The sequence below is a fragment of the Aulonocara sp. 'chitande type north' Nkhata Bay genome, linkage group LG14, assembly GCF_057382095.1.
Source record: "Aulonocara sp. 'chitande type north' Nkhata Bay isolate Kocher_YH1m ecotype deep benthic linkage group LG14, A_spYH_male_GT1.1, whole genome shotgun sequence".
Classification (NCBI taxonomy): Eukaryota; Metazoa; Chordata; class Actinopteri; order Cichliformes; family Cichlidae; genus Aulonocara; species Aulonocara sp. 'chitande type north' Nkhata Bay.
Window position 1 is genome coordinate 12,612,666 of NC_141357.1, and position 229,917 is coordinate 12,842,582.

General features: G+C 42.4%; 8 protein-coding genes and 1 pseudogene across 14 annotated transcripts; 5 read left to right on the forward strand and 4 right to left on the reverse strand.

Moving 5' to 3' along the window:
• Positions 1–252: 252 nt before the first annotated feature.
• Positions 253–23,338, reverse strand: porb (P450 (cytochrome) oxidoreductase b). Of its 2 annotated transcripts, XM_086261004.1 has the most exons (16): positions 23,218–23,338; positions 19,662–19,846; positions 9,243–9,291; positions 8,547–8,675; positions 8,146–8,298; positions 7,250–7,374; positions 7,003–7,092; positions 6,656–6,754; positions 6,337–6,453; positions 6,078–6,196; positions 5,430–5,611; positions 4,144–4,293; positions 3,744–4,011; positions 3,340–3,485; positions 2,571–2,656; positions 253–1,793 (listed from the first exon to the last, which is right to left on the reverse strand). In XM_086261004.1, the coding sequence occupies exons 2-16, from the start codon at positions 19,835–19,837 to the stop codon at positions 1,649–1,651; spliced, it is 2,034 nt and encodes a 677-aa protein (XP_086117130.1). In that variant the 5' UTR covers positions 19,838–19,846; positions 23,218–23,338; the 3' UTR covers positions 253–1,648. The 2 variants fall into 2 exon arrangements, with proteins under 2 accessions (XP_086117130.1, XP_086117131.1); XM_086261005.1 differs by lacking the exons at positions 19,662–19,846; positions 23,218–23,338 and adding an exon at positions 15,811–16,277.
• Positions 23,339–23,950: 612 nt separating this feature from the next.
• LOC147314236 (transmembrane protein 120A-A-like) lies at positions 23,951–42,460 on the reverse strand. Of its 2 annotated transcripts, XM_086261007.1 has the most exons (12): positions 36,206–42,460; positions 35,928–36,046; positions 30,760–30,876; positions 30,603–30,662; positions 30,306–30,401; positions 30,127–30,216; positions 29,986–30,051; positions 29,823–29,884; positions 29,147–29,239; positions 28,397–28,461; positions 27,585–27,653; positions 23,951–27,435 (listed from the first exon to the last, which is right to left on the reverse strand). In XM_086261007.1, the coding sequence occupies exons 1-12, from the start codon at positions 36,272–36,274 to the stop codon at positions 27,322–27,324; spliced, it is 1,020 nt and encodes a 339-aa protein (XP_086117133.1). In that variant the 5' UTR covers positions 36,275–42,460; the 3' UTR covers positions 23,951–27,321. The 2 variants fall into 2 exon arrangements, with proteins under 2 accessions (XP_086117133.1, XP_086117132.1); XM_086261006.1 differs by having other exon boundaries at positions 29,986–30,216.
• On the forward strand, positions 40,007–58,170 carry gdpd1 (glycerophosphodiester phosphodiesterase domain containing 1). Of its 2 annotated transcripts, none has more exons than XM_086261008.1 (11): positions 40,007–40,190; positions 45,590–45,739; positions 46,142–46,184; positions 46,524–46,659; positions 48,222–48,267; positions 48,464–48,585; positions 50,346–50,435; positions 50,777–50,910; positions 55,068–55,127; positions 55,342–55,393; positions 56,375–58,170. In XM_086261008.1, exons 2-11 carry the CDS (start codon positions 45,604–45,606, stop codon positions 56,507–56,509), a joined length of 954 nt encoding a protein of 317 aa, XP_086117134.1. In that variant the 5' UTR covers positions 40,007–40,190; positions 45,590–45,603; the 3' UTR covers positions 56,510–58,170. The 2 variants fall into 2 exon arrangements, with proteins under 2 accessions (XP_086117134.1, XP_086117135.1); XM_086261009.1 differs by lacking the exon at positions 40,007–40,190 and adding an exon at positions 41,502–41,589.
• Positions 58,171–58,901: 731 nt separating this feature from the next.
• ypel2b (yippee-like 2b) lies at positions 58,902–75,528 on the forward strand. Its single transcript, XM_086261010.1, has 5 exons — positions 58,902–59,157; positions 66,703–66,934; positions 67,585–67,628; positions 67,990–68,098; positions 72,954–75,528. Exons 2-5 carry the CDS (start codon positions 66,818–66,820, stop codon positions 73,041–73,043), a joined length of 360 nt encoding a protein of 119 aa, XP_086117136.1. The 5' UTR covers positions 58,902–59,157; positions 66,703–66,817; the 3' UTR covers positions 73,044–75,528.
• Positions 75,529–89,570: 14,042 nt separating this feature from the next.
• On the reverse strand, positions 89,571–140,766 carry hip1 (huntingtin interacting protein 1). Of its 2 annotated transcripts, none has more exons than XM_086261011.1 (31): positions 140,432–140,766; positions 120,525–120,588; positions 119,886–120,028; positions 119,725–119,781; positions 115,625–115,705; positions 114,877–114,953; positions 112,907–112,968; positions 111,680–111,820; positions 109,955–110,012; positions 109,637–109,712; positions 109,275–109,418; positions 108,034–108,131; positions 107,679–107,751; positions 107,405–107,588; positions 107,179–107,267; positions 106,942–107,058; positions 106,668–106,769; positions 104,575–104,769; positions 104,292–104,439; positions 104,094–104,180; positions 103,838–103,945; positions 96,402–96,538; positions 96,192–96,302; positions 95,973–96,031; positions 94,272–94,365; positions 94,070–94,170; positions 93,153–93,258; positions 92,911–93,034; positions 92,759–92,820; positions 91,902–92,019; positions 89,571–91,811 (listed from the first exon to the last, which is right to left on the reverse strand). In XM_086261011.1, the coding sequence occupies exons 1-31, from the start codon at positions 140,546–140,548 to the stop codon at positions 91,801–91,803; spliced, it is 3,144 nt and encodes a 1,047-aa protein (XP_086117137.1). In that variant the 5' UTR covers positions 140,549–140,766; the 3' UTR covers positions 89,571–91,800. The 2 variants fall into 2 exon arrangements, with proteins under 2 accessions (XP_086117137.1, XP_086117138.1); XM_086261012.1 differs by lacking the exon at positions 140,432–140,766 and adding an exon at positions 132,267–132,756.
• Positions 100,123–102,095, forward strand: LOC147314240 (homeodomain-interacting protein kinase 1-like; annotated as a pseudogene).
• A 3,307-nt stretch (positions 140,767–144,073) lies between the features above and the next one.
• Positions 144,074–146,319, forward strand: bcl7bb (BAF chromatin remodeling complex subunit BCL7B b). The gene is made up of 6 exons (XM_086261013.1): positions 144,074–144,245; positions 144,747–144,822; positions 144,915–145,002; positions 145,310–145,468; positions 145,563–145,666; positions 145,777–146,319. The coding sequence occupies exons 1-6, from the start codon at positions 144,133–144,135 to the stop codon at positions 145,846–145,848; spliced, it is 612 nt and encodes a 203-aa protein (XP_086117139.1). The 5' UTR covers positions 144,074–144,132; the 3' UTR covers positions 145,849–146,319.
• A 981-nt stretch (positions 146,320–147,300) lies between these two features.
• baz1b (bromodomain adjacent to zinc finger domain, 1B) lies at positions 147,301–163,925 on the forward strand. 3 transcript variants are annotated; one of them, XM_086261014.1, is made up of 22 exons: positions 147,301–148,088; positions 149,263–149,379; positions 150,381–150,525; positions 150,695–150,884; positions 151,029–151,150; positions 151,312–151,509; positions 151,603–151,791; positions 151,891–153,211; positions 153,420–153,575; positions 153,668–153,806; positions 154,851–155,014; positions 155,252–155,366; positions 155,471–155,569; positions 155,718–155,895; positions 156,733–156,918; positions 157,107–157,254; positions 157,504–157,641; positions 157,834–157,981; positions 158,497–158,612; positions 159,280–159,419; positions 159,506–159,612; positions 160,808–163,925. In XM_086261014.1, the coding sequence occupies exons 1-22, from the start codon at positions 147,970–147,972 to the stop codon at positions 161,514–161,516; spliced, it is 4,944 nt and encodes a 1,647-aa protein (XP_086117140.1). In that variant the 5' UTR covers positions 147,301–147,969; the 3' UTR covers positions 161,517–163,925. The 3 variants fall into 3 exon arrangements, with proteins under 3 accessions (XP_086117140.1, XP_086117141.1, XP_086117142.1); XM_086261015.1 differs by having other exon boundaries at positions 151,921–153,211; XM_086261016.1 differs by lacking the exon at positions 157,504–157,641.
• Positions 163,926–192,479: 28,554 nt separating this feature from the next.
• On the reverse strand, positions 192,480–195,734 carry fzd9b (frizzled class receptor 9b). The gene has a single exon (XM_086261017.1). It carries the CDS (start codon positions 195,174–195,176, stop codon positions 193,419–193,421), a length of 1,758 nt encoding a protein of 585 aa, XP_086117143.1. The 5' UTR covers positions 195,177–195,734; the 3' UTR covers positions 192,480–193,418.
• Positions 195,735–229,917: the final 34,183 nt, after the last annotated feature.

A 229,917-nucleotide genomic window follows, 5' to 3' on the forward strand; every position in this document is an offset into this window, starting at 1 on the left:
CCGCAAGACGAGCTGCCCGAGATTCACAGAAAATGTTACATTTTTGTGATTTATATCGTTATCAGGATGATAGAATTCTTATATCGGGATATGAGATTTTGGTCATATCGCACAGCCCTACCTGAATTTGGTTTAAACAGAGTGAATCACACCTGCTAAAAGGTGTGCAAGGCGCCTCAGGAATCCTTACATACCTCTAATGACCCCCACTGAAAAAAAAAAAAAAAAGAGAAAGAAAAACAAAACTCCAAAAATTATTCAGTCTTTTTATTAATTAAAAAAAGCAAGCCTCCATATAATCAAATGATTACATTGTAAAGAGGAATGATAAAAGTGACAGCACTGGGTAAAGTGTCTCAGATGAACTTTTCTTTCTATCAAAATATAAGCAAGAAAGAAGGAATAAACATACAATGAAGTATCCCGACTTTACTGCCAACTCCATACATAAGGCATCACAAAAAAAGAAAAAGAAAAAAGGCACTGCACTTCCACTGCCTGACTGACCTCAAACTCCCCCACACCTCCGTGACGAGCTCTGACGGACTGAAACGGGAGAACACGTTTAATGTTCGGATACGTCTGGCCACCTTCTGCGTGCAGCGGCGCACGTGTGGTCAAACAAAAAGGGGGAGAGGCGCAGAAGAGTATAAGAAAGTCAAACAGAGGTGGTTATCGTGTTACAGTTGCCAATGCCACCCAATGAACCCACAATCCTCTGCTTTTAGGTGAATATCGCAGAAAACAACAGTCCCATGGGAGGCAGGCTCTAACATACAAAATGCTTTAAAATATCACTGGTTAAAAATATTTATTTTCTCTATGTAAAAGAAAAGAAAAGCACATAATCTCATGGTTTTTATATATGATAGTCTCCTTTTTTTCGGTGCCTCTCGAAATGTTACCATTCTTCTTTCAAATGAACAGCAACGTCTGCATAAAAGGCTAACCCCCTTGTCAAAACACAAAGGTAAACACACAATTGTACCTGCGATGCCAGTTTGTTACAACAAATAAAAACTTTAAAAACATTTTAGATATTTATTGTTGCTAGGAAACGGCTACTGAATCAGCTCAGAGAGAAAAGTCAGCGTCCATTTATGTCTCAGCCTACTCTGAGTGTTTGCACTGCAACACACACACGCACATGCACGCACGCACACACACACGCACACACAAAACTGCTGTGGTGTGACACCTTAAATCTGAGGCTAATAAAAAAAAACCAAAACATTTAAACAAAATCAAATGACACTCTTGTGCATCTAATACTCATGATTTAAGAATTTAGAGCGGGTGGGATTCTAGACCAATTCGTTCATTTATAAATGGGAGGCTCTTTACATTCCCCGGAAAGCACAGGGCTGAAACAATTAGGATCGTGTGAGGATCTCAAAAAACACAAGCTGTCTTTCCACAAACCAAAGTAAGGAGGTGGCTCTATTGGTTTAGTAAGATCTACTGAGGTAGAGTTTGCCTCATTTTCTTCAGTTAGCTGTCGCTGTCAAGGTGAACCAGGTTGAGTACGAACACAAGGTTTAAAATTGATTCATTTGTTTCTTTAAGTCAGTCTAGACCAAGGCAGACGATAAAAAAACGTTAAAACTACTACTGTATGTGCACAAAGTGAGGCCAGGTTTGAGGCTCTTTAACTCCAGACATCCTGTGAGTAGCGTCCCTTGGTCATCAGTTTCTTCACGTAATCTACAGCCTGGGTGCGCGTCATGACTCCCACCTGCTCCGCAATCTCGTAGAAAGCCGTCTGCACGTCTTTAGCCATGTTTCTTGCATCTCTATAACAGGAAAGAAATGACAGTGAGCAATGCATATAAGACAAATAAGACAGAAGTTCTTTACTGTACTTTCACAACTATTTCACTAGGAGGCGCCACATTGCTAAAGAGAATCCAGGCTTGCATCACTTCCATGTAGTGCAGAATTCCTGACTGGCTCCACAGTGTGAAAGTTCACCTAACGAGCTAACATAGTGTTTGTTAACAGTCTGAATGGCCCAGGGGAAAAAGCTGAAGGTTTGGGACCTGATTGACCTGAAGGCAGCAGGTCAATCAGGTGGTGGGCGGGGTCACCTGTGATGGCCATGGTTTTTCTGAAACAGGAGGATTTGGTGATGGCCACCTGAGTTGGCTGAGGGCAGGTTTAATTACCCTCTGCGCAGCCTTTCTGTTCTGAGCAGTAGAAGGTCAGCTTATTCTCTGGACACTGAGGAAGTGCAACTGCTGCTGGGGCTTTTTAACCAGGGAGTTTGTGTTGTGGATCCAGGTGAGATCAGCAGAGATGTGGGTGCCCAGAAACCTAAAGGTGGACACAGATTCCACCTGTCGCTTCGGTTTTAAGGACGTTCAGCATTAGGTTATTTTCTGAGCACCAGCAAGACAGTTCTCCACCGCCGCCCTCTACGCCATCTCATGTCCATCAGAGATGAGCCCAACCACAGTGGCATCTTCTGCATACTTTAATATCACACTCACGCTCTCACACACACACACACACACACACACACACACACACACACACACACACACACGTAACAACTGAAATCTGGTAATTACCCGCAGATGTAGATATGAGCGTTGTCCGTGTGAATCAACTTCCAGACATGCTCCTTATTTTTGGTCAGCAGATGCTGCACGTACACCTTTATTTTGGAAAAACAGAAAAACAATGTTTATATGTGCGCGTCAAAAACCTGCACAGAAAACAGTGTATTTATCTACAAACAGCTAAACAACCAGACAGAACTGAATGCAAACAATTTTCTTGGTAATCTGGGCTGATCTGAGTAAGACTGTGCTGTGATGAGTTTAATCGGGAAGGTACTCAAGTCTAGAATCCTATTTGTATACGTTTGTAAATTGGATATGGCGAAAGGGACATTACACTGGAAGAGAGGAAACGTTCACAAAAATCATTACTGTACTGTATCAATGTGTAACGCTTCTTTCTGTGTCCTGTTATAGTTTTATGTTCTCTCCATGAAAGTAAGTGACATCTGTATATTTAGAAGCAGCTAGTATTATGTTAAGGTGTTGTGGATGTTGGCTTGTGTGTAATGGAGCCATTGTGCTCGCCGATCTGATGCCATGTCACGTGTTGCGTGGGTACACTAGGGTACTGAGACTGATGCTAACGGGGATCCCGATTAAACTGATAAATCAAATGATTTTCTGCTATCTTAATTTTTCATTTTACCAAAGAAGCAGTTCACATCAACTACTAACAGACAATCCAGGTACATTTCCCGATTTTGATGTAACAAGACATTGTCAACAGAGGAAATCTGATATAATGCACCACTCCGAGTCTCGTAGGCAGCTGTACCTTATGGTCCTGGTCTCTGGAGAAGGCAACATTCAGCTTTGTTAAGACTCCGTTCTTCTCTGAGCCTTCGAGCTCCTCCTGGTAGATGTAGTCCTCGTTCTTATGTCTGCAGCCGAAATACAGCACGGTCTCTCCAACCTCTTTTCCTATAATCAGATGACAGCCACAGAGCAAAGCAAATGTTAATTAAAAATGTTCCTCTTCCTAGCTCACTGCGTGCGTATGAGGCATTTAGGGGACATCCGTACATAGATACTGACAGAAAGTAACCTTGGATACACTCTCCAGGTTTGCACTAGTGATAGATGATAGCGCAACATGCTAATATAGATAGAAATTCCTTACTATAACTAGTTCATTCATCAGTTTCTTGTCAAGGTTAGACGACATTAGTCCATAAATACCTTGCTGTTTGAGCCAGCCTCTCTCCTGGATGAAGCCCATGAAAGGAGCAATTCCAGTCCCAGGGCCGACCATGATCACCGGGTTGGTGGATTTGAACGGCAGGCGGAACTGAGACTTGCGGATGTACATGGGGACGGTGGACTTGTGCCCATTGTCCGTGACCAGTTTGTTTTTCAGCCAATTGGTCGCAACTCCCTTGTTGGTGCGGCCAGTCTTGGTCTCGTACTCGACCACGACGGCGCAGATGTGGATGCTGTTGGGATGAACCTGCATAAAAGAGAAGAGTTAATAACAGCTCGCTCCTAAAAATCAGACGGCTTATTCAATTCCTTAATAAACGTTAAAACAGAAGTATATGACTTTAACTCCTTCTATTGACTGCAGAGGAAATGGATTTACTTTTGAAGAGGAGGCGATGGAGTAATAGCGAGCCTGGAGACGGGGCAACAGCTCACACAAGTGGTCGACAGGAGGCCTCAGTGACGGCATATCCTCCAGTATGGCGAGGATGTTTCTGCTGGCATCCAACACCCAGCTCTGGTAGAGGGCCTGCAAATAAGCAGAGAACAATTCATATGAGCTTTGTGATCCAGCTTCTGTTACATTAACTTGATAACAGCTACTCTAACACCACCACTAGACCTGGGGGGAATTTTGCCATGTGACAATCAGCATGAGAACGGATTCTTAGCTAGTGACAAACTCAGACACTAAAAACGCGGACTGAACAGAAGACGAACACTGCCGTCTGTGAGAAGACGTTGGGGAGGGCTTAATCATGAAAATGAGATGGCCAAGGAAGATTGGGACACTTTCACAAGTGAAAATATAACTTCGTTTGAACCAGACGACTTGCAAATCATTACCACCCAAGAAGCTATTATACAAACAGCCTTATATACCTCTCTCTGTCAGTGTCTTTGAACTGCTTTGTTCCGTTTTGACGTTTTTATGCAGAATTCAATAAAATTTGAATTATTTAAAACAAAACAAGAGTGGGGTCAAATTGGCCATCACATGCAATACGTTTCCTCGAGTTACGCTGACATAGACTCTTTCAGACTGAAGGCAATCTGTCTGCATTTATAAATTAGGCAGCAATCATTTGCAAACCTTCGATAATCTGAGAGTGACTGCAGTCACACCAATGCAGGAAAACAAACAAACTACGCTATTGTCCAAGTGGCTACAACTGCTCGAGTCTTTTGTACTTCTCTGTTAAGTGCTTTAAGTCCCGTAAAACTGTGGTGGTCCACAACCTTTCAGTACGAGGACTCTGACACAGCAGACACGGAAAACAAAAGGCACTGCTCACCCCGCGCCCCGTTAACCAACTGCGCTTGTCATATAGCGTGCTGGAGAACGTCCATGTATACCGTCTCCCAAGATCCGTGGACTGCTGCTGAATATTTAACTCTGGACGGTCAGGTCCAAGCTCTTTAATTCTTTTCTTCGACCGACCAGGCTTCAATTAAAACTCAGCCTCAGGCCCTCATGACTGAAAAACCTTTGGTCTGTCCCTGGACTCCCGCTTGTCCGGCGTCCGCACAAGGAAGTCAATAAATAATTATATCTGCAAGAACTTAACGCAACGATCAAAATGGATTCTGGGAGGCACGTGCAGGCAACCACACATGCTGTATGCCGCCACTGCCCCGAACCACCAACTACCACCCATTACTGACCTTGCCCTCGGGTGAGGAGGAGGCCATCTTGCGCATATTCTCCTGGTCTTTGGGATCAGAGGCGTACTGCGCCAGCTCGTAGAGGACGTTGGTGCGAGGCGGGTGAGTGATGTCCAGGTAGTGAGTGAGGGCCGTGCGGTAGGTGGTAGGGCAGGGGAACGGATGCTTCTTGTTGGACTCCTCTGAAACACAAAACAGCAAAGACACTACTCTGAAAACACTTTAATGGTCAACAGCTAACAGAAAAAGATTTAAAATGTATCTGGGCATCTTCAGTGGATTTATGGGTTCATCTTTCTACCACACTAGTGGTAAAATAGCTTTAAAGTGTGGTTATAGGCCAGTTTTTGTTGTATTAATAAACTGCACGTGGTCTGAATGAGCAAGTTTCACATTTGTAGCCTTATTACTCAACTTTCAGTGATAACGAGCAGTCTTATTCACCACAACTGACCTTTATAACAACAGCTAACTTAAGTATTTATACTACCGCTAAATTACTGCTATTACATAATATAACAGTACTCCTGTCACTCAGACATTAAGTGAGCTGATACAGCAAGTTTGAATATCAAGGGTAGATTTCACTAGACTGTGGGAGGGACGAGCTGGTAAGGTCAAGGTGCTTTGGGTCTGTCAATGCCATACCATCAAGGTTATTAAGAGAGATAACCACATCAAGGTCAACCCCAAGTATCTGTCCCAGCTTGTTCACCAGCGCAGAGTCGTTTGTGGGAAAAACTGCAACGTGGTCTCCGGACTCGTATCTGAAATGAGAATGAGAAAAAAAAAAAATTCAGACTTTGAGCTGAATTCATAAAGCTAAAAATACATCAGGGCTGTGCACATCGTTGCATGAAATCAGGGAGATAAAGGTTTACTAAGCAATGATCCCATCCAGCCTCACCTGATCTTGGAGCCTGTGATGTCCAACTCCAAATGCATCAGATGTCTGTCACCAGCTTTATTTAGTTTGCGGTTGACAGTCACTAGAGCCAGGAAGGGGTTTTTGGAGTCAAAAGGCCTATGAATAAAAGAGCAGCACTTAAGTATTAAAAAGATTTATTTCTAAGAGAGTAAAAAGTTTAGGGTTGGGGTTTTTTAACCACTAGAGGGCAGAAAGGGTCACTTGTACCCAGTCTGGAGTTTGTCATAAATGCAGGTGAAATGCTAGCAGTGAATGATCGGTCTCCATTGCAGTGATTAGTTTCTGCTACGATACTCACGGCTTCTGGACCTCAAAGCTCTTCAGGCGGCCGATCTCTCCAGTGTACACTTTGTTCATGTTGATGTCAGTGTGCTCCTTCAGCTCGTACTGCCGAATGCTGAGAGACAAAACAAACTACAGTTTGCAAGCTGTGCACACGCGGAGACATAATTCAATATGGAGTGAATCACAGCAAGTCATCCTGTGTTTTGTCTTTGTAGTTTCTTTTTAGAGATGCAGCAGGACAACAGCAGGCAGGACGAGAGAAAGGTAAAAATGTCTCAAGGCAACTGTTGCACAATTGCAAAATCAAAAGTCTGAAATAATGAAATGATGATGCATGGCACAAACTGTCCCTGAACTCACCTTGATTCATCTCCTGAGGCTTCCACTCCAAAGTGCTCGCAGACAGCCGGCCAGAACTGCTCTCTCCATGAAACAAAGTCCTCTTCCAAACTAAGAGCCGAAAAAAGCATTATTATTTTAAAAAGGTTGATAAAGTCTTCAAATGTGCATCTTAAATGGTCTAATCTCAACCCCCAATAAGTGCTGCACCACCCAAAAATGTGGAGCTCACTTCTTTTAAGGCACGGAGGATCCATCAGTCACTTACTTGCCATCGTCATCTCCCATACCAAGATCAAAGATGCGTGTTGCTCCCAGCTGCTCCAGCCTTTTGTCCACATACTTCCCCATTGCATTGTAGTGTTCATACGTCTTGTTGCCCAAACCAAAAACCTGAAAACAGACCGGGACACAATGAAGAGTGGCCAGTACCCGGCTTTGGTTCAGTGCCACAAAAATAACACGCTCGAAATAATCCCGTGCAACTGTGAGATCACTGCAGATGTCCGACCGGTTTTCTACTGATGAAAACCAAAACACAGGAATGTGCAAAAGTCTTGAGTCACACCTCACTTCTTCGTATTTTGCAAAGAAAATGGGAAACAAGTGCAGGAAGTGATCATCAAAAGTCATGACTTCCAGATACTGTTCATCTGCTGTGGATAGTTTTTAGGCATGCCACTTCCTATTTTGTCCTCCACTTGACCTGCTCCCTCAAATTGCACACATGGCAAAATATACACAACAGTGAAAACAAGAAGTTCGTTACAAAAAAAAAAAGTTTTTCAAATTTTTCACTCAAATGAGGACATCGAGTCCCAACAATAACACAATGTCACACATGAACGGCGTGACGCAAATCCAGGCTGTGTAGCTGGTGACTCAAATTCCAAGTATCATCATCGTCGTCATCATCTCCACTTATTATTCTTTACTTTACAAAGGTCAGTTTATAACCTGACTGGGCTTTCCATCTTGACAGTGTAGCACGACTGGTAGGAAGTAACAGTCCAACATACGACAAACTTCACTGATCTTGCCCAGCGTCCATTTCACTCTCTGCGTTGTACTTTTTAAAACTTTACTTTCAACAAAGAAGTTCTCCTGAAGTCGCTTTTAATTTGACAGAATTTACACGCACCAAAGTTGAGCATAAAAACTCACAGTGTAGTTTAATCCGGAGAGATCCTCATCATCGTTTTCCTGCAGCCAGTCATAAAAGTCCTGTGCATTATCAGTTGGGTCTCCTTCTCCGTAGGTGGCCATGCAAAAAATGGCGAGTGAGTTTGTAATCTCAGACAGACGGGACAGTTCCCCCTGCAACGAGAGAGAATCGGAGACGCTGAAGTTTAAAATGGATGCAAACACTGATTCTCAATAAGCAGAGATTACATCCAACTGTGACTGGAACAACTGATGTGATGAGGTGTGTACATGTTTTATTTATCTAGGAAAGAGAAGGTTCACTACAAATCGTTAAAATCAAACATTTCATGTTTGAACAACGCAGAATAACTGCATTTATCCTCACTGTGCTGTGCATTTCATTCACTGGCAATACTTACCATGCTATACTCCTCTGGATCAGCAACCATTCCCTTCATGCCGTAACGCTGAGCGTCTTTGGACAGCCTGTTAGCAAATTCCTCTGCTGTACCCGTCTGAGACCCGTAGAACACAATGATGTTCTTTCCCTGCACAAAGATATGTACTCATCATTTACATTACATAATGTAAATGCATTACATCACGAAGTATGTAATCTATTTAAATCTACATAAAATGCATCCTTAGACCTGCGTTTGAACTATAGGACTTCTGCATGAACATCCCCATGTGTAAATCTGTGCCATAAAATAAACTGCCACCTTCAGGACTGCTGAGACAAAAACAGGGGCAAAGTTAAACCTCAGTGGGGGCCAAAGATCCTTCCTGCCACCACGGTGGTATCTGAACTATTCTCTTCAAAAACCACATCAGCTAAACCCCAGCCTTTGCTCAGCTCTGGCTACAAAACAGTTCCACAAAAGTCAAAACATTGTTTGGAAATCAAGAGCTTAATGTGGTCACATCAGCGGGGATACCATTACAGTTATTGTACGCTTCATCCACTCCGCAAGAAGGCAACAAAACTACTCTGCAGGGCCCATAAAGATAATTATTAGCTGGTGAATAACCACAACATTAACTCTGCAAGTCTGGAGCTCACGCGTCTATACAGTGTTATTTTAAAATATATCTGATAAAGTAGCATTACTTACGGTTTTCTTCATTTTCTCAATGAAACTGGTCTCTCTTGTGGTGGGTGTCCTGGAAGAGATAATGAAATATTACAATTACAAATAAGCAGAGACGACAATCCTTTTACAAAGGTTGAAGACCATTTAGCAGTAACAACCATTGCAAAGAAGTTGATGGAGGAATTACAGCAAGTTTTCTGTCCTCCAAATGGCTGACAGCTGGAGAGGTCAAAGTACTTTTTGTTTTTTTTAAGCCTTAGTTAAATCATCAGCTGCCCACGTACTCTAAACCTGAACTGAATCAACATTCACGAGCATGACCTCATACATCTAATAGGTGGGTACAAAGATTTGTGTAGCAGCCAGAAGCTTTGGATGTTTGGGACATGAGTGCAAAACCTGCTGGAGACAGGACATTCATACAGTCAGTGGCCCCTTTGTTAGGTACACCTTGCCAGTAGCTAGACCTGTTTTTGACTTTAGAACAGCCTCAATTCTTAATGACATGGTTTAAAAAAAAAAACAAAAAAAAAAACAAACTGGAAACTTGCGCACAAGTGAACTCACTGTTATGTTCAAGAAACAGAAGAGCAGCTGAACAGGTGTACCTAATAAAGTGGCAGATGAATGTAGGTTTGCACATTGAAAGATTTCCGATGTACCATGTTCTGCCTTAACCCTTGGATGCACAACCTACCAGTACCTACACTCTTCCACGAGTCAAAAATGACCCCAAATAGAAACAATGCATTTTTCTATAAACTCGGTTGTTATTCTTCAAAAGCTTTAAAACGAAGAGTTGTGATATTTTCATATTTGAGGTATTCCTCATAAAACATGATTGTGACATGAGGCCCTTTGCATTTTTATTTATTTTTTCATTAATTTTAAGAAATTGCAGTTTTTGTATCACTTTTGTATGCTTGCTCGGCATATACTGCAGAAGCTGGGTCTTCTCTCTGAAAGGCACAAGTTGTTCAGCCACTGTAACACAATCACCGAGCATGAATTTCTGCCTGCAGTTGACCAAGAACAGGTCCCATATGTAGCAGAAAGCTGCCATGTGGTTTGTTTTCAGTCCATAGGCTCTGGTCCTCTTGTCATCAAAGTGCAAGAAACTGCAAATATCTTTAAATCTTTGAATTGACATAGTGGCCTTGTACAATGGGTTATGCAGAGGACTCCCAAAAAGCACACCGACTGGTATATCCCAGTTCGTCTCATTTCCTGCAAGGATGGTCAATCAAATGAAGGCCAGGAGCTTATGTTTGATTACATTTTTCCGCTCTTTTCCCCTGTCTGTGGCTACTCTTCGTGCCTCCATGTTTGTGCATGTCAGCACCTCTTCTATTATGTTATCAGACATGAACATCTTCCATGCATCTATTGGGGAGACAGTACTAGACCCAAGTGCAAGCCCTGGCCGACTAATTCAGAATATTGTGGCTAGAGCAGTAAGAGGGGCTCATTCTGTTAGACTAAATATTCATTTCCTCATCAGAGGACTCCTCTGTATCTGACTGGCCTTGTTCAGTGGGGGGGACAATAGTCTTTGTCCTCTATATCTGAGATGTCAGATTCTGAGTCAGTGCCTCCGATGGGCTCTTCATCCCATCCGTCCTGGATCATTTGTAGGCCAAGGTCCACAGCTTGCCTCATAGCAGCCATGTTACTTTAAATATTAAAAATAAATAAATAAATAAATCAGAAAGGACAATGTTTGAAATGCACAGGAAACTATAAACAGGGCTGCACATAAATGGTCCGCAGGTGCGCATTTGCTGTCAAAATAAAAGACGCGTACCAGATAAGAAGTTAGGATGCTCGTTTGTGTACATTAGATGTTCTGGAGGAGGACAGACATTTGTTCAGAACTCTTAAAGATGTCAAAAAAAGCAAGCTCCGTAAGCAATTACTTTGGTGTTCCTCCACCACAAAAGAGGCACATATTCTCTGAATTTCCGGGAATACTTTTATTTTGACAGCGAATGCGCACCTGCGGACCACTTATGTGCAGCCCTGACTATAAATCATGTATGTTACTGTGTAAAAATTAATTCCTGATCCATCAGAAGTGTAAGTGGGACAGTCAGAGTTGCTAAGAATGAAAGTGCTTGGGGTCATTTTTGACCCCACTTGTGGAAGAGTGGGGTAGTGATACAAAAACTGCATTTTTTTATAAATTAATGAAAAAATAAATAAAATGCAAATGGCCTCATGTTACAAACATATTTTATGAGGAATACCTGGAATATGAATAAATTACAACTTTGCATTTTAAAGATTTTGAAGAAAAACAACCCATGGGGTAGGGCTGCCACGATTTGTCGACTAGTCACGATTACGTCGACTATCAAAATCGTCGATGACTGATTTAATAGTCGACGCGTCGTTTGAAACTTTGTACGATCACAAAAGACGCAGGAATAAGTGGCAGGATTTAAGAGTGTAATAACGGACTGAAACAGAAGATGGCAGCATTGCATGTACAAGGATGTCAGCTACCGTTAAACCCCGAAGAAGAAGAAGAAGCAGCTGTGTCCCAGAATTCATAGCGCGGCCCAGCGCAGTTTCCAACAATGGCGGCAGCTAGTTAGTTTTAATGTTACTCTTATTATTCTTTCTGGGTCACAAAATAAACGTTTAACATATTTTCAGGCGAGAATGTAGCTGTGTAAACCTCAAATATCTGCTCAGTTTATCAGGACACCACATATTTTCAAAAGCGCTCCGACGTTTTCGGAGACATCTGTTACCCACTAGCTCGTTAGCGAGCCGGGGGCTAGGCTCACTAGCGCCGTGAGAACACCGGACTCCCCGCAAATCGTTTTCAAACCCACCGCCGTCTTTCGCTACTCAGGTTAAATATATATGAGTCACTTAGATAACTTAAAATGTTATTGTTTGGCTTTTTTTTTTTAGTATTTTATTTGTTCCTGAGTAAATCAGTTTGTCTGAGATTAAAGTTATAGTTTTTACAAAGCTGAATAAACATCAAGCAGACAGCTGATTATCAGAAGTGTGAGATGCTCCAGAATATACTCCAGTGTCCTGTTATATTTTAGATAGCAAGGAGTTTATTAATCTTTGCCGAAACAATCTGCAAATTTCATTAAAATTCAATAAACTATCATCTTGTCTTTATTTTTAGTTAGCACAGACCTTAAACACTTAAAGCTGTAAGCTAATGATAGTTATATAAGAGCAGATGCTGCTGGTGCAATAAGCTGTAGTTTTACGTCTAATGGATGATGATCTGATTAGTCGACTAATCGCAAAAATAATCGGTGACTAGTCGACTATCAAAATAATCGTTTGTGGCAGCCCTACCATGGGGTCATTTTTGACCCCACGTGTGCATCTAATGGTTAAAGGATGACTCTCGGAAGAGGATTGGTCCAGCATGATACACAAACATACGAAAACGAATCTGTAAGTATGCTGCCCTGCCCCGAGTCAAAAATAACATCAACGCAACACAAAAACAGGCGGAGAAAAAAACAAAACAAAAACAAAACTAAAAATATAGGATCCCACATGCTAAGGAGAATTTGGTTTATCATCACAAATGAGTCGAACATAATGTATTAAAATGACTTATTACAGCAACAGAATTTGAATTTAGTTTGAATTTAATTGTATTTGCATCGCATATTTAACAACAACAACAACAACAGGTGCCTCGAAGTGCTTTCTATTGTAAGACTCTACAATAATGCAAAGAAAACAGAAAACCCCAAAAATCACTTGACCCCCTTTGAGATTTGGCAACCGTGGGAAGGAAAAACCCCCCTTTAAGAAAAGCCTCTGGGAGGCGCGGCCGGCCGGCATCTAGACTGAGCTCGTCACTGAGCAAATATTACCTACGGAAATAGGGAACGATTATACACTTAGAGCCTACAGGTGGATACTGGGGTAGTGGAGGTGTTGGTAAAACACCCAACAACGCAGGGTGGCAGAACCACTTAAATACTTTGAGGAGAATTAAGTGTGTATGACACTCAGTGCAGCGTCACTTCACTCGATTACTTAAAGGCTTCTCATTTCTGTTTCATACTGACTATTTTTAAAGATGGGGATTTTTGTTTTACTTAAGGACACATTTTTTAGCTTAGTAATGCATTTACTGTAAGCTGACACAGTTTAAAAAGAAATGTTTCGCAAGTCTTCACCAGTCTCAGTTGATGCAATCCTTACATCAGTGAGAAGGCAATTACACAAGCATTGCTCAGACCAATCATCTGTAGACCCACAGATGCATTCATTACACAGTGCTCAATATATAATGTGTTACAGCAGATGATTTAAACTCTGGGTTCATATTCACCAAGTCAGTCACTAATGGACTGAAACATTTAAAAAAAACAGCAGCACGCAGCAAAATGAAAGGCAGCACAGCTTCATTCAGCATCAAAGCCCTGAGTGGACATCTGCACTGATAAAGGAATACGCAGGCCACACATGACTACGAGCATAAATACTAATGCAAGATGAACACACTGTTCGATTTCCATGATTCAGGAGGACAAGACCTACAGCAAAGCCATTAACGCTGAGCAGCAACATATTGATTTGACAAACTCTATGACGTAAGACAGGTTTCCAAAGTACACTGTACTCCCAACAAAGGGCACAAAAAACCCAATACAACCTCAGTGAACCTAACCCCTGCAGTGTGTGTGGGATTAACGTTGAACGTGTAATTATATATTAAAGGAGAAAAAAAAAGTTTTTCCTCTGAACCAAATTGCTGATCAAAATTAAAAACAAGCCTTTGCACTGAAGCGAAACCCTTCCTGACAGCTTCAGCAGGATCCGTTAGACGTGTTATCAGTTCTGAACCACCCGCCAAAAGGAAGGATTTCTGTGTGAAATTGCAAAACAGCAAGGTTACGGGAGTTCAAAGTCAATGCAGCGCCCGGTTACATTATAATACATCAGATATACACACGCAGCAAAGGCTGTGACTATGAATCAATCTCCCCACCCTTGTAGCCTAAAACACAAATGATATCAGATAAAATGAGACGATCAGGATCAATCACCAACTGGTGTGGTGGATTTACTAGCCAGCTGAGGCGTAGCCTCAGAGCCTCGACCATATTTTAAGGATGGCCGTAGACACTCACTGCATCACTTTCAACCTCTTCCTTAACACAATGACGATGACTTGATCCAAAGACCTGCCACCGATTTTCACTCTTCAGTGAACATCTCTCAGGTTCGGTGTCAGGTCTTTGCTGGATTTGCTCCATAAGAGATGCTGTACATCTGTGTAGATAGGTATTGTTTAGACACACGTCTTTTGTTTTCCCACTTACCCAGTACTCTCAGATTTTTAACACAATGCAGAGCACATGTGCCAATTTTTAGCTCTTTGAGAATCTGTCAAACTGTTATTGGCATTTTGTGCAGAGTCAACTAAAGAAATGGGAACAAAACTGGTTCTTTGTGAAGATGTCTACCACGTGTAGACAACACTGGCTCATCCCTTATTATGCTTACAAACAAAAAACATTCCTCTGAAAATGGTCAGAAACAGACACTGGATTGAAAATGACCGAAACCCCCCCAAAAAATCTTGAAAAACCTGGACAACTATCGCCTGAGACGACAACAAAATAAAATGCAAGGAAGTCTGGCTTCTTGAGCCACGGGGCGATTGTGGCTCAACAGTTGGGAGTTCGCCTTGTAATCGGAAGGTTGCCGGTTTGAGCCCTGGCTTGGACAGTCTCGGTCGTTGTGTCCTTGGGCAAGACACTTCACCCGTTGCCTACTGGTGGTGGTCAGAGGGCCCGGTGGCGCCTGTGTCCGGCAGCCTCGCCTCTGTCAGTGCGCCCCAGGGCAGCTGTGGCTACAATGTAGCTTGCCATCACCAGTGTGTAAATGTGTGTGTGAATGGGTGGATGACTGGATATGTAAAGCGCTTTGGGGTCCTTAGGGACTAGTAAAGCGCTATATAAATACAGGCCATTTTTTTTTTTTTTTTAAACCATTTCTTGTGTCAAAACAAACCTCCAACCTGCTGCTCAGTAATTAGCTGCACAAATAGAAATTAAGATAAAGAACCAATCCAGGAAGTTTTCCCCTGATCTTGATCTTATGACGCCACAACCAATGAATGACATGCATTTCCATTCCTTTCTATTTAAATGTGCCAGTAACATGGAAACCGAGCCGTATGCAAAGTTGATATAAAGAACTAAAGCAAACAAGACTGTAAATGTGCAAGTGACCTGTGCGGTAAAGGGAAAACAAGAAACAGAGCAGCCAATAATCAAATTGGACTCGCAGTCAAATAGATATTATCTCCGTCTTACATAACCTCCAGAAACAACGTATAGCTTCTTATAGCACTCGCTTTAACGTCTTGAAACAGACAGCTAAGCTTTGTGTGCAGAGATTTAACTGAAAACAAGCTACTACTCAGTGCTTACAAATTACTTCCAAATGTGGTCGGTGCTATCAGCCTAATCAGCAGGCAGCCAGTGGCAAATGTTACAAAAAATGTTACATCATCCTTCAAGTAAGCAGTATTAAAAACACACTGCATCATGCTTTGAAGCAGTAAATCAAACATGTCACTGACCTCTCAGCAGCATCTCTCCTGTCCTCTGGCAGGGAGAAGACGCAGCCCATGGCATGCAGCCCTGTAGCTCACCACTGCCACTAGCACTGCTGGCTAGGTAACACCGGGAGCCGCCACGCTCGAAAAAAATAAAAAAAATAAAAAAAATAAAAAGGGCAGGACGGTCCAGAGGTGCGAGATGGAAAAGTAACACCAGCCCAAAAAGTCAGAGAGATATTTACAGGTTTGTAGAGCGGCCCGACTTCCCCTTAGACGCTTCAAACACAATCTGAACTCAGCTTCTTCCTGTACTGCTCTGTGAAACCAGCAGCTCTACACAACTCCACAGACACACACATGCACGAGCACAGCAGCTTACAAGCCCTTAGAGTGTCTGGCAACCGCTGAGAACACAATGGTGGGAAACTGACTTTCCCATAAAATCCAGCCGAGCTGCAGACCCACACGTTTGACTCACACACAAACACACTGAAGCGATCTCGGGCTGAAAATGCCTTCCTGCTCATCCCCGCCCCTCTTCCTCTCCAGCCTCAGAGGTGTTCGGAGCAAAAAAGTCCAATCTGAGAATTTGGCTGGTTATCAGAGCAACTCTTCAGTGGACCACTAAAGGAGAAAAGAGAAGGAGGAGGGGGGGGGGGCAATGAATGGTATGTTTTTCCCCTGAAGTATCCCCTACCCCCACCTAACAGGAGGAGAGAGGAAGGGGGGGGGGGGGGGATGTCATTTCCATGGCAACCTCATTTATCATAAAAGGATTTCATTTGTGACATGGCCCTCCAATGGTGGAACAAGCTCAGAGCGCACCCACACACAAACACGCACCCACGACGAGGGGAGGGTAAGAAGCAGCGGTGGGGATGATTTAAAAGAAAGAAAAAAAACTAACTGTGGACAAAGAATGGATTGCTTGTCTTCAGCCTCAACTTTCCACCTTTGGAGAGGGCTCACAAAAGGGAACTTGGCGCGCCTGCCTAGTTCGTTCTCCAGGGAACTTTCAAAATGGGTTCAGGGCCAAAAACAAAAGCACAGGAAAGAGACAAAACTACGCCCCCTTCATAGCAGTTAAGCAATCGCTGCCCCTTTAAGGGGAGGAGAGACCAGCTTTGAGGGTTTTAGGCCCGCCCTCAACAAAAACATGTTCTCCAGGGGTCATTACCTCCTTTCCAACCAAATTCCTGCTTTAACACAAATGGTCAGGATTTCCTTTTGCTTCATTTTCTTATTTTTTTTCCCCTTCACCAAAAAATAAAGTAAAGAAAAATAAAGCTTATGCCTGGAAGTGGACGAAAAAATAAGAATAAAAATAAAAAAATGTGGCCAGTGCAAGGCAAGTCCAAGCCTCCATTACGCCATCATGGGGGAGAGCAGAGTGAGTAGTCTCTACAGAAAATGAATGAGCCTTCCCCAACAGCTGTGGTCGGATGGAATCACTTTAACTGTGACCCTAACTCAACTGGATGTAACTTGAGAGGAACGCCCACTCGTGGTCTGCACAGGCTTGTACCTGGAGTGAACAGAGTGGGGTGGGGAGGGAGGGCTCAGAAGAGAAGCCAGACAGAACGCCTGGGTGAGTTTATGGGAGGACAGAAACTGTGTGAAAGGAGAGGGTGAGAGAAAACAAAGGTCACGAGTAGCGAAACATTTACTAGAGAGTCCTCGGCTGCTCTACAATACATTTTTTCTAGGGGTGGGTTTTTATAATCGATTCATCGATTAAAATCGATTCATTAAAATCCTGAATCGATTTTTTTTAATATAAATTTCTCTCTCTCTCTCTCTCTATGTGCAGATACAGAGTACACAGCTAATATCAGCTAATGTAGCTTGCCATCACCTGTGTGTGAATGGGTGGATGACTGGATATGTAAAGCGCTTTGGGGTCCTTAGGGACTAGAAAAGCGCTATATAAATACAGGCCATTTACCATTTTACCATTTATCAGATTAAAGTATGTGAGGAAGTGGCTGGAAATCATCCTGTGAGAGGAAACAGACACCTGAACTACAAACCAGGATAATAGCTTATCCAGACTTAATCCTGGGTTTCCTGTACTAGGAAGGTGGTTCCCTTCTTAGCAGAGTATATCGCTATAGAGCCCTCCCGCTCTGGAGTAGATTATGTTGCAGATTAGAGAGCAACAGGTATGAAAATCCCACCTGAAGACCAATCAATTCTCTAGAAAACAGAGTCACTATTCGTAGAAGACCCCTCAGAAGCCTGCAAAGAGAACGTGTCAAGTTTTTCAGCTGCATCTAAGGTTTGTGTTTTTTCTGTTGGCAGCAAACATTTGATCATTTTATTTTACTATAAGTATATGATCCTACAACAGGACATCCAAACTGTACTTGCTGACATGTCAAATTTGTATGTAGAGTAAGCCCATTTGATATATTTACTTCCAAGCCCTTAAAAACAGCAGCGAGTCTGCAATTAAGAGAATAAAACTAAAACTGTCAGGAGGTTATGTCCTAAGTTTCGGTTTATAATCATCTGGAAGCACCACGTTTTCACTTATTCTTTTATTTAAAATATCTGTTAGCCCTTTCATGCATGAATTATAACAACCTCAATCAGGATTTTTTTTCTTAAGCAAAGTTAAAAGATTTTTTTTTTTTTTTACTTTTAAGATGGGACAGTAAGCTTCAACGTTTAAATGTATGCAGTTTAAAGTTTGAGACATCTAATGCGCAGCCGTCACCTTAGAAATCAAAAGCAGCACAGACAACGCACTCTGCCATAAAATAATTAAACAGAATTAAAATGCTTATTTTATTGCTCTGTACACTAGCAATTCATCTCTTGTTCTTTTTACAACAGTGTTGCAGTTTTTTTATACTCTTTATAGATTTTTAATCACCATCTAATAACATCTCTGGAGCAGGTGGCGCTCATAGGGATCGTTTTCTGCAGAAAATGAGTCATATGTGAAACACCCCTTAAAAGTGATTACTTGGTGCAACACCACCCCGGTCATGTGAACGTGTAAAGGTAACCCTGGGTTAACTTAGTGATCTGATAACTGGCTTCGTTCTACCTTAATTGACCAGGCCTTATTTGGATCAAACTGAGAGTCAGTGAATGGATCGTGTATCGACCCATTGTAATTGACAACCAATCAAGCTTTCTGGGTCAGCATCATACCCACTTAAAATATACCTGAAGAGATGTAATAAAAAAACTAACTAAAAAAGAAGCCTATGTTTAATCTTCATTTTCACTGTGCATTTGTAAATTCATATCAATCTTTAAATGTTTAGAATTAGGTCTAAAAAACAATAAGTTACTAGATAAAGATTAAAAAAAACAAAACAAAAAACAGATGGCATATAACACAGATAACTTATGCAATATAGTCCAACACATTTTTTGCCAGGTTAAGGTGATAAGAAGCTGAAGTCTGCCAACACAAGACACATGATTAGTTTAAAGACCAAAGGTTTATCCACCAGCACAAATCATCTGTGTGTCCCAGTAAATGTCCTCGTTAATGAGCTCATTCAGCAAACAGCATCAGACCCAGTCCCTGGATACATAAATGCAACTGCAGCTAGAAAGAGCAGCAGCTCTTGATGAGGACCTGCCTACATATGACGCAGCTTGGCTTCTGAAAGCAAACTTTGACTCACGAGTGTCCAGCTGTACAGTTTAAATGTGCATCTACGCATGAAGATAATTTACAATACAGCACCATTACCTCTACAACAATTTAAAACTGTGACTGAAGATAAAAATAAGCTATTGAGCAGATCTACTAAAGTACCCCGACTACTCCCGTTTATGAGCTTCAACTCGTTAACCTCATGTCATGTGTTCGCGTCCCAGATGGAACCTGAAAGCTGATGGATACTCACGGTGTGTCGAGCTTTTTGAATTCGGGAATGGGCTCAGGCTTCTTACGGGACATGAACCAGTAAACTACAAAGCCGACAATGACGGAGAACAGCAAGAGGTCCATGGTGCTGAAGAGAGATGCCTCTTCATCCACTGCGGGCTCGGTGTGGGTGGTCTCGGGGTCCATGTCTGGCATGTGGGTCCTCTGCGTGAGGAAACACAGAACACAGCTAAAGTGAGAAAAAAAAAAACAATACAAAAAACAAATAATTGACTATTTTTCCTGGTCATAAATTTATTTTTTATGTATTTGGGGTGGGACATCATTCAGTTACTGTTCAACACACCACAGATTTCACAGATTTAGATCCAAAACAGCCCATTAACTACAGGCCCATGGTTTACAGTGAACATGTCACTGACATGAAGATGCTGCTATCGATCTGTGAAAGTCACATTTTAAAACAGGCTGCATGTTAAACTCCAAATAAACAAAGCTTATGAAGGCTAATGCACACAGACAACACCCTTGCTAACATATGTAAGCAACCTGCTATGCATTATAGCACACAATGACACCTTGTGTTCACACAATAGTAGACAACTACGATTTGCATTTGGCTCAGGATACTCTGGCACTGTAAACCACCGCCTTCGGTGCATGAGGAATTTCTTGTCGTGCAGCAACAGCACCGGCTCTTTTCATACCGAGGTCGAGAGGACCCAATGCTCTGAGCGTTCAGGTTTCAGTTTGGTTCACAGACCGAAAACAATGACACTAAGCTTCTTTGATCCTCTAAGAAGGCTAATGAACAGCTAGCCCTGCAGACATTCACTCAGTGCTACCATGCACACTAAACTACACCAAGTCACTGGTTTATTAAGCAAACTATTTCATAGGTAGCTCAGCCCTATCACAGTGTGTACAGGAGTCACGGTGATAAAAGTCACATGACAGCCCAACATAATAAAAAACATTATCAACCAATTCCTAAAAAGGATTTTTTACAAATCTTTAAAGTATTGTAGTGTGATTGCATCTAATTTAATCTCAGATAAGTTCATGTGAAGTTAGGAAACTTCCAGTGAGATGAAAACATCAATTACATAGATAAATTAATCAAAAACTGATGAAAATTCATCAAAGACTAATGAAGATAAAATGCTCCAAATGATCCACACCCTTTAAAAACACTTGAAAATATAAACAATCCACATATATGGATGTTTTCCAAGATATAAAAATATATAAATCTTTGATTGTTTAAGTAGAACTAGCTAAAGGTCTTATTTTAAATAAACTCTTTCAAACCCTTTTAGTGAACAGGTTATTCAAACAGGTAGCGTTATCAGAAGCCAAATGTCACTGAGACTATACAGAAAAAAACAAACTCCACAAGCAGTATCCAAGTTAAACACCCCAGAGGCACCCCTCCAACAACATAGTGACTTCCTGGGAGGATCAGAGAACTCAACCTGAGAGCAAAACCCACGCCTTCTCTCAACGTCACAGTGAGTTACATAAAGGTCGATTTATCACAAAGAAAACGGTTACCTAAAAAGCTACTTTCAGCAGCGCACTTAGTGACAAAGTGTTGCAACGGCAGGTAGCTACGCATGTTTGGCAACTTTTTTTACTTTAACTCCAGCTTCCCTTCCTGATGCAAGCGAGGAGAAATTTATGTCTCCTCCCCAGCTTAAACTTATGCTCTTTCACTTGTTAGGTGTGTAAATCCCTACATAATGGAGCCACATAGAAAACTCATGCCAATTTGCTTCAGGCTAAAGACACGAGAAAACAGTGACAATTCACCAAATATGACTAATAACTCATAAAATCTCTAAACATCCACGCTTACTTGTTCCTTGCTCATTTCTACAACTGCTGAGTAAGCGCAATGTGGAAAATGAAGTTACACATTTGGATGAACCTATTCTCATATTTAGTCTAAAAGCTTTACCTTTACTCCCAAAAAGTGGCTGCTGCCCACTCCACTCAGTGTGTAAGGGGAAGGGCCACATATGCTGACCCAACACTCTTACCCTCAAGTTACAACACAAACTGGTGCCAAGCCCGGTTGAAGGTTAATACCATGTATTAACCTTCAACCTGGTAAAAAGCCAGACAAAAAGTAATTTTAAAACCAGGGATGTCAAACTAATTTTACATCATGGGCTACATACAGCGACTTCAAATCAGCCGGACCTGTGAAAATCCCCTTTCTGTCAGTGTAAAGAAGTTTAATCCATCATATAGGAAAAGTTCAACAGTACATATCAGTTTTTCTACGTGATAAAGAAATACTGCTGTCTCTTTGGGCTCAATTCACAATACATAAATAAAATTAACAGAAAAAGTTCTGTAGCTAATCTCTCAGAATGTTTTATTATCAAACAAGGTTTTTCTAAATCTCAAGTTTGTAACTGTGGATCTACTGTGAAAAACAGATAGTAGGAAGGACTGAAAACGGAAAAGTTAAAAAACTGAACCTCCACATTTTGTGTCCTCCTTCACACTAGTGGGCCAGATTGGAGATTTGCGGGGCCGATTCTGGACCCCTGGACCTTTTATTTGACACATCTGTTTTTATAAAAGAATGACGACCTAATCTTGGTATTTATTGTTAGCTTTACTTTCCTGTGACAGAAAGAAGACATCTACAACTCACAAGGAGCCAGTTCAGTTATTGCGTCATCATAGGTGATCTTTTTACACAGTAACTTTCTAATGACCTGCATGTGACTCCTTCAGAGATACCTGTAATGTAGTCATAAAAGAAAACCTTGGGTAAAACTATATGAATAACGCTTTTTATTTTCCTATATCCTCACCCATATCAAACACATGTGCCCTAAAAGATCATTGACTTAGATGATTTATGTGGTTGTTTAAAAGTACAACCACATAAAGTGAGTTGTTAATTTGGGGCAAAAATGTCCAACAACACCAGAAATCTGATAAAAGCGAAGCAGTTCAATGTGGACATCACTACGGTCCAGCTCTTTCACCTAAAATAAATATGCGTTTCAGTCACGAAAGCGTTATCGGCTGTGGGACAGTCCAGATTGACCCACGAGTGTGTGTGTAGTACCACACGTAATGTCACGCTACACACCGGTTATACTAGTTATGAGTGTCAGTTAGCTCTGTTATAGCAGACTTAATCCCATTTTACACATTACAAATTAATAAATAACGATAGAAATAGTAGCCAGCGGAACCGGGCTCTGACTATGTTCTGGAGAGTGACAAAGGTGGCTGTAAACACATTACAGAAAATACCGGTGAACGCAGACACGCAATAGTTTTATAAATTGCACGTTTAAAGATGATCAGATTCTACTTTAAATTGTTCGTGGCTTAAAGATTATACAAGTTGACCTCAGTTTGCGTAACACTGTAGTCGGCTGTAGTCTACAGCTAATATCTGATGTAAAAGCGTAATATTGGCTCTGTCTTACAGGTTTCTAGTGATGGTGTAAGTCCGATATCGCTTAGGTTTGAGTCTCCGCACACTGCCACAGAGCGCTAGTCGACGTAAACCAAATAAAAGGCAAGTTTTCTCAGCATCTTACCTTAACTGCCTCTCTCCTCTTTGTGCAAGCCTCTCGCACAGCTCTCTTCTTCTTTTCCTGGATTTACGGCAGACTCTTGGCGTGCTCGACGCGGAAGGAAACTTTACGCCGTGCAGGATCAAACCAACTCCGTCCTGGAAGCAGGGGGGTGTCAGGGGGTGGGGTTTGAACTGTGAAGGCCAGTTTAGCCTCGTCATCTTATTTTTTTGGAGAAGTTGAGTGTCTGTGTTTTTTGAAGACGTGATTCAGCTTAAAAATGAATGATGTAAAAAAAAAAAAGAAAGAAAGAAAGAAAAAGAAAAAACCCCCACTTAATTTTATTTATTGTATGGGTGTTTTTTAATTTAGACTCGCCCGTGCATATCTAGTCTGGCTCAGTAAATAGCAGGCGAGGTGCAGCAGAGGAAGGGTCAGGGTTATGTAATACAACGAACAGAACAAGCTCCATATATCTATAAGAGACTGAGAGGTACTCTCATCAAACGTGACCTCGCAAGTTCACAGTGCCAAGGACACGTGACAGCCCCGCAATCCGTCAGGCTTTCTGCCTGCGTGTTCAGCTACTTTCATTAGGTACACTCACAATGAGAACGGTTTTAAATTTATTGACAAGTAAAATTCAATAAAAAGGTTAAAGAGTACTCGAGTACAAGAATAGCAGTAGTAGTAGTACAACTCCTGCACTGTTTGGAAAAGAGTGTATTTGTTCATGTACACTATGGTACACTTTTAAAGTAAACAAGATTTTTTTTTAAAAAAATAACAACAACAAAAAAAAGCAAACAAACTGGCCTTTGTACACAGTTTAATTATTCCAGCCAAAACCTGTTGGTAGTAAAGCAAACTTTACTTCTGCTGTGTCCAGTCACCGAGGCCTAACTCTATCTTTGTCCACTGAGTGAATGTTTATTAGGCAAGGCAAGGCAAGGCAAGTTTATTTGTATAGCACAATTCAACAACAAGGTGATTCAAAGTGCTTTACAGAGACATTAGAAACAAGAACAAATAAAAAGCATGATTTAAAATTGAATAAAACAAGCAAATAAACTAACTAACTAATTAACAAACAAACAACAGTATATAAAATCAAAACAGATAAAATCAGAACAGTAGATAAAATCAGTAGTTAAATGTAAGTTTTGAAATTTAAGCTTAAAGTGTGGATTTGGTGCTTTATTCAGATGCAGCTGAGAACAGGTGAGTCTTCAACCTGGATTTAAATAAACTGAGTGTTTCAGCTGATCTGAGGCTTTCTGGGAGTTTGTTCCAGATATAAGGAGCATAAAAGCTGAATGCAGCTTCTCCGTGTCTGGTTCTGACTCTGGGAACTGATAAAAGACCGGATCCAGATGACCTGAGGGATCTGGATGGTTCATACTGGGTCAGGAGGTCATTGATGTATTTTGGTCCTAAACCATTCAGAGCTTTATAGGCCAGCATCAGAACTTTAAAGTCTATCCTCTGACGGACAGGCAGCCAGTGTAAGGACCTCAGAGCTGGACTGATGTGGTCCACTTTTTTGGTCTTAGTGAGGACTCGAGCAGCAGAGTTCTGAATGAGCTGTAGTTGTCTGACTGATTTTTTTAGGTAGACCTGTAAAGATGCTGTTACAGTAATCAAGCCTACTAAAGATGAATGCATGGACTAGTTTTTCCAGGTCCTGTTGAGACATCAGATCTTTTATCCTTGATATATTCTTGAGGTGATAGTAAGCTGACTTTGTTATTGTCTTAATGTGTTTTTCTAAGTTTAGGTCTGCATCCATCACTACACCCAAATTTCTCGCCTGGTTTGTGGTTTTTAGATGTATAGATTGAAGTTCTCTGGTGACCTGTAATCGTTTTTCTTTGGCGCCAAAGACTATTACCTCAGTTTTGTTTTTGTTTAGCTGGAGAAAATTGTGGCACAACCAGTCATTGATTTCCTCAATGCATTTACCAAGAGCCTGTACAGGGCCTCGGTCTCCTGGTGACATTGTGATATATATTTGTGTGTCATCTGCATAGCTGTGATAGTTTATTTTGTTGTTGTTTATAATCTGTGCCAGTGGGAGCATGTAGATGTTAAACAGAAGGGGTCCCAAGATGGAACCTTGGGGAACTCCTCATGTGATACTTGTCTGCTCAGATGTGAAGTTACCTATTGATACAAAGTATTTCCTGTTTTCTACGTATGTTTTGAACCAGTTTAGTACAGTTCCTGAAAGACCTGTCCAGTTCTCCAGTCGTTTGAGTAATATGTTGTGGTCAACTGTATCAAATGCTGCACTGAGATCCAGTAAAACTAGGACTGACATTTTTCCACTGTCTGTATTCAGACATATGTCATTAAACACTTTTGTCAGAGCGGTTTCAGTGCTGTGGTTCTGTCTAAAACCTGACTGGAAGGCATCGTAGCAATTATTCTGTTTTAAGAAGTAACTGAGCTGTTGGGAAACTGCTTTTTCAATGATCTTACTTAAATAAATAAATACACAATTTCCTTCTAATCTGTTTCTATTCAGATGAACTGTAGGATTTTTTTTCTCTACTCATTAATACAAATAACTGAAGGCTTTTTCAGTTACTAAAACATGACAAAGTAGACTTGACGTCTGTACTCTGTAATATCACCTCACATAAACATGTACTTTGATGGGTACACCGGCTCAGCTGTCTCTAAACGCAAATAGAGCCACTGCCTCTTGTTGGTAATGCAGAAGAGCATCTCTGGATACACGGCATTGCGCCTTGACACAAATGGGCTATAGAAGCAGACGACCATCTTGGGTGCCACACCTGTCAGCTAAGAATAGGAGACTGAGGATACAGCTGACGCCAAAGTTGGACAATGGAAGAATGTTGTCTGGTCTTTTTGCCTCACAGGGTTCAAATCCAGTGTCTTTTCTGTGTGGAGTTTGCTTGTTCTTCTTCCTGCCCTCTATCAGTGATAGTTGATGTTGTGATAGTATGGGGGATACTTGGCACACTGTGCCCATTAGTACCAACTAAACATCAACTAACCATCGTTTAAAAACCACAGCCTGCCGATCACATCCATCCCTTTGTAAGCACAGAGTACACATCTTCCAATGGCTGCTTCCAGCACGATATGACATTATGTCACAAAGCTCAGATCATCTCAAACTGGTTTCTTGAACAAGACGATGAGTTCATTGTACTCCAATGTCCTCAACAGTCACCAGATCTCACTCCAGTAGAGCACCTTTGGGATGTGGTTTAACAGGAGATTCATATCATGGATGTGTAGCTGGCAAAACTTTATCAACTGAGTGATGCTATCATTTCAATATGGACCAAAATCCCTGAGGAATGTTTCCAGCTCCTTGTTTAAAGTAGAAATTCAGTCAATTTTCTTGTTTATTAATAACTGTAAAGGCACTTTATTATGATGACACCAAATGAGCATTAACAATAAAACATGAAATGGAAAAAACACTGATTTTTTTTATTTTTAGCCCAGGCTGTATTGTTTGCTAATCATTAGTATAACACATAGAGAAATAAAATATAACGTGAATTACTCATTATAACATTTAACATAAAATATAGCTGAACAGTCAAAATAACATTAAGGGCTACAAACAAAATTGCAGAAAATCTGTAAAATAATGACTTTATTGGAGAGTGATGCTTGTCTCTGAACATGTAAGTGATGTGGATCATAACTGAACATTTAACTGCGAGTGATTAGTCATTTTACACAATACAATGCATACAATACAAGGCAATACACTTGTAATAAGTCTATCCATCCATCCATTCGCTTCCGCTTATCCTTTTCAAGGTCGCGGGGGGCGCTGGAGCCTATCCCAGCTGTCATAGGGCGAGAGGCAGGGTACACCCTGGACAGGTCGCCAGTCTGTCGCAGGGCTAACACACAGAGACAGACAACCATTCGTGCTCACATTCACACCTATGGTGTAATTTGGATTAATCAATTAACCTATCCCAGCAATCTGCATGTCATTTAATGGTGGGAGGAGTACCAGGAGGGAACCCAAGCAAACACGGGGAGAACATGCAAACTCCACACAGAAAGACCCCGGTCTGATGGTGGAATTGAACTCAGGACCACTGTGCCTCCTTGTAATAATTTCCTGCATCACAGGCTCTTTGGCTTCTGATTCCTGGTCTTTAACTTCTGACGAACGACTGCAACAGTGGTGAAGAAGTTTCCCGCGAAGAGAATAAGGAAGCAGAGCCCACACACTGAAACCTGGCATGACATTAGAGCATAGAGAACATGAGTAAGCAGAAGAGGATGAGTCGTATCCTAAACACACAGTTACCAGCATGTAATCTGTGCTAATGGTGACTGGATGTCACATAGAAACTGTAAAACCTGGTGTGTATGAGACCACTGACCTGCCATTCTTTACACTCTGGGAGCTGAGCCATTCTGAATAGAGACAGCCCGTTGAAGAGCTGCCAGAACTGAGAGACAAAACACGAAGCCTCAGGGTTTGTAGTAGTAGTGATTGTAGTACGCAGACACAGAGGAATGCTAAAGATCGAGTTGCTATCAAGATCAGCAAAAATCCAAACACTGTCTCCAGCTGCCTAAATACAGTCGATATTAAGTCTTACATGACATCAGCATTTTTATCAGTGCCTATTCCATCTAAACCAGGAGTGTCAAACATGAGGCCCGGGGACCAGGAAAGGCCCGCAAAAGACCTGAAACAGGCCAACTGGACATCTTGAGAAAATGTGAGGGAGAGAATAGATTTTTTAACAGCTGTCTCACTTGTCATAAGTTTTACAGTTTTTCCCATTGATAAAGACACCCCCCACCTTGCCATTCACCTTACACCAAAAATAATTAAATTACCTGTTTTTCCATTATGATGGAAATGTCTCTTTTTTGTTTGCTTCTTTTTGTTTTTTGTTTGATTTACAGTGAGTTAGCAGTAAAAAATAATAATACATTTTTTTTATTATTATAGGACAGTCTGGGTAATGAACCAGCAGAACTTTTTCTGTAATTTTACACACATTATTCATGTTTTTGAATGGTCCTGCCCATTTAACATCAAAGTAGCCTGTATGTGGCCCACGGTGTAAAATGACTTTGACATTCCTGATCTAAACCATGACAAAGCATGATTTTTTTTTCTTTTTTAAAAAATGCAAAATAAGAAGAAGAAGCTTGTCAGTGTCACACAGACTGTACTCACATGACCAAAAAACAGGAAGGGTAAAAGAAACGTCAGCCCTTTCCACATCCAGGACTGAAATCCCTCTAAATACAGAAAACACACAACAGTTTTCTATTTTTGTAGGTCTGTTTTTACTTCCATATATGATTACAGCGAGGCCTGTGGTCACATTTCATTTAATGAATATAAAATCTTTTTTTTTTTTTTTGCCTGTCCCGTTTGGTTCTTTTGCCATCAGAATTATTGTCTAAAGGCGAGGAAAGATGCCCAACGGATTTACTTTACCAAATGGACCATCCCAGCCTTGCCGTAATGGTCTATTTGATTCACCTTTTATTGTTTATTTTATTTATTTTTTTATTTTCACTTGCTAGATACGGGACAGACTTGAATGAGGAAAAGAAAAGGGAGAAAGGAAGAGGGGGAAAAAACAGCGGAGAAGAGGGACGGGGATAAAGGGCAAAAAAACAAAAACCAACTAAATAAGCAGACAAAAAAAAAATACATATATCAATCACCTGGATCACCTGTTGAGAAAGAAAAAAGAAAACAAGCAGAAGAAAACGAGAGCAATACAATAAGCAACATCACGATGATCTATGGGAATATAACAGTAAATACTAAATATTAAACATTATTGTGCAGCACGTAATATCGACAGCGCACAGTGTGCTTTGAGGTAGGAGCCAAAAAGGGTGTAGTTTGTGTGTGTGTGCACCTGTGAGAATGAATAATGAATATAAAATCTGCCTGCTACGAGTGTCTCACCAACAGTCAGATCCATGTTGTGTCTTTCTCCCAGGGCTCGCAGTCTGTACAGACATCCGCTCTGATAATAGCACTGCAGACACTGAACGAAACCTGAAGCAAACAGTGATCATCAGGGTTTTGTTTGGTTTGAAAAAGTGTTAAGAGATATGTTCTAAAACACTTCTTCAGCTGAGAATCAGATAGGAAGAACACACAGTTTTACTTGTTGCTTAGCAAGGACAGCTCTGAGCTCTCGCACGAGAGTGAGTGGGTGTTTGTTCCTTACATTGGAATGTGGAGGTGTATATGTATGTATGTGTGTGTGTGTGTGTGTGTGCGTGTGTGTGTCAGAGTGTGACCCTATAAACGACTTCCCTAAACCTGCTGGTCTGGAAAATCCAACAGTTCATCTATATGTAAAAAAGGCACATAGACTAAAACTGACATAGCTACGTTTATCCTCCCGTAAAACAATAAAAGAAGGTACGACCTTTCCCGTGCTCCCAGGATGTGGTTGTGAATGCAAGAGCACTCTGCAATGCACACAAAGCCTTTGCAGAGTATTAAAGATCGCACATCCTATCACTACCATATGTAAACTTATGATATTAAAAGATTATACTGACTACTAAGTACAATTTTCTATTGACAAAAAGAAAAGAAAAGCTGGAAGTGTGAAATAAATAAGACTTACTTTGATACAGAGAGTAGGCGAGGAACTGGTTCCTGAACATGTGGTACAGGTTTCCCTCTGGCCTTTGAGGATTAAAGGGAGGGCATTTGTAAATAAAGATTTAGAGTTTAAATGTGTTTTAAAGAGCATCAGGGTTTTGTTTTTTTTAACCTATTCTACTCACCAAGTCAGCATTACACTGGACAAAACCGCTGATATGTAGTGATGAAAAACCCACCAACCTTTGATTCTGTAATGCACAAGTTCTTTAATAAATAGGTCGTAGCAATTTATGAAAAAGATGATCGTGATTGGAGGTGCTGACCTGGAGCCATTGGTGATGAGGATACTCTCCCTGATAGTTAAGGTACAATAGTACCACACCAGCAGAAAATTGAGGATTACGTCAGAAAATCTAAAGCCAAGTGTTACGTTTAGAGAAACAGTGTCAGCTTGTATCTCACACAGTTGCATTCAGCTATTAATGATGACATTACGCCTTACCTGTAGCTCACAAAGAAATAGCAAATGAAGGAGAACAGCAGCAGAAGGACTGTGAGGCACAGCTTGAACTTCTCATATTCATCTTTGTAAGCAAATCTGCAAAAGCATAAGTTCGGGAAGAGTGAAGGATTGTCGAAATCCAGCAGCTGAGGACAGCTGTGCCAATGAAAGCACTTATCTGAATATTAGAGGTGTGGCTGGATAAATAAAAGTGGTGCTATAAGAGTGAATCAACAGAGAAAAATGCAAAAGTCAAATAATTATACTCGGCGCTTTGGGTTTGATGGTCAAACTTACTTTGACTGCTTGTTGAAAAGCGTGACATTCACATTTCCAAGAACCAGACTGAGGTATAGGCTGTAAGATCAAACAACCACATGATTTTTTTCTCTTTAGGTTAAAAAAGTGTTTTATTTAATGAAAGTCAGCTTATATTTTAAAAGCTATTGATTACCTATTTTTCTTGGGAAGGAAAGCCTCCATCTGAAAGAAAGCATTTGGTCGAATCTTGATTTTCTCTTTTATTTCATCCAGAATCCTGGCATCTTCTTCTGATGACCCTTTGCTGGATCTGACAAGTGACATAAGAGCACAAGATAACTTTGCATCATTGAATTGTCTCAGCCACTTCTAAAACCAAAGATATGACTGTTGTTGTTTATTTCTTCGCCAGTGAGGACACGTCAAAACTACTGAGTCTAATTCATAAAACCTGGTGGAAAGTTGGAGCAAATGCAAATTAAGGACCCAAAATGAACTGCATGGCAGCATGCACTCCCTAAATGTTTTCCATCATACTGTCTGTGACGATATGTGTGTAACCTGACTGGCTCTATTTTTTCCGTAGGCTAATTCACTGTAAAAGTCCGTTTCAGTCGGAGGTTCTGAAACGGGACTTTACTGGATTACTAAATACTGTAAACTCTCTGAATGCAGCTGTATTCATCAGTGGACCTGTACCGCCGGTCAGAGGAGGAGACGAGAGATTCAGCAGGTTGTTTACACTGAATAAATGGCTTATATCAGCATGTGCTGACCACTCAGTGCATTTTATCGACAACTTTAATATTTTTTGGGAACGCAGGCATCTGTTCAAAGCAAATGGATTTAATTTTAACAAGTCAGGGGTGAAACTGTTCACCTCCAACTTGTTTTATTCCATACGTCATCCATCCGTGCTTGGTGCCAAGGCTGAGATAAACGAGGAGTTATCTCATAAAGAGGAACAAACAGTACTCCAAGAACAGACAAAGCCCAGCAGAAACCTTGAGGAGGAGCTCCATTTGCCCCCACCCGGGAAGAGCCTCAGAAAGGAGAGACATCCATGGCATCTGAGGAAGAGCCTCAGAAAGGAGAGACATCTAAGCCAACTCTCTCAACAACACCAACGACCAGGACAAGGGACCACAACCTTCCCCAGTCCCCCAAACCCCTGACAGGCCATCACCCTCCTCCCCCTCCCTTTCTCCCTCCTCCCCACACCTGAAATTCACTGAGGAGATGATGGAGCGGGTCAATGCTGGGCTCAGATCTACCCCCCATCCCAATCCCTTTTTGTCCCCCATAAACTCCCCACCAGAGCGGCCAAAGGTTCGCCATCGAGCCCCACCCTCAACAGAGCAATCGAAGTCACATTGCCCAGCCTCGCCCCCCTTAGTTCCTCTTCATGCCCTGTCTCCGCAGTCTGATATGTGATGTGTGAAGGGTCCGGGCTGTGAGGATTATGGCAGTGATGACTTTTCCCAGGAGAAGCTGGGACCTTGTTTACTAGAAGGTTTTAAAATTTCTGTACTTTTAGGTGACAGGAGACATGTGGCCTGGTCAAAACACAGAGAGCTGCATTCTAAAAGATCTTTAAATATAGTAAACATACCTTGTGTGCCACAGACTGCTCCCAAACATGAGGGGACAAGTAATACCTCTAAAACACTTAAGTTGGCTTTATTAAACATTAGATCTCTAGCTGGGAAAACATTTTTAATTAATGATTTAATCACTGAGCACAGCCTTGATTTTATGTTTTTAACTGAAACTTGGTTGGACCAAAGTAACAGTGGAGCTGTTCTCATCGAGACGACCCCTCCTAACTACAGTTTTATCAGTGAGGTCAGGGCGAGCAGGAGAGGGTTGCTGTCTTATTTAATGAATCATTTCAATGTAAGCAGCTATCTCGTGGAAGTTTTCAGTCTTTTGAATATGTGGCTTTACAGCTGAAGGCCCCATCCAAAGTTGTGTTTCTTAATGTTTACAGGCCTCCCAAATACTGCACAGACTTTTTTAATGACCTCAGTGAACTGCTGTCTGTGATCTGTGTTGATTTTGACTGTGTAATTATTGCTGGGGATTTTAACATCCATGTGGACAACCCTCAGGACAAAGGGACTAAAGACCTGAGTAACACTCTGGGCAACTTTGGGCTGACTCAGCATGTAACAGAGGCCACACATAATAGAGGACACACTCTTGACCTACTGATCTCCAAAGGCCTGAGCATTTCAAAGGTTACTGTGTCTGATGTGGGCCTGTCTGATCATTACTGTGTTTTCTTTGAAAGTAAAATCTCAGCCCACACAAATATATCAACAACAGTGATCACAAAACGGTGTATAACTGAACACAGTAGTGAGATATTTAACCAGGTCTTCCCATTAACACCTGACCTGCCCAGAGGGTCAGTCAATGAGCTCGTCAATAGCTTCAATGCTAACATGTTAAATGTAATGGACACTATTGCTCCCATTAAGGTGAAGGTTATCTCTGGAAGGAAAAAGTCTCCACGGAGAAACTCCACACAGGTGAAAAATGAAAAAAGAGAGTGTAGGAAAGATGAGCGCAGATGGAGAAAAACAAACCTCCAGGTTCACTATGACATCTATAAAGAGAAACTTCACAATTATAATTTACAACTGAGGAATGCAAGGAGGTCCTACTTCTCTGACATCATCACTAAAAACAGCCATAATGCTCGGGTCTTATTTTCTACAGTTGACAGGCTAACAAACCCTCCTGTGTCAGTGGCAGCTGAACTTCATTCGACCATGGCCTGCAATGACTTTGCCAAATTCTTCACTGAAAAAATCCAAAAAATTAGACAAGCAATTGGTACATCAACAGCAGATCCAGGATATGTACTGTGTCCACCAAAAAACTGTTTAAACACCATGAAACAGTTTCAACCTATTAACAGCAAAGACCTGGAGGACATCTTAGGTCAACTGAACTCCTCCTCCTGCTGTTTAGATGTCCTGCCAACAAGTTTTTTCAAAAAGGTCTCAAAGACTTTAGAGTCAGACCTGTTACAGATCGTCAACTTTTCTTTATTATCAGGTGTGTTTCCAGAATCACTAAAAACTGCTGTAATCAAACCTATACTGAAAAAGGACAATCTTGACAAGACACAAATGAACAACTACAGGCCGATCTCAAATCTCCCGTTTTTAAGTAAGATCATTGAAAAAGCAGTTTCCCAACAGCTCAGTTACTTCTTAAAACAGAATAATTGCTACGATGCCTTCCAGTCAGGTTTTAGACAGAACCACAGCACTGAAACCGCTCTGACCAAAGTGTTTAATGACATATGTCTGAATACAGACAGTGGAAAAATGTCAGTCCTAGTTTTACTGGATCTCAGTGCAGCATTTGATACAGTTGACCACAACATATTACTCAAACGACTGGAGAACTGGACAGGTCTTTCAGGAACTGTACTAAACTGGTTCAAAACATACGTAGAAAACAGGAAATACTTTGTATCAATAGGTAACTTCACATCTGAGCAGACAAGTATCACATGTGGAGTTCCCCAAGGTTCCATCTTGGGACCCCTTCTGTTTAACATCTACATGCTCCCACTGGCACAGATTATAAACAACAACAAAATAAACTATCACAGCTATGCAGATGACACACAAATATATATCACAATGTCACCAGGAGACCAAGGCCCTGTACAGGCTCTTGGTAAATGCATTGAGGAAATCAATGACTGGTTGTGCCACAATTTTCTCCAGCTAAACAAAAACAAAACTGAGGTAATAGTCTTTGGCGCCAAAGAAAAACGATTACAGGTCACCAGAGAACTTCAATCTATACACCAAAAAACCACAAACCAGGCGAGAAATTTGGGTGTAGTGATGGATGCAGACCTAAACTTAGAAAAACACATTAAGACAATAACAAAGTCAGCTTACTATCACCTCAAGAATATATCAAGGATAAAAGATCTGATGTCTCAACAGGACCTGGAAAAACTAGTCCATGCATTCATCTTTAGTAGGCTTGATTACTGTAACAGCATCTTTACAGGTCTACCTAAAAAATCAGTCAGACAACTACAGCTCATTCAGAACTCTGCTGCTCGAGTCCTCACTAAGACCAAAAAAGTGGACCACATCAGTCCAGCTCTGAGGTCCTTACACTGGCTGCCTGTCCGTCAGAGGATAGACTTTAAAGTTCTGATGCTGGCCTATAAAGCTCTGAATGGTTTAGGACCAAAATACATCAATGACCTCCTGACCCAGTATGAACCATCCAGATCCCTCAGGTCATCTGGATCCGGTCTTTTATCAGTTCCCAGAGTCAGAACCAGACACGGAGAAGCTGCATTCAGCTTTTATGCTCCTTATATCTGGAACAAACTCCCAGAAAGCCTCAGATCAGCTGAAACACTCAGTTTATTTAAATCCAGGTTGAAGACTCACCTGTTCTCAGCTGCATTTGAATAAAGCACCAAATCCACACTTTAAGCTTAAATTTCAAAACTTACATTTAACTACTGATTTTATCTACTGTTCTGATTTTATCTGTTTTGATTTTATATACTGTTGTTTGTTTGTTTGTTTGTTAATTAGTTAGTTAGTTTATTTGCTTGTTTTATTCAATTTTAAATCATGCTTTTTATTTGTTCTTGTTTCTAATGTCTCTGTAAAGCACTTTGAATCACCTTGTTGTTGAATTGTGCTATACAAATAAACTTGCCTTGCCTTGCCTTAATGCACTAATTTTAATTTACACAGGTCTTTTAAATTTCTTTGTGGTGTCATCCACCACAATTAATATTTAACTAATTTAGTAAGTAAGTAACACTTGTGGTGAACTGGTGAGTGTGCCAACGCTATAAAACGTTCAAATCATAAATTTAGAACTGCGATAGTATTTCAGTTATGTTCTGTCGAGGTTCTTTTTTGCTTGTTTTTTGTGGAAATGTGATTTTTAATATTTGTATGGCTATTTAAAACAGTTTAGGATTATAGGCTGTGACCTGGACCCCTGCAGGGACTAAAGACTTGCAGCCAGTGTTAATGCTGCTCAGCCATTGGTCTTGTAGCAACACACTGGATGAGGGTTATGGGAATGTGGGACGAGGTATAAAGCCCAAGTTTCTCGGGGATGTGTTCATTTGAGTGTGAGTGTTAGAAAGAAAGCACTTAGGTGTAGGAAAGTTTTGTGTGTGAATGAGGCATGTTGTATAAAGTTCTCTATATTAGTTGTAAGACTCAATTTAAGGCTTACACACCTGAAATGAGCAGAACTCCCCACAATTCTTATGATGCAACACAAGATATAATTTACGTTGTTGTACATCTGTGTACGTGTGTATCTCTAGTTGTGACTCACACTTACTTTTTCACCAGTTGGGATATCTCAGTCAGTCTTGTCCTCTGACGGGAGATAGAGGAAGAGCAGTTGTTTTGCAGTTTGGAAAGTTCATCCAGTTTCTTTAAATACATTCTGTGTGTCTCCTGCAGGACATTAAGAACACAAGGTTATAAACAACAACACAGGAAACATATCAATTAGAAGCAATATTTCAACTTTTTCAGCTTTCTGTGGATCTGTAAAAGAACATCATATATTCAATATACAGTGCAAGGCTGTCCCGATTATGGGCAGTTTCTTACCTGAAGTTGCTGATACTCTTCTTCCAGACCTTTCCATTCCCCCAGGATGTTTTTCAAATTTTCTGACATTTTGTAAACAGTAGCGCTAAAAACAGCACATCAGCTTAGGGTCGATGGTGTTCGAGCACCATGAAATGAGTTGAAATGTGATGGCGAAGTATTCCCAGGGTGTGGATCACGTCTCCATGTGCAGTTGATTGCATAAAGTGAACTTTGACTGGTACAAATGTGCAAGATTTTGTCTTGGACATTAATCTCTTTTTATCACAGTGTTAATTTATCACCTGCAGAGCTTAAGGTGGCAGGTCATTGTTAACTGCATTGCAGTCTTCACTTTTGCCATAGTACATCCAGCTCCATGCTATTTAACACACTTATATTGCTACATGTTAGCAGCATCTAGTGGATTGTATTGGACTACTGCAAGCCATACTTGTGTAATTTTATTGTGACATAAGTTGTATTTTTGAATAATCTTCTTCTTTCCTGGCTGCTGCCTTTAGGGGTCGCCACACAGAATCATGCCTCCATCTCACCGTATCACTACGATCCCTCTGTGTGCCCTTCTTTACTAGATCCATGAATCTTCTCTGTGGTCTTCTTCCTGACTGGTGGCTTCATCAGCATCCTTTGTCCAATATATCTACCATCCCTTCTCTGCACATGTCCAAAGCATCTCAGCCGAGCCTCTCAAACCTTTTCTTCAAATTAATCAACCTGAGCTGTCCTGATCTACTCATTACTACTCTTGTCCATCCTGGGTCTTCCTCCTGTCATTTTAGTCGTGCCACTGTCTCCAAACTATACATCATAGCAGATGGTCTCACTACCATCTTGTAAACCTTCCCTTTCACTCTTGCATCCTTCTGACGCAAATCAACCCTAACCCCTTCATCCACTCTGCCTGCACTCTCTTTTACTCCTCTTTTGTGCACTGTGCTAGTTGCTTTGGATGGTTGACCCCTGGAATTTAAACTCATCTACATTTACTACCTTAAATCCATGCATGTTTACCCATATCCCTGTAATTCACAGTGTTGGGCAAGTTACTTTGAAAAAGTAATTAATTATAGTTACTAGTTACTTCTTCAAAAAAAAGTAACTGAGTTACAATATTCTAAAAGTAATTAATTACTTGAAAAGTAACTATTGTGTTACTTTAAAGAAAAATGTTTAACCCTCTGGAGTCCAGGGTGTAACTGGCCATTTTTAACTACTTTTGATTTGACTTCTACATTTCACCTTTAAAAACAGTTTATTTGCCTTGTTTGGTATCATTCTTTTCAGCACAACCTCACGTGTCTGAATTTACAGTCATGTTTTCATTTTGACACACCGTATTAACACAATTGATCTAAAATCAGACAAAAAACATAAAACCAGAGTAGAAAAGGTTATATTTTTTACTGTAATAACCACACACATGTTTAATGAATCATATTTCATAACTTTAAATGCAAATATAAATTGTTAATTTTAAAATCATATGTACAAGTTTTGCAAACAACAAAGTTACTTGCAGCCATTTATCTTTTACCTTTTTAAAAAAATAACCATTCAAACTATTTACAGAACAATCAGCTGTTCTGCATTCAATAAGATGCCACACAAATTATTTGTGCCACTCCAAAAAAATAATTTCTGTCCACTATAAAGAACATCACAGCCTGATACCTGCAGGTCTGACAGCAGCAGCAGTATCACTCCTGTTTTCATTCAACAGTCGCCTCATTGTTCTGACACACAACACAAAACTATCCACAACACTACACACTAACTACACAAGACAAAACATTAACTACACACTCTAAACACACTAAACGTCACAAATCTCACACATCTCAAAACTCGCTCTCTCTCTTTTTCTGCTCTCTCTCTCTCTCTGGCCATCACGCCTAAAACTTCCCCCTCTTCCTAAACAACCAAATGTGATGTTGTATCATTTTTTTTGATTGGTCGACACGAACGGGTTGTTTTTTTGTTTTGTTTTATTATTTTTTGCTCATAAGCAGAGAGTGATTGCTAGCGCTGTCCTTAGACAGTAAACGTGACGAAATTATTGAGGAAAAAACGCTGCGTATATATTGTTTATCATGACTCTAGTTTTACGAGGCCTATCGACACAATTTAAAAGCTAGCATATATCACCTTATTGGTTTGTCATCTTGAAGTGGTCGTGTGATTGGCTTACCACGACTACTTTATTCTTCCTCAGTCAAACAGCAGCACCCATGCGATTGTTTTGCCCCATTAGCTCCAGGTGTTGTGCCAAAAAGTGATCGTCGGGCAGATCGTCGGGCTCCCTGCGGGAGCTGCTTAAAGCTGTTGCCAAGTTCTTGCTCAAAGGCGGTTGTTTGATTGTGGAGTCTTTGCCTTATAATATAAAGCACCTCATGACAACTGCTGTTTTGATTTGGCACTATATAAATAAAATTGAATTGAACTCAGTTGAATTGCCTCAGTTGCACGGAAGTAGCAACTGAGGAACTAGCAACGGAACAACTAAGAAGCAGTAAGCTGAAGACAGCTTCAACCATCTGTTTGCTGAAAAATATTTTCTTGTAACGGTAAAGGCGTAACGATAGGAATAGTAATTAGTTAGATTACTCGTTACTGAAAAAAGTAACGCCGTTACTTGTAACGCCATTATTCCCATCACTGGTAATTCATGCATGTAAATGAAAGGAAGAAACATTGTTCCATGAGAAATCATGATCAGAAGTCCAATTCCCAGCCACTTTAAGCAAATGAATCACGGTGTGTCTAGTCTGAGCTACAGTGGTATTGAGCATGTACAACTCCCCAAAACAGGAGGTGACATTAACACTCTGCTTTTACACTCTGCATGAACTTTTTAAAATTTTGTATATTGTATATACTGTATGTGACACATTTCAGTTAACTGGGTCAGTGGGTTTGAAATCTTTCTAATCATACAATGCAATAAATAAGGAAACAGGTGTTCTGCTGTGTGCAAAGCCTTAATTTCTTCTTCTGCCTTCCTTCATTTTTCTTCTCTGCAGAGCATACCTCCACCTCTTCAGGCTCTTTTTCACCTCTTCCCTACTCTCACTACATATCACCATGTCGTCTGCAAACATCATACGCCACAGAAACCCCAGCCAGACCTCATGTGCCAACCTGTCCATCACCACTGCAAACAAGAATAGCCTGATGTAATCCTATCCCTGTCTTCAACCCATCTGTCACTCCTACCACAAACCTCACCATTGTCTTGTTGCCCTCATTCATTTGCCGCACCACCCTCACATGCTTTTCTGCCACTCTTGACTTCCTCGTGCAGTACCACATTTCCTCTCCTAGTACCCTATCATATGCCTTCTTTAGACCCACAAAGACACAGTAGACCTCCCTCTGACCTTCTCTGTACTTCCCCATCAACATTCTTTAAGCAAACATCTCATAAGTAGTGTGCTTTCTCAGCATGAAGCCATACCGCTGTCACCTGATTGTCACTTCTTTTTGTAACCTAGCTTCAGACATATTTTTGATTATATCTTCATAGTACCAATTTGATCCCTCTGTAGTTACTACAGCTCTGCATGTCCCTCTTATTTTTAATATTTGCTACCATACACTTCTTTTTTCATAAGCAATAATAGCTTTTAAAACAGTGAATCTAAGACATTTTGTTTAAAAATAGTGTCAACTAATACTTAGGTTTGATGATAACAAAATTAAAAAAAACAAACAAAAACAGTGGACTTTTCTTCGTGACGTTTCAATTTTATTTTGAAATATCCGAGAGGAAGTGAAAATAGTCCCCAAGCCGGAAGTAGCAAAGTGCGCATGGGCACGACAAAGTGGCCGGCTAGTGGTGGTGTTTTGTTTTTTTCCAAGCTCAGTGAGACTGCAGACGAGACGCTAGTTCATCACTTTATCGAACTCGCTTCACACACACGTGGACATCGCTAACTTATTTAACACAACTAAGAACAACAGTCCGAACAATTTGATGACAAAGGTAAGAGGGTCATGTTGTTAGCTCGCCCCTTTCACAGCTAACGTTAGCACAGTTTAGCTGGTGTGCAGTAAGCTGGTTTTAGAGATAATGAATGTCATAGTTGTTATCTGTTACTTAACAGGATTTCCAATGTTGAAAATATGACAGCAGCGTCAACTTTGACTTGAACAAGAAATTAGAGGTTGCAACAAAAAGTAAACAAGCATTTCTCTTTCTCCTATATGTGGAGCTGCTGTTCTGGTAGATCTCTTATCTTTTGGAGCTAGATTTTTCTGATAAAAATATGTGAAGGCATTTTTAATTCCCATTTTCTGTGGGTGGGCTCCCAGCATATGCATCACATCGCTATATTTTGTCTTTTTATTTAAGAAACGCTTTTGATATGTGCTGAATCCTTCATCATTTCTTAGATGTTAATTCTTTTGTCCTTGGATCAGTTATTCACTTGCACTGCTTTTCTCAACTGAAATTATAAAGTATTTCAGTTTTTGGGATAGAGTACCATGTAATAGTAAATTTGTAACACATTTGACAGTATAAGGTACTTCATTGCTACTTCTTTATATCTATTCGTCTTTATAAAATAGGTTTAATGGAAGATGTATTCTGTGCTGGAAATGTAAAAGGCATGAAGGTACCTTTATCCATGTAAAATGTGAACTTGCCCTTTTGGAGTAAGATAATCAGAGCAATATAGGAATGGCTCAATACACCAGCACCTCAGTCAGTTCAACTTTGCCTTTGGTGGGTATAGGTCATGTTTGCCCAAAGTGTCTAAACCAGCATTTTCTCTAGCGGGTGATTTCTCAGCCTGAAAAGTCTGGCTCATGACTGAAAATGCTTCTTTTGAATTTGCAAAACTGTAAAGAGTCTTACTTGCTTTTCATTAGTCAATTTCACGTAAATATGTGTTTTTTGTTCTGTTTTCCTGCCAACACACCCACCAGTCGAAGCAGATGGCTGCTCATCCCTGAGCCTGGTTGTGCTGGAAGTTTCTTCCTATTAAAAGGCAGTTTTTCCTTCCCGCTGTTGCCAAGTTCTTGCTCAAAGGCGGTTGTTTGATTGTGAAGTCTTTGCCTTATAATATAAAGCACGTCATGACAACTGCTGTTTTGATTTGGCACTATATATAAATAAAATTGAATTGAACTGAATATATGAAAATGGAAAAAATTTTGGATATATGTTTTATTTGTGTCAGTTTTGTTTACAATGTTTTTAACTTTTAAAATGTAAATATACAGACTTTCTTTGACTATGTAGGCTGACGATGTCTCCGCCCAGCCTTTTTTTGTGGGCCTGACCTGCAGCATGTGTTGTTTTGTCATTTAAATAGGAGCTCATGCTCAGCCAGGGGTGTTTTTTGGTTTGTTTTTTTGAGCTTGTAAGGAAGCGTGCTGTAAGTAACTTGCTGTAACTCTGTTTCGTTTGTGTATTTGGGTTCATGTTTTGGTCTAATTTTGTTGTGTCTTGTTTACTGTTTTCCTGTTTTCTTTCTTTCTTTTAACTTAAACTCAAAAATTTAAGCGATGCAAACATTTTTTAGTGAGAGGGCATATTTTCAATTCCTTTAATTCCTAATCAGTATTAACTAGCTTTAGCTGAACAGTGTTTTGAGATTTCACATGTTATTAAGACAAAACTTGCATTTTAGGACCTCACATTTGTACATTTATGGAATTTATTTTAAGAATTGCTCAGCTGGAGATATTAGTGACATACTCAACAATGGTCCATGTAGAGTTCAAATGTTCAGTTTGAACATTATTTGTCTGAGATCTGTGTTTTCCTGCCTTTCCTTTTCTTAGTATTTGATAAACAAAAATGTAGATTATACAGTACTGTGCAAAAGACCTGAGTCACCCCAATTATACTGTGCTTCCAGGGAGCCATACTTTCTTGTAATTTTTAAAGAATTTGTCTTAAGCAATAGTTCTCCCGGCTTTCTGAAGGTCTTTCAAAGTTTTTTGTTTGACATCGGCTGCTTTTTCACTCATTTTCTGTTCAGTCCATGAACCTGGTAATTTTTAGAGAAATGGTTTCTTTTCTTCAGGTACTTAACACTGACCTACGAGTCATTCTAGTCATTCAAAAGGCACCTAACTCAAGGGATTAACTACTGCTGTGTTTACAGAAAGCAGGCAACTTTGCAAAGAACCCTTTTTAAATAGTATCTTTAGGTATTTTGTTACCAGCAGCCTGTATGAAAACACATTTTTCCCTCTCATTTCTGTAGCTGAATCCAACGATAACATAGTTTGACAAGCGCAGACATGTATTTAGTATTTTTTTAGTATTTATTTATTTATTGTCATTGTCAAGAACAATGAAATTGCGTTTGGGGCTTCCATACAACCCAAAAAAAAGAAGAAAATAATAAATACCCCTTAAAACCCAAGTGTACATATTTAACCCAGTGTGACTCCAATGCAATAAGACAATCCTTAGCAATAATGTTCGTAGAAATTCAGACAAAGACCTGAGAAACATGACAAAATACAACAATGCAACCCATTCAATATTATTGTACTGTGAGATATGATATCAGATATGATAGTTATCTATTTAAGAAAGAGGGGGGGGGGGGGGGCAGGAGGGGGAAGAGAATAAAGATATGATGCACCAATGCAGACCAGTTCATTGCTATTAAGAAGTTGGATATGGTTATTGTCCGTGAGAGGGGGGCAGAGAGTTCAGGAGCCTCACAGCCTGTGGATACAGGCTGTTGGCCAGTCTGGATGTTCTGGCCTGTATAGACCTGTACCTTCTCCCTGAGGGCAGCAGATGGAAAAGGTGGCGCGCAGGGTGATGTTGGTCCCGCAGGATACTGTGCACCCTCCTCAGACAGCGAGTGGGGAAGATATTACTGATCTCTGGCAGACTTGTTCCAATAATTCTGCCAGCTTCTTTCACCACCCGCTGGAGTGCTTGCTGATCGGCCTTGGTGCAGCTGGGGAACCACACTAGAAATCCATACGTCAGAACGCTGCTGATGGCACAGTTGTAGAAGTTCAACATCAGAGATCTGGGAATGTGTGCACTCCGCAGTCTCCTCAGGTAGTAGAGGCGCTGTTGGGCCTTCCGTACAACTGAGGTGATATGGTTGCCCCAGGACAGGTCCTCGGTCACAGTTACCCCCAAGAATTTAAAACTGCTCACCCTCTTCACCGCCTCACTGCCAATGAAGAGAGGCAGATGGTTGTTATGACCCCTCTTCCGGAAATCTACAATGATCTCCTTGGTCTTTTTGGTGTTTAAGACCAAGTTATTGTCGTGGCACCATGACTCTAGTTGTTGCACCTCTGTCCTATAGTTTGTCTCATCATTGTTGGATATAAGTCCGAGCACTGTAGTGTCATCTGCAAACTTAACAATGAGATTGGACGCGCAGGAGGAAATACAGTCATGGGTGAAGAGAGTGTATAGCAGAGGGCTCAGAACACACCCCTGAGGGGCACCGGTGTTGACCACAAGGGTGGAAGAGGTGTTCTTACCCACTCTGACACTCTGTCTACGGTTAGTGAGGAAGTCCACAATCCAGTTGCACAGAGAGGAGTTAAGTCCCAGTTGGTGGAGTTTGGGACGGAGTTTGTATGGCCGGATGGTATTAAAAGCCGAGCTGTAGTCTACAAAGAGGAGCCGTGCATAGGTGTTCCTGTGTTCCAAGTGCTTCAGTAATGTGTGCAGCACTGTGGCGATCGCATCCTCGGTTGACCGGTTCTCCCTGTATGCAAACTGGTGCGAGTCCAGGGATGGTGGAAAAGCAGCTCTGATGTGTTTAATGACCAGTCTCTCCAGGCATTTGGCGGGAATGGGGGTGAGTGCCACAGGTCTGAAATCGTTCAGACATGTGACATTTGACTGTTTTGGGATGGGAACGATGGTTGCTGCTTTGAAACAGGATGGTACCAGTGAACAGGACAATGAGGTGTTATATATAGAGGTGAAGACGTCCGCCAGGTCCGCAGCACAGTCTTTTAGCACCCGGCCCAGCACTCCATCCGGCCCGGCCGCCTTCCTGGTGTTAATGCTCCGGAACACACGCCTCAGCTCATGAGTGCTCAGGACCGGAGCAGGGTCGGTTGAGGGGAGAGGGGACAGGACAGGGTCGGTGTTCTCCCTGTCAAAACGGGCATAAAAGAGATTTAGATCCTCAGCCAGAGTAGAACTGTCGGCTGAGGGTGATGGTGTTCTTCTTTTGTAGTCCGTGATAGCCCTGATGCCCTCCCAGACCTGCCTTGGGTTTGTGTTGTTCTCAAACCTGGCCTCGATACGCCTCCTGTGCTGCTGCTTGGCAGTCTTGATGCCTCTTCTCAGGTTGGCCCTGGCAGCACTGTATGCCTCCTGGTCCCTGGATTTGAAAGCGTTGTTCCTTGTTCGAATAAGTTGTTGAACTCCGTGTGTCATCCAGGGTGGATTATTAGGGAACACACGGAATCGTTTCCAAGTTGTTACATTGTCCACACAGAAACAGATGTAGTCCAAGACAGTGGAGGTGTAACTGTCCAATGCGACACGATTGTCAGTGTCCTGCACCTTGAATACATCCCAGTCTGTGCAGTGGAAACAGTCCTGAAGCATCGGAATAGCATCCTGCGGCCATGTTCTCACGGTTTTGGTTGTAATCCCAGTGCTCTTGATCTTTTGTGTGTATATTGGGTGTAGCAGAAGGGAGAGATGGTCTGACAGACCCAGGTGGGGATAAGCCTGGGCTCTGTACGCATTCGCCATGTTGGTGTACACCTGGTCCAACGTTCTATCTCCTCTGGTAGCACACTTCACATTACGGTGGAAATTGTGAAGTACAGATTTCAGGTCCGCGTGGTTAAAATCCCCAGCCGCAATAAAGACACTGTCCGGGTGTGCTACCAGGCTGTTATTGATGCTGCTGCTCAATTGTGCTAACGCTAGCTTAGCATTAGCATCTGGTGGAATGTAAACAGCGCAGATGTAAACGGCAGAAAATTCCCGAGGGAGATAGAATGGACGGCACATGGGCACCGGCAAAATGATTCTGAAATAGTGAAAAGTTGGTATATGTTGGCACAGTGTGCTGTGTGTCCTTAAAAACAAGAACTAAAAAATCAGAGGAAAGGCTTTGAATATCCTGGAGAACTGTTCCTGAAGACTACTAAGCAAATTATAAGAAAACTTGCTAAAGAAAATCCAGGCTGTGTTAAAGTGTGTTAATCTCTTCATGTATCAATAATTCACTTGACCTATTTCCTGTTATCCTTGCAAAATATGAAGAAAATAGGTTTGTTTTTGTTCAGTGTTTGTGATTAAAAACGTTTGGTGAGTGGGAAAAATGTATCTGCATTAAAAAAAACACACAAAAAACCCCACACATTTATCTGACAGACACAGCCACTGCTAAATGTCTGGTGTTTGTTCTGCAGGGGACTGATAGAAGATGTGTGCTGCTGTGTATGTCCTGTCAACGGTAACGGGCTACGTGCTCACCTCTGCCCTGCTGCTAAAATGCCCAAATCTGTTACATCGAAAGAAGCGAGAGACTTTTGTCAGCAAGCACATTTCTCACCGTGGAGGTAGGTCACCAGTTTTCTTTCTTAAGAACAGCCCTTGACTTAAAAGGTAAAAGGTGCCACTTAATCCCAACTTACTTTGCTTCTTTTAGGTCCCACTAACAGCTAGTTACTTACTCACGGGTAAAAACAGGTTTGTTATTCAGGGTTTTGACTGTCACATTTCTCTTCTATAGTTTTGATCCTATAACCATCTATTTGTTACTGGGCAGTAGTTGCAGAAATGAGTTAAAGATAAAAATTAGAAAAACTTACACATGAACCACAAGCAAAATATCAGAAACCCCCCGCCCCCCGAGAAGATACTTGTTATGCCCACATCTGGAGTGAAGGCACTCTTTCAGACATGTGTTTCACAGCAAAGCAGGTAAAAAGAAATCTGAGTTTTTATTTTTCCGATTTCAGGGGCAGGTGAAAATCTGGAAAACACTATGATGGCTTTCAAGCAGTGAGTAGAAACTTCAAAGTCATAAGACACAGCTCTTTCTTTGGGATTTGCACTTGTGACTGTGGACGGTGTGTGTCATCTGAGATGTTGTCTTAGTTCTTTTACCCACAATCGAGCTTGTGAATTGGTGCAATATGTACAGTAACTGTTCGTGTAAAAGATAACCTTGTGGTTCTCCTTTGTTTGATTAGTTAATCAGACAAGAGGTGGACTGTTTTATGCATTTATTGAATCTGTGTGTGCTATACTGCATGGTTAGGGTCCAAATTTCAATGCTAATGCTTGTGTGCTTGAGATTGCGGCTGAGTCTATATGCGTACTGTGTGTCGGATCGTGCAGCGCTGTGGATGTCGGCACAGATATGCTGGAGCTGGACTGCCACCTGACAAAAGATGAACAGGTGGTGGTTTCACATGATGGCGATTTGCAGAGGACCTGCGGCATCGACACCAACATCTCCGATGTGACCTACGCTGTAAGTTTGAACTGAAGCCACTTTCAAATCTCTTCTCATCATTGATCAAGCGCTGTGCATGTTTAATTCTTTGCATGAAAAAAATTACAAATATAACACTGAATTTTAATTTTACATATATGGCAAAGAGCTCGGTCAGACAGAAGTGTCGTGAACTAATTTTTATTTATTTATTCATTGAGAATTCAAACAAAATTTACATAAATTCAGTTGTTTTTAAAAGTCATTAAAGATCATTCCACCCTGGAAAAACAACAGTTGAAAGGAATCATTAAAAGCCCCAAATCATCATGACACTCATGCTCATCATGATTGGGTTGAAACGTCTGACCACAACTGTGAATGTGGTTTGTGTTTAGACATGATATGAGCTTTGATGGATCATGCGCCTTGATCAGGGGAGGTCAAAAACAAGTCATCTGATTACGTCACGTGATTTTAAAAAACTCTTATCCAGCTACATTCCTTGTGAGTAACTTAGGATTTTGGCTAAGCTCTGCTCTCCTCTTTAAACATTTGGTAGTCTACACATTTAATGCTTATTGGAAAAAAAATGCTTTTGTCTTGCAAAGAAGCCTTACAACATTAAACTGAAGTATTTTTGTGTGTTTGTAGAGGTTCTTGGGTCAGAGATCCCATCTACAAGTTAAATTTTATATTTTGGAACTGAAGATGAGGCTTAGTGGGTTTTAATGGTCTTTGGCCTTGTTGTAGACATAAGCACAGACCTTGGTGTCCAGTAAGGTTAGACTCATGAACTTTAGTGGCTAGTACTCTTGAAGGAGTAGAACTTATAAATCAGCATAAATATCCAGATACAGTGATCCTAAGAGTATTTCCCATATATGGAATAAATAAAGTACTTCTTATCTTTACTGATCTCATCTAAACAATGATACCAGCCTTCCTGACTGATGGCTGGCTGTTGGCAAATAAAATGAAAAACACCAGTGTCAGTGGTTTATATGGTGTGTTACTTTACAGTATATATAAATCACATCAATCTGTGCTTAAACAAATGAAAAAGAAGGTGGAGGTAAGATTGAAGTTGTCTTATATAAAGAATATTTCTCTGTTTCTCCTGCACAAAAGAGGTAACAAAGAAATCAATATATATTTAAAACAACAAGACACTAAAATATGGGCTTCAGTTATTGGCCAGAGTATTATTTTAAACATTTATTAACATTCTTATTGACTCTTTTTATTCTTGTTCTTAAAAAATCTTTCAGTTAATATGCATGAACAACATTTCTGAAATCCCTACAAAGACAATAAAAAAACACCCAGTATACTCAAACAAATTGTCATCATTTGCTTTGATGGAACAGGAAACAGTTGTTCCTGCCATAAATAAAAACACATTTTAGTGACTTGTGCAACGGTCAGATTTAAAGGTTTGTCTGCAGAGGATTTTCAGATTTCACAGCTGACCTCGGAAGTCTTAAGTTTGGGAATGGCTGCTCTAGAGAAAACTATATCAGAAATGCTGGATTTATTTTGAGCATGACTGCTTTGTTTCCAGAAGCTCTGAAGTTGTGTCTGTCGTGCTTTCTTTGCAGGAACTCCCTCCATACCTCTGCAGGCTGGGTGTAACCTTTCAGCGAGGTGAGCATCACGTATCCGTCACTTGTGTAATTACCACGAAGCAACGTATTTATTCAATAGGTGACACAAATCGACATTTTAGGTTATAACAGTTGACAGCTGACGGGCAGAAAATTACCGCTAAAAATACAAGTGCGCACAGCCTGGCGTCTAATCTGAAGCTGATGGTGTTTTTAACCTGTCCTTGTCTGTGCAGAGTGCTTCTGCGAAGGAGGAGAGGACAAACGCATCCCTCTCCTCAGGGACGTGTTTGACGCATTTCCCAACACTCCTGTTAACATTGACATCAAGGTTAACAATGACACGCTCATCAAGAAGGTGTGTGTGTGTGTGTTTGTCTGTGTGTGTGTTTGTCTGTGTGTGTATCTCCTGTTTTTATTCTTTCAGTTCTCTGACCCCTGACTGAAACTTGCTTTACTGTATTGATGACATGCAGCTTGTGGTTATTTCCTTGTGCAGGAAACAGTGTACAGTTAGCCTTATAGCTTTTTGGACAGTGACACCATTTTTGTAGTGTTGCCTCTGTACGTCACTTTAGTGGATTTTAGATCAAACTGCAGTTTTAATTCGTGTTTTTTGGAAAAATTTGTATTAAAACATTTTAGGAATTGCAGCCATTTTTATACATAGTTGATTTTCAGTGGCTCAAAATGAACTGGACAAACTAACATCATTTTAGATTGTTTTAATACTTCAGTCAGTGACTGCCTGGAGTCCAGAACCCATAAACATCACCAAATGCTGTGTTTTGTCCCTTAAAATGCTCTTCTAGGCCTTTACTGCCTCTGCCTTCAGTTGCTGCCTGTCTGTGGGTCTTCTGTCACTGTTGTCTTTGGTTATTGAAAAACAGGCACCTTTGAGTTGGGATCAGGTCACTGACTTTAAAGAATATCTCATTTCTTTTCATTGAGAAACTCTTGGGTTGCTTTTACAGGATGCTTTACGTCATTATCACTTTGTACTGTGAAACACTAACCGATCAGTTTTGGAGCCTCAGGCTGAATCTGAGAAAAGAGTACATGCCTGTACATTTTACAGTTCATCATGCTGCTGCTCTCAGCCATTACGTCATCAATAAACACCAGTGACCCGATTTCACTGGGAGCCATAACACTACCTCCGCCGTCCTTGAGTTGTTCTTTCCTTCTTCATACTTTTTGCAAGTTCAGCACTTGGACTCAAATGCAGATTTTGTGTCTCTTGTGGAATCACGAGGGACATCTCATCACCTGTTCACTTACTTTTAGGCTACTGAAGAAGGCAGTGTTTAAAAATGGCTATAATTCCAAACGGTGAACTCTTTCTCCCATAAAGATGAAATTTGGCCTCCCCTGTACACTAATGATGGGTTTTGCCACCTATTATGTATTAATAAAAACGTGTTTTGACATTAATTAGAATAATTTCCAGGTTTTTCCAAGATGCACACCCAGTCATTTTGTCCTGGAAGCAGGCCTGCAATGTGACAGAGAAGAGCTTCAAGGATTACTTCTAGTGGGCTTTCAGGGAGTAATGAGTTAATGCAATGCTTTTGTTAAGACTCCTGAATTAGGGCTGAAGTCGCCGCTTCAATCATATCTTGATTTAAAATAAGCTGTGATGACAACTAAAAAAAATGTACCCTTGTCCGAAAATGTATCGACTTAACAGCCTGTTTAAGAAAAACAAAAAGTCCTCCATAGTTACAAAGCCCATGGTGCCTAGTAAAGGAAAGGAAAGTGAAGCATTTCCTAAAGTACGATGGTTAGATAACCAAGACTGAGATATGTTTTTAAGTCCCTTTTATTTGTCTGTCACCACAATCATGCATAAAGTAACAGTACAAACCTGATGAAGAGGGGAGAAAATGTAGACAGAGGAATAACCTGTTCACATCCTGAACTGATCTAATTTAAGAGGACGTTGGCCTTGTTATTGGGACTCTGCCCTCCAAGTGTCCGTCTAGAGACTTTACGAGTTTTGCCGCCGTCTTTTCATCAAAAAACTAATTCTACGTTTTAAATATTGGCAACAGGACAGAGCAAAAGCAAGAGAAAATGTTCTGTTTCATAGTTTCATTGAGTTTTCAATCCTTGCAGGTCTCCGAGCTGGTCGTGAAGTATGACCGAGCGCATCTGACTGTCTGGGGCAACGCCAGCAACCAGATTGTGAGAAAGTGTTACAAAGAGGTACGTTTATATGCTGCTTCACATTACTTTGGTGAAATGTGTGTAGCTATTTATAAAATTTGTTGTTATGAAATTACAGAATTTCATAACAACAAAGGAATAACCTGCTACCAGCAGGCCTACAGGAAAAGTGCTCAATCTGTCCCATATAGCAGTATTTTAAATGCACTTCTTTGTGGAATCACTATTCATCTTTTTGTCATGTTTCTAAAAATGTTCAGACCCTTTGAGGGAGTTTTAGAGGAAACACTTTTATCGTCATACTCCATCATCATCCTCTTCGGTGAATAAAAATGACTTGGAACTGCTTGTAAGTCTGGTCTGGTTGGTTGTTTTTGCAGAACCCTCATATTCCAGTGTTGTTCAGCTTGCCCAGAGTGTTGCAGCTGTTAGGCCTGTTCTACACCGGCCTCCTGCCCTTTGTTCCAATCAAGGAGCAGTTCCTGGAGATCCCCATGCCCTCCATTATCACCAAGTAAGTGCAATACAAATAAGCTCAAAGGCCACTTTATTAGGTACGCCTGTTAATACAAATATCTAATCATCCAAACACATTACACCAACTGTATGCATGTAGAAATCATCAAGAAGACCTGCTGACATTCGAATAAGTCTCTCTACGCTCTGGACTGATGACAGTTGAGAGGCTGTTTGGTATTCTGACAGGGCAGTGAGCACACAGGGAGGTGGATTTGCATCCACTACAGTGAGCAAATAGAAATGTATTTGAGTTTCCTTCACACACAGTCACGCACCCAAATCACTTGCACTTTGTTGTTCATGTAACCAAATACTAGTAATAAGCTCTATGGACACTTTATTAGGTACACCTGTTCTGATGCAGTGATTTGCTGCCAATCATGTGACAGTATAACAGTATAAGCAGTATAATGCAAAGCTCAGATTATCTCAAACTTCTTGAACTTGGCAGTTAGTTCTCTGCTCTCAGACGGCCTCCACAGTCATCAGATCTCAGTCCGGCAGAGCATCTTTGAGATGTGGTGGAACGAAAAATTCTCAGTATGGATGTGCAGCCGACAAATCTGCTGCTGCCATGGGATGCTATCTGAGGGTCGTTTACATGACCTTGTTGAATCTATGACATAAAGAATTAAGGTAGTTCTGAAGGAAACAGGGAGGCCTACCAAATACTAGCAAGGTGTGCCTAATAAAGTGGCCAGGGAATGTGGTACTAAAGAAGTAAAAGGTGCATGTCAGGAACTTTGATAAACAGTTTTCAGGAAAGGGTTAGCTCAGCAGCATGCTTCCACCCTCACTAATACAGTCACAAAACAAGCCCTACATGAAATAACAGAGCAGGGTTAAGGTTTTCTTTTTACCCTAACTAACCTACAGTTTAGTTAACATAAATGATTAAAGTCATCTATGCTGCAGTGTCAACACAAACTATTAATAATTAGTAGTGTAAAATCTGGCAGCATTGTGTTTTAGCTGCTGCTGGTTTATTGGCTGGAGAAAGTTGTCAGTGCTGTGGTTTGATCTCAGTTTGCAGGTGAAACTGAAATGTCGCTGTCTGACTTGCAACAGGTTAAAGGTTCTTTATTGACCTTGATGATTATCGTTGGCTGTGTCCCAATTCAGGGTCTGCACGCTTGAAGTACGCGCACTACGTACGGTGCGTACTACAAGTACGAGAAGTGCGGAAGTGAGAGGCCTGTGAAATGGGACGGTCTAGCCTCCGTCGCGCTGTTCAGGTTGCCTAGCAACCATGATACTAACCGCGAGAGACGTTATATTCAGCTTTATGTGACAGAAATGATGGAGAAAAAATGTTTTGTTGGTCATTCATTCTTGTCATGACAACACTTTGATTAGTTGAGTATCTGAGGCTGAGACCACGGGACTGTAAAACATGATTGCTGGGCTTCATTTCTGTGCTGAACAGTCATTTCAAGATTAGTTATGTTCATATATATATATATATATATATATATATTTTTTTTTTTTTAATAAAATTATTATTTTTTTTTTTAAACTTTTTTTACTCTTTTGGCTCTCAGCGAAGGCGGTCGCACTTTTCTCCTCTCCTGCCCTTATCTTCCCTGCTTAGCTTCTTATGTCCTTGTCTTGTCTTGTGTTTTTACTTACTTTTCCCTGGAACACTCTCTCACAGTCTGTTCTCTAAAACCTAAAAGAGGAATTCTGATAACGACTGTGTTTAGTCTGTTCCCCCCATTCCATACAAGGCCACCTGGGTTGGCTGGAAGACTGTTTACTTAGCCTGGCAGGGCGAAGGACACTGTCTCAGCTGAACTCTGGAGACACACACACACACACACACACACACAAACATTGATATGCACACACTGATCCCCCCTCCCTTTCCAAACGCCTTCGATGCTTGTGCCCTACCGGGGAAGATGGCAGTCGACTGGACCAGCGCAGACATGCTGCAGGACCGGATGCGCTGTCTACACCGGCTCTCTCTTACCCTTTACCCGCCCCTGTTGCTTGTCTTGTGTTTCTATGGTGTATTGATAGTCATGTGCTTTTTGTGCTGAGGTGTTTTTTCTGTTATCAAACTGTTCTCAGGAGCTCAGTCTGAGTGGATTTTTTTTTTCTCCTCCTCTTACCTCATGTTATGTATTTTCGTTGTTTTTTTCCTATCAGCCTACCTTTCTGACATGTCTCCCCAATGTGATGTTTGTGTAAAGTTGGTCAGAAGGTTCCTTTGTAAGTGCGCATGCGCCATTAGCGTGCTGCCTGCTGTAACCCTAATTTCCTTTGGGATTAATAAAGTCAACTATTATGCATGCAGAGAATATGCATGTTCTTTTTGTTTTCATATTATAATTTATATTTAATTGTGTTGTGGTTTGCAGTGTTTTGTGTTGTTTTCACTTTAAATTTGTAAAAGGAAAAAGCTGAAAATTTAAATGAGCCAAGGTGTGAAGGGCCATCTGATCTCAGGAATTCGCATGATAAGGTGAAGACAGGTTTCACAATGAACTCACCCGAAACTGTGGCTGATTGGGACCCACACCCAGTTTCACACCTTGGCTCAGGCGATTAGAGGATCATCAGGGGGTCCTTTTGTCCCTCTGTGGGGGGTCACTCCCACTAGGTTTATATCCGGGACTCTCCACCATTTGACCTTAGAACTGAAGAAGCTTCTCGGATGAGAGGTGAAACGTCTTCAAGTAACTTAAAGAAGTCCACACGCTTTTCTTTGCAAGCTCCTTTGACTTGAAATGTGAATAGTTGATTTTTGTATTATATGATTTATTTATTACATTTTATGTGGAGTGAATAAATAAAAGTATATTTACGGTGGCCCCTACAGACAAAGCACATACAAACTTCAAATCACATAAAAACTCCAAAACACGTAAAAACACGTACAAACTCCGAAGCACGTAAAAACTCAGAAGAACATAAAAACTCAAAACACGTACAAAAGACAACAGAAGTGCTCCAGGATGCTGGGCGCAGTGTTGCGCTCTTGTTATCTGGTGGCTACACAAGCCAGCAAGTACCAACGACCGGATTTGGTGTGTGGTAGTAACAGGTAAATGAACTTTTTTTTTAAATTATTTGAATATATATGAGTGCCTGTGTATAAATACACAAACAATACACATATGCTTTCAATTGTGTAATTTAAGTGATCTAGTAGCTCTGCTTTGGAAGTTCAGTTCATGCTAGAAATGTGTTTTGGAGTTTGTACGCGTTTTGTCTCTAGGGGCCACCGCATATATTTATATATAAACATATATAAATAAAACCACTTTTTTTTTTTTTTTTACGTTAGTAATTCCTTTTGTGCATAATTTTATATTATTGTTAATAATAAATTAATTAAAGCAACAAAACAACCTGAAGAGCCGGTTCGGAGCCGAAAGAGCCGGCTCTTTTTAGTGAACCGAACCGAAAGAGCTGGCTCTCTAAAAAGAGCCGGAAATCCCATCACTACTGTGTAAGCGTCAGGACGTGGAGTAAACCTCTGGAGGAGTCTTCATTAGCTGGGCCTTGTTTTTGGATAACATATACGGACTTGTTTGTTGTTTCCTCCAAATTACAGAAGTTTAGACAAAGGGGATTCCAACTTTAATAACTTTTATTACTCAGGCAAGAAAATAATTTAAACATACTTTAACTTTGAATTGGGGCTTTAAAGCCTTTTCACAGTACCTGGCTCAGATTCACTCCCCTGGCTGCACTGGTGTCCTTTCTGTCTCTGTTATCTGCCTGAAGGATGATCTTTGAAAGATGAACTCACTCACTAATTAGGTCATTAGAAGAAACGTTTGTGTAGCTTGGCCTTGTGAAATGTGTGCTAGTGGATCATGAGGATCATGGTCAAAGAGCAGATTATTCTTGCCCCAACGCTCATTAAGGATTAACAGAATTTTTTTTATTGCACTTCTAAAGTGTGAAGTTCTTGCTTTAAGACTGCAACCATAAATTGTGTTTATTAAGAGATCGACTTGATTTCTTGTGCATATTTAAACACACTGATTTATTAATTTTCTTGGGTAGATTTCAGAAATTTCCTAAAAATATGTTGTCATGCTGTTATAGCATCAATCAAGTGCCCTTTGTTTTTGTTGTTTTTTGTTTTTGTTTTTTACCATTTTTAATTATTTTACTTTTCTGTGTGAATTTTTTCAGACTGCAGGATCCCAGCAGGTTAACTAGAGGTCAGCGATTTATCGCCTGGCTGGCAGACACGTAAGTCGCTTTCTCCTCCAAAAATGTAAAATCTCTTTGATTTTTGTGGTTGAATCAGCAGAAAATTCAACAAAAGATAAACCTGCAGCAGCACTAGGCTTTTTTGTTTTGTATTTCTCTGTGTTACTGAGATGTAGCTGTGCGATCACGATTAACATAGAAAGGATTTACAGTCACACACCTCAGCTGATTAGTGTTTATTTTTCTCTTGCAGTTTGCTGATGAGGAAAGCTCTTTTTGACCATTTAACAGCTCGGGGAATTCAGGTAAAACTGCAGTTCCTTTAAAATTAAGTTGATTCAGGTTCCTGTGAGGAACCGTTGGCCAGTAAATGAGGAGCTATGGAAGTGTTTTAGAGGTTAGAATGGATGGCTGGTTCATTGGAACTTCCTTACCTGATTACATGGATACAAAAGTCTTCCTGTTGTAGCATGTTTTTCCTTTTCTTTGGTCTCAGTCTCTATGGTCACTTAGCCTGTGGTAGCGATAGGCAGATGGCACATCTTCTGGCAAGTTTTTATTTGCAGTCCTGGAACAATTTCCAAGATTGGTTGACGTAAAGGGGATGGTTGCGCGTTGGTCTTAATCAGAGCCTACGCACAGGTTTGTATGTTGTACTTGAGTACTGTCACCAGGGGGCAGTGTCACAAACAACCAGCCAGCCACAAACAATGCTAACTGAGGGTTTTTTGTGCTTCCTGGCTTTCAAGCTACACACAGCATCATCCCCATGGTCTTTTATAGTACTGTGCACTTGTATGTCTGCACAGGTTAATAACTGAAAAGCAAGATAAAATGGTAGTTTCATGAATCCCACATTAAAAACCATGGTTTAGTCCTAGTGCATGTATGGAGGAGGTCAAGAGGTACAACACTGAGAGTCTACAGCCATCTGTAAAACATGGCAGTGTGGGATCATGTTGACAGAGAATAGAGCAAACGGTGGCCAACATCCAAAGAAGAGCTTTGAATGTCCTTCAAGAAGCCGGGAGAACTGTTCCTGAAGACTGCTACTACTACTGTCACCACTTTCCGTGTGGCTTGTTTTGCTCCAACAGTGTGTAAAACTTTTGTAAAAGGCCAGAACTAAGCCTGTGTGTGTGTGTGTTGTAGTTACACTGGTTAAAAGCAGTTACTGGAAAGGTTCCTACCAGATCAAATATAGACTAGAGTACAGAAACATTCCTGTGTGTGACAGCCTCTGACCGCGTGTGTATTAACTGTACAAATCCCTCATGTGGTTTCAGGTGTACATTTGGGTGCTGAATGACGAGGATGACTTTCAGAGGGCGTTTGATTTGGGAGCCACGGGAGTTATGACAGATTTTCCCACCAAGCTTAAAGACTTCATGGACAGGAACAGCCTTTCCAAAGCGGAGTGACCTGCCAAAATCTACCTCACCCCTCCTCTCACCAGTGATTATCCTTCAGGGCCACTGACCTGCCAGACCAGCCCCCAACATACACCCGCTTTTACTGCAGGCATTCCAGCACAGCTACTCTCACACTGTGTTTTACAGTCTGTAGGAACTCCAACATGCTCTGTATTAGGAACCGCGTGTTGTACATGTAGTGGTAGCACATACTCCTGTTTTTCATTACTCATACTAAACAGTGTGATCATATTAGAGCTTGACTGATATTGGGCCCCGTCACAGAGACAGTATATCGCCACAGGCTTACAGATTTTCTGATATGACCCAAAATGAAAACGTATTTGGGTAATTTGGTTTACAATCCTCTCAGCAATGACTGCAGCAGATGGCGGTGCAGTCATGCGATGTCTTCACAGTAAGTTGGTAAGTTACGACTGAAGTATATTTCGAAAAAGTTAATAAGAATTGTTGCCATTATAACACAAATATACTGCATGCATTTACAATATTTTAGATGCATAAATGATGAAATCTGAATGTTTTCTTTTAGTCACAAAAAATCCTGGCTCATTATTATTAGTAGTAGTATTATTAGAATTATCCATGGTGCGTTCGCTTGCACACACATGCACAAACATACCCATATAACAGTATGATATTTCTGCTAGGAGCACACACTTAATTGAAACCACTGAATTTTTTTTTACAAAGAGCTAAAAATGCCACTGAAATATTGTGCTTTTAAGTTTCATCAGTCTCAGATGCCATAATAGATTCATGGTCCTTGACATGACACTTTCTGTAAGGGTTTACTTGCGCAAAGTCGATCCTTTTTGATGCTTTCAAGTTAGTTTGCAGTATTACTGCATCATGCTAGGGGTAATGTGCAAGCACCAGCAGATGCAGCTCGATGATGTCATGTTATTTTCGACTTGTTTCATATATATATATATATATATTTTTTTTTTTTCTCATTGTTTTGGCTCATTATTATTATTTTGATCAGCCTTTTGATCAGATAAAATAATAGAGGCATACACTGCCTGTTTTATGAGGAATTTTGCACAAAATAGGAAACCTTATCTGGTTTCTTTTACCTGTGTCAGTGTGATTGCAATCAGCATTGAACTTTATATGACATATGTGTATATTTAAAATATTTTACAGCCTAGTATAAGCAGTGATGCAGACTGATCGCTTTACTGCACTCATTTAAAATTCAAATGTGTTAATGAAAGTAGTTTACACATAGTTCCTTGCTTTAATATACAAATATATGAAATGTTATGATGCTCGGTGGCGGTCTCTAATCGAATGAATGTGGTTTTGGCTGAATGTACTGTACGTTGTTTGGGATTTTTGCAGTCAAAACAATGTTAGGTTTGTTGTGGGGCATTTTAAATCACTTATGTGTGATGTTTTACACTGTTTTTACAAATGTTCTTGAAGATTTCTTTTAGAGACTTGATCCAACAATCACATTACAAGTACTGGGATTTTTCTGATTATACTACTTGTGCTGTCCTCAGTGTACTTTTATTTTGCATGTTTAAAGCTGTTGTGTGTGTTGAACTGAACTTTTTTGGGCTCATCTTTAGATTTGATTTGCCGAGAGCAATTTTTTGTATCTGTATCAATAAACACTGTATGTACATCATTATATAAAAGTGGTATTTGTCGTTTTTTAGGGTTGTGTTATGTCACAGTTTATGTAACTGGCAGGAGGTGGCGCTGCAAACTAAAACGACGTCAGAAGTTTTTACTGTCGCAAAAAGTTAATGATGCCGGACATGTTGAAATAATAATTTCCTACTTTTTCACAAGAACAGGTGATGCCTTCGCTGTGTTGTCCTGCTCGAGGCAGCTTCATTAAACAATATTTGCAGGTAGCTGAACTGCTTTCTAGAGAATTCATTTAGAAAAAAAAACCCCGTTAGAATCCGGAAAGATCATTGGTTCATCGTTTCTACTCTTGACCAATCAACACGGTGTTGCTATGCTTCATCTGTTCACTGATTGGCCGATAAGCCTGTCATTTATTCATCAAGCCTTAAGAACAAGTGTGATTTGGGACCAAGAGTATCAACTCAAGATGATTCCCGTTTTTTCAGAGTTTGTGTTTTCCAGTTTTGCAATTTGGATGTTACTAATTGCACTGCAAATAAGTAGAACATCTAAGTTTTACAGTAACCGTGAATGTGTTTAGAAAAGAAAGGATGCTGTTGGAGGTTTTTCCCCTAAATGCGGCATACCTTTTAGCTAGTTTTCCATGTTGCGGCTTATAAAACGCTTTTGTTAAAGCACATAACAGTAAATATAAACAAAACTATATATTTAAAGAATCCCCGTCATTTATAAATTCAGTCTGTAAAATCAAAACGGTTTACTGCGAACACGGAAGTAGATAGGAGGGAATGCTCTCGCTCCGGCTGGAAGTTCCACTGCTCTCTGTGGCTTTCTAAACTCTGCTGGGCATCGTTGCGCGTCAAAACATTGCGTCTCTGCAGGACTTGCCAGGGCCAGAGAGGAGAGGAAATTTGCCTGGGAAGGAATGCGAAAGAGGTTTTAGGATTGGCACTGCCACGAGGAAAAACGAGGACGTGCCACATTTTCTAGGCTACGTGGAGGAGACCCGCATTTTCTTCCTTTCAAAGGTAAGATGATTTCGTCTGCGTTATTTTTCATCTCCGGTGCATTTGTTACTTATGGTTTTCACACTGCTCTCTTAACCCATTTCAAGCATCGACCTATTTATGCTCAACGCCTTTAACCAAGTCAACTTTTAACTGCAGACCCACGTGCTGTAAAATGACAATATAAAAGAAAAGTTTATGATGTCTTGCGTTGTTTACGTGCATTAGGTAACTGTTGCAGGTTTGTTCTTCCTGTTTGCTTTGCGGACGGGATGCTGAAGAGTTGCTCTCTGTGGTTACAGTATCTACTACAGTATCTAGTATTTTATTTATTATTAGGACACATGCTGTTTTTGTTGTGGCACTGCTGCACGTCTGCGCCATCATCCCCGTGCGCGCGCCCCCGGCCGTAGCGGTGCACGTCAGCAGTGATCGATGCGGGTTATCGTGTAATGTACGCTCACGTGATCACATGCTGACGACAATCACCTGCTAAAGTCACTGCGGATTTTAAAGCTTTAAAGGCGGTGTGTGTGCGTGTGTGTGTGTGCGCGTGCGTGTGTGCGCGTGCGTGTGTGTGTGTTTGTGTGTGTGTGAGTGAGTGAGAGAGTCTTGCTGAGCCGAGGCATCCCCGCCATCTGTGCTCTGTGTGGTGGCTGAAGTTATGCCCCAGATAAAGTGCGCCACTGCCTGTGACCTGATTCATACACACATCCACACTGTAAACCCTCATGTTTTTACTTAGGTGTTACCTCAGGTGATGAGACACACATGACTGAGCCTCACCTGCAGGTGGGGGGTGCCTCATGTTAATCCCAGAAATCTAGTAAATAACGTCCGCGAGAGTTCATACGGAGGAGATGAAGATCGGGAACCCCATATCGAGGCACAGCCTTGTTTTCCACTGTTTGCGATCTATTTTCATTGCAGCGTGCGCATGCACATCCCTAATGATTCTGTGGGGGCTCGATACCCAGGGATCGAAGAGGAGGGTCAGAGTTGGAGGCCTTGAAAGATGATCCTGCCCGGACGAAAGTTGTGCACATTGTGTTATGCCTGCAATTGGCCAGGTTTGACTTACAGGAAGAGCTTTAGAAATAACATCTACACATCAAGCACATGAAACCAAGCCAAAGAGGGGCAGGAGAGCAGCTGCATGCATATGTGTAAGAGTCTGAGAAGCAGGAGCATCACTTCCATCAATGTGGTTTAATGAGATGGTGGGAGTAGTCAGTGATGTCATGCTGCTGTAAGCTGTGTGGCCTCTGTGTAACAGTGAATGGAGAGCAAGATGAAAGTACACAAAGTACAGAAATCGTGACGGTGCAGCTCGTGGGCAGCAGCGAATCATCCAACACCACCTCTTCCCTTTTTTCTTCACCCTTCCCTTCAACCCTCTGTCCAAGTCATTTTCACCTGGCATCGCTTCCCCCCCCCTCTGGTTTTCTCCTGCACGATCACTGTCAAAGACAGCAGCAGCAGCATCAGTGTGTTACATAACAAAGGTTGTTTTTTTTGTTTGGATACAAGGGCCCTTTTGGCTTTTGAGACTCGCTGCACGTAGCCTTTTGTGATGACACCCAGAAATGACCAGAATGGACAACTCGGTGACCTCGAACGACCCGTGGCGGATCAGAGAGGCATAGAGTCAGATGAAGGAGTAGATAAACTTGGGTTTTCTTTCTGACATTTACGCCACCGGAGCCTGTCTGGATGGCTGCGATCAGCTCTTCCAGTCATCTGATCATTTATGCAATTTGTTTTGTTTTGGTTTTTTTCCTGCCAGAGAGGTTTTATTAGTGCAAACATTTTGCGTCAGCAGTTTCTCTGAACGTCAGCATCCCGCAGACAATGCTGCTTTTGCAAAAATGACTTACAAGCATGTCCACCCACCAGCATGAGTGTTGTTCTGTTTTGGGAAGCTGTTTGAAAATGTCAAACACCGTCACTCTCAACCCCTCGAACAGCTTCACTACGTCTTTTTTTTCATCTGTTTAATTTGGTTCTCCAGCTTGTGCCTGCTTTCACTCTTTGATGTATTCCTGTGTGGTTATTTTGTACGTATTCTGTATGTTTTTATTATTCATCATTCCTCCATAAGAAAATATCTTAGCTGTTTTAAAGCCTTCACCATACTCTAGATTTAATTTAGTAAGCACAAAACCACGAACATCTGCCACTGACACTGTTAAAGGACAATATCAGCTTAATTTGTTTCCAGCCTTGTGGTTCACTTATTAAAGGAAAACAAAAAATCGAACCAAGCCTTCTATAACCCCTCTTGTGTCTCTATAATTTTACCAAACTGTAATCATCAAATTCCTACATCTGATAGAGGTTAGGATCATTTCAGTTCTTCTGCTCATTAGATTTCCAGTTTATTGGTCTTTTAAAGATGATTAATTAGTCTTTAATAATAATATGTTTTTTTGTTTAGCACATTTTTAAAGTGCACAAATTGCTTCACAGTTTGGATAAAACATACATGAGAAAAGTGTTTGTGTAGTACATGAAAATACAGAGTCAGATGTATGGTTATCCAGCTTCTCAAGCATACTCTTACTTCCATACACACATTAAATGTGAACTATAGCCAAAGGTAAAATAATTAGTAAATAGTAAATTAGTACTAGTCGCTGGTTAGTAGAGGATGCACTTTGTCTGAAACAATGGCCACATCATTTTACCTTTTAAATATAAATACATAAGGCCTCAGTCACACAGGGCTAGAGACTGGTCAGCAACTCCCGGGAAACTACTGATTGCTAGGGAAAAATGGTTATTCCTAACAGGTGAGTGGGTTCTGGTAGTTGCTAGGTGATATTGGTTGTGATTGCGGCACTAGCTGCTGAACGGACATCTTTTTTTCTTTTTTTACATTAGTGGCGGATCATGGAGCCTCACAATAGTTCCAAAAGTTAGCAACATATGCTAGCTGCGCCATAGAAATATAGCAGCAGATAGGTTTGAGATGCTGTTTTAAGAAGTTAAAAAAGAAGTCTGTTTAATCAGCACACATTCAAACTGCCTGCTAAGCACTTGGGGTAGCTATTTGAAGGTTACATGACCCAGTGGAACGACCGCGAATTCTGAACCAGTCATGACTCACGCAGGGACTCACTAGCAGATTGTGGTCACCTAAGTTAGCATGAAAAACAACAGCTTGTCTCCAAACAGCCTTCAGCTACTTGCTGAGTCGTAATAAGACTGAAAAGTGCGACAAAAAAACCTTACTGCTGCTACCAACACATTTCAGAAGCTTTGAAGTCAAACAGTCCGTTTCCAGTTTGTGTCACGCTTCAGCTTTCGCAAACATTATTTGCCAAGTGGTTGCAGACAAGTCAGCAACTATAGCAATCTGCTAGCAACCAGGTTAATCCCAGGGATGGTTTTGGTGCAGAGCCTGCACCATCAATGTGGGAAATACCAGTTGGGAAATAAATATTTTTCTCTAGCAGCCAGAGGTTGTCAGGGGCTTGCCAACTAGGCATCTCAACCCCCCCTAAAAAAAGGCAAGTACTGTTTGGGCTCTAGCAGTAGTAGACTCTAGAGTCTTGTTTTGTCTATTGTAAAAAAAAAAAAAAAGTTGGTTATTTAACTAATGAAACTAACTAAATCTCACATTTGGTGAGCTTCAACCAGACAATGTGGGTGTAATTTTCTGAAGGCTTTACAAATACTCCAGCCTTGGCACATTCCCCTCCTGTCACTGCACTGATTTCAATCTAAAGCCACTGACATGGACTTGTACACAGTTAAGGCTGACATTAAGTGATCTTTCATCAGAGAGATTATACACAAAGAGACCTCCACGTGGATTAAATATGGCCTATGAGTAGATGCATAGCATTGCCTGTATAATCCTGCCCCTGAAAATCAGCCCACAAGGGCACTTTAATATCATAGCGTGCTATACGTCAACAATAGCTGGAACAGCATCCCACAGAGCCTTTTTCTGGCACCTGATCCATGTATCATATTTTCACTTCATGCATTCAGCTGGTCCTTTCAGACTGAGTGATTTGCAACAAATGCTGCTGCAGAGGCTTAAAAGCAGAAGCTTAAATTTAATGGAATTAAATTTGAAGCCCAAGGTTGAAGCTTACACTCCTACGTGAGACTAATTACTCAGCTGTAATCTGGCAGCTTTGTGAAAAATTTCTTAATTGATTGATTATTTGGTCTGTAATTTGGTTTGAAAATGGTAAAAGCAAACAAACAAACGTGAGTTTGTGGGTGCAGCAGTCATTCCAGTTGGATAATCTGTACCTGTGTCCATTTGTTGATTCTGTACATCAGGACTTAACGTTTTGAACAAGTGTTGGAGGACTGGATGATGCATAAACTTTGTGAGAGGATGAAACGTGCTTTGGGTAAAACATCAGTCTGTATGTGTGTGTGTCAGGGGTCAGCTCTGACAACTGTACTGAATGTGTCTTTGTGCCCCAATCCCACGCTGCTGGCATCGTGTCAGAGGAGAGAAAACAAGGGCACATCTCATTGCCTTATTTATTTATATCCCCCTCCCAGTCCTTCCCATCAGCACTCGAGCCTTTATCAGCCTCGCGCTGACACTAAAAACAATCATATTGCAGAGCAGCAACGTAAAGAGGCGCCTCTCTCACTCTCAGCTCGTTATTTTGTGTGTCCTCAGTTCACAGAGGCCTCCTGTTCCCAATCACTATTTTATTCGTTTTTCCAGATGGTTGGGTAAAGACAGACAGGAAAGCGTGGAGACATAGAGACAGATTGTAAAGGTGAACAACTAAAAAAAAGGATTGCGTTCAATAACCCATAGAAAGGATAGTAGTTAAAGGGGAGACTGTGAAAGTTGCATATTGTTATGGAGGTGTTAAGCAGCACAGGGGAATAAAACAAGATTGCTTTTGGGATTGATAGGGTTTGTTTTACAGCAGAGCTGCAGTGCTGAAATCACAATTAACGTTGCATTAAGCAATAAAACCTCAAAGATTATTACTGCATCAAAAGGTAGGCCTCTAACTATTGAGCTCTTCCTGTACAGTTAGTCTAAACACACTCCTGTCCTCTCTGCCCCTCAGCCCCTGGGATGGGTTCCTGGGTCAGCTCTCTAATCTTCTCAGTCACCAGGGCACACCAGCAGAAGTATTTTAAGGCCTCGATCCATTTGGATATCATGGAGCGAGCAGAGCGCAGTCCTCACAGTTGTGCTTGGCTAAGCAGATTATCTCTGCAGCCTCAGAGAGCGAGCAAGGACTGCTGCTGCCTGTGGGCACTGGCAAAGCTGGAGTCAGGCTTTGACTGCATGTTAACTGTGGGGAAGAAGTGGCTTTATTAATGACTAGTACTGAATACCTGTAAGATATATATGTTGTACATTTGTTGTTCTATGATATCTTCAGACATCTGACCTGCAATCGAAAACAGGAAAAGCACGAGGCAGTCCTGAAATCTGAGACGGGTTTTACAGCAGAAATAACCTAGCACTTCTAAACATTCGGATGTTAGTCATCTGAAATTAGCATTTAGCACTGCTGTAAAAGCAGCCTCACAGAGCCTGAGTTTAAACTTCTCTCAGCCTCAGGTACATCATGTAACAATGAAACAGCTTAATTTTCTCCTATAACAACAAAACAAAATGGTTCTTTATCAGAATCAGAATCAGAAAGGGTTTTATTGCCAAATGTTGAGCGGGTTTACAACATTAGGAAATTGCTGCGGTGCTTCAGTGCAAACATACTGTTATAAATTAAGCTTAAATAGACATGAAAATATAGTTCGAACCATTAAATAATTACTAGAAAATTCCAATATTTTTGAAAATAGAGTGTTTACTGAATTCTTGTATGCAAATTCAATATTAATTTGCATATATGTGTTTTAATTTGTATAATATTTGCTATATCTGGTCATTTCTTTTCATTTTATTGCTCAAAAAATAAATGTTGCAACTTATTTTGGGTTTTTTAGTCTGAAGTCTCAAAAAGCCAAATGTATCAAATATAATAGTAAGACAAGCATTTTCTCCTCTCTCCACCACTTCTGTCCAAGATGTCTCTAGTCTTGGACAGACGTTTTGCTTTACGTTGCTAGGCAGCAGGAGCCTCGAGTCCTTCAAAGGTTGTGGCCCCTGAATTGGGTCCAGGCTGCGAGTGATGACAAGTACACTCAAGTATGCATATTGAGTATATTATAACGTATTTTTAAAATTAAATTAGTATGCGCAGTAGTCTCAGTCTATGCATCCCTCTCCAGACACAGGTGACACATTCAAACCTAATAATACAAACAGTGTAACAGAATTAAATCCCATTTGCACTTAACATCACTATTTAATCTGAAATAAGCTGAACAGCACAAAATACTGTCAGTTTAAACAAATAATAAATAAACATTCTGCTTCGATTAAGGCATTTTTGCATCATCTGCAGCTCGTGGCCCCTCTTTTACCCACACTCGTGCTGAGAATGAGGCGACTGTCTTTATTTATTGAGCTTAACACCAGACTTTCAGTCTGAGAGTCGATAAATGTGTGAAAGGGGCTCAGCCCTGTAACACTTTTTGCACCTTCGTGGACTTCAAGTTCAGCCTTGTGATTGATGCAGTGAATGACGGTCAGGTTGGGGTGGATCTTTTTCACTAAGGCGTGTGGCTGCTCCTCTCTATCAGCAGCTGCTGCATTACTGGCAAAGTCAGCAGCCCTGGTCCACAGCTGCTTTTCATCTTTTGTGGGTAATTCTTCTGTCAGCAATCAGGCAGTAGGAGTGTTTCTAACATTGTTAGTGAGTTTTCTGAATCAGCCCCTTTTTGTTTCTCTTTTTTTAGTGAAAAGTAGTTTTGGGGATCATCCTGCACCGGGCATTGTCATGTCTGCTGTGATGGGATTGTGAACGCTGAACGTGAAAGTCATCCTCTAATATGATTGTTGTTTGTGCTGTGGACTGTTTCACGATGCAATGCTAAAATCAGATGGGGACTATAAATAATTTTGCAGAGGCAGGGACACAGGCTGGGGCAGTGAAATATATAATTATAAATATTCATTATACTCAGTATGGATACTAGTGTTTACTGTGTGCTTGTATCATGGTCAGTCACTGTCCTGCAGGCCCGTTGGTACATATTGGACAGCTGTGTGCCTCTTCTATAAGCATTTTTTAATTCAGACAGGTCATTAAGCAGTAACATATCTGATTTCACCAGTCAGCAGATGTTTTCCTAAAAAGTCCTGTAGTAGAAAAGCCAAGCTTCATCCGAAAACTGCCTTCAAACAAGGTAATAAATGGCTTACAGTAACACGCTATCAAATATTTACCAAAATGAGTCTTTGTCCCTGCTTTGGTGGCTCAAACGACCACTAAGGGTTCCTCAGGTCATTAATAATGCACACTGTCTTGTCCCACCATAGCTTTTTCAGGTTTTATGAGTTTCACAGATGCGACCCAGCTGGAGAATTCTCTCAACCCGCAGAGCAGTGATCACTTTATTCCCATCAGCACTTATGCACCTGTAGGTTGGGATTGAGGAGGCAGCTGTTACAGTCGCATGTCATCAGTAGTTGCACTTTTATCACCTCTCTGCGCTCAGGTGTTCACCTCCCGACCCACCGCCCACCACGGCCCTCACCTGTGTGTTGCGGTGCTTCCCCTGTGAGCCGACCTGGGCTGGCAGTCCCTTCTTGCACCGCCCGCCAACCCCGCCCATGGTCAGGATGACGCGCTCCAAGACCTTCCAGGCGTACCTGCCGAGCTGCCACCGGACCTACAGCTGCATCCACTGCCGAGCTCACCTAGCCAACCACGACGAGCTCATCTCAAAGGTATCCAACGGCAACAGTGGCGTGATTGCGCCCTGTGCTGCCATTCAGGCAGCTAATTATTGCAGGTAGATTCAGATTATTTACTGTTTTACTTCAGTTACACAGAAATAAAGACGATTGTTTAACAGCACTTAAAAGGACAAGTACTGAAAAAGCATAAAACAGGAAGAAAGGATGAAAATAAACAGCAGGCTGAACACCTGTACGCTTGTGTCAGCCACCACCTCACTATTGCCTGTGGGCGGATTAGGTTATGGATTAGGTTATAAGCTGGTTAGTGAATTGGATTATGAATGTGTTATCACTTTTTCCATGTGTGATTACGGAAACATGCTCACCTGTGTACTAAGGCCTTCTGCCTGTCGTAACACAGCTGGCTGAATTAAATATGTTTAATTTGGCGCGTCAGTGCGAGCTTTGGCCTTACTGTAAATAAAAGCCAGGTAAAGGTAGGCCTATTAAAACAGCAGTCAACCACGATGTTATCAGTAATAAACAGACCACACAGGCTTTAATATAAGCTCTTCCATGACATACGAGCACTATTGCAGTATAATAGCATGCTTATATAATCTTACAGAGTTATTGCACTGTATGGACTAGTGGATTTTTCTCAGTCTTCTCATTTTTGTCTCATCTTGCCTCTGCAGTCGTTCCAGGGCAGCCAGGGCAGAGCCTACCTGTTCAACTCAGTGTGAGTATTGATTTAGGAATAAAAGCCAGTGCTCTTGTTGCATTTCAGTCTACCTGTAGGCACAAGGCGTCGCAGGAAACCTGCATGCTGGACTTGAACAGGAAGCAGATGATGTGCCAGGTTAATATTGGGGTGTGTTTGTTTTTGTTTTTTAAGGCCCCAGTGTAGATAGTGCCAGTTTGTGCCTCAGAGCGGTGTTATTACTGGCTGAATTGAGTGTGAAAATGATGCTGCTGCAAAGCCTGGTGGCCTGTCAGTGCACCCTCTGTGCAACACCCTCTGTGCACATTATGCACAACATCTTTCACACTTCTTTTTTAAAATATTTTCTCTTTGTCTTTGCTTTGTCTCTTTCTCTCAGGGTAAATGTTGGGTGTGGCCCTGCAGAGGAGAGAGTTCTGCTCACGGGCCTGCACGCTGTAGCAGATATCTACTGTGAGAACTGCAAAACGACCCTTGGCTGGAAATACGTAAGTACCACAAACCACATCCAAGTTTAGGGGCGACAAGCTGAGAGTTTGTTATTATAGCGTACTCTTATTTTATTTGTACCCTAATTATATTTAGACTCCAGTTAATTACTGGGGTATAATTTGGTTCTTTCTGTATTTTATACCTCTTTCTAATCTGATTTTACTACAGATCTGAGGGAAACATATTGACACATTGATATAAGGACTAAAAGTACAATAAATTATCATGCAGTCAATTAAACTACCAGGCAGCATATTGAATGAATAAGATTGCATTCAATTTTTGTTATAAAACAGCCTTGCATTACACCGATAAATGGACACACTCTGTTACATAATGTGGATATAATGCCAGGTTGTGTGTGTCTGATGTTTCGCAATAGAAAAACAAACTCAGGAAAAACAGAAAACAAACAGGTGGAAGGTTTTAGATTTTGCTATAAAAAGAGAGACTGTGGACTTGGTTGGTGCGATGGTTAGCACTGCTCTCCTGGTTCAGACCTCTACGTTTGTGAGTTCTTTCTGTATGAAGTTTGCATTTTCTCCCGTAGCCTGCATTGATTTACTCCCAATTTCCTACCACAGTCCAAAGGCATGAATGTTGTGGTAATTACTGATTCTAAATTGGCCACGGATGTGAGGTAGTTTAAATGCTGTATGATTGTATAGTAAAATGTGATCTGGAATTTAAAACCATTCGAGCAGTTAATAAGTCTAGAAGACTTCCCAATTCAAGTGCATAATCCTAGCTATGGTGGCCACTGTGGGGAAACCTAGTTTAGCCACCATTCATACTGTATGTAGTGAGTATAGGCTGTCACTTTTTGCCTCAGTTCTCAATATGCCAGGGGTTTACCTCTGTTTACTCTTTAATAGGCTGTAAAACTTTGACTACTTCTGACCAACGACAGTGATACCGAGTTGAGTTATTGGCTGATATCCTGAACCTTTCTGTAAGGCTGCTGTTTTTGCCGTCTTTAGCTCATGTTAGCCTCTGTTAGCCCCTATTAGCTTCTCTTAACTGCTGTTAGCCAGCATTAGTGAAACTTTCTTTGCAGAGGAGCTAACATTGTTTGACTTTAATAAACTCTGTTTAAAGAATGTAATCAAACTTTACCTGAGTTCAGGTGTCATTTTTAGGGCATCTGAGCTTAACATGAGCTGGGATAATGTTAAATTATAACCAGCTGTTGTTGTTTAGCTAGCTTGGCTCATTGTCAGCTGTCCGGAGATGGGAGGTTTGAATGTCTAATCTCCTGACGATAAGTAATTGTGTCAATGTTGGGAATAAGTAAGCATCTTAATGCAGGCTTTCGTGTATTAAAACCCTGACTTCAGTTCACGAGATGAGGATGATGTGGAAATGAGGGAGGAGAAAAAATAATGAGAAAGAGATGATGAAAGCGTGCAAATACAAATGTGAAATGGACATAAATAGTTTGAAGGAGCTATTTGTGATCTATAAATTAAAAGCCACATACATAAAACAGGATTAGGCCACTGTAGACACTGTATTCAAGATGGTGGTACAACAATGGTCATACAATCCAGCATGCACTTCTGTGTGCTTTTATTGGATTATTTCCGTGTCTATGTGAATGCATCAGTTTCTTTATTTACTCACCGATTGATTTATAGTTATTATTCCAACATTTTTTAATCTATTAAATAAGCTCAAAAACTTAACTGACTGTATCTTTAAATAAATGTGACTTGGGTACCAAAAAAACCAAAACAGCTGAACGTCACTTTTGAACTTTCCAGAGTTTTTTTTCCTTCTTATCCTCAATAGAGTTTCCACATTTACTCCGGCTGTTCCAGCATCCAGCTACCTGGAAAATCTACCAATAGCTCTGCTAGGAAACACAAACACAAAGTTCTCTTCTTTTTGTTTTGGTTGCACAATCGAGCCTTTATTTTCCTCAGTGGCTAACGGTCTTACATAATGACATCAAGAATTGGAGGCAACAGGCCTAAACACTGAAGATGTCATTATTCTGTAACCACTACACTGTGCAGTTAATGTTCACGTCATAAAAAGAAGCAAAAGCATTGCCCCTTGAAGGTTCGGAGTATAGGACTTTAATAGAAGTCTGGGTTGTTGATGGTTCAACAGAAGACTTTTCCCCTTTGTTAATCAAACAGAAGCTTTACATGGAAAAGTAGTTTCTTTAGGAATCTTTTATCTAGTTTAAAATAGACTCAGATTTGATTGGAACCGTTTTTGAGTTTAAAACACATGTAGAGTTGAAGCGTCTGTAAAGCAGTGATATTGTATGTCAAAATACATGTGCGGTATGTTTTTAGGACAGGCAGTTTTTTAGGTCACATGTCAGTGAGAACCTAAACAGGATCCACACGTTAGCAGTCTTCGTATGTCAACAGAGCATGTGCATTTGTCCATGGTGAACCCTGGAAGTGAGAGTTTACATTATAGGGCACGTGGCTACATCCCTGAAGAGTTCAACCAAACATGTGCACGCAGTATCCTTTTTCTGAGAAAGGTCCATTGACCAGAACTCTTTGCTTAACCTCTAACTTTAACATTCACGACTACCTCTATAACCTTAGACCTTATTCTTTAACCTCTCCGCCTAAAAAAGTACCCTCCTTATGGCACATGTTAAACACCTGGTATACCAGCTACAGAAGTAGCTCCATCTCTCAGTAGTTTCTATTCCTGTCAGGACCTCACAAGGCAGAGAAAACAGAGGTCACATGTATGCAAAAGCGTGCAGGCACTAGATGGGGCTTAAAGGAGAGCTTCCATTAATATCCTTTGCCGGCAGCAGTGTAGATTTTCTGCAGTGTTCAAAGTTCTATTGAGAGGCTTGACCTACTGCACTTCTACACCGAGAAATCTGATAGCATGCCTCTGCAGGTCTGAACCAAAATAGCCAAAGACAAAACAAGGTACAGGCGATCGTAAAAGAACATTTGTATCGGCCTACACCGTGACACAACTCAGAGGGTCTCACAGTGAGTGAATGTCCTGCACAGAAAGCAGAATATTACTGTTTTGTGACACGTTTAACAATAATCAACTCTTTCTTTGGAACATCAGATGGATAAAAACAGCTTTCCATACTTTTCAAAATAAGAGCTGTGCTAAAAGGATTTCATCAATGGCTGATTGAGACATGCCTTCAGTGACGTCAACATGTTTGCAATGGCCTCACTAATTTTAAGCAAATGAAGTAAAATAAAAGACTATAATAAATGTCATTTTAGACATTAAGACAGAAGCACACACTAGAAAAGGCACACAATGGAGAACAAAGGGCTTGGGAGTAGTGCAAATGGCTTGGTCTGACTAGAGTGTGTATGTTATGGGCCTGAATGATGAAGGATACTCAGCCCATGGCTCAGATTGGTGAGGTGGGGTGTGGGTGGATAGTGTTTGGTGACAGTCGGAATTGTCCAAGGGAAGAAGCTGTTTCAGTGTACAGTTGAGAATGATGCAAATGCCATTAGTATGTACTTACAAACTGGTAGCTTATCCAATAGAGAAATTAGCCAAGATCTAGGTCATAGATCCCCACTGGTTGATGACTGGTTGGCAAACCGATTGCTGAGTGGTCGCTGGAGTTTGGTTGCTGTTGCTTGGTGAACTTGTTCGAAAAAAAGGGGGCTGTATCAGAAATCCTCTTCTTGCTTTGGCCGCCTGTCGTTTGCATGGAAGATGCCGATTTGTCTGCAAACATTGCTAACTTGCCACGGAGTGGTAGTGAAATGCAAAGTGCAATCTGAACTGGAAACAGAGAACGTTCAGCTTCTTTGCCAGTTGAAGATGGACGTTCTCTTTCACAGTTTCACTGTCACTTGGAGAGTGTTTGCAGTGTCTATCCAAGCCTCCCTCAACCACTTGTCAAGGGAGTGGCTGATCACTCATTAGCTAGACTAGCGACCAATCTAGCAAGTGTTTCCATAGCAACAGACATCAACCTCATGTAACCAGTCAGGGAATGCTAATTTTTCCCCAACTTCCCCAATTGGCCATTGCCAGTTTGAAAATTTAGGCTTACATACTGCCTTTCTACTCTGGAGAGCACTCAGACAGTCTTTCTACTACAAATGTCATTGACCCATTCAATCTCTCAGTCACACATTCATGCAGCATTTCTATTCAGTATGTTGCCCAAGGATACTTTGGCATGCGGACTGGACAGTGGTAGATAACCCACTGTACCACAATAGCCATTGGCTGAGACCTTAAGCATTTATCTGGCTCAAATCTTTTTGCCATTTCTGGACTCTTTTTGGCCGAGTTCCCAGCATTTCAGTAAGCTAGCCCAAGCATGCAGACTTCCTTTTTGAATGATAAAAGGATCAGTCAGCAAAGAGTCAGTGAACTGGATAATGGCAGAGGAAGAATGAGCTGCACAGTTACATACACGTTTGTGTGTTTACTTAGCTTACCAACACTGCAAGCCACTAATAATCTATGTAGCTAAGACTTGTACTCTGGTACTTTTTCTAAATCCATTCATATTTTCCTGAGGAATTTTGGATCACACACCCAAGCGAGGAAAAGCAAGCTTTAGCTTGCAGAGTTTGCCCTGCATTGGCTGCAGCCTGTGTTCATTTGGTGTCTCTACTGCTTAGAGACTCAGTCCTGCCAATGTAAGGCATGACAGTGCAGTCTGGTCAGGGTTTTGGATCTGCAGGCTCCTCTGCAGTGTTTAGTGACTGATTGTTATATAACCAGCTTCCCCGGAGCCAGGAGCAGAGACAGGCCAGGATTTTTGCACAGAACTGAAAAGACTGCATTAGCCTAATCTCCATATACATGCTGTTACATTTGAAATAAACGCAGCCTCTCTTGTCTTTTGTCCTCTGCCACTCCCTCCAGGAACATGCTTTTGAGAGCAGTCAAAAGTATAAAGAGGGCAAATTCATCATCGAGCTGGCCCACATGATCAAGGACAACGGCTGGGACTGAGGGGCGAGCAGCCGGGTGACAACCGCAGCGGAGGAGGAGGAGGGGAGGGACTGGGTAGAGGGTGGGAGCGGGGTCGTGTGTGGTGGGTGAGTGTGTGACTTTGGTTTGGCTGATTTACCATTAACCTTTGTAACTTACTACCCATCCCTCCCTATCACACCTCTCGATGTACACACACAAAAACACACGCGTCAAAGTCCCAGACATCCCAGTTTGACAGAGAGACGGACTAGGCAGGCTTGTACGCAGCTAGCAGGACTAGGTGACTGGCCAGCAACAGTATACGAGGCAAGATGTCTAATTTCTTTTTCTGAGCCTTTAAAAAAGACAGCCGCACTCCCTCTATACCTGCTAGGAGACGTCTCCACTGTGTGAAGTATTGTACCTTGTCTAATAATGACTTTAAAACCATTTGTTAACGGGAAATTTAGCCAGAACGAGACCGGGTGGCCCAGCCTTCAGGCGTTCGATGGCCTTGAATGAGGAGCTGACGAACGTCCACTCCGTCCCCGACGTAAAAGAGATGACCTAATATGATTATAGCAAATCCAGCTGATCGGGGCCATGCCAGCTGGGCCATTGATGAGGCCTGGCGCTAAGGCTTGGCACGGAGGCCCTAGCACATGGGGCGCTGAGTTGGGGATGAGGGGGTAGAGATTGCTACCCACTGGGCCTCTCACTCCAAATAGTGGGAGAGGGAAGGGTCCTGATCCATTTATGTTGAGGCTCTGATGGTTTCTGGCTGGGATCCACTCCATGTCATGCCAGTGATGCAGCTCAGGACGATCAGGGTGAGCCGAATGTGGAAGAGAGATAGAGATGGACAGCCACCAGCTTGTTCCAAAACCTCATAGGAATTTGCCCTCACAGCAGCAAAGCAGCTCTCCCGGGTTTTATTCATCCTTCAATACACCAAAGTCGTGTAAAGCGATCTGCTGATCGTTCCCCCAAGCTTGTCTGGTGTCCGCGGACCCATCGCTGAGACCACCTTTGTTTACAGGACCAGACTGAATTGCAAAACGTAGGCACGTCTCAGGTCAGCACCTTTGGCCAGAGTTCCTAAAAGATTTGCAAACACTGTGAGCATCTTTCTGCTGCTTAGAGGAAGAGCAAAGGTGATGAGGCGATCAGTCAGATGCAAACACATTTGAAGAAGCCAACCAGCCAGTGGTTAGAGAGCAACTGGTTTCATGTGTCAAGAGAACATGAAAATATACTTTTAACCGAGTTATACATGACTGCAGATTTTCAGTCATCGCTCAAAGGCTCTCTTTCAGTCTGGGATGACTGCTGTTTAACTGCTGTTACCCTGATCGTTAACTAACTGTCCCTTGTTTAAAAAAGGAGAAACTAATGGGTAACATTTTGAAGCAATGTATGAGATTCACTTTTTTTCCTAAATGCGCCGACACATGATCTACCTAGCTTACTAAATACTCCTCATCCACTAAGGGTCTTGGATTAATCACAGTGCGAGGTAACCTTACTGGAAAGCGTTGCTCAGGTTCATTGATGCTAACTTTTCTTTGCTAAGGCCAGCATCCTACAAAACGAGCTAGGTGTGTTATTCTCCGATGGAAATGTATTGTTTTCAAATGAGAGAATCCATTACAGCTGCCTCCATCCCATGCAAATGCACTGTTAATGCATGCACGGTATAAAGTTTTCTGACTAGTTTTGTGCTAGAGATCCTCATGATGTTTGTTTTTTATTTTTTGGTGAAAAACAGCATTTTGTGCATATTAAAGTTCCAATTAAACCTTGTGCTGTAACTTGACACCTAGTCAGCTTCATCTCAGTCCGTTTGAGCTGTGAGATGTATCGCAGATTAAATGTGATCCTGGTTTAGAAAAGTAAAAATGAGTTGCTCTGTTTTGTCACAGACACAGTTTCCTGCGAACATTGCTCTAGAAGTTTCCCCGTAGGTGAAGAGTCCTTTTCAGTTACAACCAAACCTTAACGGTTAACTCTCGTCGGTAACTCTCACCGCTCAGTCTGAGGCTGCAGCGTTAAAAACCCAGCACTACCAAAGAACCCACCCATTAACAATAAATTGACCAAACAAAAGATTTCATTTTGCTTGGGCAAAGTGTTGCATAACAAGGGGTGTGCATATAGCTGAAAGCCAAGGTTGTGGATATCCTTTCTCTGTGATATATATAATATACATACATGCATTACTTTGATTTTGTAAACAGATCTTAATATATGAATATATTCTATTTACTGTATTCATCATTCATGTCAACCTCTGTGTTACAGATTGTAAACAGTGTTAATGTATTGTGTTTTATCTATGATCCTTACGATGATGAATGAATATGATTTAGGTCATGTCATGCTTTCTCTCTGGTACCCCACATTGGCTGTACGATACTACTTTTTTTACTGAAAATGTTTCAATTTTAATGTCTTTTTTAAAGGAGGATGCTGATGTTGACTATATATCATTGGATCTTCATCTAATAAAATGCATCACGGTATCTGTAAGGGTCGTTGTGTTTTTGTCTTCTCGCGCTACCTCGCCCACTCCAGCAACTGAGTTTGAAGTGTTCGGACAAATGTGAGATAACCTTGAGGATAGCACATACGTACAAGCCCGATTCTAAAAAGTTTGGGATGCTGTAGAAACAGAACACATTGCTCTCGTAAACCCATGTTTTATTCACAATCTAACATAGAAAATCTAGGTTTGAAGTGAGAAAATGTACCATTTTAGGAAAAAAGCAAGCTCGCTTTCAATTTGATGGCAGCAACACGTCTCTAATAAGTTGGAAAAAGGCCTTTTTTACCACTACGTAGCAACCACTCTTCTTTTAGCAACAGTCTTGGAACTGAGGAGTTCAGCTGCTGGACATTGATGATATAGGATTCTAGATGCTCAACAGTCCTGGGTCTTCTTTGTCATATTTTTCATTTCATGTACTGTGAAGCCATGCTGTTGTAATAGATGCAGTTTAGCATTGTCTTGTTGAAATATGTAAGGCCTTCACTAAAATGATGTCTGGATGGGAGCATATGTTACTCTAAAACCTGTATATACCTTTAAGCATTGATGGTGTTTTTCCAGCTATGCAAGCTACCAATTCCATATGTACCTCTATGCCATCAGAGATGCAGGCTTTCAAACTGAGCACTGATAACAAGCTGTGTTGTCCCTATCCTCTTTAGTCCAGAGGATGTGGTGTCCATGTTTTCCTAAAAGAATGTTAGGAAAACAGCTTTCCACTTTGCCTCAGTTTATTTTAAATTAGCTTTGGCCCAGAGAAGACAGCAGTGTTCCTTGGATCATCCTCACATGTGGCGTCTTCTTTGCGCTTTAACCCGCCTTTGTGAATGGCACGGTGAACTGTGCTCACAGTAATGATTTCTGGAAGTTTTCCTGAGCCCAAGCAGGGATTTCCATAGCAGCAACGTGCCTGTTTTGCATGCAGTGCTGCCCTGGGACCCGAAGATTCTCAGAATCTTTTTGTGACATTATATACTGTAGATAAGAGATTTAGTTTTCACAATTTTATGTTGAGGAACATTATTTTAAAATTGTTCCACAATTTGCAGACAGTTTTTTCCAGATTGGTGAATCTCTAAAATGCTCTTTTTATACCCAATCATGTCCTGCAACTGTCTCTTTTAAGTACCACTTACTTTTCCAGCTTTTTGTTGTCCCTGTCCCACGCTTTTTAAAATATGTTGCTGCCATCAAATTCAAGGTGTGTTAATGTTTAAAAAAAAAATACACTTTTTCAGTTAAAACATTTGATGTTTGCTTTATTTGGAATAGATTGAGATGTGCAAATCATTGCATTTTGTTTTCACGGAATTGCGTTTGTAAAAGCAAGATTGTAGATTTGGCTATAATAATTTGACAATCATTTAATTTGATAATTATTAAGTTTGACAGTTTTAAAATATCTTACCTAAAACATATACCAAATATATAAGTAAGAAACGTGATTTGAAGAAAAGGGAATAGCAGGAAATCTGGGAAATACCACTGGAGTCAAGAGTCTGCAAAGATCGCCTCATAGCGCTAAAGCAAGTTAGCATTTTAAGGTCTGGGTTTTAGCTGCAGGTTATCTCTATATCAAACATTTAGCTTGTGTTTTAAATATGTGGCATTACACACTAATATTTAAGCTGTTGAATCATTAAATTGCAATGTGTTACTTTTTTAAAATCTAGAAAATGAGAAGAAATGGTGAACAAATAAGTTAGAGGTATCTCTGCAACTAGCTTAGCTAGCAGGAGTGCAGGTTTTGCCTGCCTTTCATATTGCTCTCCAGTCATTGCACACTGTGCTATATTGGGTGAAGTAATATTGTGTGGTCATGCACATTTTTAAAATTTGGATTCAGGCAGTTTTGACCAAGTGGACAATTGACTCAGTTAATAAATAAGTGAAAATATTAATTTAAAAAAATCTTAAAACGTTTTTAATAAAAATAAAGTAGATAGTTACTTAATAAAAGTCTAACAAAATCTGATACAGAACTGTACAGTCATGTTCAAGCAACCAGTTTGAGATGATTTGAGCTTTATGACGAGGTGTGAAGCAGCCATCAGAAGATGGGTACACTTTGGTTATAAAGGGATGATATGGTCAGCAATATTCTAATATGACATACTATATTCTGACCCTACCATCTTTTATCTTTATATAATGTATATAACTCACCCACTTGCTGCACGTAATGTCCTCTTTGTATATAGTCATTCACTGTATATAAAGTTCGAGTCGAGGAGCGTATCAGGTCACATTTCACTGCGTGAAATACTCGGAACTCGGAACAGCCTGACAACACCAACAGTGATGCTACATTTTGCTAACAAAGTGGCCAGTAAGTGTATGGCAGATAATCTCTTAAACAAAACTATCCTAACCCCAACCCTGAAACAAGATTATTCCTATTTCAGTCTTTGTTCCTCTGTTTTACATTGAAATATTTGTTTCCAGTTTCCTGGTGTTGGCATTATATAAGCAAATGTTCTGTGCAGATAAAACATGAAGCGCACAGTCTGAACTTAATCACATTACATGTTACAGTGTCAACCTAATTTGAATAGAAGAGATAAAAGAAAAGTGTGACTGTTATTCTAAGTGCAGTTTGAAAACCACAGACAGTACCAAAATAAAGGGACAAAAATTTGAGTTGTGATCATTTTCTATTAGAAAACACGTCGATTAAAAGCTTTACAATGTGAATTTCTTCATCTGCATGTGACGTGACAGAAAGATACATTTGTGGATAGTTGTTTCAGTGTCCATAGAGCCATGTGACAGAAACAGAGGGTCCTTCTTTTTAAAGCTTTGCATTATAAATGAGGATTTATTGTGTGGGCATAAAAGGCCCCAGTCACCTAGAGCCAACGCTGTACCGTAGAGTTACAGGACTGTAATGACTGTTGTGCAGTTTCTTCCCACTGATACTGTTCTTGTGTAATTAAAACGCGGCTCCAATGTTGGTAACGGTGAGAAAAATGACTCATTATCAGGCGTGTGTTTGTGTGACTCGACGGAGGACGTGGGCGCGGAGCCCGCTGCGACTGAACGGTGATATCTGCTGGTGATGACATTTTATGGTTCCCATGGTAACAAGTGCATCATCTGTTACTACTGGAGAACCGAGAAAACGAAACAGCAGCTTGGCATCGCCTTTATGAGTGTTTATCACTCTGATACAGAAAATACGTGCTGATGGTTCGCCTGATGTTTTCTGTGAGATTACGTTTGAAAGTGTGTGTGTTTGTGTGTAGGCGCAGGAGGATGACTATAGGGGCTGGTATAAGAGTCTCACCTGTTAGTCATGCAATAATCGAGCTCCTCGTCATGTTTATAGTACTTTCCAGTACTTCCTCCGTGTTGTCCGCTCCACTCATATCCCGCATTCCTTTTCTCCCTTTCCACCTCCCATTATCAGCCTGGATCCCGTGCTCTCCTCCCGCTTTCCCGCTCCCTCTTGCTCCCTGTAGCCTCGTTTCCAGTGAACCTCCTGACTTGGCTAACCCACTCCAAATCTCACTGCAGCAGATGGTGCTGTGTTTGCATTGGGCCAGGTCTCCTAGCAACCCCGTCTCACTCCATCTCTCTTTCCTAAACCGGAGCAGTGGAGGAGTTGGTGTCATGCACTGTCTGGGTCTGCCGTGTCCACCCCTCTTCTGTCTCTCAAACTGACCTGGCTGCCTCTCAGTGTTCATGTCTATGCAAAAGTAGGGCAGCGGCTGACTGTCTGGATGACTATACGTGTGCAACGAGCACATCGGATGTGAAAAATGGGCAAAGCAGGACACAGCATATGATGTGACTCCCACATACACACACATGCACACAGAAAAAAATGGGATTTGTAACCCCATGTGGCCTAGATTTTACAGATGTTCACATATGTTGTGACGGGAGAGAGATCGCATCTGGGTCATGTTGGGTACAAAGACGTTTATGGTATTTTAAACTGCTGGAAACTTACAAATGTACATTATATCTCGGTGTTGGTATTTTCTTTATTACCCCATGATCTAATATCCTGCCAGGGAGGCTTCTGAAACAATAGATGCCGGAATATGTAACAGTAGATGCAATCTGCCAGGCTGCAAAAACTCCGCTCTGGCCAAACAACCACCCACACACTCTACTTTATGAGGAGGGCAAATGAGGACTCTCATCCTGACATCACAGCGGTCCTTTTGTTTTTATGGTACCTGTGGTCCAGTAGACTTACACAGCTGTGTCTGCATACATACTGTGTACTGATTAATCTTTAAATAGATTCCCACAAGGATTACTGAAGTACAAAACCAGATACACCACACACTGAACTCAATATTAAGGTGAAAGTGCATCCATCCATTAATTTCTGCTTAGGGCCAGGTTGTAGGGGCAGTAATTTAAGTTGAGAAGTCCAGACCTCCGTCTCCCAAGTCACCACCTCCACTAAGGCACTAAGACATTCCCAGGCCAGCTGAGAGATATAATCTGTCCGATGCATCTGGACCTAACCTAGGGCCTCCTCCGGGTAGGACATGCCCAGAACACCTCACCCAGGAGGTGCCCAGGAGGCATTCTTGTCAATATAGAGGAGTAGCAGCTCTACTCTGAGCCTCTCTTGAATGACTGACCTTCTCAACCTGTCTTCAAACAGGAGCCCAGCCACCCCAGGTGAAAACTAAGTTTTGCCGCTTGTATCTATGATCTTGTTCTTTCAGTTACTACCCAGAGCTCGTGACCACAGGTGAGGGGAAGGATGTAGATCAACCAGTAAAACAAAAGCTTTACTTTTACACTCAAGACTCTATTTACCTTGACAGACCAGTGCAATTTCCAGATCACTGCAGCCAATCCATGAAAGTAACAGAGCAAATCCCAGGAAACAAAATGGAGCTGAAGAAAGGGCAATATTCCTATTTATCATAAATAATTATTATTTTCATCCTTTGGTTTCATGGATTTAAAAAAGCAATGCAAGGTGTTAATCGTTGAGGTTTAGAAGCCCTAAAACACGCTAAGGTTCACATTTACTGCAGAGACATTAAAGTCTTACTGACTTTCTGAACGCACTCTTATTTCCACAAATTTTTCCTTTTTTTATGGGTTTTTTATGGCACAAGTTTGCTGCCATGCTCTCGAGTCTCTAATGGCTCACAGAAAATCATCCATCATGCACAGATAAGCAAACCCACCCAAACACACACACATCGCTGTGATACTTAAGTGTAGCCGAGGGAGAACACACAATACAAATGGCAGCTCCAAGCCATGTTATGATGCCCCTGTCCCTGATTAATTGCTTTAATTTACTTTTCCAGCTGTGGCACACAGACAACACAAATGATTAATCCTTCTCCTCCAAGTGTGGTAGCATGAAACTCAACAACCCACAGCTTCACAAGTGCAGTGCTGTGTAACTTTTTGTTCACTTGCCCTAAATAAAATCATGCTGTCTCATGTCTAAAATGCTCTGTGGTGCTGGTAATCAATAGGAAGACATGAAGTGTCGACAGCAGATTGTTTGCACCAGCATCTAAAAGCACCTTCTGTGGTTTTTCCTTCTTTTTGGAGGAAATTGCTGCCCCCCTTCAAGGGAAGCAAAGTGCCGCCTACTTGTTTGTTTGCTTGGGTAGAAGTACCCGCAGGCCCCAACAGAGCAAGGAAGGTTTTTTCCTTCCCCACTCATATCTGTATCAGACACACAGGCCAAGGCTGGAGAGGAACAAGGGAGGCGAGCACGAAACAATGAAAAGGCCTTCAGTGAGGCTGGTCTGAGTGATGACATTTGCTGTTAAGGGACCTGACAGTCTTGGTCTGCAAACAGCAAAAACATTGAGACAGTTTTCCAACACAAGAGCAGTTCGTCTCAGAAATCTTCCACAACTTTCACTGCACTGCACTGAGGTCATGTAAAACCTGGGCAATCTTTATGGATTAAAGTCTGGATAAAGTGGGGCGCCGACAACACATAACAGTCTTCTTCTAATCATGAGTTATTTGATGATCTCACTCACTCACTTGTTTTGTAGCAGTTAAACTCAGGTGATATCCTTCTGTGATCCTGGATCACACACATATTTTTTTTCTCCAGGTTTTCTGAAGGTCTTTCAAAAACGTTCTTGTTAAGCCACTTAACACTGACTGATGAAACATTCAGCCACAAACAAGGTTAACTCCACTGTGTTGCTAGCAGCTTCATCATCATTTGCTCCCATTTCTTTACCTGAATCTATGAAAAATGGCAAAGATACCACAGTTTGACAGGTATACAATTTTACTTTTGCACCAAGAAGGTAATTTCCAAAGCGCTATTAGCTGAAAACATACAGCATACCTCAACATAGTGTGCAGTGTATACTTAAACAATCTGAGGAAGTGTGCTAACAGGCCGTTCTTAAGGAAGGAGAATCAGACAGAGAAGGCTGATGTGGGCCGAACTACATAAGAACTGGACAGAAAATCAGTGGCAGCTGGTCTGATGAACTGATGAATCCAAATTTGAAATCTTTTTTCTTCAATTCAATTCAGTTTTATTAATACAGCGCCAAATCACAACAACAGTCGCCTCAAGGCGCTTTATATTGTAAGATAGGCACTACAATAATACATACAGAGAAAAACCCAACAATCATATGACCCCCTATGAGCAAGCACTTTGGCGACAGTGGGAAAGAAAAACTCCCTTTTAACAGGAAGAAACCTCCAGCAGAACCAGGCTCAGGGAGGGGCGGCCATCTGCTGCGACCGGTTGGAGTGAGAGAAGGAAGACAGGATAAAAGACATGCTGTGGAAGAGAGACAGAGGTTAATAACAGATATGATTCAATGCAGAGAGGTCTGTTAACACATAGTGAGTGAGAAAGGTGAGTGGAAAAGAAAAACTCAATGCATTATGGGAATCCCCAGCAGCCTATGTCTATTGCAGCATAACTAAAGGAGGATTCAGGGTCACCTGATCCAGCCCTAACTGTGTGCTTTAGCAAAAAGGAAAGTTTTAAGCCTAATCTTGAAAGTAGAGATAGTGTCTGTCTCCCGAATCCAAACTGGAAGCTGGTTCCACAGAAGAGGGGCCTGAAAACTGAAGGCTCTCCCTCCCATTCTGCTTTTAAATACTCTAGAAACAACAAGTAGGCCTGCAGTGCGAGAGCGAAGTGCTCTCATGGGGTGATTTGGTACTATAATGTCATTGATTGGTTGAGATCAGGAGAAAGGTACATCAGTAAATGGCATCTGTGAAACACAGTGGAGGCTCTGTCGTGGTTTGAGGTTGCATTTCACCCGGTGGTGCTGGAGCTCTTAAAGGAATTAACAATGCAGAAAAGCACCATCAGAGTTTGATCCAGCATTTAGTTTTTTCAGCGTGACACTGATAACTGAATAAGAGAACACACATTAGATCATTTTGAATCATAGATTGGCCTCAACATCACTGATGCACTGTCTGTTTGCACGTGTCAATAAATCGCTGCACATATTTTCTATTTTCCTAACAAATATATAAAGAAGTGAGGGGTAGGTCAAGACTTATTTGGATTTAATGTTTCATTTTATATAACTGGTGAACTGAAATAAGGACTGAAATGACCTCCGCCCAAAACAGTGTCTAATTTAATGAGCTACTTTGAGAAGATTAAGTTAAGTTTGTGTCTTTTTAATGCTCTTCGGTGAATGTATTTTGCTTAAATATGTTTAAAATGAACTGCAATCTTCAGAATGACCACAGCTGCTTACAGAGCTAAACAGCTAAATGACTAATCCACACAAACAGTATCATGCTATAAATAATCCTCCTAGTGGGTCACACTGAAATTGCTGCCAAAAATAATGAGTCACTCGAAGTGTTTTCTTGTCTTACTAACATGTCAGCAGCCTGAGTCTGCCGGCCTGCTCGTCTCTTCTCTTCATGAAAGTATCGTCAGGCAAACGTGAAAGGGAAACTGCTCCACAGCTCGTACAGTCAGCTGTTGTGATGTGGCCTGAAGTGTGTAAGAAGGTGAATAATGCCAAAGGTTATGAAGCAGCACAGGCCTAAATCGAGCTCAGTGCACTCTCTGACCGCTCATCTCTAAGTCCCAGCACACAACGTAGCAACCATCGAGTACAAAATAGCATTTTAAAGAGCCCATAAAACTAAAATAAAATGCAACCTTTCTGCCACAGCATGAATTTTAATTACAGATTTGGAGAAAGCTGGCCGACTCTGGTGCTATGCGATCATGTTGCTCTCATTTTGTTGTGACAGCTTCTGAGGGGTCAGGGAGGCTGCTGGGAAAAGCTGAGCCTGCTGACAAAGGCAACATTGACTCTGTCAACCACAGAAATAAATCATGTGATAGAATTGTGTTTAGAAGATGATAATAGACTGTGGCTGTTTACTCTTAGATAGAAAGTGTGATTTATGAGTCTGCTTATTACAAAGACTGAAGACAGCCTGCGTCCAAAGGTAAGTAAATCGACTAACATCTTCAAACCTAACTCTGTGTGAACCCCCCCTCCACATAGTAAACTACTATATAAGACATAAAACATAAAAAGAGCACTTAACCTTCTTTCTTAACCTTCTGCTCATAGCCTGTACATAGCTTGTACACTCACTACAGCCTGTACATACTTAAAGCTATAGCATATTCATAATATACCTTCATACCGTGTACATTGTAACATACCCATAATAGACCCATATTTTGTACCCTCATACCTATAATAGTATAATAATATAATAATATCTATATATCTATATAATAATAATATTATATAATAATATATAATATATATAATATATAATATATAATATATAATATATATAATATATATATATAATATATAATATATAATAATAATAATAATATCTATATATCTATATTATTGCTAAAGCACTTTCTGGATGGATGCGAACTGCATTTCCTTGCCTTGTAATTGTGACATGTGCAATGACAATAAAGTTGAATTCTATTCTATTTTATTCTATTCTATTACCATTGAAAAAAATATCATGTTCTCCCTGTATTTAAATCTGAGAAATGATATGAGTGTTATGACAAGTGTTAGGTAAAGAAGGACATAGGGGAAGTAATGTCATACTTTACATTGACTATAGAGAATATGAGTTCTAGGAGTTGTAGATCTGCAGCAAAAATGAGTAGTTGTAAAAACTTGAAAACATAATTACAATTTAAATGGGTGGTTTCCCTGGTAAAATCTGTCCTCCTGGGAACAATGGATGTAGAGAAAAAGTTCCACAAAAGTACTTAGGAGAGTAGTTGTTACTAATGTAACTCTAGTTCTATGAGTAAGTTTGTGAAAGTGCAGACTTTTAACTTTAATTCAAGTAGTTTTACAAAAATGAAATATGCATTAACTGTTTAGGGAATCAAGGCCTTTATACATTAAAATTCCTGCAAATATTTTGTGTGTGCAAAATATATTTTGGACTCATATTCTTGATGCAGCCATTCACACGAACCACATAATTTATTTGCTTTTGCAGTATTCTTTGAGTCATCATATTATTTTCACTATGAGATGCTGTCTGATCAGTTGTGGAATGTTTGGCTGAATTTGAGCAGAACGTGTAGCCCTGACACTTTGCAGTTCATCCTGCAGCTTCTATCAGCGGTCACATCATCTATAAACACTAGTGACCTGCTTCCAGTGGGAGCACAGGCCCATACCACAACACTTCCTCTGCTATGTTTGACAGATGATGTGGTATGTTTCAGAACACAAGTCTTTTACCAAACTTTTCTCTTCCCATCATTCTGGTACAAGTTCATCTTCATGTTATCTGTTCAAAGATTATTTATTTTCCTTTACAGGACTGTGCAGGCTCTTCTATATGTTTTCTGGTAAAGCCTAATTTGGCCTTATTCTTGAACTAACTAACTAACTACTGATTTGCACATGTTGTAAACTGTATTTATGTTTATGAAAGAGTCTCTTGATTGTAGACTTTGATTATTCATGCAAATATATCATGTATATTGTATTTTTAATGCAGCCGTTCACACCGATCGGCTAATTTTACAGGATAAATTTGTAGCATTTATTTTTTCAGGCTGACCAATCAGACCACAACTGTGCTCTGGGTCAATTGGCTCTCTGAAATAATTTTTCTGCCTCCTCAGATGTGGTCTTAACTCTGCCAACAAGAGTTCAAACTCCTCCTCTCACATCCTGAAATATGTATAAAAGCAACTGTGATAAAACTTCAACTCCTGGATCAAACTATGAAATTCTCCCTGCTGCGGTTTTCTCCTGACAGGCACATGAACTCATATTTTCCATTTTTTCTGTTTGTTGTTTAGAAACATCAGGACCAGCTTATCATCACCTGATGTTGACTCCAAAAGCTGCTTTGAGAACCCTTTTGACTGGGTTTGCAGCATGTTTTAAAACATTATATTATTTGCGTTATAAAGCTTTTTCTAATCAGTATATTTCTGGATCTGATTTTAAATTGGTTAGATTTTAAGGATTTCCTTCTTAACCATGGAAATAATTCTGTGATCATCCACTTTAGTTGTCTTCTGTGGTCTTTCAGGTCTTTTGGTATCGCTCAGCTGCTCAACCAGACTGTTGATTTGGCAGCTGAAGGCTTTAATTTTGGTTGTTCAGCCTAATGACGGCCTCCTTTGTTTGTACTGCCATCTTTTTGGATTTGCTTACTGAGAGCTCCAGTAAGCAAATAACAAATACAAGATAATGGGCTTCACATGGCCATGCAACTGCCTCTCAATGAGTTACTGTTGAGACTGAAAATTGACTGTAATTCTTAAATAGTTATTGCGATTTTGTTATTTTAATCTGTTAAAGTGTTTTTTGTTCCACCCCTTGAATTATAAAAAACATAGAAAGAATTATCCAAAAACCAATCGACCTAACTGTGTGTAATGTGCACAAAAATAAAAACAGATTTGTACAAGACCAGCTGTGATGCAGCTTTAAGGGAGAGATCTGCACTGCATGAGGCCTTCAAATGAGAAACTAATGAAGCACATTAGCAAAACAAACACATGAAAACACACACAATCGAAAAAAGAAAATGTGAATCACCACCACGTGCACAGGGGACAGCAGTGGCTTTAGTTTCATGTGCAAAGGATGGATGCAATTATATGTCACCAGCAGCTCTTTGGAAAAAATAAGTTTCTCTGAAACCACTATTGTTTACTAGTTACTCTTCTTGCCAGTTTCACAAAGCTTTGTGCAGAACCTGCTATATGCTGTATGCTTTCTTCTTGTATAACCTACTACAGTTCAGTTTATCTCCATCTGTGTGAACCATCGTGCTGAACCTGTCAGTGTAAACACTGATCTAAAAAATGCTGCATACGTGGGGCTTCTTGGTCCCTGCTGAATCCTCAGACAGACCGAGGCTGTGCTGCTGCTGCTGCCAGGAGACCTGTTGTAAGAGACTGCAGAGGCTATAAATAGCTCAGCCCTGTCTTTCTCACAGGCACCACCCACTACATAACCCATGTGACACAACAGCAGCACAAAGCAAAACAGTTCAGCACCGCTGCACACTGAGCCACTGAGAGGGGAGTGGAACAACATGTACTGATGTAGGGCTCTTTAAAGAGAGAGAGCTGCTTTAATGACATCTCTTTGTCTGTAGAGACAGCATAACATTTTTATGCATGCATTTTAACATTAGTGAATTTAGGCTAAGGTGTCCTCTGAGCTTTATTGCCATGGTAACAACTAATGCTAACAATAAAAAGTGAATATTTGTCATTTCAACAATAATGTTGAACAACCTTTGAGAGGACAGTTTAAAGGCTTTTGGAAAGTTCATTTATTAAATGTGCTTCACTTGTACATGACATGTTGTTTCGGTCTCAAAGTGGAGATGACCGAAGCGTGCACCAGACAGAAGGGTCACTTCTTTTTGTATAGACACGTTTTAAGATATTCAGAAACATGTTTTGCACATCTGACGAACGTCTTTGTGCGCACTGCCCTTTGATCTGCTGTTCTGCCCTGATTGTATTCACCGTATTTTTGATTGATCCTCAGATGTCACGTGTCGCTATGATTAGCTGTGTGCCGCTCTACAGATCCTCAGCCTGTTGCTGTTGTTGTTGCTCAACACTCTCAGCTTACAGGATTTACTGACCTACAAAAGGGTTACTGCTGTTTTGGGCCTGCAGGTTTACAGTCCCTGCTGACTGTAAACAGAGCACACCTGTGGCCTGTCTGCACCTGACTGCAGCTGTGACCGTCACAGAGAGGGGATGCATTTCTGTAGCACACCTGTACACTTTGAAATTAAATAAATGTTTGAATCACCCTCAGCAGACACTTTATTAGATACACCTTGGTAGTAATAGAGACGTTTTTTGCCTTAATTCTTTGTTGCAAAAATTCAACAAGGTGCTGGAAACAGTCCTCAGGTTTTGGTTCATGTTGACATGATAGCATAAAAGAGTTGCTGCAAATCCATCATGTGAATCTCCCGTTCCATCACATCCCAAAAGTGTCTCTCTTGGATTGAGATCTGGTGACTGTGGAGGTTTATTTGAGTACAGTAAACTCACTCATCATCATCTGACCAGTGTTACATGGTGCATTATTATGCAAGAAGCAGCCATAAGAAGATGGTTTGACTGCGGCCATGAAGGAATTGACACGAGCAGCAACAGTACTCATGTAGGGTGTGATGTTTAAATGATGCTCAGTTGGTACTAAGGAGTCCCAAGTGTGCAAAGAAAATATCCTGACACCATTACACCACCAACCTGATCTGTTGGCACAATCCATGCTTTCAGGTCCTTTACACCAAACTGACCCTACCGTCCAAATGTTGAAGCAGAAATTCTGATCAGAACAATGTTTTTCCAATCTTCAGTTGTGCAGTTATGGTGAGCTGAATTGTGTCCTCAGTGTTCTCACCTTAGCCGACAGGATTGTGGTCTTCTGCTGCTGTGGCTCATCTGCTTTATGAAACATGTTGCATGTTCAGAAATGCTCTTCTGAATACCTTGGTTGTTATTCAAGCTGCTGTTGGCTTCCAATCAGCTTGACAATCTTCCTCTGACACCAAAAGGATATTTTTACACAGTGAACTGCCGCTTACTGGATATTTGGTTGGAAAAGGAGACCTTTAGGTCTCTATAAACAATAGAGATGGGTGTGTGGGAAAATCCCAGCAGATCAGCAGCTTCTGAAAGACTCAGACTTTAACTATAGTGTTGTGATTAAAAGTTGCAAGCAGGGTTTATAACTCAGACATTACCAGCAGAGTTAATGATGATCTGCTGCTGTGAGGTGGTATTGTTTGTATTTTGTTTCTTCCTCAGTGGCAATCAGCTGTACTGCAGTTAGGAGCATTTAAGGCTCTTATGAGGAGACACGTTTGATCCTGGAGCAGCCCAGATTGGGGATTTATGTAATCTCAGCACAGTGGTTTTAGATTACACCGATTCATTTACTCACAAGTCCCGCAGCGCCTCCAACCATATCTCGGTGCGGTGGGGGAGGGTGTGGCTCAGGCTGATTCATTAGCAGTTTTTCCTCTTTTGTCTTTCATTGGCCAGAAAATCTAGGCAAAGGTGAGTGCCAACAAAGCACTTTAAAAAATACTCGAGTCAATCCTTTTACTGGAAAACAGTCCAACCCAACCCCTGCTCCTGAAAAAGAAAAATCAATTAGCTGCATTAGGATTTCAAATCTGATCCAACGCACATGAAGGGGTTATTGCTTCTGTAAAAGATGGTTATTGAGCCTACACCCGCTGCACCCTCCCACCACTGCGCTCTCATGCACATAAGGATGCCATTGTTTGCACTTGTCTGCACGTCGTCTCCACCAGCTATTCACTTATTTCTTGGAAATCCTCAAAATCTGCCCAGCGACCACCGCGTTATCAGGTAAAAGGATTAACGGAGCAAAGACTAAAGTAATTTATCAATCAGTGACTGTTGTGCAACGTTGACGTCTTCCAAGAATACTAACATTTCTCAAAACTGTGCTCTTTACAGGCTTTGGTTTGTTCCCCAGAACTAAGATCCAACGAGGGAAAGAAGGAGACGCAGTCACGCCATGGTCTGTATTAATGAGCTGAAATATTTATTTTTAAAAACTGAAAAAATAAAAACAAACCCACCAACATAGTTTTAGTATATTATACAAAGACATATTTCAATGTTGCTATGTGAGTATCTGTTTCTCTCTGACTACAGTGTGAGGCAGTTTGAAAGGCTGGCTGAGCTGGTAGGACTAAACAGACATGAACCAGAGAGAGAGCCAAAGAGGGAGAGAGAGGTTAATAAAAAGGTAATTTGGGCAAAAATAAAATAAAATAAAATAAAACCCAAAATATCACTCGAGGTGCAATCCAGTCTTTCAAGACACTTGGAAAAAAAAAATCCATACAAAGAAAATGCTTCTTTCTTTTATGGAGGTTTTCTTCTTCTACTGAAGTCAGCTACCAGATGTGTTGTCCAGATGTGGAAGAAGTGACAGACTACAGCTAAAAATCATTTAGTACAAAAAGACCTGGACTCAATAGCACTGCAGATAATACTTCTTATTATTATTGGCAAATACTATTCGACCAGCAGCTGTTAAATTACCCAGTGTCACAACCTTTTAGAGATATGCAGCTGAAGCGGAGCGTCCAAAACTAAAGTACGTTAAGACACAGAGAGACAAACCCCCACCACCACCAACCGCGGGTCATCGAATAGAAAGAAGGTAAGTAACGTGTTGAGGGTTGAAGATAAACGCCTGCTCGTCTCAGGTTTCAGAGTCCAGAGCCAAACGGCAGCTCGTCGGGTTCAGCAGGAAGTTAGGAAACTAACTGTTTTGTTTAAGTTAAACCGAATCCTTAAAAGCAAGCAAAATATTATTTCCAACAACAGGAGGCTTGTAGTTTATGTCCACAGCTACTTGGTCTTTAGGAAGCTATTGAAAAAACACTGCAGTTTGCTTTCGTCCCAGACCCCGTGATCCCTCTGTCACTCAGAGAAGGAATTCAGGGAAAATAACGGCAGTCGGTCCCCCGCTGTGCGTGGCGAGAGGCTGGGTCACGTGATCAAACCGGGCCGATCTAAAGGTTTGTGCAGCGGGAATGGCCTCGAGTCCTCGTTTAAGTCTGACTTCAAGAAAGGTCAAAGTTCTCATGGATATTTCTTCTCCTGCTGATTTATTGGGCTAAGCTTGTGACGAGACAGCAGAGGAGGGTCTCTGTCTTTACTGAACCGAGGAGCAAAACTTGTGTTTTGATGAAGAGAAAAAGACATCAGAACGAGCTCTATATTTAAAAAAAATAACGATAATAAAGAGGGCTGCCTCTCGCTACCCTGTTCCCCAGTTTAACCAGTATAAGAAGGAAAATCTGAAAAATCAGACCCATGTTATTAGTGTTTTCAGCAAACCTGCTCATCTAAACCTTCCCCTGATGCACGGCTACCTCCAATGATGTAGCATGAGGTAGTTCACAGGGACCGTGTGTGTGTGTGTGTGTGTGTGCTACTTTGCAACCCAACCCTCCTGCACATGGACCGTTCTATTTGAGCGCTTATTAAAATAAAGACCAAAAATCAGGGGTGTGTCTATGTGTGTGGGAGGGGTCGGTGTTTAAGTTAACAGTCATGGTCGTTACAATGGTGAGGAGGTGAAAGGCAGAAAGTCCAGCGAAGCGGACTCAATAAGGTGAGAACTCACAGTGAGAAAAAAAGAAGCGTCTCGGGCTCCCGCGGTTTCACGCGCAGGACAAAAACATCTGTTTTTAAATGGGAGAGCACGCCGTCTATGTTACGGAGACACGAATGTGGGCTGGGTGGACTCATCTCCCCCCTCCGTCCTGCTCCTCAGAGTTCGGCCTTTGTGCGGTGCGTCCCGGGATGACGAGTAGAACTTGTGCAGCGAGGAGGGAAACGACAATAAGAGACCTCGCCGCTGAGTTTTCCCAACACAGTCCAGGAGGAGGAGCGGGGGGGAAGGCCGCGAAGCCGGGCTGTGGGTCGTCTTTCACACCGTTCCTCGTGTGCACGTGTTCGTCCCTCCGATACCACTAACACCCCCACCCATCCTCCGCTGTTGCTGAGCCCTTGGTGCTGTCCTTTATGGAAGCTTCGGGACATGGGTGGAGAAGCGGGTTTAGAAAAGAAGCACCTTTTCATTTGGCTTGGATAACAGACAAACAAATAATAATTAAAAAAATAACAAGGGAGAAGAAAGGCTGAAAAGTGTGTCTATAAATAGAAAGAGGCAGACAGAAGCCGGTCTTCTGGGTTGAGGAGGAGTGGGGTGACGACACCGGTGGCGGGGATCAGCCTGTGCCTGTGGAGGACGAGGAGGAGACAGATTTTAAGTGTTTTTGTTGCTACGGTTTTTTTAAAACCGTGCATAAATTGTAACGCAGGTGCCCACCCTCTTCATCCTCGCCCCAGCCTTCTGCTACGCCGGCCAGTTCGTAATGCTTCTTCCTCAGCTCGCCGAGACGCTCTCGCTCCTTCTGCAGACGGGTCTCCAGCTCCAGAACCAGGACCTGTGGAGACGCCGACACGTTCACAGGACTGTTAATCACTTTCCCCTCTCAAATCCTGGAAAACGAAAAACTATAAACAGATCGGCTCGAAGCTGAACAAACAAGGGAGAAGACGACCTTTCATCGAGCAACAGCTGATGATTTATTACATTTAAAACTGTAACGCAGCCACAGCTGCCAGCGTGGGTTTATGGGTGTCACGGTGTGATACAGATACAGCTGTTTAACTTTTCTCAAACACGGAAAATCCAACTGTCATCCAGGCTGAATTATGTCAGGCTCGTGTGTTTGTGTGTGAGTGAGAGAAAACCTTCTAAACAACCAGATGAAAGCTGTTGTTTAAACAGGTCTGACTTAAACTAAAACACACATCTTAAAATAGGAGCCCTGTGTGCGTTTCCAACAATGAGCTGTGTGTGTGTGTCTGTGTGTGTGAGAGAAGGTTCAGAGCTTCCCGTGTTTTTCTTTCAGTGTGGGTGAAGCAAAGCCACAACACAGACTCAAGTGTTCACATGAACCTTGGCTTCACTCACGATGAAAAACGAACCTTCAGAGTCTCGGATCGGCACGCCTACCCGAGCGGCTCGCTCGTTAAAAATAAGACTTTGTGATTATTTTGGGGCCAAAAGGGAGAGACTATTTTTACTCCACGTCCAATGAAAGGCACCTTGTGAAAAGCTTCTCGGATGAAGTTACGGTCACCTCCTGATTTAATTAAGACTGTCGGCTGCTCGCTCACCTGTGCATCCATCTCCTGTCGCTTGATCTGGGTGAGAGTCATGCTGGAGAAGTCCATAGTGTCTAGAAAAGACCGGCATAAATATTTTGTGGTTGTTTGGTTTTTTTTCCTTTCTTTTTTAAGGTATCAGGAAATAGGAAACTAAAACTCACCTGTCTCTTCAATCTGGGACTTCCCAGACTTAGTGGAGGCCACGACGGCCGCGGTGGCCTGTGTGACGCCGCGGGACGCCTGCTGCAGGCGGTGCAGCTTGGCGCTGTCTTTGTCTGCTTTTACCTGCAGAAGGAGAGCAGCAATAATGCGAGAGACGTGAAATCTTTAACATCTTTCCCTAGAGTTAACTGCTAAAGTAACGTTTTCAGCTTTCTCAAAAAAGCTCAACTTCTTTGCTCACCTTGGAAGCAGCCACGAGCTGTGCTGTGCTGGCAGCAATTTCATGTGAGCACACCATCAGCTCCTCAAACTTCCCTTTGCCCTGAACCACCAGGTCAGCAGCATCCCTGCAACAACAACACAGTGCAAAACAAACTCAAGGGAAGCTCTGATTTTAATTTAAAGCTAGAAAGGAAGTGGAAACAGAGTTTTTATACACTGGAGATTTTTATAGTGTTAACGCGGCTAGCATCTTAAACCAAAGCACACATAGAAACAACGAAAACGACTCCTTAAAACATAAACTATACCCCACATCAGGGTAAGTGTTTATAGCATAACATTTACATAACATTAGATAACAGCCATCATTACTACAGGACATGAACAAAACTGTTAAGTTTGTCCACCTGTGGTTGAAATTCAAAGGTTTTTTTAAATATAGTTTTACTGGTTTCTTGTATTTGGCAATTCCACTTGTTGAAAATACAGCACTTTAAGCAGAGAGCGCAGCTCATCCTGGGGAACACTGACTCAGCTAACAGAGTCTGTACCAACGCCACATCTAGGAGGTTGCTTGGATGCCTGAACAATTTCACTTTGCTCCTTTTCTGCTTTGAACGACTGCCCGACCTAATCCCATCTCTAAGTGTGCGCCCTGGAACGCTTCAGAGGAAGCAGTCTGCATCTGCGATGTCATCTTCCCTGTCACTAGCCAGAGCTCCTGGGCATCACGCTCAGAAGAAACTAAAACTTTGTAAATAACCTCACAAGCCTTAAAGTGTTCGCTTTATCAATCTTCTTCTAAAAAAAAAAAAAAGTCTCCTCTTTGCTCATCATCATCATCATCAACAACTTTCCCACAGCAAGCACTCAGCCTTCAAGCACTTTAATACTTTGCTGTGAGGAAGACTCACAGAGGAGAGGAAGGCTACTTACACCATGACTGTAGCGCCCCATCCCACCGCTTTGGAGGCAGAGATCAGACCCTCGGTCCAGCGTGAGTTCTTGGCATAAAATTCCTTCATGGAGGCTGCCCCCTGGTGGACAAACACCAAACATGTTTAAATTAGATGTTAGATATTGAGTTTATTTAAACTATGCTAAAATACCAGTAACATAAAGCTGCAGTGTGACTCACCCTTCCACTCTCCACGATGTCCCTTTGCAGATCTTTGGAAGACAAAATAAGCTCCTTGATGGCCTGCATGAGCTCTGTGCAGGAGGCCAAGATCCTGCAGAGGGCGACAGAGCAGAAGACAATCACTGCCTGCAGCTCTCCAGCTCAAGCAAGCCTGATGTAGCTCAGAAGCTGTACCTGCAGATAACTTGAACGCAGCTTGTAGCGATAGCTAATGCACGACTGATGCACCACTGACCCAAATCCTCAGTGCAGTTTGTGTGTTTTGTTTTGGTTACAGCTGTAGTGGCTGTTTGTTCCTCTGCATGATCATCTCCCACAGCAGCTACAGATTAAACACTTTTTTCCTTTTTTACATGAATAATTAAGTCACCCTGAGAGTTAAGAGAAAGTTTAATTAGCTTAATTTGCACACAGAGTTAATACACAGCCTGGATGAATACCAGAGAAACCTAATCAACCCGATCTTTTTTTATTGTGGGTCCGACAAACGGCCGACGTTTATTTAATGAGGCTGAAAAGACAGAATACTGCATTGAAGACAAGTGTCAGGCTGGCTTCAAATGTCAAGCTTTGGTTTTGTGGTTGAATTTATGAAACTCTTCACACATCAGCACTCAGCAGGTGACTATCCGACATCTCGCGGTTGATGAAAACCATCTCCCTTTCCTTTCCCGCTTCATTTCCTCAGATTGCGCACATCAGAATACAAACAGATACCTGCAGGCTTGTGTCTGTGTTATTTATTCAAAATGAGATGGAGGAGTTCGCCGCTCTCTTAGGAACACTCGCCTCTGCCAAGGAGGCAAAACGCCACCAAAAAACACAACATTTGCACATTTTTGGTAATGTTTGTATGCGTGTGTGTCATTCTGACACTTTGTAGTGGTGTAGAGTGAGGTCATGTTAACAATCCATTAAAATTTAGCTCACATCTTCAAAGTTCACTTAAACATTTATTGGTGGAAAATTAACAAAAAGCCTCCAATTTAGAAACTATGATTCTTACAAGTGTGGGGTGTATCGTCAACGTATTGTGTCACATTTGACCTCTGACCTCTCCATCAAAATGTGTTATATCTATAAAGAAAGTATTTTCAGGAAATATACTGTAGTATCATGTTATATAGTGACTTCTAGTTATTTACAGCACTATTCCCTTGAAGGTAAACACTGCTTTGGTGAAGGTTTGTGGAGAGCTTCTTGTTGTTGAAGAAGATGCTGAGTTAGTTTTTGGAGATGACTCAACTTCTTCTAAAGTTCAAAAGCATTTTGCTGCTGTGCAGGAAAGAGAAACCAAAACAAAACCACCGGAAGTTAAAAAGCTTGAGGTTGAAGTTTGTTTCTAATTAGAGGTAAAATGTGGCGTTGTTGTCTGTGCTATGTTTGGCAGGTCTATATCAGAGCTTCAGTGCACTGTGTGACTGTTTGCTTTAGGAGGAGGGTGCTGCCTGGTTAGAGCGAGGACATTACATGACTCTGAACTCATTTAAAGGTCGCTGAATGTCCGCTCGTCCGAGTTTTACGCTGTTGCATGAGTGTAGAAAGGCTCACGGTTGCAGCTGCTTTAAAAGCCAGACAGTCAGTTATCTTTGGAAACCCACATTTAACTAAAAATGATGTTATAGGAAAAAGATAATCTGCTCAGCTTCCGTGCGGTGCCCCCCCTCCAAAAAAAACAAGTCCTAATCTGAGCATTACCTCTCGTTGACCTCCATCTTGATTCCTGTATCAACTGCTCGAGAATTGTTGAGCATTTCCTGTTGGCGCGCACAGAGGAGCATAAGGGGGGGAGAAGAGTGAGAGGTTAATACTGCTGCAAAGTCAAACAGGGGACAATGTTTTCACACTGGACACTCGCACAAACACCTGGTGCCTGATGACCAAAGTTAAACACCCCTCCCAAACACACTTATGCACCTCTATCCTGGCAGCGGCTGATTCCACAGCGGCAGAAGTGGCAGCCATTTCCTGCTCCACGAGGTCTCCCAGCTCCCCCTGCTGCAGCTCCAAACCCTGAGGACGCAATTTCTGAAATAGCGGAAAGTCAAGTATTCACATTAAGGGAGAAATTAGCCATCGTATCACAAAGCGGCTGCGGAGACAGAGCGACTCTTTATCTCTACCCACCTCTGCCGTGGCCAGGACGGCCTCCAGAGCTGCCTTCAGCTTGCCGCTGTCCGCTGCAGCGAGGCCGTCCTGCTGCTTCATCAGTCCCAGCAGAGCCAAAGCTTCAGCCCCGCACACCTTCACACTCTCTGACAGGGCTGACACACAAAAAGGGGCAGGAAGGATGCACGGGTTATAAATCCACAAACACACACACTAAGTGTTTGAGCTACCAGATTTATACTCTGAACTCTGGGATATGACTGTGCCACAAGCAGCTGAAGCTGGAGTGTTAATTAAACCGATATCTCCTCAGACGTGTCAACCGCTGCAGACGAACACTCTGACAGGAGGAAGCCAAAATATAACTCTGCAGCACCTGACAGCCAGATGATTTGCTCTAAACCAGGGGTGTCAAACTCATTTTAGTTCAGGGGCCACATGGAGAAAAGTCTATTCTCAAGTGGGCCGGACTGGTAAAATCATTGTATATATAACTTAAAAACAACAACTTCAGATTGTTTTCTTTGTTTTAATACGATCAACATAAAAATAAATCTAGAGCCTGTGGACAGTATGTTCAAAATAGTACAGGCACAACATAGCTAATAATCATAAAACATCAAGTTATTTGAAAATTCTGAGGACAAAGAACACACAAACACACAGTGCCTCAGTGATTCACAGACGTATATCACAGATCACAGAACTACATCAGGGAGTCTCATGCAGCACTTTCAGTGGGGTTGCATAGTTTATTTGACTCCTGATACCTGGCATCTTTTAGCTTTCACCAGCTCATCAATATCAGGCTTCACATCCTGAGCGTCAGCTAACTTCAGGATGTGCTCTTTACAGAGAAAACTTGCTCACAAAGATACACAACAGTTTTGCAGCGAGGGCTGTCAAGTTGGGGTAACCTGGCAAGAGATCCTGATAGAATGTGTTCAAGCCACCTGCGGCAAATTTGCCCTTCAAATCCGAGTCACACTGCAAGTCTATTATTTCAAGTTGGATCCGGACGGGCAGATCAAAGGGATTCACGGTGAACGGCGAGCAAAAAACTTTGAAGTCTTTCTCCAGTTCACCAAAAATCTGAAATCGTTGCTCAAACTAGTAACAGTCCCGTTATTTTATCTTTAAACCGCTTCATATCTGCCACATCGTGCACACATTTTTCAGACAGGGGAAGTGAGCTGCGTCTCCCACAATAACAGCTTCAACTTGAAAGAACGCATGCTGTCATAATACTGCGTGACAACTTTGTTGCGTCCTTGCAGCTGTTTGTTCAAGTTATTCAGGTGCTCTGTAACATCCACCATAAATGCAAGGTCCTGCATCCATTCTGCGGAATGAAATTCTAACACTGGTTTGCCCTTTTCTTCCATAAACCGTTTAACAACAATTTCTCCTCGTAAATCAAAGAAACGCCTCAGCACAGCACCTCGGCTCAACCATCTTACCTCAGTGTGGTATGGCAGGCCATAGATGTGGTCTTTCTCTCTGAGAAGACTGTCAAACTGACGGTGATTGAGGCTTCTGGATCGGATGAAATTAACAGTTTGGATGACCACCTTCATGACGTTATCCATTTTCAGTGACTTGCAACACAAAGCCTCCTGGTGCAAAATACAGTGAAAAGTCCAAAAATCACGTCCTCCATTTGCAGATTGCACTTTATCTCTGAACTTTTTTTACAACGCCTGCCTTGAAAAGCGCTATATAAATCCAATCCATTATTTCTTCCCGATCGTTGAGGGCGCACCATCTGTAGCCAGGCTGACAGCGCGGGACCAGTCCACTCCGACCCTGTCCAGCGCAATGAGCAATGAGGTAGCTAGCTTTCACTGCAGCATCACTGATGTCTGTGAGTAAACACAGACTGCTGTTTCTTCAGACCCGCCAACAGTTCATTCACCTTCTCTCTTCTCCGCTGCCCTTGAAAGTTGTCATATTTGTCGGCATGAAGACTCACATAGTGGCGACGGAGGTTATATTCTTTCAGCACTGCAACATGCTGGGAACACACCAAACATACAGCTTTCCCATTCACTCCCGTGAATAAATAGGAGGATGACCATTTTTCTTGGAACACTCTGCATCCACTTTTCTCTTTTTTGACAGAGACATATTGGGGCAATAAGGGTGCCAAAGCACATCAGGTTTAAATTTCGTGGGCAAAACAAAGTAGCTCACAATTGCTATTGCGCCATCCAATGGACACGATTGGAACAGCAGTTTCTTTATTGAAAAATTGATGCTCATTTTTATACTTTACAAAATCATCTCATGGGCCAGATTAAACCCGTTTGCGGGCCTGATCCGGCCCGCGGGCCGTACGTTCGACACCCCTGCTCTAAACTGTAAACAGGCTCCACAGGCAATGTATGGAAGCACACACACCGAGTCAAAGCTAAGTGCTCCTCATTGATCCTTAGCCTCTGCAGCCTGTGGTTTTGACCCAGTGTTTAGGTTTTGTTTTTTTCTTTTGTTGCAGTAAAATAAGTGCTGGCCAGAACTCTATTATATTTGGGCATGTTTAGACTTGCCATCTCCCCGAGGGCGAAAACATTACATCTGCATGAAGTCAGCACTTTTGTTCTATTCTGGCCTGTTTTGGCTCACATTCTGTATTTAAAACACGACTAAAGAACTATTTGCGACTGCAATGTGAGTGTCCCGCCACACGATAAACAGACATACACTTAATGGTCACTTTATTAGGTACAGCTGTTCAAAAGCGCAAGTTAACGCATATCTAAATCATCAATGGACTTATGTGTGCAGACATGGTCAACATGAAGAACGGGGTAAAGAAGTAAGCTGTGGCTAAGAGGAGAGGGCAGCTGTCACTAGCTAGATCCATTTTCACACAGCTTTTCAGTGTCAGTGTTGTGGAAGGAGAAATATCAAACAGTTAGCATGAAGTTAGCTCGCTAGAAACTAGCGAGCTAACTTCATTGATGTAGCATGTTCTGGGAGATTTCTGAACAAATTAAAACGTACAGCTCTGCTACCACTTCTAACATAAATGAAGGCCGAAAACTAAACAGCAATGACTTCTGTAGGGTTACTGAAGTTGGGCTAGCTGGTATATAATGATGTGCTACGTGATCGCTAGCGACACAGCTATGTTACCATAAGATTAGCACAGTGAAACCAGTGGATGAACGCTAACTTTTTCCCACTCGATAGAAGTTGGAGCAGCTGCGAGAGAATTCAACATTAATGAATCAATGGTACGGAAAAGAGGAAGCAAGAATATTGAGTAAAGTTTGACTTATCTGACTGTTTTGTTTCGCTTAATGCACCTTATGTATGAAAACAGGCCCGTTATCGACAGTGAGCCTTTCGGCCCGAAAAATACGGTATACCCAGTGTCCTGCACTTAAACATTCATTTAATATCACGTACACATATACACATACCCCCAAGAAGACACTGAGAAAAAATAAAGAATAACATTGAGACTGTCTCTTTGCCATAAGTCATTGTTGATTTTGTGTCTTCACTCTCCATCCCCTGCCAAGCTGCACCTGTGATTCTGCGGCTGCTCGCTGATGAGCTGACAGATAAGTAAATCTTTTCTTGGATCTTATCCTCTGCATCCAACATCATGGTTGTAAACCGCCATGAGTCTCCCATCAACGTCAAACTTATAGACTTTGGCCTCGCATGTCCTGCGTCTGCAGTGATGCCTGGTGACCGTGTGGAGACGGTTGGTTATAGTGCACCTGAAGTTATGCTTGGCCTTCCTTACAATGAAGCAAGTGACATGTGGTCTCTGGGGCTGGTGGCTGTGGAGCCTGTACAGGCGTGCCACTCTACCCTGGAAATGAAGACTATGATGTTTTGAAATTCATCATAGAGACTCAGGGTCAGCCACCAGATCATGTTCTAGACTCTGGCGTGTACACTGAAGACTATTTCATTGAAGACAACGACAACCAACAGCGCTGGACATTTAAGACTGACCAGCAATTTCAGTACGAGACAGGATATGAGTCCCTGGAGACAAGATACATCAAACTGACGCGTCTCGATGACCTCGAACAAGTTATGATGTTTAGAAGAGGACCTGAAAATGGCCAACGTTTGTTTGTAAGCTTAATTAAACAAATGTTGGCCTTGGATGCACACCAGCGCATAACACCGTCGGAGGTTCTCCGGCATCCCTTTTTCAACCCTAAGAGTTCCCCTTGCATTGACATTAGTGCCGAAAGACCACAAAACCCTGTGGTCTTTCAGCACCCTTCAAACTTGAAATGCAAGAGATCAGAGAAAATCAACTGCAGTTTCCAAAACTCGGTTGAATTTTCAGCAAGTATTCGTACACACGTCAGCCAGCCCATCCTTCAGCTCAGATGAGCTTGAAATAGTTGAAGGGAGCATTTTGGGAAACCACTACAAGGTAGAGGCTTTCCTCGGAGAAGGGGGCTTTGGTATTGTAGCCAAATGCCGTGATACCAAAACCAACCAAGCTGTGGCTATTAAGGTGAACAAGAACCGCACTGATATTCTGCAACAGGCAAAAAAGGAAATTTTCATCCTGGAGCAGCTGAGAAGGTTGGATCCAGATGCCGCCAACATTGTTAAATGGAACGGCTTTTTCCTTGACAGAGAGCGGGTTTGCCTGAAATTTGAACTCCTAGATCAATGCCTGTGGACTACATAGGGGACCCGAATAACCGGTGTCTCCCCATAAGCGAAGTCAGGCCAATTTTAGGTCAACTCACAAATGCTCTGTCCCACCTGGGTTCTTTGGGAATAGTGCACGCTGACCTCAAACCTGGAAACATCATGGTTGTAAACCGCTATGAGTCTCCAGTCAAAGTCAGACTTATAGAGTTTGGCCTCGCATGTCCTGCGTCTGCAGTGATGCCTGGTGACCGTGTGGGGACAGTTGGTTATAGTGCACCTGAGGTTATGCTTGGCCTTCCTTATAATGAAGCATGTGACATGTGGTCTCTGGGGCTGGTGGCTGTGGAGCTCGGTACAGGCGTGCCACTCTACCCTGGAAAAAAATATGATGTTTTGAAATTCATCATAGAGACTCAGGGTCAGCCACCAGATCATGTTCTCGATCCTGGCGTGTACACTGAAGACTATTTCACAAAAGACAACTACAACTACAACCAACAGCGCTGGACATTTAAGACCAGCCAACAATTTAAATATGAGACAGGATATGAATCTTTGGAGACAAGATACATAAAACTTAAACGTCTGGATGACCTCGAACAAATAATGATGTTTAGACGAGGACCCGAAGATGGCCAACGCTTATTTGTCATCCTAATTAAAGAGATGTTGGCCTTGGATGCACACCAGTGGATAACACCCTCTCAGGTTCTACGGCATCCCTTTTTCAGCCCTGGCCTCTACAACAGGTTCCCAAGTATCAACACTGAAAGACCATACAGAGTCAATCTCCAGCATGGCATCTTCCACCCTGGACCAAAGTGATAAAAACACAAACTGGGGTTGGAAAAGGATATTAACAGCAAATTACACTGGAAATATTAGTTAAGCTGCTCCAATAATTATCACTTTGGCTTTTTTTTTTTAAATTTTCACTCCCCCCACCCCAACCAGTCGTGACAGAGGGCTGTCCCTTCCTGAGCCTGGTTCTGTCGAAGGTTTCTTCCTTTTTAAAGGGAGTTTTTCCTTCCCACTGTCGCTAAATGCTTGCTCATAGGGAATCTTCTGATTGCTGGGGTGGCCAAAACTCTAGGGGAACTAGCAATTCCAATATTCAAAGCAGAGCAGCGGACACCTTACCATCACATCAGTCCCTTAATCTGACCTAAAACACCATGTTTACAGAAATAAATTCCATACAAATTGGAAATAAATTGTTGTTTTTGATTGTTTATAAATATATAGTGCTACCCTTCAGCCTCCTAGTAGACATACCTGTGTTATAAATGTGAAACGCCTCCAATTTTCAGAAAAGTTGACCTCTGACCTTGAAGTCAAGGTCACTGAGATTTAAGCTTCACAGAGATTTTCAGTAGATGCAACCATGGTATTGATTTGAAAAATCGACACAGTCACAAACTTGGATGTCCACAGCACCTCGCCATATACCAAAGATTAAGAGGTGTTTTTTTCTAGGTTTTTATAAAGATTACAAAACACAAATAACAAAAATGTCAACGCTATTTTGATGTTGTCTAATTTAGTGCAAAAAACAAAACAAACCCAAAAATTAATAAATAAAATAAATATATATTACATACATATATATATGTATATACTACATACTATAAAACATTTTAGTGGTTCACAATGGGGTCAATGAACAGAATGAAGGAAGTGAGTCATTTTTATATGACAATGGTGTGAAAAATCATTTTTTTGTATTTGTTTGTCACACTTAAACATTTCAGATCATCAAACAATAAATTTTTTTAATGTATAAAGAAAAAATCCTTTAACTGTCCAGTTTTCTTGATGTTATTATGCTTCTACCACTGGTTTGTCATTAATAAATCAGACTTTGATTGCTGCAGCAGAAAAAAGACGAATAGAAAATGGTGCAGATTTACACTTTACCTGAAACAGAGCAAAAGTGCTCTTTACATAGGTTAATGAATATTAACTAATATAGGCTAGATATTTGGACATTACTAGCTTCATTTGGGCCTTCTGAGCCATTAGTCCTCTGGCTTATTGGAATCTTGACTGTCTCCAGTTAGTCCAGAATGCTGCTGCAAGGTTTTTAACTAAGACACGAAAAAGAGAGCACGTTACACCAGTTTTATGTTCATTACACTGGTTTCCAGTACATTTTAGAATTCATTTTAAAATCTTGGTACTGACTTTTAAAGCTTTGAATTGTGATGCCCCTTTCTACATTTCTGATCTTTTAGAACCCCACGCTCCCTCTCGCAGCCTGAGATCATCTAATCAAAGGCTGTTGGTAGTTCCACAAACACGTTTTAAGACCAGAGGAGATTTTTTTTAGAGCAGTGGCCCCCAGGTTGTGGAATGCTCTCCCTCCATCGTTACGTCGCCTTGAATGTATTTATTCTTTATAAAGCAGCTTAAGGCTCATTTATTTAGATTGGCTTTTAATTAGATTTGATGATGATTTCACATCACTAAGCAGACAGTGACTTCACTGTACTCAGATGACCTCTACAGTCAACAGACCTCCATCCAATACAGCACCTTTGGGATGTGGTGGAACGAGAGATTCACAAATCTGCAGCAGCTGTATGATGCTGTCATGTCAAATCTCTGTAGGTTGTTTTCTGCACCTTATTTAAAGCATGCCATGAGGAATTAAGGCTGTTTTGAAGCAAAAAACAGGTCCAACCCAGTATTAGCAAGGTGTACGTAATAAAGTGACCAGTGAGTGTAAGGATCAGAACAGTTCAGATAAGTAAGGAAATGAAAATCTCCATAAACTGAAATCATCTCTCTGTACCTCTCACAGAGAACAATCTTACCGTCAGCCTGCTCCACAGGCACCATGTGGGAGGTGGCACTACCCTGAACTATGGTGTCGCCCACCAGGTGGCCAGACTGGGTCACTGCACGCACCAGCTCAGACACACCTGCACAAAACAGCAGAAAAAAGAAAGTAAAAATTATCACAAATATTCATCAGCTTTATTTAACAGCATTAACACAGCGTGATTTTAAAAGATAACAAATTACAAACAAATAACTAATTTTTTTCTTTCACATTCTGTTTCGTCTCACCCGTGTTGTCAGCCAGGAAGGCCACTCTGGTAGAATTTAATCTCTCCATACACTCTAAGGAGGCTTGACACCTGGATGCAAGGTAGTCTGCAGAGATGGAGCGACACACTTGATGAGCGCATGCACACGAACACGCTGCTACACAAAGAGGTGATGTTCACAGTTGCACTGCACAGAATCCACACGTCAGATTCTGACCTGCCGAGCTGGTGCAGCTGATGTGCGCCGGGTCGTCTATCTGAGCCAGACTGTCCTGGATGATCTTCTCCGCCTCCTCCACGGCGCCCTGCAGGCTGGCCCAACGAGCCGCTGCCAGCTGGCTCTCTAACGCCTGCTCCCTGCTCTCCTGTGGACAAACGCACACAGTCAAACTTACAAACATCGCAATCTGCACACTCAGAGCCGCTCGCGTCTCCCACGTGCTCGATTTAAAGTGACTAAAATTAAGAAGTTTACAAGGGGAGATGTTTGAATTCATCACCTTCTCATTGAGTTGGTTCTGCAGGGTTTCAGCACTCTTCACCCTGCTCTCTCTTTCAGTCACCAGCGAGCTTTGGACCCGCTCTAGCTCCTCCCCCCGGGCCGCAAGCTCCGCCTCCACCTTCGACAACGACTGGACCAGCTCGGCTTTCTCCGACTCCAACGCTGCCAGCTGAGTGCCGAGCACCTCGCTCGACTGTGTCGAGGAAATAAAACATGGAGGGATTACGAAACAAAAACAATGAAGTGAGAAGAACAACAGAAGGAAACGATTTGGATGGTCAGGATAATTCACAGCTGTCGGGATCAGGAAGAGCTCTGACCTCACTATAAAAACCCAAACACACACACAAAAAAACCCCACTTCATCTTTAACCACAATAACCATGTTGTCTCAGACCCCAGAGCTTTGGGGTTGACCTTTAAATAAAGGAACTCTGGGAATTTGTGGTTTTGTAATGTAGCTACATCCTCCTGTCTTTGGAGGAGAGCAGTGGAACTTGAGCTGAGTGCCTGCCCTTTTATTTGCAGGTAGATAGTGAAGTGTAAAAGCAGGAAAAGGTGAAAGACTTACAGCCTGGGTGCCGGCAGGTCCGACAGACAGAGGAGGAAATGAAGAAGAAACAGAACTGTTAGGCTTTTTAAAGCTGCGGTGTGAGAGCTGCTCATCGGGGAGAAGGAAAAATAAAGTGACAAGAGCGATAAAATGTGGGCTGTGGGAGCGAAAAGAACTGGAGAGAGGCGGAGGAGGACAGAAAGAGTGATGGAGTTGATAAGTGGATGCTGCAAAGAATAGGAAGTCAGGAGTGGGAGGCTGAGAGACGGATGAAAGGCACAGGGAACAGAGCATGTGCAGAGAAACGGTACAGTCGTCGGGGATCCTGAGGGTTAACAGCATGATTCAGGGATTTATTTATTTATTTATGTTTAAATTACGCTTATCCCGTTATGAATTTTCCTGTAAATGATCTCGTTAGCTCCAGCTTTTTTTCTCCCCTCTGAAACATCCGTAGTTAAGATCCTGGAATGAAATGCTGCACTAATGTAAGGGACTAAATATCCGTGTTTCCATAAGCAGTTAATGTTTGTGCAAGATTTTTACCGCTCTCATCTCTCGCTCTCTCTTTGTTTTCTGCAACTTTTTCTATTCAGCTCAGCAATGACAAAAAAAAACAACAAACAAACCGAGAGGCGAATAAGAAAAGAAACGAGGCGGTGAGGGGGAAAAAATGAATACATAACAATTGCTTCTGTTTAAATTTCTCCACTGTGAAAATCGTTTTATTCAATCGCTGATGTCAAACAAACGAATTAGCATATCAATTCTAACACAAGCTGCGCTTTGAGCCTCTGAAGCGGTTCGCGTACAGGAACAGTCGTGATTAAGAGAGGAGACGATGAAAAAGAAATGGAGGGCGTGGATGATGGACGGGGACGGAGTGTGTTTTTATGGAGCGCGATTGTGACAGAAAAGCGGTTATTTATCTTTGAGTCATTGTCCGGGATGTGTTGTTACCATTTAAAAGTACTGTGTAAAAGTGTTGAGCATCCCTCATTTGTTTAATTCCAACAAGCTTTGCTATGAGCACCTTTATTAGAGATAAGCCTCGTTTTCCCCTGACAGCTCTGTGGGTCAAACCGGAACCAGCGTCTGATGAAAAACTGACAAACTTTCAGAAAGCCTGGAGAATTATTGCTTTAGATCACTTTACAAATGCCAAGAAAGCCTGACTCCTTCGAAGAAAAATCTGCAGATCTGAGGCTTGGTGTGCTCCAGGATCACAGGAGGATACCAGCTGTATTTAACTTTGTCCCTTCTCTGCTGCCAAGCTAGAGAGTGACTGAGATCATTTAATAATTGATGATTAGAATAAGAGTGTGTGGTGTCAGCGCCCCATTATAAGACTTTATACATAAAGATCACACAGGTCACCCATGTCATTAATCTTTTCGCACACTCTTGTGTTAGTTGGTGTTTTTATAGATTAATGTTAAAGGGCAGGGAGCGGGCTATAAATTAGTTTTGTAAGTTTTCACAGCAACTCCGGGATCTGGATTTAGGATCTGAGCGAAGAAAGGAGAGGAGAGGGAGACCTGCTGCGAAGAGGCCACGCTGGTCTTCAGGGAGTCCAGCTCTGCCCGGCTTGAGACCAGCTCTCTCTGGAGCTCCTGAAGATGCTCGAGCTGCTCCCGCTCCTGAGCAAGAAAAGCCCAAATTAAACTTCAGACATCTTAAAAACAACAGCCTGTTTGGTCACTTTGCGGCAGAAAAATCCAACTTTACCAAACTCTGCACACCATTTGGAGCGAAACCGTACTGCTTTCCGTACACGTTTGGCAGTGATGACCAAACCAGCCTCGTTCTCACCTGTCTGTCCGCCGCCTCCTGAGCGGCCTTCACCTTCTCCTGCATCTCTTTCCTCACCGCCTCCACTTCATCCTGTGCCGCCCGAGCTACCGTCATCTGCCGGGTCACCTCTGCGTTCTGCATACAGACACACAAAGAAACACTTGTAATTCAGACAGCAGATCCTCAGCTTGACAGAAATAAAGGACACGAGGAGGCCACTGCGATCTAAGGATCTCATGAAGTAGAGGGTCTCACCTTTCTCAGCAGGTCTGCGTGGCTCTGAACCAGCTCGGTGTACTTCTCCTTCAGCTTGGTGTAGCGCTGCTCGTTGGCCTGAGCTTTTCCTGGTAAAAGTCGCGTGAACACATACAGAGAGACACACACACAGCAGGTGAAGCGGCTATGTCAGATGACCATGACCAAAAATTCGACTCGCTGACTGAGTAGATAATGTGCCGGTGTAGAATAAACAAAGCCTTACTCTCAATCTCCGTTAGGCTTCTCTGCTCCTTCTCCGTGTCCTCCCTGACCCTCCGCAGGTCGTCCAGTTCGGCCTTCAGGAACTCGCTCTCTCCCACAGCCTGTAGCCTCAGGTGGCTCTGCTCGGCAAGCTCCGCCTCCAGCTCGTTGACTCGCCCCCGCAGAGCCTGGCACAACCGGCCGCTCTGGCGACGGACAGGAGAGAGGGGGAAAAGGTCATACGTTTTGTGAGGATGCTGCTCGGATAAAGTTAGGAAAAAAGCTGCTGTTTTTACCTCCAGTCTGAAAGACTCCAGCTCCTCTTTGAGGGCCTGGATCTCCCTCGTCAGCTGCTCGATCAGCCGGTCTCTGTCATTAACATCACAGATAAAAATGAATCTAATCTGATCTTACAAGATTGTTGTTAACATAAGCAAAACTTTAGCTATTTGGGGTACGATGGCACACGTGTGTCCTGGACTGTTAGAAATACTTGGCAATATTTGTCATCTCTGCTGCTCTACATAAAACTGGAGAACAAGATTCACACGGTACCATTCAGGCACCAGAGACATGTTTACGCAGCGCTTGGGCAATTTTATATACAATAAGTGTTTATTCATGTCACTCTGCTCCTGTAATGACACTCACTTGTCATCCTTGCGCATGCCGTTCTGACTGTTGAAGTTGAACGGGTCGATAGCAGCCGAGGTGCCAAACAGGTCGTCGAATTTTGTCTCCACAGGAGCCTGAAAAGGATAAACACACAAATCACATAGCAACCTAAAGTGAAACATGTCACCACTTTTTTTTTACTTTGATAATTATGATAGCTCATGAAAATCCAGTATCTCTTGTATTTAGAACATTTCCTTTACAGTTTGTGTTTGTACAGTTTGGATTGTAATTTACTCAGAGTGTCTGATGGGCTAGTTCAGTACACGCAAGCACAATCATGGGGAGAACTGCTGACTTGACAGCGGCCCAGATGATCATCACTGACATCCTCAACAAGCAGGCACAGAAAGAGCCTGCAGAGAAGGAGCTGACTGAGGCTGTGGTCAGAGCACCACACGCTCAGACATCTTCAGGAAACCGATCCATTCCTAAAATGAAACCACTTGTCAACCAGAGACAGCACTGAAAATGTTTTACCTGGACTAAGGACATCTGCTGTGGTTCAAAGTATCTTTCCAGATAAAAGTAAATTGTGTATTTCATTTGGAAATCAAGGCTCTAGAGTCCAGTGTGAGATTTCTGCAGTCTGGGATGATGTTGAGCGCTGTGTCACCTGCTGCTGTTGGAGGTGTTTGATCCAAAGTCAACACAGCTGTCTACCAAGAGATTTTAGAGCACTTTATGGAGAAGCCGACTTCACACGTGCCCACGGTTTGTCGACCTTTTCATTAGTGCACTCGATCGACCTGCCTGAACTGAACCGTACTTGGAGGTATTGTCAAGAGGAAGATGAGAAACACCAGAGCTAAAAATACTGACAAGCTGAAAGCTTCTGTCAAACCCTCAGTAACACTTCAGCAGTGCAACGAGCTGATCACGTCCATGTCATACCAATAATTTGCACCAAACTGTTTAAGGTTGGACCTTAAACAGTAAAACCTTTTTTTTTTTTTTTTTTTTAAATTGATCTTATTAAATATTCCAATAAGCTGAGACACTGGATTTCATGTGCATCTGAAAAACAACATAATTAATACTATACAAACCAGAGGAAATGCTTAGATAGACGACACATTTAAATATAAATCTATGCGATGCGGCAGAACAGCTCTACTGGATCCTATACGAGTTCACAGATGTTCCTAATAATTTGGCTGGACAAACAGATGGGCCAAATTTAAGAAGACAGCATCCAGAGCTGCTTATCTGGTTACCGGCAGTACGGGGACGTCCGTGTCCACCAGGTCGTCCGTTTCCACTACGTGCTCTGACTCCGGGGACGACGACTCGGCGGGGATCACGACCACGGGGCTGATGTGCTCCGACAGAGCAGATGCACGCAGGAAGTTTGGAGGGTTCTGCGACAATCAGAAAGGCACGAGGTTATTCTTTGTATAATGTCCTGGTTTCGTCAGGTTCATCACAGTGGAATCTATTTGCCTACATTTTCATGAAAGCGTGACATCACATTTCATTTTCAGTTGTGAAAAACGATGGGATTCAACAACAAAGATAAAAGCTTTGAACTGAAACTTTTACACGTTTAGGTGTGGTTTAAATGCGCGTAAGTCCTCACCTCAGGCAACTGTGGGATTTGAATCAGCCTCTTAAAATACTGCAGGTTACTGGAGCGATAAAACAGACTCTTTAGCCTGAAAGCAAAAAGGGGAGAGATATAAAAATGAAAAAGAGGAAACGGGAAAACCTCACTGAGAAAAGCAGACAGAGCAAAAAGGTCTGACACTAAAAATTCATTCAGCACGGTAACAAGAGCTCAGAGAAACTGTGACCAACTCTGTGTGTGTGTGTGTGTGTGTGTGTGTGTGTGTGTGTGTGTGTGTGTGTGTGTGTGTGTGTGTGTGTGTGTGTGAGACACTGAAAGTGAACTTCATACTTCTTGAACTGTTCCTGGAAGCGATCTCTGTGGCCCTGGAGAGTGTCAGCTGGAAGGCCTGCGTGCACACAAAGACAAGTGGCCAGGAATTACTTACAGACAGGTAGATCAGGATACTTTAAAACATGTCTGACTGCATACACATACGGGGGGATTTGATTAAGAATACTTCAGAACTGCAAATTTCCACATCTACCTTTCCAGAGAGTAAGAAAAAGGCTTTTTGAAACTGAGCTGCTGGTTAATTTTTTTTTCCCAGTGAGGCTTTGAAAATTTTCATGAGCCCGAGGGGTTCTGAGGAATCCATCAATTCAGAGAGGAGAAACGCATCTCTCAATCTTTGAAGATAACTGTCAGAGATTTTAAGTATGCACACATCTGAGGAATATTAAGAGCCAAAGGTAAGGCTAGAAATCCTACAGCTAAACCCAGTGCAGTTCAGGAGACACAGGGCTTCATCAGCTTGTACTTAAGTGGTGCTTACGAGTGAGACCTTGAATACAAGCCCATACTACAGTATTTATTCGTCTGTGATTTTACTATTGTAGGCAAAATGATGATGTCAAATATTTGAGGTATAGTAATGTTCAAAAGTGTCGAGCCGCCCCACATTTCTTTATACTTTTCTTGGAAAAGGTGCAGTGACTTATTGAAGCGGGCAAACAAAACTGCATTGGGAGTGTGTTTGGGATGATTATCATGCTGAAAGTTGAAAGTGATGCCAGTAGACGGATCAACTGAAGGTCCAGATGCATCACTCAGGTCCTGTGTCAGGTCTTTTTCCTATTTCTTAAAGATGTGACTTTCAGATGCTGTTTATCTGCTGTAGATAGTTTTTTTAGTCTTTCCCTTTCTTCTTTTGTCCTGCATCTGTTCAGTTTCCTCAAATTTGTTTAAGGACACATTGCACACCACGCTGAGATATGCCAAGTTTCAGACTAATAGCTTTTTGAGAATTGCCTTGTTGGTGCAAAAATGCTATTTTGTGGAAATTGTTACCAGCAGTCTGTCACAAAAATGTTTACAAAGTGTGTAAAGACATTGGGTCTTTGTTAGGTTGTCTGTTACGTGTAGACACAACACTGGTCCATCCACTGATCATTCGACTGCACTTGAATGAGTCACAAGTTAGTGTTAAATGGCTTAAGCACATCTGTGCTTTAGACAGATGTGATGGCAATGACTACTATTTACCTTTAGCAACAAATTACAGAAGCATGAAAAAAAATGGCAGTTTTGTTCATCGCTAGCTGCAGACCTAATGTTGCTGTTGTGTTTGTTGACCAGTTTTGAACATTAAAAACAATTAACATTAAAATAAAAATACAATTATGATTGAAACTGGTCAACAAACACAGTGAGACTAAGTCTTAACCACATCTGATTAAGCCGAGGATTTGCTCTCATAAGCTAAGGTCAGAAAACCATAAACAACATATAGGATTTTTAAAAAAAAAGTTTCAGAGTAAGGCCCGTGTTTATTTTCCTGCACAATCTCAACTAATAAAAAAATGGAAATAATCAGTTATCACCATGGACGAAATCCTACTTTAGCTAGACATCAATAAATGCAAATCGGCCCAGTCTAACAAGGGATTCCAGTCACTTCAGTGATATTCAAAAACTGCACAATATTTGCATTTAGTAACGACAACACTGAGCACCGCTGCAGTTATTGAGCCTGCAGCCGTGTGTGTGCTCGACCAGCAGGGGTGTGTGACTCACATGAGTGCAGCTTAAACAGCAGCTTGACGGTGTAGTCATACAGGTGGCTGCAGTCGAGGATAACCTGGATGAGGGGGGCCAGACGACACTGACCCGCCGCCGTCACAGAGACCGACCGAGACATGTCTAGAGAGCTGAACACTGTGAGGAGAGAGACGGTCAATAAATGCAGACCCAAAAATCAATGCACACACATACACACATGAGCATTAGTAATTATTGCAAACAGTGGGAGACTCATCGATCATACATGTTTCATGACTCAATCAACTCGTGCTCTTCATTTTACTGCTTCTGCCACAATTAACTAATAAAGTGTCTGAGAGCAGCACACGGCTCACTCTTGCTGCACTTAAAGGTTTTAAGTGACGCAGAGAGAGAGAGCAGCAACCTGAACACTAACAGGATTGTGTGACTCGCTGTCATTACGCCCCCCTCTTTCATTTCCCTGCTGCCCTGCTCACACTATCCCCAAAGTCAGCCGCTGAGAGCCTATGTGTAAAGCTGAGGTGTGGTTTCCTGCTTAGTCACAGCGTGCACACACACACACATGCACCTAGATGTCTGGCCTCTTCACCCCCAGATGACGTGATGCTTTTTAGAGAACAGACCACATGAGGAAGCTGACGACAGCATAAGAGATTTGGGTGCAACCTCGATTTTTGATTTGTCAAAACACGACATGTGATCGCCAATGTAACGAAGAGATATGATTTAGGCTTGGGAGCAATATTAGGAGTGAAGTTGGGGACGAGGGTTTGATAACATCACCAGGATGTTGAATGAAAGCCATGATAAATAGATACCAGAATGTAATTTCCTCCTGATCATTCATAAATGGAGGCACGCAGCCTTCCTGGCATTTCTTCTGAGCTCCTGGTCACATCCCAGCGCTCTATTTTTAGCTCGACCCACACTTCAAGAGACATTAACCTGGGATGACTCACCCAGACAACAAGGGGGGCTAAAATATAACATGAATCCACAAACAGCCTGGCAGTAAACTGAAACAGAAGAGGTGGAGCTCTGACGTGACATATATATATATATCATCACATCATCTTTATTTCTGCGCACCATTGTGCAGAGACCTCCGATCCGTCAGACTGCGTATTCCTGTCTGTGAAAGTGTGAACTTGGATGCATTCATCTGTGGGTGTGTGAATGTTAATGCGCACGGTTTCAGATAAGCACAGCTGGCAGCGCAGTCAGACCAGAATAACTTACCACCCAGGAAGAGGTTGAGCTCACACTCCAGGTAGTCAAACATCTCTACGGTCAGCTGGAAGCTACAGGACAGGAGAGAGACACGCAGAGCTCATTTAAATAGAAATGCTAAACTTAAATAAATAAACACTCTGAAAACACATCAGATCTCATGCTGGATGTCTACACCGATATGGACTGGATAATCTGTTAGCAACACAAGGATGCCACATCATTAGATGGAAACAAAAAACATTATGCCACAGGGATTTTATCGAAATGTCATTGTAGAAACTCATAACGGTGCTTGTTAGTTTGCTTGTTTGCATGCCTGACAATGTTGAGGCTCATAAAGATGATGGATGGTGTGTCCTGCAGAGGTCTCCTCTCAAATCTGGACCAGGGCATCACTGAGCTCCTGGCCAGTTTCATGTGCAACCTGGTGGCATTGAAACATAACGTCCCCGAGGGTTTCTATTGGATTTAGGTCAGGCAACCATGAGGGGCAGCCAATGGCATCAGTTCTAACATACTCAAGGAGATGCCTGTATACTCTCACCACATGACGCCGGGCATTGCCATGTACCAGGAGGAACCCAGGACCCACTGCACCAGCGTAGGGCCTGACAATGGATCCAAGGTTTACTGATACCCAATGGCGGTGTTGTTGTCATGGATACACCTCCTCAGGCTATCACTAACAACACAGTCATGCTGAATGACGTTACAGGCATCATAATGTTCTCCACGGCTTCTAAAGACCCTTTCATGTCTGTCACATGTGCTCAAAGCAAACCTGCCAATTCTGGTATTCTATGTCAAATTCCAATTGGACTCCACGGTGCTGGCAGTGAGTACAGGACCCTCTATAAGTCCTGATTGTTTGGTCAGAGACATTCACACCAGTGATCTGCTGGGGGTCATTTTCTAGCTCCGGCAGTGCTCATCAGGATCTTCATCGAACAAAGGAGCAGATACAGATACAGGTCCTGTTGATGAGTTAAGGACTTTCTACGGCTCAGTCAAGTTCTCCTAGAGTAACTTTCTCATGGAATCTCCTCGAAACAGCAAAACCCAAAACAAAACAAAAAGCCCAGAAAGGAATAGTTATGGGCAAACTATCCTAAATGAAGTGTTTGACAGCTCTTTCATGTCTTCCTTTTGCCCGTGTTAATTAGATCCATGTGGCTCGCAAAAACGAATAAAAGACAACTGAAACCTCTCCGCGTCCGTGAGATGGCTCTGACACTGATATACATGCCTCAGATTACAACATCGATGGCAAATCTAACAAATGGGTACAGAGCACTTGTAACATTAGATTTCTTTTAACCTACAGACGAGTGTTTTCCTTCTTTTACACATTTCTTTCCATTTCTTCTGATTTTCCACAAACTTTTGCTCTTTTTTTGGGAGAAAATATCAAACAAACATGTCTGGTTTATTACTATCAAAGCATTAAAGAAGCAGATACCGATCCAGGACTGTTGGCTTACGTGACCATCTCTTTCCGGATCGGGAGCATATCCAGGCACTTCCTTAGCCACCATTTATTCCTAATATGTCTCCTATTGAACATCAAAATGTTCATCAAAGGCCAGCCACAACCACTAACCACTGCACAGCTGCAGCCTGCACTCATCCAGGAATGCAGAGCAATCTCTCAACAACAGATCCGGACACTTGTGCAGTCCATGCACAGATGGGAGACTGCTTGCATCATACTGAGTGGAGGCTATACCTCAAATGAAACATCTTCTGTAAACGTGTTAAAGTGTTAGTATGTGTCAAAGTAAAGAACAAGCCTTTTGGTTATCCCCATGAACAGCCACATATTATCCGTGTGCGACTGTCCAGTAACAACTGAAGGATTTTGCATTTCACACTTTTGCTCCACAAAGCTGAGAAAAAGGCAACGCTGCCAGCACAGCGGTCCTGTCTGCCAAACAAAAACAATACGAGCAGCCGAAGCAGCGACTCGCCACACTCACAAGTTGTTGACGTCGTTCTCTCCCGCCTCGTCGAGCTGTCGGTTTGACATCTGAAGGTTTCCTGGAAAACGAGGGTTCTGAAAGACAAAGCAATGTAAAAGTCCTGATTACGGTTATATACCAGACCAATCTGATGGTTGTAAAAAGCAATGTGCTATTTAAATTAAGATTCATTAATTAGTCTGAGTACTGTGAGTCAAATAAGTTGTACGAGCGGTTGGAGATGAGGGAAGGGAGACCGGACAAAAGATACAAATGACAAGGCTTTACTTTGAAACACCCCGTGAGTATTTCACACTATTTTGTACTTTCACCCTACTACTTTTACTCGATTACTCCATTTAAAAACATGTAGTGAAATAGCAATGTCAATCTACGCGTAGTGATCCATTTTTAATAGAAACAACTGATTAGAGCAATTGTTAGTAATACTGAATTAATATGCATACTAGCAGGCATGCATCATATGCATGTTTGCCACTTTCCAGGTGAAAATCCTCAACCTTGGCAAAAAACACCCAGACCTTCTGGGACAGCACCGGCACTGTATTCTGGTCCCTCCTTAACTCTACTCAGATGTCTCATAAAAAGCTACACTACAGATTCTTGGGAGGCCATTAGTGTAAAAGCTGGAATTTTCTCTGAAGCCACCCGCAGAGACCTGCTGGCACTAAAAGGAGAGTCTGAGACAAAGATAATGAGAGACGAGGGAGAGTGGTGATGGGTTTTATAGGTCAGGCCAACTCACTTTGATGTGAAACTCCATTTTGGTGATGAGCAGTTTGAGGTAGATGCTGCACAGCTTCCCGTAGCCTTCACTCAGGTGACCCTGATGTAGAAAGACAGAAGAGGAAGTGAAGAAATCCAAGGAAACAAAGGAGAAACAGTTTCCCCATGTCCTTCCTTCTAAAGGTCACGGTGTCCCTGTGACCTTTAGAAGGTCTCACAGTGTACGGGTGAATGCAAAAACCCAGTTGACAATATCTCTAGCCTGTGAGTGAGGGTGGTAATGACATAACAGGAAAGAAAGAGGCCACAACCTTTGTCCCACTGACCACGCTTCCTGTATCCTCCTTCCTACTGACATCAGCAAAACTCAGTTAGTGTAATAAGGAATATCTTAGACCTCCACCCCAGTCGCTGTTGCTCAATTAATCACTTAGGAGTGTCTCTTGAGATTTTTGTGGCTAAATGTATTGCAGTTGACACGCTTGCATTTCATCAGAGTCACCGGCATCAATATAATGAAGAGAAATCTGCTCACTTCTATCAGTGGTTCCCAGCATTTTCCATCCATGCCCCATTCAGATGGACAACACTGCTTCATCAACACTATAGTACATATATCTGTATATGTTATTTGGGTGTACATTCAGGATTATTTAGCCTAATGTTTAAGCTGTTATGTTCCGTTAACAAGAATTTTAGCTAACAGTTTATTCACACTTTTTTTGGCTTCCACTTTCATCTATTTATTTATTTAATCTATTCATTTATATATTTGTTTTATGTATATATTTGTTCAAGTTGGATAGCAACTTGAACAGCTCTTGTAACTTGTTAGCTCACTATAACTGTTAGCTAGCTATGACAATTGCCAGATTTTAATGTAATACTTAGCTATTTATGTCATTTTAGCTGTTAACCCCCCCCCACACACACACACACACGCAAGTGAAAATTGTGAGTTATTCCTGAGTCGAAACTTGGTATGCAACTTGCTAACCTGCTAACATAAAAATGTGAGTTGCTGAAGGTAAAATAGTTTTTCTTTACGGATGGAAACAGGCTTTAATCATTTATCCATTATGTTTAGCTGACTATTTCATTTGTTTATTTATACAATTAGGTAATCGTTTAAATTGCTTGTTAAAACTTCTGTTTTTTTTCTAAAAACATTTCTTTAGCTCTCTCAGTTATTGAGCCATACCGTTAGCTAGCTAAGATAAATTTCCAACTTTCAGTCTAGTTAAGTTTAGTTACCTACTTCAACTATTAACCAATTAGGTTGCGCTAACAATGTAATGTATGCATACAGTTAATCATTTTTACTGCCCATCTAAACCTTTATGTTTATTATCTACATAATTTAACTCATGAGGCATATAGTTAGCTAGCTATGACAATTTACAACTTTTAATGTAATACTTAGCTATTTATATCATTTCAGGTGTTAACTGTGTAAGTTTGTTTCTGCCACTGAATAATAATTTAACTGTTGAGGCACACAGTTAGCTAGCTATGACAATTTTCCACTTTTAATTCATTACTTATCAACTTATCTTAATAAAATAATCTCTGCATTTATAATGTCAGGAAACAATTTTCATCCATGCTTTTCTAACCAGTCAGATATTTCTTGTCCATTTTAATCACTTGTGTTTTCTTTCGGTTGTTATTGGTTAACTAAAGGCGCAGTAACACTAACAGTGGTGCTCAAACCTATTCAGGTCAACTAAATTATTTATTCTTTTAATGCATCTCTGGCTTCCTACAAGATACCTGGAGAGGGAAGTCAGTGGGGTGGATAAATGCAAATATTATCAAATGACATTATTGTTTTTTAACTACACCACCAAGACTAAACGCATGTCAGCACAAATCCCCCAAACCAGAACGACACCAGCCTCGGTGACATTACTGTTTCATGAGGGTGGTAGATGATGCAACATGAGCTCATGTGGCTTTTGTCCATTATGTCTGTCACTACACCCTGGCAGCAGGCTACCAACAAATGATGATGAATATAATCTGCTATGATCACCACAGCAAAGAGGACAGTTGGCAGCCGTACTCTGATAATGAACAAAATCCAAGTAAATCAGCAAAAATTGCACCTGTATATGTTAAACTCCTAGAAAGATCATTTTAATGAGTCAACACCCACCTGGACAGCCTGTTAATGCCTTTTTAGTGAGTGCCTTCACCTGGCCTGAGGTTCGCTACACAAGTTTATTCCATGTGAACTTAATCTGGTGCTTAATCTGACATCTCGTAAAAATAGCCTGAGCACTATATGTCTAATAACTCTGCCGCCTGTTTATTTACTGCTGCGTTATTGTTTCTGTGGCTTTCTTGGTCTCTCAACATGCTTTTAAAAAGAAAATAATCTACTCTGAAAGCACTTTAAGCTCTGCTGTAATTCAGGAAGTAAAGCGAAAAAGCTACTGCCTCCGTAAATTAATTGACAGAATTTGTTTTGTTCATTTACCGAGCGCCTCTACAGTACTATGCACTTCTGCACACACAACTGCGATGCCAGAATAAAGGGCATAATAATACACAGTGTTTCGTGTCTTCACATAACAAATGCAGTGGTCCCACAAGCCACTGCCAAGCTGCACGATAATGCCAAGCTGTCAGAAAATCATGCAATCACAGAATGATTTATAACATTAATTACTGTAACTAGAATTTAATGACACTTAAAGGCAATAACAATAAGGCATCCTTCATATAGCTGCAAAAGACAGTTTGGTTGTACAAAACTGGTTCAGTAAAGATAGATTACATCTCTTATGACGACAGCTGTAAATATTACTGGAGAGTAGCATTGCTGGTCACCACAGCAGATAGCTCGGCATATTTGATTTGGCAGATTTCTAAACTGGATGCCCTTCCTAACAAAACCTCAGAGTGATGTGTGTCTCCACCCGGTATCTTTCACATGCTAGGCATATGTGTAACCACTACACTATGGAGCCACTGTAAATACAGGAGTAACACCCCAGGCTATACTGACTAGTTTAAATGGTCACATTTTAGTAATGAGTATGTTTCATTCGTATCATGTTTTATTCAATTCCTTTTTAGTGTTACAATAAAGTAAGGACTAAAGAAGATTACCGTATTTTTTGGACCATAAGGTGCATTAAGCGAAACAAAAGAGTCAGAGAAGTCAAACTTTACTCAACTCATTCTTCTTGCTTCCTCCACTTCTGTACCATTGATTCATTAATGTTGAATTCTCTCGCAGCTGCTCTATTACCGTGTTGTCGCAGTATATTAATGACTAACCTCGTATTGTGGATGGATTATCTCAGTTGTTCTGACTGAAGTTTGGTCCCTTTACAGCATCCTGCCAAGCGATTGGATTTATCCTTAACCATCAGGAACCCTCACGTTAACTTTTATCCAGTGGAAAAAAGTTGGCGTTCATCCTCCAGCTTCACTGTGTTTATGTTATGCTAACATAGCTGTGTCGCTAGCGCTCACGTAGCACATCATTATATACCAGCTAGCCCAACTTCAGTAACCCTACAAACATCACTGCTGTTTAGTTTTCTGTCTTCATTTATGTTGGAAGTGATAGCAGAGCTGTACGTTTTAATTTGTTCAGACATCTCTCAGTCAGAACATGCTATATCATGTTTAGGTGGAAATTAACGAGCTAACTTCCTGCTAACTTCTAAATCTGTTAAATTTAATAAATTCTGTTTTCATGGATGCCTGGATGTTAAACTTAATTGTTACACCTTGTAAAGCAGCAACGCTGATCATTTTATTAAAGATGAAATAATTTAGACAGTTTTTGACTCTCAGTGATGCTGCAGTGTTCGTTTGACTTTGGGGCCTAATGGGGACGGAGTTTTGGACCCAGATTACTCCACAAGGCTCCTGACTACGGCAGCCGTTCTAAAACATTTTTTGTCAGATTTTTCTAATGCCGTGTATCACATAAAATCGTATCGAGGTCAGTAAGCACAGCCAGAATTCATACATAAGACAAACTGGATTATAAGGCACACTGTCAATTTTTGAGAAAATTAAAAGATTTTAAGTGTGCCCTGTAGTGTGGAAAATGCAGTAAATGAGACTTATGACTGTGTGAGATGACATAATCCTTACCCACATCCTGCTCATATCAGTTAAATCAGCCTTGTTCCTCATGGAGTCCTTTATCACCTGAAGAATCAACAATGGAAACAAAGAGAGGGGAAACATCCTTAACATTGAGTATCAGAACACAGTTACAATAAGAGGGAGACAAAGTTTTCGTGTTTACGTACGTTCGGATGCCCGTCCCGCAGCAGCTTGTGGAAGACATGGCAGAACTTCCAGCAGAGCACGGCGTTGCTGGAGAGAGGAAGCCGGTTGACTGCCGCCCAGAAGGTGTGGGCACCTTTCTCATGATGGGTCCCCAAGATGCAGGGTGAGAGCGGCAGTCAAGGATCACAGGCTTACAGTGTTTGTGTAGCCTGGCGGAGCCTAAGTATTTACCAATCTCAATACAGAAAACTCTTATTTTAACATTTGTTGCATCTCCTTTGTGTGTGAATTTTTTTTAATGATCTCTTTTCTGATGTTTGAGGCCTTTGCTTAGCTCCGTCTCTGTGCAGGATGTTAGATGTTAGCAGTTTGGTGCTTTTTAGTCTGTCTGATAAAACAGAAATATGTCCGTCTAGCCTTCCATTTGGTTTTACACATGACTAAATTAGCTGTGCAGCAGGGCCATGTGCAGACGACGGGGTTACACAAAATTAGCTGTTTTGCACCAACACAGCCCTCCAGCTACGGAAGGATGATTTTGCACACACAACAAAGTCAAAACAAATGCTCTTCCTCTCCTCAAACACTCAAACAAACACACACACACACACACACACACACACACACACACACACACACACACACGTACGTTAGGATATTCCTGGCATGCTTCTCTTTGACAGCGACCTCCTGTGTGTTGATGGCCTTGTTGATGCTGACAGCCTGTGAAGAGGAGTAAAGAAAGGGCAGAAGAGAAGAGGGGAGAGAAGCAGAGGAAATAAATCAGCCCACAGCTTTTTTACTCACAGCAAAAAAAACAAGTCAAGTTTTTCATTTTAAAACTTGACATCCTTCCACCTTTCAGAAAGTTGCCTTTTCCCTTTTCTAACCACCTGGGGAATGAGAGGCAGCCCAGGTTTTTTTTATAACGCGCTGATTGACCCATTTTCTGCAGAGTTGGTATTCAAGGCAGCAGCTGAGAGGCCTCCTCTCTGCTGCTGAGGAGGATCTACAGCCTCGAAAGAGACGCGTGTGCTGCCAAATCTCAGCATGGAGTGCAGTCGGCAAGTTAAATTACAGACATGTGACAGAGCATGTAAGAAGGGCCGAAACGGCGCAGGTGCTTTTTTTTTTTTTTTTTTTTTAAATTCTCCTGCGTGTTTGTGTTAATTCACAGGATTAGATGTCATCATATATACAAACAAAGCAGGAAACAGTTGCAACATCTGCAGAGGATAGAGGCCGGACAGAAAACCACCACGGACTACTCTTCAGCAAACATAGTTAACATTAAGACTGTAACCAGACAGATTTAATGAGATGGCACCAGCAACCAGACACGTGCGGATAAGCAGGGGAGCATCTGTCTGTGCTATGACATCTACTGTACTGAGGAATGTTGGCCAGACTGAACCTGAAGCTCCTCCAACTTCAGCTCAAATTTTAAGAATCATCAGAGATGAATTACAGAACCACCAGAACACACTGGAATGACTTTTCACTTCTGCTCTAACCCAGTGTGACACAGTCACAAGGCTGAAAATGCTGCCACCGGTAGCTTGGATGGTGTTAGTTTGGCAGTTTTTGTGGGGATTTCTGGTTGTGCTATGGCACGCTATTAGCTTTCAGCAGGTACTATGGACACTCCCTCTCATTCTTAAACTACCCTTTAGATAAAAGCTCATGGTTCAGGCCATCATTTAGATATGCTGCTGTGGCGCCCCCCCCCATTTTCCATGCATTTCTTTGCTACAGCCAATTACTTTTTGTTCTCTCTCGCTGTGGCCTACCTTTGTGCAGGCTCTACATGTTTCAGGTCTGCACTTCCTGGCCCACCAAAGTGGCGAGTATACCTTCTTAGCTGAGGCAGAAGCCACCAATCCCGAGTGTGGCTTAGTTTGGGGTTTCGTTTCAGTTGAAAGGGAGTCGTTTCTCTCAACTGTAACTTTCTATACAGGATATTTTTGGGTTTCTTTCTTTGTAACATAGGAAGGTGAAAATGAGGCATACTAAACATGCTCTAAGATAACTTATATTACGAACTACTACAAAATTAATAAAGTGCTATTCAAAGAAAAGCATTAAAAACACAACCACTATTTAATAAAACAAAGCCTGGGTGTCCAGCAATGCTTGCAGATTGTGAGGCTGGACTTTGCACAGCATAGCTTAAAAGCTAATGGTACCATGCTAACATGCAAATAATAAATAAGTTCGTGGCTCAAGAGTTGGGAGTTCGCCTTGTAATCGGAAGGTTGCCGGTTCGAGCCCCGGCTTGGACAGTCTCGGTCGTTGTGTCCTTGGGCAAGACACTTCACCCGTTGCCTACTGGTGGTGGTCAGAGGGCCCGGTGGCGCCAGTGTCCGGCAGCCTCACCTCTGTCAGTGCGCCCCAGGGTGGCTGTGGCTACAATGTAGCTTGCCATCACCAGTGTGTGAATGTGTGTGTGAATGGGTGGATGACAGGTTGTGTAAAGCGCTTTGGGGTCCTTAGGGACTAGAAAAGCGCTATACAAATACAGGCCATTTACCATTTACCATCCATATGCGCACTTAACAACACATCGGAGAGCAACTTTGGGGTTCAGTACCTTGCTCAAGGACACTTTGGCATGCACTCTGGAGCAGCCGGGGATAGAAAGACCAAACTTCTCAGTAGTCAATCTAATTTGCATTAGACCTTCTTTACCTCCTGAGCTACAGCCACGCCAAATAAGTGCAGTAGCTTGAGTAATAGTAATAAAAAATTAAATAAACAGGGATAATAATTGATCTCTGTGCCAGACAGATATATTGCGTTACACAGACTGAAAGCACGAGGTATAAAACATTTCCTACATCCAGCCTCGTTTGTTTTCATCGTTTTAGTTTTATTTGTTAGCAGGAAAACACTTGCTCATTGAAAATGAAGTTTACAGTTTGAGTCTGAGTGGAAAGCAATTCGATTTGTAGGCGCCTGGTCAGAAACCAGAATGTTGAAATGATCCAGAAATGAAAAACAGGAACTGAAATGATCACCCAGCGATGGCGCCAGAAGAAAAGCTAAAACAGAGTTTATAGCACCAATGATTAAAGCGATGAGGCAGAATTAGACATCTCATTCTTTCATATCCTCTATGCTAAATTTCCCAATTTCCCACAATGCAATATGACCTCAACGTTACACACTGGCTAATTTCGTCATCATTCGACTGTCAGCATGTTTTTTTTTCTTTTTTTTAACTCTACCCCTCACCAGTGCTGATCTACGAAACATAACCTGACTCATAACCGGTTTTGTGCAATCAAGTTCACTATTAAAATATCTTCACGTATTTGGTGGCGCCTTCTGCGATGTGGAAACTGGCCAGTGGACTTCCTCTTTGACTCAGCCTGTGGAGATCACCGATATGCGGACATTTTATGATAAACCATTTAACACCTGCTGAGAAATTTCCGTACACATTTTACTTATGATGAGAAAAACAAATAAACATCAGAGATCGCTGCATTTATTTGGATTCATCCTCTGAGGAATATCTGAACGGTCCAATAGGTCGTTTATTAATCAGAAGGTCAGCGGTTTCATCCCTGGCTTCCCTTCGTCTGCATGTAGAAGTACCCTTGGGGAAGATACTCATTTGTCGCCTGGAGTAGTAAGAAAGTACCTTGAGGGCTCAAACTGTGTAGGAAAGATATATTTGTGGCCCATTTACATTTGGACTGACAGAAATTTGCATCCATAGATACGTGCATGAAAAGTTCAAAAGCCTTCTAGCTGTTGTGTGAAAGTTTTCACGATGCTTTTAGGTTATGTCAGCTGGCAGCCAACCAGGAAAAACCCGCAAGTACAAATAAATATAAATCTTCTAGAACCCACATCGCTTCAGAGTTTTTCAGATAGTTTCTGTGAAGGCGAGGTGACGTGAAGCAGCATCTGGCTGACATTAAACACGAGGGGAAAACAAAACCGGGAAAAGTTCTACATCCAAACAGCTGACTCAAACGGAGCCCGAAATGCCGGTCTTCCGCACACACGACCAAACAGGGCAGCGTATCCTGCCGCTATCATTTGCAGGGTGTCTCCAGCAGAGAGCGAGGAGAGCAATGGGGATGGGGTCAGCAGAGGACGGGAGGCCTGTTTCATAATCTCACTTCCCACAGATGTTCGGAGTGCGCTCCTCCTCTTCCAGTATGTGAGCTGCCGGGACTGGAAGTTTACTGCGAGGAATCGGAAGAGGAGGAGGAGTGGGGTAGAAGGAGGTTGGAATGGGGAAGGGAAAGGAGAGATGAAAGGAGGAATGATCTGGGAGCAGGGATTTCTGTCAGTCTCTTTAGGAAAATTTTAAGATCTTCTCTGTGTCGAGCTGACCTCGGTGAATGAAAGGCTCCATATCTTCTTAGTCTGTCTCTGTGTGATCTTGCAGATACACCACATGTTGATGTTCGAGTTATCTTCTATTGCACAATGTTCTGACAGCATCCTGTGACTGAGCTTGACAGATAACTAGACTATAAATATTCTAGGTTTACAGCGAGTTTTATTTAGCTTTGGAAAGACAACCTGGGTGTGTGCACCTCGATCTACTTCAGATTTCCACAACGCTACCTGGTGTCGCAGACTGCTGAGAAAAAAAAATGCCCGAGAGAGCCCATCTAGAAAGTATTTTCCTTCTAGCCACAATCCTGAAACAGATGACGTTTGGATCGGAGAAGAAGAATGTGGGTCTGGCTTGTCAAAACAACGGCAGACAATAGACTGCCACCTCCACACGCGCCATCACTCTGAGTGACATATCAGCAGCAGCGAAAGCAAGCAGGCAGGCAGGCAGGCAGGCAAACACAAGTTTACTGTTGAGAAAAATCTAATTTATGAGTTTGGTTCAGTCACAGGAGTGATTCAGTGATCATGAGAAGACGAGGAGGAATTCAGGAGCTGGTTGCTGTTTGCACAGCATCCGCCCCTCCGCGCTCAGGTCGTAGTCCTGTCGATGGTGAACAGCCGGCGCTATGAATCATAAAGGTGAGAAGAGACAGACGTGGATAACAGAAAGTGCGCTTATACTTTGGTGCAGTATGGGTGGGGACTCTTTATTAAAAGGAAAAGCCGTAAAACTTACAGCAAGAAAAGTTCAAAATCTATCCACTCTAAAGTTGTCCGGTGGGCCGGGTAGGAGCCTTTACTGAGCCGATTTAGGACCCAGGGCCTTATGTTTGACACCCCTAGCGTGACCTGGGGAGAGCAGGCACGTGGCGGGACACATGACGGCCACCGGCTAGTTGTTTCTATGTAGGCACAAAGTATAACAACCTGACGCCGCACGCTTTCTTGTTTTTTAAAAGGTTAAAGGTCGGCGCCGGATGTTTGCATCCTGACACGCACCGCTGGATATGATCTAGAAAAGCGTACGCGTGAAAACAGCCTGTGTCTGCTGATAGAGTCCACAAAAGGAAGGCCAGTGAGTTATGATCAGTCATGCGCTTTAAAAAAAAAGAAAAAAAAAAAGTTAGACTTCCTGTTTACAAATAAACCAGAAGGTCTGACGACAGGATCTGGAAATTTATGGGAACTTTATGATTACTGGAATACTTTTCTTTGTTTTGTTTTTTGTTAAACAACCCTGAAGATTCTGTTCATGCACAAAAGGAAGAAAGAAAAAAAAAAGACCCCATGCAGCTGCGAAACCCTGATTTCTTGCACCACCTGAGGCTGATACAGAGAATGGTTGTAGAAAGGCTTTCAGTGATGCAACACATTCAAAAAGCTATTTCTTCTCCAGAAACATTGAGGCTGTGTAGACTGATGCACCTGTGAGTATTTGGAATTAAACAGACTGAATTTGAAGCTTCGCGTGTGGAGGCTGGAACATGAAATGTGGCCAATGGCAACACAAAAAGCCTCAAATTAAGATAATATTGTCACTCCTTTTCAGGAGTTATGAACATATAGCGCTGTATTTATTTACACTTAAGAGTTTGAATACAATCTATACACACTTCTTGTGTTTTGCACCTTTTTCCTTCTTTTAAACACGATCCATATTTCTAAACATTGTATTCAAAGTGTAGGTTAACACTGAAACACCATGTCTACACTTAAGCCACATCTGCTTTACATTTTACTGATGAGGGAAGTGACTTTTGTGGCATTTCCTGTCATGGTCACTGGCTGCTAATTTGTCACAAGCACTAAAATTGTGACACTCGTGTTGTGATCTGCATGTGAGCTAACACAGCCTTCAGGGATCGAAGCTGTAAGTTTTAACATCGACAATTTGCTTTGCTTCTCCTTTTCTTTCCATCACACAAGAATAAAAAAGAAGAAGAAAAAAATCAAGGGATGATTGAGTAAACGCCAGTGCAACTGGTTCCCACATGAGGATGACCCAATTAGCCCACAGTGAGACTTTGTACTTTGTGTTAGGGTTGAATGGGAGTGCCAGCTGCCTAGATCTCCTGGCATTGGCTGAGGCGGCTTGCCGGCATCAATAAATCAGTGGCCTATTAGCCCCTCGCAGTGCAGCCACTCGGACCGGCTGACAAAGTCAAATGACGAGCAATTAAATCACAGGTGAGAGGAAAGTGATTATAAAGCTGAGGCGCAAAGATCCGCCCCGAGAGAGTCCTTAAACTGGGGAACCTACGTCACTGCATCTGCAGGGGGCCGGCATCTTTTGCGCTTCCCCTTTCCGCCCTGAAGCAAAGAGTCATAACGAGCCATCAATCAATTACTCGCCGACGCAACACAGAAGTCCTTTCTGCTTCTTGATATCTACAGAAACATCTTCTTTTCCACAGTTCTGCTTTCAAACAAAGTGTTATTGATACAGTGTTGAAAGCATGCAAAGTCGGGCCTGGCAAGCACCAATCAGCTCTTCTGTGGAAAGCGCGGCATTGATATGCTGATCGTGGTCTGGCTGCGCCCGCTGAAGGCCCAGCGCACAGCACCCAGAGGGAGAAAGCATCTTCTGCCTGCTAAACGAACCGGCCCTCGCTGAGCGACTCCCTTCCCCAACCCTCCGCCTCCCAAAGAGCATGTGACTAAAAAGCGATGTTGGGCGATTTGATTCCCATGTCAGTCCCGGAGACATGTCATCTTATCGTGGTCACTTTATGACGGTCACAGAGAAAAGACAGCGCTCTCGGATATTTTTGTCTCTGGCGCGTTGTCGCACATTTCATGTCAGCATTAGTGCCGAGAATAACTCAAAGCTAGTGATGCTCAATCATGAGAAAATGACTGTGGAAAACCTCGGCAGGGCCAAATGAGAAGGGGGAGAGTAAATTCGGCAACACTTGTTCTCACTGGATTTAAGCAGGAGGAGGAGGAGGCGGCATCCTTAGCATGGGAGTGGAGTGATTAATTTAAGTTATGGTACTATGATTATCTGACAGCAGTTATTTAGGTGTGGATGGAGGAGAGAGCTCATGACAGGCCGTGGAGTCTGCTTTAGCTTCACCCATGTTCCCAGTGATTCTGACTCTGGCATGATATCAACAAGTGAAGCCTCTGGTCTTAAAACCTTCATTATGGCACAGCTAAGAAGGACAGCTGCATGCTTTCCCAATCCTTTTGCAATGTTTCCTCCTTCTGATTTAACCTCTCAGCACACCCAACAGGGGACAAGAGCCCAGAATGCTTTCACCAAGTCTGTCACTGTTCCCAAACAACAGAGCAGACACCAAACTGCTGTCATACCTTTTGAGCTACCCGTCTAAATTAAAGACGGATGTCTCGGAGGCCGAGGCTGGAGCTGCTGCCGAGACCGGTCCAGCTATTCTGCTATAAAAAGGGTAAACAGCGATGGGATGGAGGAAGGAATGAAAACAGGAAACGTGCAGGCTGTGAATGCAGGAGCCCTGTTAACGCTGAGGTGAGGCAGAGGAGGCACGGTCATTGTGGCTGACGCTGTAGGGGTGGAGGTGAAGGAGAGAAGGGGGGGGGGGGGGGGTTGCAGGCACTCAGTCAGGCTTCCTGTCTTGGCACACCCTCCACTGCCCATTTCCTGCCTGCTGAAAAATGCCCAAATCCACAGCACCCCCGCCTTCAGCTAAAACCTTGCTCAGTCAAGCCAGACAGGGAGCAGCTGAGACCAAACACTTTGCTCTGTCTCCATTTCCTGCCAGATCCCCTCCAGGTGTCTTTGTGTGAATACACTCAGACCTTTAGGAACACGGATATTTAAAAATGGGCAGTCAGCGATCGCTAACAGATGACCTGAAATAACAATCTAAAAAGAACATGCCATCTCTCCCCACTTCACAGACCGTAATATTTAGACACAACTTATCAAGCACACACATCTGTTTGCAAACACCTGCATGCTTACATGTGAAGCGCACACACACTGTGAATAGCATTTTCTGCTCAGCTGATCAATAAAAGTCTGATATTCACTGAATATGTGTTTTGTCTCCAGCTCAGTATATAGAAAAATCCAAAATGATCTTTAATTCATATACTATCAAATGTTTAAAGAACAATATTTGTACTGTGTCTTATCTCTTTCTAAAAACCTTTGGAGTCTGCACATGGTGTCATACCTGGAGAATACAGTACTGTGCAAAAATGTTTAGCCAGGCCTCACCTCTTATTAAATTTGGCTTCAAGTAGCCAGACTTTAATGTCTTTTTTTAAAGATTACAGTAAACCCAAAAGCAAAGTCGCCAGCTGGAAAACGAAACCATTGAGCTCAAAGATGTGAAGGGGAAGTGCAGATTTGGAGACAAGCCTTTCTGTGTTTGTTCTTATGAAACCTCCCTTTTACATATACACACATGACCTAATCCAACTGTTTAATCTAAAAACACAGATTACAGCAGTATGATATAGTGGTGTAAACATTTTTTTTGGACTATACCTCCGATGAGCATGGTTCCGGTGCACTCGGTATCTGACTTCAGGTTTCACACACTAAAAATATCCGCCTATTTCCTCGAAAATAAAACAACAGCCTTCATGGTTCAACGTGCACAAGTAAAAGTATACGTGGTAAAACTGAGAGCTCGCCTTACCGTGGTGCATTTCACACAAACAAGCAGCCTCCTCAGAGGTCACAACACCATGAAATAACAGTTTTTATTTATTCTTTTACAAATCCATTGAAAGAAAAAAAAAATTGGATAATAACAGGAAAAGCGTTTTTGGCCCAAACATTTTTCCAAGAGCGACTCCACCCGGCTGAAAAGGTCACCGGTCTGAACAGAGCCCTCTGTGTTGCTTGTTTCAGGACCATGTTATGTGTCGCGTCTGACGTGCAAATCTGCTCCCGTGTGAGCCTCCTCGCATCTCTCAAAATTCAGGCTTGCACTGACGCAAAGAGGGCAGAGTGAGAGTTTTTTCTTATGTGCACGCAGGGAGCAAAAATTACAAACCCATGCATGCTACACAGGTGTCACTGCAGGCACTGAGGGAGCATTATCAACCCAGCGAGCTGAATCTGGAATGCAATGTACAATTTTATCATAGAGTGAAGGTGAAACCAGCCACCAGCCTAGTAACAATGGCTGCCAGTCATGTGCAGGCCCCTGAGGCTGTAACTGGGAGCTTGTTTTCCACCTAATGCACCGAGTATCTCCTGTCCCATTAATAACGGGGCAATGGGTGATGCAGATAAGCCCAGCGGGATGTTGCAGTCTCATAAGAGCCCACTAAAAAGCATGCAAACATACAGCTCCGGGATGTTTGGAGCGTGCGACCTAACAGCAATGGGTTCGTCGCTGAGGGTAGAGGTGGAGGGTGGCAGCTGGTTAAAGTCACACGTAGGTCGAAGGCCGGGCTCCACCACAATTAAACTCTCAGCCCTTCATCCCCGTGGCAGGCTTTTGAGCCCCTCCTCTCTTTGCAACTCTGCGTGAAAAAGCCTCACGGCCTCGCCTCAACTTCCTGAAGACGTATCAGTAAAAGCCACATCTGTGCACCTCAGCTCACCCCACCTCACAGCACAGCAATAACCGAATCTACACAGGCGTCACAATCATCTGCTTCCGTGGCTTCTTTTTCATTTTATCTAAAACAAACTGTTTCAGCTGATGCAACAATGGGGCAAACGTTCAGCTGCACGTTAGCACAAATTTCTAATCGGCCAATCAAATGCCATTAACTCAGTGCATGAAGGCATGTCGACATGTAGAGAAACTCAAGACGACATTCTGAAGTCCAAACTGAGCATCAAACTGAGAATGAAAGGTCATTTGATTGACTTTAAACGTAGTGTGGTTGTTAGCCAGAGTATTTCCGAAAGTGCTGATCTACTGGGATTTTCCTACACAACCATCTCTAGAGTCTGGGGAAAAAAAGAGGACGAAAATATCCAGAGAGAACAATTCTCTGGGTAAAAATGACTTGTTGATGTCAAATAAGAAAGCCCGGAGTACCTCGAGCTGATAGGAAGGCAACAGTAACTCTAGCAATACTTGTTAGAACCGAGGTATGCAGAAGAGCATCTCTGAATGCACAACATTCAGATGCAGCAGAAGAGCACACCAGGTGACACTGCTGTCAGCTAAAACAGGAAGCCGTGGTCCGGACTCACCGGAAATGGACAATAGAAGGTTGGGAAAATGTGGCTTGATCTGATGAGTCTCTATTGCTGCTGAGAGATTCTGACGATGGCGTAAACAACACAAAAGCATGGATCCATACTGCTTTGCATCAATTATTCCGGCTGCTGCTGGTGGTCTAATGATTTGGGGGATATTTTCAGAGCACCATGTCACCAAGCTCAGATCATCTCAAACTGGTTTCTTGTACATGACAGAGTTCACTGTACTGACATGAACTCGACAACCACCAGGTCTCAATCGAACAGTGCACCCTTGGGATGTGGTGGAACAAGAGATTCATATCATGAATGTACAGCCTACAAAGCCACAACAACTGAAGGAATGTTTCCTGCACCTTGTTTAATCTATATCATGACGAATTAAGGCAGTCCTGAAGGTAAAAAACAAATAAATAAAAGAGTCCGGTGAGTGTATATTTACATAAAGAAACTGTAGGTCTATAAGCATCCATTCTTTGCCGCTTATCCTTTTCAGGGTCGCAGAAGGGCTGGAGGGCTGTGATCATCTCTAAACAACACACCCTGCATACCTTCAGCCACATTCCTCAGTGTTTCATCTCTGCTGTGCATCACCAGATTACCTGTGGTGGAGCGGTGATGCACAGTCTGCAAGACCCACTGGACAGTGGCAGAAACAACATGTAGAAAAGCTTTGATTGGAATACTTTACACTTTCCCACTTTTTCTCGAGGTTCAGCTAAAATAACCTGTTAATTGCAACTGGAAGGTGATGCCCTAGGAGGCTTTCCATCGCTACACCTACCTACACCATGTCTACACGTGACTGACTTCACGTGGGCGGCTGAGGTTTTTTCTTTCCTCACAGCTGAGAGACTGATTTTCCTGTTCCACCTATGGACAGCCTGTCAGGATCCGGTGCATCGTTGCAGAATTTACACTCGCTGTGCTTTTCCTCCACAAACCTTTGAGTCTCCAACCTGGTTGGGGATTACTAGAGAGTAGGCTTTCTCATCAAACCACACACACACACTCTTACACTTCAGTACAAAAGGCTAAAAGTGCAACCCCTTCATCCACTGTGAAAGGCTTCTTGTGCACCTGCTTCAGCAGTCCAACCTGCACCTCTTTTGCCTCATCCCCATCGCTCTGAGTCAAAGGAAGATGAACAGGCAAATGTGGAATAAACTCCACATCGATCGCCAGTTTGGAAACATCACTGCTTGTGAAGAAGTTGTACTTTAAATTCACCCTTAGAGCCCCCAGTCTCTTGATTCTGTGTTATAGAGCTTTAACTACACACTCAGACTGGCCTTGAGGTTTGTCAATAAGATCCTGTAATTGACATTCATGGCGCATTTAAACCATGCTTGCAGAACTTTTTCCTCTAACCTGCAGCATAAACAGAGCTCTGGTCAACACAGGAAACATTTCCAGGTCTCAGAAGAACACTATATTAAAGCCAAATGTGTGAATGGCTTCATTTACTTGCAATAGAAATGTAAAGCCTCCAGAGAGTAGGCTGCATTAACACAATCGTGTGCTTTCTGACTCTTGGTTTCATCATTTCCCCGACTAAATGCAGCTGTTCTTTCACTACAGCAGCTCGCAAAACCCTGGAATAAACCCACGGGAGACCTCCGAGCTTTCACAACAAAACCCAAACTTCCCACGGACGCATTTAGCTGCCATGTAAACAGCAGACAGAGCAAGTCCCTGCTTGCACCGAGCCCAACTTGCATGTATTCACCCTGCTGAGTGTAGTGTGTGCGCTCAGGACTTCTTGGACACCACCCCCACCTCCACAAAAACATGCAAACCCTGTCGCTTTCTCCTTTTTTCTCTTAATATCCGTCCTTAGCTCACATAAAGACAACCCGATCGGCTCTTCGGGACTTACGATTTTGCTCAGATCCATGATCGTCCTTCCAAGACGGCGAGCGGGGGATCCTCGGAGCTGCTGGCTCTCTCCTAACGCGCAGTAACGGGAAAGCGACTGAGCCTACAAATGCATTTGGGAGGAGAAGAAGGGGGGAGGAGGTGGCGAGGGCCGTTAGCTCAACATGTGTCCCGATTTGGTATTAAAATGCTGCTCTATTCTTCCTTTGCTTCCTTCCGCGTCCAGTCTGCTTTTCTCCGCGAGCTCTGCGCGATCTCTTATCGGCGAGGACTTTCAGCATCCGACCCGGCGAGGAGCTCAAGCTGTGTGGGAGGAAAAACCCAGAGGACTACCGCTACCGATAGGCGCTCATTTCACTATAAAAGGGGCAAAAGAAAAGACAATCACCCCACTCGCATGAATCAGCCCTCGTAGGGGCAAACACTGAGGCAGGAGGCTACCTTTATTTTGCAAATAGCCCGCTCTCCTGTTAGACAATAGTAGCATGGAGCCTGCAGAGTGGGATGGCTCAAACACGGTGGGTTTCAAACTGGGGTCCGGGGAACCGCCGGGGGTCCTAACAGGGAGAGAAACAAAACGGGGTGGGGGGTGCAACTTCCACTGCTGCTCCATTCACTAGTAGGAGTAACAGATGATCACCTGATCTAAACTGCAGCAGGAGCCAAAAGACCATCTACCCCTCCCCTATCTCCAAAAAAATAAAGACATTTAAAAAAATTTAATCATCTTCCTCACCGTGAAAATCAGAAAAAGCAGGAAAGAGAAGAAGATGTGGGAACAACAACAGACACTTAGATCAAATGTAGCCAAAAGAACAAAAAGGCTGTGGTACAAAGAAAACTCAACAACTCAACTATACTGACAGTATACAGTAGGCCCCCTATATTTCCATACTTTATATGCACACACTGCCTTAAACCCTTATCTTGACTGACTACAGTTAAGCCTGGAAAAAAGCAACTTTCAAAAGGTGAAAAGTGGGGGAAAGGAGCTCAGCGTCCACCAGGAGATCACTCCTGGGCAACTGATGCCCCCATCTGGTGCCTCTGAGAGTCTTCAGTTATTCTGTGTTTGTGTCAGCCTGCAGGATTTGAGCTTCACAACAGCTTAAAGTTTCAGGCCCTTTTGACTCAGAAAATTCTGGGAGAGTCGTCTATAACAGACCCTCCATAAAGATACCATTTTAACATGACATAGCAGGTAAAATGCAGGTGTTACTAATCCGGTAAACTAAGCCTCTGTACTGAAATATGAGCTTCATTAATTCGATCAGCAAGTCCTAGATGCTTTTCTTCATACCTTTGTTGTAACGAGTGGTTATGAGAGTTACTGTTGCCGTCCTATCAGCTCAAAGCAGTGTGGTCATTCTCCTCTCACTTCCAACATCAACAAGTCAATTTTTACCCAGAGAACTGACCAGCCCAGCCCGTCTGGCACCAACAACTATGCCACATTCAAAGTCACTTAAATCACCGGGATGATGCTCGGTTTGCATTTCAGCAGGTCGTCTCGACCACGTCTGCATGCCTAAATGCATTGTGTTGCTGCCACGTGATTGGCTCATTATACAGTTTCATTAACGTGCTGTTGCACAGGTGCGCCTAATAAAGTGGCCAGTGAGCGTATATAAACAGCATATTGACTAACTTCAATTCACATTTTAGGGACCAAGTGTGGACTCAGCCGTACACACAGAAGTGTCATCCTGATGCCAATAACTAGACTGTATAAAGTCGCCAGTGTGTGCGAATCTGTGCAAATCTGCGCAAAACATCCAGGCAGAGTGACAAAGACTCATCCTCAATGAAAAAGAGACAGTACAACCGCCAACATCAACGAGGCAGTCTGGGATTACACAACAGAAGACTCGGAGACAGCCAGTGAGCCCACAGGATCCATTTTTAAAATCCAGGCCAGGCTTTCAATCACAGCTGACCAACCAGGGCCAGGCCAGCCACAATAATCAATATGTTACTCATTAGACTATCGGGTGTGCGCATTAAACCTCCAGGCTGCCCAGCAGTCAGTCTAAAAACAATGCAGGCTATTTTCCACCGAGTCTCCTCACTTCCTGGTACGGCGTGGGCCCATCGCCGAGCATTTCTCACATACAGCAGTCCCACTCTGTCTCTGTCTTCATTTTGACTCAGCAACACTCATCTCTGTTTTTGTCTAACCAGCTTTAAAAGGACACATCTCCGAGTTTCAGTCATTGTTTTAATTTAGCCGTATGAAGCATGTAAAAGTGCTCAAGGTGTTTCAGCAGTTAAATCAGATGTGGGCTAGGATTGCTGAGTAAGTGCAGTTCAATACGGGCTGGCTGGGTTGTGCTGTCAGCATACATCATGTGCCATCTTTTTTCCTGTTCCAGTAAACCTCTCACAGTCCACTTGAACCGTGATGTCATACTGCACCTTCCTGACTAAAGGTTAAGGACCAAGAAGAGCAATGGCTCACCTAACCTGCTGATTATTTGTGTTAAACTTCCTACTCAGCAGCCATATGACATATTAGAAAACGTGTGTCATATCTCTTTAAGCAGGTGTGGCTTGGAAAAGGTCGTTGTACCATGTCAAAACACAGTCAGGGGTTAAAGTCCTCCAAATGTCTCTTGTTTGAACTCAAGTGTTATGACACGACACTTTTCCTGGAATATCTTTGTTTCTCGCAGTGGAAAAAAAAAAGACATTAAAACACAGGAGTTTGTGGTGTGTTATCATGTGAATACGCTAACATAAGGTGTTATTGACACAGCAGGATGATTTTTAAAAACAGACTGGAGCCACTTCTTCATCATGTCTATATGTTGTACATCAGTAACCTGGGATACTGAAGCAGATGTTAGCAAATCGAATCAGAGGGGTTTACCACGGAGCGAGATTATTGGGTTAGCGAGCTACGTTGAGCTTAAACACAGAGTTTTCAGTTTCGCCGTGGCAACACATGCTTGAAGAAGTGAGGAGCAGGTGGAGGAAATGATTCCTTCATTTACAGCTCGGTTTTAAGAGCTGGAACGCATTTTATACGTGCAACTTGTTAAGCTCAGCAAACTGTGCACCACATCGTCACCGGAGCGTGCATGCATTCAGCCGGTGATACAGAAAGTGCATAAATGTTCTTATACTGCCAGGTCTCTGCTATACACCTGTTCAATCAATACACTTTATTTGACTCTGATCTGCCGAGAAATCAAAGAGATTTCCACGGCTCCTTTATTTTGCTTCGGGGCAGTAACCTTTCATGTTTCAAAGCACAGAGCTTCGATGAGCAGCCACCACACTAGAAATAAACATCAGCACCGAGAGCGCACTTAGCAATAAAATAAATACATTAACTCGAGTTTAAATGCTTATTTTTACCGCTCTGAGTGTTAAATCCTGAGATTATTACCCCCCTCGTATTATTTGAAACTGTGTGACATTTGACTGCTATAGTTATAGTATAGTTGATGTTCTTTAAAGATTTTATCTCCATCATCATCTGATAACGTCTCTGACTGGAGCAGGCAGCGCTCACAGGGACTCTTTCGTGTAGAGGAAGAGTCATATGATGCGTGAAATGCCCCTTGTTAAGTGAGCGCTCACCGAGAATGACGCAGAAAGTCGGGCTTAACAGAGAAAGTTGATAAACACTGTCATCTTCCACCCGGGGTTTTAGGTTGGGTCAAGCCAGCTAATGCCGAGAAAGCCCAGCTTTGATGAGCTTACTTCAAACTAGCAGGGAATTTTCAGCCCCAGACATTTATGTGTAGAGGAGACCTTTGTTATTGTGTCAGCAGTAAAAAAAAAAAAAAAGCTTTCATTTTCATGCTGACATTTGGTATTCGTGTTGGCATGGTGACCATCAGGGCAGGACCTCTGGACTTATTATTATTATCCTGAAAGAATTATATGATAATATTGTATTATTTGAAATGAAGAAAATCTGACAATGACATAGCTTGTCACATGGAGTAAATGGAGTTGTACTCTTATAGTGCTTTTCTGCTCTGTTTGAGCACTCAAAGCGCTTTCTTACTACAAGCCTCATTCACCCACTCATACAACCATTCTTTTTCTTTTAAGCTAACTCTGATGAATGCATCAGGTTCAGTATCTTGGCCAAGGATCCTTCGCCGTGCAGACTAAGACTAGAAGAGCCAGGGATCGAACCTCCTGATTGGCAGACCTCCTTGCTCTACCTCCCACGCTGCAGCCGACGAATCAAATACAGGCGGCTGAAGCAGCCCAATTCCCCTAGCGCGCTCTTCCACCGGTGACGTAGCTTCCAGTCTGACTTTTGACCTCTGCTGCGACTGAAACAAACAAGCACCCCGTCTCCACCTTTCACTGTACCGTGCTCGTAAAACTCAGCAGGGAACTCCAAAACAACCTGTAATTCAGAGTCATTGTTATTGCCACCAGAAACTCCGCAGTGCACTTTGTTCCACTAACTAACCCGTCACTCACGTCCCGCTCCATTATTCCACGCAGCCAGCGCAATGAGGCCACAAACCACCACCCGCCGTTTCTGCTCCCTCAGCGCCTTTAATGGTCTCGCTTTCGTGCTCGTCTGCGTGTATCCCGCATGCATGCGGATATCCCTCGACAACTTCCTGCGCATTCTGAATCGCAGGATGTCAAAGAAGATGACGAGGACTCGAGACAATGAGCGGCGGAGGGGAGCAGAAGGAGGCAAAGACAAAAGATGAGGGAGAAAGAGAGGCAGGAAGATGGCGTGATTAAAAAAAACCCGCCTGTCTACAAAGACCCCTGCTGATTCCTGCTTGTGCCCAAAGGCCGCGATCTTGCTCCTTGCCTGAATTCCAAAGCTGCCGTGACACCAAACGGAATTAAAAGATCGCGCAGGCCTGGGGGACAGGCCTTCTGCACTAAGAGCAGGTTATTTACTTCCTACGAATCAGCCCAAGGATTAATCAGACTCTAGTTAAACATCCAGCTTCTACTACTCCTCCAAAACACCAGGAACAGGACTGCAAACTCAACCAAAACAACCTTAATGCTGGCAGTTCAGTTTGATAGAAAATAAAGAGAACATTAACAGTCAAACAGTCAAAGCACTTTTATATCCAGATACAGGAGTGCCCTCAGTATGGACAATTAAAGGGGAAGGATGAGGCAGACAGACAGTCTGATTTTAAGGCCTTCATTATGTAACATGCGTACAATGTGGTGTCACTCTGTGGCTCACTCTGCATATCCCAACCGAGGAGCTGGTGCCCCAGAAATGTTCCTCAAGCACTAATTATGGTTCCTATTGGTCCATAGATTACTACCTACGCCAGCTTTCAAATGAAAAACCTCTCCTGTCCTCTGGGAGCTCAGGGACCGGGAGCTGGCATCTTGGACATTTCGGAGCCTGAAGATAAAAGATGATAAAAACTCCCGCTGGTGTTCATTGTGTTATTTACTCCTTTGTTTTCACTAAAGCTTTGAGGCTACGATTCAACCCAAACCAAAACACAGAATGACGTTTCAGACGAACTCCCCCGGAGATTTAATCCGCCTAAACTCTAAATGAAAGACTCGGTCGCTGTTATGAGACTAAACATGTCATTAAAAGTGCTGAGTGCTATCAGGTTGCCCTGGTTCGTGCTTTTTATAACCCCGAGTGGACATGACAGAGGGGATTTTGCACACAACAGAAAGGATCGGGCAGGAAGTTCTCAGGATGAGCGTGGTTAGAAAACCACAGAAGACATTTTTTAATTTACGCTTAATTTACGCCTTGAACTTGTCTCAACTAACAGCAGATGATTCTGGAGTCATTTTTAAGTTGTTGTTGTTTAACTCAGTGGGTCTAAGCCAGGGTGGGCAGAGTAGGCGGGGTACTTCTCCAGTACAAAGGGGTTATATGGTTGGATAAACTCAACTAATCGAGGGAATAAAAAAAAACCCAAAAGTTATCATTTAATTAAAGAGCTGAGTGGACAAAAGGTTGAAAGTCAGTTAAAAGTAATGTGTAAGATGTATAAAATGGACAGTTTTTGTCTTGTATACTGTATTTCCATGTATGTTTGCAGGTGTTTTAGTAAATCCCTGCACCTATTTCAAATTTTCCTGGCAAAACATAAACAAACGAGAGGTACACCGAGAGCTCTGCACACTGCTCTATATTACGGATGTTGAAATCGGTCTTCAAGGGAAAAAAATAGCATGTCAGCTGAACTAAGTGCATGAAAGGCTAAAACAGTATGTCGTGAGGGTAAATCAGATAAAGAAGCGTTGGGAATAACCTGGGAATGCCTGGATTCATTCATCTGCAAAAAAGCATTGAGGCTATGATTAGGGGTTATTATACCGAGTCATTTTTGACACTAAATAGTCCAAACAAACTTGAACATATCACTGATAACCAGCAAAACAAGACATTTAACAGAAATAATAAGATTCTGTTCCAAACAGTAGAAACAAATAACATAAAAAAAGTTTTACATCTAAGGTGAGCTTGTTAATGTGAACGGACGGATGAAAAAAAAGGGGAAAAAAGGAAAAAGCTGGTGAAAGAAACAAATATCTAAAAGCAGGCAGGCTGTTGGGATTTCTATAGAGGTGAAAGCCAGCCACCCAGCAGATTTAGGCAGCTTTAGAGCACAACAGATCAGATGAGATTATCTCTCGTTGATCCCTGTAAAGCAGACAGCACATTCATTGATTCCTGCACCTCCTGCCGCAGCTCTGGATCCTCAGTCAGAACCCCCCCCCCAACAAAAACCCCCAAAACAAAACAAAAACAACAACCACGAGGAACAAAAAGCAAACATAAGCATTTCCTCTCATACGGGTGACAAATCCCAATGAGTATTATCTTAAAAATTACACCTTTACGAGGCGGAAACTGACTCCATTAGTACGAAAACAGTAGTATGATCTGCCGACAACACATCAAACTTGGGCTTGTTAAAGCTTGCCTGAATATTTTCACCCTCCTTTAATGGGAGATACACTAGAGCAAGACAAAAACACCTTTCTGCTCAGACACATTTACTTCCCCCTCCAGTTTCCTCGGAAGCTGGAGCAACTATGTGCCTGCATTACGTTGCCATGCTGGCACCTTCCGCAGGGTGTGATCTCAGGAGCCTGACAGTGACCCAGTGACCAGGATTGGCTCGAGATGCACAAAGCTACGCATGCGTCTTTCCCCAACTTTAATCCATACTGCTGCTGCGACGGGCTGGCGGAGAGGGGGCCAGACTGGATGAGACCATCTAGAGGCAGCGAGGCCAAATACATTTAGGCTGTGTGGACTGCACTGTCCGATTTTAGCAGCAGGAATGGATTGGGAAAAGCATGTTGCAGCACTACCACGCTGCCTTGATTCATCTGACCTACTTTCCCCCACCGCTTTCCCTCCTCTGCGCCTGGTCCGGGGCAAGGGGAGGGGAGACCACCAAGCAGGAAGCAGCAGGCTCCACAGCACATATATATATATATATATATATATATATATATATATATATATATATATATGAGTAAAGATACACAACATTCATTATTCATCAGCAGCCATGAAAACTAAACACAAGGAAGGAAGACAGGCAGTTACCTTGGTTTTACAATTTCACCCATTTTCATCGTCATTTTTTATTAGTCCTTTATTTATCCAGGTAAAAAATCTCATTGAGATTAAAATCTCATTTCCAAGAGAGACCTGGCATCATCCCTGGTCCTGCCTTAAATGCAGGGCTTCGGAGGCACTTTACATACATGATACAGCTCCACTGAGCCCCCCTCCTGTGTGCTTTTTTTATGCAATAGTTATCTGAATTCAAAAGGCCACTGACCCACATCTCCACAGCTCTTTTGTTGTACAGTGGGCTCGTTTTGTGTCTGCTGATCTCAGACAGACGTGTGGGAAGGTGACAACAATGTGGATCCAAAAAAAAAAAAAAAAAAAAGCAAAGCAAACACGGGATAGGCCTGATCGACTCAGCTGTCACACGGTGACTCGTTTAAAATGAAGGAAAATTTTGGCTCCCGTGTCATTTCTTTCTCTCGCGTCAGACGGAGAGAAATAGTGACACAGTGCTGTGCATAGTTTAAGTTGACATGACTTTTTAAAAACCTCCCACCAGCGCCATAAAGAGGCTCTCAGCCCGGGACCTCCATCCCACACTCTCGGCAGAATAACGTTATTATATGACTGTGACCTCCTGTGCTCCGTACCTGCACTCTTTCAAAGTTTTCCCTCTCCAGCTCCAGGCTGTTGGCTCCTCCGGTCCGTCGGATCACTTTGGGGATAGCGTTGGGGACTTGCTGCATGGAGTTTTTTACTCGATCCATTGTCGTCTGAGGCAGATGAAGAACAAACAGCAGCGGGGGGGAACAGAAAGAGAGGCTTTTAGCTTATAACCGTTCTCTAGGCTACAGTGAAGTAGACTCCGAACTGCGCTAACTATGGCGGGCAGCCGTCCATGCTGCGCTGCTGGACTCGTCGCCCCCGTTCACAGAAGCATTTGGCCTCTGCGTCCACCACCAACACCACCCCAGTCAATGACAGGAGCAGCCTGAGCGGCACCAACGTAAAGCTCGCGCACGAGCTCACCGCGAAGGGCTCACTTCCGCTTTCACTTTTTCAAACTAAAGTTCCCAAATTCCGACAGTTAGCAAGGACGTAAATCTCACATGTGGAGAGCGGAGATAGACTCAGCTGTTACTTATATTTTAACTTACAGCTTATATTGTGAATATACACTCACTGGCCACTTTATTAGGTACACCTTGCTTTATTTCTTGTTTGCAAAGATTCAACAAGGTGCATGAAACATCCCTTAGAGATTTTCCTCCATTCTAACATGACAGCATCACGCAGCAGATCAGTGATGAGAATGTCCTTGTGCACCACATCCCAAAGGTGTTCTATTAGATTGAGATGTGGTGACTGTGGAGGCAATTTGAATACAGCGAATTCATTCAAGAAACCAGTTTGAGATGATTTAAGCTTTGTGAAGTTGTGCTCAGTTGGGACTAAGGGGTCAGAAATGTGCCAAGATAATATCCCCCACATCATTACACCACCAGCAGTCTGATCAGTTAATACAAGGCCGGATGGATCCATGCTTTCATGTTGTTTATGCTGAACTCTGATCCAACAACTCATCACACGAGGCAACATTTCTCTCTGGTGAGTCTGAGTCACAGTTTCCTCTTTTTTGTGACACCCAGTGTGGTCTTCTTCTGTACCTGAATGTTGTGCATTCAGACACGCTCTTCTGCATGGTACCTTGGTTGTAAACAAGTGTTGTTACTTTTGCCTTCCTATTAGCTGGAAACAGTGTTGCAATCCTCCTCTGAGCTTTCTTTTTCATACCATTCTCTGTGAACTCTAGAGATGGTCGTGTAAGAAAATCCCAATAGCTCAACATCTCGTTAAATTCTCAGACCAACAACAACATCATATTCAAAGTCACTTAAATCAGCATTCTTCTTCCCTCTGATGGTCAGTTTGAACATCAGCAGACCACCTTGATCAAGTCTACATGCGTAAGTGCGCTGAGATGCTGCCATGCGATTGGCTGATTAAGTAAATGTTAACAAGCAGCTGAACAGGTGTACCCAATGAAATGGCCAAAGATCAAAATATTTTAGTTTTACTTTTAAAAGCAGATATTTCTTCAACCAGTTACTTGTCATGTTTTTGCTTTAAAAAAAATTAAATATGAACCAAAGTTAAATATTATATTTTGCATTTTAAGCCAGGAGTACGTGCCCCCTCTGGATGGCAACAATTCTGAGTAAACTGATGGACGTCCATGTGTGGAATTGTGTGTAAATAAAAGCACAAAATTCACCTGACTCATAGTGTTTGTCATCAACGGTGATGTGCAAACCTCACAATCTCTGAAAAATGAAAAGCCTTTAATCACAAAGTCGTGGCAGGAAGTTGCTGCCATTGTAGGTACCATGACAACTTTCAGCTGCATGCTGGGCTGTTATTTGGATATTTTCTCTAGTAACGGCCTTGGGACTCCTCCCTGTGTTGTCAGCCACTGGCTGAAGCTCTAGCAGTCCCCGCCCACGCCATCAGTTAATATGTTGACATTTTTCTTTTTCTGTGGCCTTCCCCACATTCAGCTGTCTTATCGTGTCCTGTCAAACAGATATAGAAACACTAAAAGAAAATATTCAATGTGATGATTCTGGAAACATACGCCACAGAAATGTTTAGTCTGAGACTAAGATACAGATTTTTCATCGCTGAGATTATTTTTTCTAGGCAGCATCCAGTTTATTGTAACTCTCTCAGTCACTGATCTGATGTTAACTGAAAAAAGGGCTTTAATCTATTTATGTTCATTCTTACTAAAAAGATGATAGTGTTAACAAACTTGCATAAATAAATAAAATATTCACATTACTTGACAATATTGTCACAATGTTTCTAGTTTCATTCTTGGCAGAGTGAAAACAAGTTGCTTAAAGAGAAGCTGGCCCTGCTTCTGCTCCTTTACTATCTGCAGATGACAAGCAAAGCAAACAAAGGATAATTTCCTGTCAGTGATTCCTTCCTATCTCAGCAATAAATCAACACACTGACAACCTTTGCTCTGTGTCCCCTGAGGGCCGGGAGGAGCAGGTCTGCTAATGCCTGACTCAAAGCTGCCCTCTGTTGATTACATGTGGGAACAAGTACATACAAAAATCAATACAAAAGCAAAGAAAAGAGCTTTATGCACTATAAACGTAATTATTTACTGCAGTGGATCCAAGATGTTCTGAGAGGATTTTATTTGCTTTGTTTTTAATTTGTATTGTTAACACAGTTTGTACAAATCTAATGAGCTTAAAAGTCAATATGTGAACTTTAAACTCTCTTAGACAAGCTTTCTTATAATTTCTCTAAGTGGTTTTCCGGAATAGTTTTCCAGGCTTCTTGAAGGACATTCAAAGCTCTTATTTGGATGTTGGCTGACTTTTGTTCCATCCTCTCTAACAATGATCCCACACTCCTTCAGTAACGTTGAGATCCGGGCTCTGGGGAGGCCAATCCATGACTCATAGCATTCCGCGGTGTGATTTTCTATACAGGCATGCTTTTTCTTTGTTGGCTGTGTGTTTGGGCTCATTGTCATGCTGAAATAGGTAGCCTTTGCCAATCAGATGTTTTCCAGGTGCTACATATGGTGGATCAAAATCAGACAATGGTTTTGATACTTCTCCCTGTTTCCCCTCATAGCAACCACCCTTCCACTGAGACCATGTCTGATGAGGCTCCAGCGAACATTAGATCCTAGGTGGTGGCTTCCACTTCTCCAGTTTCCTCCTTTTTTTTTAAGTGCACAGTTTGGACCTAATAGCTGATTCCCAACGAGCTTGAAAGATCTTCGGAAAGCTTGGAGAGCTATTCCTAAAGACCACTGGTAAAAATTGACAAGAAAGTCTGGCTGCTTGGAAGCAAAATATAAAGAAATAAGATTTTTGCACAGCAGTGTAGTTTTGAGTAGAGCTGCTAACAACTCGCTTTAAATGTGACAGGGGCTCTGCACAGGGGGACAACCCCACAACATGTTGGGTTTATTTTTCATTTTTTTAGGAGAATGCCTTTTTTAATGTGAAAACAAAATCCCCACGTCTCATTTTACAGCCTTCAAAGCTGTCATTAAGTACAGCATTTGAATAAACTGTACATTAAATAGAAACCCCCACTATAGTCAGAAGGGATGGATAATGGACAAAAAAGACGAATAAAATCAAACGTGCCCAGCCTGTCTTTACAGTACATTATATATATATATAGTGTGAACATAAGGTGTCAGAATGAAGCTGACAAAAAAGGGAGAAAAAAAATGTGACGAATGAATCTCGCGAGATTACCAGTGTAACGGAGGACTGGGGCTTGGTCTTGAAGTTTTCAGATGCATCTGTAGATGAATCATAACAGCATCAAGATGTCGGGACGATCGGGCCGCGCTGAGACGCGAAGTCGGGCTAAAGACGACATCAAAAAGGTGCTAGCGGCCATCGAGAAAGTGCGCAAATGGTACGTAAGCGATCCGCGGGGGGACAATATGGAGGGAAAGGTATTAGTAGACCGAAGCCCGATATCTGCTGCGTCGCACAACAAACTTCAGTCGGAAAAGTTAGATGATTGACGGAGACGCCGACCAACCCGTGCTCCAGTTTGACAGAGGGGGCGGGGCTAGCTGAGTTTTTCCGCCGAGAGCTGTCAATATGGCTTCAGCCTGACATGCGGAGCGCGGCTAATTCCGGCTCGCTGTCCCGTTAGTCTAATTACAGTGTAATTCATAAACACCCGCGGACGTTTCCCCGGGGGTTTTAACCCTCTCCTGCACTGTGAGCGATGCCTGTTAGTGGGCACATTGTGATATTTGTGCAGCTGTCCATTGTGTGCTGTTGCAGAGAGATAACGTGAGCGTGTATGCTGCATGTCATGTTAGAGACTGAGGCTGTAGACCAGGTGAAAGCGGAAGGTGTTTCCTGAGCTCCTGTCTCAATGTAATCAAACTAATCACATCCCCAGGGAGAAGAAATGGGTGACAGTTGGTGACACGTCTTTACGTATATTCAAGTGGGTGCCAGTGACGGAAACAAAGCAGGTGTGGGCCTTTTGTCATGTGTAGCTTATTTTTTTAATAACCTTATTTTGCTCACATTTCTTGAAACTGACAAATTGCACTTCCATTGTCAGATATATCGCACCAAATCCACCGGTGGAGAAGTTAGAGGCTTGAAAGATGTGGTCCTGGAAAACACCAACTCTCTACTGGATTTTACTGGTATGTTTGAAGGCTTTTAAAAATAATTTTTAAAAGGTTTGCTGACTTGTTTTGTACTTAATGCTGTCTAAATTAAAACAACAATCTAAAAGAAATTAGTAACAGTACTGCTCTAAAGGTGGTCATACCAAATATTCAGTTGCAGTTTCATGTATGTTTGCACGTCACAGTAATTCACTGGACCTATTGCTCATTTCATGAAGAAATGAGAGGTTGCTCGAGACTAATGCACAGTAATATATATTTCAAAAATGCTGTAAAAGCTGTAACCTCATGTTCCGTGCCTTTCCCTTCCTCTCTGCGCCAGATGAAAACAGCAACCAGAGCTTCCTGTCGGACGTTTACCAGCCTAAAATGGATAACAGCAGCAGCACCTCCAGCTCGCAGCAGGTCAGCCCTCCTCATGCCTCCAGCCTGCGAGCTGAAGACTCCCAGCCTCCAATGCTCGGCCAGGAGAGCGTGGATGGTATGTGGATAACATGCACTGCATCACATTTGTTGTGACGGTGCGAAAGCTTCGATAATCAGTATATAATCTCGCTGCCTCCTTGATGATGCAGAGCCAGTTCACTCAGGACAGGAGGGCACAGATGAGCCACCCACTCTCATCAAGGAGGACCTTCTATCATCAGGAACTGTCAGACGGAGCACCCCAGACACCCAGGTTCACTGCGTTAAAAATGAGCTCAAAGAAGACCAAAAAGCATGTTCCTTTGTTAAATCATTCCTAAAATTATTGCAGTCTAATTAAATGTGTTTCTTTTCATTGAACAGGAGGAACTGGATGAATCAGGAGCACCTCCCTTAAAGAAGATTTGCACAGGAGAGAACGCTGTTCTGAGATAGCTTATTTATGATCGTTTTGTCAAAATACACACAAAACACGTCCTCAGTTGTTGTGAGATTAGCAAAGCTTTGACAATTATTCTGGATCTCTTCATATATTTACGCAAATATTGCTTATTTTAAATTCAGCTTTTAAGAAAATGTGTATTAACTGCAAAATCTTCTATTTTCCCCCTACTTTAATTAATATTTGAAGTCATGCTGTGTTTCGTTTTTCATCTTGAAAAGGACGGGGGGAGCATTTTGAACTGTATTTCGCAGGCTTTGTGTATTTTCATGCAGTTGCCGTAACTGTCTGATTTTCCTGGTAGCCGCAGCTGAAATTATGCATGTTTCCATATGCTGTTGCTTTATTCTGAAGGTTTATTGGCGATTTTGAAAAGGTGTTATTTGTGAAGCTTTATGCAAATTGCTGTTTTTAGATGTGCCATTGTGTATTAAATACAGTGCCCTCCTTTAAAAAAAGAAGAAGCTTCTTTTGGCTTATCACATGCAAGAATATGATTTTTATTATATATATATATATATATATATATATATATATATATATATATATATATATATATATATATATATATATATATATATATATATATATATATATATATATTTGCCCATGTTTATAACTGAACACATTTGTTTATAACTGAACACATTTTGTAAATCATAATAAATGCGACTGTTCATTTTAACTCACTGAAGTATGGTTTGGAGATGGTGGCTCTAACAAAATACATTTTAACAAAAGGTGGCAGAGCAGAAGATGCTCAGATTGTCGCTGGGGGTGAACAGCGTGGACAGGCTGAGCATTTAGAAAGTTAGAAAGTCAAAACTGAGACAGTTTGGAAATGCAGAGAAGACAGTAAATAAACTGAATAATGTATGTTTAACATGGAGCAGCCAGGCAGGAGGAAAAGAGGAAGAGCACAGAGTAAGTTTTGTGTAATTAAGGAGGGCATACAGAGGGGCTGGCTTCACAGAGCAGTATGCTAGAAATCGGGGGAGATGGTTAACTGTGGCGACCCCTAAAGGAAGCAGCTGAAGACGAAGAAGATCCTGCTAAGTTAGGATTTATACACCATGAGGATTCCCAGTAGTGGGTAACCTATTGTTTAATCAGCATATTCAAAATGGAGTCCAGACAATGGTTTTAAAAATTAATTCGATAACTGAACAAGACAGCTCCTCGTTAGATATCGACAAAACCCATGTTCAGTCTATTGAAATATGATTTAAGAGTGCTGATTTGAACGGTTTATATAATTTTTATTGTCATCAGCTGACCCTCTTGCCTCATGTATATTATATGAGGGCGTGGTTTATCGGAAAAGACTGAGAATAGACAGGACAATTCAACCACTGAGAAACCTGCAGGCAAATTTGACGATGGCGCTTCAGCGAGACAGCCAGTGAAAGCGAAGAGGGGGCGGGACATGCGCGCGACGCTGCTTGCTACCGGGGAAACAGAGTTCTGAGGGTATGAGGCACAGTGCCGGTGGACTGAAAACTCCCGCCATTTCGACAGGGAATTAACCTCCTCTTAGCTGATTCAGGTTACTTTCTCGCAACGCTTGCTCACGCTGTTACCTGATGCCAAGGAGCTTCAGAGCATGCAGCGAGTACAGTTTGAAAGGGAGCAGGCCTAATTTGCGAATACTTGCTCGGGACTGTACAGCCGCCAGACCTGCTGTTGACTGACGGTTGCCGTGAGTTTCATTTTGGTGCGGTTCGCATCCTTTCACGTTCACCCGAAGGTGCTGAACTTTAACAACGGAGTCCGGGGACACGTTTGCCAGCGTGTTTTCTACCTAAGGTGCAGCGTAAAAAATAGCCTGACACCACTTCCAGAAGAGCAAAGGATGGTGCGATGAGTCCGGCGGCGAGAAGCGGCGCACTGTTATTGTTTTGCAACGAGATAACCCAGCCTGCTAGCTAGAAAGCTAGCTGCTACACGCTGAGAGCCGGGCCTGCCGGCGGTAACGTGAGACGTGCTATCTGTCGGCTCTGACATTTTTAATACTGGGATACATGCAAAGGACATACCATTGTGTACTATTGCGCTAGTCTGTTGCTAGAATATCTGTTTTTACTTTCGGCACTTGTGCCATCTCTGGATTTGAAATGGCACCGCTTTTGGGCCGGAAACCGTACCCGCTGGCTAAGCCGCTAGCCGAGCCACCAGGCCCGGGAGAGGAGGTCTACATCATCGAGCACACCAAGGAGGCCTTCAGGAACAAAGAGTATCCTTTAACATGATGCTGGTTATCAGTCTCGACTTATCGAGCCAGTCGATAGACTGGATAGCGGGCTTTGTCTTGGTTAGCTGAACTGATGTGCTCATAGTCACGAGTAGAACGCTATAAAGCTGGCTAAAGCAAGGAATTTGACCTGACATTTCTCCCCGTTAAGTGTTTCCCCGCATGTACACAGTTTACTCTGGGTTGACAGGCTGGCTAGCTAACACTCCGCTGTTTCTGGTAATTAAATAATTTTACCTATTAGTTAGCTTTTTACCTAACCGAGCTAAATATATGACTGTAAATAGCACGTCATTGTAGAGAAGGGCGAAAAGGAGTCTTTCACTTTCATGTTTTACGGTTCTGCTGGCAATGCTAACAGGGTGAGCTAGCCAGTTGCTAACGTTAGGTATCCCATTATGTCACAATAGCCCAGACTGACGCCGCTCCCCGGCTGGTAATGTGTTAGCTGGTAATGCTAGCACAGAAGAGTCTCAGAGTCCGTTTCGCTTTAACTTACTTTCGTATTTTGGGCAGACTGAAAGGTGTTCAGTGACTTATGACAGCATTTTGTTGTTAGCTTGGTTTCTTCTGTTGTCACAATTGGAGAACTTTACCACGTTGTTAAAACGTTCACATGAACGCTTTAAGCTCTTAAAGGTCCACGACTGTCAGCAAGGTTATGAAACCTGCTGTGGCACACGTAGCTAGTGTTAAGTGTCCATAATATGCTGATATGGACAATCGATTATGATATTTGACTTTATGCGGGTGTCTAAACTCTGTTATCCATTTTTATTGTCTTAATAAAGCTTTGTGAACCACTACGCTGTCAAACAGTCCCATCTATGGGAATTTGACTTGGTATGTTGTTAGAGTACCCATGGAAATGTAGTATACTCCATTACACAGCATCCAACTGATCTTTCTGACTTTCTCTGAAATCATTATTCATTCCCGTCCCTAACCCTCTCCTTGTCTTGTTAGGACAGGACTATTCACAGATGATTTGTTTTGAAATGTGTTTATGCTGGGTCTCTTTACCTCTCATTATGCTCAGTGATGTTAAATGTCATGATGGAATTTTATTGACTTGCATCTTGCTTGTTGTGCGTAAACAAAACCCTAAATAGGAAAACATTTGGATGATGTAACTTCCTTGACCGAATGTACACAGAGAGTACGAGGCCCGCCTACAGAGATATAATGAACGCATTTGGACATGCAAGAGCACTGGAAGCAGCCAGCTCACTCACAAAGAGGCATGGGAGGAGGAACAAGAAGTCACCGAACTGTTAGTATTACATCCACAGTGTTGCACGTGCACATTCATTATTCCATGTTAACTTGTGAAAGCTCTGTTGGTCTACTATGCTGATTTCAGACCAAACAGAGTATGCACTTTTAATAAAGGCTGTTGAGTGAGTGAAAATGCATAGATTCAATTCTTTAGGTCCTGCCCTTTGTATTCAGATGTCCAGTAAAACCTGGTTTGCATAAATCTCTGATTGTAAAAACCACACCTACTTATGTGGAAGGACTGTGCAAGAAATACACAGTAGTCACCTAACAGAAGTTCATGGTATCAACAAAGAAGGGAACCATACAACCCCAGTGAAGGTCACAAGGCTTACTGCTTTGCTATGATTGGATAAATCTTGTGCTCCTCCTCTCAGTCTATTTAGAGGGCGAGTGACTCAGTCATCCTTGAATCTGCAAGGGCCTGAGTTCCTTTATCTTGAACCTATGGAAAATAATAAAATGGTTCAACTCATCTCTTTCGGTCCACTTGACTTGAAATATGTATTGACATATGGGATCACTATGTCCTTTTAGCAAGAGAGAGAACAAAAAAATAAATATGGCCCAAAGAGATGTCGCAGCAGAGACTGGGAAGAGCAGTGCTCAGCAGCCCAGAGCTGAAGTAAGTCGGGATCATGAGCTGTACAGTATTTACACTCTAATTATTTCAGCCAAGAGAAACTACTCCCCCTACTGGCAACCCTCGGCAAACGATCCATCCATCTATTTTCTTCTGCTTATTACAGTTCAGGGTCATGGTGTGTCTATCACAGGTTGATTTCTGCACTGCAGATCTAAGCAAAGTAAAACAAATCATGTGATGATGAACTCTGTGTTAGCATCACAACCCCTGTGAACAGAGAACGATGGAGCTGCAAGACAGTGTCACACTTGTTACCTTTTTATAAACTAACCATTGATCACTTTGTGTGTGTGTGTGTGTGTGTGTGTGTGTGTGTGTGTGTGTGTGTGTGTGTGTGTGTGTGTGTGCAGGCTTCAAGAGGAGTATCCAAAGTGGTTTGAGAAACCAGTCCTTGAGATGGTTCACCACAACACAGTGTCTTTAGACAAACTGGTTGAGATGGCTTGGGTGGAAATCCTCACCAAATATGCTGTGGGTGAAGAGTGCGACTTCCTGGTCAGTTTGACAGCTTACTCTTATTACATTTCTAAACTTGTCTGTAATGTCAATCTTATGATATTGTCAGTATTTTTTATTTTTGTAACCTGATAATTTACTGCATTAAAAGTTATAGTGTGTGTGTAAAATTTCTCATATAATGTCAAATCTTACATCTTGGCTTCAGGTGGGCAAGGAGAAAAGTTTGCGAGTGACAGTGGTAAAGATCCACCCCTTGGAAAACACAGAGGGTGAGTCTGGGGAAAAGAAACTTGAAGGTGCTTGTGACTCTCCATCCAGCGACAAGGAGAACGCAAGCCAGGAAAACCAGAGGAAGGAGCCTCCTCCCCGAGAGGAGAACAGGAGGGAGAGTCTGAGTGAGTGCCAATCAGTTTTAGGAGGCGAAATCTTGCATCGTGGATAAAATTAAGAACATGTTGTAAATGCTGCTTGGATAAGCAGGTTAAAATTGTTTATTTATACAGTATTTGTTCAATATATGATATTTGGCTTCCTGTTAGGTGACAGAGCACGACGTTCTCCGAGGAAACTACCCACTGCCATGAAAGAAGAGAGGAAGAAATGGGCAATGCCTAAATTCCTTCCTCATAAGTATGATGTAAAGCTCATCAATGAGGACAAGGTTTGTTTTGTTTTTTTTACATCATCACCCAAGAAATGGTGTGTGGAGTGTGTTCTATTTTTAGAGTATAAAAGGTTATACTTAAGGTTCATATACTTGTGAACAATAGACTTGGTGATTTTAAGAAAAACTGGACTCTAAATTTCCAACATGTGTCATAGGTGATCTGTGACGTCCCAGCGGACAGTCTTTATAGAACAGAGCGTCCTCCAACCAAGGAGATCATGCGCTACTTCATCAGACACTATGCTCTAAGGCTGGGCATGGGAGAAAGTGCTCCCTGGGTGGTTGAAGATGAACTGGTGAAAAAATTTAACCTGCCCAGCAAATTCAACGACTTTCTTCTCGATCCACACAAGGTAAGTTTAGTTATTTCATTTTGCTGTTCATTATTTAAATCAGTTTTTTAAGTGTTGCATGTTCTTGACTCACCTTCCTGTGTACATCTCAAGTTCTTGGCAGAGAATCCCTCCACGAAGCGCAAGAGCTTGTCATCTCCAGAGGGTAAGCCTAACAAGAAGCTCAAGACTGCTGACACTCCAGGAGAAGATTCGGGCAATGAGAAGGAAGAAAAGACTAAGAAAAAGAAGAAAGATGCTTTAGGCATGCCCCTTAGTCCCACCATCTGGGGCCACATGCAGGTTAGTCAGCTTGTGTGTACATGGTGAAATGTCATTTCATTTATGAGGTATCCCTCAAACGTCACTGTTATGTTTAATGGTTCCTTGGTTGTATTTCAGAAAATAAAAATGAATGGTTCTCCACTCAAGGTAAAGAACTCAGGAACCCCTAAGAAAGGAGAAGGTAAAGGCTCCGCTCCCTCCACTCCGAAATCTGGCAAAAAGTCAGGGGACAAAAAAGAAGGAAAGAAAACTGGAAAGAGTGGTGAGAAGAAACTCAATGTTCTCAAAGCATCCAAAAAGGACGGTAAAGCTGGTGCTAAGGGGCCAAAGATGAAGCAGATGACTCTACTGCATCTGGCTAAGAGCGGTGCTGCAGGAAGCCCAAAGAAGAGAGCTCGTAGTTCTGGCATTGGTACACCGAAACTTGGGAAGCCACTACACCCTATGGCTCTCCACCTCCTTCGTTACTACAAGGAGAACAAGGGTAAAGAGGATAAGAAGAACTCCCTTTCATCCCTTATCTCCAAAGCTGCCAAGACCTTGTCCCCAGATGATCGTAGTCGCCTGCCAGAGGAACTCAAGGAGCTAGTGCAGAAACGCTGGGAGCTTCTGGAGCAGAAGAAGCGATGGGCAGCCATGAGTGAAGAGGAAAAGAAGGAAGAGATGAAGAAGAGGCGTGAGGAACTCAAAGAGAAGTTAAGAGAAAAGGCCAAGGAGAGACGAGAGAAGGAGATGCTGGTCCGCCGTGAACAGTCGCGCCGATACGAAGATCAGGAGATCGAAGGTGGCAAGCCTCTGCCTGCATTCAAGCTTGTGGACATGCCTGAGGGGTTGCCCAACACATTGTTTGGGAATGTGGCCATGGTTGTGGACTTCCTTCACTGTTACTCAGGGCTGCTGATGCCAAATGACCAGTATCCCATCACAGCAGCGGCTCTGATGGAAGCGCTAGCTGGGGAACGGTCTGGCTTCCTTTATCTAAACCGTGTGCTGGTGGTGCTGCTCCAAACATTACTGCAGGATGAGCTGGCTGAGGGCTACAGTGAGCTCGACATGCCCTTATCTGAGATTCCTCTGACTATGCACTCAGCTTCCGAGCTGGCACGGTTGTGCCTGCGACCATGTGACGCTCACGGTGAGGAGAGCGGCCAGGGCTCAGAAGACTCTGGGGCCATGGGTGGATATGACGATGTGGTGACCAGCGAGTTCCTGGATAAACTCGAGACAACCGAGGTGTTTGAGCTGAGCCCCGAGGAGAAAGTCACCCTGTTAGTGGCGCTGTGCCACCGGATCCTGATGACGTACTCTGTGGAAGACCATGTTGATGCAATGCAGCAGCGGTCAGCTGAGCTGTGGAAGGAGCGTTTGGCAATGCTGAAAGAGGCCAATGACCGCAAGAGGGCTGAGAAGAAGAGGCAGAAGGAGATGGAGAACAAAGGTAGGAGGGATCATCAGTTTTACCAGTCTCAATATATTGCTGTGAATCAAATGTGTACTTTACACACAGTTTCTAAACTGTGCATCTACATTTTACCCTAAGAATTGTCAGAGAAAGTAGATGCCTTTCAAGTCTAGTGTGTATTTGAAGTCTCGCACAACACGTGTCTGTTTGTATTAACATATTTGTGTTTTGCATGCGGTTAAAGGTGAGAAGAAAAAAGAAGGGTCTTCTAAAAAGGAGGTCAAGAAGGAAGTAAAGGTTGAGCCAGAACCAGAGGACATGATCAGCTCAGTGAAGAGCCGGCGACTAATGGCCATGCAGGCTAAGAAGGAGAAGGAGGAGATGGACAGACAGAACAAAGGTACAGTTTTTAAGCAAGATTGATACTAATTATAACTTTGATTCATTACATAGTATGCTTTATTTATTTTTGGTTACTATTATTCCTTTTAGAACGCATGGAGAAGGAGGCTGAAGAGGAGCGGATGCGTAAACAGAGGGCGGCTGCAGAGAGGGCTTTTCAGGATGGAATAACCAAAGCGAGACAAGTGATGCGCAGGACTCCTCTAGGTACCGACAGAAATCACAACAGGTTGGTACTTAACACGAGGAATTAACTCAGTGTGCCAAAACATCATGTCTGCTCACAGATGAAATCGTCTGCACCAGATATACCAGTCATTAATTTAATTGAAACTGTTTACAGGTAAAGTGCTGTGTCCTAAATGTCATGCAGCTGTTTGCCCTAGATGGCGCTGCAAGCCTGACATCATTGAAGACAAATCAAATAATCTAAGCCTGATCTTTTTTTATTTAAAGCATATTATTGTTAGTTATTTTGAAGGTGAAAGAATGAGTTGCAGATACAAACAATGGAAATGAGACTTCTTTGAAGGACAGATGGGCTCTGCCTTAGTGATAGAGTGAGGAGCCATTTGGGAGCGACTCAGAGTAGAACTATATCTCTGCCACATTGAACTGAGCCAGCAGAGGTGGTTGCTTCCTTGGTGTGGTGTTCTGGGCGTGTCCTGCCAGGACAAAGACCCTGGTAGACTGAGGACATGCTGTAGAGATTGCATCTCTTGTTTGTCCCCGGAACGCCTCGGTATTCTCGGTTTATGCCCAGTTAAGCTGAGGGAGGTGGCTGGGGACAGAAGTCTGGAAAAAATTGATGGATGACTGATTTATGATTTTATTTTTTTATTTAAATTTTTATAGCGCGGGTTGTATTTGTAAATGAATGTGCTGTACACTATGAATGATTCAAAATGTGCCACACTATTCAGTCGCAATTGATTCATTTTTCAGAGGTTAAGTTGGCAAAGTACTAATAATTATTTTTTTCAAATGCCTTTTTAGGGAGCTTCTGACATTGTTCATTAAACTGGTCTCAAATGTGACTTTATCTGATTGCTTCTCAGTGTTAGAATAGTGCATTAGTCAGGTTAGGGAATAAGAATTTAGTCCCCAGGAACATCCCTAGTCAGGGATGTATTGTAAATGTCATAAATTAATGGGTATCACAAAATTTCTGGACATTTTACCTGTTTCTTAGTCTTTCAAAATTAAAAGACTAACAACATATTTACCAGAAGCACTTTGGTAAATTGTAACCATACGTGATGTTTTTGTGCAGATTCTGGCTTTTCTCTGATGTGGTTCCTGGTCTGTACATCGAGAAAGGCTGGGTGCACGAAAGCATAGACTACAGCTTCACCCCTCCACCAGAGGAAAAACCAGCTGAGCCTGAGGTAGAAGAGGAGGAGGACGGTGAGGCAGCCCCTGCTCCTGATTCACAAGGTAAGCAAAAATACATTCTCTTGAAAAATGTTTGTTTTTCTTTAGATCTAATAATGCAAATATTTTTATTAACTGATATAGAATTATTATTTTTTTCTTCCAGTTGTTTCTGTCTGGTTTTGTTTGCTCTGTGTGCAGGCTTGTTTGCACATAATTGGTAGTTAATGTGTGTTTTTGAGAAACAAATTTCCACACATGGCTTTATCTCGAGACACTAAATTATTATTTATGTTGCAGGAACTGAAAAAGATGATGGCAGTGTAGACGGTGCTGTTAGTGAAGGAGCCCAGCAGGGAGCAGCACCAGATGTTTGTATAGAAACTACTGTTCCCAAACAGGGACAGAACCTTTGGTAGGTGTCTATGTCTGTCCTTATTTTCCTTTTTCACTTTCATTTGATGCATTTTATCCTTTTTGTTTAATTGATCTTCTCCTCATTTTCACTTCTGATTTCAGGTTCATATGTGACAGTTCAGCTGAGCTGGAGGAACTGGTGGAGAGTCTTCATTCTCAGGGGGTCAGAGAGAGCGAACTAAAGTCAAATATACAAAGCAGGTGAATGCAGTATTATAAGAGATTGTTTTAACCCATATAAAACTGCAAAGTTCAGGTTTTTTTTTTGTTTGTTTTTTCGTCTGTAGTTCATGTCTATGATTTTTATGGTGGCAGTGGTGATAATGTAAAATACCTCTCACTGTGTCAGGTATCAGGAAATACTCCACTCCATCCATTTGACCCGGAAAGCCAGGCTCGGCCTCAGGACCTGTGACGGCTATGCAGAGCTACTCAAATATCTGCGTAGCGACATCCAGGAAGTAGCCTCACGCCTGCAGAAGGGCGGCCTCGGGTACCTGGACGATAACGTGGACATTGAGGACAAGGTGAATAGTCAGACAGTTTGAAAATGAGACTCTTCCCAGTCTTTAGTGAAAATCTGTGTTTAAATTCTACTAAAAGGGCACAGCATGTAGTCAGAGTGTTTGTTCAGGCTATCAGGCAATGGGCATGGGACATAGTGGTTGATTAGACAGATAACTAGTGCAAGAAAACAGATGTTTTGAAATCATGTTCAGTGTGGAAGGCATATATGGTAGAACCAAGTACACAGTTAGGCTCTGAAATGTTTAGTGTAAGTATTAAAAGCCACGGTGTAAACAAATGTGGGGTCAGAACAGCCCACTGATTGGCTTTCCAGGGTGTAAGAAATGCTTGGTCATTTTTAATTGCTCAAATTTTTCAGTAAAATTCACTGCCAAACCTGGTGTGGCGATGCCAGTGTGGGCCTACAGCACAAAAGTGTAAATGTCCTTCTAAAAACACAAATTATTTCAATCATAAAGATGTAAAATACTGTTTTTAGTTTAGTTACCAAAACTCTGCATGTGAAGACTTTGGGACTCACTGCAGGTTGGAAACCTGATATTGTTGAAATTGTGCTTATTTTTCTTAAAACGCATCAGGCTGTCCTTAACCTTTTTTCTAAACAGATTACTTGTAATATAGAGGAGCTGATTTAACAAGAAATATTACTTTCTGTATGCTTTGTAAATTTTAAGGGAGTATGATCTCCATGAAACATTTGTACTTAGATGTTTAACTGGTCTAGAGAGATGCTCTTTACTCATGAAGCACCCATCGGGGAAGTTTTGTGACTTTACTGGGCATACCGTCTGTGTTTTGAATTGAAATTCTCTGTCTGCTTCATCCTCTTGTCACAGTTGAAAGACATGGAGAGCCTGAAAGACTTCGGCGAGTGCATCATCACCATTCAGGCCTGTGTAATCAAAAAGTTCCTGCAGGGGTTCATGGCTCCTAAGCAGAAGAAGAAGAAGAAGCAAGCAGGAGAGGAAAGCAGCAAGGCTGAAGAGGTGGATGAGGAGAAGCGGTTGGCAGAAGAGGCCAGGGTAAGAGGAAAGAGATGAACTGTTAGCACTCTGATGCTAAAGCAGTATGGAGCCAAATCAGGGTCAAGTTTTATTCATTTGAAACTGAAATTCTGATTTTTGCTATTTAAAACAAATAATAAAGTAAAAAATGTTGAAAACCCCCCAAAACCAATTAATTTATTTTCAATGTTTACTTCTCCTCACAGGTAGCAACAGCAGTGGAGAAGTGGAAGACCGCTATTCGAGAGGCCCAGACATTTTCCCGCATGCACGTGCTGCTGGGAATGTTGGACGCTTGCATAAAGTGGGACATGTCTGCTGAGAACGCTCGCTGCAAAGTCTGTCGCAGGAAAGGTTAGAAAGGTTTTCCACGGTTGCCCCGCTCTGTGTGGGAGAACGCACATCACCAGTTATTTGCAGCTGATGGGAGCATTATTGATTACGCACAGTTCAAATTCCAGAGAGGACAACAAAAACTGCACTATTATCTAGTTTCACTCTGAATTTGCCAGATTATTATGGTGTTAATTTGCATGTAAACTTCATAAAGGTTAAAGTGAAGCATTTTGCACTTGCCAAATGATATTCTGCCCTCCTGTCTAGTGCTCTGGGAGAACCCATCTGTGCTGAAGTTGGAGGAGTGTAGATCCAGGCAGGGCAGCAACTGCAGGGTCAAAGCACATCAGAGTAGTAGTGTCAGGCAGATCTACATACGGAGCCAACCACTCCGCAGGCCGACAGGTGAACCTGTAGTGATAAGATGACAGTAGAAAACATGTGAGAGATTTGCTGAGCTGTTGATACACTGAAGGTCAGGAAAAGCAAAAGGAGTTGAGGTGGAAATATGTGGGGCTGCTAAAAAGACCCAGAATAAAACTTAAGGCTTTAAAATTAAAAAGAAAAGGCCTTATGGTTGATGCTGATCTCTTCCAGGTGATGATGAGAAACTTATACTCTGTGATGAGTGCAACAAGGCCTTCCACTTGTTCTGCCTGCGACCGGCTCTCTACCGGGTTCCCAATGGAGAGTGGCTGTGCCCAGCCTGCCAGCCGACTGTGGCCAGACGTGGCTCCCGCGTAAGGTAACTGTCCTCCACTCTTTAAATAAGCTGATCCCTAAAGAGTTCAAAACAAAAGGAGACTAAAATATAACTGAAAGTGCCCATCTTGCACAGACCCTACCACTACCACATTCATGGAGGAAAAAGATAACCAAAATATAAATAAAGGCTAAAGGAATTCCTGGTTTCAGCTGACATACACCTTAAATATACATCAAAGTATTCAGACAGTTAGTGACTACAGAAAGCATCTCTCCTGTGCCCCAGTCCCTAATGCTAACCTGTCTGTACAGTTGCTGAGAAACAGCTGGTTAGGACATAGTCTAACAAACACATTGTTTATTTTATTAGTTTTCTATCATGTGATCAGTAATCGCACACCCCACTGATGGTGTGGTAGCTGGATATAGTGAAAGGGGAGACCCTCTTCAGGGTGCTCCACAAACAGAGCAGCGGATCAACCAGTGTAACTAAAGCCCAGATGTGTCTGCCCTATACTTCATCAGCTGTCTTTAAAGGCGAGCTCTCCATTGCAGGAACTATAAGCAAGACTCTGATGAAGAAGACGATGAGGAGGAGTCTGAAGAGGAGGACTCTGAGGAAGAGGATGAGGACGAAGAAGAGAATGACTACAAAGCCATGGGACACAGCTGTGAGTATTTTACAGAGAAAATTAGGTTAAAAAAAAAAATTGTAACTCTTTGACCAAGTTTAAGTTCACTCCTACAGTTAAGGAGGTGGTGAGGAATACAACAGTTTGAGTTACCATTAGCATTTTTTCCATACCTTTTTTAAAATCATTGTTGTGAAGACATTAATGGTCCAGAAAGGATAATTTTAAAGGCTTTAAGACCTGAGTTTGTTTTGGAAATGGAGGATCTTTGGTGCTGAAGGTTGAGAATGAAAGGAATGCTGATGGGGAATTTCAGCCATTGTCCTCTTTGTCTCATTGTCTGTGTGTGATGCTGCACAGCTCAGGTCTGGACCTGGCTTTGAAGCTTTGTCACCGTGGCTTCACTCAGAGTATGTGGCAGGATGATCCCTTCTGTCAGTTCAGGCCTGCCTGTCAAGGATAATGATTTAGAAGTTTCAACAGAGAGGTGTCGGTGCACCTAAGAGCCAGTTATCTTTCTCAATTCAAGCGTGAGGCTCAGACAGGCGAACGTTCAAATCATGGTGGCCTGGGAATGTTTCGAGCCACCTCTTAAAATGCCAAGAATTGAACAGTTGGATGTGGATTGATTTCATGAGAGAAACTGCAGCATTATACATGTTAATTTGTACTTCTGCTTCTTCTCCGTGTCTTTCCTCCTCCACAGTGAGACCAAGAAAGAAAAATAAGCAGTCTTCATCACGGCAGAAAAGCTCAAAAAGTAAATCAAAGAAGTCGGCCTCTTCTAGTAATCAGAGCGGCAAGCAGAGAACAGGCCCCAACAGTCCTGCAGACATCGACGAACTGGTACAAAGTTTACAGAGAGCTTAGAACAGACCAGCTTTGTATCGTTTGTCCTAAAATTATAGCTTTTGTGTGTGCCGTCTCTGCAGGTGCGACAGAGCTCCCAGACAGGAGTGAGCAGACAGGTGCTGGAGCTGGAGAGGTGTGAGGAAATCCTCAAGAAGCTGATGAAATATCGCTACAGCTGGCCTTTCAGGTGAGGGAAGAAGAAATGTGACACAAGTACATGTGAAACAGGAGCCACTTTGACTCCTGAACAACCTTTTCAACTATTAGCCAAACTACAGATATTATAGGGACAGAAGTGTTGGGCCACACCTCTTACTCTTTGAATGTAGCTGTTTTGAGCCTGGTGGCCACAGGTGTGTAAAATCAGGCACCTAGCCTGATGCTGTTTGCCTCTACAGACATTTAAGAGTGGGTTGTTCTAAAGAGCTCACTGAATGTAAGTGTGGTATTATGATAGGATGTCACCACTGCATCAAGGTGGTTTGTGAAGTTTCTTGACTCCTTGTACTTGCAGCTGTTACTGGTGTCATCTTGAGTGTTTAGGAGAAACTCAGTTGCAGACCACTGAGTCAGTTTCTGCAGAGTTCAAACCTGCTCTGGCATTAACATCAGCACAAACGTTGTGTGCTGGGAGCTTCGTGGCATGGTTTCCATGGCACCTAGGTGCACTGCTCAATGTGCAGGTGGACCAGTACTTTTGTATTTATGCTTCCATCAGCGTGGAAAGCATTTGTCTATGGAAACTACTTGTGCATTCAAAAACCTGTGTGCCACAGAAATATTACAAGCTTATCAGACTGAGTCACATTTTGTAAATGGTTTTCTCTCGGCAGAAACAGTGTGAAAACTGCAAAGCCCAGAGCCTCTTGGGCACTATTTCCTTCTAGATCGAGCGCTGACCTCTGCAAGTTATTTTACACAGAGCAATGGTGTGGGTTGTATGGCTGGTTATTAGCTGCTAATCCTGGCAGCAGTAGAGATTTGTGAGAGAGAAAGGTGCGGGGCTGAACTGCTCCTCTGAGAGTTTATGATCGTGATAATAACTACTGTACTAAACATGCTGGATGGTCTTCAGGGAGCTGCTCAGACATGTTGAAGAGAGAAGGTAGCTGGTGGTCACATTCACCACTCTGACTCATGTGACTCCCTTTTTCAGAAGGGATCACCACAATGGGTAGGTCTGCATGTTTGATGCTGGATCTCCCTCATGACGCAACCCCAAAGGGATTTGTGTCTCTGCCTCCAATAAATGTCTAACAGGATTTAAACGTTTATATTTAATATGCCTTATGTATGTTTCTCGACTTTTATAAAACATGCGACACATTATGGTCCCAGGTCTCCAGTCTAACACTCATCATATGCTTTAAATCCTCTTTCAGGGAGCCTGTTTCCTCTGAAGAGGCAGAGGACTACCTAGATATCATCTCTCAGCCCATGGATTATCAGACAATGCTGGGCAAGTTCAGCCAGGGCTCGTACCGCCACGCCCAGGATTTCCTGGAAGATGTAAAGCTGGTCTTCTCCAATGCCGAGGAGTACAACCAGCAGGGCAGCACCGTGCTCTCCTGTATGGTCAAGACGGAGCAGACGTTCACCGAGCTGCTCCAGAAGCTGCTGCCTGGTCTCAGCTACATCCGGCGGCGTTCCCGCAAGCGTGTCTACCAAGCTCCTGCAACATCGGAGGAGGAGGAGGAGGAGGAGGAGGAAGAAGATGAGGAAGAGGAAGAAGAGCCCAAGAAGAAGATGACAAATGGAAAATCTCATGCGAGGAAAACAACCAGAAATGATCGAAGACAGAAGGATGACGACAGCGAGAGTGAGGAGGAGGAAGAGGATGATGAGGTGGATGGAGATGAGGAGGAGGATGATGATGATGATGATGATTATGATGATGACGATGGCAGGAGGAGAAGTAAGAGAACCTCTGCCACCTCGGGCAGGAAGGATTACAGAGAGCAGGATAGCGACGGCGAGCGGGAAACACGAAGAACTCGTAAGCGCAGGGGCCGGGGCGACAACGAGGCAGCGAGCAGCGACGAGGACCGGTCAAACCAGCAGCGACATTCCAAGAGACAGAAACGCTCGTGAAATCCAGGGTGCTGTTTGTTTTCTGTCATCTCTCTTTGCTTTAAAAATTTCTGTCCCGCTCCTCAGAACGATGACCACGAGCGCCTCATCTCCTCCTCACACAGCCAGCGGGACCCAATCCTCAGAAGGACTTTTTTTTGTGTTAATAAGTCTATGCTCATATTTTGGAAAAACAAGAGAAGAAAACTGATATATATTTGTAACATGTTTAATATTGGTGATGTTTTGTTTGTTTGTTTTTTTCCAAACCAAGAAAAATGAGACATTTGAGATAATCGAGAGGTCCTCATAGCTCTTAAGACTCTTCGATTTAAAGTCGACAACCTCACACACAAGTGTAATTTGACTTAAATGTTGTGAACTGCTTTGTGTCCTCTCCAAACGTGAGTACAGTGTAATCAGAGGGACTTGTCTTCGCACTTAGTTGAGACATGGCTTTACTGGTGTGCTTCAGGAATGAGTCCAGCTAGCTCTCTGCCCCCCCAAGCATCTGTGACGAGTCGCTGACTGTAACAGATCGTGTTGGTGTGTCTACAAACAATCTAGGAGTTTGCTGATAGCCGTCACTTGTAAATTGCTCTTTCTGTGAAGCATCTTGCTTACAATCTTTGGTTAATTCCATGTTCATAGATAAACACCATAGGATTTTACTAGATTTAGCATATGCATACGTAAATATATATATATTTTCCCTCCTAGTCCAGGTTTAAATCTTTCATTCAAAGCTGGGCTGAGACTGCAAATCAAAATTCCTTTTCAGACACAAGATTCTCAGCTTCCTCAATCTTGTTAGTGACAGCACTGAGTCAATTTTCAGGCTTCACAGAGCCCCGGGACATTTTTAGAAACCACAAACTGTTTAGAAGTTGGATGTAGCTACCATGATGGTGACCACTGGTTTGCGAAATCCTTATTAAGAAGCCTTGAGATCTCGCGGTGAAGCCACACGTTCGGCTAATTTATCAATCACAAGAAAGAAAACGCGAAATGTGTGATGTGAAGCCATTAGAAGGAAAGGAGCTTGTGTCTGAAAGGGGCTTTGTAGTCCAATCACTTCACTGGTTTAAAACAAACAAAAAAAAGCTTCATCCCAGCTTTTGGTGCCAAGATGTTATCAGGGACGGACTCTGAGTCTCCCCCTCTTTGTCGGCTTGTAGAGCTGTTCAACCTTTCCCCCCTCTGTAGTGCCCTGCCACTTTAAAGGTACCTCAAATGATCCGTCAGTTTGCACTCCTCCTGTGTAAAGTACACTTAATATGCCAGCAGCTGCAGGACCATACTATATTTGAAATTATGTGCATAAACATTTGTAAACAGTGTTTAAAAGCAGCAGATGTGATGTTTGTTAAGACAAATGGGCATTTTTTTTTTAACCTTTGATAATTTTTGCACTTTTTATTTGGTTATTTGTAAATAATAAATAGTACCCAGGAATTTGCAAGGTTTTAAAACGGGGCTCTCTTCAGAACGTGCCACGAGTTCTTTTACTTCTCGCATAGTCAACAGCAGAAATCTTCCCTTTTTACGTTTTGTGACACAGTGAGCGCTGTGGTTCAGCTCAATTAGATTAGTAGCTCAGACTTGGGGTAAAGCAGCTCTTTAAAGGTAAATCAAAGGTTTTCTAGCACATCTCCTGGTGTGGTCACCAGGTGGCGCTCTATACCTGCACTTTTATTACTCTGGTGCCAGCATTTTCCAAGTACTTCAGCGGCAGTGCTGCTAGCTGTACTCTTGTACCACCTGCCTGTCACTGCAGGGGAGCTTCATAGTGCTGGGATATTTTAGCTCTTAGTGTGCAGAAAACCATGTGTAGTTATTTGGTTGCCTGCCATCAAATGTGTGTGTGTATATATTACCTGTATACTGATGTGGCAGTGGCTGGGTCGCCCTCTTTTGTCTGTACTGTGCTGTGCCGTTCGCCCGTGTTATTTCTAGTGCTGTTACCATCGAAACTTTCCTGTTTTCTTTCGGCCACTGATTGTTTTCGCCCCGTATTGTTTTTGTTTAAATTCAGCTTCCCGACACGATTAACAGCTGTCAACAATGTTTGTAAAAATTGACATGTCAACAAACGAGCAAACTGCCCTTCTCAGAATGAGATCTGGCTGTAAATGCTTTCTTTGTACTTGGAGCAACTGCAAAATCCTTTTACACCTCCTTTTTTATATATATTTATAGTCTCTAAAAGCTGGGTTTGGGCAAGTTCTGAGGATTCACTTGTAAAGAATTTCCAATAAAGGCTATGGATGAAGACCGTAGTTCTCCCTGTTTGATTTGTGCTGAGCTGATGAGGCTGACATCACTGCCGTCCGTCTGTAAACTTTGTGATTTTAAAAAACAAAAAATGGGCTAGCTTTGACAAGCAAGTTATGTCTTTACTTTTTAATAAAATATCAAATCATTGTTTTACACTGGTGTTGGTTCATTTTCTCGGAACATCTGAATCTTTGTGTGGAAGACAAATGATCTGCAAACCCTGGATGTCGAAGCCAAAGCCGTCATAACAGGATAAATGGTTTCATTATTCACAGAAGGATGAGTGACTTGGACTCAAAGCGTTCCATGAAGAGGTGAAGCTGTCTGTTTGGATTCAGATGTTCTCAACATAGTCAACTATACTAACACTTTATTAGGTACACCTATTCACCTTGTCAACCCAGATAATTAGTCAGCCAATCACATGGCAGTAATTTCGTGCTTTTAAGCATTTATACGTGGTCAAGACTGAACTTGAAAGTGAGAATCGGGAAGATGGATCGTCATGGATGTGTAGCCGACAAATCTACAGCAACTGTGTGATGCTATCGTGTCTACATGGACCAGAATGAGGGCTCTGAAGGAAAAAGAGGGTCCAACCCAGCACTTGTAAGGTGTACCTAATAAAACAACTGGTGATTGTATTTATCCAACTATAAGGTGCAGCTTTACCTGATTTTTAAAAACTCTGTGCACAATAATTTCGGAATAACCTGAGAAAAGTAACCACTGGTAACCAGGTTCGCTCAGGAAAGGCTTGTACAGGTAAGCAGGCGGCAGCGATGATCCCACAGAGCGTGTGATGTATGGGCCAAAGAAGAGTGCAAGGAGGACAGCAGGACCTGATGAAATATTTAGGAGTGAAGTGGTGACAGCCTGTGAGCCATCTGTAATTTGGCAACAGGTGTACAGTCTAAGATGGATCAGAGTAAAGGTCAGAGATGTGAAAAGTCAGTGGAAACGTAGCACTTGATTAGTGGCAGTTCAGGCATGGTGGCAGCTGCATTCAGCTATAATAAACCTAAAGTGATCTTTCACTTTGGTATGTTTTATTGTGCTTTTTATTTACTCCCCGTATAAATATATAAAAACCTAATCAATACATGAGGACTTCTTTTTAACACTGGTTCTTTAACTGGTTCCAAAGTCTGAATGAACTTCTAATGAACTCTGGGGCGTAGATCACTTTGATTTGAGGAGTCTCATTGTCTTCTAGATACAGCCATGATATATTAATGTTTTAGGAGTTTTGTGGATCTATCGGTTTCTGTCCAAGCTTGTGAAACGTGAGGTATTTGTCATTCCTCACACAGTCCATCCTACGCAGCGAAACGCGCATTAATCACCCAACTCTCACTCCCTTGTTGAGGTCAGAGTAGATAACGACTGCACACATTGGCATGTCCCACCAAAAACATTTTACAGGTAGCTCAGCAGGGATAAACGGTCCACGGTCCTTCATGATGACTCATTATGTAGCGACTATGTCGGGTTCGCCCCATGTTACACATTAGGCATTGCTAGTGACACAGCTTTTGGCAGTGTCAGTGTGACCCTCGTGTTGGTCCAGACTGAAGTATCTCAACAAGTATCAATGGATTGTCATGAACATGTGCTGGACGAGTGCGTGTGGGGTAGTCTAATTTTCAAAAGTTGCAGATACATTGTTTGACATCCATATTTAACCCAATAGTTTTCACTGCATGTGATATTATTTAACCTTACATAGTCATATTGAGCTTTGTGCACTGTGCTTCCACATCATGTCTTGCTCCCCTCACCCCCAACCAGTCATGGCATATGGCTGCATTCACTGAACCAGGTACTGCTGGATGTGTCTTCCTGTTAAAAATGAGTTTTTTCTTCCCGCTGTTGCCAAGTTCATCTTCAAAGAGGGTCTTTACCTTACAGTACAAAGCGCCTTGAGGTGGCTGTTGTTGTGAATTGGTGCTATATAACCTGGGTTGTATCATTGGACATGATACAACCCAGGTGCAACATCACAACTGACCAATCCTTCAGTTAGCATTAGCAAAGAAGTTAGCTAATACTATTAAAAACTGTCACAAGCAAACCAACATGAGTAACCTGAATTTGGCAGGAACATAAAACCTAACGTATTATATTATTAATATTTTAAATGCTTAACAACAACAACAACAACAATACATAGCCAGTATTTTCTCATAAATACTTGCTAACTACTAGCTGAGCAATAGCAAAACATGAAAAAGCGCAATACAAACTGGAAATTAAGACAGTTTACTTTTGAAGTAGAAGTTGTTCCTCAGCACTGCAGTCCACATTTTTGAAAAGGCACAACTTTTACTTTGAAGGGGAATGTCTCTATTTACTATTTGCATCACTCTTCCTGGTTTCGCTGCAGCTCAGAGAGTACCTTTAAAATGTTTGTAGACGCTTGCATTGAGGAAGGTTTTTGCCTTGGAAATACACATTTTATACTAGTGACAGGTGGTTGCCAAGGGTCTCTGGCCCGGTTGTTCATTTCCACTTCTCTTTAGCACATAGTACTGCCTAAATTCCTGCTACATTTCAGTTCTTTTTTAAACTTTCTGGCGCCAAACAACATGTGCCTTTCATACGGGGTCACGGCACAACATTCTCCTGTTTGAGCTGCTTTTTCCCTCTCTGCATGACGTCAGAGGAATCTTTTACTTGAATAGTTGTGAGCATGTTGTGCTGTTTTATGACTTAATGTGTGGTGTGGAATGTGGAAAAACTTCCTTATATAATGTGGATTTGCTCTCCTTTATGTCACTGACTGAATGTGTTCGGATGCGTAAAACTCCCCTTTAGTTTCATGTTGCACATTAGGCATTGCTAGTGACCCATTTATATCACACAAACACACACAGAGTTCAATAAAAGTACAAACAGCAGCAGCAGCAGCATGCCAGCAAGCAAACACTGGCCATGCGTGGACTAACCTTTGAACCCTGTGCAAACCGACTGTATCATGGGTCCATCGGCACAGCGTGTGGATGTGGATGAGCAGAGTGGAGCAACTCGCCCTGCAAATATTTACCTCAGGTCCAAGTTAGTGCAGAGGGCATGTGGCAAGAGGGGAACAAGTGTGTTTGTCGCTCTCATTCAGACAAGGAATGACTTCACTGGGGCCACATAGCAGGACAGCTGAGGGACTGGATTGTTAATGTGATACTCACCAATGTCGCAGCGAGCTTCAAGCATCTATAACAGTGGTTCCCAACTCCAGGCCTCGAGGGCCGGTGTCCTGCAGGTTTTAGAGCTCACCCTGGGCCTACACACCTGAATCAAATGATTAGTTCATTACCAGGCCTCTGGAGAACGACAAGACATGATGAGGAGGTAATTTAGCCATTTGAATGAGCTGTGTTGGATCACGGACACATCTAAAAACTGCAGGACACCGCCCCTCAAGGCCTGGAGTTGGGACCTCGATCTATAAGAGTGGTGCAATATTAAAACATTTGTTTACTTGTCATGCTGTGTTCCTTCCTTTATTTGTTCCTTATGAGCTTTTATTTCATTGTGAAACTTTAGTTTGTTCTTTTGTTTGGTTTTTCATATTGGGACCTTACGGAAACAAACAAGAGGATGCTAATAAAGATCAAAAATTCCTAAAAAAAATTCTTAGATTGCTTGAAATAGATTTAAAACAGTACAGTTCTGGCATTCCTATATAATACAACGTATAATACAAATAAAATATTCACCGAAACCGGAGGAGAGGCTTGTTGGACACTCTCTTTGTCTCTTTGTCAGTTAATTGCATCAAAAAATGCTCCAAAATGCGCCAACACAGTCGAGTTCAGAAATTCATGTTAGCTGAGGTGAAGCCTGGCAGCTATTCAGTTCAGTTCAATTTCATTTATATAGCACCAGTTTGCAACAACAGCTGTTTCAACAGTGCCTTATAATGTCTATTAGACAGAGAACTCATCTAATGCACAGATGATCCCCTATGAGCAAGCACTTGGCACCAATGGGGAGAACGAGCTCCCTTTAAACAGGAAGAGACCTGCATCTAGTGTCTGTGTCAGCATCTGGCTGAGGCTTAACTCCAAGCCTTAATACTGTGCTAACAGGTGAGTTATACACAAATTCACACTTTGGACAGCCGTCACAAAAGGGGAAATAATCTAATAAACATTCTTATTTCTGCTCAAAATCTGAGTCAGCACAAGAAGCAGTGTGGCGACGAGATGAACCTTTTTCAATTTCCAGGCGAGTGATGGGTTGAACTACCAATGAAAGGGAAGGATACTGTTGATTAACATCTGACAGTAAAGTTACCTAGGCAACCAGAGCCTGGAATGTCATCCAATCACCAGCTACGATGTGATGCAAAATGAGTGCTTTGCTTCTCGTGTGGACGCAGATTAAAGCTGGGCATTAAAAGATGGGAGTCACCAAAGACTAACTCATGACCATCCCAGGAACTACAGGGATGTGAAGTCTACCAATGATTCAGTAGCTTATTGATCCAAGTTAGGCAGCAATAACTTGAAGCGATCAATTTCTGTCTGACTTTCTCAGTCTCTCAGATCATTACGAAGGAATTTTGGCCCACTCTTCTTAACAGTTCATTGAGATTTGCAACCATTTGTTTATGCAAAGCTCTCTTAAACCACACATTTCATTCAGGTTGAGGTCTAGACTTTGACTGCACCATTGGAACAACTCGATTTGTTTGCTTTTCAGCCATTTTGTTGTTGATTTCCTGCTGTGATTTGGATCATTGTCCAGTTGCATGACCCAATTTGGCAAAGTGTTGGCTGTCTTAGGTGTTCATGGTCGACTCAGTAACTGCAAGCTGCCCAGGTCCCCTGGCTGCAAAATAAACCTAAATCATCACCCCTCCACCACTGCACAGTTGGTATGAGATGTTTGTGTTTGGTTTTCTCTAAACAAGATCCTGTGTATTGTGGTCAAACATCTCCACTTTGGTCACTGTCCAAAGGACATTGTTCCAGAAGTCTTGTGGTTTGTTCCTAACCCATGCTGCCATGTTCTTTCTCCTGGGAGCCAAAAAAGCCATATTTGTTTTGTCTTTTTCTAATTGTGCTGTCATGAACTTTAACATTTAACATGCTAACTGAGGAATGCAGAGTCTGAGATGTAGCTCTTGGGGTTTTTGCAGTTTTTCTGAGCATTGCATGGGGTGACTGGCATTTCTTATTCATGATTTGGACACGCCTTTTAACCTTACGGTGTAACCTCCCACACCCTGACGTGAACCTCCCAGAGAATTATTACTGCCCGTCGGGTCAACGGAGCCTGCACTGACTTGAATGGTGTGGAAAGTTACAGTACAAGGTTAGGAGGGGTTTCTGGTTCAGTTCAATTCAGTTTCATTAATACAGCGCCAAATTAAAACAACAGTCGCCTTGAGGCGCTTGATATTGTAAGGTTGACCCTATAATAATACATACAGCGACCCAACAATCATATGACCCCCTATGAGCGAGCACTTTGGCGACAGTGGGAAGGAAAAACTCCCCTTTAACAGGAAGAAGCCTCCGGCCATCTGCTGCGTAACTTACAGCATTTCTGGTAATGACTTAAGTTACGATGTGGAAGTCTAAATCAAGATTCAGTCTTAAAACATATGTTCAGGTGACTAAAGGTGACTAAACAACAGAAAAAGTACATTTAGGAATGTAACATCCATCCATCCATCCATCCATCCATTCGCTTCCGCTTATCCTTTTCAGGGTCGCGGGGGGCGCTGGAGCCTATCCCAGCTAGGAATGTAACAAACATGGATAATTCCATAGATGGCACAAGGGATCAGTAAACGGCAGATAGATGAGTTTGAGGATTGGTCTTTGGAGTCACCTGATCCTATCATGTTCTGGAGGCTTGTGAGTGTCTTTTAGCTGCACATCTGTACCTGTAACAGCTGTCACTGTAAGGATCTTTTATGAATATCTTAGTACATTTTGAACACATCCCCAGCTTAAGATGAAGTTACACCGAGGCCTGTTTGCCGCATTTTTGACACCTGTCCCACCGGTGCCATCACAGCGAGTCAGGCTCTTACTGCTCCGGCAGACAGCGAAGGTAGTTTTGAGCTGTGAGCGTAAACTCGATTTGTGTCATATCACGCCACACTTCAGAATGAGCTCAGTCAATAGTCTATCAGGCTGGCAGCTGCAGGAATGCACACAGAGAAAATGAGGACAAGCGGGGGGGAAAAAGAGAAAAATCCTGACAGGCTGCCAGAACAGAAAGAAGTGAAGTAACATAATCATTCACAGAGCATGAAGGTGTCTCGAAAATTGAGTGTGAAAACCAACTCACATGACTGCAGCAGCGACATGCCCTAAATTTCTGTCTCCCCCTTCTGCTTTAAGAGCAAGTATAAATGATTATTAATGGATTATTCACAAAACAGAGCCGTCTCTCCCCCATTTTTTTTCTCCACTGATGTGCGCCTTCTCCCTTTGATGATATAACCAAAGTAAGAGGGGAGAAAAGTGAGGGAGCACAGAGACTGGGAAGTTCAGAGGATGGCTTTTTTCTCTTGGGAATGCAGAGCTCTCATCCCAAAGGGAATCCTGCACTCTTCTGAAACAGTCTGAATCTTCCCGTAGACCAAGCAGCAGCATTTACATATCACTCACATAACCTCTCTCTCCACCATGACTGCAACAAATGCCGACACCGTCAGCGCTTACATCCTCTGGCTGGCTTTCCATGACACAGGTAAACGCTGCTATATTCCTGTTCATATCACTTCCTCTTCTTTCTTTTTCAAAAATATTTTAATTTAAGATTCACATGATGACACAAATAGGAAAATGTTAAAGGCAATTTGGGAAAAGGACTGCAGAGAATAACCGCAGAATCACCCAGTGAGTTCTTTGAACTGGGGGATTCAGATATGGCAGCAGCAACAATTGGATGAGCGCGCTACAGGGAAGATGAAAGGCAGTCAAACTTGTAGACGTAATAAGTGGGCTGAGGCCTTTCATGATTCATACTGAGGCTTCATCTCACCGTTCAGGCAAGCCAGTGATTCCAAATGTTGAATAGGCTTATATATATCGGTGGATTCTTTGCAGGCTTAGCAGTGGATGATACAGAGCCAGTTAACGTCCTCCCACTGTTTATAGCAGGCATGGAGACACATGCAGTGACACAGAGCTACCCTTAAATTACTTTTTTTACCTTTGGCTTTTTAAAAGAAAAGTAGTAAATGGCATTTTATTGTCACCACTCTTATATCCGTGAGTCCAATGCAGAGCTACAGCTAGAAGGCAGCTTAGCTTAGCCTAGCATAAGTGCTAAAAGTAAGGAAATGGTGAGTCTGGCTCTGTTACTGTGCCGGGTTGATGAATAGTTCAGCACATAACACTTATAAACTTACTTTTCCCTTTTTGGATTTAATCCGAGTTTAATAAATGATATATAATATGTTAATTGGTGACCTTTAGAGATGCTAGTAGGGGATTTTGTTATCTTTGGAGAGAGCCAAGCTATCTGCTTCCATGTTTCCAATGCTCAGCTAAACTTGGCTCTATCCAGCCAAAAAATATGTAAAATGTGATAGTGAAGGTCTGACAGGAAAGCAGGGAGGGGAAGAGGGGATATTACAATGCACCATATGCTGAGGTTTTCCTAAATATTTGAAATTTAGTTGTTCAGCATTTTGGATATATGGCAAGAATTAGGCCTAGAAACTGGTCTGCAACTATTTGGCAACCACGAGTTGCCAAATAGTTGGAACCGTGAGTATTCCCAGACTGAGAAAAACTTTGTGATTACTTTAGTTGGTGGCAGATTACTGTCGTGTTATTCAATTATACGCGGGTCCACTGTACGATTCATAACCACACTTTATTTTCTTGTTCTTGCTCTGCCCCCACATAACATAACCTTCTATACAGAAACACACCGGTCTCGCCCTCTAGCTGCCATCAGCCTAACTACACTGACCGGCTGCATTAACATCTACTGTACAATGCAATTACACCACATCTCCCCTTTCTAGAATCAATGGGTAGACTACCATTGACTCACCAGACCTTAGAGGGTTATTCTGCCTCTGTGGCTGGAAGGTCTGGTCCTGCGCTTACCTGTAAGGAATACTATATAATGAAAATCTTAACTCTAATTAACCCGTTAAGTAACACAAATTCTTACATGCTAACTTGTCACACCCCCTGCATTTCCCAACTTCTGAACATGCATATTTGAAAATGACAACCTTTTAGCTTTTACACTTTTACCCATATTGTGCAAACAATACTACGAAAGAGGGGTATTCTTGTATAAAACAGTCCTTTCCATCTTATCCGTTATAAGTCCAATCTGGTTGGTCTCACAACCACTCTTCCGGATCTGGTTCTGGGTGTAGATGGAAGCTCTGGAGAAACTGTCTCTGGCATGTCCGTGGAGCACTGCTCCCCGGCTTCTGCAGATTCTGGCTCCCCATTATTGCTCTCAGTTTGGTCTGGAGAGTGTTTCATGGGAACAAGATGCCGACGATTCCGCCTAATTGTCCCACGAGGTCCCTCCACGAGATATGATCGTGGTGTGGAGTGGCTGCCAATAACGGTGCCGCTGGCTCTCTGGTCTGTTATCCACACTTCTTGGCCTGGAGTGAGCCTGTTGAGGCTGCGTGCGCGATGACGAAGGTTATATGACTGTGCCTCTTTAGTCCTCCTCTCCTTTTCCCTCCGGGTGACAACCACACTATCAGGAAGTGCGGGGTCTAGCAGAGATGGCAGTATTGGCACTGTGGTGCGGAGCCGTCTCCCCATCAAGAGTTGGGCTGGACTATAGCCATTCTGCAGTGGGGTGGCTCTGTAAGCGAGCAGAGCCAAGTGTGGATCAACAGCTTTCCGCAATAGATTCTTGACAGTCTTAACTGCTCGTTCGGCTTCGCCATTGCTTTGGGGATATTTCGGGCTGCTTGTAATGTGACAGAAGCCATACACTTTTGCAAATGTCTCAAAAGCTGCCCCTGAAAACTGTGGCCCATTATCTGTTACCAGCTGCTCGGGGATCCCATGTCGTGCAAAAATCACTTTGAGATGATGGATCGCGTCCTCTGACCTTGAAGGTGTGAGAGGGGCAATCTCAACAAATCTTGAGGCATAATCCACGACAAGAAGGTAGGTTTTCCCTCTCAGCATAAACAGATCGGCTCCTAGCTTTTGCCACGGCCGCCCCGGATACTGTGATGGCATCAGCGGTTCTGTGTGGTTTTCTCTCACTTGGCAACATGTCCGACAGTTAAGGACAAGCTCATTTATCTGCTGGCTTAGCCCTGGCCACCAAACCGACTGTCGTGCTCGCTGTCTGCACTTAACCACTCCCTGGTGACCTTCGTGCAGTCTGGTGAGCACATCAATTCTCATAGTTGCAGGTATAACCAACCTGTCCCCTTTGATTAGCAGACCATCATGTACGGTGAGGAACGCCCGTTCTGCCCAGTACAGTCTTAGCGCTGGTTCGCTGTTGAAATGTGTGGGCCATCCTTCCTCACACAGCTGCATCACGCGAGCACATACGCTGTCCCTCTCCAGCTCTTCTCTCAGCTGCTCCAAGAAATTGTTGCTAGCTGGCAGATTGTCCATCAACATGTCCACGTAAATATTTGTGCTCTCCAACAACTCCTTGTCTTGAAGTGTTTCTTTTGCTTTCACTGGAGATCGTGAGAGCGTGTCAGCTGTCCACAGGTGTTTGCCTGGTACATGCGAAATCGAGTAGGAATATCGCATGAGGCGCATCCTAAAGCGTTGAATTCTGGGAGGGAGCGCATCCAGAGTTTGTGCCCCCAGCAGACTTAGCAGCGGCTTATGGTCTGTCTCCATTTGAAAGTGTTTGCCAATAAGAAAGTTGCGGAACCGCTCACAAGCCCAGGTCAGACCTAAAGCCTCCTTTTCAACCTGAGCGTATCTCTGTTCTGTTGCAGTGAGGGAGCGTGACGCGTAGGCAACGGGTCTCCACTCCTCGTCCCATCTTTGAAGCAGCACACCCCCTAAGCCATACGATGATGCGTCCGCTGACACCTTGCAGTCATGGCTTGGGTCATACATGGCCAACACTGGCGGTGATGTGAGCGCATCTTTCAGGTTCTGAAATGCTCTAGCCTGGTCAATGTCCCATCTCCAGCAGTTTTTCTTAGACAGTAAGTCTCTTAGAGGTTTGTCCTTCTCTGCGAGCTGTGGGATAAACTTTCCAAGCTGGTTAACCATTCCCAGAAAGCTCCTTAACTCACTCACACTTTGTGGCTCCTTCATCTCCCTCACAGCCTGGGTCTTGCTTGGGTCAGGGCTGATACCGCTGGCTGAGAGAACATGCCCTAAAAACGTCACCTGCTGTTTCGCGATGTCGCACTTGTTAATGTTCAGGGTGATGCCAGCTTTTTGGATCCTGCCCAGCACAGCGTGTAGGCGAGAGTCATGCTCTTCCTGCGTTCTGCCCCAGACCAGCACGTCGTCCATGTGGCAAACCACCCCTTCCATACCATCTGTGACCTCTGTGACCATCCTGTTCTGGAAATGCTCCGGTGCTGAAGCAATCCCAAAGGGCAGTCTCTTGAAGTAATAACGCCCAAACGGTGTGATGAAAGTGGTGTATTTGGCTGAGTTTTCCGTCAGAGGTATCTGCCAAAACCCCATGTTAGCGTCCAGCTTGCTGAATATGCTGGCACCAGCCAATCTGCCCAATGTTTCCTCCACCGATGGCAGTATGTACTTCTCTCGACACACAGACTCATTGAGGTGTGTAAGGTCGACACATATGCGTACATCTTCTGTCTTCTTCGGTACCACCACCATGCCTGAGCACCAATCAGTTGGCTCCTCAATCCTGCTGATCACCCCTAGTTCTTCCATACGGGCCAGCTCCTGCTTAACTTTGTCCATCAGAGGCAACGGGATTCTCCGTGGCGTCTTCAAGGAAAAAGGTTGAGCTCCAGGTTTCAGTTTGATGTCGTACGGCTGACGTACTTCACCGAGACCACTGCACAGCTTTGGGTAGCACTTTTTAAGCGTCTCTATAGTTATGCTCTCCAGACGAGCCACAAGCTCCAGCTTGCTAATAGCAGGTCTCCCCAGCAAAGCAGTGTGCAGGTGTCTGATGACAAAGACATCCTCAAGTATTTCTTTGTCTCCCTTCCTCAGTGCAAGCTCACTGACACCAACGACATCCAAACGACTCCTCCCGGGACCCAGCAGAGCCTTGGTTGATTTGTGGAGACTGGGGGGGTGGTTGTGTCTGTAGAGCTCCTTAAACACCTTAAGGGGTAGGACTGTCACATCGGCTCCTGTATCAATTTTAAATGACACGTTTTTGTTGTTTATGCTTAAGTCGACAGTCCACGGCTCACCCTCACACTTAACACTGCCCAGGAACAAACCATGTTCATCCTCTTCAACCTCATACACTGTTTTTGGTGCCCTGCATACACGCCTGTAATGTCCTTTCTTTCCACATGCATGGCATTTCACTTCATTCGCTGGACAATCCTGCTTTGAATGGGATGGAGCGCCACCACATTTCTGACAGGTTGGCCCTTTTCTGCCATCTTCTCGGAATCCACGTGTTTTAGCTTGACGACTATCAGTCTGGAGCAGTTTGGTTCTAACAGGCTTACGACTGATTTTATGCACTCTATCTACTGACTTAGCATCGCTAGCCTCACCTCTAGAGTCACCTCGCAAGGAGGATTGTTGTCGCTTTACCTCTTCACTTTGCCTCGCCATGTTGATAGCCCTCTGCAAAGTCAAATCTGGGTCAAGCTGCATGCGTTCTGACAGCCGTTTGTCCGTGAGACCGACAACGAGCCTATCACGTATCAGCTCATCATGTAGCACTCCATAGTTGCAATGTTCTGCTAGCGCATACAGTGCTGTCACAAAAGCATCCACTGTCTCATTGTCTCCCTGTCGGCGCATATTGAATTTGGCGCGCTCATAGATCACATTTTTCTTCACAATGAAAAAAGCCTGGAAACCATCACGTACCCCCTCGTACGTTGTCCTTTGCTCCGCTGTTAAACTCAGACCGCGAAGCACATCGTCCGCCTCATCTCCCATGCAGTAAATCAACGTGTTGACTTGGTTTTCCTCCGAGCTGACGTTCAAATTACTGGCGAGACGGAATCTCTCGAACCTCCGTATCCATTTGGACCACTCCTGCGGTTTTGAAAAGTCGAAGGATTCTGGTGGCTGGATGCTGAATGTCGCGCTCGGCCCCGCCGGTGCTCTCTGTGCAGTCTCATCCGCCATATTCTCCCCTCGTTATCCCGCGAGCTCCGCCAGACACAGGTTCGTTCAGTCGAGGTTATATGGATCAGTACAGGACTTCTGACACCATGTCGTGTTATTCAATTATACGCGGGTCCACTGTACGATTCATAACCACACTTTATTTTCTTGTTCTTGCTCTGCCCCCACATAACATAACCTTCTATACAGAAACACACCGGTCTCGCCCTCTAGCTGCCATCAGCCTAACTACACTGACCGGCTGCATTAACATCTACTGTACAATGCAATTACACCACAATTACTACTGTTGCCCATACAAGCTGTATGAAAGATGCCAACTTATCTACACACACTCCCCAACTATTGGAAATGGAGAACATTTGCCTTTAGAGTAAAAGAATTGTCTTTTAAAATGTGTTTGTTGCAGTGGTAAAGTACAGTTTTTGCATTAGATTGCACTTTTCCCAAGTTTTACTTCTGCTCAACTAGTGGTTAGCAGTTAGTATTCGCAGTGTGATGTCACACACTTGAAGCTGTCACCTCGAGTTGTCGCCGTACTCGTGTTTTATAACCAGATGTGACGAGAGAGGAGTGGATCTGACCGCAACAGCGCACAGAAGCATATCCTGGATTGTTCTCCTTTGTGTCGCTTAGAATTTACAATTGGAAAGAGTCATAAAGCCCATAAACTCATCAAGAAAGCGTTTACTGAGTTGAGGCAACCATAGGATCCCCCCCCTCACCCACTCCCCAGATGGCCACTATAAGAATGCATGTTGAAGGTATTTCTAACCTGGAGGCTATGTCCATTTTTTAACTGTCTATCAGTTTTGCTCACTTTTGGCACCTGTCTCAAATGTCCATTGAAGCAAAGAAGTGTTTTGGACAATTGTTGGCTTTATTTTCTCTTTTGGGCATGCAGTAAATATGTTTCTACCATGGCTCTCCGAGAATACATTTTTTTTTATATTTTTTTAAATTTAGTTTTATGTAGACTTGGCCTTGTTTATGGATGACACAACTGTCACCATGGTCTGGTCACTGTTAATACTGGTCCTTTATGGTAAGCTGACTGACTGCAGATGGTCATTAAATGTTTCCTGTACAAGTTATAATTCTTCCCAATCTACGTCTTGGCAAGAAAGCAAATTCGTTTTTGCAAGTTACTCTAAAATTACTTTATATTTTCATGTCTCTGGTAAGCAGATCAGGAAAACATATCAATCCATTTTCTGTAATCCAATAATAGAAAGGAATAAGTTGCAGAATAATTTCCTGCTACCCCAGATCATTGTTTTGCATCGATCTTTTCTCTTATGATCAAATCCACCTAAAGTTAGGTGGTGGCCCTGCACAGCTAATGCTCCTCTGGAGTGTGCATATGCCAAGTGAGAGGGATGTCAGCAATAAATAGATTAAAGTGTGTAATGGCCCAATAACCACCCCTGCACTTCTCCACCATGCACGGTTGATTCACTTAAAAAAATGTCTGCAGCTGTTGGGGATGACCTAAGTTCAGATTTTCTGTTCAGTAAGAAACTGGAGGAGGTTGTGTTCAGGTCTAATTGTCTTTGTATAGAAAGAGAAATGGAAAAAACTGCGGAAAAAAATGTGAATTTAAAACTGTTTAGAAAGTGCAAAAGTGCACATGAATGCAAAACGGGTGTCCTTTGTGTTTGTGTGCTCATCTGTGCCAAGGTGTATAAGTGTACCAACTGTGTGAGTGCGTGTGTGTGTTATAGGAAGCAGTCACAGTGCTGCTCCATAAAGGAGCCTTTGAATGGCTTGGCTCTGGTAAATTTGTAGCAGATGTGGGGGAAAGAATATCCACCCAGGTTGAGTGGCCCTTCACTGCTAAGGCGACAGGAGTCCAATCCAGGGTAGGCAGACGGACGGGAGACAGGAGCCAGGAGACACACACACACACACATTCAAGCACACACAAACACACACTTGTTGGGTGAACTCCAATCAGCCAGGAGGGAACTCTGCACGGCACTAAACAGTAGACAGGACCTTTTCTTTGAACCACTCTGGCTCCTAAATTGAAAATAATTCTCACTCTTATTCCTAACAGAAAAAAAAAACAAAAAACGGTTGAGTTCCTTCCTTGTGTTGCTCTCTGGGCACGTTTTCCATTCGAGCGTACAAGTTAACTCCAGGTGCTTCGGGGATGGCCTCCACACACACTGGATCAAGCCTCCTTGTTCCCTCTGGACCCAGGGAGTCTAGAGCGCTCCGAGGCCAGGCTTTATGCCACCTTTCCTGGCTCTGACTGACGCCAGAGGACTGGTGGTGGGGGAGACTGGCGCCTCACTGCCAATTAACATCCTCTCACACTGAGAGCACGGCCAGGTAACACATGATAGGCCTGAGTCTTTCAAGCAAAGAGCTGGGCAGACAGTCAGGTGGGGTGACACTTATTAGCTTATCCATGTGCTGGACATCTGTCAGCGATACGACCCGAGGCAAGAGTTTCTTTCAATACGATGAGAGGCCCAGCATGTTTGAATAGATCCTGCACAAATATATCATTTGACACATATAAGAATATCTGGTGATGCGGTGTGCAAAGAAATAGTCCCACGTAAACACCCTGTACAGCTTTTGGAGAAATGAATGGGAATAAATGGCTTCAGCCGTGCCTTTAAGTGCTGTAAAGGCAGCGTGGACGGTAAAATTACCGAGTCCGAAAACTCATGAATAAAGTAAAAAACAGAAACACGGTTTGCACAGAGGAATCCAAAACTGTTCCCTGCACCGTGTCAGCAAATCCAGCCCCGACTTTAATTAAAAGTAGTCTGGAACATTTATCACATGGGGGGACTGAAGCTCATTCACACAGTTTCTGCCTCCTACACAGGCAATTACAGCTGATAGACGGAAGGCTTAGCTTTATTACCTGCATTGCTATAAACACGGCGTATGTACAAGAAGCTTTTCTTTCTTTTTTTTTTTTCTGGTGATGAGGGATCCTATGTGCCAGCTCATAAATGAGGCCCCAGCACCGGAGGCAATCGGTAAACACAAAATGAGCTCAGTCTCTCGCCCCTAAACTGCTGTTACGACTGTGACCGCAGTGCTAAAGCTGTACTGTGTGATGAAGATGTCCCTTCAAAGCATAAAACTGCAAAAAAAAGAAAAAAATAAGAAAGATTATATGAATGCTGGGAATTGCCCTGCAGTTTTCGTCCTCGGTCTGGATAAGAATGGTTCTTGTTCCCCCGTTAGCCGGTTGACAGAAGCGATCTTGCATGCAAGGGTGCTTCTGGAAAAGCAGACCCAGGAGAGTAAGCAGATTTCTCTGTAAGCAATACGCCCGTCTCGGTGTGTAAGGGCAATGGCCACTTTGTCTGTTACTCAGGCTGTTCCATCTGACTGCAAGTGAAAACAAACGGCAAGAGGGGAAATTTCACACCCTGGGCACCTCCTTAGCAGATAAATCCCCTACTCCTCTGCCCTTTCTCCCTGTCTTTGTATTTGTTTGTATTTGTTTGCATTCTCATTTTTCTGAAATCTGCTTGTGTTTTATTCAACAGGCCGTAATGCTCTTCTCGTTTCATCCTACCTGCAGATGAACCTTGGGCGGGATAGATAAAACTGTTGCAGTTGGCCGGCGGGCATCGCTTTCACTTTTAATTAAAGCTTCACACCCAAATAAATGTAGCAGAGTATCACACCCACTCATATCGCCCTGTGAAAAAAGTCCACCGGGGCCAGATGTTTGCCTTAGCGAGGATAAATATCTAAGTGGCAGCTTTCTCTGTAACGGAATCTGCTCCCTCTGTCGTTTTGTCGGATTAGCTGGGGTAAGGAAAACACGAGGATCGTGTTCCGAGCGTTTCCCAGTCGCTGGCTGCTCAGCATAAACACCAGGAGTGCTTGGCCTCCCTCATATCCGCCTCCTCAGCTCCTCCACCTCTCTCCTTGGCCCCTGGGGTTCTAGCGCGGGTTTGTTTTAGTAGTGTAGTCCCAGAAGAGTGTTTGGTTGTGTTGTGTGTCACACTGGGTGAGTGTTTGATTATGTTAAGCGTTACACAGCGCGAGTGTGCATGTGCAGAAAGGCGGGAGATGTTAATCCCTCTCTGCTTTGTCCTCTGTCTGTGCAAGACGCTTCACACTGGAACGTCGCAGGAATTCACGAAGCCGCCGCTCTGAGGGTCTCATAGTTGTGCGCAGATTAATAAGATGGCTACTTGGATATGCACAGAAAGAAAGGAGGTATCAAGAACGCCTCAGTATGCTCATGCTAATCAAAGAGACTCATTTAGCAGCCATACTTATGCCATGAAGGGCAATTCCCATTAGACTAATTCCAAGAAAAGACACAAAATCAGTACTGAATTTCTAAAACCCGGAATTGTTTTGTTTTTACCTTGTGTTTCATGTTTAGTTTTACTTTGTGCATTTGTCTTGTTCCCGCCAGCTGGATCACCTGCCTGTGTTGTGCCACAAGTTTTTAGACTGAGTCACCGTCCAGGATAGAGATGACAAACATAAGGCCCTGGGGCCAGAATCGGCCCAGCAAAGACTCCAATCCAGACCACTGGACAGTTTTGGGAAAACATGAAGGCGGGAATTCATTTTTGAACTTTTTGAAGTTTGACAGCTGCTTTTCCTGCTGATAAAGACCTCCCTCACAGGCATTTATACTACACCAAAGTAGTTTAATAATATAAAAACAAACGACATGACAAAAAAAATCATGCTTTTAATTGGCTAATACAGAAATTTTGGTTAAAAGTTCAAGTTTTAGACATACGAAACGGTCCGGGCAGTGAGCTACCAGAACCTTTTCTGTAATTGTACACATTTATCATGTAGAATAATTGAAATGTGATGGTGTAATTTCACCTCTTCATCTTATTTATTAAGATATCTCAGGGATTAAATGTGTAGTTGAACATCTTTACACTGACAATTGATGTAATATAAGTTTGACACCCGGGGCTTAAATATAACTGGAAAATATGCTCTTTGTACAAGTGTAGCCTTTTTATCAGTTAGTTAAGCAGTTAAAATGTCAGCATGTGATTAGGGGTTTAACATTTGAATTAGGAAACTCTCTCAGCCTAACTTGTAGTAGAAGCTCTTTTAGCAGAGAAGTCCTCGGGCTGCAAAAAGGATGGAAAAAGGAAACACAACAACAACACAAAAAGGCCCGGATATTGACTGAAGATAGGAGTGGAGGATGATCATGGGATCCTTTCCATGGCAAAGACCTCTTCAGATATATAATACTTAAAATCAAATGAAGAATGCGCTCACTATGTGGCAGGGTGTTTTAAAGGGAAAACAAGAAAAACCAGCCATCAGCTGCAAGAACAGAAAAAAACAGATTAGGCTCTGCAAAAACATCTAAAACAGCAGACCGGCGCTGGAACTGCATTCTTTGGATATCTTAAAGAGAATGACGCATCCTCTGTAAAACACACTGGAGCCAGTGTGATGTATGGACACGCACAGCTTCCAGTGGCGCTGGGTCACTCGTGTTTATTAGTGATTTGACAGAAGACAGAAATGATGAGCTGCGATGTGTACGGAGCTTTACTTCCAGCTCGGACTCCTCCAAATGAGGGAATGTTGATTGGACTGTGCTTCAAAGTGCAGATAAATACTAGCCCAAAAGATACTCAGGAAGAAACCTGGGGTTTTTAGGCCTTATGTAAAGAAGGAGGAACATTAAAGAAGGAGGAACAGATTCATCACAACATAACTGAGCTGAATTGCACTTGAAGACAGCAGAAGGAAAGACCTGGCAAGGCATCACAAAAAAGAAAACTCATTAGTTATTGAGATCCATAGGTTTCAGACTTCGGGCAGCCGGTTTTCATTTGACTCCCTGCAAATGGGACTGTATTAAAATACATTGTTTTGTTCAGCTCCTTGAATTCAAGCGATTGCACTCTAAGTCATCATCATATAACTGCAACCTAAATATTTTCTGTAAGTAATTTAAAGAAACAAAAGAAAAGTTTGTCCTAAGTTATCCACACACAGCTTTACTCGCGCTGGCTCTAACACATTAAAAAGTAATGCACTATAATCACATTTTTCTGTAACATAGGCAGTTTAAAGCTCTGCCTGGCTGTTGTTTTGAGATTGCCAGTCCCCCTGTGGTTCAGCTGATGCCTTGACTCGAGATTTTTGTACCTGTTTTTGCTGCTTTGGTTGACCTTTTACTGAACTGGGCTGGACTTCTGTGAGTCTGTTTTTCTGAAATTAGGCCTCACTCTTTGTTTTTGCAACCTGGCGTCGTGCACACTTTGCATCTTTATTTTCGGGTCCTCCTTTGAACTTCTGAACTTTAAAAAATAAATGTGGTGTTATGTATTAATATACACAGCTGGAATTAGTGTTCAACAAATGCACACAAACCATTTATTCTTTCTATTCCAAAAGCTTAAATATTATGATCAGAAATTTGTGATTAGTAGTCTGATGGTGTGAAGTGTGTTAAGCATGTGTTAAGAAATGAAACACAGAATATCACCAGCATTATTTAATTCTGCATCTGAGGCCTCCGTGGATGATACATGTGCTGGTTTTTTAAATTAATTGCACACTTTTCTAATGAGTAAGCTTTCCTTCGCCATGTTTGGCTGTATTTTGGAAACCCAGCTGAAGCACCTGGCCCAGTTGGGTTCTGGTTTGGGGCTACAGACTGGTCCCACTAATAGGCACTTGAGCCCCCCCGCCACATCCGCCTAGTACCATGTTCCACTTAATGAGGCTCTAGCCTAGGCTGTAAACAAGCCCAGATGCAACCCCAAAACACACACAGGAAATGTCTCATGACCATAACAACACAAGGATCCTGCCAGCTCATGCATGATGGGGTGTGAACAGGAAGGCTGATCCTTGCAGGTTTTCTCCCTCTCTCCTCCACAGGCAGTTATTATCCTGAGGGAAAAGGCCGCATGTGGTACTGCTGCTGTAGCCCTTGGTCTGCATGCCAAATCCTCACCAGCCGCCAAGATCATCACAGACCGTTGCCTCACTCCGTTTCCACAGCCTACAGTTACAGTATGTACACAAACCGCAGTTTATTCAGCACTGTGTTGGACCTGGCATGGCAGCTTTAACACGCCACAATAGGAACAATGTCTTATACAACAAGGTTTTTCTTTTACTTGTAGGGGGTTCAGACCTTGACAAAAGGTCCAGTGTTGGAGTGAGTGTGGCCCCAGCTGGTTCCTTTTACTCCGCAGACTGGCTAATGTACAGTGATCAGCCTGAGTCAACAGTGCTGGCTAGAAAGGGGCTTAATTGATGATAGGAAAGTTGTTTTTTGGATAAATGTGTTTGAACTGCCCCAAAATGTCCTATTCAATAAATTCTCCTTTTATTTACAGAATACAAATAATCCCGGGCAACCTGAGCGGATACTTGCATAAAGTGCCAAACACGCAAGTTAATTAACGCACTCATTTTTGCAAACAAAGAACAGAAGCCAGGCTAGAAAACTGTTCCCATTGGTGTTATATTGAGGACTCCCCCTACACCCTTCAACTTTCCACACACACCCACAATAACAGGCACCATTCACACAGCGCCGCTTTAATTAGCCAATTAAGTCTGGTGGAGTAAAATCACCCCTCTGTTTTAAAGTGATAATTCAACATTTGTTATGTAGCGTCAGTTTGAGCCTTGTTCCATCCACCTGCCGGTTAGCTTAGCTTAGCATAAAGACTGGAAACAGGTGACAAAGAAAACATTTAAATCTTGCTAATTAAGATTTTACATCAAATTTATATAATCTTTTTGTAAAAAATATTTGAACAGAACCTCTCTTGAAACCGCATCTTGTTTGGATAAGTCAAACCTCACTGTTTTCCCTTCTTTCCAATCTCTTTGCTAGGTAGCGGGTGGCTAGCTTTAGCGTCATGTTTAGCAAAAAGACAGAGTGGTACTAGTCTTTCTCTTACTCTAGTCTTTCTTTTACTCTAAGAAAACAAGAAACTATTGACTTACAATTTTTTTGTGCGTGTAATTCTGTGAAATATTTGCTAATTACAAAGATAGCCAACGGTTAGCTTAGCTTTGCAAAAGACTAATGGTAAAATAGTTTCAGACTTGTGATTTTTTTATGGAAATAAAATTTATAATAGCATGTTAATGACAGAGATTTAGAGGTACTGGCTTGCAGATTTTCTTACTTGCTCACACTTGTTTCCAGTCTAACTATCAACTAAAGTGATGTGCAAAAGTCTTAGGCCACCCCTCATTGCTGTATATTTTGCTTCTAAGCAGCCAGACTTGTAGTTTTTTAAATGCTCTTGATCAATAATTCTTCAGGCTTTCTGAAGGTCTTTCAGGGTTTTTAGTTTGGGCACTGGATGCTTTCTCACCAAATTTCAGTCCACTACTTTTACCTTTTAGATGACGATTTTTATGTTTGCTTAATGCTGACCTATGAGTCATTCATTGATGAGTCAATATAAAAAGGAAACTAATTTGAACTATGAAGCAGTGTGTTGAGTCAACAGATCGCAGACAACTCAGCTAATTTAAAATTGTATTACTATACACACGATTTGGCCCCATTTTTTTTGTTTTTTTTTGTTTTTTTTGTTGTTTAATGTAGGAAAGATGCCATAGATAACACAGGCAGATGATGCCAATAAGGGGATTCCCCATTGAGCTATTAGTGGAAAACATTTCCTATCCTCAAAAATTGATGAAACTGAATAAATGGAGGAAAAAAGAAAAAGAAGGGGTAGGCCTGAAAAACTATTTACACCAGATAAACAGTATCTGGAAGTCATGTCTTTAAGAAATGGGAAAAAATACAGGAAAGACTTGACACAGAACCTGAGAGATGCATCTGGCCCTTCAGTTGATTCACTGAAGCCTCATCAGAAATGGTCTCGGCGGAAAGCTGTCAAGAAGTTATTGTTAAGGAAGGGAAACAGGGAGAAAAGATTGACGCATACCAAATTACACAAGAACTGGACTGAAAATCAGTGACAACAGGTGTGATGGAGCGATTAATCCAAACTTAAAATTTTAGTTCAGTTTGTTGTCACGATGTATGGAGGAGGTCAAGTACAACAGTGAGTGTCTGTAGCCATTTATAAAACACAGTGGAGGCTTCTGATTTCTTGAGCTGCATTTCAGCCAGTGGTTTTGGGGATCTTGTCAAAATTGATGAAATTATGAACTCAGAAAACCACCTGGAAAGTGTCTGATTGGTAGCAGCTTTATTTCTAGACATGACAGTGCATTCCTGTCATACTTAAAGAAATTCCAAAAACGTATACTTTTAAGGCTATGATTAACATATTTACACATATTGTATTTCTTTGTGTATTTGCACATTTGAATAAATCTCTGGACCCATTTTCCTGGCAAAATCTAAAGAAATGAGTGGTGTCTCAAGGACTTTTGCTAAGCTACTAGCTAGCAGCTTATTGTTTGAATACAGATATAACGATGGTACTAGTGCTCATCTCAGTTCTGCCAAGAGAGTCAATACACTGTAGAAGGAAAATCTGGAAAATATTCAACAAAAACAGCAGGCTTGCAACTTTGCAAATAAGTAACTTTTCAGACTTTATGCTAAATCTGCAGAGGTAGCCTAGCAGTCCTCTCATCTCACTCCCTGCAAGGATGTAAATGTTTGAGATTAAGACTAACTCATTGTTTTGCATACAGTTTATTGGCCTTCTGTCAGTTTTGGCCGGCGGTCATAGGTTCTGTCCAATAATATGACGCGAGACTGGAGTAAAAGACATCCATGGATTGGCACTTTATTAAAGAAGGCGCATGATAACAGCACAAACACTAACTACAACTAAACAAAATGGCTTCCTTTTATACTCTACCTTTTCAGGTGAGCATCTGGAATAGCCCAAGTATGGGGGTTAACTAATCAAAATGAACACATAACCCTCCACACAAACAAACATACAATAACATCAAAGCACATCACAAACATATACATATTTCCAACACATACTATAAACAAACCAATAACATAAGCTTCACCCATTTCTATCTAAATTAAAACCCTCTTTATCCATACTCCCTAACCTGGCACACTGGTCTGCTCCAAGAGCTCTTAAACAGGTGATTGAGCCGCTTTCACTCTTTTGCTCCACATCCTGCAAGAAGCAACTAGGACAGGTGAGTACCTTTACAAGTTCTCATTTCACATATGTTTAGGTTATTGATAAATGATTAACTGCAAACAGCTCTAACTTTGGCTCTTCTCCGACACAGGTAGGATGGCCAGTCCCACTGTCTCTTTTCTGTTACAAGCTGTCAATTTAATTGTATATCAAATAACCTAATAAAAGACTCCAAAAGATCTAATGTGTTTCCTTTATTACCCTATTTTAAATTCCCAATCCAACAATTTATTATTAACAATACCAACCAGGTAATGGAACCCCTGGTCTCCATTACACCTTCTTTGTCATTGCAAAGGCTCACTGACTGAGAGCAGGCGTATGCGATTACAGACAGCATTAGAGCCATCAGTGCTGCAGTGCCAGTTTTTCAGAGCATTCATCATCTGAAAACTTCATGAATCAAAACAGTCAATATGAAATAGAACTAAGTCAAAAAAAATAGAGAGGAAAAAAGGCAGACAAGAACAAACTTCAAAACTCCAAATCAAAGCGTGTGAAATGCAACCGAGAATAGCAGATCCTTACTGAGCCCGGGGCTGGGGTGGGAGGGGAGGATCAGTGGGTGGGGGTGGGGGGTGGTGTGCCTCCTTTTCTCAGAACACAGAGCCGAGGGGTGAGCCTTTGATGGCGGAGCGTGACATGAGCACATTTAGGATGGGGGTGCAGCAGCAGCAGCGCGACAGCAGACACACTTTGCCAGAAGACCGAGCTCCACATCTGAGCGGTTCTGATCCATTTTGGCACTCGCTGACAGAAAATCTGTGTCAACATTGTGACTTTCATCAACTGTCCTGCTTTGACTGACCCACTGGAGCTGTTCCACTTGTTTTGAAAAGCTAGACTCGAGAACTGAAGGCTGTTAAGTTTTCGCTTCCCGGCGTTAAGCAAGAGTGCCACAGATTCAAATGCTGAATGTAGCCCGCTGTTGTTGATCCTTTAGTTAGCGAGTCAATGGCACAAACAGTCCACAGGGGTTTAAAGATGTTCAGGAGGGCCAGAGCAGGTTTCAGGGCCGAGCTTAGACTCCCACATCCTGTCCATTTCCGCTCCCTCCCTTTAGAGTGTTTCTAAAAGCAGTCCTTGCATGGGTTTGTGTTCTTTGTTGATGCTTTTTTTCACATTTTTTCCCGTCCTTTGTAACTCCTGCTCCCTCTCTTTTTCTCTGGGGAGAGACTCTTTGGTACAAGAGATTAGAGCGGGTGCTGCCTAGCAACTGAATAAAAATGGCAGCTACAAAAGGGGTGCTCTCACTCTCCAACGTCTGACCTACATAATCCCAAGCCTCTGATCGTGCAACATAACAACATGATGAAAGGCCTGCTGTGATTTAGCCCTCAAACAAATACTTGCCATGGCTGACCCCCTTGCTCAAAGAGCCATCTCGCTTACTGCAGAACACCAAAGGGTGACTTCTGAAATCTTGACGGTGCCTAATTAGAAAGGAAGAAGAGGCTGCGAACGCTATTGGAAATGAGATGAATGTATTTGAGGAGATGGCAGCAGAGTGGCAAAGGAGATTAACAGTGATCACAGCAATGCTGTTGGCTTCAGAGAGCGAGAGCGAGCGGTGGAACCTCCCTCTGTTCACTGATTCATCTCTCCTTCAGCCACAGGCAGACGGAGCACAGGAATGAGTACAGAGGGATGAGAAAGCTTTACTTCTGTCTTCTGCTTATTGATCAAAGGACGTGAAAAAACAAAAAAATATATATTTAAAAAAAGATACAGCAAAAAGCTGGAAACTTTTTCTTCAAACTTTCACTTCCTGTAAAGTGCTCCTACTCCCATCCGTACCTCTTATGTTTTTATTTGTTCTGACCTACAGCGCTGTTTTCCCTGCACTTTTGACATCTTTAACTTAATTTGTCCCAAAGTAACTTCACAATTAGAACCATATCCTCTCGGTAATGCCACTTGCTCAAACCATCTTTTGTCTTTGGTGTCTTGAATATTTCAGATAGAGGTCCCGCTCTAGAGACCTGTGGCAAAACTGGCAGTTTTATAAACCAGGAGATCACGTACTGGTTCACTCTAGTAGAAGATCATAGGGTGAGTTAAAATACACCCTTTCAGAACAGCAACACGTTTGAGAATAATGATTGTAGCTCTCACTAATTCTATAACTCTGAACATCACAAAGAGTGGATTTTACAAAACATTGTCATTTTTTCATCCCTGGACTTGGAACAACCCGAAGGTCCAATGTGGTCGGATTGGATATTAAGCACTAGGGAGACAATGGACTTGTAGTCTTGTTGCATTTGAAATGATTGCTTCACAGACGGAGACCAGGTCTGCGATCATTCAGTTGTCCTCCTCGAAGCCACTTGGATGCATCAGGAAGATGATAAAAGATGAAGTCTGCGATCAGTTTGTGTTTGAATGGGGTCAAGTTGATAATAGCATGCAGTCTGTTTGTGATAATACAGCAGTGTGTCTGTAATAAATCACTGAAAATTGCAAATCTGATGTCTACATACATAGAAGATCCCAATAAACAGAAATTCACATGAACTACTTCAGCGTCCAACCAGAAACTTGCAGACCGGGAACAGACAATTCAGAAATCCTCCACAAATAACAACATAGTTAATGCAGGAATGGGCTTAAACAGTAGTCTTGGTAACCTTGCTTTCCTATGGGAGTAAAACCAGAAAACAACCAGTTGGCAACCAGTTGAACCGAGTTTCCTATTGCAAAGAGATGAGCTGCCATTGGACAGACTAACTCCAATTGATTCCAATGTGTTGCCAGTCTCTCTTAATTTATAATTTAGATATGCTGTAGTTATCTGAGTGACTGCAGTCACTCCTGGATGGACTGTGATTGGCTGCAGAAGAGTTCTCTCCTAGAGGTTGTGGCTGTTCATTGGTTTCCAGGTGTCTGAAAGGTGCAGTCACTTCCTGTTTCTTGTGCACTCTTTAGTGTCAGTGGATGACGCTAAAGAGTGAAGTAAGGGCATTATTAATTATGATTTCAATACAACAATAGTCACCCATTTTTACTTTTTTCCTTACCGTGAGCTTTCCTCACTCACTGCTCCTTATTATATTTAACTCCTCTTATATCTCGGAGCGAGTCGACACTCCTTGTTAAGGTCCTGAAACAAAACTTTAGCTTCTTTCTGTAATTTTGCCATCTCAACAACGCCACAAACGTGTGCACCCGCTTGTAAGCCGTGCTGCAGATTGTTGCTGTGCCTGCGTGCTCTTCATTGAAGTTTTAAATGTTGATTTGAGTCCCTTTTGGACGATGTTTAATTCATAGTTCATTCTGATTTTAATTCAAAGGAACACTTCCTCCTGTTCGTGTCTCTACCCTCGTTAGATGAAGATGAAAGGATGAAGACTGAAGGTACGTGTCCTTGAGCTCACATCAAGCACAGTTACAGCTGAGACTGCGATCCACAGAGTAATAAATATCAGGTCAGTGTGATATGGATATTTAATATCTGACTTGTTAAAACTGACCAAACCTTCTAGGTAATGGATAATATTTTAAATACAAACTGACTTTCTTTCCTTTACTGAAGTGAGGCAGATGGGCCTTTTTCCCCCAGACAGCAGCACTGAAAATATTGACGTGAACTTGGACGAGCAACAGCTGGACTTTATCCTTAAAAATATCTCTCAAACAACACAGAGAGGTAACTGGAGATGGACTTTCAGTACCTGTATACAAACCTCCAACAGATGTATGTATGACACAGTAATTTTGAATGGCGAAAACACCTTTAAGCATTCCCTCTGTGCTACATTAGAGGTTCTTAAACAATAAGAAACCCTCTGCAAAATGGCTTTTCATCTCTCAGTCTGCCTGCTTTCATTAAACCGGCTGGAAAACCTCAGCCCCTCAATCTCTTCCTCTGCCACTTGACACTGAAATCCTCATTTTAGACAAAAAGTCACCATCAAACTTGCCTCAGAGGTCGCCGCGCGGGCCGTGATATCAGCATGCGCGCGCGGTCGCGTTGTGTGGTTTTTGTGCGTGTACTGGGCGTCTGATTGGAGTCCGGTTGCGAGGACTGGTGAGCTGTGTGAACTTTGGTGCTCTCTGACTGCCGCATTTTCATGGAAAGCATCTCTTTGGGGGCCTGCAGGTTTTCAATGCGCTCATTTACACATCAAAACAGCACAGGAAAGGGATAGTGCTCAAGGGGGGTGAGGGGCTGCAGAAGGGAGGGAGGGCAGGGTAATGAAGGATGCTTTATTTTCTCTTTTTACCCTCAGGGTTGGGCAGGGGTTTTAAGTCTATGAGGGAGGCGTACTGATGCCATAATGATCGCCTTTAATCAGACCCATGACCAGATGGAGGGATTTCTCCTCAGCAGACAAAAACACAGTGTCAGCAGCTAAAGCGGGATAACCGCTGAGGTGTTTTTACGCCTTTTAGTCGAAAACAAATTGTACAAATCCCGGATAAACAGAATCAATAAATACTCTGTAAAGCTCTCAGCGCACACAATGAAATTTCCCTGAGAAACCTATAAGGGAAAAGTGTTGCCTTTTCTGGGAGTAGCCTCACTCTTGGCCCAGACAAACTTGGTGCTCAGTGCGACTGACTCTGACACTATTTAACCTCCTGAGCCAGAGGAGAAGAAAAACAGTGCCGAGCCTCAGCCAAACTAAATCTTTCGAGCGAGACCGGGCTTACTTACTCCTGAAATTGGACATTACTGGAGATGGGGTGGGGTCTTCTTCAAAACAAGCCTGCTGCTGATTGGCTGGCGCTCCTCCAGCCCCGCAGACCTCAGGTGTGTGCGCGTTTGTATGCGTGTGTGAAGGCAAGGTGTTCCCGGCAGCCACATATCTGGCGCCAAAAGAACCACAGCTCAAACAAACTGTTTTTGGAATGAACCTTTCTTTCGTTCGTGCCTCTATCTGAAGCGCTGTGCTGTGTGATTCCTTTCCTCTGTGAAAGAAAAGAGCTAAAAATAGCTCTCAGTGACCTGGAAATGCAGCGATAGACTTCATACTTGTGGAAAAGAAACACATTAAAGACATCCTGTCGCTGTTGCTGGCCCCACTTTTTTATTTTAAAAAAGAGGCTTTTTATTCAGCACTACATGGAAAAATATATTTAAAAAAAGCTCAAGAGGGGCTTAACCCTCTGCAGCTCCTATCTAATCAGAGCAGCTCAGCGCAGGTGGGACAAGCTGGTTTGTGTCTCACACGGCAAGTGTTTGGCCTCTCTGGGTCATGTCACTGGAGTGTGAACCGGGGAGGAAGCACGCGCCCCCGATCAGTCGCTCGTGAACTGGAACATGTGGCCTAAAAACACCACCAGCCGAGCCTCGGGCCGCGAGGGCTCTCCAAGCAAAACAGCTCTTTTTAATAGTTAAATGTGATCCACACAGTGTCAGAGTCCAGGACTCGCAGCGCTCGCCTGCCAAAACCGTGGACAACATCTACAATGGCTGAGCAATGAAAACAAAAGAGGGGAGGATATTGGTAGTTAACCCACATCTTCTTCCAACGAAGGAAGGAATAAGTAATTTAAGTTAACTCATGCGTTGCACAAATCCACGACAACACCACCATGCCAAGTGGAAATGTGGTTAATTTACTGCAGAGACACAACTTGCCTTTGATTTTAAAAATGCTGTGCGTGTCATAACTGAACAGTGGAACAAGCTGTATTACATCCTTAATGACTCGGCTGAAATTCAAGCGGTGGAGAAAAAAAATGCAAACGACACAACTTTTAGATGTGTGGAGATGGTCAGCGAGCTCACCCCTGCTTCACCCAGCTCACATCCCGGTAACGTTCCTGGTCATCCCACTTTTACCAAACTATCACTCCCACAAGCTGCTCCTGCTGCTGCTGCTGATTGTGGTGACACAGCACACAATTACACACAAACATAATAAACTCCACCGCTGTCAAACACTAATTTCCACACAACTTGCTGTGTGTGTGTGTGTGTGTGTGGTTGCAGTTTACGTTTGCGCTTACACTGTTAAAGTCCAGTAATGTAAAAGCTATTTATTTTCACTTTTTTATGGACCGTGTGAGGAGATGGTAGCGCTCATGCACAGTTAAAATCAGGTTTATTACTGAAAAGTTAGCTGCAGAGGACCAACTTAGAGTATTTGTTCAATGAAAAATAATGCTATGCATACCTTCTCTCTGAATCAGCCAGTGATCATTTATACCTCGTGTCAGTTTCTGAGAGCACGTCGTTGCTTTAGCCAAACAAAATGCACTGCTTTGCGGAATTCCTTAATTCATATCACAAGCGCAGGCTCCAAGAGACACAAGCCGCATATAAACTCGAATATTAAGTTAATAATCCATCTACTCGATGAGCAACCACAGTTTTGGCCGCGTGCGCTAAGCTTCAATCTGTCAGTGAAACCATGCAATAAGGCTGAAATCCACTTCAGGTCTGTCCTCTCACATCAAAGTGCCGAGTGTTTGCACGGGGATCAAATAGAGCAGCGAGAGGGCAACAACAGCGATTCGGCGGAAGGATTAAAACAGCTATTAATTAAATATATTCCTCTGATGATGCAAACATTAATACTTGCCACGGTTTGTCACTCTATTCATCAGCAATTCTCTTTGAGGATTATTGTCGGGGACGCCTCTGGGATGTAGCCTGCGCTTTGGAAGACAACACACGCGGCAGCAGTCCTGCTGTAAAAAAAAAAATCCCTGAAGAAGAAAAGCTACGAAATCTATTCAAACAATCATCTGTAGCCACGAAAACTTATTAAAGGTTGCTGAAACTGTTAAACGGTCATCAAAACAACAAGAAGGCAAGAAAGTTGAGGATGAGTTCCGCAAATTTATTATCCTTCAAAAGGCCAGAACCAGAGGTCTTAGAAAAGGCACTTGATTTCCCACGACCTTTTTAATAAATGTATCTAAACAACAAATCCTGTAAGAGCCAAGGTGAACTTTAAATTAAATATATTGACAATAAATAACACATTTATACACATTTATACAGTTAATCATGCCACTTTCAGGGAGGAGAATACGCTAATATTTCCCAACATACCTCCCCTACGAGTCTCTTTTTCCCTCTCTTTGCAACACCGGGCATGTCTACTGCACAGAACACTATGAACAGGAAACATATGGATAGCAATACTGAACATTTTTCCCTTTATGCACTGAATACTGTTTATAGTTTCTCATGGTGTAGCTTCGTGTCCCTTGGCAGCAGCACAGAAGTAAGTGACAGTTCAATTCAATGCCTCATCTTCATATTAAGTCTTTTAGCAGCTCCTTACACAGGGCAAAGGTGTGTGAGTGTGTGTGTGTGCTCAATCTCAGACGTGTGTGGGGTTGTCTGAGTGCAGGTCAGTCTTGGCCATGTGCAGAACCACAGCAGGAGATTTGTAGTGGCAGTGTGTGCTGCCGCAGCTGACACCGCTGCAGGGTTTCCTACTACTAGTCCTGTCTGCCAGCTTCCTGCTGCACAGGCCCTGCCAGGTCTGCAGGGTCTTGGAGCTCCAAACCCACACCCCGCTGGTGATACCGACCACCAGCGACATGAAGATCTTCAGCATGAACACGGCCACTGTGGGCACGGACGTCTGAAGCGAGCAGTCGCTGCCGGGTCCGTTGAAAGATCCGCACTTCATCTGCAGCCCCCTCAGCTTCCAGTAGTCCATGTTGAGCCTCTCGTAGAAGTAGCAGACTATGACGCAGGTGGCCGGCACGGTGTAGAGGATGGAGTAGATGCCGATTTTCACCATGAGCTTCTCCAGCTTCTCCGTGTTGGTGCCCTCGGTTTTCATCACTTTCCGGATGTGGAAGAGCGCCACGAAGCCCGTGAGAATAAAGGAGGTGCCGATGATGAGGTAACATGACAGAGGGATCAGGACGAAGCCCGTGAGGGCGCCCGAGTCCATGCTTCCTACGTAGCACAGCCCCGTCAGCTCGTCTCCAGCCACCTTCCTCATAGTGAGGATGACGATAGTTTTGAGAGCAGGGATCCCCCAAGCAGCCATGTGGAAGTAGTTGCTGTGAGCTTCGATAGCCTCGTGGCCCCACTTCTTCCCTGCAGCCAGGAACCAGGTGAGGGTGAGGATGACCCACCAGATAGACGAGGCCATGCCAAAGTAGTAGAGGATGAGGAAGACAATGGTGCAGCCGGTGGACTCCAGCCCCTCTTGGATGATGTACAGCTCGCCGTGCTCACGGTCGCAGGCGATGTTCTCGGGCCCAGCCACTGAGCGGATGATGAAGGCCACGGAGTAGACATTGTAACACATGGAGAGGAAGATAATGGGTCGCTCTGGGTACTGGAAGCGGTGAGGCTCCAGGAGGAAGGTCAGGACGGTGAAAGCGGTGGAGACGAAGCACAGGATGGACCACACAGTCATCCAAATGAAAGCAAAGTCTTTGTCCTGCCTAGACCAGAAGACATCCACAGCAGGGGAACAGCGTGGAGCGCAAGACTGGCTCTTCTCCACAAACTGGAACTTGTCTGGGTTCTCGCAGGAACCCACGCTGCCCGGAGAGCGGTTGTTGCCCGTGCCCGGCTGCCTGGGGCGAGGGGGCACTGGAAGCATGCCCTCCCCTTTCTTCCCCTCCGTCCTGGTTTCGTTCTCTGGGGCTTCCATGCACAGAGCGTTGGGGTCATTCCTGGTAGGCAGCTTTTCGCAATTAAGTGACTCCGGCCAGGTGTAGCTGAACTTCTTCATGACGGGAGCGCACTTCTCCTTGGCCTGCTCGCACATGGGTCTGCATGCGGGGATGGAGGTGGACACTTTGTCCGTGCACATGGGGGCGAAGAGGGAGCAGAGGAAGAAGCGGAGGTGCACATGGCAGCCGTAATGCACCAGGGGGGCAAACTCTTGCAGTTTGATGGCAGCCTCCTTCTGGTCGTCGTGGGCCATGAAGTTGGGCATCCGGGTCAGGTTGTAGCCGATCCCCTGGCACATGGGGATCGTGATGAGCTCGCACTTGGCCGGTCTGCCACGCTCCAGGTCGTAGGAGCCAATCTCAAAGCTGGAACCCGAAATCACCAGCAGACACCACAAAAAAATCACCACCTTCAGCGGACAGCCGTCCATACTCATCGTTTCGGCCAAAAAGAAAAGAAAAAAAAAAGGGGTCTCTGTCTTTCAGAAGACACACGGGGTCGGGTAGAGAAGATCCCCGCTATTTCCCCATGTCGAGGGCAGGTCGAAATTCAGCCAGCTCTCCGTTAGAAAACCTCCCCAGCTGCACTCGGAGCGGCTCGCTGTTATGATTTAGTCCTGAATTAAAGCGGTTACTCCCACAGTCTGCCGAGATAAAGGTCCGTGACTAAAACGTGACAGAAACTTCGATACAAGATTGAGGAACGAAAACAAAAACAAAAATCGTAAAATCAAACGCCGGGGAGCTTTGCGTAAATCCTCAAAGTGGACCGAGCGAAGAGAAAAAGAGAGACAGCGATCACAGCGGCTGTTTGAGCTGCTGTGAGGCTGTTTGTCGGCTCCAGCTCTTCCTCCTCCGCTTTCAGGCTCGACACTGAAGTTTGAAAGCCGCTCAGTGGGACTTCACTGAGGGAGAGACGGAGAAGAGGAGGAGGAGGGTGGGCGCTCCGTGACGCTCACATTTCAGCCCGAGCACTACACAAGGAAAATTATCAGACAGATGCTGGAGGATGGTCAAATACCTCTGACATTTCTGCCCTGAATAGTATGCCTACCCTTTCAGGCGCTTTGCCTGGAGGGTGGGGGGAAGCTGCAATGTCACGACGAATATAGTCGTTTGCACACTCGAGTAAAAAACAAAATTATCGATGTGACAGAAAAGCTGCTGCACTTATTTGGCAACTTTTCAAAACACGACGTAGGGCAGCAGTTAAAAAAGGCAAAAAATCTCACTCAGGAACAGCTATAATAATAAAAACTTACATGCAGTAATGAGGATACCATGGATTTCTTTTTCTTTTTCTTTTTTTTACAGCAGGCTATTCTACATGTTTGCAGTGTGAAAATACATAAAAGGTATTCATGCATTTGGTCATTCATTAGTAATGTGCCAAGTAAACCTGCAGAGGCCCCCTTACCTGGGACTAGAAGTGCTGCTGTGTTGCCCAGCTTGTAGAATAATTAAATGCAGCATTTAACACATTTAATATAACAGGAAAGTGGGTCACAGAGCAGATAGTTCTGTGCCATTCTGCAAATTTTGGTGTTGATCGATACCAAATTAATACAGGGTCAATATTTCGCAGACCAGTATCGATACGTTTTACTTATAGAGGCAGCTTATGTAGGGGAAGAGCAGTGCGTCATGACGTATGAGATCAATTTGAAAATTCTGATCATATTTTAATAATCACCAAATCACACCTTTCAGCTTTTCATGTATTTTGAAACCTTTTTGTAGACCCTGAATGTAAACACAAAAAAGTTAAGACATTTTTCATAGCGCATGTTTGGGGTATATTTTTTCACTCCCAAAAATATAATTAACTCAACAAAAATCATTGGCCTAAATACTGAGGATCAGATGGTATGATACTAGTGATATCTGGATAGATCCGCCCAGCTTTAGTACCAGGTTTAGACAAAGGAAGCTTCAGGATTTGGTAAAAGCTAAGGTCTGTCTTTTCTAGAAGTATCACATTTACAGCAGATACTTTCAAGCAGTTGGTTAGTATTAAATATTAGTTACAAACTAGCATTCCAATGAGGACGTGAAGTCATATAAAATGCAGACCATACAGTCGGATATGAAAACAAGGGGAGCTGGAATGGTGGTTATGTGTTAATAAGTAATTTTGAGGACTCCATAAAAATGACATATGTGAGGCAGGAACGTTCCCCCTCTGGATCCCTAATAAGGAACCTGCTACTACTGCTCCTTAGAGTTTATTTTTCTCCAGCGGAGTTGTAGAAAATAACCCGCTCCTATGGTAAAGTGATAGTCCCAGTGGCGTTTCACTGTTGCTGACTCACAAATTACTCTGTCACCATTTCTGCTAATGTGTTCATGCAATATAATGTGAAACTTTATTAAGCTCTGCGGGCCAGTTTCTATAAAAGCAAAGCAGTTCTGCAGCTGTTTTTTTTCTTTCCTTTTTCTTGCTGCCTTGCTAAAAGATGCTTCAGAAGAGGCAGGTGCTTGTATGCAGACCAGTTGAAGGATCTACAAACACAAGACCCATGCATACCCAGAATACATAAACAGGATGATTTCACGGGCATGATGAGACGAGACAAAGCGGTGCACGGAATCAGGCATAACAGGCAATAAACGAATGCAGTGGTGGTCGTGCAGAGCAGGCTATTGTTTCCATCTAGTGGCTGATTGGGAAGAGCCTGCAGCTCCACAGCTGTCGCTCTGAGCATTTGATCTTTTCTCAAACAGGGCTGGAACTCAAGGATTTTGGCCCCTCGCCCTGCGGGACTGAATGGGTTGTCAACTGCATACTGTCTCTATTAGCCCCTGTATTAAAAGTCTGTCTGCTGCAGCGAGATGCGTTCATGCCTCGTCCTGCCCCTTTCTGAAGGGTTAACATTCAGGGCACTGCACAGCAGGTTAAATACATTGAAAAATTAGAAAGATGCCGTGGAAGTTCATGGAGCGTTCTTATTTGCTTCAATAGAGCTGATAAGAGTTATATGAAATACCACTCCCATATCTAATGTTAAATAAAGGGTTACCAGCAGCAGCAGCAGCTGGTAGCTAAGCAGCATGATAAAATAAAAAACTTTTTTTTGCTTGAGTTATATTTATGTATTTATTTATTTTATTTAGGACAGTGCATGTTAATGAACATAAATATAAAAAAAAATTACATGAATGTAAACATACCAGATTATAGCCAAGGGCTATAAAACTGAAAAGCAAACCACGCTTGGTTAGGCCAAAACAAAATCTGCAGCTGCTAGCTTTGCTTAAAACTCATATGTGCAGCTCGATTTCAGTAGTTAAAATGTTTTAAAATCATAACCAAGAGGCAAACTTATAGGCTGAAAAATGAAGACAACCCAGAAGCACCAAAAAAATGCCATTTATTCAAAATGTGTGCAGTGCAACCCTTACAGTTTACTAATGCAGGACCCTCTCATATGAACATGGTTACTTCCAGCCATCGTTTACAAGCTGAGCTTTAGCCACTACAGGTCAGACGGATATAATCTTTGATGTAAACAATAAACCAGAATGTCAGTGAGTTAGCAGCTCATCCAGCCCACAATCCTTCACAGTTCACCTGCCACAGGCTACAAATGAAAATTAGCTTGTGGGTCTAAATCTGGCATTGTTTACACGGTGTATTAAAGTGCTCATGTGAATTAATATGCATCGTCCCTTTCTGATAAACATAAATATAAACACAAGGTACTGTATTTCATGAGATGCAGGAAGAAAGTGATAAGTTTTCTTGTCATCGGGTGGCTGTATTGCACAGAATAATTAGACTTAAACTCCTTTGAGAAGTTGAGGAGACACAAAAAAATTCAAATCTAAGACAGAATAACCTCATTTACTACCAAATCAAAGTGTCTGAGTTCAAGCGTATTTAGGAATATTTATATTATTATATATTTCCACAGTGGCCATAAATCATCTGCTATAATTAACTTTAACCTGTAGTTTTTCAACTCTTGATGATTTGGTTTCTTATTATAATACCAAACATCAAAACCTTCTTAATACATTCGCTCCACTCAAACGCAGATCTGTCTCCTTTTCTCAGCACCTTGGTTTACATCCACCTTGCGCCTTCTCAAAGCTAAGGGGCGCCAACTGGAATGCCTCTTTAAGAAAACTGGACTAACCATACACAAAGAAATGTATAATAATCACATTTTGTTTTACAAGAACTGTATTGCCTCAGCCAAATCTGCATAATATTCTTGTTTAATCTGTTCTAGTGCATGTAAAGTTTCTTTTCTTGTTTAACAACATTACTTGGCCTCTGGACTCTTTTCCTTCTCATATGTATGTGCTGGCTTTTGTAACTCTCTCATGTCCTTCTTCACAATCAAAATTTCTAATATTCACCAGAAACCTAATTCTGCAGGAGGTGAAGTCTTTGAAGCTGACTTCCTGCTCCACTCTTTGTTTACCATTTGTCATTTTCGAGTTTCACTCTCCCCTCAGTATCTGATGTATCAATAATGGTTCAAAAGTCTAAATTAAAGCCTATCTTACCTCACTGGTCCCCCTTATTACCACCATTAGTCACTCTTCCCTCAGTACTGACGTTATTGAGAACTACTTCCGTTACTCACATTGTTAAAAACCTGGTACAGATCTCCATAATTTCAGTAACCTTTGACCACAGCACAGAAACAGCATTATTAAAAATCACCAGCTGATGGCAGCTGATGCTGGTTCTCTCACCATCCTCATCCTTCTTGATCTGAGCTATCCTTCTGAAAAAACTTGCATCCATCGGTATTAATCATAACTCCCTTGCCTGGTTCACCTCATATCTCTTGGATCACACTCAGTTCATTTTCTGTTTCTGCTGGTGTGCCCCAGGGTTCAGTATTGGGGCCTCTTTTATTCATTATTTACATGCTTCCACTCAGTCACATATTTCAGAAATACAATATTAATTTTCACCGTTATGTGGATGACACACACTTGTATATTTCTTCCAAACCCAATTTCACCCTTCCACCCATCTCCCCTTGTGACTGTCTCATGGAGGTTAAATAATGGTTCTCCTTCAATTTTCTCAAACTCAATATTAATAAAACTGAAGTTCTTGCACAGATTTCACTCCAACCGCATCCCACGCATTTTCCATTAATATTGACAAACCCATCTTTCCCTCCCCTCAGGCTAAGATTTTGAGTGTCATCCTCAACATTTCTTTATCATTTCAGTCTCTTATTAATCACATCACCTGATCCGCCTACTTCCACTTATGCATTACCAATTCCTCACCCCCCATGCTGTAACTATACTTCTCACTTCTAGGATTGATTATTGTAATTCTCTTCTCTTTGGTCTCCTAACAAGTCCCTTTACAAACTCCTCCAGAATTCTGCAGCCTGGATCATAACTCGCACCCCTTTTCTTCAGCGGCTTCACTGGCTACCCGTAGATTCTAAAATCACTTTCAAAATCTTGTTTCTCACTTCCAAATGCATCCATAACCTTGCCCCTCCCTACTTGTGTTATTTACTCCACATTACTACTCCCTCTCGTTCCAGGTCACCTTATTGTTCCCTCTGCCCATCTCACAACTATAGAGAATTCACTTTCTCCTGATATCAGAAATACTTGCTCTATTCCCTTATTCAAGTCAAAACTCAAAACCCATCTTTTAAAACATGGACTCTAATTGTTTTCTAATGCTGTTTTTTTTAAAAATCATTTTTTCTGTGATCCTGGCTTTTAGAAAGGTGCCAACAAATAAAATGTATTATTATATCATTATTATTAAAAATAAAGAATATTTATGTATAATATATGAGAATCAGCATGTCATTGCACTGACCGTATTACTGATATCAGCATAATGGTTGATAAGCAGGCCCAAATCACACCTTCATAAACCAGGAGGACCACTTACTCCATCATCACCACCAGTAAGATGATGTTCATCACCATCTGCATGTAGCAACAAGTATGGTGATTTTAATCCAATAATAATACTGTTCAGTACATCAGGAGCGAAGATTAGATGAATCTGTAAGTAGAGTGCGTTAAAGTCACGCTTTAAAAATGGAAATGTTGCCATAAAAAACACAAATGTGATCTTGAGCAGAATTTGAATGAAGACCTTTAAGGTGAACACTTGTGTGCAAGTTTCAGTAAAATTGGAGCAAACTCCAAAACGAGCTTCGATTTTTGTGAACCTCTCTATGTCATGAACTCATCGGTCCTTCAAGCTGGATAAGCTAAAAATAACTTTAGTAGGCTTAACTTTACTAACTCAGTTTTGGTGAGTCGTATTTTATAAGTATCCTGGACTACTCGGACTAATACCAATACCAATACAGATACTTAAATACACAAACTATAACCCCCGTCCCCCGAATCATAGCTGTTATACTTTTAAAACGTTTCTCTTTATCCAGCTTTAGAGCTGAAGTACTGCTTCTGTTTTTTCCTGTCTCATGCCTGCTAAGGGAGTGACTTCAGGCCTCTCTGAACAGTAAAGCAAATTTTCCCCAGTTTCAAACTATTTCTTTAAGATAACTGCAAAGCCTGATATTTTCATCTTGTCCAGTGAAGTGTGAAAATCAAACACTGCACTTTGTAGTATCAGACGTATTTTACCTTTGCTTTATGAAAGGAAATTTACTCCTGTGCTTCTATTTGACAAATCGGGCTAGAAGACGGTTTTATCAGATCTGGCTTCAGGTAGGAAAAAAAGGCTCCGACTTTAAATTAAGCCTGATCGAGCAGGGGAGGAAATGCATTCCAGACTCCGAGATGATATCTTATTGTACGTCAGCACCCAGACCTCGGTGTATCAAAAAGAGAAGCTTTGACTGAAGTTCCATTACCACTCTCCACTTTAACGTTTTTTAAGTTCACACTTCAAAGACAGTGGGTCATCGGAGAGGGCCAGACTGAAGGCTGAGTATGCCCCCTGAAGGCTTCAGTTTATTGTTGGAGAGATTTCTCTCTGTAAGCTAAGCAACACATATCAGGATGCATTAGCAGGTCTATGCAAGGCACAAGGCCTCTCACGGTGGGAGCGCTGGTGGATCACGGTTAGAGTGGAGCAGTAGCCTGGATGATAGTTACTTGGCCCTCAGTCTGCATCAATCAGGATTGACCTTTTTAAAACAAATAAGGAGTCGTTCAACATTTTAAATGAGACGATTCATGATGCTCTCATGTATAACTTAGTTTAGCAAATGCAAACTAGATGTAAGATATCAAACAAATGCGAGCATTGCTGTAGGGAGTTTTAGAGGAGCTGTTAGGTGGATTTTTGATTCATATCGGTTGTTTGTCTGAAATAACCCACATAAGGGTTCCTGAAGTAAAGTGAAAGCTCTTTCAGAGACTGAAAAACTCAAGCTTTTAAGTTTGGGTTCATTCCCTGGTTAGAGCCAGACAAAAGAATAGCAACTGCTTGGTATGGTCCCCTCACATAAGTAATTAAGTAAGTAAAATAAAAAAACACCTTTCAAGACAAGGATCACAAAGTGTTTCATAACAAAAAACAGAGAATAACAAAAGTTAACTAAATGCAAGTTACATAGAAAGCAGTACGCACTACATTGACTGTTGGTTTGAGCATGAAATAGCCCAAAACTTGTGTTGTGCTCTACCCATAATGTCTTTTTTTGTTGCACCTTTTCACAGCTTTAGTGGCCAGTCCAGGCTGTCCTAAAAACTTCTGTTAAGTCTTCAGTTAATCCAAAATACTGCAGCAAGAGTTCTGACAGGGACTAGAAAGAGAGAGCATATTTCTCCCATACGTTGGCTTCCCTTCATTGGCTGCCTGTTAAATCCAGAATAAAATTTGTATTCCACTTTGTATTTGGGAGACAGACACTATGTCTACTTTTAAGATTGCAATCAAAACTTTCCTTTTTGATAAAGCACATATTTAGGGCTCGATCACATGACCCTGAATCCTCCCTTAGTTACGCTGCAATACTCCTAGGCTGCTGGGGTCTTCCCATGACACACTGCTTCTTGTTCACACACCTTTTTCACTCCACTCTATGTGTTTATACACCGATCTCTGTTCAGTCATCTCTGGTTCTCTTCCACAGTGTTTCTTTTGTCATGTTTCCCACCCCTCACCCCCACGTCGCAGCAGATGGCTGCAGGTTTTTTCCTATTAAAAGAGAGTTTTTCCTTCCCACTGTCGCCAAGTGCTTGCTCTGATTGTTGGGGTTTTCGCTATTTTATTATTGTCTTTATCTTACCATATAAAGTGCCTTCAGGCAAATGAGTATTTACCTGTCAGATCACCAGTTGTCTGTTAATTTTCCATGGTGAAAACCAGAAACCTCCAGCAACCACTCGCTAACCTGTCAGGTGAGGACTAACAGGTGAGAAATTTCCTCAGAAAGTCCTCGTAACATCTTGTCCACGTAACATCTTGAACACACGGCCTTTGGGTTGGTTTCTAGGCATGTTAGTTTTGGATTTTCTGCTTTAACCAAGGTGCTATCCTAACCGACCATATTTGTAGGCTTTATGCTAGGCTAAGCTAGCTAGCTCAAGCTCTGTGTTTAACACAGAAAAATCCAGAAACTGATATTAATCTTCTCATTAAGAAAGTGCATTTCCTAAACTGCCTATTTGGAATGAACCACATCTTTAAATAAAACAATGCTGCAGCTAGCCTGTCTTTCAAAAGGCTGATTAATGGTTTCTGTGACTGTGTGGTCATTTACTATTATATCTCAGGACATCACTGAGCCAGAAATAGCTGCTTGGTGAACGGATGTCGCTTTATTTTTACTACAGAGTGCTATTAATCTTCTCAGCTAACTCCTGGCACAAATAAGCCGAGTGTGATGCAACTTACTGGGTTAATTTGCAAATTAACAAATGGGTCCTCTGAGTTTGGCTGTTGCACCTCCTTGGTATTCCTGCTGCGACTTGCATAAAGAATAAATGGCACTGTGCCGCTGATTAGCTTTGGAGCCACACGGTCTGACCACACTGCTGCTGTGTGTCCCGGGCCCTACAATAGGATACTATTGTGCTTTCTTTGTATGTTTTTATTTCTTTTAATCATGTTATTCCTTCCTGACCTGAACAGAAGACTGGAATAGAGTCGGAATGTGTGCAATTGAGTATTTTGATTTGGGCATTTTCTGGCTTGCGGCTGATTTGTTTTAAGAAGGTCAATGCTATTTACTTTGCTATTTGGTGGAAATGGGTATACGCTATTTATACCCCCCTTTGCCTGCTCATAATACTGCCGTATGTCAAGTCTCTGTATGTCTTTGTAATAACAAGCCTCCACAAAGAACCCCCATCTTTTATTTCACGCATTCATCAGGCGATCCGCTGGAGTGTGGGCCTTGTAATTACTACTTCTCACTTATTGGTTATCATATATCAGGCACAAAGCTATAAACAACCTGTGGAGAACAATGGGAGAGCCTTGCCAAAGCCCAGCATGACATTACTATCCCAGAGACACGGGCTGTCTGAGATTGTTATGGGTGTAATAAGAGGCACTTCACATGTAAAGCAATACATCTGGATGAGTGCGCTGCCTTTGACAGGGAGTATAATGGCAAATTGTTAAGGCTCGGATCGTCTAATTACCTCTTTGTTCACGTTGTGTAGCACTAATCTGAAATTTATGCAGTGTTGAAGGGTAAAGAAAAAGCATGCGGAGCAAAAGTCAGCATCAGCTGGGGCCGTCTTGTTTTGCAATCACGACTGCAGGATTTTGACGTCCACATTCGCCTCTTTTTGAACGCTCCTTTTGAAACAATCATTTGCTGTAATGAGAGGACAGCGTGCACAAAGTGTCTCAGTTTCACTGTTATGCAATTTTATGTAGTGCTATTAGGTGACTGAGTGAATGGGCCTGATTCTTCACCTCAGTCCATCTGCGTTCCTCATCCTGTTTTGAAATGAGATAATGTTCTTCACAGCCTGCGGCAGGTAGCATGAATGACGCCGCTGCCATATCCTCTGAATGTCAGCATTACTGGAATTAAACGAGCAGATAACTGAGCTGCTAAACAATCAAAATGTTGTGATTGTGATCCAAGTTCTCTTGAAATGCATTTATGGAAGCACGTTTTAATAGAAACGCATCTAAGAGGCAGCTAAGTCTTACTGTCCACACTTGAAAAATTTCCAGGGCTTTTGAAATGCCAGCATGGATATTAGAATCACTTGCTTTATGACTGCTCTGTAGAAATGTCGAAGTTTTCCATATGCATGCCTTAAATTTCCTTCTCTTTCTTCTTCTTGTGCCTTACAAACAGCCGATCCGTCTCATCCGACGGTAAAAACAGAGCTGCACAGCCACTGCTGCTTCCTGCAGCTGCCATCCTTCCTAAAACTGGCGTTCAACCCTTAAGCAAATAATTTGTTTAAACACTGATTATAGAAACTGTTATCTGTCTTGCTACCAGCTGACTACATGCAACACTGTGGCAACGTTGCCAGCTCTTTTTTCAAGGACAGTGGGTACTTGTTGCTAAAAACGTTTCCACAAGTTGGCTCTTATAAATAGGATATATTTTCTACAGTTCCCTGTTTGGAGTAAGAGAAGTGCACTACCCCTGAAGAGCCTGAGCGGTTCATGATAACACCGCTTGGGTTATGACTAGTATGTGACTGGCTTGCCAAACTGAAAGGTTGGGTTTAGACATAAGCTTAACACTGGTTATGTTTAGGTGGGAGCCTGAGATGCTTAAGTTTGGGTGCAGAGTTGGACGTTGTTCTGGTAGAGATCTTAGTTGACCTTTTCTGTCTAGTTAAAGCTGCTGTGATGCATGGTCATCTGTTCTTTTGTTTTTACTTGTTTTACATCACTTGCTCTTATTGCGGTTCCTGAGCTTCCATATCAGTCATTTCTATACGCAGGTATCTGCAGAAGAATATTCAGAATCTTAGAGTTAACCTGACTTGTCTTGTTTGAGCAGACATATTGATGTCTCTGCTGAAACTCAATCTCAAAATTATCTGCATTATAAGCAAAGTCTGGTGGAAACAGCAGGAAGTGTTGAATCTGATATCGTGGCTGCAGTGGAAGCCCTTAAAAGCTGGCCACTGTCTCCAGAGGCAGACTATCTGACGGGTTCACAGACTGTCTTATCGTCACCTGCCTGCACACCTGTCCCACATTGCCTTGTTTTTATACCAGCCCACTGTCTTGTCAAAAATCCTGCTCCGTCAGTTTGACGGAGTTTGACTGCCTGACTACTTGCTGTTTGGTCTTGTTTGCTTTGCTGGCATCTTATCTGTTGTGTCTGACTGCATACGTCTGTACTTACACTTGCTTTTCTCATGCAAACGGGTGCTCACACTGACAAGTACAGTCATGTAATGAAAGATTTTATAGGACTCTCTGAAGTCCTGTGAAAAACTACATACACCCTTACTACTTCCATAGGAATTATGAGGGTCAGTAGCAGAAGCATCAAATGTGCTTGATAAACTGATCATCAGCAGGTGTGAGCACCTCCCATTGTTTGTTTCCTGTACTTAAAAAAAGGCCAGGAGCTACATCTGAGACTCTACAGGCTCAGTTTCATGACAGTACAATTAGAAAAACAATGAATGAGTATGGCTTATTTGGAAAGGCTTCCAGGAGAAAGCCTCTTCTCTCTGAGAAGAACATGTCAGCACGGCTGAGTGTTTCCAAAGTTGCATCTGAACAAACCACAAGACTTCTGCAAAAGCGTCCTTTGGATAGATGAGACCTAAGTGGAGATGTTTGATTATAATGCATAGCACCTCGTTTGCAGAAAACCAAACACAGTATATCAGCACAAACACCTCATATTTACTCTCAGGACAGTGGAGCAGGGGTGAGTCCAGCATGAGTCCACCTGTCTAACAGCTAAAGCTTGACTCAGACTAAATCATGCAACAGGACAATGATCTCAAGCACAGCAGCAAATCTACAACAGAATGTCTGAAAAAGAAAAGAATGAAGGTGTTGCAATGACCAAGTCAAACTTCAGACCTCAGCAAGACTAAAATGCTGTGACCTTATAAGAGCTAAGCATGAAGAAATGTCTGCAAACCTCAACGAAATGAAACAACGTGCAAAGATAAGTGGGCCAAAATTCCTCCACAACATTGGGTCGTGCAGACTTTGTTGTTGCTAAAGGTGGTATTCGCCAAATATGTTCTCACCAGAGTACCAAATGGCAATCTAACAATTGTCAAAAGGTTTGGTGTGGAATACTTTAGACTTTACATCATCCATGGTCACCAGCATGTCTAGTTAGTGGAAGGGGGAGCACCAAACAATTTTCAGCCAATAGGTGGAAGATGCTTTTTTAACACAGCTACCAAATGGTTGCATAGTTATCAAACACTGTTGTGTAAAAGCTTTTTCATTGTAGAAGAATTTAGAATTAGCTGTGGCTCTTTTTCTGAGCACTTTCTGAGTCTCTAAATTGAGACAAAGTGCATGCAACCTTACAGTCTGTGCATACTGCGTTTGCGATGTCACAACAACTTAATGAAGCTAATGTGAAGTCATTATACATAAAAAAAACCCCTGATGTGAAATAAAACATACATAAAAGTTGTTGGTTATGTAAAATAAAGTTAGTGTCCTGGGAAATATGGACTAGTCCTGCACAGGCCTCATCTTTTTGCAGCCGTCCGTATTAACTCCTATCCTCCCGTTGCTGGTTTGTGTAGATTTACAAAGGAACTATTACAAAATGTAATTTTTTTTAAAACTCAGGTTTGTTCATTAAAACAAAGCTTTTTGTGACCCAAATGTATTTCTTACTTAGAAATCAGAGAAACGGGTCTACAGCACAATTATAACCGTTATAACAACAGCCAGCTGTGCTTCTGAACCATTCCACCCCAACTTTGACCTGAGTTCAAACCAGCCTCTGTGGGAAGCAAATTCATAGCAGCTCTGTAGCTGAATATAAAAATAGATGCAAATACAAGAAAATAGACAGCAGCTCTGATTAGCGACCTCAAACATCCCGAAACAATGTCCGAATTAGGGCCTTTTTTTGATGAACATGTAAACATTTAGTTAAAAAAAATATGTTTCAGGCACAGGATGTTTATCCATCACGAGACATCACAAAGTCTCTCTCAGACTCAGGAGGACACACACAGCCACCATAAATGTGCCAGCGAGAGCAAAACATTTTTGAGATATTACAAAATAAATTGGGCCTGTATATTCATATGAGAGGGATTTGTGAAAGTATAAACATTGCCCCAAAAGTTTGCATTAGCTAAGAAGAACGAGATGGATTATAGTCTTCTTTCGTTCAGCTTTGTCAAACACATGAAATAAACGTATGATTCACTGGTGTATTAACAGGACGTCTGCATGCGGTGCGTGCATTCGTGCGTGTTTGCACAGGAGGGCTAATGCTGAATGGCTCAATTTGCAAACAGTGAAAAGTCTCTGCTTTGTTTTTAAAGGCTGGAGTTTCTGGGCATACACTTGGACACTCTCAGATGTCCTTGGGGAGCAATGCAGTTGAAAGCAATACCAGTGCATGGTCATACAGACGTAGTGGAGAGGGGTGGGGGTGTGTGTTTTGAATGGCTAAGGATTTGCACAGAGAGAAAGAAGGGTTGGAGGATTTAGGAATGTTTCAAGATAAAGTTTTTAGGGGAGGTGAGCCAAAACAATGATATTATGTTATTGAGATTGTTAGAATTTCTGTGGGAGGAGAAACAACAATGCCAGTTTGCCACAGTTGTATAACAGGAGATGATCGTATATTATTCTTCTTTCCCAGAATATGAATGCTCTAAAGGCATCCTGCTTGGGGATTGATTGTGTTTCACTACAGGTCGTAGTGCAGCTAGTGACCGACACAGGCTGTCAGCCAGCCCGGCATGGAAAGACTAAAAATGGACTGAGGGGTGTTGGGGTGAGCAAGGTTAAAGGAACAAGTAGCATATCTGACTTGAAATAACACATGCAGTTGGTGTTTATTATGTCAGGAGCCGTCAGTCAGCTTCAGAAACTTTCCTTACACAATGAACAAATCTTAGATGTGTTTATTCTTTAAGGTCGGCTTGAAATGTGTTTCGTAAACTGTCTGCTTTGTTGGCATTTTTAACACCATGCTGCAAGAGGCAACAACCCAAATGGACGCTCTTTAAGGGGCATCCGCACAAAAGCATTTATGTTATTGGCTCAGTTTACTTTCACACCTTGCTAAAACCTTGCTAACTAGGCAACTGGAGCCTGGAGTGTCCAAGAAAGCCATGATTATACTTTTACACAAACTGACACGAACAGACCCGATGCTGAGTACTCATTATCAAGTCCACTTGAGGTCCACTCAGGTCCGAGTGACAAGAATCAACTGTCAGGTAAAAAGCGATGTGCAACCTGAATCAGATGCTAAGGTAACCCTCAGTGTGCTGTATTTACCTGCAAATGTCAGTCAGCTGTATTCTTCACTCTCATTGGTAGCTGCTTTCATTGCTCGACTCAAAGTTGAGACGAGTCTTAACTGGGACCCACCCACTTCACATGCTGTCCATCTACACCAAGCGGTGCAAGTCCAAAGCTAGGAAGATTATGATGGACCTCTCCCATCCCAACAATGGACTCTTCTCACTGTTGAGGTCTGGGAAGTGCTTCCGCTCCCTTAAGGCCAAAACAGAGAGAATGAGGAGGAGCTTCTTCCCCCAGGCTATTCGGGCCCTGAACCAGGTGTAGGACTGGACTCTCCCAAACACGTCACTATAAGACTGGACTCTCACACACGTCACCACACGCACCACCACACATTTCCTATAATCCTATAATTCCTATAATTTATAATCCTTATCTTTATAATCTCTTCTGCTATTTGCACATTCTTTACTGTAAATTCCTAAGTTAATTTGTAAATTTTTGTAGTAAACTGTAAATATTGTAAAACTTTCTTCTGTCATTTAATGGTCGGGCATTGTACAGCTACAAGCATTTCACCCCCATGTCATACTGTGTATGGTTGTGTGTGTTTGACAAATAAAATTTGAATTTGAATTCAGCTTGTGGCCATTTCGTCCATCGCTGACATCACTGCCATGCCTTCGACTTTCTATAGTTGCTGCTAGTTGCTTTTATGTGGATGCCCTTAAGGGGTCAGGCTTGTTGGGCGTGAAGAAGGTGGAAATATGAAGCAAAACTTGCAAAAAAACTAAAGAGCTAAAAAGCTATGCTAAAGTGAAAAATATTGAGGATTGTCATGTGAATTTTGCTCAAAAGTTGTCCAACATATTGGATGTCTTAAAAACACCTATTCCCGGGCTGGTGGGCAGTGGTGGTTGCTGGTGGAAGTTGCTGCTTCTACCTGGATGAAACTGGCTACAAAGAATGTACTGCACCAAAACCTCGCTTTTCGTTGCTTGCAGATTGCCACAGTCACCTGTAGTTTTTATCCCTCAGCTATAAAACACTGACATCATCCACCCAACTTTGTGAACATGATAACTCGAGAACGATACAACATAGGACTTTTAAATTGTTACCATAGGTGCATAAAAATAATCTTGGACAAGTTAGAATCTTGGTGGCAATGATCTCAAGCGCAAAGTTTTCTGAAAAGCTTGTGAATGCAATAACTCAAGAAGGATGTCGCCTACGATGTTCAAACTTATCAGTGCATCCACTGGGAGGCTGAGGGGTAGCACTGGCAGCATTTTTCATGTTTGTTTAGCAGATACTTGCTAACTGCTAGCCCAGCGATAGTAAAACTTGAAAAACTGCATTGCAAACAGAAAATGGAGACTGTTCACCTTCAAAATAAAAGTTGTTAGCAGTGCAGCAAACATGTTTCAAAAACCTTTACTTTGAAGGCTTTCATTTCTAACTTATGTCACACTGTTCCCACTTTCACTACAGCTCGGAGAGTAGACATACAGTGTTTGTACCACTTCCATTGAAACTATGACTGAGCAATGTGATAGCAAACAAAACAACCACATGGAAGTTTCTGCCAACCAGCTGGACAATAACGTTTTTTCCATAGCGACAGCTGGATGCCAGGAAGTCACTGACTCATCTGGAGACCTGTGTGATGCGGGCGTTAGCAGTCAGTTTCCCAGCAATTACAATCAACCTCCAGCAATAGATAGACTGTTACTTAGAACTAATCAGCAGATATGGATACAGCTTGATGACATTTGCTGAAAACTCCCTTCTTTTCCTCCAAATATGGTAACACCAATAAACTTCACACCATCTACCAATAAACCAACATAGTGGCTTATGCTGAGACTTCGAAATAAAAATTCAACACTAATGGGTGACATCATGAAGGCTACATCCATGTTCAAAAGCGTCTGTAGTCTGGGGGCTAGCACGAGAGAAAGGAAGATGTTTTGCGCTGTTGGCATTGTTGTTTCCAGGAAATCTGACCAATACTGGATAAATTATTAATGCTAAACAAATAAATAACGCATCCAAGTTTAATTAGAAATTAAATCCAGTCGAATAATTAGCTCTGAACGTAGTTAAAGAAACCTTTCCCTCTAAATGGTGAAATCTGGTCCTGGTATGTGATTAGCTCTGTGAGTTTAACTAGTGCTCCAGTCTGTAAAACCCTCCCTGGTGTTCAGGTTCAAGGCCCTGTGGACGGCCCTCGGATTTCTCTCCTCTCCTTCTCTGTACTGATGGAAAACTAATAAAATACTGAAGGAGGGTGCATTGCTCGCTCTTCTTTGAAGAAAAAAAAGGAGGGAGGGGATTATTTCTCACAGCTGTGCAGTCCTCGGGCCATATCTAAGGAGCCGCCACCATAGATGTCAGCTCTGTCTCACACTAGCTCTTAAATCAATCACATGTCAAGGCTGTGAATAGCAGCCCAATAAGCTCAATTAACACTAAAATACTCCGAATCCATGCCCCTCTGCCACCCGTCACCACCTCCTGGGCGAGGCCTCTCAGATCTCGGGACATGAGAAGACGCCGAGATCCCTGACTCACCATAGCTCCGGCCCAGCAGTGGCCCCCGTAGCCACGCACAGCCCCTATCAAGCTATAGCCGCATAACTTAAGCCTGCATTCACACACAGACAGCTCAGTGCCTATTTATACACCACATCCTGGCAACGCACACGAGAAAACAAAACTCCTGCAGTATCAGTGTATCCAGTGTTGTCTCCCTCTCAATGCTCAGTTCCCATCTGATGTCGGAGGGGGCACAGAGACATAGCTGCTTAGGATAACTGAAAGATGGCTGCTTTAGATAGCTGGAGGTACCAAAACAACCTGATTATGCATTTGGCTGATATTCCAATTGTATTCCCTGCATGTAATGCATTCCTGGCCATGTAACTGTCATTACTGACATTGTTAGCTACAATAAAACAGCAGGTAGGCGTGTGATTTAACTCCCACGTTCTGCTGTGAAAATAAAGACAGACACCTTTAACTTTACTAAAAAAGAAACTCACAACTGGGACATGAGGTTGGTAACATATCCAGACCTCACAGTATAATCACAACTATAGCTTTAGTTGTTGTGAGTGAACCAATATTCTGTGAACTTAATAAAAAAGATGTTAAAGATGCTGAGCACTTTCCTGGTTTGAGTTTAAAACAAAATACCTCCAAACTACTTCAAAAATGTTTCTTATGATGTGGATTTATTTTTATATTTACCAAAAAAACCACACCACAAAAAAAAAAAAAAGGCTTACACGTGATTAGGTGAACATCAAATGGGAAAAAATAGACTCCTCAGATCAGAAAAAATGAAAGATCACAAAGAAGCACTCTTTATTATTCAATTTTATTTATATAGCGGAAAATCACAACAACAGTTGCCTCAACGCGCTTTATGTTTTAAGATAAAAACTCTACAATAGGACAGAGAAAACCCCAACAATCAAACAACCTCCTGTCAGCAAGCGGTTTGGCGACAGTACAAGGAAAAAACTCCCTTTTAACAGGAAGAAACCTCCAGCAGAACCAGACTCAGGGAGGGCGGCCATCTGCCGAGACCAGTTGGGGGTGAGGAAAAGAAAAGAGGACTTCTGCATAACGCAACTGATGCTCCCAACCCCATTAAGAAAGAAGAAATCCCATGAATGACCCCTGATAAGGCACACTGTGAAGTGGAAACCATTTCAGGTGACTACATCATTAAGAGAAGGCCAAGGGTTTGCAGCGCTGTCAAAAAAGCAAAGGGTGACTACTTTCAGGAATCAAAGATAAAAAACAAAACAACTTTTACATATCAATTTTATCTTTGTTAAATAACTTTACATCTTGCTTCATATATTTGATGTCTTCAGTTTGTATCTACAATAGTGAACAAAGAAAAACCATTAAATAAGGAGGTTTCTCCAAACTTGACTGGTAGTGTATATATAGCAGCATAGTGATGGTGGGTTTGAATCCACTGTCCAGCTCACGTCTTTCTGTGTGGAGTTTACATGTTCTCCTCATCCTTGCGTGGGGTTCTCTCCGGTGCTCTGGTGTACTCTTACAGTCCAAACACATGCATGTCGCTGGTGGCTCGAAATTGACTGCCAGTGTGAATGTTTGTCTGCCTCTCAGTGTTAGAACTGTGAAAGACTGGTGACCTCTCCAGGATCCCAACAGCTTGGTTGGTCTCTAGCCCCTGAGCTCACTTTGACCAGAGACTTGAAACAGAGACAAACAATAGCTTGTCCTCATATAATTTGTCTTTTAAAGGCATAAGCCTCTGAACCTTGGGCAGAAGCACTTCCCACCTTACGCTTAAAGACAAAAGTGTTTGCTGGTTGTGGAATAACCTGCCAGAGGAAATATGGTTCACCTCATTAGCATCTTTTATATCCCCCAAGTCTCATGTATACTATATACTATGAATTCAAGAGTCAAAAATATTAGGATTACGATTTAAGGATTAGCCTCCCTTGTTGTGCCAAGTAATGATATTTAGTATTTCTACTTTTTTATTTTTTTAAACTAACATCTTTACTTATATTGACAAATAGTCTGTAGTGAGCATGATTTATGAAGGGGTTAAATATAAAATTAATAAATTACCTGATTAAGTCATTATGACTTAACCTAGCCATGTTTTGGTTCCTTGAAGTAGGGTTATAGAATAGTGATGTTATCTAAAATTTCTGCTGCCCTCTCGGCCAGATCTCTCTTGAAAAAACATTTTTGTTAATGAGATTTTTTTTTTTTTTTTTACCCAAGGGGGGAGGGGGAAAAAAAAAAAAAAAAAAAAAAAGGGAAATATCAAAGTTACTTTGCCACAAACTCATTGCAGCTTCTACCTTCTCTTTGGGATGTTTTATTATGGATCAACAACTCACTCATAACAGTTTAAATTCCTGGAGCAAGTTTTTGGCACAACACTGTTAAGGAGGAAAAGGGCAGATACAGACATTTATGCTGCAATCATTATAGTAAGATTATTATTGATCATTGTGTCACGGTGTGCAAAGGTGAATCGTGCGGAGAGAATGAAGAAGGGACCCAAACGCAGACAATGGAAATGAAGATGAAACTGAAAACGAGCCTTTATTTGTGGCTGAATGAACACTACACAAAAAAAAAAAAAAAAAAAAAAAAAAAAAAAAAAAAAATTAAAAATTAAATTGGGGACAGCCAAGCATGAAACTGGAACTAAACAACCTGAAACCTGGAAACATGGCACAGACTTTCAAAGTAACAGAGCACAGAGTAGACATAACATAGGACACAGGGGAGGCACATAAACAAAACCTAAAGACTAGAAATCATGAAATACTAAGAAACTAGGGAGCTAGAAATACTGAAACTGAGACTAACAGTGAAAACTTATGATAAAATCAAAGATTAATAATAACACAAACTCAAAACACTGGTTTGCAGTGAAAGTACCCACACCTCAAGGGCTGGCTCCAGACAGCCCAAACCAGAAGAGCATAACAATAACAACCCAACCAGGGCGGATGGTGGTGGTCCAAAACAAAAAGCACTAGAGCTCATGAAATAGTCGAAAACAGAATATCCACAACAAGCACTGGAACTCCAGAAACAGCCTAACCCTAACCCGGCCTGGAGGATGAAAGCGCAGGAGCCCAGGCAAGTTCAGGGGGCCAAACTGCACGGAAAGCGGCGGCGCAGACACAGTTCAGGAGGCTGTCCGTGGAGCCAGCAGCAGCGAAGAAACAGTCCAGGGTGCCTGCCGTGAAGAAAGCGGCAGCGGCGCCAGTGTAACAAGTCCAGACGCTGACCACATGGGAAGCAGCTTTGGCAACACAGTTCAGGAGGCCGTTAATGATGTCAAAGATGCTCAGCTGATGGCCTGGAAAGTGGCTGGCGACAGTGTGGTGCTGGACGTGGACAAGCAGGCTGTGGACAGCTGGATGGACTCTCCAGAGCCCCCAGCGGGAGCAGATCCAGAGCTAGCAGTTGCGGAGACCTCTGGCTGAGATGAAGCAGGGCCAGCAGGTGTGGAGACCCCTGGCTGAATCGGTGGCTGAGCAGATATCTGAGCTAATACCTGAACTAATAACTGAGCTAGCGAGTAAGCTAGTGATAGAAGTTGATGTTGTTGTAATGGTGGATGAAGTGGTGGATTAGCAGGTGGCTGAACTAGTTCTCCTAAGCCTCCAAAAAACGAGGGAAACGGCTGGACAGGCTCACCTAAGCCTCCAGCGGAAACAGGAACGGATGCAGGCACCTGCTGGACACTAGCCGCTCCCACTCGAGGAGTGGGTATGGGTGCAGAGGTGGGCTGTGTCCTGGCTAGCATCGCCCTGGGAACTGGTATGGTTGCCGGGGCAGACCGGACACCAGTCACTCCCACCCGAGGGGTAGGTATGGGTGTAGCAGGTTGCTGGTTCATGGCCACCCTCACCCTGGGAGCCGGAATAGGTACCGGCAACGGCTGGGCAGCTGCTGTCCCCACCCGAGGAGCTGGTACAGATGCAGACACTAGCAGAGCTTCACCTGGCCTTGAATCCGGAGCAGGGACCAACCGGGCCCCAGCCCCCCTCACCCGGGAAACTGATACAGGTGCAGGGGACGGCCGGACCACAGCTGCCCTGGAAACAGGGGCACAGAGAGGCAGAGGAGAAGGCTCGGAAAAAACAGTCTCAGCAAAAATAGGTTTAAAACCTTTTTGTTCACTCAACCTTTTGGTTGAGTGAACAAACTGTGACTTGACAGAACCTGACTTGGTAACATGGCTTACAGTTTTTGATTTAACAGCGTTAACAGTCCTTGAAAAATGATTGTCTTTTACCTCCTCTGGAGGAGCAGAACGAAAGGAATCCTCCAAGTCCAACTCCTCATCAAAAAAAGAAATCCCAAAGCTTTCCTGGGTGAGTTCATAGTTTCTTATGTTTGTGGGTTCTGAAGGCGCGTAAGAAAAGGAGTCACTTTTACTCACCACTGAAGGTTGCTCAGCTGGTGTAGAGTGACGGCGCCGTGAGCGCCGCTTCCTCCGGGAAGAGGAAGCCGGTGATCCAGGCAACTTGGCCTCCAGCGCGCAGAATGGCAGCACCGAGGCTGGGGAGCGCAGGCATGAAGGCTTGGGTGCTGGTTTAGCAGCAAGTGAAGCAGCACGGCATCTCCGGGGTCCCCCCAGAGCTAAACGAGTCCCTTGAAATATGCTTTCGTAGTCAGGGGTGAGCCATGGCTTCCACCTGAGCTCGTCTTCCAGCTGGGCGAGAACAGCCTGCTGTCGCTCATGCATTTCGAAGGCTGCTGCGTCCATTATTTGTCAGAGCTTCCAAAGGCAAATTGTGTGGTGAGAATGAGGAGTGGACCCAAACACAGACGATGAAGATGAAGATGTTTAACTGAAAGCGAGCCTTTATTTGTGGCTGAATGTAATACTACAAACTAACAAAAACCTTAACTGGGGACAGCTAAACTGGAACCCTAGCTAGCAAGAAACTGGGGAACATGAACAGAATGATGAGACACAGACAGTCTGATGAAGAACAGAGGTAAATATACACACAAGGTAACGAGGGGAATGCACAACAGGAGGGAGACACAGCTGAACCTAATTAGACGTGCGGCGACAGGGAGGAAGCAAAACAGAATACATTGCCATAGGACACAGACTTTCAAAGTAAAACAGGAAACACACGAACACGGACGCAAGGATGAAGGAGACACAGAGAAAAGAGACCTGAAACGTGGAGCAGGAAGGCACAGGGGAGGCACATAAACAAAACCTAAAGACTAGAAATCATGAAATACTAAGGAGCTAGGGAGCTAGAAATACTGGAAACTGAAACCAAGAGACTAGCAGTGAAAAATTATGATGAAATAAAGATCAATAATAGTACAATCTTAGGACCGTGACACATTATTTTTAATATTTTTGCAATTATATAACTTTAAAGTTGTTTTTAAAGTGTGCTACTAAGTTTAGCAAGAAAGTCGTGATCTAAACTTAACCGTAAGAAACTGCAGAAAAAATACAAATAACCTGAAACAAGACTTGAATGTGCGTGTGTTGTCCCTCCTGCACCCCGCTTTCACCCTAATGTGGCCGTTTTTGGTCTTTTAAAGTGGAAACACACGTATACGGCATTTGTTTCAGGAACGCATGCATAGCTATTTTTTTAAAACCTCATACATTGGTCGTTTCCTGCAGCAGGAACAAGCTGGCCTGATGGTACAAAGCTTCTCCAATTCATGCTTCCCAAAAGCTGAGCTATTCCTTTAATTCAAGGTCAACACTGCTAGTTTAGCTAAAATGCTGGGGGTAAGTATCTAATGGCATTTGTGGTTGACATGAGGGACACCGAGTGCCCAAACCAAACATATGTTATCAGTGTATGGTGATATACTGTCAGAGCTGACGGCTGCTGATCAGACCCAGGTCAGTGGCTCAGCATGGTTCCCCCTCTCTTTTCCTAATTACTTCTTTATCTCTGTTTTCTTAGTGGAGGAATCCTCCGACACGGCATCAGGAAGTTTGATTCTCCAGGCTTTCTTTTCCTTAAGATTAAAAGTGCTTCAGAAGTGGATAAACAGTGATCACACAATCTGAGCCAAAAACTATACGCTGGGATTTAAAATGGGTTTAAAATCAATTTGTTGTTCTCCACTTACTCAGGCATCACATTTAATCTGGTTGATCATCTTTAATCTCGTTAAGCTGCACATCCCGTTTCTCAGGGACTCTCTGTTGGGAAGTACAACATGTGCAGGCTAAATAGTCACAGGTCATATTTTAACACATGTTGACTCATTCTGCGCTGCAGCCAAGTGTGTAGGTCCTGCTGGAGGGGAGGAGGGAGTTTGGGGCCCGTTATAATTATGATGATGAAGCACAAATCTCCTCTCAGTCGCCTCACCATTTGCCGTGTTGCCCATGCAGTTTGGCTGCAAGCTGTCAACTGAGCTGCAGCTGAACGAAGTGCAAAGGAGAGACCGCTCAGCAGCAGCAGCAGCGATGCTGATGATGGTGCACAAATACCTCCTTGCCATTTGTCATGTTTTCATGCGTTTGACCATTTCAATTACATGCTGTCAGCTGGGAGGGACGGAAAGCTAGAGAGAGCATGAGAGACGGAGCACATGCCGGAGAGAGTGCGAGTGACACATGTTGCACAGAGTGAGTGAGGAAGGACACATGGCGGGCCGAGCACACAGACAAGAGCACAGGGAAGAGAGGAGGGGGGAGGCAGACGTGCATGTGAGAGAAAGCTGGCAGCAGAGACAGGAGGGGGTTTATAGAGTGGTTAGGGGACAAGCACAGGGATATCAACTATCTCTGACCCCACACCCACCCCTGCCTCATCTGCCCACCCTGTAGGCCTCTGCCCTGGTACGTCAAACGAGTCCTATTTATAACCTGTGGATGGATGAGAGAATCAGGTGGACTCTCCTCTGGAAACTGTCCACGTCTGAAGGGTGAATGTATGTGTTAATGTTGACGCGCCTGCGAGTGCGTGTGTGCAGGGATGGGATGCTGGCATATGTCCATTTGCTGCAATATATGTGCACAGGAATGTATCCTAAGTCTCACTGATCTGCAGTGCTAATGTGCTATAAATGTTTTGTTTTCTCCATATTAAAAGTGAATTAAAGGTAAAATAGTAAAACAATTTAATTTTCCCTTATCTGCACTATGGGTGAACATAAATACAGATGAGTCTTTAAGGCTATCCAAAGGTTTACAGATGTGTCGCACACCATCAGACGTCAGCATGTTTTGGAAGTAGCTGCAAACTTAATTCAACTTAAATTTAGCTAATAGGCATCCAATAAATAGATTTGAACTATCACATTGTCTTCATCAAGCTCTAATGACACTGGACAAATTCCAGCTGACACTGGGTGAGAGGCAGGATACATGCTGGGCAGGTTGCTGCTCTGTAACGGGGGGGAAAGGACCACTTGGTCAGTATTGTTTGTATATAACAGCATAATGAAATAATAAAGGCATAAGGAGTGCTCCTTGGTTGTAGTAAATGCAGGATTAAAGAGACTGTTAATTTTTTAACTCTCTGTCACAGCTTACAAGCTTGTAAAGTCTGATCTCCCCGCTCTGTGGTGGTTTCTATCAGTAAATCATGATACATAAAAATAAGATGGCTTCAAATAATTCCATTTATATTCTTGTCGATGTTCAAGAAGAAAGGAAATTTCATTAAAATGCAGGATGTTACCCAAAGAGGAATGACATAGTATTGATGATAATAATGCTCTCATAGAGCAGGTGCTCCATACTCTGTGGTTCAAATCCACTTTGGGCTGTTTGCTGTGTGTCTTCTCCAATGATTTTGGTCCATGTTGACATGACAGCATCACACAGCTGCTGCAGATTTGGCGACTGCGCATACATGATGTGAATCCCCTGCTCCGCCACATCCCAAAGGTGCTCTATCGAATGAGATCTGGTGACTGTGGACGCCATTGTCGTGTTCAAGAAACCAGTTTGAGAAGCAGGGTTCAAAGATGGGTATGGTGTGGTCATAAAGGGATGGCTATGGTCAGCAAGGCAGGCTGTGGTGTTTAAACGTCTATACTAAGAGGCTTAAAGTGTGCTAAGAAAATATCCCCCAGGATGGATCCAAGCTTTCACGATGTTTACACCAATCATCTGAATGTTGCTGCAGAAATTTAGACTCATCAGACCAAGAAGCATTTTTCCAAACTTCTGTTGCCTACTTTTGGAGAGCCTGTATAAACGTTATCCTCAGTTTCCTGTTCTTAGCTGACAGGAATGGCACCTGGAGAGGTCTTCTGCTGCTTCATGTTGTACATGTTGCATAGTCAGACCTCTAGCAAGTGGTTAGTTGAGTTATTGTTGCCTTCTATTTTGGCCATTCTCCTCTGACTTCTAACACCAGTAAGACATTTTCTCCCAGAGAACTGCTGCTCACTAGAACTTTTTCAGACCTTTCTTTGTATTTAAGGTTATGTAGCAGTGGATCAGCAGTTTCTGAAATACTCAGACCAGCCTGTCTGGCACCAACGACAATGCCTTCAGAGTTTCTTAAATCACCTTTCTTCCTCATTCTAATGCTCAGCTTGAACTTCAACAGGCTGTCTTAACCATGTCTAAATACTTAAATACACTGAGTTGCTGCCACATGACTAGATATCTGTGTTCTGCACGTTCATGTTTATATATATTTACATTGGTGCAGCTGAGCAGGTGTACCTAAGTAAGGGGGCACATTCAGGTGGATTAGAAATACCATACAACAAACTCCAACTATGGAAACAAACAATTTTCCTTTGGTTTTAATTCTTTGTTTCTCCAAGTTGTTCTTTTTAGTGACGTGCAGCATGCACAGGTCATCTGAGAAGTACAATGTGGCCATTCGTTAAATTAAACATGACTGCCAATCGTTTGCAGGAGCAGATGTCGATTCAAGCATACCCCAAACGCGATATCATCATTTCATCCCGCTCCCTCTCCCTTTGGTTGCTGTAATCGCCCGTGGTGTGCCATGAGGCGAGCGCCGCCGAGCTGTAAAGCTAAACCTGTGCCAACACTGGACAGCTAATAGGCTCATCCATCATGGAGGGAATGAGACAGCCCCCCCACGCTCGCTCCCTCTCTCTACCCTCTGTGTCAGCCAACTCTCGAGCCCAGACATACTCTCACACACTTACAGGCAAAATTACTCCAAGGTTCTCCACCAGGGTATCCTTTCTTTATTATTCTTTAGTGAACAAGGGGGCCCTTCATAGTCAGCGCAATTTATCCCCTGTCTCGTTTCGAAATAAAAAAGTTTAAAACGAGGCAAACGGAGTGAGAAGGTCGTTGTGGTTTCAAACCTCCAAGCCGCAGGCCTTCCTGAGCGTCCTGAATGTGGAAGCGAGGCCAGAGGGTCATGAAGAGGCCCGTTCAGTCCCAGCTCTGTTTGCCACAAAAACAAACCCATCAGTAGAAATGTTTCTCAACTCTCACATTTCCACAATTTACAATTTCTTAATAATTTGCTAGTTTGTAGTTTCAGTATTTTTTAAATTTCACAACTTTAAGGGAGTCGGTGATTGATAATCGGACAGGACTGCAAATATATTAGACGCCTTCCAGGCGTGTTTTGTGTTTTGAAGCTGACACCTAAAAATCAGTTTGAATGTTTCAGGTTCATTAAATTCAGCTTGTTTAATATTTCATTATCAGTGAGGAGAGTAAACATTTTGATGTGTCCTTACTTTTAAAAGGCCAACCATCTGTACGTGGAGATGGACGCCGAGCGGTGACGTCGGCTTTAGAGAACGATATTAACTGACTAGTTTGTGTACGGTGGTACTGTGATTTATGTTTAATATCCTGCTTAAATGTTTTTTTTAAAAAGTAACTTGCCAAACTGTAACAATTTTTAAAAAGGAATATATTTTCTAATTTCACCATATTATTAGGTATTTTCAGATAAATGCAAAATATATGATGACTTAAGGCTGGATTAGCAACATGTGTGTGAGATCATTCGCTGTTTTAACAAATTGCTTCATTTTTTTCCCTTCTGTCAATTAATTCCCATAAAATCTGGTATTCCATGGCAAAATTCCATCACAGGAAAACTGTAATGCCCTCTTTATCAAAAACCTTGATTTCAACAATGAAGAGATTGTGCGGCTGACACGTAGTGTAGCTGACATTCGGTGGTTAATGGATGATGGTTATATAATAAATCCCAAAAGTTCTACCACATTAGTTAATGCTGGTTCTCACATTTCAGTCCAGTGTTGTGGTGGTAAACAACCCCCCTCACACAGGTTTTCTGTTGACATAAAACAAACATTTTTCCTCTTCTGAAAAACTTTATATTTACTTGAGAACATCGGAAGAACTTAAACCTACATTTGTGTGGTGATTGGTTCACCGTAGCCACACACACACACACCTTCTCATGGTAAAAGATGCCTTTGATATGGTCCCAAGTGCTATACCCCGAAGTCTGTATGTTTTCCCAAAAGGAGGAAAGTCATAAAAAGTCCAGGTTCCCAAATTACTGTCACTCAAAGAGTTTCTTTCTCCTTCTCTCTCTCTCTCCCCCGTCTCCATTCACCTCTCCTCTCGCCAGCCCCGCAGTCTCCAACCTTTTCCTGCTTCCACCACTACCAATGGGGGCTTTCTCTTGTTTCCTGGTGCTGGAGCTGCTGGATAAACACACAAGCTGCCCCTCGTATAAAGGCTCAATTCTTCTCCATCATGTTTTAAATATGGATACAAAGAGAAACTTGTATGATAATTTTTGGCATATGGTGGTGGGGGTCAGCGGGTGGGGTGTGTGTGCATAGAGGGTGTGGGGGGCGGGCTAGACAAAGTTGTGCCTTGTTCTGATACTTGTCTAAGATTTCGGGGTTTTTGTTTTATGCAAGACCAGACCGATGCCATCTGATGGAGTGAACGGCAGTTTGTGTTTTAACGTGCCCGAAAATGCGAGGTTGAACAAACGTTTGGCTCCCTTCAGTCTTTGGCTGATGTGATAAGTGTTGGCAGGGTGTGCTGCAGCATAAGGCAGCACTGTTATGGAATTCGGGTGGCGTGTGGAAACACTGAGGAGCCAGAGATTAAACAAAGACGTAATTGCAAATCTCAATCTAAGAAGATCAGGCGCTCCTCTCCGACGGCGAGCTGTCGAAAGGCTGGCAGCTATCTTTGATCTTTGATTTCGTGATGCAGGAGTGGAAATGGAAAGAGAATCTGGCTCCTGGGTTGGAACATGCCAGAAATGACACAGATACCCGAGATGATACCGATGGCCCGCTGATAGCCTGCGGATCACCTTACTGCCCCTGTGCCAGCAGCACTGCAGCTGGGCAAGTACAGGCCTCTGAGGAGAGTGACGTTACCCTCCGATGATGCTTTAAACACATTATTACGTTAATACAGAGAAGGAGATGAGGGTGGTTGTATTTTCAAATAAGTACATTTTTACACTTATGGTTTCTTAGTTAAAAAATAGAAATGAAAGTTTGAAACTAAGAGCATCAGGATGATTAACTTTGCTTTCATTTTAAACTTGCTTGTTGTTGTTTGTTTTGGAAAGCAAGTCATTTGTAAAGGGTCATTATACAGGAAGTAATTTTACATAAAAATAATAAAGTGCTTTGTTTTAAAAAGTACCGCTTTTACAGCAGTGTCTGCAGTTTTGTTCTGCGATGATTGAAGAAAGCTTACTCCAGTCACACCTGGGAAAACAGTAGTGGGAGTCCACAGCACGACCTACATTTTTATCTCTTTTTCAGTGGTTGCCCTGAAGACGGGGACCAGATCTGCAACCAATCACAGTCAGTTGCTGTCTTCAGTGCAACTTTGGTGCGATGAGACAGTGACAAAAGCTGGATAAGACGGAGTCAGACTGCTGTCTGCTATCAGTTTGTGAATGAATGGGGTTAAGCTGACAATTACATGCAATCTGTTTGTGATAAAGTGGCAATCACCTGTGATGGTTTGGAAAAAAAACACAAGTCTGTTGCCACTTGTCGCACGTCTGTTACCGTATCATTACAGTCAGAGTCCAAACAGAACCTCAGAGATTCCTCCAGAAATAGTGACGTAGTTTCTAGGGGGCAACAATTTAACTGCAAAAGGACATATGCACTCAGCAGCCTCACGTTTATATAGGAATATAATGAGGATACAACCAGCTTAGACAAAGCCCTATTAGAAAGGGACAGGTTGCAGATGAGCTGCACTCATACGCACAGACTGATTGCAGTGTGTTGGCAAACTGCCTGCATTTAGAAATTAGACAGATGGTAATTATCTGCAAACCTTTGCCAATCTGCCTTGGCGAAGGTTTGCAGATAATCGCCGCTGGTGAAAGACGATTGTTTCGCCTTCGATCAGGCAACCGGTGCGGTCACCTGGTTATCAAAAGCAGTCACAGCAACTACTTGCAATCATTTTGCGAATGCAGAAAATTGAAATGCGATGCCTGTGCAACCAACCAAATGTTTCCTAGTTGCAAGGAGGATCCCGTCATATTTTTACTCCAGTGACTGAGCCATAAATAAAATCATCTAGCGGTGTAGACGTGCCTGGATTAAATTCATTACTGATGAGTCACATTCATAACCTCCTCAGACAAGCCTGTGTGTGCTTGTGGTAAACTGTGTTTTTTACAGTCAGTGTACAGCGTAAATATCTAAATGTCTGGATTTGCTACCTTGTGTCATGCCTTGTTTTGGCAATGAAAGGGCCACGGGCTCTGCAAAATAACACTACTGATTAGGGCTGCTCGATTATGGCAAAAATGATAATCATGATTATTTTCACTGAAATTGAGATCTCGATTATTTGACGATATTTATTTAACCCTTTAAGACCTACTATAGAACCAAGTCCGCCAGAGCTTGTATTATCTTTTCACATGTTGTAGTGCCATTTGTGGGAGCATTTCAAGTTGCTATACAACTGTTATAGCCCATATTTTAATAATATGTATGCATTAAGTCCATAGCAACTACATTAATTGCAAAAAAGTGCAATAAACTACAAAAAAATTGAAAATCGTTTGGTTTTTTTTAACATATATTTCTACTTGGAGAAATTTAAGAGGTTTATCCCTCGAAACTTTAAATACAAAAAAGTTGCAAAAAATAGTTTACAACAACAGGAAATTTATTTTGAGTGTCTTCATAGTTTTATTTTGGAGATACACCAATTTTTATATACTGCAGAAAAAATGAAAAAACAATCCTATGATGCAAATTTGCAAAGAAAACAGCAGGTGCATCAAAATAAACTATTTCCAGCAGTGCAATTCGAGTTCTAAACATCCCAGCAACTATTCAGAAAAGTCAAACATGACCAGTATAGGCTTTTAAGGCCTACAAGTAAAAAACTACATTTTTCGCGAAAATGACGTCACTTCCGGTTTCGGGCAGGAAATGGCGGACATGTGATAGTTCGCGCTGACGTCTGTTTCACTGTGGGAAGTGTTACAAACAGCTGATCAGATCGGCAAAGCGTGTTTCTGGAATATTATGCTTTTGTTCCTGCAAGCGCTTTTTATGCAATTTTTGCAAAGCTTTATGTGGAAGGAAACCGTGACCGAGGACAAGCTGATGGCATCAGATGTAAGTACAACTCCTCCGGTTTCATATGCAAAACAAATTATTGCGCTAGCTTACACGGTTCAGGTTCTACAGGGATTTAAAAATAGTTACACAAAACGGAGCGTGCTGCTCTGACCGGATTTAAAGGGTTAACAATGACTTTAAAAAATAATATAAAATAGTGTGCAACACCACTGATGTTTTTTTTACCTCTTTTCAACCAACAGCAGTCACTCTCCTCTCCAAATAACTTCTGCTTAGCTTTCCGAGCTTCCCTCGGGTCCTCTTAATCAGCGGTCTCCAACCTTTTTTGCGCCACGGACCCGTTTATGCCCGACAATATTTTCACGGACCGGCCTTTAAGGTGTCGCGGATAAATGAGGGAGGGGCTAATAATCGGCTCAGTCATTTTTAATGATCGTTGAAAGCCCAGATCGTAATCGTGATTAAAATTCGATTAATTGAGCAGCCCTACTACTGATCAACATGCATTAAAAATGGCTTCACACCTTAATAATTTAACAATAAGCAAGTTCTATATGTCATTCAGTCATTCACCCTGCATGACCCTGCTGTCTCTGATCACTCACCATTGTCTAAATACAGTGAAGTATTGGTTAATGGTATGTTGCTTATTGAGCCCTCAGTATTCAGTGAGCATCCGGATGGACACCATAGTCTTAAGCCAGTACTTAAAAAGTACTATGAATGAAATCCTAACAAAGCAGAGAGCTTGAACGCTAACAGATCCATCTTAGAGTCACCTTAGCAACTCCATCCGCTGATAAGGCCACAGAGATAATGACAGGGTCATTTTGGTTGGCTCTCATGATCTGTTTTGTTGCGTACATACATTTAAAATTTGATGCTCATCAACAATGAAAATCAAGGAAGGCAGCAACTAAAACCATCAGATACGAGCTTTCTCCATCGCAGTGCGTTTCTTCTGACAGAGCGGGATCAGCAGGATGAAGCAGGGAGCGTGACTCCAGGAGTCGGCGTAGTGTGGAAACGGCTGAATTCTCACTGAAAAAGTGAAAGAGACGTGATTTGATGCGAGATAAAATGAGGGCGGTGCGCTGTAAGGTCAAGATTATGAAATCCCGCCTGTGTTTGGGGCTTTTGTATCCATAGCAGGATCACTGTATGCAGTAAAGGTCATTATATTAGTAAAACACTGAATATCTGTTCAAATGGAAATATATATTTTAATACATTATACTCCATTTGTTTTTGCACTAGTGTGAGGGGATACCCGCCATATGATGATTGGCAGCCCTGCGCAGAGGTAATAAAGCAGCTCATTCTTCTGTCTGTCAGGACATAGAGCGCGCATTCACCGGCAGCCAACGGACACAGCTTACTCTGGTTTGCTGAAGAGGACGTATAAAAACCCTGTTTCTTTTGTAATGAGCCCAAAAGCCTATTTGATATTTTAATCCTGTCTCACCTTACCCCCGTCTCTCAAAATTCAAGCCTCCAGAAATCTGGAAAAACAACACATTAAGTTTACATTTGGCCATGTCCTTTCCATTTTGACCCGTTCCAGTCAGAAAGTTTGTATTTTTGTGGAATGGCTAAAAAGTCCACATCAAATGGTTATAATTACTCTTGCGTGGTTCAAAGGGAACTACTGACAGTCACAGTTGGATGATAAACTAGATTTCCAACCAGATAACTACAGAAAATCTTCATTCATGCATTTATTTTCTCTGGACTGTTGATGTTTGCCTATTAAAAACTCACAAACTGGCTCAGGATCGTACCTTTTCACCCCGTGACCCCACGCCCACATCTAAAGCGGAGACTTGCTGTGAGATTAGGAGACTTGATCCGGTGAGGACGATGTGAGATAAAGTGCCTCTATGCCAAACTGTAGACTAGAAAACCGATCTCAGAGATAATAAAGATTTCAAACACTGAAGTTTCGACCTGGTAATTCTGACTCATAACAGCCGCCTCACTGGAGCGGGCATGAAAGAAAAACCTTGAATGGATCTGACGTGTGGGGGAGTGAGAGATACGATTAGCAAAAAATAGCAGGAAGAAAAGCAGACAAGGCTTTTAGTGTTTCCACTGCAACTCGTCTGTAATCTTATGTTGTCTTTTTGATAGAGACAAATCTCTCTAAACAAATAGATACATGACTGTCTGAACAGCATATTAAGTTACTAAAGTTTTATTTTTTGCCCATGTGATCACTTGATAGTTACAAAGGCCTTGTCATCCATAAAGAATGAACAAACATTTGATATAAGGCTTTTTTTGCTTGTTTTTGTTTATGTATGCTTAAATAAATCTCCTGCTGCTGGTGTTGGCTGTGCGACTGTATTATATTTATTTATATTATATTTAGGTTTACAGTAAGTCACTGCTTAGTAAATGTTAGAATGCTAAAACACTGCTAAGTACACACATTCATAACTTAAGCAGAAGTACTGATACTTGTGTTAAAAGTACCTTGGTAAAAGTTGAAGTATTAATTCTTTACTTAATTAAAAGTAAAATTAAAAAAACATACAGACTCTGAAATGAATTTTAAAAAGTATGAGAGTAAAAAAAGGCTCTTTGAGATACCTTGTCAGATGTACAGTGACAAAGACGGAAATGCAATAGTCAATGGCATTAAAAGATTTGAATGGAATACAATCTTTATTTAAATTATAATTATAACGAAAGTCTTCAGCTTGTACATCGGTTTGCTAGAACATCAGCAGAGAAAAACAAAGCATTATTAGCTGTTGCCTACATTGTAGATAGGTAGATACTGTGGTTATACTGGTGTATACTCAGGGGTTAGAATGGGATGTTTTAACTTCATTCATGGGGCAACTCTAAGATTGGTTGTAGTGGTGCAGCGTGGGGGGAAACAATCCCTCAGGAATAGTAACAAGATATAAGCAGCAACCCTTAGACATTATAAAGCTAGCATCCAGTGCGTGACTCTATTCAGCATCATTAGCTAAAATTTAAATGGTAGCTGACATCAACCAGCTAACACTGACCATGAACGCCACAGCTTCTCTGCACCGGTGCATCGTAGTTGCAGTACTACAAACAAACCTGCATTAAAGTTCTTACTATTCATACAACCTTTGAATTCCACTAAATTATTATACTTGAATTTGTTTTTTAAGACTTCCCACAGTATGAAATCTTTCCGACATCTTTCTCAATTTCTGAGAGTGAATTGATCACACATTAACGTTTCTTTTGTCCTTAAGGTAAATACAGAAACTGTACATTTAACACGCACCTTTACTGACAAACTGCACAGAAATAGTTTGTATGATTGCTCATATTAGCTTGGGTCATAAGGGAGGTTAGCCTCATAGCTAAATATATATTTAAACCCAGCTAAGGCTACTGTTAGCCTGCTATACTCGGGTGGTCTTGTAGAAATAATATTTGGACAACTTGAGCAGTAGCTGTAGCCACAATCCAGAGGTCAGGAAGTGGATTAGTCACCTGAAAGTTGCCATTTTAAGACCAGAAACTTGGCATTTTGTTTCCGCTTTGATACCATAAAACACCAGATTTATTCCATACAGAGTTTATGCGTGTCTGAGTGTGTAGTGTTTCATTAGTGGTCGGACAGTTTGTGAGCCATTAAACATCATCCCGTTCAGTGGAAGTGTCTTTGAACACAGCAACAGAGCTCGGCAGTGACCGTGAATTTCCCATTCATTTTATCCACTGATGGTTCAGAACACGTTATATGCGTGTGTTCTGAACCATCGGTATAAAAAGAGTTTTAAGCTTTGAACCAGCTGCAGGATGAGTCCTGATCCTAAAAAATATTTGATTTGGTTTAACAAAAATAAAAGAAACTGGAAAAAAGGGTTTATGATTGAGGATAGACGTGACCTCCGCCGAGGAGGTTATGTTTTTGGTAGCGTTTGTGTGCATGTCCTTCTGCTTGTAAACACGATAGCTCAAAAAGTCTCGAATGAATTCTGTGGAAACTTTGTAAAGTGGAGAGTGTGGTCGTTATAAATCTGTTAAAATTTAGCTTACGTCCATCGAGGTCTTTAAGGTGAACTCTGTAATTTATTGGTCAAAAATGGACAAAAAAACCTTATAACTTAAAGACTATGATTTGTAAATGGGTCTTGTGAATTGTCAACATATATAATTTATAGTATAATAAAGTATAAAACAATACAAGGTTGGTATCATACTGACTTGGAGCTCCAACAGGAGCAGCTGCCATCATTTCACCAGGTTGTAGCTCGTAGTAGGTCTACTTTCTATGGTTTTAACTTGATTATGACTCATTATCAAAATCCCTGTGGAGAATATGAGAGTTTTACTTCATCATTGAGCTCTTTAAGAGGGGAAGGGCAGTGGGCGATATTGGCGGTAATCTCTAGGTTTTCCATCTAATCAGATGTTAGGAATCGTTCCAGTATTTCTTCTGATATTTTTCCTTTGGGTAAAGAAATGTATTCTTTGTCATGGTCATCGGCCAGTTGACCCAGTTTTATGGAGACTTTCTAGATCCCGGTGTTGTGTTATGTTTATGTTATTTCTTATATTCATTATCTTTGTGTATTTACTCTCAGTTCTAAATTCCTCCCTAGTGTTCCTCCCTCCTCTTTCAAGTCTCTCGTATTAAATTAATTCATGTCTTTGTCTTCCTGATTTAATGATCACTTCCTGTTTTCTGAGTTTGCAGTCCCGATTCTTTGCTTTTAGTTTTACGTCGTTGGTCTCGTCGCTGTGATTTGGTTCACCTGTGTCTTTTTCTCTGTCTCCAGCTGTCT

Excerpts from the sequence above, each read along its gene's own strand:
- porb (XM_086261004.1), bottom strand. The coding sequence starts at position 19,837 with ATGCCAGACATGGACCCCGAGACCACCCACACCGAGCCCGCAGTGGAT. Across the intron at positions 7,375-8,145 it reads TCTCCGGATTAAACTACACT|GTTTTTGGTTTGGGCAACAA; the intron begins GTGAGTTTTTAT and ends GTCTGTTTTCAG. Across the intron at positions 4,294-5,429 it reads CCTCCTCACCCGAGGGCAAG|GCCCTCTACCAGAGCTGGGT; the intron begins GTCAGTAATGGG and ends GCTTATTTGCAG.
- LOC147314236 (XM_086261006.1), bottom strand. The coding sequence starts at position 36,274 with ATGTCAGAAAATTTGAAAAACATCCTGGGGGAATGGAAAGGTCTGGAA. Across the intron at positions 30,402-30,602 it reads CTTTTCAACAAGCAGTCAAA|ATTTGCTTACAAAGATGAAT; the intron begins GTAAGTTTGACC and ends ATGCTTTTGCAG. Across the intron at positions 27,436-27,584 it reads CAGAGTGTAAAGAATGGCAG|GTTTCAGTGTGTGGGCTCTG; the intron begins GTCAGTGGTCTC and ends ATGTCATGCCAG.
- gdpd1 (XM_086261008.1), top strand. The coding sequence starts at position 45,604 with ATGTGTGCTGCTGTGTATGTCCTGTCAACGGTAACGGGCTACGTGCTC. Across the intron at positions 48,268-48,463 it reads GGGTGTAACCTTTCAGCGAG|AGTGCTTCTGCGAAGGAGGA; the intron begins GTGAGCATCACG and ends TTGTCTGTGCAG. Across the intron at positions 50,436-50,776 it reads TGAGAAAGTGTTACAAAGAG|AACCCTCATATTCCAGTGTT; the intron begins GTACGTTTATAT and ends TTGTTTTTGCAG.
- ypel2b (XM_086261010.1), top strand. The coding sequence starts at position 66,818 with ATGGTCAGGATGACGCGCTCCAAGACCTTCCAGGCGTACCTGCCGAGC. Across the intron at positions 67,629-67,989 it reads GCCTACCTGTTCAACTCAGT|GGTAAATGTTGGGTGTGGCC; the intron begins GTGAGTATTGAT and ends TCTTTCTCTCAG. Across the intron at positions 68,099-72,953 it reads CGACCCTTGGCTGGAAATAC|GAACATGCTTTTGAGAGCAG; the intron begins GTAAGTACCACA and ends CACTCCCTCCAG.
- hip1 (XM_086261011.1), bottom strand. The coding sequence starts at position 140,548 with ATGGATCGAGTAAAAAACTCCATGCAGCAAGTCCCCAACGCTATCCCC. Across the intron at positions 110,013-111,679 it reads GCTGTTTAAGCTGCACTCAT|GCCTTCCAGCTGACACTCTC; the intron begins GTGAGTCACACA and ends GTGTGCACGCAG. Across the intron at positions 94,366-95,972 it reads AAGATGGAGGTCAACGAGAG|GATCTTGGCCTCCTGCACAG; the intron begins GTAATGCTCAGA and ends CGCCCTCTGCAG.
- bcl7bb (XM_086261013.1), top strand. The coding sequence starts at position 144,133 with ATGAATCATAACAGCATCAAGATGTCGGGACGATCGGGCCGCGCTGAG. Across the intron at positions 144,823-144,914 it reads CAGTGACGGAAACAAAGCAG|ATATATCGCACCAAATCCAC; the intron begins GTGTGGGCCTTT and ends TTCCATTGTCAG. Across the intron at positions 145,003-145,309 it reads CTCTCTACTGGATTTTACTG|ATGAAAACAGCAACCAGAGC; the intron begins GTATGTTTGAAG and ends TCTCTGCGCCAG.
- baz1b (XM_086261014.1), top strand. The coding sequence starts at position 147,970 with ATGGCACCGCTTTTGGGCCGGAAACCGTACCCGCTGGCTAAGCCGCTA. Across the intron at positions 155,570-155,717 it reads AAGTCAAATATACAAAGCAG|GTATCAGGAAATACTCCACT; the intron begins GTGAATGCAGTA and ends TCACTGTGTCAG. Across the intron at positions 157,642-157,833 it reads ACCACTCCGCAGGCCGACAG|GTGATGATGAGAAACTTATA; the intron begins GTGAACCTGTAG and ends GATCTCTTCCAG.
- fzd9b (XM_086261017.1), bottom strand. The coding sequence starts at position 195,176 with ATGAGTATGGACGGCTGTCCGCTGAAGGTGGTGATTTTTTTGTGGTGT.